We start from the raw sequence: 288,358 nt of genomic DNA, 5'->3' as shown, positions 1-288,358 counted from the left end.
ATAATCCGTCACGTTGATATTTGTCCCACAGTTCAGTAGCAACACGGTGATTTTGAAGGTCACTTAATTTATTTTTCTTTTATAATGCTCTGTGTTAAAACACAGGTATGTTTTACTTTGCAGTTGCTTTAAAACTTCCGTGAAATCATGGATTGGGTTGGTAAAGTTGTTGTTTTAAATGTCGATGAAACGACTCCGCACCATCTGTAGTTCAGATATTATCTGTTGGTATACTGGCCCATACATAAGGGGGATATTTAGCATGTTCACTTACACAGATTTCCGGTACATAGTCCAGAAAAATATTTAACTGATCGTGATTGTCCAAATCAATGCTGAGAACGCATTACGAATGTGCTGGGAGGTAGAAATCTTAAACCAAACGTATATCTAAACTTCTGATTGACCTAAGTGAGAACCGTGGTGTTCAGTGCTAACGCTTGGAAACACGTTCTGTGCCGTCACATGAACTGCAATTTCAAAATCTAAGATCAATGTTTCGGGGTCAAAAATTTTACTGTATCAACTACGAACACCGTTCCATGCGTTCATAAGCCGATACAGTTTTTGCTAACGTTAAACAAAAAGCAACTTCGGCTTAGTCCGAGGTAGTATATGCGTACCTACGGCCTACATCTGATGAAAGTGTTTCTTTTTTTTTTTTTTGCGAAACGTAAAATGTTCCACCCGTTAATAAGGTACGGATCTTATTAAACAGAAATTGCAGATTTTGTTCACAAGGAAAAATACTGTATTATCTTCTAGGTCTACGAATCAGAAGGTCTCGTCTCGATTTGTTAAAACATCCCAAATGTTTACCTTCCCCAGTGCCTCCTTTGCATTAAGAGGATGAAGGGGCATCTGTTTCCTTCGTCTATACGACCATAAATGCACATCAGTTGTCTCGTTTTTCTGTTTTCCATAGCTAGATGATCTGGATAATTCTGCTTGTACTATTTTACTCGTTTGTTAAATTAGTTGTTCACACTCTTTCCTTTTGCAATTATTCCACATAACACGTGACAGAATAGCCATAGCGCTTTTGTTTTCATAATCACAGGTTTCTCTTAAATACACTAACTCACTCATTTCCGCATAAGTCTATAAAGTTGCGACACAATTCTTCTCAGTGCATCTCCAAGAAATGTCGCCTGTCCTCATTTTACTCTGCTTTCTGCTTTCTGTATTGAAAACCGTCCTTAATAATGTGAGGGTTGCCCAGAAAGTACTGCACCGCATTTTTTCCTTCAACAATTCTTTATTGAACATAAGGAGAATTAAACACACGAAAGAATGGTGTTTTACCTACACACCTTCTTTTTCCACGTAACCTCCATCCCGTTCTACGGCCTTCCTTCAGCGTGAAACGAGGGCGTGTATGCCCTGTCGGTACCAATCCTTGTCCTGGTGCTGCTGGTGGAACCAGTGCTTCACTTTGTGAATCACCTCATCGTCCTCAAAATGTCTGCCACGAATGGCATCCCCAATGGCCCAAACAAGTGGAAGTCTGAGGGGGGTAACTGAGGGATGTCAGGTGTGACAGCCGTGGATGGTGTTGTCGACTGACAAGACAGCCAGTCCACAGTGACGGGTAACCGAAAGGCACGCGCTTAAACTCACGCAGGCTGGCGTGAGGTCTTAAACAGGATACGTAATGAATGCTATAAAGAAAAGTACGTAGCTGCTGGAATACTTAACTTTAATCCACAATTGGTGAACATTGGTCTTGTTACTGTACATGCTTCATTAGATACATAGTAAAGGATAAATGGCGCCTTGCTAGGTCGTAGCAATTGACTTAGCTGAAGGCTATGCTAACTATCGTCTCGGCAAATGAGAGCGTAATTCTCAGTGAACCTTTCCTAGCAAAGTCGGCTGTACAACTGGGGCGAGTGCTAGTAAGTCTCTCTAGACTTGCCGTGTGGTGGCGCTCGGTCTGCAATCACTGACAGTGGCGACACGCGGGTCCGACGTATACTAATGGACCGCGGCCGATTTAAAGGCTACCACCTAGCAAGTGTGGTGTCTGGCGGTGACACCACAGATGGCCTCCCCGACCGCTTCAGATCTTGGAGCTCTGCCGAACCGCCTTCTGGTGACCTCACTCTCCGTGCCCTGCGACTAACTCTACTTGTGTCGACACCAGACGCTCCATAGACTTTGCACAACCGTTTGTGAATATTTCTCACAGTCTCTTCCTCTGCCGTGAGAAATTCAATGACGGCATGTTGCTTGTAACATACATCACTTACAGGCGCCATTTTGAAACTGTCCTGCAGCTACAATATCTTCGGAAGTGACGGAAACTTGGCGCGCTCACTCAGGAGACTTCAAGTAATACACACGTAACATTCCGCATTCGTTGCATTGTTTTCGTCTTAGAAAAAAAGAAAAAAAGTGGTGCATTACTTTCAGGGCAGTCCTCGTATAATCCACTCCAAGTTTCGTAATAGTTTTTATGAAGACCATTCTTTAGACCATTAAAGTGAGAAGATAAAGATAATTGCACTTCGATATTAGCGTCGAGACTTCGTTCCCACCATCTACTTAAGGCAGTAATATCTGACAGTGGACATTGAGATACTCAGCACACCAGCAAACAGAACATGCAGCCTTCTAGCCTGCGGCCACTGATTCAACATTCTTCGACCTAGCGCCATCTACACGTGTTAGATAGGACAGAAAAAACGCTGAGTTGAAAAATTTACGTAGTATGTTACGCTGAGTTTAATCTAGCATTACTGAAAACTTATCTTTCGCGGTAGTGGAAAAGTATTTTTACGATATTTTCTGTGGAATTTCTTTTATGCTTTATCGCGTTTGCCACCCAGCCGTTGTCCCGGAGCGCCGGGTCGCCCGACCTCCAGCCGGGACGCCGGGCGGTTTCCACCACTGTGCGCGACGGACGTGGAGACCCTACCAGTTTTGTGCCATCTGCATCTACATAGGAACTAGGCAAGCCACCGTATGGCGCGTGGCGGAGGGTACCCTGTACCACCACAAGTCGTTTCCTATCCTGGTCCACTCGCAAATAGGCCGAGCGAAAAACGACTGTCTGTATGCTTCCGCACGAGCCCTAATTCCTCGTTTATTATCGTCGTGGTCCTTACGCACAGTGTATGTTGGCCACAGTAGAATCGTTCGACAGTCAGCTTGAAATGTCGATTTGGTTCTCTAAACTTTCTCGGTGGTGTTCCTCTAAAAGAACGTCACCTTCCCTCCCGGGATTCCAATTCAGTTCCCGAAGCATCTCCATAACACTTGCGCATTGTTCAGACCTGCCAATAACATATCTAGCACCCGCCTTCGCACTGCTTCTATGTCCTCCTCTAAATCGACCTGGTGCAGATCCCAAACACTCGAGCAATACTCAAGAATAGGTCGCAACAGTGTCCTATATGTGATCTCCTTTACAGGTGAAACTTTCTTTCCTAGCATTCTCCCAATAAACCAAAGCAGAGCATTCACCTTTCCTCCCACAATCCTTTTCATTTTACAACGTTACGCCCTGATACTGTATTTAAATGACATAACTGTGTCGAGCACGACACTATTAATGCTGTATCCGAACATTACAGGTTTGTTTTTCCTACTCATCCGGATTAGCTAACAGTTTCCGAAATTTAGAGCTAGCTGCCATTCATCACACCAATTAGAAAATTTGTCTAAGTCGTTATGTTGTATCCTCCTACAGTCACTCAACATCGACATCTTACCGTACATAACAGCGTCATCAGCAAACAAACGCAGGATGCTGCTCACACTATCCGCCAGATCATTTATGTATGTAGAGAACAGCGGTCCTATCACACATCCCTGAGGCACTTCCGAGGATACCCTTGTCTGTGATGAACACTCGCCGTCGATGACAACGTACTGGGTTCTATTATTTAACAAATCTTCGAGCCACTCGCACATCTGCGAGATTATTCAATATGCTCATACTTTCGTTAATTGCCTGCCATGGAGCACCGTATCAAATGCTTTCCAGACATCTAGAATATGAAATCTGCCTCTTGCCCATCATCCAGTATGTCATATGAGAAAAGGGTAAGCTCAGTTTCGCACTAGCGATGCTTTTTAGCACCATACTGATTCGTGGAAGTAAGCTTTTAGGTCTCAAGAAAATTTGTTATGTTCGGACTGAGAATACGTTCAAGAATTCTGCAGGAAACAGATGTTACGGATTTTGGTCTGTAACGTTGCAGATCCGTTCTTTTACCCTTCTTATATATGAAAAACATCTGCGATTTTTCCGATCCCTTGGTACTTGCGCTGGGCGATAGATTCGCGATAAATGCAAACTCGGTAAGACGCCAATGCCGTACAATACTCTTTGTAAAACATAACTGTGATTCCATATATATATCTGCTGACTTATTCGCTTTCAAATCTTTCAGTTTTTTCCCTATGCCAGGGATGCTTTCTTTTTTTTGTCATCAGTCTTCTGACTCCTTTGTTGCGACCGCCACGAATTTCTTTCCTGTGCCAACCTCTTCATCTCAGAGGAGCACTTGCAACCTATGTCCTCAATTATTTGCTGGATGTATTCCAATCTCTGTCTTCCTCTACAGTTTTTGCCCTCTACAGCTCCCTCTAGTACCATGGAAGTCACTCCCTCATACCTTAACAGATGTCCTATCATCCCGTCCCTTCTCCTTATCAGTGTTTTCCACATATTCGTTTTCTCTCCGATTCTGCGCAGAACCTCCTCATTCCTTACCTTATCAGTCCACCTAACTTCCAACATTCGTCTGTAGCACCACATCTCAAATGCTTCGATTTTCATGTGTTCTGGTTTTTTCACAGTCCATGTTTCACTACCATATAATGCTGTACTACAGACGTACACTCTCAGAAATTTCTTCCTCAAATTAAGGCCGATATTTGACATTAGTAGACTTCTCTTGGCCAGGAATGCCCTTTTTGCCACTGCTGGTCTGCTTTTGATATCCTCTTTGCTCCGTCCGTGATAGGTTATTTTACTGCCTAGGTAGCAGAATTCCTTAACGTCATCTAATTCGTGACCATCAATCCTGATGTTAAGTTTCTCGCTGTGCTCATTTCTACTGCTTCTCATTACCTTCGTATTTCTTCGATTTACTCTCAATCCATATTCTGTACTCAATAGACTGTTCATTCAGTTGAGCATATTCTTCTTGACTTTCACTCAGGATAACAATGTCGTCAGTGAATCGTATCATTGATATCCTTTGACCATGAATTTTAATTCCGCTCCTGAACCTTACTTTTATTTCCATTATTGCTTGCTCGATGTACAGATTGAACAGTAGGGGCGAAAGGCTACATCCTTGTCTTACACCCTTTTCAATACGAGCACTTCGTTCTTGGTCGCCCACTCTTAATTTTTCCCTCTTGGCTGTTATACATATTGTATATGACCCTCTCTCCCCATAGGTTACCCCTACTTTTTTCCGAATTTCGAACATCTTGCAACATTTTACATTGTCGAACACTTTTTCTAGGTCGACAAATCCTATGAACGTGTCTTGATTTTTCTTTAGTCTTGCTTCCATTATTAACCGCAACGTCAGAATTGCGTCTCTTGTGCCTTTATCTTTTCTAAAGCCGAACTGATTCTCATTCAGCGCATCCTCAGTTTTATTTTCCATTCTTCTCTATATTATTCTTGTAACGAATTTCGATGCATGAGCTGTTAAGCTGATTGTGCGATAATTCTCGCACTTGCCAGCTCTTGCTGTCTTCGGAATTGTGTGGATGATATTTTTCCGAAATTCAGATGGTATGTCACCAGACACACCAACGTGAATATTCGTTTTTTTGCCACTTCTCCCAATAATTTTGGAAATTCTGATGGAATGTTATCTATTCCTTTTGTCTGGATAAAACTGTTGAACCACGTGAGACAACACTGATCCCTACGATTTAGGTTATAAGTTAGATTGAAGAGCCGGCCGGGGTGGGCGAGTGGTTCTAGGCGCTACAGTCTGGAACCGCGTGACCACTACGGTCGCAGGTTCGAATCCTGCCTCGGGCATTAATGTGTGTGATGTCCTTAGGTTAGTTAGGTTTAAGTAGTTCTAAGATCTATGGGACTGATGACCTCAGAAGTTAAGTCCCATAGTGCTCAGAGCCATTTGAACCATTTGATTTTAGATTAAAGAAAGGCAAACCTACGTTTACAGCATCTCTAGATTTGGAGGAAACTTTTGCAATGTTGGCTGGAAGACTCTCTTCGAAATTCTGAAGGTATCAGGAGTAAAACACAGGAAGCGTAGAGTTATACAAAACTTGTACGGAAGCAAGTCGAAGGTCATGGAAGGGAAGTAGTGATTCAAAAGCCAAATGATGCAGTCCACACGTCAATCAGACAGTAGAGGAAACAAGAGAAAAATATGGAAAAGGAATTAAAGTTCAAGGAGAAGAAATTAAATCTTTGAGGTTGTTGATGATACTGTAAGTCCATCAGAGACAGCAAATGGCTTAGAAATGCATTTAAACGGAGTGGACAGGGTCTTGAGAGGATATAAGATGGTAATGGAATATGGGTAATGGAATAAGAGTAATGGAATTTAGTCGAATAAAACTCGGCGAGCCGGCCGATATGGCCGAGCGGCTCTAGGCGCTACAGTCTGGAACCGCGCGGTCGCACGTTCGAATCCTGCCTCGAGCATGGATGTGTGTGATGTCCTTAGGTTAGTTAGGTTTAAGTAGGTCTAAGTTCTAGTGGACTGATGACCTCCGCAGTTCAGTCCCATAGTGCTCAGAGCCATTTGAACCATTTGAAACACGGCGACTCATGACGGCCGAAGTAGACAGGATATAAAATGTAGACTGGCAACTGCAAGAATTGAAAGTTATTAACATCGAATATACATTTAAATGTTGGGAAGTCTTTTATGAAAGCATTTGTCTGAAGTACAGCGTTGAACGGATGTGGTATGTGGACGATGACCATTTCAGAGAAGTAGAGAGTAGAAGCTTTCGAAATGTGATGCTACAGAAGAATGCTGAAAAATAGGTCATGTAACTAAAGAGGAGACATTGAATATAATGAGGAAAAACAAATTAGTTACATAAGTTGACAAAAAGAAGGATTAGTGGACAGGACACCTTCAAAGACATCAAGGAATAATCAGTTTAGTATTAGACAGTGAGGAGGGGTTGAAATTGTGGAAGGAGACCAAGAGATGAGCACAGCAATCATGTTCAAATGGATGAGGGTGTCACTGTAGTTATTGGGAGATGAGGAGACTTGCACAGAGTAGAGTAGCGTGCAAAGCTGTAACAAACTTGTCTTCGAACTGAAGGCAACCACAACGGCGACGTTAGTGACACGAGTAACTGGGCAGGCCAGGGAGGAAAGGATGGCCGCACTCTCCTCATGGAGAACCTAAGCGGTCGCTACCACGAGGCTATTCTGGTGGCAAAACGATAACCTTATAACATGCAGGTCGTATCTTCAATCCAAAATTCATTAAAAGTTACTAATTCTTATAGTGGCTACACCTGAGCTGTTCACCTCAGGAACCATTTAAGATATTGTGATTCTATTCTCGCTCAAATGAATTGTTAAAAATTCTTTGCTAAATGGCATTTAGTCTTTCTCATAGTTATATTAATTACAGAAGTAGTGGCACGAAGTTCACTATGTCTAATGGAACTGTACTAACTTCTCCTGAATGAGAGAAATTCAAAGGTTTTTCATTCGCCAGAACCCGACAGGTAGTTACGGAGAAACGACAGTACTTAGAACTTATAATTTATCTATTTCTAACAACAAACCGTCCGGTATGTTCTGCGGAAATTCATGTTGTTACACTGATGGGACCCTGCAGCTAGACGCAGTGAGGAGGATCTACTTAGAGAAGCAGAATAGTGCAGAAAAGTTTAATTCAGAACTGTTACTAATCACACACTTGCCTACATGTGGCTGGGTCGACACGTCGACTGGAAGACAAAGGACGTGAGATCTAACGGCGACACTCACCTGCAGTCGCTGGTAGTAGAACGTTGGGAAAGGCTGGAGAGATCCCTTCGACATCATTTCAGTTGGTACTACAGTGCGATGTTTTTAATCGTCTTGGGCGTCGGAACTTGAGCATGCAGTTCATCTCTGAATTTACACAAGAGAAAAAAAGGCCAGTGGCGCTAAACTTGGCGATCGTGCAGACCACCTGTAACGTCTTCACGTCCTGTCCAGAGATCAGTAGAAAGCTGCGCGAGCGGCGTCCTAGCCGCAAGCGCGCTGTGAGCCTGCCACTCGTCATGCTGGTACGCTGTGTTTCGTATTTCAGTCGCTATTTCCTCTTGCATGGCCGGTAACACTTCTATACGAAATGTGCGTATCTTCTACCAGTCAAAGTTTCTTCAGTCACGCAGACTTCAAGAATTCGCACAAGCTTTCACACAAGACTGCCTTTTACGTTCAAGCAGCCTGGGCTAATGCGGATTCTAAGTGCAGAAATAAAACCAGTTTTTTTTCCCCCTTTAAGCTTTCCATTACTTGTAAAGCCACGAGTGTTTTGCTTGGAGGAATCATTCGAGAAGGACTCTATCGTCCTAATGGCGAATGGGAACCGAGTGGTAATTTTTTTTTTTTTTTGTGTTAAGTCCCTATGGGACCAAACCGCTGAGGCCATTGGTCCCTAGGCTTACACACTACTTAATGTAACTTAAACTAAGTTACGCTAAGAACAACACACACCCATGCCCGATGGAGGACTGGAACCTCCGACGAGGGGAGGGAGGAGGAGCGGAGGGAGCTGCGCGAACCGTGGCAAGCCGCCTAGAACCACGCGGCACGCGGCTATCCCGCGCGGCGAGTGGCAATATTCCATGCGTCTTCTGTAGTCCCCGCCGGCTAATCTGGTGACGAAGTAATCGGTGATACGGATGAAAGCTGTGGGTTTGGAGTGAGTAGCTCTCCCTATTGCCTTTCAGTAGCACTGCTGAGATTGTGATCATAGCTCTGAATTAAATTAAATGAATAAACGTCACATAGTGGCTCCTGCAGTCTTCTCATAACGGAGGAGGGAGCTGACGCGAAATGCGCTTTTATGTAACGAAGCACGGGTAGCAGTTATCGAGGTGTGAGAACTCTCTCAACAACAGACACTGGAATTCTGTCAGTCCTCACGGGTTAAATGGTTGGTTCAAATGGCTCTGAGCACTATGGGACTTAACATCTGTGGTCATCAGTCCCCTAGAACTTAGAACTACTTAAACCTGACTAACCTAAGGACATCACACACATCCATGCCCGAGGCAGGATTCGAACCTGCGACCGTAGCGGTCGCGCGGTTCCGGACTGAAGCGCCTAGAACCGATCTGCCACCAGCGGCCGGCACGGTTTAAGTCAACAGACACTGCGCGATGTGAAAACGGGAGGGTGGTGTGCAATTAGTGCTACATGAGTTACTGGATCGATCATATTCCACCGAAACATAACTTCCGAACCATGTCATGCCAATTTTTTTTCAGAGAACTGAAAACAAATAAAAAGATATATCGTTACTTGTTGCTTGACAGTGCAAGAGCACACTCCAACAACGTATGCATGATGTTACTAACAGATCATTTTTAGTAACAGCAACTATCTATTTTAAAAAAAATGCATTCTATTCACATACTGAACTAAACAAAACTCAGTCCGAACACGTCTCGAATGGCCCCATGGTACCGACTGACCGCTGTGTCATCCTAACCCAATAGGCGTCGCTGTATGTGCGTATGGAGCGGTATGTAGTCAGCACACCACTCTCCCGGCCACTGTCAGTTTCGTAACTTGTCAGTCAAGTAACTTATCATTTGGCCTCACAAGGGATGGGTGCTCCCCTCTTGTCAACAGCGCTCGGCAGACCGACACGCCACCTATCCAAGTAATATCCGACAATCATTAACTTCAGTGATATCATGGGAATTGGTGTTACCACTGCAGCAATTATGGATTGGTGGATGATGATGATGATAATGATGGTGATGATGTCTGGTTTGTGGGGTGCTCAACTGCGCAGTTATCAGCGCCAGTACAAATCCCCAATCTTTACACAGTCCAATCTCGCCACTTTCACGAATGATGACGAAACGATGAGTACAACACAAACCACCAGTCCCCGGGTGGAAAAAATCCCCAACCGAGCCGGGAATCGAACCCAGAACCCCGTGATCCACAGACAGCAACGCTAGCCACTAGACCACGAGCTAGGGACTGGATTGGTGGAAAAAGATATGACAGTTAATTCGTGTTGCACTGATTGCACAACCCACTCTTGTTTCCCCACTATGTCCAGGCTCTTGATGTAGCTGATCAGCATTTTCAAAACTCCGACGCCGATTGTTCTGCGAGTGTCCATACCCCGGGAAATGCAAACATGTCTCATCAGAAAGAAAGAGCAATCTTAAATCGACTATCATCGACTAGGAACTGGATGAACTGGCATCACTCTATAACGTCCCAGAGTGCGTCTGTGCATAGCGCTGTGGGCAGATGATGCAGGCTGAACCAGTCCCAAGAGCCAAATGACGCGATTTCTCGTAACTCATCTCGTTCGGCTAAAACCGATACGACACCTGCCAGAGTGCGAGAATGGGACTCAGCTTATGTGGCGATAGGAGGTTCTGTGCCCGTTACTGGTTACCGCCCAACGCCGCACGCAGCACTTGGTACGGGAAGCAACTTGCCCAGTAGCTAAATGGCCCTCGCGTTCTTAACCGTAGCGTTTAACCGGGTAAACGTTCCGCCCAGTGCACTGCTCTGGCGTCAGAAGGCGGCTGCGACCGCCTGGCATGTATCCCCTGGTTTGTGACGGAGCGGGCGGCAGCTGTGTTTACGCGCGGTGATCCATCAACGTCGGCACGCCGGCCGTTGACGCTATGCGACGGCGCCGGGCGGTCCGCGCGAGACCTGTGAGTGTCACCTCGCTGCTGCACCTATACACTGAAGAGCCAAAGAAAATTGGTACACTTGCCTAATATCGTGTAGCGCCCCCGCGAGCACGCAGAAGTGCCGCAACATGACGTGGCATGGACTGGACTAATGTCTGGAGTAGTGCCAGAGGGAACTGACACCATGAATCCTGCAGGGCTGTTCATAAAACCGTAACATTACGAGGGGATGGAGGTCTCTTATGAACAGCACGTTGCAAGACATCCAAGACATGCTGAATAATGTTCATGTTTGTGTGGTTCGGTGGGCAGCGGAATTGTTTACACTCAGAAGAGTGTTCCTCGAGCCACTCTGCAGCAATTATGGGCGTGTGGGATATCGCATTGTCCTGTTGAAATTGCCCAAGTCCTCCAGAATGCACATTGGACATGAGCAGATGCAGGTGATCAGACAGGATGCTTACGTGTCACCTGTAGGAGTCGTATCTAGACGTATCAGGGGTCCCACATCACTCCAGCTGCTGACGCCCCACACCATTACACAGCCTCCACCAGCTTGATCAGTACCCTGCTGACATGCAAGGCCCATGGATTCACGAGGTTGTCTCCCGCTCGATACTATTTCAAACGAGACCCGTCCGATAACGCAACATGTTTTCAATCATCAACAGTCGAATGTAGGTGCTGGCAGGCCCACGTGAGGCGTAAAGCTTAGAGCAGTGCAGTCGTGAAGGGTACACGAATGGGTCTGTTGATGATGTTTCGTTGGATGGTTCGCACGCTGACACTTGTTGATCTCACAGCTTTAAAATCTGCAGCAATTTTCGGAAGGGTTGCACTTCTGCCACGTTGAACGATTGTCTTCAGTCGTCGTTGTCCTCGTTCTTGCAGGATATTTTTCCGGCCACACCGATGTCGGAGATTTGATGTTTTACCGGATTCCTGATATTCGCGGTACCGGAAAATCCCCACTTCATCGCTACCTCGGTGATGCTGTGTCCCATCGCTCGTGCGCCGACTATAACACGACGTTCAAACTTACTTAAATCTTGATAACCTGCCATTGTAGCAGTACCCGATCTAACAAGTGCGCCAGACACTTGTTGTGTTATGTAGGCTTTGCCGACGCAGCGCCATATTCATTCTGCCTGTTTATATATCTCTGCCGAGCGGTTCTAAGGGCTACAGTCTGGAACCGCGCGACCGCTACGCCTCGGGCATGGATGTGTGTGATGTCCTTAGGTTAGTTAAGTTTAAGTAGTTCTAAATTCTAGGGGACTGATGACCTCAGCAGTTAAGTCCCATAGTATTCAGAGCCATTGGAACGATATATATATCTATATTTGAATATGCATACCTATAACTGAGACGTGGCAGATTTTAGTGTGGATGGGGCCTTACTCAGTTACCGTTGGTTGCTCAGTTTGTTTTCTTAAATCGTGTACACTTTATCTGGAACCAATTGCATATAAGGTTGACAATAAGGGCAATTATCAAACTTGACTGTTAAGGCAACATCTAATTAAAAATTCTTAAGACAAATTGCGTTCACGCCTGAAGACCGTCAGTGAGAGAGCACTTCGATTTCCTGCTGCTAATAAGGCGAGTACACCGTTCGCTTGTTACACATTTTTACGAGCTTCAAACAGGTACAACTTATTTTCAGTTATCTGGGTAGTTACTATTTTATTTTTGTAATTTCTTGCGTGTTTGAGTGCCTACTAGACACAACCTTTTATTTTAATAACAGTGTAGTGTACAGTATCGCCGTTGCTACTGACCCTCGTATCGTACAGGCTTTTGTTTGTTTGGTTAGAACAGCTGAGTGTCGGTTAGACCGTCAGTGAGAGAGCACTTCGATTTCCTGCTGCTAATAAGGCGAGTACACCGTTCGCTTGTTACACATTTTTACGAGCTTCAAACAGGTACAACTTATTTTCAGTTATCTGGGTAGTTACTATTTTATTTTTGTAATTTCTTGCGTGTTTGAGTGCCTACTAGACACAACCTTTTATTTTAATAACAGTGTAGTGTACAGTATCGCCGTTGCTATCGACCCTCGTATCGTACAGGCTTTTGTTTGTTTGGTTAGAACAGCTGAGTGTCGGTTAGACCGTCAGTGAGAGAGCACTTCGATTTCCTGCTGCTAATAAGGCGAGTACACCGTTCGCTTGTTACACATTTTTACGAGCTTCAAACAGGTACAACTTATTTTCAGTTATCTGGGTAGTTACTATTTTATTTTTGTAATTTCTTGCGTGTTTGAGTGCCTACTAGACACAACCTTTTACTTTAATAACAGTGTAGTGTACAGTATCGCCGTTGCTACTGACCCTCGTATCGTACAGGCCTTTGTTTGTTTGGTTAGAACAGCTCAGTGTCGGTTAGACCGTCAGTGAGAGAGCACTTCGATTTCCTGCTGCTAATAAGGCGAGTACACCGTTCGCTTGTTACACATTTTTACGAGCTTCAAACAGGTACAACTTATTTTCAGTTATCTGGGTAGTTACTATTTTATTTTTGTAATTTCTTGCGTGTTTGAGTGCCTACTAGACACAACCTTTTATTTTAATAACAGTGTAGTGTACAGTATCGCCGTTGCTACTGACCCTCGTATCGTACAGGCTTTTGTTTGTTTGGTTAGAACAGCTGAGTGTCGGTTAGACCGTCAGTGAGAGAGCACTTCGATTTCCTGCTGCTAATAAGGCGAGTACACCGTTCGCTTGTTACACATTTTTACGAGCTTCAAACAGGTACAACTTATTTTCAGTTATCTGGGTAGTTACTATTTTATTTTTGTAATTTCTTGCGTGTTTGAGTGCCTACTAGACACAACCTTTTATTTTAATAACAGTGTAGTGTACAGTATCGCCGTTGCTATCGACCCTCGTATCGTACAGGCTTTTGTTTGTTTGGTTAGAACAGCTGAGTGTCGGTTAGACCGTCAGTGAGAGAGCACTTCGATTTCCTGCTGCTAATAAGGCGAGTACACCGTTCGCTTGTTACACATTTTTACGAGCTTCAAACAGGTACAACTTATTTTCAGTTATCTGGGTAGTTACTATTTTATTTTTGTAATTTCTTGCGTGTTTGAGTGCCTACTAGACACAACCTTTTACTTTAATAACAGTGTAGTGTACAGTATCGCCGTTGCTACTGACCCTCGTATCGTACAGGCCTTTGTTTGTTTGGTTAGAACAGCTCAGTGTCGGTTAGACCGTCAGTGAGAGAGCACTTCGATTTCCTGCTGCTAATAAGGCGAGTACACCGTTCGCTTGTTACACATTTTTACGAGCTTCAAACAGGTACAACTTATTTTCAGTTATCTGGGTAGTTACTATTTTATTTTTGTAATTTCTTGCGTGTTTGAGTGCCTACTAGACACAACCTTTTATTTTAATAACAGTGTAGTGTACAGTATCGCCGTTGCTACTGACCCTCGTATCGTACAGGCTTTTGTTTGTTTGGTTAGAACAGCTGAGTGTCGGTTAGACCGTCAGTGAGAGAGCACTTCGATTTCCTGCTGCTAATAAGGCGAGTACACCGTTCGCTTGTTACACATTTTTACGAGCTTCAAACAGGTACAACTTATTTTCAGTTATCTGGGTAGTTACTATTTTATTTTTGTAATTTCTTGCGTGTTTGAGTGCCTACTAGACACAACCTTTTATTTTAATAACAGTGTAGTGTACAGTATCGCCGTTGCTATCGACCCTCGTATCGTACAGGCTTTTGTTTGTTTGGTTAGAACAGCTGAGTGTCGGTTAGACCGTCAGTGAGAGAGCACTTCGATTTCCTGCTGCTAATAAGGCGAGTACACCGTTCGCTTGTTACACATTTTTACGAGCTTCAAACAGGTACAACTTATTTTCAGTTATCTGGGTAGTTACTATTTTATTTTTGTAATTTCTTGCGTGTTTGAGTGCCTACTAGACACAACCTTTTACTTTAATAACAGTGTAGTGTACAGTATCGCCGTTGCTACTGACCCTCGTATCGTACAGGCCTTTGTTTGTTTGGTTAGAACAGCTCAGTGTCGGTTAGACCGTCAGTGAGAGAGCACTTCGATTTCCTGCTGCTAATAAGGCGAGTACACCGTTCGCTTGTTACACATTTTTACGAGCTTCAAACAGGTACAACTTATTTTCAGTTATCTGGGTAGTTACTATTTTATTTTTGTAATTTCTTGCGTGTTTGAGTGCCTACTAGACACAACCTTTTATTTTAATAACAGTGTAGTGTACAGTATCGCCGTTGCTACTGACCCTCGTATCGTACAGGCTTTTGTTTGTTTGGTTAGAACAGCTGAGTGTCGGTTAGACCGTCAGTGAGAGAGCACTTCGATTTCCTGCTGCTAATAAGGCGAGTACACCGTTCGCTTGTTACACATTTTTACGAGCTTCAAACAGGTACAACTTATTTTCAGTTATCTGGGTAGTTACTATTTTATTTTTGTAATTTCTTGCGTGTTTGAGTGCCTACTAGACACAACCTTTTATTTTAATAACAGTGTAGTGTACAGTATCGCCGTTGCTACTGACCCTCGTATCGTACAGGCTTTTGTTTGTTTGGTTAGAACAGCTGAGTGTCGGTTAGACCGTCAGTGAGAGAGCACTTCGATTTCCTGCTGCTAATAAGGCGAGTACACTGTTCGCTTGTTACACGTTTTTACGAGCTTCAAACAGGTACAACTTATTTTCAGTTATCTGGGTAGTTACTATTTTATTTTTGTAATTTCTTGCGTGTTTGAGTGCCTACTAGACACAACCTTTTATTTTAATAACAGTGTAGTGTACAGTATCGCCGTTGCTACTGACCCTCGTATCGTACAGGCTTTTGTTTGTTTGGTTAGAACAGCTGAGTGTCGGTTACACCGTCAGTGAGAGAGCACTTCGATTTCCTGCTGCTAATAAGGCGAGTACACCGTTCGCTTGTAGGGTAAACATAGTCATGTGTAGGGACTGTGGTTGTTGTGAGCGGACGCAAGGAGAATTGGCCACTCTTCGGGGGCAGGTGGAGGCTTTGTCTGTTAGGCTCATCGAGCTCGAGGCGCAGGCGTCGGCTCGTAGTGGCGTTGGGGCAACTGTGGTGAGACCTATGCCTACTTCGGTGGCCTTGGAATCGCATGGAACCCCTGATGTCGCTGCGTCTTCCGGCAGTGAGCATCTTACCGGTCAGCCATCACTCCATGGTGAATGGCGGACAGTGGTGGGCTCGCGCGTGCCTGGCCGAAAGGCGAAGGTGGGATCTGGCCGCGTGGCAGCTGCCTTACCCCTTTCCAACAGGTACGGGGTGCTTCCTAGTGGTGATGACATCGTTTCCGAGCCACCACAGGATGCCTCGCCTGTTGGGCCAGTGCCCGATTCTCCGGCAAGGTCCCGACAGTCACAGAGGGCGGGCCTATTAGTTATAGGGAGCTCCAACGTTAGGCGGGTTATGGAGCCCCTTAGGAAAATAGCGGGTAGGTCGGGGAAGAATGCCAGTGTGCACTCGATGTGCTTGCCGGGGGGTCTCGTCCGTAATGTGGAGGAGGCCCTTCCGGCAGCTATTGAACGCACTGGGTGTGACCGGCTGCAGATAGTAGCACATGTCGGAACGAATGACGCCTGCCGCTTGGGTTCTGAGGCCATCCTTGGTTCCTTCCGGCGGCTGGCTGATTTGGTGAAGACAACCAGCATCGCACGCGGAGTGCAAGCTGAGCTTAATATCTGCAGCATAGTGCCCAGAGTCGATCGCGGTCCTCTGGTTTGGAGCCGTGTGGAGGGTCTAAACCAGAGGCTCAGACGACTCTGCGACTATAATGGTTGCAAATTCATCGACCTCCGTTATTGGGTGGAGAACTGTAGGGCCCCCCTAGACAGGTCAGGCGTGCACTACACACCGGAAGCAGCTACTAGGGTAGCAGAGTACGTGTGGCGTGCACACGGGGGTTTTTTAGGTTAGAGGGACCCCCCCTTGGGCGAAACGATAAAATACCTGACGGCTTACCAGAGAGGGCATTATCATCGTTGATAAAGAACGTCCGTCCTCAGAGACCAAAAACAGGAAAAGTCAACGTAATATTGGTAAACTGCAGGAGTATCCAGGGCAAGGTTCCTGAATTAGTATCTCTTATTGAAGGAAATAGTGCGCATATAGTATTAGGAACGGAAAGTTGGTTAAAACCGGAAGTGAACAGTAACGAAATCCTAGACACAGAATGGAATATATACCGCAAGGATAGGATAAACGCCAATGGTGGAGGAGTATTTATAGCAGTAAAGAATTCAATAATATCCAGTGAAGTTATTAGCGAATGCGAATGTGAAATAATCTGGGTTAAGTTAAGTATCAAAGGTGGGTCACATATGATAGTCGGATGCTTCTATAGACCACCTGCATCAGCAACCGTAGTAGTTGAGCGCCTCAGAGAGAACCTGCAGAACGTCGTGAAGAAGTTTCGTGATCATACTATTGTAATAGGGGGAGACTTCAATCTACCAGGTATAGAATGGGATAGTCACACAATCAGAACTGGAGCCAGGGACAGAGACTCTTGTGACATTATCCTGACTGCCTTGTCCGAGAATTACTTCGAGCAGATAGTTAGAGAACCAACTCGTGAAGCTAACGTTTTAGACCTCATAGCAACAAATAGACCGGAACTTTTCGACTCCGTGAATGTAGAAGAGGGTATCAGTGATCATAAGTCAGTGGTTGCATCAATGACTACAAGTGTAATAAGAAATGCCAAGAAAGGAAGGAAAATATATTTGCTTAACAAGAGTGATAGGGCACAAATCGCAGAATATCTGAGTGACCACCATCAAACGTTCATTTCTGAGGAAGAGGATGTGGAACAAAAATGGAAAAAATTCAGAAACATCGTCCAGTACGCCTTAGATAAGTTCGTACCGACTAAGGTCCAAAGCGAGGGGAAAGATCCACCGTGGTATAACAATCATGTACGAAAGGTACTACGGAAACAAAGAAAGCTTCATCATAGGTTTAAGAGTAGTCGAATCATAGCTGATAAGGAAAAGCTGAACGAAGCGAAAAAGAGCGTAAAGAGAGCAATGAGAGAAGCATTCAACGAATTCGAACATAAAACATTGGCAAACAATCTAAACAAGAACCCTAAAAAGTTTTGGTCATATGTAAAATCGGTAAGCGGATCTAAATCCCCTATTCAGTCACTCGTTGACCACGATGGCACCGAAACAGAGGACGACCGAAGAAAGGCAGAAATACTGAATTCAGTGTTCCGAAACTGTTTCACTGCGGAAAATCGTAACACGGTCCCTGACTTCAGCCGTCGCACGGACGCCAAATTGGAAAATATTGAAATAAACGATATCGGAATTGAAAAACAACTGCTATCACTTAGTAGCGGAAAAGCATCCGGACCAGACGAGATACCCTTAAGATTCTACAGTGATTATGCTAAAGAACTTTCCCCCTTTCTATCAGCAATTTATCGTAGATCGCTGGAAGAACGTAAAGTACCTAGCGACTGGAAGAAAGCGCAGGTCGTTCCCATTTTCAAGAAGGGTCATAAATCAGATGCGAATAATTATAGGCCTATTTCGCTTACGTCAATCTGTTGTAGAATAATGGAACATGTTTTGTGTTCTCGTATTATGACGTTCTTAGATAATACAAATCTCCTTCATCATAACCAACATGGATTCCGCAAACAGAGATCATGTGAAACTCAGCTCGCCCTATTTGCCCAAGAAATTCACAGTGCCGTAGACACTGGCGAGCAGATTGATGCCTTATTCCTGGACTTCAGGAAGGCATTTGATACGGTTCCGCACTTACGTTTAGTGAAAAAAATACGAGCTTACGGAATATCGGACCAGGTTTGTGATTGGATTCAGGATTTCCTAGAAGAAAGAACACAACATGTCATTCTTAACGGTTCAAAATCTGCAGATGTAGAGGTAATTTCGGGAGTACAGCAGGGAAGCGTGATAGGACCTTTATTGTTTACAATATACATAAATGACTTAGTTGACAACATCGGTAGCTCCGTGAGGCTATTTGCAGATGACACGGTTGTCTACAAGAAAGTAGCAACATCAGAAGACTCGTACGTACTCCAGGAGGACCTGCAGAGGATTAATGCATGGTGCGACAGCTGGCAGCTTTCCCTAAACGTAGATAAATGTAATATAATGCGCATACATAGGGGCAGAAATCCATTCCAGTACGATTATGCCATAGGTGGTAAATCATTGGAAGCGGTAACGACCGTAAAATACTTAGGAGTTACTATCCGGAGCGATCTGAAGTGGAATGATCACATAAAACAAATAGTGGGAAAAGCAGGCGCCAGGTTGAGATTCATAGGAAGACTTCTAAGAAAATGTGACTCATCGACGAAAGAAGTAGCTTACAAAACGCTTGTTCGTCCGATTCTTGAGTATTGCTCATCAGTATGGGACCCTTACCAGGTTGGATTAATAGAAGAGATAGACATGATCCAGCGAAAAGCAGCGCGATTCGTCATGGGGACATTTAGTCAGCGCGAGAGCGTTACGGAGATGCTGAACAAGCTCCAGTGGCGGACACTTCAAGAAAGGCGTTACGCAATACGGAGAGGTTTATTATCGAAATTACGAGAGAGCACATTCCGGGAAGAGATGGGCAACATATTACTACCGCCCACATATATCTCGCGTAATGATCACAACGAAAAGATCCGAGAAATTAGAGCAAATACGGAGACTTACAAGCAGTCGTTCTTCCCACGGACAATTCGTGAATGGAACAGGGAAGGGGGGATCAGATAGTGGTACAATAAGTACCCTCCGCCACACACCGTAAGGTGGCTCGCGGAGTATAGATGTAGATGTAGATGTAGAAGGCCTTATTGACCAGAAATTCAAATTATTTGTCCGCTGAAGGCCCCAATAGTAATAACTGCAAATTAATTAAGAAAAAGAACAATCATCACACTCTGATCAAACCAAGAGGGAAATGGGCCTCAGACAGTGCTCCAGGGATTGGCCTGGGAAAGTCGCTCAACTTCGCAACTGATGAGACAGGGAGCCAAGAGCTGTATTCACTTGACCGGATGGAAACTCCAAGTGGTGACAGTTTAAACGCAGACCAACACTTACAAAATCTACCTAACGTGACCGAGCGAGGTGGCGCAGTGGTTAGACACTGGACTCGCATTCGGGAGGACGACGGTTCAATCCCGCGTCCGGCCATCCTGATTTAGGTTTTCCGTGATTTCCCTAAATCACTCTTGGCAAATGCCCGGATGGTTCCTCTGAAAGGGCACGGCCGACTTCCTTCCCCATCCTTCCCTAATCCGATGAGACCGATGACCTCGCTGTCTGGTCTCCTTCCCCAAAAAACAACAAACAACAACAACCTAACGTCTGATAACCAACACAACTATAGAATAACTCAGGCAAGGCGGAACCGGCGGACAGCACTGCGTCTTCAGAATCCGGTGTTTAGAACATCCAGAAGCAGAAGGAACCACTACGACCAAAGCAGTCCAACAGAAACAACATCTACAAACCACAATCAAGGAGGCTGTCTAACTACACGTCTTACCGGACAGCAGCGGCTACGCGAGGAAAGGTACACTGCCGCGAAAATACGCTAATCTCCAGGGCAGGTAACTGGGGCGTTAGCGGCCACTAGGCAGAAAGATACCGCTGGTTGAACTTCACCAATAAACAGGAGGAATTCAATGATTAATAATAAGAATCAGAGGACGGCTAACAAATTACGCCAACTCCAAACACTCCGCTCGTTGCTCCTTGTCTCAGCAACCCTGGCAGCAGAAACGCGCGAAGAAATGGCATGTGGAGGTTTCACCACTGGGTTAATGTTCACTCAACTCAAATGTCGTGGGTCCGGTGGACAACGACGTTGTGGCCCTCGCAACTACAGCCCCTCGATCCGGCAGTGCCTTCGTGCCGCCAGTGGTTCAGGCATGTCCCCCCACTGCCGGTCCTCACTGTTGCTCAGTCCCAACCGAACCTCCTACACAACCGACCCGGAAATCACTTGACGTCCTTCCAAAGATAGTACCACGGTACTAGATATCGATAAACGCTGCTGCTGCAACTCGCGGACAAACAACGCTAGCAATGTAGTGGCGCCAGTAAACACAAGAAGGAAACGAGACGCCACTATCCCTATTACACGATGCCAACCTACCAACGGCACCAACGCGAGCCGCACACTGCTCAATAACAGTTTCTTTGTCGATTCAGTGTACAGGAAATTCGAACAAATGAGCAAGGGCTCGCCTGCGATGACTCACACGTCTCTTTGCCTACCCACTCCTCAACATCGCTGCCATACTGTTCCATTCCGGTGTTTCAGTGAGCCATGAAGAGCGGGAATTTTCCAAAGGGTATCCACAGTAGACCGTAGAACGTGGAGCCCTGAAGTTCGGCACACACAAGCGACTGAGAGCCGTGGGCGCTCGAAGCGAGAACACAGCGCCAGAAATCGTTTCAGTGGCCAGACACACGGCGCCATCGCAGCTTCGAATACGCGGCAGTACTGTACTACAAGGCAGCCAGTCCGGATGTAGGCAGAAAAATGAGGGCAGAATGGCCGCTACACAATAAAAAAGTGATTTACTGGACCGGTTCCAACTACATCATACCAGTCTTACTTTTTTTCTTTCTCTGAAGATCCAGTCGTTAGTGAAATGGAAACCACATTGACAGTCCGCTGAAACTTCGTACAGATGCGTTTCACGTTGTCTCCAGGATACCCGTCGATCGCGTCAGGTCGCACTTTTCAGTTCTAAGCGCACAGTGAGCGCGTAAAGGCGCCTGGGACAACAGCGCCAGGTGTGAAGTGCGTTGTGTCATCCGATTTATTCTCGTTGGCGGGCTTCGCCTGATTTCGTGCGTCGACCTTCATCCCCAGCTTCTTTAAAGTGGTTACCGTTTCCAGAGGCCTATCACCAACATCGTGTTGGATGAGTTATGGCGTTTCCACAGCAAATTGTGCCGAATGCATTTCATTTGTTTACCTTTAGAGTCAACCAGTTCCCCCTACGAAAAAGCATCGATCTGTTATCTGCGTTGCCGTATTTCGCCAGTCGTGTTGCGGAGCAAGTGTCCTGCAGTCGACAGCATCGCCCTTCTTCAGCTTTACGCTTCCCACAGGTCCCCTGCTCCCTTCGTCAGGCACTTTCCTATAGGGCACACCGTGCACATTCTTTTCTATTCTCTTGCCAGATATAGAAGCATGAAGCCGGGATTTGGTTGCAATAATTACACGTCTGTTGTTTGAAACTGATAAACAATGTTTTATTCAAAGTAATCTCCGTTGCTATTTATACAGTTCTCCCACCTGTCCGGGAGCCCATGAAAGCCACGCAAAAAAAAAAAAAAAAAAAAAAAAATCTTTTGAAGCGAACCAGTCAGCGGGCCATTTTCGTACTTTTTCATATGAATTGAAGCGTTGTTCAGTGATAGTGTGTCCCAGTGATGCACACAGATGCTAATCGGAAGGAGACAAGTCTGAAGAATAAGCCGCATGCCATAGTATTTCCCAACTGAACGCCTCGATCGTTTCCCTGACTCGTTTTGTTGTGTGTGACGCGTCGTTATCATGGAGCAATATGACTCTGAGTTTCCTTTTTTCATATTCCTGTAGTTTTTCTCGTAACGCCCGATTTAAATGGATCATTTTCTGTTGGCAGCGATTAGTGTTAACTGTTTCACCAGGCTTTAGCTGCTCATAATAGATGACACCCTTCTGATACCATCAAACACAGAGTATTGTCTCCTTTCCAAAGCGATTTGGTCTTGCAGTGGATGTCGATGGTTTGTCTGGATTTACCCATGATTTACGACGCTTAGGATCCATTTTTCATCACCTGTCATTATTCGATGCAGAAACGACTTTCTTTTGTATTTGGCGAGTAGCATTTCACAAGTGGTCTTTCGAATTGCTCGCTGTCTTTCATTCAGTTCATGCGGAACCCATTTTCCCACATTCTGCACCTCTCCCATAGCTTTAACTGAAGAGAAACGGCTTTCTGAGTCATATTCAATTGTTCCGTGAGTGCCTGTTGAGTTTGAGTATCTTCTTTGGTCAATAAATCCTTCAATTCGTTGTCTTCGAACGTTATCTGTGATTCCCCGCGCTCGTCGTTTCTCACCTCCAAATCACCACTTTTGAATTTTTTTAACCACTCGGAACACTGTGTTTTCCCATGAGCATGTTTGCCGAAAGCTTCGACAAGTATTCTATGCTATTCTGCAGAAGGTTTCTTCAAATGATATCAGAAAACCAATGCTGTCCCCAATTCGTAGTTCGTAGGCACAAACCTCGACATGCTTACAGGTTTGAAACAGATACGTATGGAACTTGGGTTACTGTGTGTTGATATTCGTCGTCTGCCGTTACAGAAATCAGATGGCGCTGCAGCCGCTGTCTCACGGGCCCTACATTGACGGCTAGCACAATCTGTAGGGAAATTCCGGTTTCATACGTCCATACATGGTACACCTGAGCGGGCGATCAGTCATTGTTTTGAACTCTCAAGAACGATTAAAGTACTTACTACTAGCACACTCAGCGGACAGTTCGTACGTACAAATTAGCAACAGCCGTAATCGAGCATCCGCCAGGTCGAACTGACCTAAAGGACGCTCCAGTACTTTTGGCGCGCCGTCTCAGTTCGCAGAGGTGCTCCAGGTCCCTCGTGCTGATTGGTCCTTGCCTAGGATCGCGGTTCCTGCCACGGACGCCACTGCAGGCTATGGATGGGAGCCGGTATCCTCTCCACCCCCACACCCGTTCCCGCAGCCCCTGCCACCCTCCTCCGCACCTATCTGGCAGGAGAACAGCTGAGGCGCAGTTACCGCCCCCGCCCCCTTTTGCCCACCCCACCCCGTCGCTACTGACGCCGCGAGCCGCTGCTTCGATCGCCGGCCGCTCTGGCCCAGCCCTTCTGCCACGCTTCCCGATTCCTCGCACCCTTCAGGTTAAGTCTTCGTGCCGTCGCCGCTGCACTCTGTACACTTCATTCCGGTACTTCCAGTGTCAGCGATCTGTTCCCTTCCAACGTAATGTGACCCAGTTGCAGAGCCACACACACTATCTACTGTACCTGTCAGGTGTGGCTGTCTACCTCTACATCTGTACTCTGCAACTACACGTAAGTGAATGGCCGATGCTACTTCTCAATGAAACATCTATTCTTCTACCATTCATGATGGGACATGCACGGTAAGAGTGATTAAGAGTGCCAACTTAAACACCCCTCTGCAGATTGTGCTTAATCTTCTCTTCACAATTCCGGCAGTAAGTAAGTAATCCCCTCTGTAGACTGATTCACTTCTGCTAGCATATTACCAATAAGCCTATAACATTTAAGTTGTATACACTGAAGATCCAAAGAAACTGGTACACCTGCCTAATATCGTGTAGGGCCGCCGCGAGCACGCAAAAGTGCCGCAACATGACGTGGCATGGCCTCTGAAGTAGTGCTTCCAGGGAACTAACATGAATCCTGCAACAATGTCCATAAATCCATAAGAGTACGACGGGTGGAGACCTCTTCCGAACAGCACGTTGCAAGGCATCCCACATAAGCTCAATAATGTTCATGTATGAAGAGATTGGCAGCCAGCGGAAGCGTTTAAGCTCTGAAGAGTGTTCCTAGAACCATTAGGTAGCAATCATGGACTTGTGGGGTGTCACATTGTCCTGCTGGAATTGGCCAAGTCCATTGCAATACACAATGGACATGAATGGAAGCAGATAATCAGATAGGATGCTTAGGTACGGTACGCGTCGCTTGTCAGAGTCATATCTATACTACTGGCCATTAAAATTGCTACACCGAGAAGAAATGCAGATAGTAAACGGGTATTCATTGGACAAATATATTATACTAGAACTGACATATGATCACATTTTTACGCAATTTCGGTGCATAGATCCTTGAGGCGCCTGGGTATTGAGTGAAACAGAGCTTGGGTGGCGTGTACAGGTACAGCTGCTCATGCAGCTTCAACACGATACCACAGTTCATCAAGAGTAGTGACTGGCGTATTGTGACGAGCCAGTTGCTCGGCCGCCATTGACCAGACTTTTCAATTGGTGAGAGATCTGGAGAATGTGCTGGACAGGGCAGCAATCGAACATTTTCTGTATTCAGAAAGGCCCGTACAGGACCTGCAACATGCAGTCGTGTATTATCCTGCTGAAATGTAGGGTTTCGCAGGGATCGAATGAAGGGTAGAGCCACGGGTTGTAACACATCTGAAATGTAACGTCCACTGTTCAAAGTGCGAAGAAGAGGTGAACGAGACGTGTAACCGATGGTACCTCATACAATCACGCCGGGTGATAAGCCAGTATGGCGATGACAAACACACGCTTCCAGTGTGCGTTCACAGCGATGTCGCCAAACACGGATGCGACCATAATGATGTTGTAAACAGAAGCTGGATTCATCCGAAAAAATGACGTTTTGCAATTCGTGCACGCAGGTTCGTCGTTGAGTACACCATCGCCAGCGTCAAGGGTAACCGCAGCCATGGTCTCCGAGCTGATAGCCCATGCTGCTGCAAACGTCGTCGTTCGTGCAGATGGTTGTTGTCTTGCATACGTCCCGATCTGTTGACTCAGGGATGGAGACGTGGCTGCACGATCCGTTACAGCCATGCGGATAAGATACCTGTCATCTCGACTGCTAGTGATACGAGGCCGTTGGGATCCAGCACGGCGTTCCGTATTACCCTCTTGAACCCATATTCTGCTAACAGTCATTGGATCTCGACCAACGCGAGCAGCAATGTCGCGATACGATAAACCGCAATCACGATAGGCTACAATCCGACCTTTATCAAAGTCGGAAACGTGATGGTACGTATTTCTCCTCCTTACACGAGGCATCACAACAACATTTCACCAGGCAACGCCGGTCAACTGCTGTTTGTGTATCTGAAATCGGATGGAAACTTTCCTCATGTCAGCACGTTGTAGGTGTCGCCATCGGCGCCAACCTTGTGTGAATGCTCTGAAAAGCTAATCATTTGCATGTAACAGCATCTTCTTCCTGTCGGTTAAATTTCGCGTCTGTAACATGTCATCTCCGGGGTGTAGCAATTTTAATGGCCAGTAGTGTAGATGTATGAGGGGTCCCGTATGACTCCAACTGCACACGCCTCTCACTATTAGAGATCCTCCACTAGCTTGAACAGTCCCCTGCTGACATGCAGGGTCCATGGATTCACGAGGTTGTCTCTATACTCGTCGCGTCCATCTGCTCGATATAATTTGAAACGAGACTCGACGGACCAGGGAACATGTTTCCAGTCATCAACAGTCCAATATCGGTGTTGACGGGCCCAGACGAGGCGTAAAGCTTTGTATAGTGCAGTCATCAAGGGTGCAAGAGTGGGCTTTCGGCTCCGAAAGCCCATATCGATCATGTTTCGTTGAATGGTTCGCACATTTACACTTGCTGATGACCCAGCATTGAAATCTGGAACGACTTGGGGAAAGGTTGCACTTCTGTCACGTTATACGATTCTCTTCAGTATTCGTTGGTCCCGTTCTTGCACGATTCTTTCGGTGCCTCGGTGATGTCGGAGATTTGATATTTTACCGGATATTCTCGACACACTCGTAGAATAGTCGTATGGGAAAATCCCCACTTCATCGCTACCTCGGAGATGCTGTGTGCCATCGCTCGTGCGCCAACTATAACACCACGTTCAAACTCACTTAAATCTTGATCACCTGCCATTGTAGCAGCAGTAACCGATCTAATAACTGCGCCAGACACTTGCTGTCTTATATAGGCGTTTCCGATCGCAGCGACGTATTATGCCTCTTTACATATCTCTGTACTTGAATAAGCATGCTTATACTCATACCAGTTTCTTTGGCGCTTCAGTGTAACATGTATCTAAGGCTTTAAAAGACTCTCGAACAGTGCACAGCCTTCTATCTGCATAGAGGAACATATAGTATCGGAATGATGTGAAAGTTGCAGCATACCACCTTGCTGGTCTGGGGTCACTGCGTCAACCACGGCAGAAGCTTTCAATTGGCTGATCAAGCTTCTGCTTTACGTAGTAACAAAAAGTTTCCGTGACTGCGATTGGCTGAAACAGCGACACACAAGCTCCCTTCTGTCGGCACTAACTGATACACACAGATATTTCTTCGAACTGACCTATTCGAATTGCGATTCACTGACATCGTAGTCATACGATACTACCTTCTGTCCTTTTTCGAAATGGAGAGTCGTAAATTTCTAAATATTTACAGAAAGCTACCAATCTTCGCACCACTTTGAAATCTCATCAAGGTCTGTATGTAACTGCACAGCTCTCTTTCAGACTGTACTTTATTATAGATAAGTGCATCATCCGTGAAAACTCTAATGTTACCATTAATAACGCCTACTACGTCATTAATATACAACATGAACAGCAATGTTCCCAGCTTCCCTGGACGCACCTGAGGATACTTTTTCATTTGTCGACCGCTCTCCATCCAACATGGCATGCCATTTCCTCCCCACCGTGACCAGTTACAAATTTCCCTATATACCCCATGCCATCGTACTTTCGCTAGTAGCTCTAGGTGTAGTACTTAGTCAAAATATTTTCGGAAGGTAAGGAATGCCTGTCTAACTGGCTTCTGCTTTCTGGATGTTTTCGGTAGACGTGGTGGTTGTCATGGAGGAGGTCATTATTATGTTTGGAACATAGAACATTTTTTAATAATCTCCAGCAGATAGATATCAAGGATATGGAACTAAATTTTGTGGTTCATTCATGTCACCTTTTCATGTTGATAGGTTTGACCTGTGGTTTCTCCCAACTACAGCACACAGTTTTTTTGTTCAAAGAGTCTACATTGTGCTACGGTTAAGAGAGGGACTAACTCAGCCGCAAATTCTGCACAGAATCTGAAAGGAATTTCGTCAATCCCTGGAGCTTAGTACTTCATTTAGCGACTTCAGTTGTTCTTGAATGCCATTGATACTAACATCACTTTTATCCTTTTTTTTTTTTGTAGTGATGTGGGAACTAAGCTGCACAATACACCCATAGTACGACTCTCATGATGGGTGGACCTTACCATGCTGGGGTAAATTGCGTGCCTCAGTGGTACAAATAGCCGTACTGTAGACCTTCTAAAAGCGCCCAACAGGTCCTTGCTGTACGGGTACTACGAACGACACAAATCAAGTAGGAATTACAGCAATTATTATTCCGAAGTGCAAGCAGTTCTACTGTATGGTTTAATGGCGATGGAGCCCCTTTGAATAAAATGTTCTGGTGGTAAAACAATCCCGCAATAGGATTAGCGGGCGGTGACGGCTAAAGAGGATAATGTCACTAGCAAAAACAAAACCGGTAAATTAGACGTCGCAGAGTGAAATATTAAATTCCTTAATCGAGCAGTAACGTTAAAGAGTTCTACTAAATCAACCTGAAGCTTGTCTCAAGAGAATGGCTATCATGTCGAATATGCGGACGAGTACTCCATCTGGAGCTGCACATGTATCTATACCGAGTACCTGTTGCTCACGCATTAAAACCAGCAGATGCTCTTAAGCGCCTCCAGTTTGCTGAGTGGCTGTTCGCAGAGACGACAATGAATGGATTCGACATGGATCTGTTCTTCATGTCTGATGAAGTCTGGTTTCACTAGAGTAGTTATGGCAACTCACAGAATCACACGTTCTGGGCAGCGGAGAATCCGTGTAACTCCCACGAAACACCACTGCATGGTCAGAAGGCTGTCGTTTGATGTGCAGTGTCTGCACGCCACAATATTGGTCCCATCTTCTTTCATCTGACGCTGACTTTAGCTCATTACATTGCTGACATTTTGAAATCATTTGCGGAAGCATTAGCAGAAGAGGGAAAGATCTACAGATACTTACGACGGGATGGAGCAATTGGCCATGTAACTGGCCGAACCTTGGAGCACTGTTACGCAATATATCTCGCCTTGCAGTGTTGTGAGCAGAGGTCAGTGTGGTCGTGGCACTAGCTGGCCACGCAGGTCACTCAATTTGTCAGTGTGCGATTATTTTGTGTGGGGAGCCCACAAGTCTAAGGTGTATCACAACAACCCTCATAGTCTTCAAGAACTGCAGCAGAGTATTTTGATTGCAGCATTTCCAGTAGTCCGACTTCGATCCGCCTTCAGCGAGTTACTGACCAGGATCCAAGAGTTACAAGAGTTGAGTGATGGTCACTTTCAACGTCTGCTATAGTCAGGTTAGTACGGTATTTCCCCTCCTGCACTGTGTTTCTTTGTACCCTGGACTCTGTTTTCCGCGCTACTTTTATTTGACCCACCCTGTACAAATTCACCGTTACATTTTGGAGCCGTATTGACCATATACAATGTCGTGCACAGCCGTTGTACAAATGGTTCTGAGCACTATGGGACTTAACATCTATGGTCATCAGTCCCCCTAGAACTTAAAACTACTTAAACCTAACTAACCTAAGGACATCACACAACACCCAGTTATCACGAGGGAGAGAAAATCCCTGACCTCGCCGGGAATCGAACCAGGGAACCCGGGTGCGGGAAGCGAGAACGCTACCGCACGACCACGAGCTGCGGACAACAGCCGTTCTGAACTGGTGGTAACAGTGTGAGCAACACCCCACAGACGTGCGGGACGCTGATCGGGAATGCAGGAAGATCTTGCATCGTGCGACGGTTTCCATCTTTTCAGCAAGCTGAAATAACACCTGGGGGGAAAAAGTAATTTTTCAGTGATGTGGACATTACGTTGTGGTTCCCAAGTGGCTCCGTAACACAGGACATTTCTGTCGTCGCGGAACTGAACGAATGGTACAGCGTTCCGACCGCAGTTTACAGAGACTTGGTGACCGTCTTGAAAAATAATTAGCGTAGCTTTGAGGCGTACTGGAGCATTCAATGGTAGTTACTTGCCCTGCCAGGAAAAGGTGTAAATTACTTTTTGAAGTGCCTTCACAAACAGGTAAATATAAAAGATTTCTCTCAAACATTTTTACCAGTTGTGAACTAACAGAAATCAAATATTTTTTTAAATAAGTTTTATTTTTAGGACTGGAGATGATCAAATAATGATCTAAACTAGTCACCATAAAGACAAATGTGAAACTGAGATGGTGAAATAAATAATAAATTTTAAATTTCAGCGAACTGGCGGAATCTCTTGTAATGAATATTTCAGCAATATTGAAACACGAAATCCACGTGGATGCAACAGAATCTAAGAAAAACTGAATTATGACTCCTTGTCAGAAACATTACAGAGCGTAGTAACAAATAGGACTCAGTCAGTGAAACGGATGCTATATGCCGGTCATACATCAAATGAAACTGACTCATTTCAAGGTGTGTCTAATTAAGACACAGCGAAAAACTGAAGTGTGCAGCAACTCACATATCACTACTGTAATGCCTAAAGTCACAAAATGTTCGTTTCCATTTTTTATAATTTACTTTCGGACTGAAGTTACCCAAGAAATATCAGAATTACTTCATCAACTACGTTTTACAGATTCATATTATGCAGATAGTGAGTCATGTTCCTAAGAGTCCTATGATGTATTTAATTTTGCTGAGGAATTTGATATTTATAATTTCGTTACCTAAAAACTTTCGACCATAAGAGAAAATGTTGGTGGAATATCGTTGTGTGCTTCCTCAGTTCTTTAATAGTAAATGAAAAGCTCTAGTTTATTTTTATTTTACGTCACTAATTTAATATCTTAACCATTTTTAATACTATAGAACAAAAGCAAACTACCGCTTTCCAATTTTGCTAATGTTGTTCTAGCAAGAACCGACGAAGAGTCGGGTAACAACTTAATTTTGTATTTTGCCGAGTTATTTTTATTTTGTACGACATGTATAATTTCGTGTGCTGCAAAATTTCGAACCAAATCATACAAAAAATTTGTTCAAATGGTTCTAGGCACTATGGGACTCAACATCGGAGAGCATCAGTCCCCTAGACTTAGAACTACTTAAACCTACGGACATCACAGACATCCATGCGGGAGGCAGGATTCGAACCTGCGGCCGTAGCAGCAGCGCGGTTGCGAGCTGAAGAGCCTAGAACCGCTCGGCCACAGCGGCGGCCCAAATCATACAATTTTGGTGCAATATCATTCTGTACTTTTTCAAGATTATTGGTTTTCATAATATACATATCAAAAAAAGTTTTGCGTCAACAAAGTTCCCTGAACTCCTGAAGATAGACGTTGACTGTGGATACTGTATCACAGACACAGTCCCTCTGACTGTTCAGAGATCTCAGTATACCCGCCCAAAGATGTAAACAACCGTGCATGAGCAGCGCCTATTAGACGGAGGGGGCCCGATAGCCGATCAGTTCCAGTCATTACACCAGAGAGGAGGTACACGGCTCGTGTTATCTGTACTTCAACCACGCCTAGACTGTCAATAACGCGGTTCGATCGCGTCCGCAATCCTACTTTGTGCCAGGAGGGCTCTCAACAAGGGAAGTGTCCAGACGTTTCGGAGTGACCTAAAGCGATGTTGTTCGGACATGGAAGAGATACAGAGACAGGAACTCCAGATGACATGCCTCGCTCAGGCCGCTCAAGGGCTATTACTACAGTGGATGATCTCTACCTATGGATTATGGCTTGGAGGAGCCCTGACAGCAACGCCACCATGTTGAATAATGCTTTTCGTGCTGCCACAGGACGTCGTGTCACGACTCAAACTGTGCACAATAGGCTACATGATGCGCAACTTCAATCGCAACGTCCAAGGCGAGGTCCATCTTTGCAACCACGATACCATGCAGCACGCTACTGATGGGCCCAACAACATGCCGAATGGACTGCTCAGGACTGCCATCACGTTCTCTTCACCGATGAGTGTCGGATATGCCTTCAACCAGACAATCGTCGGAGAACTGTTTGCAGGCAAAACGGTCAGGCTGATCGCCTTAGACACTCTGCTCAGCGAGTGCAGCAAGGTGAGGTTCCCTGCTGTTTTGGGGTGGCATTATGTGGGGCTGACGTACGCCGCTGGTTGTCAAGGAAGGCGCCGCAACGGTGTACGATACGTGAATGCCACCCTCGGACCGACAGTGCAACAATATCGGCAGCATATTGGCGAGGCATTCGTCTTCATGGACGACAATACGCGCCCCCATCGTCACTCATCTTGTGAATGACTTCCTTCTGGATAACGACATCGCTCGACTGCAATAGCCAGCATGTTCTCTAGACATATACCCTATCGAACATGCTTGGAATAGATTGAAAAAGGCTTTTTATGGACGACGCGACCCACCACTATTCTGAGGGATCTACTCCGAATCGCTGTTGAGGACAATCTCGACCAACAGTGCCTTGATGAGTTTGTGGATAGTACACCACGAAGAATGTGGGCATGCATCAATGTAAGAGAACGTGCAAATAAGTATTAGAGGCACCAGTGTGAACAGCAATCTGGACCACCTCATGTGAAGGTCTCACTGTATGTTGGTACAACATGCAATGTGTGGTTTTCATGAGCAATAGAAAGGGTCGAAATGATGTTTATGTTGATCTCTATTCCAATTTTCTGTACAGCTTCCGTAACTCTTGGAACCGAGATTTTTTTATGTTTGTAGTAGAAACGTATTTTATTTCACCTATTACGCAATAATTTGGAACTTATTTTATTTTAAGAAGTTCATTCTTGATATGAAACATAATAATGGATACCACATAATGTACAGTCTAGAAATATAGGAGTTGGTTAATTTATTTCCAAGAAGGTTTAGGAGTTACTGAGATGCACAAGAAAATTTGTGTTAATTACATTATGCTATTAACTAAAATTCCTTTCTCGTAGACTGTATGAAATAAGCCCATAATAAAATATGTCGAGAATGGTGATACACGCTTGAGGGTTAAGGAACTGTTTCTGGAGACAGAGAGTGGTGGTGTCATGCGTGCTGTTGGTAACAGCAGCTCATGCTATAAAGTTGCGCTACAATGCTGTTGCTAATGGCATTTTGGGGGCGATTTATAAGTGGTGCTTGAGGTTTAGAACTGGGTGTAATATATGTCACGCAGTAAACTGTAAGTTGTTTAGGCTTTGTGAAACCCTTTGAGACGTCTCCATCTGGAAATCTGCCTAACAACCAATTGGTAGGAAATTAATATGAAAGTTTGCAGTACGACTGTTGCAGTAGTTGAATGGCTAAAGGAATTAAAGGGATGCGCACAATTGGTAGACTTTTAACAACAAGTCTGGATTTCGATATCTGCCAGTCCAACGATTGTATTTGCCACATATCGCTTCCTTCTTCTCTGCTAATGGGTTGTTGATCTAAACATTTCTAAGCTGCACCACGATTCAGAATCCGTGATACACTGTAGGTCCAGCTACAAGTGGTTAGTTGATTCCGTACAAAAATACGACGGCATACCACCTACAATGAGACGATTCCTAGTGCAGCAATGCGTTGTTCAAAGCACCTTTCAGGTTAGGGAAAGCCTTACATTTCTTTCTACTTGTGATTCTTCCAGGCTTTAGAGAGATAGCCATTTACTTGCTTAACACCGAGCGATTTCCAGTAGCGTGTCATGTTTTTCAACGCTCATTTACGTAACCTACGCCTTGTACTTAAGCCGCAATATTACAACAGGGCTCCACGGCTGACTGAAGAGCCGTGACGTCACACAGAGAGACCAACGGGGCGTGCGGCGGCTTCGCCCTCCCCGCAGCCGCGCCCTTTGCCCTTCGTCGTGCTGCAGTGCTAAACGCGAGCCCTTTGTGGCAGTCAAATGCCACCCGACCGTCCGCGGTATAATGGGACCTCGCCGTTTGCAGCATATTAAGCACATCGAGATACCGCAGCGCTCTGTGAAGAATGCTGTTCCCAACCGGGAATGAAATAGCTCTCTGCGCATTCGTAGCTATCTTTCTGCCACAGTTTTAAGAATTTTCTCTGTAACTCTCTCATGTGTACAAGTGTGAGTGAGAGTTCCGACTTTTTTGAATGCATCACGTCTCCCCAGAAGCTATTTCGAGGAATGTTTTGAAAACATTTGTTACAAGCGGCTATTAACCATGGATTATCGTTTCAGTTATGTGACTGGATGTGTGATTTCCTATGCGAATGGTCACAGAATGTTGTAACCAAATATCATATTAGCTACCAAGTGATTATAATTAAACTGTCGGTGTTTCGAGAGCAGCAATTCGGGCAGTACGTGTTTCAGGACGCTGAAAAATCGTAGGTACGTTTAATAATCGGTGCGCTCACGGAGGATTCTGAAAAAAATAATAGTTCCGCTTGTTGCCACCAGGTGAAAATATGGCGCTGTAAGCAGTCAGGAGCCGGCCGGAGTGGCCTTGCGGTTCTAGGCGCTACAGTCTGGAACCGCGAGACCTATACGGTCGCAAGTTCGAATCCTGCCTCGGGTATGGATGTGTGTGATGTCCTTAGGTTTAAGTAGTTCTAGGTTCTAGTGAACTGATGACCTCAGAAGTTGAGTCCCATAGTGCTCAGAGCCATTTGAACCATTTTTTTAAGCAGTCAGGAGTGATTTGGGTACAGGAAGTAAGTTAGTGAGTTAGTTAGTTACATTTTCCATAGATCATTTGATCGATCGTTTTATCAAAATGATGTAAAAGGAGCCATTGATGCGGAACGAGTCAGGGGAGAAACGTTCAAACACATGATAAGGGTGGTTCAGGTTCGTTTGTTAGAATATGGCCACAATTTGCAAACTGTTCAGTATTGTCTCTCGCTCAGCAACATCCTGCATCCATACCATGGCATTGTTGACAGTTATTCGCAGCATATCCGGTGTACCAAATGCTAATCCTTCACGTGAGGATGAGTGCAGATACATCCGTGGAAGACATCGAAGAAAGCTAGTCCCAAATGTGGAAAAATGTAAGTTAATGCGGATGAGTAGGAAGATCAAAGTTGTAATGTTCAGATATAGTATTACTAGTGCCCTGCTCGACGCAGTCAAGTCGTTTAAATATCAGGGCGTAACGTTGTAACGAGCATATGAGAACAGTGGTAGTGAGGGTTAATGGTCGACTTCGGTTTAGGGAGAATTTTATCACAGAGTAATTCACCAGTAAAAGAAACCGCATATAGGACGCTGGTGCGACCTCTTTTGAGTACTGCTCTAGTTTTTGGGATACATATCACGTCGGATTAAAGGAAGACGTCGAAGCTTTTCAGAGGCGAGCTGCTAGATTTGTTACCGGTAGGTTCGAAGAACACAGAGATGCTTTGGGAACTCAGATGGGAATCCCTGGAAGGAAGACGAAGTTCTTTCCGAGAAACACTATTGAGAACATTTAGAGATCCGGCATTTGAAGCTGATTGCCGAGCTATTCTACTGTCGTCAACATACATCGCGAGTAAGGACCACCAAGATAAGTTGCGAGAAATTAGGGCTCATACGGAGGCGTACAGAGCTTCGTTTTCCCCTCGCTCTATTTGCGGGTGTACGAGGAGGGGAAATGGTAAGTAGTGGTACAGGGTACCCTCCGTCACGCACCGTGCGGTGAGTTGCGGAGTATCTATGTAGATGTAGATGTAGATGATGGACAGATCTTGCAGACATCCCCACAACCTGATGTCACATCGATTTAGGTAAGCGGGTCTGGAAGACCACTCCTGTTCCCCAGACATGATGCGGCCGTTATGAGTGACATATAACATCGCCCCATCTTGCGTGAAAATAACAATGTAGACTCAGTTATGTTCTTCAAAATTTGTAATTACATGTTGCACAAGGAAGTTCTCGGCAATTGCAGGCGTCACTGTACACCTAACAGGCCCGCAATGTGTCATCTCGTCAAAGAAAAACGGACCGAGAACGACGGAGTTTTTGAAACCACACCACACAGTATATGTTACTGCTCAATGCGTGATGGAGTGCAACCCCAGATGCGACAGTTCTGTGCATTCACGGCACAGTGCAGAGAAATATGTCCCCGTCTGTCCCCGACCACATGTTATCCATTTCCATGCGTGCCAAAAAGCGGAGGAGACGGCGTTGTAGCCCGTCTTGGGGCTTCCCTTGTTGTACATTCTGAAACTTATAGGGGCACCATTATAAAATGCGCCGCAAAATCTTTTGAACTGTGGCCAGAAGGGAGAGACGATTCCCGTGACACAGCTCGAGCACTGGCTTCAGAATTTGAGGCACGTACTGCACAGTCGGCCTTAGCTACAGCAGCCTGATCAAAACTTCCCCTGGAAATGGGCCGCCTTTCTCTCCCTGCTGCACCTACTAATCCACCTGTTTCTTCAAATTTCATGATCATTTTCTTTGGCCCGCTTATTGACACGAGGCTTCTTCGCAACTGCTGCCATCCGAGATATTCCCACGACGCAGCGCTGCTATTGCTGCCGTTCTGTTAAAACAACTCGGCTAGCAATGGATGGGCTTTCCTCTCAACAGCCACTGCATTTCGTTCGCAAAACTTTAACTTCCATAACCTGTTACACGAGCAGTCACTTCAAAAATGAAGTCAGCACCCATCGCTAGGCGACAAACAGCATACTGACCTCAAAACAGGAAACATTTCACTTTCTGACTGATTACAGCGCTATATTTTCGCCTGCTGGCGATAAACTTTTTTCGGCATACTACACGAACGTTCCGATTAATGGACATACCTACGGTGTTTCAGCATCCTGCGATGTAAACAGCTCGTAATGCACCACTTGGAACACCGTCGGATGAATTATAGCCACCAGGTAAGCGACGGGATTCCTGATTCCCAGTACGAAGGGTAACAGAATGCAGAAATTGGCGTTCCGCCAGAAAATGTTATGGGCCCTTTCTCACTCTGTTTTATTGGGAGAGCAACAAACCCACTGAAGAAACTGTTTACATTATGCTTTTCATTTCTCCTATTGGGAAGTACAGGATGGTTGCCAGACAGGATTGACGGAAGACCTCGAACGAGCTCAAAGAAGCGTGGCTCGTTGTGTCTTTCCAGGAAGTACAAAAGAGTGTGTCTCGGATATGACAGTCGAGTTGCGACGGCAATAATTAAAACAATAGCTTTTTCGATTGCAACGGAACCATTTTACGGAATTGCAAACAACTGGGCTCATCTTCGAATGCGAAAATGTCTTGTTGCCTCCCATTCACAGAGTCTGCCTCCATGGCTGAGAGTCTGGCGCGTCTGATAGCCACGTGGAGGGCCGGTGTCTGCCGTCTGCACGCGTCAGCGAACGTGTTTTTCCTCCGTGAGATATCTCCCGACACTATAATACACATGTGCTACCTAAAACTTTTGCCAGTTATGTTGTTTGTAATTATGATGTACTTGTTTTATTCCGTAAACCTTTAGATACTATGTGTTAATTAGAAACGTAATATGCACTGTTACTCGAATAAGTTATTCTTAAAAGGGGACCCTCCATAATGTAAATCACGGATTTTGATGCGCTTCAAATATGCTGTAGAAGCACTTACCCTGAGTACGTGGCTATCCGGTTTTTTAGCGACGGGCCTTGGTTTTTGAGAAAATCTATTTTGAAGTTCATTGCGTGCTCTGTATATTTGTAACATTAGTTGTGTTTCTGTTATGTCAGCGTAGCGCAGCGGTGAAGTTCCCCGGTACCGCGCTGTAGGTACCGAGTTCGAATCCTTCTCGTGGAACTTCTATATATTTTTTTTTTTCAAAATCAACCGAATTTTTCAATTTTATTTTAAAAGAGTATCAACATACTGTGAAAGGTGTGCGAGATTATAAAGACGTATTCAGTTATTAATTTTTTTCAAATATTCTTTGCGATTGGATATATTATATTCTTCTTGAAGTCTGAGATTATTTCGGCCGTCTCACACATATTGAGTTTTGTCATGACTGGCTATCCCAAGGCTATCAGTAGTTCTAAAGGATTGTTGTCTATTCCTGGGGCTTTGTTTCGACTTAGGTCTTTCAGTTCTCTGTCAAATTCTTCACGTAGTATCACACCTTTACTCTTAGAAGGAAGATAAACGTAGAGCATAAAATGAGGTGCCACGTATTGCACTGTAAATACTGTTTTATGTGTTTTATGTAACTTATGTATTTTCTCCAGAAAATACACCGATGATCCAAATTTTTACGACCGCTGGCCGCCGCGATCCCATCGACGATGAGAAAACGCGTGGTCTGAGGGGATCCAGGTGGTCCACAATAATGCCCATGTAGTCCGAAACAGTCACGGTGCATTCGATTACTATGGAAGGCCAGATGAATGTCCTCAATACCAGAGTACTGATACCATCTGCCTGCATCCGTGGCGCAGACCTTCTTTCCTGTGGCCATTCGCCTGAATGACTGCGTACTGGGGCACGACCATCGACCTGGTGTAGTCAAAAACGTGTTTCATCCGATCGGCAACTGTAACTTACAGCGTCGTTCGGTCAAGACACCACCACCACCACCACTACCACCATCACCACCAGCACCACCAAGAGAAAGACGAACCGCGCCCGTGTGACGTCACGCAGGGTGGGATGGTTTGGTGAGGTGCTGTCGAGGCGCCCGCCCTCCAGGCTTTCTCAAACGCTTTTGCACAATCTTTTCAGTAAAATAAAATAAAATAAATCTATATTACTTGTAGCTTCACATGTCACTTTCATTTTCATAGTGAAGTGCCCGTTATTTCCTTAGTAGTCATAGTTATTCTGATACTTCATATAAATGACGGAATGCGAAAATGTTGCAATTAAAAATGGTGGTTGCTATGAATTTTGAGTTTCGTACGTATTAGACCATGTATTGCTGTGTACGAAATGTACCTAACATTCTGAGTTTTCCGCTAAACGTGAGACTAGATCAATATCTGACTCCAGCCTCGAGAAAATAGATTTTATGTAGTACATTCACTTCCAATCACACGAGCGAGAGAATGAAATAGTTACATCTCTCATATCTCGTAAACCGTTCGACATACCGAAACGAGAGTCTGGAAAGCAATACCACGCAAAGAGGAGAGTGTTTTGCCATATGTTAACATATATACTTACAGTACGGAGGCAGATAGTATAACACCTTTTTTGTTTTTATTTTCTCTAGCTGTCGATGGCACTTATGAAATTACAGCACTTGTTTGAAATCAATAAATGAATACAGCTTGTGCTGTATCCACTACACACAGCAGGCGGCTACACGGGTAGCAGGGATTGAGTGGCTTGGACTGGGCGGTTTTTTAGGTTAAATAGCCTCGGGCAAGTACAAAAAGGGCAACAGCCTCAAAGGGTGCGGGTCAAAGTCAGGACATGCGGGGACCAAGCAGTAATCGGTATTGTAATTGTAAACTGTCGAAGCTGCGTTGGTAAAGTACCGAAACATCAATCGCTGATAGAAAGCACCGAAGCTGAAATCGTTATAGGTACGGAAAGCTGGCTGAAGCCAGAGATAAATTCTGCCGAAATTTTTACAAAGGCACAGATGGTGTTTAGAAAGGATAGATTGCATGCAACCGGTGGTGGCGTGTTTGTCGCTGTTAGTAGTAGTTTATCCTATAGTGAAGTAGAAGTGGATAGTTCCTGTGAATTATTGTGGGTGAAGGTTACACTCAACAACCGAGCTAGGTTAATAATTAGGTCCTTTTACCGACCTCCCGACTCAGCAGCATTAGTGGCAGAACAACTGAGAGAAAATTTGGAATACATTTCACATAAATTTTCTCAGAATGTTATAGTCTTAGGTGTAAATTTCAATTTATCAGATATAGACTGGGACACTCAGAAGTTTAGGACGGGTGGTAGGGACAGAGCATCGAGTGACATTATACTGAGTGCACTATCCGAAAATTACCTCGAGCAATTAAACAGAGAACCAACTCGTGGAGATAACACCTTGGACCTACTGATAACAAACAGACCCGAACTTTTCGACTCTGTAAGCGCAGAACAGGGAATCAGTGATCATAAGGCCGTTGCAGCATTCCTAAATAAGGAAGTAAATAAGAATATAAAAAAGGGAGGAAGGTTTATCTGTTTAGCAAGAGTAATGGAAGGCAGATTTAAGACTACCTAACGGATCAAAACGAAAATTTCTGTTCCGACACTGACAATGTTGAGTGTTTATGAAAAAAGTTCAAGGCAATTGTAAAATGCGTTTGAGATAGGTACGTGCCGAGTAAAACTGTGAGGGACGGGAAAGAACCACAGTGGTTCAACAACAAAGTTAGGAAACTACTGCGAAAGCAAAGAGAGCTTCACTGCAAGTTTAAACGCAGCCAAAACCTCTCAGTCAAACAGAAGCTAAACGATGTCAAAGTTAGCGTAAGGAGGGCTATGCGTGAAGCGTTCAGTGAATTCGAAAGTACAATTCTATGTACCGACTTGACAGAAAATCCTAGGAAGTTCCGGTCTTACATTAAATCAGTAAGTGGCTCGAAACACCATATCCAGACACTCTGGGATGATGATGGCATTGAAACAGAGGATGACATGCGTAAAGCTGAAATACTAAACACATTTATAAACACCTTTTTCCAAAGCTGTTTCACAGAGGAACACCGCACTGCAGTTCCTTCTCTAAATCCTCGCACAAACGAAAAAATCCCCCCCGCCCCATGAACCATGGACCTTGCCGTTGGTGGAGAGGCTTGCGTGCCTCAGCGATACAGATAGCCGTACCGTAGGTGCAACCACAACGGAGGGGTATCTGTTGAGAGGCCAGACAAACGTGTGGTTCCTGAAGACGGGCAGCAGCCTTTTCAGTAGTTGCAAGGGCAACAGTCTGGATGATTGACTGATGTGGCCTTGTAACAATAACCAAGACGGCCTTGCTGTGCTGGTACTGCGAACGGCTGAAAGCAAGGGGAAACTATAGCCATAATTTTTCCCGAGGGCATGCAGCTTTACTGTATGATTAAATGATGATGGCGTCCTCTTGGGTAAAATATTCCGGAGGTAAAATAGTCCCCCATTCGGATCTCCGGGCGGGGACTACTCAAGAGGATGTCGTTATCAGGAGAAAGAAAACTGGCGTTCTACGGATCGGAGCGTGGAATGTCAGATCCCTTAATCGGGCAGGTAGGTAAGAAAATTTAAAAAGGGAAATGGAATAGGTTGAAGTTAGATATAGTGGGAATTAGTGAAGTTCGGTGGCAGGAGGAACAAGACTTCTGGTCAGGTGACTACAGGGTTATAAACACAAAATCAAATAGGGGTAATGCAGGAGTAGGTTTAATAATGAATAGGAAAATAGGAATGCGGGTAAGCTACTACAAACAGCATAGTGAACGCATTATTGTGGCCAAGATAGATACGAAGCCCACACCTACTACAGTAGTACAAGTTTATATGCCAACTAGCTCTGCAGATGACGAAGAAATTGAAGAAATGTGTGATGAAATAAAAGAAATTATTCAGATTGCGAAGGAGACGAAAATTTAATAGTCATGTGTGACTGTAATTCGAGTGTAGTAAGAGGGAGAGAAGGAAACATAGTAGGTGAATATGAATTGGGGCTAAGAAATGAAAGAGGAAGCCGCTTGGAAGAATTTTGCACAGAGCACAACATAATCATAGCTAACACTTGGTTTAAGAATCATGAAAGAAGGTTGTATACATGGAAGAACCCTGGAGATACTAAAAGGTATCAGATAGATTATATAATGGTAAGACAGAGATTTAGGAACCAGGTTTTAAATTGTAAGACATTTCCAGGGGCAGATGTGAACTCTGACGACAATCTATTGGTTATGACCTGTAGATTAAAACTGAAGAAACTGCAAAAAGGTGGGAATTTAAGGAGATGGGACCTGGATAAACTGAAAGAACCAGAGATTGTACAGAGTTTCAGGGAGAGCATAAGGGAACAATTGACAGGAATGGGGGAAAGAAATACAGTGGAAGAAGAATGGGTACCTTTGAGGGATGAAGTAGCGAAGGCAGCAGAGGATCAAGTAGGTAAAAAGACGAGGGCTAGTAGAAATCCTTGGGTAACAGAAGAAATATTGAATTTAATTGATGAAAGGAGAAAATATAAAAAAGCAGTAAATGAAGCAGGCAAAAAGGAATACAAACGCCTCAAAAATGAGATCGACAGGAAGTGCAAAATGGCTAAGCAGGGATGGATAGAGGACAAATGTAAGGATGTAGAGGCCTATCTCACTAGGGGTAAGATAGATACTGCCTACAGGAAAATTAAAGAGACCTTTGGAGATAAGAGAACGACTTTTATGAATATCAAGAGCTCAGATGGAAACCCAGTTCTAAGCAAAGAAGGGAAAGCAGAAAGGTGGAAGCAGTATATAGAGGATCTATACAAGGGCGATGTACTTGAGGACAATATTATTGAAATGGAAGAGAATGTAGATGAAGATGAAATGGGAGATATGATACTGCGTGAAGAGTTTGACAGTGCACTGAAAGACCTGAGTCGAAACAAGGCCCCCGGAGTAGACAACATTCCATTGGAACTACTGACGGCCGTGGGAGAGCCAGTCCTGACAAAACTGTACCATCTAGTGAGAAAGACGTATGAAACAGGCGAAATACCCTCAGACTTCAAGAAGAATATAATAATTCCAATCCCAAAGAAGGCAGCTGTTGACAGATGTGAAAATTACCGAACTATCAGTTTAATAAGTCACAGCTGCAAAATACTAACACGAATTCTTTACAGACGAATGGAAAAACTAGTAGAAGCCAACCTCGGGGAAGATCAGTTTGGATTCCGTAGAAACACTGGAACACGTGAGGCAATACTGACCTTACGACTTATCTTAGAAGAAAGATTAAGGAAAGGCAAACATACATTTCTAGCATTTGTAGACTTAGAGAAAGCTTTTGACAATGTTGACTGGAATACTCTCTTTCAAATTCTAAAGGTGGCAGGGGTAAAATACAGGAAGCGAAAGGCTATTTACAATTTGTACAGAAACCAGATGGCAGTTATAAGAGGCGAGGGACATGAAAGGGAAGCAGTGGTTGGGAAGGGAGTAAGACAGGGTTGTAGCCTCTCCGCGATGTTGTTCAATCTGTATATTGAGCAAGCAGTAAAGGAAACAAAAGAAAAATTCGGAGTGGGTATTAAAATTCATGGAGAAGATATAAAAACTTTGAGGTTCGCCGATGACATAGTAATTCTGTCAGAGACAGCAAAGGGCTTGGAAGAGCAGTTGAATGGAATGGACAGTGCCTTGAAAGGAGGATATAAGATGAACATCAACAAAAGCAAAACAAGGATAATGGAATGTAGTCTAATTAAGTCGGGTGATGCTGAGGGAATTAGATTAGGAAATGAGACACTTAAAGTATTAAAGGAGTTTTGCTATTTGGGGAGCAAAATAACTGATGACGATCGAAGTAGAGAGGATATAAAATGTAGACTGGCAATGGCAAGGAAAGCGTTTCTGAAGAAGAGAAATTTGTTAACATCGAGTATAGATTTAAGTGTCAGGAAGTCATTTCTGAAAGTATTTGTATGGAGTGTAGCCATGTATGGAAGTGAAACATGGACGATAAATAGTTTGGACAAGAAGAGAATAGAAGCTTTCGAAATGTGGTGCTACAGAAGAATGCTGAAGATTAGATGGGTAGATCACATAACTAATGATGAAGTATTGAATAGGATTGGGGAGAAGAGAAGTTTGTGACGCAACTTGACCAAAAGAAAGGATCGGTTGGTAGGACATGTTCTGAGGCATCGAGGGATCACCAATTTAGTATTGGAGGGCAGCGTGGAGGGTAAAAATCGTAGAGAGAGACCAAGAGATGAATACACTAAGCAGATTCAGAAGGATGTAGGTTGCAGTAGGTACTGGGAGATGAAAAAGCTTGCACAGGATAGAGTAGCATGGAGAGCTGCATCAAACCAGTCTCAGGACTGATGACCACAACAACAACAACAACAACAACAACAACGAAAAAATGGTTGACATCCGAAATAATTATCCAAGGAATAGAAAAGCAACTGAAATCACTCAACAGAGGAAAGTCCACTGGACCTGACGGGATACAAGTTTGATTCTACACAGAGTACGCGAAAGAACTTGCCCGCCTTCTAACAGCCGTGTAGCGCAAGTCTCTAGAGGAACGGAAGGTTCCAAATGATTGGAAAAGAGCACAGGTAGTCCCAGTCTTCAAGAAGGGTCGTCGAGCAGATGCGCAAAACTATACACCTATATCTCTGACGTCGATCTGTTGTAGAATTTTAGAACATGTTTTTTTCTCGCGTATCATGTCATTTCTGGAAACCCAGAATCTACTCTGTAGGAATCAACATGGATTCCGGAAACAGTGATCGTGTGAGACCCGACTCGCTTTATTTGTTCATGAGAACCAGAAAATATTAGATACAGGGTCCCAGGTAGATGCCATTTTCCTTGACTTCCAGAAGGCGTTCGATACAGTTCCGCACTGTCGCCTGATAAACAAAGTAAGAGCCCACGGAATATCAGTCCAGCTATGTGGCTGGATTGAAGAGTTATTAGCAAACAGAACACAGCATGTTGTTCTCAATGGAGAGACATCTACAGACGTTAAAGTAACCTCTGGCGTGCCACAGGGGAGTGTTATGGGACCATTGCTTTTCACAATATATACAAATGACCTAGTAGATAGTGTCGGAAGTTCCATGCGGCTTTTCGCGGATGATGCTGTAGTATACAGAGAAGTTGTAGCATTAGAAAATTGCAGCGAAATGCAGGAAGATCTGCAGTGGATAGGCACTTGGTGCAGGGAGTGGCAACTGACACTTAACATAGACAAATGTAATGTATTGCGAATACATAGAAAGAAGGATCCTTTGTTGTATGATAATATGATAGCGTAACAAACACTGGTAGCAGTTACTTCAGTAAAATATGTGGGAGTATGCGTGCGGAGCGATTTGAAGTGGAATGATCATATAAAATTAATTGTTGGTAAGGCGGGTGAAAGGTTGAGATTCATTGGGAGAGTCCTTAGAAAATGTAGTCCATCAACAAAGGAGGTGGCTTGCAATACACTCGTTCGACCTATACTTGAGTATTGCTCATCAGTGTGGGATCCGTACCAGGTCGGGTTGACAGATGAGATAGAGAAGATCCAAAGAAGAGCGGCGCGTTTCGTCACAGGGTTATTTGGTAAGCGTGATAGCGTTACGGAGATGTTTAGCAAACTCAAGTGGCAGACTCTGCAAGAGAGGCGCTCTGCATCGCGGTGTAGCTTGCTCGCCAGGTTTCGAGAGGGTGCGTTTCTGGATGAGGTATCGAATATATTGCTTCCCCCCTACTTATTCCTCCCGAGGAGATCACGAATGAAAAGAGATTCGAGCGCGCACGGAGGCTTTCCGGCAGTCGTTCTTCCCGCGAACCACACGCGACTGGAACAGGAAAGGGAGGTAATGACAGTGACACGTAAAGTGTCCTCCTCCACACACCGTTGGTTGACTTGCGGAGTATAAATGTAGATGTAGATCGCCTCCGACCTCCAAGTCCTGTACTGAGGCGTGGACATCAGACACATCGTGGCCTACTTGTGGTTTCACGGCAGGTCATCCACATGCGGACTAATTGTCTGCAAGCAGCGGGCACACAAGTTGCACTGTTTGCAAGATGCTTCTTCCCAGACTCTGGGAAGTAACAATATGTCATTTGTCAAAGACGTTTCCAAGTGTTCATTTCTGTATCTGCAGCCCGTGTCATCATTAGAATGTTTCACCATTCGTCTCTTCTGCGCTTACATACTTTTCAGACCTCCTCACATGCCTGCAACGCCACCTCATTTGGCGCCATGGATCATTCTCTTCAGAATGTAAACAATTATGTTAAATTCTAGATAAAACAACCATTTGACTCTATCGAGGTTTCCTATATTATGTGATTAGAATTGGAAGAAATTCTGACTGTGGAGATTGATCAGAAACGCGGGAGGTCAAGTGGGTGGATACTTCACTGTAGGTATTTAGGAAGTGGGTGACTGAAACAAAAAGGACAGAAGACTTCAAAGAAGTGAAACGTCCCCTTAGAAAAATTTTATATGACAGTGCTAGAAAACCTCTACGTTATTTGATTTTCAAACAGCTTAGCAAAACTGAACGTACTCAGACATTTCTCTCTTTACTTATTCTGATCAACAGTAAACTGACACACAATATTTTTTTCTTTTTAGCGCAACGCAATCTGACTTTCAATAATCCCTACAAAAGACTGGCCCTGACTAACAATAACCTATACCTTTCATGCATCACTTACCTCACAAAAATCTTAGTTACTCAAACTACTGCAATACAGCGAGCGCCAATACTACCATATATATAATGACTTTTGAGCACTATTAAGGTAAATACACTGTTTTTTCTCTATCAAAATCTTTCATTTGCTAACTATGCCTTCATGAACTGATATATATATCAGTTCATGACATCCAGTCTTACAAATTTCCTTTTTCTGACGGACACACGTCCAGACCGCCCGCTCTCAAAACTCTGGCATCTCTCTTCCCACATCCACCACTGTTGGCGGCTCACATCCAACTGCCCAACACTACACTACCAAATATTGCAACAATGCAAACCAACCACAGACTGCACACAGCACAGTCAGTGATTTACATACAGAGCGCTACGTGGCGTTACCAACATAAAAACCTAAACAGCCTACTTACAGAAGGAACAGGTAAAAGTCGTAACAGTAGGTAGGTAATGCTTGCAAATAAGTATCTAGGGGTGGGCAGATAAAGTTTACAGACAAGGGTCAATTGTAGGGTGACGGTGAGGCAGAAGATAGCGAGTGAATAATTGAACAGAGCTTCGGAGTTTCTAGAGAAGTTGGAAATGGGAATGTTGACAGAGACGCGTTGCAGAGAGAACTCGAACTCCCGTGAGTTAGCTCCGTCAAAGCGGTACATTAGGTCGTACGGTAGCAGGAGCAGAAGTTGGCAGGAGCTGCGAAAGTGTGTGGCGGTGAGGGGAAGATGGGTAGCGGGAGGGGAAGGCCGAGGAGACGAAGTGGTGGGCTTCCAGGGGGAGGGGAAGGGCGAATTGCGGCGGAAGATGAGATGGGAGACCGAGGGACGCTGAGCCAGAAGCCGAGCCGGCGCCCCCAAGTGTCTGTCTTTGTCGGAGCCTTCCGCAGGGTAAGGTACGGCCGCCCACAACCTCACATCCTGTGGTCGTCCGCTGCAGCCGCCTAACGTGACATTTCCGGCCGTTCTGACCACTCGCGTGACGTCTGTGGTGCAGCAAGTGTTACACATTTCTGGAAGTTTCGAGATGAATAATATCACACTGCTGTTCGTTTCTTTTTTTCGAGGCCAGAATCGGAAGGAAGCTTTGTAGCGAGTCTGCTGAGCCATCCGATTATCTCATTAGAACCATTCTACATGTTCTGCAGAGACATTTGATAAAATACACAAAATGCTAAAATTGAAAGGAAGTCCCGCCCACAGACCCTGCAGACCACGCGGTAGTCAAGCGATAGATCATCGTCCTGAGCCAATCACCACCGGATGAGGGTGGTGTGGAGGGCACGACAGGGACTTCACGCGCCCTGACGCACTCCCAGCCCTCCACTTCTCACTCAGAAAGCTCCCCAGCCGGCGTCATGAAGCTGTGGCCGGGTGCACCACGGTACGGTTCAGTCCTCCAGCTGAAGAAACATCCCTCGCAGTACCGCGAATCCACACAGGGTCCCCCGCATGAGATTCCCTCATGTGGAGCAATCGTCTACGGTGGTGGACGGCTTAGAATGCTAGAGTGTTACATTTATGTAAGTTTTGGCTGTGTTACCGCCGCCTCCCTCAAGACGTACACAAATTTATTTGTGGAGTGTATTGCGTCATTAACAGCAGTGTCGTAGCACGGACGATGTCCAGTTTCTCAGATTTTACTGGCGACTACCAGTACCGGGTCACGCTTCGCTGTGGTTCGAACTGCTTAAATGGAAAAGAAAGAAATGAGAATGCATGCGTTTCTAATATGAAACTTCCTGGCAGATTAAAACTGTGTACCCGACCGAGACTCGAATTCGGGAACTTACCTTTCGCGAGCAAGTGCTCTACCAACTGAGCTACCCAAGCACAGCTTTAATTCCGGCCTGCCTTCCTTTCCTCCATGAGTGCTAGCTCTGCAAGATATGCAGAGGAGCTTCTACGAGGGTTGGAAGATAGAAGACGAGGTACTGGCAGAATTAAAGCTGTGCGGAGGCGTCGTGAGTCGTGCATGGCTAGCTAAGTTGGCAGAGCACTTGCCCGCGAAAACCAAAGATCCCGAGTTCGAGGCTCGATCCGGCACACAATTTTAATCTCCCAGGAAATTTGATATTAGCGGACACTCCGCTGGAGAGTGAAATTTTCATTCTCGTTTCTGTTTGGGGATTGGAGACACGTGCTAATCCCCTTATCTCCCCTGTCTCTGTCCTTCTCCCTCTCTCTACCCACCACCTCCTCCTCTATCCACCTTCACCTCCCCCATCTCTCTCTTCATCTCCTCCTGCCTGCCCCCTCTCCCTGCCTGTCTCCTCCATCCTATTTTGGTTGCCCATTTCATCCGCTCATCTGTCCATCTGCTTCTCCCTCTCTCTGTCCACTTGACCTTGTTCATTGTTGTTGCAAATTCAGATTCTATAGTAGTATTCCAGTCGTAATACAGTAAGCCATGAAAATAATTTTCATCTTTGCTAACAACGCTTCATTATTGTGTATTTTATACACATATATTTACGTATTAAAAAGTACATAATGTGTCTGTTCTAAACGTTTATTACAGTAATGTGCAAAAATATGAAGTATATCAGAAAGGCACATTTTGAAATTTTTGGTAACAACGTTTCCCTTTACATATTAAATATATATTTATTATATGTATTAAAAATATACTTGTATTAAGGAATTACGTACCTAAAAACACGCCCCTGTTAACATTCAACGTTGTGTCAAAATTTCGAATCAATCGGTCAGAAACTTTCGGAGATACACTATTTTGAGTAAAGGAATATTTGCATTTTTATTGATAGGATAGACGAAATAACAGTGGTCGGTGTTAGGAGAGAGGGACGCACACGTCTTACTGACAGTTGGTGGTCCTCTTCGGATCGCCGACAAGCAGTGTGGGGGCCCCGTTTCCCGCTGTTAAGCGGACTTTAACACTCAGTCCTTAAATACGCAAGAAAATTGTGTCAATATATTGCGCGAAAGTGCGAAACCTAGAATGACACAATATTATTGGTCAATATGTATGCTCGAGACGTGTCAGTTAGTACTCTCTCTTTGTAGTCAGCATGTCAGTGCTGGACGACGTGCAAGTCGCATGTGTTCCGTTGAAATTGTTCGCCTTGCAAAACTCAAGAAGAAATTGTACAGAAGACGAAACTGAAAAGCTTTCAATAGACATTTCAATAGAGGAGGGGGCTCGTTCGCTGCAGCACAAATTTTCAAAGCACGACAATAGCCAGTCACAAATTAAACAAAGAAGTTGTTAAATTTATCATATACGTATGTTGCCTCCTATGTGTTCCACTACTGAAACAACTTTTGCAAACGAAATAATTATTTGATGATTACTGATTGGAAGTTTACAGTGTCTTATGTCCGTAATGTGACAACTGTTGTGAGGAAGAAACCAACATATACGCGCACTGATCTTATTTTGCAATTCTAAAACCCGCTACAAGTAAAACGAACTTTTATGGCTACAGTCATTGCGCCATGACCTTCTGTCTCCTGTGCCACTGTGGAAAACGAGTCATATGGCATTTCCTAAACGGTCAAAAACTTAATTTCTCAACGTACTTTAATATGACGTCCAGCACACTCCCGAATCTTTTGCCATTTACTTTGTTTCGTTATTTGTCAAAATTCGTTTGGACTGAACTGAATTCTTCTGCGTCTTGCCAGGAACTGCGTTTATTGTGCAATACGACGGTTACTGGACAAAATATATTGTGAAAGATATTGAGAGAGCGTCTATATTCTTAAATCTCTGCAGCCTCGTTCGACATATTGCGCAAGCCGTCAGCATAGCTCTGAGAAGGTCAATACTACTGTGTAATTATCAGTATTGCGCAATAAATATTGAGTGTGTGTGGGCCCGCTTAGTCGTGGTAAAACGGCGCCGGCTGCACTGCATGCAATAGAAGTTTAGGGAAGTCCATTAATCATATGAGACTTTTTTTTTTCCAAAATAGTTCTCCTCTCCCCTTAGTGAAATGTGGTGAGTAATTGTGGTACCGCATCCCCCTCAAGTGGGTTTGCCCCGCAGTTGTGTAAAAACACGTAAAAATGAATTTTTTAAAATTTGTTTTTAACACCTTAAAAAACGTGGTTTATTTAGAAAGTGTATTTAATAGTGTTTCTAAACCAGACTATAAATACTTTATTTTAAAAATACCACATCTGGGCAGTTTTCAGATGGACAGGCAGACAAAAAGGCGTTACTAAAATAGCATTAATAGTTTTGACCGATGTCTAAAAATTTTATCTTTTATTGATATTTTCTACACGTTAAATGTCACTGAATCTCTACTCACTCAGCAGATGAAAGGTCACATCGAAAATAGCTTCTCAATCTCTTGGTTTAAATGATCACTGAGAGAATTTCCGTCGGTGAACTTCGGCTTAGGTTCCTTCCGCAAACGATTAACATCTTGCTCGCTTAACATACGCTCTGTGATGGTATTTACACAAATGTATGTTCGACTGAATAACATCGGCTTTATGTCGTTGCAGAACATCACGACTGACTCGCCGACTGACGCGCAGTGATTTCCTTTGTCGCGGAGGGGAACTCCCCGAATGAAATCTGACTCACTTGTGGGAAAGCTGTCTCAAATCGGAGAACGCCGGAAGTGCACCCGCGTAAGCCATTCAGTTCCGTTCAGAGTGGCTACAAGGATTCTTCGGCACTGTAATATTGTCTTGGCTCGGGATTAATTTTAGAAAACAAAATGTTATCAGGGTGTGGCACAAAAACCGCCCGGTAAAGCCTACACATCGACATAAAATGAAATGTAATGTATTGAATATGATCACTTACCTCCTCAGAAGGTGATGCAAGTGACCTCCCCCCAGTTCAGCACACACGTGAGTACGCTTGAGGAGATTCATATAGGTATACCCTTGTGAGTTCTTGTGTTGTGATACTGTTGATGATATCATGGATCCTGGTTTTTCAAGAGTGTGTGGATTTGTTTCGTATGCTCTTCCCTTTAACAGTCCCCCACAAGCGGAAGTCACAAGTGGACGTCTGGTGACCGACAAGACCACAAGCCTTTACAGATTGTTCTCTCTGGTGTAAACATCTCACGCACGCGGGACAGTGATGCAGCTGATGTATGGCATGTTGCACAGTCCTCCTCAAAGTAACATAATTGACGCTCGTCTTCTGTCAAGTTTGAATAAAACTCCTCCAGGATTCCCGACTGCACATCACTATTCACTGTTGTCTCAAGGGCTATGGGCCTCATAAAGCGTGTGGCAAAAATGGCCCACCGAACACCAATCTTTTCGCCATGCAAGGATGCCTGGTGGACCGCGCGTGGATTTTCTGTCGCTCAGTAAAGGTTGTTTTGGGAATTTATGTAGCCAGACAGTTGGGACCGCGCCTCGTCATTCGTGAGGAGCCTTAGTGCGTCCAAGACACCACTGTCAAAATTTCTCTACAGCCGTGAACATAAATGTTCTCTCTTCTGCAGGTCAGGCTCCTTCATTTCTTGCGCAACACTCATCCGGCACGGTTTCAACTTCAGTCCCCTTAAAATTCGTCTACACCTCTCTCACACGCACGAACCTGTTGGCTCGGTCTCCCGGTTGACTTACGAGAACATTATCCTGCACCTGCCGATCCTGTATGCCGCCATTCTTCAGTCAGTTCCTGTATGGTGCGTCTTCCTGGCACAGAACGTCCTGAAAATTTCTCCTGAAACAAAGTCCAAAAAGTCACGCACGAACTAATCGTTTCCTCTGATGTACCGACACTGTGCGGAACTTTCCTGTTGTGTAAGATAGCTGCAGCCACAGCCAGTGAAACTTTTCGGAACCAGTTGAGAAAAAGGCCTCACTGTGTGAAGCCGAGTTAGTGTGAGTGTCTAATAATGCCTTATTCTTTACCCGAATGTTTCTCGATTCCCATTATTATTGACGCGATCACTGGTACGTTATCGTTGTCGCACTCTGCATATTATCTGAATTAAATAGTTGACAGTAAGTTTTTCATTCACCAGTCCCCCTTCCCCTTTTTTAAAATGATATTTGGTGAGGTGTTGCCGGACCGGAGGCATGGGCCATGGAGGCGTATGTGAGTAGTATTGGAAGAAAGTCGAGTTCAATAAGAAACGACCAGACACGGGCTGCAATTGGAATCCCCGATCTGGACTGCTGTCATGGGAAATGGATGGCCATGTTATGGGAAAGGAGACGGTAATTTCGATGGTGAGGCGAACTATGAATACGGGCGGTATAATTCACAACCAGTTGCTGTCACTTCATCTGCAATGGACGAATGCCAGCCACTACGAGGAGGCTGCCCAGTGGACTGGTCTGCGAAGCTCCCATTGCAAACCGAACTCCACAGTGGTGGATACAGCCCAGCACTTGCAATGCTGAGGGTGATGCTGAACCATACGCCAAGCTCCCATAGTAAAGACGGGACTGCACAAGGGCTTTGTACAGCTGCAGCAATGTAGAGCGACCAGCACCTCATTTGGTGTGGCTCAGGCATTAAAAATATCAAGATGCCACCAGCACTTGTTCTTAAGTTGAAGGGGAAGCCAAGTTAAGTGGGCATCAAAGACCAGTCCCAAAAAGCGGTAAGTCTCCATACATTAAGCAGTTGGTCATGAAGTTAAAGTTCCGAATGGGGATGGACAGTACAACAATAACAGAAGTGCATGATACAAGTCTCATTGGTTCAAAACTTAAAGTGAGTGAGGGCCCATGACTGCTCTCTTCGTATGGCTCCCTGCAGTAGACGTTCAGTCACACCAATAGAGAAGGAACAGAAGAAAATACAAAAATCGTCAGCATTAGGAGTGGAGGTACTGGAGAACCTACTGCTAGTGTGAGACCATTAACAGCAATTAAAAAGAGTGGGACACTCAGGACAGAGCTATGCAGGACCCCATTCTCCTCGATAAGGGGCAAACTGATTGAAGTACCGACACGAACTCTGAAACTGTGAAGCGGCAAGAAGTTCCGTATCAGAATCAGAAGCGGACCCTAGAGACCCTACTCATGCAGAGTAGCGAGGATGTGGTGTCACCAAGTGGTATCGTAGGCTTTCGTGAGGTCAAAAAAGACGGCAATAAGGTGTCGTCTCCGGGAAAAGGCCGATGGGATGGCAGACTCAAAGTGGACCAAGCTGTCAGTGGTGGAGTGCCCTTGACGAAAATTGCCCTGGGACAGAACCAGAAGACCCCAAGATCCAAGGTGTCAACACAACCACTGGTTACCATAGGTTCGAGCAGCTTTCACAGAATGTTGGTGAGGCTGACAGGACGACAGCTATCCACATCTAGTGGATTCTCACCAGATTTCATTATTAGAATGGTGGTACTTTCTCGCCATTGCGACGGGAATCCGCCATCGCTCCAGATGCGGTTGAAGACAGCGAGGAGGTGGCGTTAGTAATCCACTTCATAATCATTTGGGAATGGATTTGTTCTGGTGCAATGGATTATCAGGGCAATTAGCAAGGGCACTGAGGAATTCCCACTCGCTGAAAGGAGCCTTGTATGACTCAAGGTTGGCATGGAGCAAAAGATAGGTGTTGTCATTCCACTACCTGTTTTAGGAGATGAAAGGCAGGGCGGTAATTCTCAGACACAGAGATGTGAGCATAATTCACGGCAAGATGCTTTAAAATTATGTCTAGATTGGGCAGATACAGCTCCATGTGTGGAAATTCCAGGTGTACCTGCAGGGGTTTGATATCCATAAAGGCGTCTGAGCTTGGTCCAAACACGGGAAGGAGAGGTTCGTGTTCCAATGGTGGAGACATATCGTTCCCAACACTCTTGCTTCAGTCGTTTAATGAGTGGGTGGAGCTGGGCAGGGAGCCATTTGTAGGCAATGAGGTTCTCCTGGGACGGGTGGTGCTTATGACGTTGGAGGGCTCACCTACGGTTTCTAATCACCACAGCTATTTCCTTTGATCACCAAAGCACTGACTTCCGCTGGGGCAACCCAGTTCACCTGCGGCAACAGTGTGTGGTAGTGATGGTCTGGATCACCTCACCGATGTTGCTACGCAACGGAGATTCAATGCTGCTAACAGTGGAAGCAGAGGTGAAATCTTCCCAGCTAGCTTTTATAAGAGCCCTTTTCCAGGTGAGTAAAGCTGGGGTAGGGACAGGAAGAGTGGAAAGTGGTCACTACCACGCAAGTTGTCATGAGTTCTCCAGTGGATAGATAGGAGAAGGCCAGGCTGAAGGCCAGGCCGAGTATGTGCCATGTGCCACACTGAAATATGTGGGGGCACCTGCATTTAGGAAGCAAAGGTCGAGTTGAGTTAGAAGGTCCTCAACATCTTTGCCGTGGACAGTAACCTTGGTTCCACCCCACAAAGGATTATGGACATTAAAATCGCACAGAGGAAGAAAAAGTGGGGGAGTTGCGAAATGAGTGCAGCCAATACATGGGGCGGTGTGTCACCATCAGGAGGGAGGTGGGTATTACAGATGGTACTTTCCTGCATTGGCTTCACCAAGACAGCCACAGCTTCTAGAGGCGTTTGAAGGGGCACAGGTTCGTTACAGGCACAGGTAAGGACAAAGATACAAACTCCACATGACAGTCTGTCACAGACATGACGGTTTTTGTAGCACCCCCAATAGCCAGAAAGGGAGGGGGTCTGCATTGCGGGAAACCAGGTTTCCTGAAGGAAAAAGCAAAAAGCAGGTTTAACGCTTAAAAGTTGACATAACTCGGCCAGGTGGGAGAAAAAACCGCCGCAGTTCCACTGGATAATGACGCTTTCTGTCATCTGGGAAGTTTTATCACCTCCCACCTAACTGTCATAGTACTTCCAGTGGATCCTGATGCTGATTGGAATTCCTGTGTGATAGTCTGTATACATTACGAACCTCATCAACTGTTGGCGGTCTGTCAGTCAACAGGCGAGGTCGGCCTGTGCGCTTTTGTGCTGTGCGTGTCCCTTCATGTTTCCACTTCACCATCACATCGGAAACAGTAGACCTAGAGATGTCTAGTAGTGTGGAAATCTCGCCTACATACGTATGGCACAAGTGACACCAAATCATCTAACCACGTTCGAAGTCCGTGAGTTTCGCGGAGCGCCCGATTCTGCTCTCTCACGATGTCTAATGACTATTGAGGTCGCTGATATGGAATACCTGGCAGTAGGTGGCAGCACGATGCACCTAATATTAAAAGACGAATGTTTTGGGGGGCGGGGGTGTCCGGATACATTTGATCACATAGTGTGTGTATTATTAATGAGCATCAAACAAATCGATTAAAAGAAAGTACTAATTTTTTGGCAGGAGCATATAATATTGGCAGCAGCACTACACAATGAATGTCTGAAGACAAAACCATAATTTACCTCCTTCTGCTATCTGTAGAAAATATAGAAAAAGAAATTGTGTCTTTCATGAGAACATGCCACTGAAATATTTTTCAAGGGCTGTCTGCAGCATTCTGGCTGCAGGTGTGATACACATGATCTTCGGGACTCCTTTGATCTATGCTGGGTGATAAACGACTGATGGCGATATATATATATATATATATATATATATATATATATATGATCATACAGTATAAAGTTGTGGGTCTTTGTACTTTTTTCTTTTTCTTCTTATTCTGCTTTAATCCACTTGAAGATTACCTCTGATGCAGTAAACTAGTTTTAATGATTATTATAATTTAATAATCATGATATTTCAATAAACAGAGAGTACCGACACTAATCTGCTTGACAACACTGTCTGTCGCACTGCTGTGGTTTTTACTCGAGAGCCACGTTTTACCCTTCACAGGGCTTCCGGTAGGAAATGTCTAAGAACAAAACCTTTCTATCCGCTACTAACAAACGTACTGGGATCTCAACCGTGGCCCACAGAAGGCTCTACTGCGGAGCTGTTATTCCCTGTGTAGATATGTTCTACGAGTGATACAACGCAGCAAATCTCTGTTTAGAAATGAGCTCACTTCTTCATGTTAATTGTCTCCTGAGGAAAGGCTGCCGTTTATCGGTCAAATTACTCCGCACAAAAAAATTTTCAAATGTGTGTGGAATCTTATGGGACTTAACTGCTAAGGTCATCAGTCCCTAAGCTTACACTCTACTTAACCTAAATTATCCTAAGGACTAACACACACACCCATGACCGAAGGAGGACTCGAACCTCCCCCGGGACCAGCCGCACAGTCCATGCCTGCAGCGCCTTAGACCGTTCGCCTAATCCCGCGTGGCATACTCCGCACAATTAAAATGATTTAGGAATGTCTGTGGCACAGCGAATGAGACTTGTGAGTGCTCAATCAGTCACTCAGAACGCCCCAGTCGTTACCCCCGACAAAGCGAGGTGGAGGAGTGGTTAGCACACTGGACTCGCATTCGGGAAGACGACGGTTCAAACCCGCGTCCGTCCATAGTGATTTAGGTTTCCCGTGGTTTCCCTAAATCGCTTCAGCTAAATGCCGGGATGGTTCCTGTGAAAGGGCACCGATGACTTCCTCCCCTGTCCTTCCCTAATCCGATGGGACCGACGGCTTCTCTGTCTAGTCCCCGCCCCCAAATCAAGCAACCAACCAACCATTACGACCGGAGTGAACCCTCCGGCAGGCCATTGTGTGGCCGAGCGGTTCTAGGCGCTTCAGTCTGGAACCGCGCGACCGCTACGGTCGCAGGTTCGAATCCTGCCTCGTGCATGGATGTGTGTGATGTCCTTAGGTTAATTAGGTTTAAGTAGTTCTCAGTTCTAGGAGACTGATAACCTCAGATGTTAAGTCCCATAGTGCTCGGAGCTATTCGAACCATTTTTTGAACCCTCCGCCGCCTGTGCTTCCTCCGCTGTGTCCAGCCGCGTCCTGAAAGCGCCGGTCTGCGTGCCTGCAGGGGAGCCGCCATGCGCGCCCGCAGCACCGGCTGCCGCGCCGCCTGAGCGCAGACATGGCGAGCGCCGTCGACGTCTGCGCCGTCTCCGCCGGCCTGCTGGTGGCGGGGCGCGTGCTCGGCGCCGCGGCCGTGGCGACCGCCGCCGCCGCTGCCAACGTCAGCACCTCCAGTTCCAGCCCTGGAAATGGTTCCAGCACGGAGCCGCGAGCCGCCAACTCGTCCGCCGCCTTCGCCAACATCGACGACGGCGGCGGCATCGACCCCAGGGACTTTGCGCAGGGTAAGTGCCACAGAAACTGGGGTCCGGACAAAAAAGTGCAAACACCGTGGTAAATGCGTGCTCGAACGTAATGGAAAAACTTTCCGAGCCTGCAGGTGGGGTTTTTGTATTTGATCAGCGTCCTCTGTACAGTACGACTGTCAGTCGTGATCAGAAAAGCGGTAAATTGTCTCTCTTTTTCTGTGTTTTCCCCGTAGTATATTTACTAAATTTCTGTCTGTTTTTGCGTTTATGAGGTTCAATCTAGCGTTTTTGTAAGGATGAATTCATTCAGTCTGTAGCGCTATAGTTACTCACTGAACAGCCAGCTCATTAAAGCATCAGCGCCCATTGGCGACGTATCAGGAGGGTAGCAAGTTGCATATGTAGGATTCTGTCTGCTTTTTTAGTATACCTCTTCTATTAGTCTTGCTACGATGATTAGGATGTGTGCATACTGTGCAGATATAGGAGGAGCTGGCTGTAGGTCGCGAACTGCTGAATGCGCTTTTGGATACAATCAGTCAACTTCAGGCTGCTGCCTCGGGTTGTAGCGTTGGCGATGGATCCACCTTCACAGAAGGGGGAGTGGTAATGCGTTCATGTCGCTCTAGGCTGAAGGCCATAGTGAAGACTGGCTGTCTGGTCAAGCCCATTCACTCTGTCAGAGGACAGGTGGCCCCTCCTTCAGCAGGATCTGAGCTGGCATATAGAGGGAGGGTTATCTGGAGCTCCAACATAAGGCGCGTTATGGGGCCCCTTACGCAGGCAGTGTTCAGGGCTGGAAATAAAGCCAATGTGCGTTCGGTATGTCTGACAGAGGGCCTCATCCAAGATGTGTTGACGGTCTCGCTTGTGGCTAATGAGCGTGCAGGGTGCAGTCATCCGCAAGTTGTGGCTCATGTCGGCACCAACGACGCCTGTCGCATGGGTTCTAAGCGACATCCTCAGTTCATAAAGGCGGCTGTCGGAGGTGGTGCAGACTGTTGTCCTCACTTGTGGGTTTCATGCTGAGCTCCCAATTTGCAGCATTGTTCAGAGTTGATCGAGGTCCATCAGTTTGAAGCCGAGTGGAGCGTCTCAACCAAAGGCTCTGACGACTCTGTGACGGTCCTGGCTGGACACTTCTGGACCTCTGCTATCGTGTGGGGATTTGTAGGACTCCTCTTGATACGTAACGGGTGCACTACACAAAGCAGAGTACTTGTGGAGCACACATGATTTTTTTTTTTAGGCTACACGGTAGTTTGAGATGCTCTGATGATCGCTCGATACTTCTAATGCCAAAATTTTGTCAGTAACAATCGAAGTATTTGTAATTACTGTCTTCCAGGAAAGTTCATGTGCTCAAATTTAAAATTAATTAAGACCGAGAGCTGGCGCAAATCCAAAGCGGAAAGCTCTGAGTATTTAACGAATCGTAGAATGTTTATCGGAAAGGCAGATTAGAAGTCATAAGAAACGGAGTGTTCATTGCAGTTGACAAACATATTGTCTCTATTGAGGTCGGAGTGTGACAGTGAAGTTATCTGGTCGTGTGTAGCAGGTTTAGGTGACACAAGTTATTTGTTGGATGTTTTTACCGGCCACCCGATTCCGCTGTGACAGTTCTAGAGTCATTCAAAGAATGTCTACAGTCAGTATCGCAGAAGTACCCAGATCATTCAGTACCAGTTGGAGGTGACTTTGGTCTACCGAGTGTAGATTGCGATGCCTATGGATTCATTACAGGGTGTACTGACAGACAGTCATCCGAAATACTTTTGAACAGGTTTCCTGAAAACTGTCTTGAGCTGCTAGCTCGGCAGCCCACACGCAATGGAAATATCGTAGACCTCGTAGCTACAAATAGACCGGACCTTATTCACAATGTCAGTATAGAAACGAATATTAGCAGTTAAGATGTCATGATAGCAACTAGGTTACGAAAGATAATAAATAAGACCCGTCCCGATACAAGAGGGCATGGAATTACCACGACGTGCTTGGAAATCTATGAACAGGCATCTGTGCTGCAAGCCTCCACCGTTTGGGAATGGCTACATCTTCTCAGTGTGGCTGTGGCAATGAGCAATCAAATACACTTTAACAAGATGTAGCAGACGAGCTTACCCCGTAAATCTAGAAAATTTATTTGAAGTGGCGGAGGTAGCCTTGGATGGGTTGAAAATTTAGATATTAATTTGTTGATTTAGTTCTTTAATTCTATTTATTTTGTAAAATTACGCAATTCATGAATGTTTGTTGCTGTTCAGTTTGAATTGCCATACCCTAAGTAAAACAATAAAATACCGCATACAGGGAAAGTGGAAAAACATCATCCGCTAAGCCACAACGCGGAAGAAAGTGTGAGTTCAATGATCGGGACGCAGAGTCATTGAAGAGGATCGTGACGAATGATAAGAGGACAGCAGCTGCAATAGGCACAGCGGAAGTGAACGTCGCCTAGCGAACCCCGTCAGCACCAAAACAAAACGAGGGGAAGTCCACAAGTAGACGAACTACAGGGCGAGGTGCAATACCAAAACCACTCATCAGCCATGCGAATGCCCGTAACAAGCAAGCTCGGTGCCGAGGCTATAAGAGCTGGCCTGTGCACCGAAGAATGCCATCTGGTCGGATGAGTCCTTTTGCACAGTGTTTAAAGCTTCTGGCCTAGTTTACGTCCCAATGGTGAAACGTGGTCGGAATTCGGTGATGATTTGGGTACCTATATCGTGGTATTCGATGAATCTCATGGGTACTCTGCAAGGTCATATTTCTGCCTACGAACTGTGACCATTTTTTCTGATCTGTTCCATACCACTGTACAACGTTTGTTCCTTAATGGTGAAGCTGATTTCAAAGATGGCGTGGCCCCAGTTCCCACACCTCACATCGTCCAGAACTGGTTTCGTAAAGGTGACGATGAATTGTCGCATGGCCCCTGGCTGTCACAGTCGCCACAACTCAGAGGCAGTGAGCCTTTGTGGTTTACACTGGAAAGAAGGGAGCGTGATCACTATCCACCACCATTACCGTTACCTGCACTTACGACTACTCTGCAGGAAACGTTCTCTTGAAAACCGTACAGGACCTGTATTTATCCATTCCGAGACGACTGCAAGCTGTTTTGAATGCCAATGGTTTTCCTACGACGTATTAGGCGCGGTAATGTCTTGTGTTTCTATATTTCTGTCCAGCCCCTGTATTTGTGTGCGCGCGCGAGTGTGTGTGTGTGTGTGTGTGTGTGTGTGTGTGTGTGTGTGTGTGTGTGTGTGTGTTTTATACTCTGCCAGCTGGAGTGACCGAGCGGTTCTAGGCGCTTCAGTCTGGAACCGCGCGACGGCTACGGTCGCAGGTTCGAATCCTGCCTCGGGCATGGATGTGTGTGGTGCCCTTAGGTTAGTTAGGTGTAAGTAGGTCTAAGTTCTAGGGGACTGATGACCTCAGCAGTTAAGTCCCATAGTGCTCAGAGCCATTTCAACCATTTGTTTTATACTCTAGTTAGTAAAACGATTACCCTCCAAGCTAGAAAGCTTTTTTTCTCTTTTTGTGTGTGGCTATCGATAGCTGAACGGATCTGCTTCTCGATGAGTAGTCCCTTTAATCCAAAAACACACATAAAAAAGTTTTGCGTCACGTCGGTTCCGAGAGTTCCGGAACCTGTACAGAAAACTGGAATAGAGATCAACATGAATAAAGATCAACATGAACATCATTTCCACTCCTTTTATTGCTCATGAAAACCACACATTGGATGTTGTACCACCATACAGCGAGACCTTCACAGGTGGTGGTCCAGATTGCTGTACACAGCGGTACCTCTAATACCCAGTAGCACGTCCTCCTGCATTGATGCGTACCTGTATTCGTCGTGGCATACTGTCCACGAGTTCATCAAGGCACTGTTGGTCCATGTTGTTCCACTCCACAACGGCGATTCGTCGTAGATACCTCAGAGTGGTTGGTGGGTCACGTCGTCCATGAACAGTCCTTTTCAATCTATCCCAGGCATATTCGATGAGGTTCATGTCTCGAGAACATACTGGCAACTCTAGTCGAGCGATGCCATTACCATGAAGGAAGTTTTGCACGATGGGGGCCCGAATTGTAGTCCATGAAGACGAATGCCTCGCCAGTATACTGCCGATATGGTTGCACTATCGATTGGAGGATGGCATTCACGTATCGTACAGCCATTATGGTGCCTTCCATGACCACCAGCGGCGTACGTTGGTCCCACATAATGCCACCGCTAAACAGCAGCGAACCTCCAGTGTGTCTAAGGCGTTCAGCCTGATCGGGGTATCTCCAAACACGTCTCCGACGATTTTCTGGTTGAAGGCATATGCGACACTCATCGGTGAAGAGAACATGATGCCAATCCTGAGCGGTCCATTCGGCATGTTGTTGGGTCCATCTGTACCGCGCTGCAAGGTGTCGTAGTTGCATACATGGACCTCGCCATGGACGTCGGGAGTGAAGTCGCGCATCATGCAGCCTACTGCGGACAGTTTGAGTCCTAACCCGATGTCCTGTGGCTTCACGAAAAGCATTATTCAACACGATGGCGGTGCTGTCTAAGTTCCTCCGAGCCTTACTCCGTAGGTAGCGGACATCCACTGCAGTAGAAGCCCTTGAGAGGCCTGAGCGATGTGTGTCATCTGGAGTTCCTGTCTCTCTATATCTCCTCCATGTCCGAACAACATCGCTTTTGGTTGACTGGAGGCTTCCCTTGTTGAGAGCCCTTCCTGGCACAAAGTAACAATGCGGATGCGATCGAACAGCTGCACTGACCGTCTAGGCATGGTTGAACTACAGACAACACGAGCCGTGTACCTCCTTCCTGGTGGAATGACTGGAACTGATCGCCTGTCCGACCCCCTCCGTCAAATAGGCGCTGCTCATACATGGTTGTTCACATCTTTGGGCGTGTTTAGTGACGTCTCTGAACAATCAAAGGGACTGTGTCTGTGATACAATATCCACAGTCAACGTCTATCTTCAAGAGTTCTGGCAACCGGGGTGATGCAAAACTTTTTTGATGTGTGTATTTGCATCACTCGATTATGTTACTCTACTTTACTGAACATTTAGTACTTTATGTTGCTCCCTTTATTTTTCAGTATGGCTGGAGAAGAGATAAAGACTTTGAGGTTTTCCGATGTCATTGTAATTCTGTCAGAGACAGCAAAGGACCTGGAAGAGCAGTTGAAAGCAATGGACAGTGTCTTGAAAGGAGGATATAATGTGAACAACAACGAAACCAAAACTACGATAATGGAATGTAGTCGAATTAAAACAGGCGATGCTCAGGGAATTAAATTAGTAGATGAGTTTTGTTATTTGGGGAGCAAAATAGCTGATGATGGTCGAAGTAGAGAGGATATATAATGTAGACTGACTATGGTGAGGAAAGCGTTTTTGAAGAAGAGAAATTTGTTAACATCGAGCATGGATTTAAGTGTCAGGAAGTCTTTTTTGAAAGTATTTGTGTGGAGTGTAGCCATGTATGGAAGTGAAGCATGGACCATAAATAGTTTAGACAAGAGGAGAATAGAATCTTTTGAAATGTGGTGCTACAGAAGAACGCAGAAGATTAGATGGGTAGATCACGTAACTAATGAGAAGGTGCTGATAGAATTGGGGGGAAGAGGAATTTGTGGCACAACTTGACTAAAAGAGGGGATCCGTTGGTAGGTCACGTAGTAATAGACAGAAAATCATCGAGTAAAACAGATGTAATATCCGGCGTTCCCCAAGGAAGTGTTATAGGCCCTCTATTGTTCCTGCATGCAGCTTTACTGTATGGTTAGTGATGATGGCGTCCTCTTGGGTAAAATATTCCGGAGGTAAAATACTCTCCCATTCGGATCTCCGGGCGGGGACTACTCAGGAGGACTTTGTTATCAGGAGAAAGAAAACTGACGTTCTACGGATCGGAGCTTGGAATATCAGATCCCTAATCGGACAGCTAGGTTAAAAAATTTAAAAAGGAAATGGATAGGTTAAAGTTAGATATAGTGGGAATTAGTGAAGTTCGGTGGCAGGAGGAACAAGACTTCTGGTCAGGTGAATAAAGTATTATAGATACAAAATCAAATAGGGGTAATGCAGGAGTAAGTTTAATAATAAATAAAAAAAAATAGGAGTGCGGGTAAGCTACTACAAACAGGTTAGTGAACGCATTATTGTGGCCAAGATAACCCCGAAGCCCACACCTACTACAGTATTACATGTTTGTATGCCAACTAGCTCTGCAGATGATGAAGAAATTGATGAAATGTATGATGAGATAAAAGAAATTATTCAGGTAGTGAAGGGAGACGAAAATTTAATAGTCATGGGTGACTGGAATTCGAGAGTAGGAAAAGGGAGAGAAGGAAACATAGTAGGTGAATATGTACTGGGTGTAAGAAATGAAAGAGGAAGCCGTCTGGCAGAATTATGCACGGAGCATAACTTAATTATAGCTAACACTTGGTTCAAGAATCATAAAAGAAGGTTGTACACACGGAAGAATCCTGGAAGTACTAGAAGGTATCAGATAGACTATATAATGGTAAGACACAGATTTAGGAACCAGGATTTAAATTTTAAGACGTTTCCAGGGGCAGATGTGGACTCTAACCACAATCTATTGATGATGAACTGTAGATTAAAACTGACGAAACTGCAAAAAGGTGAGAATTTAAAGGGATGGTACCTGGCTAAACTGAAAGAACCAGAGATTGTCCAGAGTTTCAGGGAGTGCATAAGGGAACAATTGATAGGAATGGGGGAAAGAAGTACAGTAGAAGAAGAATGGGTAGCTCTGAGGGATGAAGTAATGAAGGCAGCAGAGGATCAAGTAGGTAAAAAGACGAGGGCTAGTAGAAATCCTTGGGTAACAGAAGATATATTGAATTTAATTGATGAAAGGAGAAAATATAAAAATGCAGTAAATGAAGCAGGTAAAAAGGAATACAAACTTCTCAAAAATGAGATCGACAGGAAGTGCATAATGGCTAAGCAGGGATGGCTAGCGGACAAATGTAAGGATGTAGAGGCTTATCGCACTAGGGGTAAGATAGATACTGCCTACAGGAAAATGAAAGAGACCTTTGGAGATAAGAGAACGACTTGTATGAATATCAAGAGCTCAGATGGAAACCCAGTTCTAAGCAAAGAAGGGAAAGCAGAAAGGTGGAAGGGGTATATAGAGGGTCTATCAAGGGCGATGTACTTGAGGACAATATTATGGAAATGGAAGAGGATGTAGATGAAGATGAAATGGGAGATACGATACTGTGTGAAGAGTTTGACAGAGCACTGAAAGACCTGAGTCGCCACAAGGCCCTGGGAGTAGACAACATTCCATTAGAACTACTAACAGCGTTGGGAGAGCCAGTCCTGACAAAACTGTACCACCTTGTGAGCAAGATGTATGAGACAGGCGAAATACCCTCAGACTTCAAGAAGAATATAATAATTCCAATCCCAAAGAAAGCAGGTGTTGATAGATGTGAAAATTACCGAACCATCAGTTTAATAAGTTAAAGCTGCAAAGTACTAACACGAATACTTTACAGACGAATGGAAAAATTATTAGGAGCCGACCTCGGGGAAGATCAGTTTGGATTCCGTAGAAATATTGGAACACGTGAGGCAATGCTGATCTTACGACTTATCATAGAAGAAAGATTTAGGAGAGGCAAACCTACGTTTCTAACATTTGTAGACTTAGTGAAAGCTTTTGACAGTGGCATACTCTCTTTCAAGTTCTGAAGGAGGCAGGGGTAAAACACAGAAAGCGAAAGGCTATTTACAATTTGTACAGAAACCAGATGGCAGTTATAAGAGTCGAGGGGCATGAAAGGGAAGCAGTGGTTTGGAAGGGAGTGAGACAGTGTTGTAGCCTCTCCCCGATGTTATTCAATCTGTATATTGAGCAAGCAGTAAAGGAAATGAAAGAAAAATTCGGAGTAGGTATTAAAATCCATGGAGAAGAAATAAAAACTTTGAGGTTCGCTGATGATACTGTAATTCTGTCAGACAGCAAACGACTTGGAAGAGCAGTTGAACGGAATGGACAGTGTCTTAAAAGAAGGATATAAGACGAACATTAACAAAAGCAAAACGAGGATAATGGAATGTAGTCGAATTAAGTCGGGTGATGCTGATGGACTTAGATTAGGAAATGAGACACTTAAAGGAGTAAAGGAGTTTTGCTATTTGGGGAGCAAACTAACTGATGATGGTCGAAGTAGAGAAGATATAAAATCTAGACTGGCAATGACAAGGAAAGCGTTTCTGAAGAAGAGAAATTTGTTAACATCGAGTATAGATTTAAGTGTCAGGAAGTCGTTTCTGAAAGTATTTGTATGGTGTGTAGCCGTGCATGGAAGTGAAACACGGACGATAAATAGTTCGGACAAGAAGAGAATTGAAGCTTTCGAAATGTGGTGCTACAGAAGAATGCTGAAGATTAGATGGGTACATCTCATATCTGATGTGGAGGTATTGAATAGAATTGGGGAGGAGTTTGTGGCACAACTTGACAAGAAGAAGGGATCGGTTGGTGGACATGTTCTGAGGCATCAAGGGATCACAAATTTAGCATTGGAGGGCAGCGTGGAGGGTACAAATCGTGGAGAGAGACCAAGAGATGAATACACTAAGCAGATTCAGAAGGATGTAGGTTGCGGTAAGTACTGGGAGATGTGGAGGCTTGCGCAGGATAGAGTAGCTGCATCAAACCGGTCTCAGGACGAAGACCACAACAACAGCAACATTGTTCCTGGTCTATATTAACGACATTGGAGACAATCTGAGTAGCCGTCTTAGATTGTTTGCAGATGATGCTGTCATTTACCGTCTTGTAAAATCATCAGATGATAAAAACGACTTGCAAAATGATTTAGATAAGATATCTGTATGCTGCGAAAAGTGGCAATTGACCCTGAATGAAGAAAAGTGTGAAGTTATTCACATGAGTACTAAAAGAAATCTGGAGGCTGTAAATTCAATAAATACGTAGGGATTACAGTTACAAATAACCTAAATCGGAACGATCACACAGACAATATTGTGGGCAGAGCAAACCAAAGACTGCGATTCATTGGCAGAACACTTAGAAGCTGCAACAGGTCTACTAGAGAGACTGCTTACACCTCACTTGTCTGCCTTATTCTGGATTATTTCTGTGCGGTGTGGGATCCGCATCAGGTGGGACTGATGGATGACATCGAAAAAGTACAAAGAATGGCAGCTCGTTTTGTATTATTGCGAAATAGGGGAGATAGTGTCACAGATATGATACGTGAATTGCAGTGGCAATCATTAAAAGTAAAGGCGTTTCTCGTTGCGACTGGATCTTCTCATGAAATTTGAATCACCAGTATTCTCCTCCGATTGCGAAAACATTCTGTTGACACCCACCCACATAGGAAGAAATGATCATCACGATAAAAGAAGAGAAATCAGGCTCGCGCAGAATAATTTAAGCGCTCGTTTTTCCCGTGTGCCGTTCGAGAGTGGAACGGTAGACAGACAGCTTGAAGGTGGTTCATTGAACCCTCTGCCATGCACTTTATTGTGAATAGCACAGTAAACACGCAGATGTAGATGTATAAAACATCAATTTAGCATTGGAGGGCAGCGTTGGCTGTTGGTTGCAGTAGTTACTCGGAGATGAAGAGGCTTGCACAGGATAGAGTAGCACGGAGAGCTGCATCAAACCAGTCTCTGGACTGAGGACCACATCATCAGCAACCAGGAATAAGGGGTTTGTTGCATCTGGTAAGACTGTCAACGGGCTGTTTTACTGCGAGGTTTTGAGGCAACTGAAGGGAAATTTTCGGTGAAAACGGCCGGAATTGTGAAAAAAGAAATAATGGTTAGTGCACCGTGACAACACACTGGCGCACATCTCGCTAATCGTGAAAGAATTGCTGGCAAAAAACACCATGGGAACAATACCTCATCCTTTACACCGGCCAGTCTTAGCCCCGTGCGACTCCTGCCTGTTCCCAAAGATGATAACCGTGTCGGAAGGGCGATGTTTCGACTCCTAACGGGTGCCGATCACCCTTCACCCTAAAGACTTCCGGGAGTGCTTCCAAAATTGTGAACAACGCTGGGATCGTTCCACACATGCAAGAGGTGACTACGTTGATGGGGACGGTGTACTTTACGACGTAAGTGTAGTTCTCCAACTTTCATAATGAAATTCTGGGATATTTTGGGTAGCAGCTCGTAGTAAGTTGTGTGCTATTGACAAGGGATTTCAAATCGATTCCGTATTTCTTGATTTCCGGAACGCTTTTGACACTGTACCACACAAGCGGCTTGTAGTGAAATTGCGTGCTTATGGAGTAGCGTATCATTTATGTGATTGGGTTCGTGATTTCCTGTCAGAGAGATCAGAGTTCGTAGCAATCGATGGAAAATCCTCGAGTAAAACAAGAGTGATTTCTGGCGTTCCCCAAGATAGTGTTATAGGCCCTTTGCTATTGCTTATCTATATAAACGTTTTGGGACACAATCTGAGTAGCCGTCTTAGGTTGTTTACAGATGACACTCCGGTTTATCGACTATTAAAGTCATCAGAAGATAAAACAAATTGCAAAACGATTTAGAAAACATATCTGTATGGTGCGTAAATTAGCAGTTGACCCTAAATAACGAAAAGTGTCAGAACAGCCACATGAGTGCTAAAAGAAATCCGTTAAACTTCGGTTACACGATAAATCAGTCAAATATAAAGGCTGTAAATTAATCTATATAATTAGGAATTACAGTTACGAACAACTTGAATTGGAAGGAACAGATATAAAATGTTGTGGGGAAGGCTAACCAAAGACTGTGTTTTATTCGCAGGACAGTTGGGGAATGTAACAGATCTACTAAGGAGACCCTGCCAACACTACGCTTGTCAGTCCTGTTTCAAATTACTGATGCGAGGTGTGGGATCATTACCTGATAGGATTGACGGAGTACATCGGGAAAGTTCGTAGAAGGGCAGCACTTCGCGAAATAGGGGAGAGAGTGTCACTAAAATGATACAAGATTTGGAGTGGACATCATTACAACAAAGGCGTTTTTCATTACGGCCGAATCTTCTCACGAAATTTCAATTATCAACTTTCTCCAACGAAGCGAAAAAATTTTGCTGACGCCGACCTGCATAGGGAGAAACGATCACCACAATAAAATAATGGAAATCAGAGCTCGCACGGAAAGATATAGGTGTTAGTTTTTTTCATGCTCTGTACATGATTGGAATAATAGAGAATTGTGTAAGTGGCTCAACGAACCCTCTGCTAGGTACTTACATGTGATTTGCAGAGTATGCATGTGGTTGTAGACGTAAATGTAAGCGCGAGAGGGTCATGGTGAAACTGCAGCGACAGGTGCTACGAGAGGAGCGTTGTGCACCACGGAGAGGTCGACTGAGGGTGCTGTTTGGTTTGTGGGGCGCTCAACTGCGCAGTCACCAGTGCCCGTACAAAGTCCCAATCTTTACACAGTGCAGTTTTTTACACAGTCCAATCTAGCCACTGTTACGAATGACGACGACGACGATGATGATGATGATGATGAAATGATGAGGACAACACGAACACCCAGTCCTCGGGCAGAGAAAATCCCCAACCCGGCTGGGAATCGAATCTGGGACCCAATGATCCAAAGGCAGCAACGGTAGCGCCATTAGATCACGAGCTCCAGACGGATAGGTCTACTGACCAAACTGAGAGCGTACGCTCCAGAAATAGTGAGTCAGCACATCAGTTCCTCCCACATGTGTCGCGAAATGATGACGATTGTAAAAACAGAGTAAGTTGATCTCATAAGGAGGTTAATCTACAGTTGCTCTTGCCAGACACTATTGTGAATGAACAGAGCGGGGTGGGGGTGGGCAGGAGAGGGGGGAGGGGGACTGGGGAGATGGCAGTGGTGCCAGATTCACCCTCCGGCACGCGTCGTGAATTGGGGCAGGCAGGTGGCAGACTGGCAGGCGCTGGTGCTGACTGCAGGTGTGTGTGTTTGTGGTGTTGCAGGCTACACGGACGTGCAGACGCTGATGCTGGCCGGCGTGTGCACGCTCATCGTGCTGGTGTTCGCGCTGGGCGCCGGATTCGCCGTCAGGTGAGTCCCCGCGCCGCCTCGCAGTGACCCTGCCTGTCTGTGTGTCTGTGGGTCTCCCTTCTGAGAGGACAGCTGCAGCCCGACTCTCGGGTAGAGCCGGAGGGAATGCAGGAGCTCACACGGCATGCTGTGCTCCTCCTCACCGCATGCCGAGGTGGCTGCATGCAGGAATCTCAAGCAGGCTTTTATTTACACTCATTGTGTTTTATGAATAGTCGCTGTATCTCGAAAGGCTGCCACTGCAGCTTCTTTCAGATCTACATTCCATCGCAGTGGACCATATAAAATTAATCGTCGGTAAAGCAGATGCCAGACTGAGATTCATTGGAAGAATCCTAAGGAAATGCAGTCCAAAAACAAAGGAAGTAGGTTACAGTACACTTGCTCGCCCACTGCTTGAATACTGCTCACCAGGGTGGGATCTGTACCAGATAGGGTTGATAGAAGAGATAGAGAAGATCCAACGGAGAGCAGCGCGCTTCGTTAAAAGATCATTTAGTAATCGCGAAAGCGTAACAGAGATGATAGATAAACTCCAGTGGAAGACTCTGCAAGAGAGATGCTCCGTACGGGCTTTTGTTGAAGTTTCGAGAACATACCTTCACCGAGGAGTCAAGCAGTATATTGCTCCCTCCTACGTATATCACGCGAAGGATAAGGATAAAATCAGAGATATTAGAGCCCACACAGAGGCATACCGACAATCTTTCTTTCCACGAACAATACGAGACTGGAATAGAAGGGAGAACCGATAGAGGTACTCACCGTCAGGTGGCTTGTGGAGTATGGATGCAGATTTAGAACAGCTACAGGCAAACACCTCGATGATGGCGCCGCTGTAGATTCTGCAGAGCGGATAAATCGAAAATGATGCAGTTCGTCCACGTGTCGCCGTTGTACACTCCACTTAGTGTTTCATTGCAGTGCATTTCATTCACTTTACTACAAAACATGCCGTGTGACTAGGGCATCCCGTCGGGCAAACCGTTCGCCGGCTGCAAGTCTTTCGATTTGACTCCACTTCGGCGACTTGCGCGTCGATGAGGATGAAATGATGACGATTAGGGCAACACAACACCCAGTCCCTGAGCGGAGAAAATCTCCGACCCAGCGGGGAATCGAAATCGGGCTCTTTGGATTGACATTCTGTCGCGCTGGCCACTCAGCTACCGCGGGCGGACAGTCACTTTAACTCCACAGTTGTACTTAGACGACGAACTAAGGAAAAACATGCAACGAACCATTTTCTGTTTTGTCAAATATTTCTCAGCAGAAACTTCGAGTGTTAAAATATTTTATTGTTTCAAATAAATAACTAGGTTTTTGCGAAACAATACTTCATTTACGACTCCTGTGAGTCTGTGCCTCTTAATTGTCTGTTAGACGCAATTGTTCCTTTGGGGACTCGTCCTTCTGCAGTTTTCTTCCGTATTCCTTAAGATTCAAATATCGATTCTGAACATATGTGCAGTTTTACAGATAAATCACCTTGATGGTTGATGAAACAAACGCATCCTCGTATTTCAATACGGTTTTAAGTGGGCTACTTCCCTGGCCAGTGTAGTATCTCGGCACACTTAAAAAACTGTATTTATGTTATATTATACAGGGTGGTCCATTGATCGTGACCGGGCCAAATATCTCACGAAGTAAGCATCAAACGAAAAAACTACAAAGAACGAAACTTCTCTAGCTTGAAGGGTGAAACCAGATGGCGCTATGGTTGGCCCGTTAGATGGCGCTGCCTTGGGTCAAACGGAAATCAACTGCGTTTTTTAAAAAAAATAGGATCCCCATTTTTATTATATGCTAGTGTAGTACGTAAAGACATATGAATGTTCTAGTTGGACAGCTTTTTTCGCTTTGTGAGAGATGGCGCTGTAATAGTCACAAACATAATGCTCACAATTTTAGAGGAACAGTTGGTAACAGATAGGTTTTTTAAATTAAAATACTGAACGTAGGTACGTTTGAATGTTTATTTCGGTTATTCCAATGCGACACATGTACCTTTGTGAACTTATCATTTCTGAGAACGCATACTGTTACAGCGTGATTACCTGTAAATACCACAGTAATACAAATAATGCTCAAAATGATGTCCGTCAACCTCAATGCATTTGGCAGTACGTGTAACGACATTCCTCTCAACAGCGAGTAGTTCGCCTTCCATAATGTTCGCACATGCATTGACAATACGCTGACGCATGTTGTCAGGCGTTGTCAGTGGATCACGATAGCAAATATCCTTCAACTTTCCCCACCGAAAGAAATCCGGGGACGTCAGATCCGGTGAACGTGCGGGCCATGATATGGTGCGTCGACGGCCAATCCACCTGTCACGAAATTGCTATTCAATACCGCTTCAACCGCACGCGAGCTATGTGCCGGACATCCATCATGTTGGAAGTACATCGCCATTCTGTCATGCAGTGGAACATCTTGTAGTAACATCGGTAGAACATTACGTAGGAAATCAGCATACATTGGACCATTTAGATTGCCATCGATAAAATGGGGGCCAATTATCCTTCCTCCGATAATTCCACACCATACATTAACCCGCAAGGTCTCTGATGTTCTACTTGTCGCAGCCATCGTGGATTTTCCGTTGCCCAATGGTGCATATTATGCCGGTTTACGTTACCACTGTTGGTGAATGATGCTTCGTCGCTAAATAGAACGCGTGCAAAAAATCTGTGATCTTCCTGTAATTTCTCTTGTGCCCAGTGGCAGAACTGTACACGACGTTCACAGACGTCGCCATGCAATTCCTGGTGCATAGAAATATGGTACGGGTGCAATTGATGTTGATGTAACATTCTCAACACCGACGTTTTTGAGATTGCCGATTCTCGCGCAATTTGTCTGCTACTGATGTGCGGATTTGCCGTGACAGCAGCTAAAACACCTGCTTGGGCATGATCATTTTTGCAGTTCGTGGTTGACGTTTCACGTGTGGCTGAACACTTCCTGTTTCCTTAAATAACGTAATTATCTGGCGAACGGTCCGGACACTTGGACGATGTCGTCCAGGACACATGATGACGGGAACATGAGCCACGCACGGCTCAATTACATTACGTACTTCTGCAGACTTACCACGAGTAATTTATCATATCACTGTACAGGGCCAGGGAATGGGGAAGGAGGTTGTTACACACGGCTCACTACGACAGTGTACAGGAGGTCGAACGCTCAAGACTTTTAAGTGGGCATCCAGGACTGCCGTTAAGTGACAAAGCAGGGAATTAGGTAAAATAAAGAGAATTTATTTCAGTGTACGGCATACAAGGGGCGCGCCTAGGGTCAGAAGACATTAGGTTTAGGACAGTCTAGGAGGTCGAACAACTAATGGAAGTGGGCAACGGAAGGGGTCGCGTAGTCACAGCGGACATTGCTCTAGGAGAAAACCTGCAAAGATTTCACTGGGTCTTCGAAATAAATATTTTAAACCAATTCACCAAAATGTTGCTTGACTGGCTGCCACCCTGTACACCATGTCTCACTATGGACACACATCGTTTACAATATAAACCGGATGAAAGCATACCACCTGACAAACACGCTGCATCGGGCTTTACAGTATCAGCGAAAGTAAACTTACAGAAATTATTTACAAATTGTCTTGTTACTGTTATTATCCACAAAGCTTAGCGAATAACAGTACCACGTTGTATGGACGCTTCACAAGGAATGCGAGTATCTCCTAGACAGCTCGTTACGCTGTCGTAGAGGCGCCACTTGCCGCCCCTGCAGGGTAGGCCGCCTTCTAAGCCAGTGCGCTGGTCTCACCTATTGTTGCTCGCGCGAGGAGAGCGGGAAGCAGCAGCAGCAGGGGCGGACGGAGCTCCATACACTTACCGTCAACTGGTCTGCGTGCCGCATCTTCTGCAAGTTCCTGTTTCTGTCTTAACTTCCTCGTGGCATCACAACAAAAAAAAAAGGTAGGGAAATGAGACCTATAACTGCGGAAGCAGAACGCATCGACTCCACTTACGCAGCAGTCCAACGGATTATGATCGATCTGACGCGGATCGCCGCAGCTTCCTGTCTTGAGCCGACCACTTCATGTCAGAGGATGTACTGAAACATGTCTCTTCTCTTACGGCTCCCTCTAGTATTTCTCCACTTTCTTTTCGGCGTCTGACAGTACAGCCTCCCCGCGTGCTTCACGTTGACTTCCTTGCTTTTAATTTCATCTAAAGTTGCCGCTTCGATGTCTTCCCTTTTTTCCAGAAGCCACATCGCTTTAGCTCCAATACCGAGTGATTTCAGTTGAATTATTTATTCTGTTATCACAGTTCCTCCGCAGTTCCCTGCGTTGTACCTACATTTATATGTACAGCTTTTGTGAGTGCCTTTTTTGTAATGTACCCTCTTTCCTCCATTACGGATAATTATTTTAAATTTACTAAAGTTAAAATATTCTGGGCTGTTATGCCGCGTCATACTTCCTTCTAAATTAATCGACGTTCCAACCCCTCTGCTGGAATCTTCTTCAGGATGCTTCGGTGTCCACTGTTGCTAGAACACCGAAACATGCTGAAGAAGATCCCAGCAAAGGGGTCGAAACGTCGATTGTTTTAGAAGGAAATGTGATATGGTCTAACAACCCAGAAGAGTTTAACTTTGGTGAGAACGGCCACCAAAGCCTGCAGGCATACATATTTTAAATTTCTTCGTGACAGTAAACTGTTATCGTGAGAAAGGATGCATCACACTGCCAAGAAAAGGAATCATGGCGTTGTAAGACTATCAAGAAGGTGTAAGTATTTTGAGTCTTTTCTTGTGCCATGAAATGATTTTAGCCCCAGGCCAGTCGTCGTCGGAAAGCATAGAACTTGGCTACACAAAACTGTATTATTCTTAATTATTAAGGCAAAAATTTAGTTTTTCATAGTAAAAAATTATAACAATCAGATTTCGTTATTAACATTGACTGCTGGTCCGACAAATATTGAAATGGGAATACGATAAGCCGCTTATGACGCACGGCCATTGCGTTCATCAAACTGCCTACTTCCAGCTAATTTCCCGGCCAAAAATTAAACAAAGTAAACTCCAGTACTACAGGAACGCTGCATTTCGTACTTTACTATCGAAGTAAGCAGGGTATGATTTAAATGTCATTATAATTTAACACGAACTACAAGTTACAGCAATGATACAACCGTCTAGTTAACGATCCTCGAAGAAGAAGAAAAAAGGATATCAGTTCCATTGCTTTAACAAAAAAAGACAGAAAATGTCTTTCACAGATATTAAATATACAAAACTGAAATGATTTTGAGAGACTTAATCTTATTGTAATTCTGTCAGAGACAGCAAAGGACTTGGAAGAGGAGTTGAACGGAATGGACAGTGTCTTGAAAGGAGGATTTAAGATGAACATCAACAAAAGCAAAACGAGGATAATGGAATGTAGTCGAAATAAGTCGGGTGATGCTGAGGGAATTAGATTAGGAAATGAGACACTTAAAGTAGTAAACGAGTTTTGCTATTTGGGGAGCAAAATAACTGATGATGGTCGAAGTAGAGAGGATATAAAATGTAGACTGGCAATGGCAAGGAAAGCATTTCTGAAGAAGAGAAATTTGTTAACATCGAGTATAGATTTAAGTGTCAGGAAATCGTTTTTGAAAGTATTTGTGTGGAGTGTAGCCATGTATGGAAGTGAAACATGGACAATAAATAGTTTAGACAAGAAGAGAATAGAAGCTTTCGAAATGTAGTGCTACAGAAGAATGTTGAAGATTAGGTGGTTAGATCACGTAACTAATGAGGAGGTACTGAATAGGATTGGGGAGAAGAGAAGTTTGTGGCACAACTAGACTAGAAGAAGGGATCGGTTGGTAGGACATTCCCTGAGGCATCAAGGGATCACCAATTTAGTATTGGAGGGCACCGTGGAGGGTAAAAATTGTAGAGGGAGACCAAGAGATGAATACACTAAGCAGATTCAGAAGGATGTAGGTTGCAGTAGGTACTGGGAGATGAAGAAACTTGCACAGGATAGGGTAGCATGGAGAGCTGCATCAAACCAGTCTCAGGACTGAAGACCACAACAACAACAACAACAATCTTATTGTTCCATCTTGCTTGTTGTACATATTTCATATCACCCATTTTTTCCTATAGCTTACTCTTATTTTTCTCGTAATTTTCAACACTTTGCGCCCTTTTAAATCGCCGAACGCATTTTCCAGGCCAACAAATTCTACGATCGGCTTGCTTTTTCTTCTTTCTTGCTTCCGCCTCTCTGCTGCCTTTATCTTTCCTAAAACCAAACTGATCGTTATCTAACAGATTCCCAGTTATCTTTTCCCGTATATTATTCTTGTCAGCAACTCGGATGCGAGGGCTGTTAAGCTGATATTGTGATAGTTCTCGCTCTTACCTGACCTTGCAATCTTCGGAACTGCGTGAATGATATTTTTCCGAAAGTCTGATGCAATATCATCAGTCCCGTTGTTTCTACACACCGAATTGGACAGTCGTTTCGTTGCCACTTCCCCCATTAATTCTACAAAATCCAATGAAATGTAAGCTATGTCTTTATCCTAATTTGATCTCAAGCCGCTCTAAGCTCTTTTAAATTCTGCCTCTAATACTGGGTCCCCTATGTCTTCCTTATGGACAACGTCTTTTTCTTCTTTTAAGTCGCCATGAGACAATTCCTTTCTCTCACATAAGGCTTGAGTGTACTCGTAGCACCTACCCATTCTCACCTCTGCGTTCAGTAGTGGACTTCCCATTGTACGCCTAATGTTACCATCCCTGCTTTTAATTTTACAGAAGGTTCTTTTGATTTTTCTATATACTGCGACAGTCCTTCCGACGACCGTTTCTTTTCAATTTCTTCACATTTTTCCTGCAGCTATCTCGTCTTGGCTTTCCTGCTCTTTCTTATTTTCTTCCTGTGTGCTTTATATTGATGTATTCGTGTCTTTCCCTGGACTTTTTGTACTTCTATCGTCGACCAGTTGAAGCATTTCTTCTGTTACCCACGGTCTCTTCGCAGGTACCTTCCTCGTAATTATGTTTGGCAGTCCAACGTCTGTGGCTGCACTTTTTAGAGATTTCCACTCTACATCAACTGAACTGCCAATCACAGTACCCATATCTACGGCAACCTCCAATGCGTCGTATCACTCGTATGTACTTCAGTACTCCTTTTCCTTCCACATCGATTCTTCCTGACGATTCTCTCAAACTTCAGAGCGACCAGAATCTGTTTCACCTCCTGGATACGCCTCACAAACCAATATTTGATTTCGGGATTGTCTGTCTTACCATATGGGGCTTATGAGCAGCCGCTCGACCATGAAATCCAAGTTTCCTCACTTCCCGCCTAACTTTCATAGTACCTGCAGTGGATCCTGATGCAGTTCAGAATTCCTGTGTGATGGCCTGGATAGATGTCTGCCTATTACACATTAAGACCATCTGCAACTGTCGGCGGTTTCTGTCAGTCATCAGACGAGGTCGGCCTGTTCGTTTTTCTGCTGTACGTGTCGCTTCAAGTTTCCACATCACTATCACATCGGATACAGTGGACATAGGGATCTTTAAGAGTGTGGAAATCTCGCGTACAGACGTATGACACGAGTGACACCCAATCACTTCACCACGTTCGAGGTCCTTGAGATCCGTGGAGCTACCCATTCTGCTCTCTTACGATGTCTAATGACTACTGAGGTCGCTGATATGGACTACCTGGCAGTAGGTGGCAGCACAATGCTCCTAGCATGAAAAACGTATGTTTTTGTGGGTGTCTGGATACTTTTGATCACATAGTGTCTAAATAAAGAAAAATCTAGTTATTACCCCGTCTTATTTCACATACAGACATATGTTGTGCAGTGGAACTTCAAGTATTCAAATTAAGCTTGGAAAATGAGTAGAGAGTGACTTTTATTATAACATTCATGTTACATTTTTGAAATACGTTACCAAAATCCTCATAACAAAACCTATCTAGCAAAGATAATACGAATAGAGGTACACGGGATCTGTTCTTTCGGACATGTCCAAAAGAACAGACACCATAGACCATGTAATTATGGCGATCATAAGCCAAGGATCATATCTGTGTGGATGCACACACACACTTGAACTCATGTGGGAATAGGATTTGCCACGAGCATTGAATTTAATGGGCAGGAAGAACTACTTTTGTAGTGTGTGGAATTCGTTGAGAATGTGAGTCTGCTGGGGTGGGGGGTGGGGGGGGGGCTACTTTGGATAAGTCTATGCAGCCACGCTGATTCCTGTGTGCTCGGTGGCTTAGGGGTTTGTAAGCAGGAGATTCCCGGTTCGAATCCCGGTTGGGTACACATTTTCAACTCTCCCATTGATTCTATCAACGTCCCGCACACAGCTGATGTTTGTAATTCACTGAAACTGAATGATTAGATTTCAGAGCAGGAACAGTTTATTATCAGTAATCCGTTATAGAAAGACATTAAACTTCACAATGCTTCACCTCCACTTCAATTCTAAATCAACATGAGATGACCTCGGCCTCGGTGGCTTAGGGGTTAGTAAACAGGAGATTCCCGGTTCGAATCCCGGTTGGGTACACATTTTCAACTCTCCCGTTGATTCTATCAACGTCCCGCACACAGCTGATGTTTGTAATTCACTGAAATTAAATGATTAGATTTCAGAGCAGGAACAGTTTACGATCAGTAATCCGTTACAGAAAGACATTAAACTTCATAATGCTTCAGCTCCGCTTAAATTCTAAATCAACATGAGATGACCGAGCGAAGAGGTGCAGTGAATAGCAAACTGGACTCGCATTCAGGAGGACAGCGGTTCCAGTCCGCGTCCGGTCATCCTGAATTAGGTTTTCCGTGATTTCACTGAATCTCTTTAGACAAATGTCAAAATGTGCACTGCCGACTTCCTTCCCCATCCTCCCCTAGTCCGATGGGACCCCTGACCTCGCTGTTTGGTCCCAGCCTCCAAATCAACCAATCAACATATCATGGGTTCTCTAACACCTACTTCCTAACATTTAAGTTATCCCATGTGTCACAACGATAAAAACATCCCCATACTACTGACAGGACATACAAGTCTCCAGAACGAGTGCAGCTCAGAATTATACAATCATAGATTTTAGTGTGAACTTTTCATGTATCCCCAGTCCTTTGGTATCGACACATCTCTAAATTACGGTTTTCTACAAAGGGCCCGCTGCACTCTTAAAATTTTCCCTTAATACCAGTCGTAGCTTTACTAAAATCTTTAACCAACAACAGCGTTACTAAAATGCAATTTAAAAGCACCTTATGTAGGACATTAGGATGATCAAGATACAAAACAAACATTTACGTAACTTGCGAACATAGGTGAAGCGGCTCATGCAGTTAGCTGCATCTCCTGTCACCAACTTAGTACATTTCCACCCACAGCTCTCTGGGCCTTTCTGTTTACTGTACACACAGATAACTTGTAGTTACCATAGCTAAAATTAATCGAAAGAGAGATACTATATCATGCGCCTCCTGCAGCCGAGCAAGATACGTGACGTCCGATGATACAGATAACGCTCCATAGTTATGTGAAAATGATTTGATACCAAAAATGTACTGCAGTCCAGTCCCAACGCCACCGTACTGTGGACTTTATTTCCGCACAATGGCGTACGTCCTATACCGACAGGCGAAGAACCACCAATAACATCAGTTCTGTTACGTAAGTTCCATAATGGTTAGGAAGCCACAAAGCAAAGGCCAACTGTACATCCCGTGAGTTTCCGATGAAACACAGTGACAACAAGCAATGAATAATGTCAGTTCAGAGCAGCAAATTCCCTCCAGTACGGAATTAGTCAGAAGGCCTTCCACATAACAGCCCCTTGATTCGGCCGATCCGTACTATAGAACAGGAGGCTGCTCCCACCCACCATGTCGCATCAAAAGCTACGCACCATAGTGTCCGGGCTCTACGGACCTCGTTCCACTCTGAAGACAGAGACTCAATATCACCACAGACGTAATCGCAGTAATAGCTGCAGGCCTCCTCGTCGGTGACAGAACAGCATCCGCCGTAGCTCCAATTGTTGCTCGCACGTTCCCCATACACGGCCCGCACCTGCTTGCTGTTGGTCCTGTAATGTATATACAGGGTGTTTCAAAAATGACCGGTATATTTGAAACGGCAATAAAAACTAAACGAGCAGCGATAGAAATACACCGTTTGTTGCAATATGCTTGGGACAACAGTACATTTTCAGGCGGACAAACTTTCGAAATTACAGTAGTTACAATTTTCAACAACAGATGGCGCTGCAAGTGATGTGAAAGATATAGAAGACAACGCAGTGTGTGGGTGCGCCATTCTGTACGTCGTCTTTCTGCTGTAAGCGTGTGCTGTTCACAACGTGCAAGTGTGCTGTAGACAACATGGTTTATTCCTTAGAACAGAGGATTTTTCTGGTGTTGGAATTCCACCGCCTAGAACACAGCGTTGTTGCAACAAGACGAAGTTTTCAACGGGGGTTTAATGTAACCAAAGGACCGAAAAGCGATACAATAAAGGATCTGTTTGAAAAATTTCAACGGACTGGGAACGTGACGGATGAACGTGCTGGAAAGGTAGGGCGACCGCGTACGGCAACCACAGAGGGCAACGCGCAGCTAGTGCAGCAGGTGATCCAACAGCGGCCTCGGGTTTCCGTTCGCCGTGTTGCAGCTGCGGTCCAAATGACACCAACGTCCACGTATCGTCTCATGCGCCGGAGTTTACACCTCTATCCATACAAAATTCAAACGCGGCAACCCCTCAGCGCCGCTACCATTGCTGCACGAGAGACATTCGCTAACGATATAGTGCACAGGATTGATGACGGCGATATGCATGTGGGCAGCATTTGGTTTACTGACGATGCTTATTTTTACCTGGACGGCTTCGTCAATAAACAGAACTGGCGCATATGGGGAACCGAAAAGCCCCATGTTGCAATCCCATCGTCCCTGCATCCTCAAAATGTACTGGTCTGGGCCGCCATTTCTTCCAAAGGAATCATTGGCCCATTTTTCGGATCCGAAACGATTACTGCATCACGCTATCTGGACATTCTTCGTGAATTTGTGGCGGTACAAACTGCCTTAGACGACACTGCGAACACCTCGTGGTTTATGCAAGATGGTGCCCGGCCACATCGCACGGCCGACGTCTTTAATGTCCTGAATGAATATTTCGATGATCGTGTGATTGCTTTGGGCTATCCGAAACATACAGGAGGCGGCGTGGATTGGCCTCCCTATTCGCCAGACATGAACCCCTGTGACTACTTTCTGTGGGAACACTTGAAAGACCAGGTGTACCGCCAGAATCCAGAAACAATTGAACAGCTGAAGCAGAACATCTCATCTGCATGTGAAGCCATTCCGTCAGACACGTTGTCAAAGGTTTCAGGCAATTTCATTCAGAGACTACGCCATATTATTGCTACGCATGGTGGATATGTGGAAAATATCGTACTATAGAGTTTCACAGACCGCAGCGCCATCTGTTGTTGAAAATTGTAACTACTGTAATTTCGAAAGTTTGTCTGCCTGAAAATGTACTGTTGTCCCAAGCATATTGCAACAAACGGTGTATTTCTATCGCTGCTCGTTTAGTTTTTATTGCCGTTTCAAATATACCGGTCATTTTTGAAACACCCTGTTATCTGTAAGCTATTAATGCGTGTGTTCTATTATTTTATTTTATTTAATCTATATTTTATTTTTATTTTTAATTTGATTTTGGTTCCATTGCAAAGATATGCAAGGAACGGATCGTTCTTAGATTTTACTTACACAAAAATGTTGCGTGGGATCCTGTATAATTGTTGAAATTACTTAGACGAATCCATGCTCAAAAACAGCTAATCATTATAAGCAATATACACATACGGAAAAGTATTTCACCATTTTCAATACGTAAGGACCTACGTGTGGTTTAATTACGCCTTAGAGCATGCCAAGTCTGTGTCCTACAGAACGTAACATAAATCTTCAGACTAAACAATTAAGTACTTTGAAAATGTCAATTTCCTACAGATCATGGATGAAATAAATAACATCACCGATCTCCAGCGTCGCCTGTGGAAAGAACGGAATAATACTTACGATAATTTGAAATTGCCACTTAATGGCGGCTAATTGTGGCCGTCCAGCTATGTTCACCTTGCTGCAGGCGCGTTGTCTGGAATTCTTTTAAAAATGATGGAACAAGCAAACGGGATATGTGGTGCAGGTTACAGTAAAAATTAACAACAGCAATACCGTAGACATATATTAGAGCTCACTGCTCAAATAACAAAACATATACACACCTTATTATATAGATGGCGCACAATGGCGTCCCATCCGAACAAGAACCAGCAATAGAGTGTCAGTCTGGCGCTTTTCGTCTCACGCTGATACTAAAAAGAACAAAGATAATAATAATACCTATACTACAGATAATAGCTTTTCCTTGTAATCGCATTATTCCTTGACTTTCAGTAGAATTTCTTCTACATACGACAAATATAATTGCACAATATCATGGAAAAATAATTAAAAATTTATGGTTCGCCTAATCTGGGCCATGGGACGTCGTAGTCCCCCATTCCATTCCATCCCATGTAGCAACCGTCCCCGCTGTCGGCTGTCGTCCGCCCAGCGACACCCAATACGCTGCCTATCGACCGCCACAAACTTATCGATACGCAAAGACTTGCCAACAGGCACACAGCGTACGGGAAATCCCTCAATACTGCCCACGCATTATTACGTACGTTACACGATTCACACCATCAGGCACAAGACTGTCAAACATAAAGCGCCCTCCGAAATGCACATCACGGGGTAACGTTTCGTAGTAATTAAGTTTCTACGTTTCTAGTTTGTAACATATAATATGTGTGAAGAACATATTCTGGAGCGTGGGTCAAGTGTTGGTAACTACGACTCGATTCGTTGCGAATGGTCTACCTGTGTGATATATCAGTGTATATTCAGTCAAATCTCAGTAGATGCAAACATTGTAACAAAGATTGTTTTCATATTTTTCTGTAGCACCCATACAGACGTCCATACGTCTTTGATTCGACGTCTTTCAGCGTACGTACTTCGCTGTAGTTTAGTACAAATGTGTCCTCTTCCAGTTTCCTTTCCTTCTTTCAGAAATACACTTAATAATTTAGATTCAACTAAATCGTTCTTAATAATAATAACACTAAAGTCTACACCTAAATCAAATGCGAAAGAATCACGTAACCGATAAGGCGGTGTGATGTAATTATTTATTTGCACACATAATTGTATGTTGAATTTCACAATGCCTAATGGTAAAGAGCGAAATAACTGCCGTGATGCAACTGTATGCGATACGTTACATAGAGAATGCGGTGGGTCGCTATGGGGTGGGGAGGCTATTCCTAACACATGTGGCCAGATATGCTTAGAGTAACTTGTGCGTGAGGAAACAGCTTCTTTTTCGAATTTTCTGAAAGATTCTTGGCGCACGTAGACCCTCCGTAGCGTGAGAGACACTTGGAACGACGCCTTCGTAGGGGAATACCCGGAACACGTGTACTGACCAACACATTCGAGTACAGCCGATGTCATGAAGTAGTTATACAACTAAGTCATAAATATTCAGAGGGGTGCTAATTAAGTAAATTCCACTTTAAGGGCAAACATGAATTCATTCGTTTGGCATCGGTGATTTACCTCGAGGAAGCACACGTAGAGTGGAAAGGGGCGACTAATGACGCCCTAGCGCCCCTTCACCGAAACTCGGCAGCCGACTACCGCAGCACACGGTTGCGTCCATTAAGGCTCCGAAAGTGAGTAAGGCTAAGCGTTTAGAAACAGTATCTGAGTAGTGAAATGTCTTAGTTTCGTGCAGATACATCTAAGTTACGCGTCGACTAGGCCGTGACTTTTGTCAAGTCAGGAAGCTTAATTTGTGCTCGGGAAACTGTTTGGAACAGGAATAGTACCACGTTCTCTGAACATGAACCTGCTGCGTCCAAGATGAGTGAGTGCGTCTGGCACCCGGGTTCGCGTTCGATGTTTGCTCAGTTTCTCTCAAGCAGATGGCCTATTGGTCGCGCACTCCACTCTCAAGTTTATACGAGGGTTGCCCAGAAAGTAAGTTCCGATCGGTCGCGAAATGGAAACCACAGTGTAAAACAGAGACGTTTTATTTGCAACAGTTAGGTACACCTTCGACCTACTTCTCCACATAGTCGCCGCTCCAGTTTCGACTGCTGTCATAGTGTTGTATCAATTTTCCAATATCCTCGTCATAGAAAGCAGCCGCCTGTGCTTTCGGCCAGTTATCTGCACTGGTCTGCAGCTTCTTGCCTGTGGAAAAATTTTGTCTTCATAGCCAGCGGTTCTTGTGAGCAGAGATGAGACTCACGAGGAGCCAATTATGGAATGTATTGTGGGTGACCAAACACTTCTCATCGGCAACGCTGCAGGAGCGTCTTCATTGCCCCTGCAGTGTGCGACCGAGATTTGGAAAGAAGAAGGAACTGCTCGACAGTTGTGTTATGTGGGCTGTATGACACAGGCGAAATCTCTAACCAGGCCCTCATAATTGGTGGGAGACGCTATTCTCTACGCATCTTTACGTGCTCACTGTTCACTCAAAACTGAAAAGAGCGACGCGACACGATCGAGGGGCATACAAGAGGCACTGCCCAACACAACTGTGCAAAGCTTTACCAGATTTTCCCAGTGGTTTCCATTTCGCGGCCGATCGGAACTTAATTTCTGGACAGACCTCGTATTAAGGCAGGTGACCATGTCGTTCATTTCGAAGCTTCCGTTCGCGTTCTATTTTGAAATGACGTCGAGAGACAAGCATGGCAATGCGTTTTCAATTTCTACTGTTTGTCAATTTCATGGTCCCAGGTATCTTATTAATTCATAATTCCGTTGAAGTTTGCTGTTGGCCACTTTGCGGCTAACGCGTTGATTTTTATTACGCGGTCGGTACTTTGCTCATGATCTTTCAGACGGACATCTCGTAAAGGTGCACTTGGAAAGGCAGAAGCCACAACTCAGTGTGTTTTGTATGGTCCTACAAAATTTCGAGGCGCCAAGCTTCATAGTAGTCGCCTAACTCTTGCGTACCGGTATTGCCAATGAGGACAGAGCAGCGCGCCTCGACAGTAAAATCCACGTTCACTGTAGTGCGCATTACATTATTTTAGTGGCTCGCCGCCCACTTTGCTGGCCGCCCCTTTATTAAAACCCCAGTCTGGGTAATTGCAGCGTGCAATGGCTGGAGCGCACCAGCGGGACCGGCCTCGAGTGCAGAGACAACCCTGAGTGAGGGCCGCATTGTCGTCAGCGCTTAAGGGGCGCAGTACCTCTGCAGCCTACTCCGCCAAGTGGCTAACACTCGCGTTTCTGTCTACTGACACCGAGCAGACATTAAGTCCACTTCCTTCCCGGTTTAGTCTACTGTACGGCGTGCGTTTTACCAACGTTTAGAAAACCCCTAAGCGACGTAAATGAAGCGGAGACGAGTAATTTAATATAAGACACACGGGGCCGCAACTACTGGGAAGTATTGACAAAAGCGGTTGACAACTGTCGAACACTTGACGCAACCAGCCGTGACGTACGTCGACCTACTCATGACGGCAGGGGAAAGGCAGTGCTGCTGCACATCGCTCCGCTGGGCTACTCTTTTTTTCGAACACCTTTTGTAAATGAGATCCGTTGTAAACGTCGAAGTTATAACGTTATTGTCCTCATTGGAAATGAGCGTTTTCCGTCATTGGCCAGGAGGCCCCTTGCAGGGTAGGTCCGGCCGCCTTGGTGCAGGTCTTATTACATTCGACGCCACATTGGGCGACCTGCGCACCCGGATGGGGATGAAATGATGATGAAGACAGCACAACACCCAGTCCCTGAGCGGAGAACATCCCCGACCCAGCCGGGAATCGAAGCCGGGCCCGTAGGATGGCAATCCGTCACGCTGACCACTCAGCTATCGGGGCGGATTGACTTCTTTGTATGTAAGCAAAAGCTGCTCTTATTTTGCGGTTTCTTACTTAAGTCCCTTCTTTTTTGTTTCAGGGCTTATAGTGCGTTTAAAATTAGTTGCGACTTTTGACAGTTGAGTCTGGAACGACTGGAGGGAAGCGTAGTTGCCGGCGTGAGCTGGGCGCGTCATCAGGTGACTGCGTAAACAGCGAGCCGCGGAAGCTGACCGATCTCCAGTCTTTCTCAAACAATTTTAAAGAAACTATCAGCAAAAAACATCTGATTCTTGCATAAAGACAGCAGAGTTTACAAATATTCCTCTCTGTAACACTGTAATGCAGTTGAAATTGCGACGGAATCCTAAAATAGTGTGCTTTTAAGCTAGTGACTAATGGCAAGTCAGGTCAATAGTAACATATGTTTTTGAGTGGAGTCTGCCTTTAGCAAAGCACAATTTTTTTTTCCCTCCCAGACATGTTTCACTGCAGTTGCAGCATCATCAATAGGTTTTTTTTACTACTATGGCAGTTAAACATAATGAATGATCTTTAATGTTTAAATACATACAAATATTAGATTCTAAATCGTAATTACACGTTTCTGAGGAGCACATAAAATTGTGTATTCATTCCTTCTTACCACATCGTGTGGTTTTCCTGTTGTATTGCGTTTTTTTAGTGTCTGTTTTTCTTTACAGTTTGTCACCTGCAACCATATACAACTTAATACAGGCAAAACATTTACGCAAAAATTACGATTTCTAAACTGTTGTGGCTATGCCTGAGATTAATAATGTATGTGAAAGATTGTGTGTGTGTGTGTGTTTATCTATTTAGACTATATTTCACTTACGGTTTATTTTTTCGTCATCTTCTTCATTGTCATGCTCAATATTTTGAGTTGTCACTGTCACTGTCACTGTCTGTCAGCTGTGATAACAAGATGGCGGACAGTGGAACAGTACAAGTTGTGAAAACAAATGGCTCTGAGCACAATGGGACTTAACATGTGAGAACATCAGTCCCCTAGACTTAGAACTACTTAAATCTTACTAACCTTCAGATATAGTTTCTTTGTATTGTTCAAATATTGTTATTTACGTATGTAATCACAATATTAGAAACTGAATAATGTTATTAACGGTCTTGGCAGGAGCAGTAGTACCAGCAACAATTTTATTCATCCCCAGACAACTTCCGCGAGGTTACTGGACATTTAACGATATTGCAGATTAAGAACAGGGTGTTTCAAAGCCTTAACAACCAACTTCTGAAGGTGAAATATCAGGTAATAGCTTTGGTCACAGACAAAGTGTTCCCGAACCCTTTCTGGCGACACCAGACGTCCTTTATTATTCGCCGACCCTGAGACGACGAAATTCCACCAAACTAGCGGGGTCTACTAACCACGTATGCTGCATAATCCCTACCCCAGTAAATTTACAGCTCGTTCTTCAACTACAAAACCATAAGAATGAGTGTCTCAAAGAGGAGAAAGATGTTTTAGAAGGGAATCAGTACCTTGAGTTTTGCTCTGGCCTACCGCTTTTCACCCAGAGCAGGTGACTTGATAAATGCAACAAACACTGCTTAAGCACGACGTAGAGTGCCTACGCCTTACCGCCTCTAACCAGTCCTCAGTGGTTCATAGTGTCGCTGGAAAGCGTCAACGAACATTTTGTCTCTAAAAAGAAGTTGTTCACATTACTTGGTCTATTATCCCTAGACGTTTGTTGCAAAGACTTTGACAGACAGTGTATATAGGTGTTTATGTACTTACTGGTCTCTTTTTCCGATAAGGGGACAGCTAGTTGCCCATGGATCAGATGTAGGAAACATTTGTGCACTTACCTGATGTACACTGTGTGATCAAAAGTATCCGGACACCTGGCTGAAAATGACTTAAAAGTGCGTGGCGCCCTCCATTGGTAATGCTGGAATTCAATATACTGTTGGCCCACCCTTAGCCATGATGACAGCTTCCGTTCAATCAGATGCTGGAAGATTTCTTGGAGAATGGCAGCCAATTCTTCACGGAGTGCTCCCCTGAGGAGAGGTATCGATGTCGGTTTATGAGGCCTCGCACGAAGTCGGCGTTCCAAAACATCCCAAAGGTATTCTGTAGGATTCAGGTCAGGACTCCGTGCAGCCCAGTCTATTACAGGGATGTTATTGTCGTGTAACCACTCCGCCACAGACCATGCATTATGAACAGGTGCTCGATCATGTTGAAAGATGCAATCGCCATCCCCGAATTGCTCTTCAACAGTGGGAAGCAAGAAGGTGCTTAAAACATAAATATAGGCCTGTGCTGTGGTAGTGCCTCTCAAAAACAACAAGCGGTGCAAGCCCCCTCCACGAAAAACAGGATCACACCATAACACCATCGCCTCCGAATTTTACTGTTGACACTACACACGCTGGCAGATGACGTTCATCGGGCATTCACCATACCCACACCCTGCCATCGGATCGCCACATTGTGTACCGTGAGTCGTCACTCCACACAATGTTTTTCCACCGTCCCATCGTCCAATGTTGACGCTCCTTACACCAAGCGAAGCGTCGTTTGGCATTTACTGGCGTGATATGTGGCTTATGAGCAGCTGCCCGAACATGAAATCCAAGTTTTCTCACCTCTCGCCTAACTGTCATAGTACTTGCAGTGGATCCTGATGCAGTTTGGAATTCCTGTGTGATGGTCTGGATAGATGTCGGCCTCTTACACACTATTACCCTCTTTAACTGTCGGATGTCTCTGTCAGTCAATAGACTAGGTCGTCCTGAACACTTTAGTGCTGTGCGTATCCCTTCACGTTTCCACTTCACTATCACATCGGAAACAGTGGATCTAGAGATGTTTAGGAGTGTGGAAATCCTGCGTACAGACGTATGACACAAGTGACACCCAATCACCTGACCACGTTCGAAGTCCGTGACTTCGGGGATTGCCCGATTCTGCTCTCTCACGATGTCTAATGACTACTGAGGTCGCTGATATGGAGTACCCGGCAGTAGGTGGCACTACTATGCACCTAATATGAAAAACGTATGTTTTTGGGTGTGTCCGGATACTTTTGATCACACAGTGTAGTTTAGGGGAAGCTGTGGAAAAGCTAGATCAAGATGAACGGTAGGGAACTAGAGCCTACATCCTCCAGAGTACAAGGTCGTTCTATTATAACAGTGCCACGTCATTTCGGTTATCCCTAGGGTACTACACTGTTTCCAGAATAAATTTTCACCCCGCAGCGGTGTTTGAACTCGTTTGGCTTCCCGGCAGATTAAAAACGAGTGCCGAAATAGAATTCCGATGTGAGACTCAGGGACGGGTCTAAGTTCGGCACTTGTTTTGAATCTGACAGGAAGCTACAGTACAATTTATTTGTACATTGTTCCGAAGACATTATTTCATAGTGTACGAAGAAGAAAAGAAGGTTAGCGTTTGATGTGCTGACGACGATGGGCCGATGAGATACAGAATGCTTTGCGGGCTCAGATTGGGGAGGATGGCGAAGGGAGTTAGCCGTGCCCTTTAAAAGGAGCCATCCTGGCATTCACCAGTGGTGATACACTGTGGGTACACCATACGAAACTTGAACGTGGATTCCCGAATGGCAACCTCAACCACTGTGTCCCCATCACAAGTTGATGCGGTGTCTCGACTGTCGCCTTAGCTACATCAGTCAGTCATAAGACGCTTGTCTAGTGTTTCACTGTTCAGTCGTTTCCCCATACTGTGCTGTCTGGACTATGCTGGATGCGTCCGGTTTCCTTTCTACATGTCGCACATATCAATTTGCTTGTCTGAAAGATCGAGTTAGCATAACTCTATAATGAGCGAAATTTTTAGCTCAGAAAGAGGATAAGGTGATAGCATTATGCTTCGTTTTTAGTCTTTACAGAAAGAACATTGTAATGCGGAAGCGTGTTGTGAAATGACAGGAAGGTTTTATTGTAAATTGTCTTACGCTTTTTACCAAACCTCTACATTATGTTATACAAGTAACCCTTCACTGCCCTGAATGCATTGGTCAACAGGTACTTCTTGACTGCTTCGTTGAGTCCGTTTTTTCACTAATCTCTTCCGTTTTCTTCGGTAATATATTGTACATTTTCACTCCCAAGTATAAAATGTAGTTTTTGGTCATCGTTTATTCTCTCTCTGCATATGTTAGTTCGACGTAGATCTTGATGTGTGGTCGTGGATAGAGCTGCCTATACAGTAACTATCGAGAAATTTTTTAATGTACGTAAGTGATTAGTCATTGAGCTCCGGAGTACAGTTACAATCCCCTAAGTTTCGAACAAACCGCAACTGAACGACGTAGCAAGGCGTGTTGCAACAATTGAATCGACCGATCACGTGCGGGAAAGTAAAACGTTCAACAATGCCATGGAATACGGAGGCTGAGAGGAGAGGAGAAAGTAAAGTAAGCTACTACCGCTGTGTTCCGACCTCATGCAGAATTTTTTCCTTCCTAGGATACTTCTGCAGGCAGTCTCTTACTGAATACAGCTAACAGTGAAAGTGTTCTGTATCCAGCACGCAAAAAGTGAGAAAAGTACTAGCTACATGTACCATAAACGATTTTTTTCCCAATTGTGCCGCACAAAATAAAAATCATAGGTTATACCGAACTTCTGTAATTTGCAGACTTAAGGAAATTTCACAAAATTCAGCATTTCTTTCTTGTGAGACGGCATAGTTTTTTGCCTTGCGTTCGAGTTTGCGGAGTCATTAAGCGATTGCTAGGTAAGCAAGACAGAATACATCCGCTCCATGAACTGAGTTAGTTTCTCAAGTAACGTAATCGAGGTGCAAAATTCATTGTGTAACACGTGCTATGTTCCGAGATTTACAATTTCAAATTATGGTGAAAGCAGTATTGTAAATCAGTATTGTTCGTAAAAACTCAATATAAGCCACGAAATGAACGTGCCTATTTCTTCGTTGTATATTGTGTTGTTTAGATTTTAAAATTTGAAGTGGAAGAGTACATCACAGGATGCGAAACTATTACTGGACTCATTCTGAATGTGTTCCAAATGGCACAGAGCTCACGCCATGCTGCAGACTTACGAGAAACCGTGTCTACTGGATCAAGCATTATGATGGATATCAATACGCTTGTAGTATAGGAATATATTCAGAGGAGAGGACTAAATTTTACGAATAGATTCAGAAGTTTCCAGTGGCAAAAAGAGACACTGTAAAGCATTAACAGTGGTATCTGTTTTCTTGCGTCATCACATCTTTTATGACGTACTTAATTTTCTACTACTGACCAGATACCTCGTTATCTTTTAGAGGATTAAGTAAATCATTAAATTGTTTGTACTCAATACAGTATTTCACTCATGTTTCGTGCTGAATGCGCAACATCTGGGAAAATCAAAAATAGCGTATAATATAGTCTAATATAGAAGGATTTAGCACTTCGTTAACCCGCCGTTCATTAATACAGGTCTTCGTTTCATCCGCATCTGTTTTTTGTATCTTTTACTTTCGTCCTTTTAGTTCGGTAACTGTACAGTATTCGATACTCTGGAAGTAATAGCGATAACATTCCACGACAAGAAGCATTAAATTTAAAAATCAACATTGTAGAGCATCGATAAGTCACATACAACTTTTCCTTCACTCTTACATGTGTCACTAGACCAACGCTAGCTTCTACAGATATTAAGTAGGCGAGGACCGCACGTTACAAATATGGTGCTGTGTATGTGGCGCCACCGTCACACATTTTTGTTTCATGTGTGACGGCGGCGCTGGTCGAGTGACATATATAAGGCTGAGGGAGAAGTTAAATGCGAGTCGTGGTTGCCATATAATTTCAATTTGTAATGGTCGCTGTTCCCTGCAGGAACATGCCTGCGCTCGCATTAAAGTTGAATTCAACCAACCAGTAAAAACAGATCCTGGCAACATTGTAGTCTGGAACCTGACAGCTAGCAATGCAGTGGAGTATTTCCCGCGTTATTTGCGTCTATAAAATGACATCGAAAAGAAAGGAGGGTCTCTTAACCTACAAAAAATTAGTCGCGCTGCACGGTATGTATGTAGGAGAATTGCTGAAAAAGAAACATTGTTGGTGTTTGGTGTCGAAGATTTTGCAAAGATTCCACGATACTAAGACATAGGTGTTCTAAATTCCTGGTGTAACTTAAGGAAGTCGGGATTAGCATGGAAGGTCAAGGCCCCTATAATGTCACTCCTTAAACACAAAAACTAGTAGATCAACAATTTATTCAAGACCACATTTATAAAAACAGCTAACATATAACCAACATGTGGTCATCATTAAGACAATATCGAAAAATAACAGCTTCCTTCTTAAGCAAGCAGGAAATTACAATTACTTAACGAACAGTAAATTACATGAGAAGTGATTCAAAGAAATGTGGAATGTGGCACCAAAAATATATATATATATATATATATATATATATGTGTGTGTGTGAGGGAGAATGTAAAAAGTTTTTAAAAATTCGATTTTCCAAACATACGCCTATTTTGTAGCGCACATCTTCCTGAATAGTTTGATGTACAATAAAAAATATATATATATATATATATATATATATATATATATATATATATATATATATATATATATATATATATATAAGTATAAAAAATATGCTCGATATGGAGCTGAGACTGTTGTGCAAAAGTTAAAATGGCTCTGGACACTATGGGACTTAACATCTGAAGTCATCAGTCCCCTAGAACTTAGAACTACTTAAACCTAACTAACCTAAGGACATCACATACATCCATGCCCGAGGCAGGATTCGAACCTGGGACCGTAGCAGTCGCGCGGTCCCGGACTGAAGCGCCTAGAACCGCTCGGCTACCGCGGCCGGCATTTGTCAGGAAGAAAGTTATCTGATGGAAAGAGAATTAAAGGGACAGGGCGACTGACGGATGCAGAAATTGACAAGCTACAGCCATATTAGCTCTTGGCAATAAGAAGGAACACAGGCTACTTGAAAAATATGAGGCAAGCAGTTTGTGCCTTAGACTTCCACAAAATGTCCACAGATAATAGACCTCTCCACAATTTGTGCCCAAAAGGAAGTGAATCTTGCTGTGGCTACCATAGGTCAATTTCTGGTGGCGAAGAATATCATCACAGGAATTTTCTACCAACTGCTGTAATGCAAGCCATCAAACCTCTATTCAGGGACCTTGCAAATGAAAACTTATTGAATAAATGTCTTCATGGCGATACCCAAAATTCAAATGAAAGTTTTAATCAATGTGTATGGGAAAGATTGCCAGAAATCATTTTTGTGCGAAGAAATACACTTGCTGTTAGTGTTTATGATGCAGTTCCATGTTTTAATTGTCGTGTGCAAAGCAGGAAATATGTTTTAGAGAAAATGGGAATTAAGCCTGGAGTGAGCTGCATCAAAACTTTGTATGCGATATACAGAGAGCGTGTAGTGAAAGCTTTTTGGAACTCATAAAATCAAAACGAGTGCATCATAGAGATGTGAAAAGGAAGAAAACTGATTCATAAAATGAAGAAAAAGTGCTTATGATGCTGGATAGTTCTAATAGAATGCCAAATACAAGCAGAATCGTAACGGCCACTTTCCGCAAAGCTCATATTTCTGTACTTAGGTACATGCAACATCCAAAATAAATATCCTCTTACTTTCAAACTCGGTATGCTTATTAAAGACAAACACCTTAGCACAAAACTCTAGAATTTTTCAAATCTATTTGAAACTGGGGTAAAAATTGAGATAATTAAAATTTGAGGTTTTCTAAGTTTGAAGTTTAAAATGTAACAGCTCGTTTACTTTCTCATAAATTAAATAAATTCCAGAGTTTCGTACACCTGTAAGTGTGGTTTGTATGCAGTGCAAAATTCGTCAAAGACTCTCTCTTACTTATGACGAAAAGTATACCTATAACAACAAATGCAGCCAATAGTGAGTGAAAAAAATGATGAAATTTCACATGTAAAAAAAATTATTTTGTTATGCTTGTGAAGATTAGATGGGTAGATCACTTAACTAATGAGGAGGTATTGAATAAAATTGGGAAGAAGAGAAATTTGTGGCACGACTTGACTAGAAGAAGGGATCGGTTGGTAGGACATATTCTGAGGTATCAAGGGATCACCAATTTAGTATTGGAGGGCAGCGTGGAGGGTAAAAATGGTAGAGGAATACCAAGAGATGAATACACTAAACAGATTCAGAAGGATGAAGGTTGCAGTAGGTACTGGGAGATGAAGAAGCTTGCTCAGGATACAGTAGCATGAAGAGATGCTTCAAACCAGTCTCTGGACTGAAGTACACAACAACACTCTACAACATATTTGTGAACTTCCACTGCTATGAGTGTGAATCCTGAATATTTCCTGGTCATGCTGACAAAGTTTTATGAATTTATGTGTAAAAGTCTAGACAGTGGAAATTAAAATGTCCTCTGGTGCCTCTCGTGCTCCAGGTCAGCCCATTTGACGTCCTACCCCCTTAAAAGGAAATTACTGTTTCAGTGCTCATGGTGTTTTTATCACTATCTGGTATATACCTGTGTGAAATTAATGTATAATTTATCTTTATGTGAAAATAAATCTAAAGTGTGTATACATGGTGTTTAATCGCGATCATTTTATTTTATCTGACTTTCCTGATTACCCGGATTTTCGATTGTGTGGATGGCCTATAGTCTCACCTATTCATCATAGCCGAGATTCCATTGCTACTTGCCCTTTACGCTTAAGAAAATAATCGTGTGAAGGAAAGAGATTCCATGATGAACGATGAAGGACGGACAATTCTTCATCGTCTAACTGACTGACTTCTGTTTGACTGGGGCCCGTTTACAATATGTTGGTCAGTTAGTGAGTGGTTTTTGCTTGTTGTTATTGCTATAGCCATTTCCTGTAGTACAGAAACCGTGTTAGCCTACTACTGAGCATCGTGTGCCGGCAGGATCGCGTGGCGGAAGCTGCGGGAGCGCGCCGCCGACGGCTACACGGGGGTGGTACATCGCGACGACAGCAGCGACCCCCTGCAGGGGGGCCCGGGGGGCTGCCGCGGCGCCGCCGCCTCCACACACTCCAGCGGCAACCTGCTCGCCGACGAGGTCAGTGCCCCAGTGCGGCGCGCGTCACCGCCTAGCGGCCTGTCAGGGCGACGTCTGCGACTCTATTAAACAATAGCTCTCTTGCGCTACAGTGTCTCGCAAAGAAGGCTCCCCGTTTCGGACGATTCAGCGTCCATCTTCAGGCATTACACAACTCTCACAACATTCAAGGAACTCTCACGACAGCCATTACTTTCTTTCTTCTTTCGCTTACGCCATAGTCCCGCAGCGATCGCAGGGTCGGCAAGGTTAGTTTTAGGGGTGGCCGGATGCTTTTCCTTCCGCCACCCTGTGCCCCCCAGGGATGGAATCAGTGTACCCCAGCTGTCTGCATCTAGTGTAAATCGTGAAATAGTGCGAACGTGTTTTAAATATCTGCGACGTGTGTAACCGAGGCGGAACGTGGGGACCAGCCCAGTGTTCACCTAGCAGGATGTGGAAAACCACCTAAAAACCACGTCCAGGGTGGCCCGCACACGCCGGCCCTCGTCGTTAATCCGCCGGGCGGATTCGATCCGGGGCCGGCGCGCCTACCCGAGTCCAGGAAGCAGCGCGTTAGCGCTCTCCGCTACACTGGCAGGTTCACAACAGCCATTACTACCCGCCAGTTATCTGCCCTGTGCCACCAGCACGAGTGATATGAGAACGTGCACGACCTTCCATAACACTGTAGTTATGGGATACTTGGCACATTCAGTATCTAAACGCTCTTCCTGGTGCCACAGTGAGCATGAGTGCAGCCTGCTAAGCCAACCTATAACAAATGACATAATGGCGTATAACCATCATCTCTTGTTAACTTAAGAAAATGCGTGTGTGAATTGCTAAAACAACGATAGGAAACGAAATGATTCTACTAAGATCTCTAAAACAATAGTTAGCAAGAGTACAGGCTTCAAAAAGCATGAAATTCTGTAGAAAGTATGGTAGGTATAAAACTATAATAGTGAACAAAACACACTGAAGGCAGCACAGAAACTGCTAAGCATCTTCTCGAATAAAACAAAAATAAACAAATGGTGCCATGCATAAAGTGCAACTTCCACTAAAATTTTCTTTGCAAACATCGGAAGTAAGACGACCTGCAACATTTAAAAGACGATTACAACCAATAACATGTGACTCTACTTGCGCCTGCAGAAATGCCTGAAGATAGGGGAGCAACGTATTGGAAGCGGCAGCCTTTGATAAAAGATTTACTGGCAGATGCGAATTTACTTTGCTATAGTTCCCAACTGTCAACAATGGATCACAAGCTGACAACTTTATGTCTGATTTCAATACGTTCAACATATCTTAAAAGAAACTAATGCACCATGAAAGATTATTTTCAAGGGAACAAGAAAATTAAAAGATATCGCAGTAGACCCAAGTGCGCTCTTCCTAGGTGAAAAGGCAATTGAAGAGTAATTGTTACGTGTCGGTCGCTCAATCCGGATGTACTACACTTGATAAAATATGTTTGTGGTGTAGCTGACAGGCGAGTTAACTTACTTGCTCATACAACAGAGGCCAAGTGCTGTGCTTTTTACGGAAGTAAACAACATGCGGCGGCCTGTACTTTAGCTTCCCTGACGTTGCTACGCTTTTATTACGAGCCTCCTGTCCTGTCGGGTGTATTTAGGGATCGCCGGACATCACACCACTTGGGTGAGTGGACATTGATGAAATTTGTGCCTGCCGAAGTGGCCATCCGGTTCTAGGCGCTGCAGTCTGGAACCGCGAGACCGCTACGGTCGCTGGTTCGAATCCTGCCTCGGGCATGGATGTGTGTGATGTCCTTAGGTTAGTTAGGTTTAACTAGTTCTGAGTTCTAGGGGACTAATGACCTCAGAAGTTGAGTCCCATAGTGCTCAGAGCCATGTGAACCATTTTGATGAAATTTGTAGGGAGGAAATCCGATTACGTTAAGTTCAAATGTTCAAATGTGTGTGAATTTCTAAGGGACCAAACTACTGAGGTAATTGGTCCCTAGACTGACACACTACTTAAACTAACCTATGCTAAGAACAACACACACCCATGCCGGAGGGAGTACTCGAACCTCCGGCGGGACGGGCCACGCAATCCGTGGCAGGGCACCTCAAACCGCGCGGCCACTCCGCTCGTCATTTCGTTAAGTAAGAGTCACTAATGCGCTTCAACATCCATCATTAAAAAGTACTTTCAGCGGAACACGGAAATCCAATATGTTTCCGGTAAATCTCTAACAGGAATGAATTCACTCCCTGAAGTGACGTGTGTGCTGACCTCAAACTTCTTGGCAAATTAAAACGGTGTGCCAGCCCGGGACTTGAGACTGGTACCTTTTCCTGCACTACCAAAGGCAGAAGTCTTGAGTTCGAGCCCCAGTCTGGCATACAGTTTTGACCCGCCAAGAAATCTGAAATTAGCGCACACCCCATTGCAGAGTGAAAAGCTCATGGCGTAAACAGTCCCCCAGACAGTGGCTAAGACATGTCTCCGCAACTTTCTTTGCTATAGGAGTGCTAGTCTCTCAAGGTATGCAAGATAAATGCGCAGTTTGGAAGCAGGAGACGAGGTACTGACGGTTGTAAGGGGTCGGGATTTTGGATACCTTACATGTCGGGTGCCTCAGTTTTATGTGCCGTTATAGTGTCCCAATGAGCTGGTTTTGCAATATCAGACGGGTTTTTGTTTGTATATTTCATTTGTTTGAGATTTAATACACTTGTCATCGAGAATGACGAGAACAACTCACTTACGTAAATTTGCATGTTTGAGTTAGGTAGAAACAGGGTGCAAGCATCACTGGAGAGGAGTTAGTTTTAGTTAGCGACGGTGTGACACAATGGCCTGCAGAGCCACAGCCTACTCAAGGTCAAGCGCAGGTGAGTGGCACGGCAGAAAACTGAGGGTAGAACAGTATATCATGTGAGCGGCGCGCGAGGACGTAACTTAGCACTCTTGTGGATGATGGAGTGTTATTAAGGAGGGTAACAGACTTGGCTGCTCACTTGAAAGCCAGCCTATTATACGACACTGTACTTATTAAGCCATTTGCTGATTGGACAGCCATGGCTACTAGAAATGAAAGAGTGACTGCCATTGGCTGTTCCATCCAGTGTCCAACCACACTATAGAGGGAAGGGAAGCTAGGGTGAGGAGACTCACACCTGCCCAGGGTGGCAGGCGCTTTCCCTTGAGACGTCGTCGAGTGTGGTCGGAGGGGATCCCTCCCTGACATGATGACAGGGAAAGCAGATACAGTATATTGCTGTGAACATTTTGTTCACCAGGCCCCAAAATTCAATCAAGAGACGGCTGAATTCTTTTAGTAAATCTGCTGAGCGGAGAATGAAAATAGCCAATATAATTAAATTCTTGCGAGGACAGCGAGGGGAGGGTAACACTCGGCGCGCTAGCCTTGTGCGTGTGCTTAGCTATTAAAAGCAGACTAGGGTGAAGTTAATGTTTTCCGCTTCACGAAAACGTAGAACAAGTTTGCTGATAGAGAATCAGCCACGCTCTGTATAGGATTTTGCTGTGAGGGTTGTTCGGGAAGTAAGGAACGATCGGTCGCGAATCGGCACTTTGACGGGCCCTGTAACACGGACTGTTCAGTAACGAACAAAAATATGTGAATGTACCATTACTTCCTGAGTCTTGTGACGTTGTGAAATTGTCATTTCAAATATTGGTCCGCAGCTCGTCGTCTCGCGGTAGCGTTCTCGCTTTGCGAGCACGGGGTCCCGGATACGATTCCCGGCGGGGTCTGGGATTTCCACCTGCCTCGAGGTGACAGGGTGTTGTTGTGTCGTTTTCATCATCTTCATTCATCCCCATTACGGTCGGAGGAAGGCAATGGCAAACCACCTCCAATAGGACCTTGCCTAGTGCGGGACTCCCGAATCGTTTCCCTACGCTCTGTCAAGGAGTATGGGACTTTATCATCATAATCAAATAATGTAAAATGAACGTGGTCCTAATTTCCTTCAATGATGCCAATTATAACTGCAAATCTCATATTCGCAATTTTTCGACTTTGGTGAGGAGCAGCTTTGTAATTTTAACATAGACTCATAGAATGACAATACATAAATAGTAATTTGAGCCTTTTTATAATACAATTAGCGATCCACATCTGTGTGGGTATATATATGATCAAAATAAAACATTAAAGCCTTTTAATGTAAAACAAGTTCAGATGTAAATAACTAATTGTAAAATGTAGCAAGCGCATACCATGTTCATTTTCTGTTACTGGAAAATTACCGAATTAGCTGAAACCTGGCCACCAAAATTTGGTTTTGTACTAATACACATTTAAAGAAGCAGCACACAAATTAATACAAATACTAATGACTATACTGCTTCATGTAACCTCATCAATGAGTAAGAAAACTCACAATTATGACTCTAAATAATTGAGAAATTCTGTTACATGTAATTTTCATAGACGCACAAACACAGAAAGACAGACAGAAAAAAAACACGTATACACACAGAAAGTGACAGGGTGGAAAGAAATGTAATGTAATAAAAATATTGCAGTGACTTTTATTTCATCTCATAATATGATTTCCAAAACACTGTTCTACATGTCCATAAAAGAATTAAATTACAGTTTAGTTGCATTTTTCATTCTTTTGAAAACATTTATATTTTTCTTCATAGTTGCGTCATTTCTTCTCTCTGTATAATTATTTAATATGATATTCACACAACAGAGCAGTATGGAACACCTGATAGAGTCAAGGTTATGTCTGCCTTTACATTGAAATCCACTAAACAAATCACTGGGAATATTACAGGACGCTACCTTCAAAATAACACATCTTTGATTTGCCTGTTGCAGAAACAAAATTTCACGTTATCTTATAATTTTTTGAAAGGTTACACAAACATAAGTTACACATGCCACTACATCATCTTTGGAATATGCCAAGCCTCCTCGATCCTTTGCCATTATCAAATGATCATCCTGCTTTACATCATCTGAAATAATTTGGAATGCTCACAGTGGGTTTTTTTCATCACTTGGTGTGAGCAATACTCTGACACGTAGTGCAATAATGGCCAGGTGTCTGCCACTATCCCTTCAAAACCATTCTCATCTACTATCACATTTAATCAATGTGTTACTGGGGTATCTTTTAGCTCCTGGGTATCAAAAGTTATTTCAAAAATATCTGACACCTTCATAACCACATCTTCAAATACTTTAGACTGTAGTACAAGGGAAACATCCTCTGAGCCCCAAGTTTTTACTCAGTTTTAAAAACATTGTTGTTGCTGTGGCGGTCTTCAGTCCTGAGACTGGCTTGATGCAGCTCTTCATGCTACCCTATCCTGTGCAAGCTTCTTCATCTCCCAGTACTTACTGCAACCTACATCCTTCTGAATCTTCTTGGTGTATTCATCTCCTGGTCTCCCTCTACGAATTTTACCCTCCACGCTGCCCTCCAATGCTAAATTTGTGATCCATTGATGCCTCAGAACATGTCCTACCAACCGGTCCCTTCTTCTTGTCAAGTTGTGCAATAAACTCCTCTTCTCCCCAATTCTATTCAGTTTCTCCTCATTAGTTATGTGATCTACCCATCTAATATTCAGCATTCTTCTGTAGCACCACATTTCGAAAGCTTCTATTCTCTTCTTGTCCAAACTATTTATCGTCCGCGTTTCACTTCCATACATGGCTACACTCCACACAAATACTTTCAGAAACGACTTCCTGACACTTAAATCTATACTCGATGTTAACAAATTTCTCTTCTTCAGAAACGCTTTCCTTGCCATTGCCAGTCTACATTTTATATCCTCTCTACATCAGTTATTTTGCTGCCCAAATAGCAAAACTCCTTTACTACTTTAAGTGTCTCATCTCCAAATCTAATTCCCTCAGCATCACCCGACTTAATTCGACTACATTCCATTATCCTCGTTTTGCTTTTGTTGAGTTCATCTTATATCCTCCTTTCAAGACACTGTCCATTCCGTTCAACTGCTCTTCCAAGTCCTTTGCTGTCTCTGACAGAATTACAATGTCATCGGCGAACCTCAAAGTTTTTATTTCTTCTCCATGAATTTTAATACCTACTCCAAATTTTTCTTTTGTTTCCTTTACTGCTTGCTCAATATACAGATACATCGGGGAGAGGCTACAACACTGTCTCTCTCCCTTCCCAACCACTGCTTCCCTTTCATGTCCCTCGACTCTTTTAACTGCCATCTGGTTTCTGTACAAATTGTAAATAGCCTTTCGCTCCCTTTATTTTACCCTTGCCACCTTTAGAATTTGAAAGAGAGTATTCCAGTCAACATTTTCTAAAGCTTTCTCTAAGTCTACAAATGCTAGAAACGTAGGTTTGCCTTTCCTTAATCTTTCTTCTAAGATAAGTCGTAAGGTCAGTATTGCCTCACGTGTTCCAATATTTCTACGGAATCCAAACTGATCTTCCCCGAGGTCGGCTTCTAATAGTTTTTCCATTCGTCTGTAAAGAATTCGCGTTAGTATTTTGCAGCTGTGACTTATTAATCTGATTGTTAGGTAATTTTCACATCTGTCAACGCCTGCTTTCTTTGGGATTGGAATTATTATATTCTTCTTGAAGTCTGAGGGTATTTCGCCTGTCTCATACATCTTGCTCACCAGCTGGTAGAATTTTGTCAGGACTGGCTCTCCCAAGGCCGTCAGTAGTTCTAATGGAATGTTGTCTACTCCCGGGGCCTTGTTTCGACTCAGGTCTTTCAGTGCTCTTTAATTTTCCTGTAGGCAGTATCTATCTTACCCCTAGTGAGATAAGCCTCTACATCCTTACATTTGTCCTCCAGCCATCCCTGCTTAGCCATTTTGCACTTCCTGTCGATCTCATTTTTCAGACGTTTGTAATCCTTTTTGCCTGCTTCATTTTCTGCATTTTTATATTTTCTCCTTTCATCAATTAAATTCAATATTTCTTCTGTTACCCAAGGATTTTTACTAGCCCTCGTCTTTTTACCTACTTGATCCTCTGCTGCCTTCACTACTTCATCCCTCAGAGCTACCCATTCTTCTTCTATTGTATTTCTTTCCCCAATTTGTAACAATTGTTCCCTTATGCTCTCCCTGAAACTCTATACAACCTCTGGTTTAATCAGTTTGTCCAGGTCCCATCTCCTTAAATTCCCACCTTTTTGCGGTTTCTTCAGTTTTAATCTACAGTTCATAACGAATAGATTGTGATCAGAGTCCACATCTGCCCCTGGAAATGTCTTACAATTTAAAACCTGGTTCCTAAATCTCTGTCTTACCATTATATAATCTATCTGATACCTTCTAGTATTTCCACGATTCTTCCATGTGTACAACCTTCTCTTATGATTCTTGAAGCAAGTGTTAGCTATGATTAAGTTATGCTCTGTGTAAAATTCTACCAGATGGGTTCCTCTTTCATTTCTTACCCCCAATCCATATTCACCTACTATGTTTCCTTCTCTCCCTTTTCCTACTCTCGAATTCCAGTCACCCATGACTATTAAATTTTCGTCTCCCATCACTACCTGAATAATTTCTTTTATCTCATCATAAGTTTCATCAATTTCTTCATCATCTGCAGAGCTAGTTGGCATATAAACTTGTACTACTGTAGTAGGTGTGGGCTTCGTGTCTATCTTGGCCATAATAATGCGTTCACTATGCTTTTTGTAGTAGCTTACCTGCACTCCTATTTTTTTATTCATTATTAAACCTACTCCTGCACTACCCCTATTTGATTTTGTATTTATAACCCTGTATTCACCTGACCAAAAGACTTGTTCCTCCTGCCACCGAACTTCACTAATTCCCACTATATCTAACTTTAACCTATCCATTTCCCGTTTTAAGTGTTCTAACCTACCTGCCCGATTAAGGGATCTGACATTCCACGCTCCCATCCGCAGAACGCCAGTTTTATTTCTCCTGATAACGACGTCCTCCTGAGTAGTCCCCGCCCGGAGATCCGAATGGGGGACTATTTTACCTCCGGAATATTTTACCCAAGACGACGCCATCATCATTTAACCATACAGTAAACCTGAATGCCCTCAGGAAAAATTACGGCTGTCGTTTCCCCTTGCTTTCAGCCGTTCGCAGTACCAGCACAGCAAGGCCGTTTTGGTTAGTGTTACAAGGCCAGATCAGTCAATCATCCAGACTGTAGCCCCTGCAACTACTGAAAAGGCTGCTGGCCCTCTTCAGGAACCACACGTTTGTCTGGCCTCTCAACAGATACCCCGCCGTTGTGGTACGGCCATCTGTATCGCTGAGGCACGCAAGCCTCCCCACCAACGGCAAGGTCCATGGTTCATGGGGGGGGGGGGGGGGGTAGAGGGGGGGGGGTTGTTGGAGGGGGGGCGTTCAAAAACATGCCTAAGAGAAATGTGGTAATTTCCCCCAATTAGTTGGCAGTATTCCAAACTGTCAGTCTGTACTTTTCTAAGAAGCAAATAGAACCTGTTTTTATCAGACAGCCAATAGTTATTGAAATCAGTCAAAGTAGCTGCCGTATGCTTTAGAGGAAAACGTGTCTCTTTAGAAAGTTCCCTTTCATCATTCAACCCCTGCCATAAATCTAACCAAGACACAAATCCCCTTAAAAAATCAAATATGTGATAGGAATTAGTAGTTAGAGGCTCCTGGAAAATATTTCTTAGTCCCTGAACCTTAAGTAACGTTTTCACATTCACAATACACCACCGAAGATTTATTATTTTTATAAATGTTACAGTGCTTTCCCAACTATGGATTCCTAGTTTTTGCAAAGCAACAACTGTCATATCATTAAAGTTACAAAGCATCAGTTCAACATTCTGCGTTTTAATTGAATTTAGGAACAAAGCTTTAAAAATTAGAGAATTTCCATATCGTTATAAATCATCTTTTTCAATCATGTGTAGCTCTTTTAGTGCTTTGACTGATGCAGAAACCTCCCTCCCGTTATAAATCATCTTTTTCAATCATGTGTAGCTCTTTTAGTGCTTTGCCTGATGCAGAAACCTCCCTCCATGCTCTCACTGGAATCAGGAAACACAGATTCTGCTCCTTTTCATTGAATCAGTTATTACGGATATACTTTAAAATATGAACCGTATCTACATAATAGTACAACGGGCGATCTAAAGAAGTTTGTGCAGGGTGACAATACTTTATTTGTGGCATAGTACTAAAGTTAGATATTGCTTTTCTGTTAATTCAATTATTGTCTGACTCTAACCCAATCACCTCAAATCCAGCTGCTTTTTAATTTAAGAATTACTTTTTTATGTATGAGAAAAGTACGTCAGCCTGAACTGTTTTAACTGGGAGAACGTATACCATATCCTTTTTAGGGTAATCTGAACTTTGTTTCATAAAAACATAAGCACAGGTTGCACACAAAAAATTGTCGCTGTTGAAGGCACCACGTAAAATATACCCACCTTTGTAATCAAGCTGGGATTTCAAACGCATTTCATCAATTAACAGAGGCTAATGTTCCAGCTTTCTGTGTGATATAACTCATAAACTGATGACTTTGTTGTTCAATGACTGGACTATTTAAAAGCTTACTACAAAGCCTGGACAGTGTATTTGGATTTGGCATAGACAAAATGCCAGTGCTTCTCAGAAACTTATATCCACCTGGGCTGATAGCATTTACTGATGCCCACATAATCAGAAAGTTAGCGTAATATCCAAACTGAGATGAACTTTTAGATTTCAGGAATGAAACCCGTTCGTTTAAAAACTGTATTTCAGTTTCCCTTTCTGACAACTTCTCTACTAAATTCTGCAAATTATATTCAATGAACGACAGATCATTATCATCAGGAACTTCATCTTTATTATACACAAAATAAATTTCGTTAAGAGCATCACTCACCTCTTGTGTGTTGCAGCTTTTTTTGGGAAATTTCATCTTTCCAACACATTTCAATTCCACGTTATTAATAAAAAAGCTGCGAAATAAATCATTGTTTATAACAGAGTAGCAAACAATTCTTGGATAAGGATTGTGGTTAATTAACAATAAGCATACATTTTCTATTTGTTAACTACGATCTAGTTGCTATGCTTATCACAGTCGCTAATTTTACTTTTTTAGTTGCTCTAAATTACGGAAAGAAATTGCTTATATGAACTTCTCCCACGTTTCTACACTTTCTCGAATGTCAATGTGAAGGTCACTGTTTTTTCGTCGCTAACTGTGAATTTCAGGGTTCTGATGTTGGCATATTGGTCAGTTATGATGGGCATCCTGGTAACTTTGAAAGCATACCGTCTGAAAAAGAAAAGCTTAACATCAGATGACCTGCAACTATACAACCAGCTATCTCCTTATGATATAATTTCCAAATGTAGGCTTCTGCCTAGCATTTGGTTCTTTAACCTACCTCCTCTCAAGCGTCGACGATCCAATGGTGCTGCTAACTGTTTGCCAGTTCTTGAGTCGTACATACTTGTACTGCTTAATATATCTTCTTTGTTGAATTGCAGCTCACAAACCTTAAAAGAAGCATGCAGCTGATTGTTAATGATGTTATGAAAACTACCGTTAAGATGGGAGAGAATGTGTTTTGCTTCCATTCGTAATACGTTTCGGAATAAAAGCTATTATGCGTTACGATTTATGTATTAGTATTGTAGTAGCCAACAAACACAACAATACTTACAACTAAATACTTATTGGACACCCAATCTTATCTGTGAGCAGCCGAGGTCCATTTGCGTCTTAGAGATTCATCAGACAGAAAATAAAATACACAAACTTTACTCCCATTGCCGTAACGGTCTCTGCAATTTGGAATAGAACACCTCCGTGGCGTTCCGATCAGCGTTTTGACACAATCAAAAACGTAAATGTTCACTCGATCCGAAGCACCACACACCATGTGGTACTTGTGAAAGACTTGGTTTGTTATGACCCCTGCGCGTGACGTCACAGCCTCCTGAGACGTGCGCTGTTGAGGCTTGTTTCTAGAAGGCGTGGCTGTAGTTGTCGATCCACGTGCAGTTCGGGCGTAGGGCGGAAAACAAACGACCGCGCAACTGAAGCTGTGCTGCAGGTGCCCCCCCCCCTTCCTCCCCCCCCCCCCTTCCGGCCATTTCTTGGCTGTGGACGAGGCGAGGCGTTGTGCAGGCACTGTCTGCGTCACCAGAGACCCCATTCTGCGAAATTCATCATTCAGCAAACATGGAAACAACGCGCCCTAGCACCCATACGCACGAAAACAAAATCAAAATAAGCATAGCGCGTAACGCTCCTACTCCTCTAAATGTGTATTTGTAAGTCTTGCACTTACAAAATGACAAAGAGAAAGATAATTCCACTGTTCATTATTGAACACTTCACATTGCTGTTAGCATAGCTTATATACAGTACATTAATATGAAGAGTACTAAATGCTAAATAAATCACCCTTCGTAAACATTCTCAGTTCTGTTATGTGTGAGTGGCACTCACGACTTTATACGGCAATACAACACACACAAACACAGTAGTGTTGATCTCCTCCCTGTATAATGTTTACGCCCTTCTCAGGATTCAACGATTATACGTACTTCACCTCTGAATACTCCGCTTCATGTTTCTTCGTGCACATATAGCTCACTTTGGCCAAAGGCTCTTCCGTTATTCCACATGTTTCTATGTTTCTGTGTAATAGTTGACCAGCTGCAATTATCTCGTGTGGATTCGCGCCTGTAATGGCATCTTCTCTTGTTCATTTCACTTGTGTTTACTCTTGTCCCCCGTTGCTTCTTTTCTATTCTGTTTTGTACGTGCTCTACAGTTATAATTATTGCTCCAGTTAGACAACCACAAATTTCACATGGTCAGTGTTGTGTCATCCAATAGTCAACATGACTTCCTTCATACACTGAACTTGAAAATATTGATTTGTTCCTAACTACTGAGTACCTTTCCTCTTATCTCTGTTTGTATAGCTCGTTACAAATAAAATTTAAACTTTCGTCTTGTGGAGCAGCAGGTAAATAATCCAAATTGTCATTACTTTGTTACGTCGTTATGGAAAGACACTTAAATTGTCTGTGCATGCTTTACACCTATCTTCACCATTTACAAGAGCCTGAGAACTATTTTTGGGCTTAGCCAGAAAACGATGGAGAACAGACTGACCATAGTTTCCGTTCTGCAAGTCCACATTATTCTTTGAACTCACTGAAAGAAAATGTTCCTACTAGCTATTTCCTCAGTGGGATCAGGAACTATGACTGTAAATAAAAGTTTGGTGTTTTAACTGATTTACACATTCAGTAAAAGTTCACAAACGCAATGTATAATAATATCCGTAATGATAATAATAATACCCTGTTCCTGATTTACATAAATGATCTAGGAGATAATCTGAGCAGCCACCTTAGATTGTCTGCATATGATGCTGTAATTTACCGTCTATTAAAATCATCAGACGATCAATTCCAATTGAAAAATGATCTAGAGAGAATTTCTGTATGGTGCGAAAAGTGGCAATTGGCACTAAACAAGGAAAAGTGCGAAGTCATCCACATGGGTAATAAAAGAAATCCTATAAATTTTGGGTATACGACAAATCGCACAACTCTAAGGGCTGTCAATTCGACTAAATACCTAGAAATTACAATTACGAGCAACTTAAATTGGAAAGACCACATAGATAATATTGTGGGGAAGGCGAAACAAAATCTGCGCTTTGTTGGTAGAACACTTAGAAGATGAGACAAACCCACTAAAGAGACAGCCTACATGACACTTGTCCGTCCTCTGCTGGAATATTGCTGCGCAGTGTGGAATCCTTACCAAGTAGGATTGACGGAGGACATCGAAAAAGTGAAAAGAAGGGCAGCTAGTTTCGTGTTATCGCGCAATAGGGGTGAGAGTGTCACTGATATGATACGCGAATTGGGGTAGCAGTCACTGAAACAAAGGCGGTTTTCTTTGCTGCGAGATCTATTTACGAAATTTCAATCACCAACTTTCTCTTCCGGCGTCGTCCGAGGCGCAGTGCATGCAAACATTTAACTGGCGCGGACAGATTGACATCTCGGTGCGAAGTGTCTCTTCCAAATGCCTCTCTGGCCGCGTTTTTTATAGGGGCGCAGCGGATCGCAACGTGGAACGTCTGCTATCAACTGCCATAGACACAGGTAACGGCATCCAAATGGCGTGTTTCTCAGACACATATTAATTAATATCTCTATCGTTCAACAACTTACAATCTTCTTTATTTTTATACACAGTGAGTCACGAAGATATGCAAATATTTTAATATGTTATTCTACAAGTAAAACTAAAGAAAAAAGTTCAGATAAACGTATGTTCGCAGATGTTTAGTTACGGAGTTACGGCTGATTAAAGGTTTAGCCTGAAATTTAGGAACTTCGCTAGTACGAAGCCACTGAAAAATTATACGAGGTTATACCAAAGCGCGATTTCCGTTTATTTTGTTGTTATTGATCTGGTGAATGTAATAAAACATGTCCCAGTCGTGTAACTGCAGTAGTTTTCCAGAACATCCAGAGAAGAAAAGTTTATTATACAAGTAAATTTGTTTACTTTCCATTAAGAACGTAGAAACATTTATGTCATTGTTGGCAACCGTTTGTGACTTGTTTCAATCGTTTCCTAACCTTGAAACGAGATAGTTTTCTGTATTGTCCAGTGAAAGAACATAACAACAACAGTGTATTTAAATGAAGCCACATAGTAACTATTGAAGTACCTGGTAATAGTAAAAGCAGAGTACCTGGCCCACTCATATGGGTTCAGTTAACGTTACTACCATCATTTTTTCCAAAATCAAATTCTCTACAACTTCTGTTGAAAACTTTGTGCAATTGTCTGGAATTTAAAAAACAAATTGGGCCAAGTAGTTAATAAATTAAAAATTTTACAAAATTACATCTTTGCTTCTCTGGATGTTCTGAAAACTACTGCAGATACACGTCTCGGGCATGTTTTATTACAGTCATCAGATCAGTAACAACAAAATGAATGGAAAGCATGCTTTACTTTAACCTTGTACAGTTTTTCAGTGGCTTCATATTAGTGAAGTTGCTAAATTTCAGGCAAAATACACTCCTGGAAATGGAAAAAAGAACACATTGACACCGGTGTGTCAGACCCACCATACTTGCTCCGGACACTGCGAGAGGGCTGTACAAGCAATGATCACACGCACGGCACAGCGGACACACCAGGAACCGCGGTGTTGGCCGTCGAATGGCGCTAGCTGCGCAGCATTTGTGCACCGCCGCCGTCAGTATCAGCCAGTTTGCCGTGGCATACGGAGCTCCATCGCAGTCTTTAACACTGGTAGCATGCCGCGACAGCGTGGACGTGAACCGTATGTGCAGTTGACGGACTTTGAGCGAGGGCGTATAGTGGGCATGCGGGAGGCCGGGTGGACGTACCGCCGAATTGCTCAACACGTGGGGCGTGAGGTCTCCACAGTACATCGATGTTGTCGCCAGTGGTCGGCGGAAGGTGCACGTGCCCGTCGACCTGGGACCGGACCGCAGCGACGCACGGATGCACGCCAAGACCGTAGGATCCTACGCAGTGCCGTAGGGGACCGCACCGCCACTTCCCAGCAAATTAGGGACACTGTTGCTCCTGGGGTATCGGCGAGGACCATTCGCAACCGTCTCCATGAAGCTGGGCTACGGTCCCGCACACCGTTAGGCCGTCTTCCGCTCACGCCCCAACATCGTGCAGCCCGCCTCCAGTGGTGTCGCGACAGGCGTGACTGGAGGGACGAATGGAGACGTGTCGTCTTCAGCGATGAGAGTCGCTTCTGCCTTGGTGCCAATGATGGTCGTATGCGTGTTTGGCGCCGTGCAGGTGAGCGCCACAATCAGGACTGCATACGACCGAGGCACACAGGGCCAACACCCGGCATCATGGTGTGGGGAGCGATCTCCTACACTGGCCGTACACCACTGGTGATCGTCGAGGGGACACTGAATAGTGCACGGTACATCCAAACCGTCATCGAACCCATCGTTCTACCATTCCTAGACCGGCAAGGGAACTTGCTGTTCCAACAGGACAATGCACGTCCGCATGTATCCCGTGCCACCCAACGTGCTCTAGAAGGTGTAAGTCAACTACCCTGGCCAGCAAGATCTCCGGATCTGTCCCCCATTGAGCATGTTTGGGACTGGATGAAGCGTCGTCTCACGCGGTCTGCATGTCCAGCACGAACGCTGGTCCAACTGAGGCGCCAGGTGGAAATGGCGTGGCAAGCCGTTCCACAGGACTACATCCAGCATCTCTACGGTCGTCTCCATGGGAGAATAGCAGCCTGCATTGCTGCGAAAGGTGGATATACACTGTACTAGTGGCGACGTTGTGCATGCTCTGTTGCCTGTGTCTATGTGCCTGTGGTTCTGTCAGTGTGATCATGTGATGTATCTGACCCCAGGAATGTGTCAATAAAGTTTCCCCTTCCTGGGACAATGAATTCACGGTGTTCTTATTTCAATTTCCAGGAGTGTATTTTATTAGCCATAACTCCGTAACTAAACATTTGTGGATCTATGTTTATATGAACTTTTTTCTTTAGTTTTACTTGGAGAATAAAATATTAAAATATTTGCATATATTCGTGATCACCCTGTATAAATATAGTTATGTTTGCTTTAGTTACTGAAAAAGTTTTAGGTATACTGTATTTTAGCGGCACCATCGTTTAGGATAGGGAAAGTTAGTTTTCTGCGATATTCGGAGCACGTGTTACAGCTAAGTGTGGGCCAGATTGCAAATAAGTTACGCTTACCAGCAGTTGCGAAGGCAAATAGAGGCCACGGGGGCATAGAACTGCTGGAGAGGGCGCACACAGCAGTTTCCATGGCGCAAGTCACAGGCAGAAGAGGGCGTATTATGCGTACATGACGCGAAGTGGTGCGTTAGCGAAACAGAGGCGCACAGCCAAATATAAATAGGTGTTTTTTCTAACGAGATTGATTCAAGAGTGGCAGCTCTCCTGGACGGCGAGGCGTGTCGCACAGCCGTGCTACACATAGCAACAGATGGAGCGCCAGTGTCCCAGTCCACAGCGGATCCTTAGTTCGACCCTCTGAGGCTGATGCAGGGTCTGCAGCCAGCCAGCGGCGGGTCACTCTTCAGCTCGCTGCCATGGGCAGTCGTCTTGGCTCCTGACACGCTCCGGAGACTTCCGAGGCGAAGGCCCCAGATTCGGACGCCGGATAGCGGGCGCTTGTGTGGCGCCACTACTCAGGCCATGCTGGCAAGGACGCGTGCGAGCATCGTGCAGTTGTCAGTTGGCCATGCTACGGCTTCCGGCAGAGCAGTGCGGAGACATCGAGGACAGTGGCTGACGAGTCGGTTGCTGATGCAGCCATCCTGACATAATCGGAATTCTGCAGCTGGCCGGCCAAGGCTGTCACGACACAGCATTGCAATGGAGAGGCTGCTGGGGTGCTTCCTCAGCATTGCAGGGTCTTGTGATGCAGACCGAGGTGAATGGGGCACTGTAGTGGAAGCAAATACATCATTTGGAAAGTTCTCGCCGAGTTTTAATGCAGCACCTCCTGGCACCCATCCACTACATTTGGTGTCTTCATGCCACATTTGGCGTCCGATACCACAACGTTTGGTGTCAGAATGGCGGACGTCATCTGTCCAGTACGACGTTCGAGCCCACTGCCTGCAGTACAGTCACAAGATGTGGTGAGTGCTGACAAAATTATTCTTTTTGGGTGTTGGACGTTTTCTTTCTTTTTTGTTTTTTCCCGTATGGCTCCTGACAAGCCACATTATAGATGTTTGGCATATGCATATTATTTATTTTGTCAGAATAAGTGTTAGTGTGTTTGGGGCAGTAAGATGTTGTTTTTCGTGGCATTTAATTACTATTGTACTGGTTTATGATGATACTGAGTATGATCAGTCATTGTTACCTAGGGTGCAGGAGACTAAGCCAGTTGCCGTAAGTTTGATTATTCCGTTTTGTGGCAAGGCATCTGAGGATGTGCGTTCGTTTGTGGAGGACGTGGAGACTTCAGCGGTGATGAATGGTTGGTCTGATGAGCAGTTGCTACATATAGCTAAGATTAGGTTAACGAGTGAAGTGAAAAAATATGTTAGGTGTTATGAGGCCTTAAGGAAGGCAGGACAGTTGAAGCAGTTAAAGGAAGTGCTTTTACAAAGGTACAAGAAACAGAATAACGCTCGGTACTTTAGGGAGAGGTTAAGTACAGTGACAAAGAGACAGGAGGTGACGGTGGAGAAATTTGCGCACAGGATAAGGGAAATTAATGAGTATACTTACGAGTTGGGTCAGAGCGATGAAGCGAATAGTGTTCTGTTGCAGGAGGCCGAGCGAAGGGCACTTGATGTGATACGTATGCAGAGGTGAAATGTTCACTGATAGGATCCTTAGGAACTAAAAGTTAAAGATTTTGTTGGACACAGAGGCGCAAGTGTCAGTGACTACTAAGAATACAGTGGGACGAAGGAAGTTAGATCCATCACGTTATAGGTTGCGTGGAGTGGGGGATAAGGTGGTCACGCCTTTGGGGACGGTGGCAGTTGACTTTCGCATAGGGAAAGTCCGATTTAATACATCCATGGAGGTAGTACCATGGGTGAGCGAGGGCCATGACATGAGCCTAGGAGTACATTTCTTGCATCAACATCATCCCAAAATTGACCTTGGACAACGAACTGTGGAACTTGGTGAAATGTTATTTCCGCTAGGGTAAACTGTTGTCAATGCAGAGCTGTCGCGAGGGGTGTTCAACGTAATGAACAAACCAATTTAACCGCGTAATTACCTTCAAGGCTTAGCTCGCATGAGTGTGTGTCTAGTGGCACCGGGAAGTCGCTTTGGGTAAGTGTGGAGTCAAATCTACCTATGGGCACGGCATATGCTACTGAACCATTGGAGGATAATGATGTTTTGGGTTCTTTGGGTTGTTTTGGGAAACGTAGTTCCCGTGAACGTGGATAATTTTAGCACTGTAGCCGCGAACGTGAAGAAAGAAGTTTTAGTAGCAAATTTGGATGTGCCAGATGACAAAGACTGGTGTTCGAGAGGTAGGCAAAGCGATCAATCACTAACTGCCGATAGAACTGCTTTGCGTGACAAAATTAAGCATCTGAAAGGAGGAGAAAGAGGGCATATGGAAGAATTATTGTGGGAATTTAAGGATTTGCTTTTTCTACAAGGGCCGTTGCCAGCAACTCCATTAGTTCAACATAGGATACCAACAGGGAATGAAGCACCTGTTTACCGTAAACCATACAGAATACCGAGGTATTTGCAGCCGTTTGTGGAGGATTTCAGTGATCAGCAGCTTGCAGACGGTATTATAGAGCATAGTAATAGTTGCTGGGGACCGGGCATTGTCGTTGTGCCTAAAAAATCTGCGGATGGAACTAAGAAATACAGGTTCTGTTGTGACTGCCGAAACCTCAACAATAAGACAGTAACGGACATATACCCCATTCCAAACATATCGAAGACTTTGGATCACTTAGAACAGTGCCAGTACTTTTCTACGATGGATGTGACAAGTGATTATCATCAGTTAAGAGGTGACTCCAGAGAATCGTCCAATGCTTTCTCTACACCTGGAGGCCATTACCAGTACATTAGAATGCCATTTGGTTTGAAAAACGCTCCGGCAACGTTTCAGAGGTTGCTAGACAGTGTCTTGAGGGGTTTGAAACCACGGTAGTGTCTGGTCTATTTGGATAACATTATAGTGTTTTCAAGTAATATGGAGCAACATAGACAGCGGTTAAGGGAAGTCTTTATGAGGTTAAGTACAGCTCGTTTGACGTTGAGCCTGGAGAAGTGTCATTTCACATTAGAAGAAGTAAAACACTTGGGTCATATTGTCAGTAAGGACGGAGTGATAACAGATCCGAGGTTGGTACAGGCAGTAACAGATTTTTGAAACCGAAAACAGATAAGGAAGTGCAGTCATTCATCGGAATTTGCAATTTATATCGAAAGTTCGTGAAGGGTTTTGCAGATTTAGCACAACCGTTGACACGATTTAGTGTTTCCAGATTTTGAAAAGGAGTTTATACTAGCATGCGATGCATCGAATCAAGCATTAGGGTGTATTTTTAGTCAGGAAATTGATGGGAAAGAACATCCTGTAGCCTATGCGTCTAGGCAGTTGAATGCATCAGAGAAGAATTACTCAACAGAGAGGGAGATGCTTAGCGTAATCTATAGAACCACATATTTTAAATGTTACTTATAAGGGAGAAGGTTTCGGGTAGTGACAGATCATGCTGCGTTGAAGTGGTTGTTGGGGTTGAAGGATCCGTCCACTAGACTAGCTAGATGGGCTGTGAGGCTTAGTGATAACTGGATTTTGAAGTTTGGTGTACCAGAGACAATAATTCCTGACCAAGGGACCAACTTCATGTCGGATTTAATGAAGGAGCTGTGTAAATTGTTGAACGTAAAGAAGTTGAGGACGACTGCGTTGCATCCACCAGCGAACAAAAGGACCGAACGGGTACACAGAACAATCGGGAAGATGCTGAGTTTTATGTGGATTCTCATCACCATCAGTGGGAAAAGTGTTTGAAGCATACTGTACGCACATACAATGCAAAAGTCCATACAAATACCGGTTTGTCTCCATATGAGGTAGTGTACGGGCGAAAAATTCCGTCACCGTTTGATTTAGTGAAGCTACAGAAAGAAAGGACCGGTGAATCTGTACGTCAATTCGCAAGGACAGTTCGGGATGTTTGGAAACGGGTACAAAAGGCGAATACAAAGGTTTTGGAAAGGCAGGAAGACGCAGTAAAGCGGAAAGGAAGTTTACCGCAGTATAAAGTGGGGCAATGGGTAATGCTGTCCAGCCCCTATATGCAAAAAGGGTATCACGGGCCATACCAAGTTGTTGAAACCATATCTCCCCTTAATGTTAAGCTTCAGCTGACAACTAAAACAACAATACTACACATTAGGCGGTTACGGCCATTTAAGAGTTGCCCGGATGTGATTCCAGGCGTCTCACAGGACGGAAAGAGGAAGAAAGAGAGATTGAAGAGAGGGGCTAAGCGCAGAGAAAACCAGGAAGATAGAGTACAGCATGAAGTACCGTATGCTCTGCGATCTAGAAAGTAGTAGAGTATTTGTAGTTTATTTTTTGTTTACGTGTCATGTATCAGTGGCTTTGCGTATAGTAATTAGACATTGTATTTTATATGTGTTTTCGAGTGTTGTAAGCCTGCTAGGGGCAGCAGTCTTTTTGAAGAGGGAGAAAGGCTGATGGTGATCCCTGTCCTAAGGTCACTGAAAAGGGAAGCGTAGCGACTGATGTATGTGGAGTATTATTGGAGGAGAAATCAAATGCAGTTCTGAAGAAATAAATGCGTCGGAGTAAATTTTGCGGCAAAGCCGTAGTAAATATGTGTTGAACGATGTCAGAGTCGTACGATTTCCTCTTTAAAGTTTTTGTTATTGACAGTGCTGGGTCAGGAAAGTCGTGTTTACTGCATCAGTTCATATAATGTAAATTTAACGATGAAAGTAGTCATACAATCGGTGTTGAGTCTGCATCAAATATAGTGAACGTTGGAGGAAAATCTGTAAAGGTACAAATATGGGACATGTGCATGGTGCAATTATTTTTAGCTAGGGGAAAAGGAATAGATTGTCCAAGGGACATTGTGGAGCCAAAGTTGAGCTTGCAATGGGTCAGGATGCATTGGAACTTCTCCACCTACGAGAATTTGATAGTAGTAGCAAGTTGTTTTGAACAGGGAGAATTGGCAGAAGCGAAACGTATAGAGCTCGAGGGGAGCAGAATTTTAATCAATGGAACTAAGTGTAACATAATAGGACACCTTCCACCTGCCAGTGTCAGTTTGAGGAGTCATCAACTGAATGTTGCGCAGCCACAGCTGTACTGGCCAGAAGCCACTTTAGAGTTTTCGTCAACGCACAATCTGACCTTGTGATATCAAACTCTGGAGCCAAGTATGTTTAGATCAGTAAACCAGTTCATTTTAGAGCAAGAGGGGCGCATATGAGCCGAACAGCTTGTTCAACATGTTGCTCAATATAAGGAAAGGCAACGGCAAATAACGATTATTTAGAGCACCTCTGTGTCAAGTGTCATCGCAGCCTTAACTTTGTTATGTGTTGTTTTCTTTCTGATCAGGTGGAGAGCTAATTCGAAGAGGGAACCAAGGGAAGTCCAAATCCCAGTGGATTTGATACCGAGGGCGTGAGACAAGTAGGTAAGGGGTTCATCGAGCAGTGGTCGCCCAATAAGGAATTTTTAAGTCTTGTTTTGATATCATGGTTTTAGGAGGGCACTAGACCACATTTTTCTAGTAGTAAGAAAATATGCATAGGTGCCGACCCAAACAAGTTTAGAGCTAGTTAAGGGTCGACCCAGGGACGGGGTCTTTCTTAACAGGGGAATAATATAGCGGCAGCACTGTTTAGGATAGGATAAGGAAGTTAGTTTTGTGCGATATTCGGAGCACGAGTTAGAGCCAGATTGCGGTAAGTTATGCATACCAGCAGTTGCGAAGCAAATAGAAGCCACAGGGGCGTAGAACTGCTGGAGAGGGCGCACACAGCAGTTTTCACGGCGCAAGTCACAGGCAGAAGAGAGCCACTGGCAAACCTGTTATGCATATGTGACGTGAAGCAGTGCGTTTGTGAAACAGAGACGTGCAGCCGAGTATAAATAGGCGTTGTTTTCTAACGAGATGGATTCAAGTGTGGCAGCTCTCCTGGACGGCGAGGTGTGTCACACCGCCAGGCTACACGTAGCAACAGATGGGGCGCCAGCGTCCCAGTCGACGGCGGGTCGTTGGTCCGACCCTCTGAGGCCGACGCGGGGTCCACAGCCAGCCAGCGGTGGGCCACTCTTCGGCTCGCTACTGTGGGCAGTCGTCTCAGCTCCCAACACACGCTGAGGACTTCCGAGGCGAGGGCTGCAGATTCGAATGCCAGATACTGAGCGCTTGTGTGGCGCCGCAACTCAGGCCATGCCTGCGAGGACACGCGGCGTGGGCATCCTACGGTTGTCAGCTGGCCGCGCTACGGCTCCTGGCAGAGCAGCGCGGAGACATCGAGTACAGTGGCCGCAGAGTCAGCTGCTGGCGCAGCCATCCTGACATAATCGGAACTCTGCAGCTGGCCGGCCAAGGCCAACATGACACAGCGTTGCATTGCACAGGTTGCTGGGGTGCTTCCTCAATATTGCGGGGCATTGTGATGCAGACCGAGGTGAAAGGAGCACTGTAGTGGAAGCAAATAAATCATTTGGAAAGTTCTCGCCGAGTTTTAATACGGCACCTCCTGGCACCCATCCACTACATTTGGTGTCTTCACGCCACATTTGGCATCTGATACCACTACAGTATTTAAACTTTGCCGGCTAGAACTTTTAGGATCGAACCAATAGTAGAACATGACCTCAGAGCTGCGTCTTAAAGGTTATTTCTAATTGTTATTACTTACAACACAGTCTTGAAACTTGGTACAGCTGTATTAAATCAATCAGTGTAATCGAGCGCTGCAGTTAGAACTTTCTATTGCAAATACAAGTGATACTCGATCTATTATGAATAATGACGTTTTTGTTCCAAATTTGGATCAAGAGTAAATAACTTCGAAACTATTACGGTTAGCTTATTGGTGACACAGATATAAGGTTCCTACATGTAACTGAGGTTAAATACGAATTATCATATTTCTAACATTTAGTGCCTTCAGTTTTTTGTAAAAACGCTGATTTTGACAAAAGTATTGCTCTGATCAAGCTGAAACTTGTAATTTTTAATTGTGACATACATTTGCATGTTCCGACCAGTTCTTATCTTTGTAGTCTTATTAAATATGCAACTTATTTTGTCTTAAAATTGAATATTTCTCCTTTACATGTCCATTTGATCATTCTGAGACCTTACAATGTAAACATTAATATATTGAAGCAGACACTGACGATGTTTGGGAAAGTTATATTAATTTTTAATTTCACTTTTACATTACCGTGCACTCCTTTGTATGTGAGGCACGCGTGCGTTACGATGACATGGCGCTGGCAGTAGCGAACTGGGGTGAACCCTGGCACTCTGTATTTCTGTACAACGATGCAGCGCTTGTTTGTCCTCAATCTCTCTTACTTTTAGACTGGTATTTTCCAGGAACATCTTCTCAGCCTCTTTGTACAACAAGTTTTGTTCGTTTTCCTTCAAAGCCAACACATCGCTACATTTCTTGTCACGATCTAATGAACTCGGATATCTTTCTTCTAAATATTTTTTACATTTTGTACCCGTCTGCTACAGCTTCTCTGTAACAATAAGCTACACGTCCTCTGCCTGAATATTCTATTTCAGAACACGTTTTTCATCCCATGACTATACATCTGAATCCATATCAAGGATGTGTGCAACTGATAAGTTGCTATCACTGTTTCACTATCTGATATTGCTTGACAGGTTAAGTTCAGAACTAGGTATTTCAATTAACAAGTCTGTGTCCAAAGTTGTTTGTAATTGTGTCTCCATAGATAATGTACATTCTGTGTGAATAGTACATGCATCTAGTATTTCACTACGTACATCTGTTTGTTCCTCTTCTTGTCTCACTTCAAATATTTTTCCAGGTTTTTTCCAACTCGCCTTAAATGTTAATTTAATTTCGTTTGCAAATTTCTCTTTATTCTCATTCAGTACCTTCACAAATTTCTTCTGATCTTCTTTTGTTTCTTTTAAGTTCTCTCTGATTTCCCTCGCGAGTTTCTCTTGACTGTTCCTAAATTCTTTTGCGGTTTTCTTCAGATTCTCCAATTATTTTTTTGCAATTTTCTTCTTATTTACTATTAATTTTTTTCAGTCCTTGTGGCTTTCTTTGACATCCCTTTATCACCTTCATTACTGCAGTTATATCAAGCTGACTGAAACCAGCGGTCAACTGATGTTCGGTTTTACCACTAAGTGGGGTCCCCTCTATTTTTTCCTCTTTTTGTATCTGAGGCGTAAAAGTTTTGTTAATGCTTAGTTCCACGTTCACTGATTCTCTCTTAGTCATCTCATCAAACCAATGATCTTTTGACCTACGCTCTATTCCTCTACCTTTTTATCGGGCCGAGCTCCCATAATACTACTAGCTTGTGTGTGTCGCTTTTTGACTACATTTTTACACTTGGAAGCCAAAAATGCAAAATACTTCCTCTACATAAAATTCGTCACACGGCACATGAGTCGAAAGTTTCGCCTACAGCAGCAGTTTCAAACTACATGCAGTTGGCATTAATGCAACATTTATGTATATTACTGCGATTGTTGGTTGGAATGCCATAGTTTGATGCTTCAGACTGTGGTCTTTGTGTCGTTGGGATGATCAACTCAGACCAGTGCAATCCAAGATGCTGTAGAATCTCTCTTCTCTTCTCAAACCACTGCCATTCAAGTTTTCCGTTTCAGAAATGATCCTGGCGATGACGCTCCATTATTATTCTCTACACACACTGATTCATGACTCTCTTGTTCAGTACTTATTATCGCATGCCATCTCTCCATTCTTTACTGAGAAGACAGTCGTCTGCTTCTGGTAAGCCAAGTGAAATATGTCTGTGTACTGAATTACTACTCTTCACCGAAGAGCAGTTGTCCTGTCATGGTCGCCGATGTAAAGCTCCTCCTGTCGGTTATTTTCGTTAATTTTGTGGTCACCACACGGGAGAAAGAGAGCTTCACATAGAGAACACGCTTTGTTACGAAATAAACATGACCGGGTACCTAATACGAACACTTGTGTGTTATGCTTTTCAAATAATGAAGTTGTCCACTTGAATAACGTTGCAAAATATCATCTTGGAATAATAACAGTACACGTCAAACTGCGCAATTTTATTGTCCCTTTGGCATGTAACACACCTCCTTAACAGTACCTCAACTCGTTCAGTCTTCTGTTCGCAGTTTAGATCGTACCACACTAATACTAAAATAACCATTCCTGTATTGCGTTTCCACATTAACCAAACAAGTAATCACTGATCACTGAAGCATTTTCATGTACATTCTACTAACAATACGTTCCTCCCTGGACGTTACTGATTAACAAACATGACTCTACTGCAGCCATTAATTTCAAAACTATTACGGCGCGCCTTTCCGCTAAATTACTGAACTACTCAAACATTATTCTCCTACGAATCGACGTAACGCTTTCAAATCCTAATTGTACTTTTTAGCAAATTCTTCATTCTATTTATCCGCGTGTGGGTGCATGCTCTGTGCTGAAGCCCAATAAAGACTCTTTGCACGCACTAACCCGGCGCGTGACCAGTAGCGCAAGGGCATTGTTGACTTCAAGCAGCAAGACAATGGTCCCTCCAGAGGAAAGGGGCGCACATCTCCGAAGCGTCCAGACGGCGATGAATAAGAAGTACAATGTCGCTACGTCATAACGTCAGAGATAGCAGCACTCCTTACAAACGTTAGTTCGCCGATACTAGTCGCTAGTTCTTTTCGTTGTTTGTTTAGCGCGCCCTCGAGGAGAACACTTTCCTCTCCACGAGACTGATCTTCGTTTGAGTCTTTTCGACCCCTGCGGTAAATTTTTCTTGCCCTTCTTTATATATGGTGATTTCCGATTCGATTTTCAGAATTTTTAGGAAATGTTCGATAATGTTGGAGCTGTTAGTGGCTCCTCTTGTTTGACGAGCTTTCGGTTCACCATGTCTTCCAGCTCTTGTTGCTCCCTATCTTGTTGTTCCATTACATATTGGATCGCCTCTTACTGTCTCCTCAAAATCTCCTTCTGGCTGTGTTTTACTTTCCGGATGCTTTATTCCTGATTTTCCTTTATCTTTCTACTGTTTTCTTCTTGACGTTACTTTACACTTCACTACTGTCTTCTCGTCTTCGTTTTAGCTCGGCAACATTTTAGTCCTGAAATTTTAGCAGTAATGCCTCATTAAACTTAAGTATTACTAGCACTGTTATTTAACTGTACAAGGTATAGAAACATCCCATTTCAAAATTCTGCAACTGTGAAATTTTACTTCCAGTTCATAGCGCTTCAGCAGTGTAGGAAATGACTGGACTTTCAAAGTATGAAACACAGTTGGCGGACCGACAAAGAACCTTCGAAAATAAATCAGGTGGCGCTGTGGCAAGTATTCTACGAGCTCTGAGCTTAGCCTGTTCTGCCCGCCGATGTGACCGCCACCTCCGCGAAACCGTCGCCCCCGCCGCCTCCGACGCCCCCGCCGCTCCCGAAGACCCGCCGCCCCCACCGCCAGCACCACTGGAGATGAGCTGAGCCGACCAAGCTGCTAGCGCTCTCATTTCGTAAATGAGTTCCGCGGATCTCATCTCGTGGAAACACCGACGCTGACCGGAGATTCCGCAGGTGTCGCCCAGACGAACAGGATTACTGCGCTGAGCCACCACCTGCGGAGTGTCACACGTATAAGGTGCCCTCAACTAGCTCTGGCATCTTTCAGAACTGTGACGACGTTGATGTGAGGAGAAAGCGTTCCAGACATAAGCTGTTGGGTACCGAAACCTTTGTCTCCTTCAGGCAAGGCTCGGTGTAGTTCTGCTCTGGCGATGAGAGGATCACAGCTTGTACTTGCAGTTTAACTGTTTCCCACTCCCACGTTTAACACGCCACGTACGACTATAATTTTAATATGACTATAATTTTAATAAGAGTCATAAAATGATAATACATCAAATATTTTTCGTTCTTCTTTTCGTGTTGTCCATCTCCGGACATCGCCATTTTAACTACACTTCCCTATGTATGGGCCTTAACTGTAGGGCAGTATTCGTATATTCCCGCATTTAGTATTCCTCGCAGCAGCCAACGTTTTGCTAGTTTTTATTTTTGCTTTTCTTGGGCGCCAAGGTGTTTTTGGAGGTTCTCCTTGACCAGAATATATTTTTGGATGTCCTCCAGCGTTGTCTTCACTTCTTGAGAGAGTTTCTCGACACCGCTTAACCACGCCTGGTTGCTTTCCTGGTTGATAAACTAATTGAAAATCTGTTTGTTCAACCTTGTAGGTGTGATACGGTCATTGTGAACCTAGAAAACTGTCCAACTAATGGGAAATATCATAGTTTCTATACGTGTATACAGTTCATGGTTCTTTCGCTATAATAATAATCATTCGTTGGAAATCAATTACTTTGCCTGTTGACTGTTTCAATATAAATTTAGGGAATACACTGAAGTCCAAGTCTCCTATAAGCAGTAGGGGAAAAGCCGCGCGGGATTAGGCGAGCGGTCTGAGGCGCTGCAGTCATGAACTGTGCGGCTGGTCCCGGCGGAGGTTCGAGTCCTCCCTCGGGCATGGGTGTGTGTGTTTGTCCTTAGGACAGTTTAGGTTATGTAGTGTGTAAGCTTAGGGACTGATGACCTTAGCAATTAAGTCCCATAAGATTTCACACAGTAGGGGAAAACGTTATCGTGAACTTTAATGCGTATGTGTCTTCTAGTAACGTTCATTTTTTGGTAAAAAGTTTCTTTTTCTGAGCTCAGTGCGAAATTTATGCCATAAATATTAACCAATATGAGTGGAATTTTTGCAGGAAGTAATCTCGATGTTTTTGCATGCTTATATGCATTAATATTCTCGAAACTGCAATTTTGTTATTTTACCATCACATTTATGTACCGGCAATTAAAAAAAATTAAGTCCGAAATTTGAAATAAACACTGAAAACAAATTATTAATATTTCTCATAGAAAGAATGCGCAGAACAGCTGAACTATGTCTTGTTGAAGTACCTACAAAATGTGGCACGTGAACATTTTGGTGTGTGTACCAAAAGTTGATTTTAAGGTTAGTATAAAAATCATTTTAAAATTCAAAACTCGAAAACCCGTGAAGTTATGGATTTCAAAACCTGCGTGTTGCTACATCTTTACATAATAGACACGATTTTAATATTCGATTGCTATCGGCAAAGTAGAAGTAAAGCTGAATTTTTGGATGAGAGATGCAGGATTCCATCCAGGCTTGAGATATGCAGGATCCCAACAAGGCTCGTTAGTTTTAATAGCGTTTAAAAATCGTTCACATGTTTCTCGCTTTTTATTTGGCAGCAAAGCGTGAGCAACTGGACTGGTGCTCGTTTCCTCCCAAGAACTATTAAGGTCGGCGTAGGGTATAAACAACTGTTCAAAGTGCTTGCTCGAACTCTTGAACGTTCCATCCACAAAGAATGATTCGCAGTTTGACAAACAGGCTTTTTAGTTTTCGCTGCCAAACACCAGAATTCTGTCATTCGGTCTACTGTTATCACCTGCAAGTAAAAAGTTGCTGCCATTATTCGTCACTAAATTATTTGCTGGGGAGAATATTCCTTCGGAATCGGTGGGATCTTATGCAGAGCCCATATATTTACGCCTAATTCGATATAAGAATTGTTTTGCACTTCCGTGTGATGACAACAATGTTACTAAGTCGTAGCCTCGATTGAAAAGCTGTCCCACGTCTTCAATGTAAGAAGATGGAACTGAAGCGTCTGTTTTGCCCGCTTCTTTGCGCTGACAAAATGTTTTCGCACTTCATTTGCTTCTTCATCTGGAATACTGTGTTTATTTTTTGCGACTGGTCTTCCTTTGAATTTCTTTTCTTTTTAAAGTTTACGCAACGCCAGTAAGTCACTTTTTGACTGTTTTTGTAGTCTTTATAGTCTCGGTGCACTCCATTATCTGAGCACTAAAAAACGGAGCACTATTTGCCAGTCAGAAGTCAACTTCAGTACTGAACTCCGGGAGAAAGCCACGCACACGAACTGGTGCGGGAATAAAAATGGTTCAAATGGCTCTTACCACTATGGGACTTAACATCGGACATCATCAGTCCCCTAGACATATAACAACGTAAACCTAACTAACCTAAGGACATCACACACATCCATGCCCGAGGCAGGATTCGAACCCGCGACCGTAGCAGCAGCATCGTTCCGGATTGAGGTGCCTAGAACCGCTCGTCCACAGCGGCCGGCTGGTTCGGGAGCAGGTAACCGTGTGTAGGAAATGAACTTTGGCCATCTGCAGAATACGTCGCAGGTATTGGCGGACACGCCGGTTTACACTTTCCTTGGAACACCCCATCCACTGCAGTGTCCTGGGCTCCGTACAAATGTGAACACATACGCTCTGCGTACAAGTGTCGCGCCGTGCAGGTGTCACAAGCCCGCCGCCTCTGGCTGCCTGCGTGCAGTGCTCTCTGTAGTTGGTATGATCGCGATCCCGTCCCCGTGGGCCAGCGCTCAGGCAAGCAACTAAAACGTATCCTGTGTCAGACGTAGCCTGTAGTTTTCCAGAATCCCTCGACAATTTACAGACTCATAGTTTTCAAATTTCTGTATTCTCTGAAAATTAAATGAGAAATTTGGGAATTGTTATATGTGAAAATTTATTCGTTTTCCATAAAATATTTTTGGTGGGGTTACACTGCCCTACGTCTTGCATCCTCGTCTGGTCTTCTTGTACCATTCTTCGCGGAAACCAGCCACGCCGAGGCAAGAGGTTTCTGATGCCTTGCACTCCCTTTACGCACAGTGGAGGCTGGAGGAAACTTTGGGGCGGAGCGTCATTCGACAAGAAAATACAACAGCGCAAAAATTCCTCTCAGCACCACAAAAGAAGGCACTGAATTTGTCCCATCTGCTATTGTGGCGTAAAATATTACGACAGTACCACTGAAAATGCTGCTGACTATTGGATATTTTAGAATAGTTCATGGAAGTAAATTTCAGTATTTGTCGGCTGATTTTCGCAGTGCTAACAAGTAAACGGAAAGGCCAGTACGCTGACCAACGCTGCGAGGAAAGCGCCCCTATACCAGCGTCGCACTGAACCGCCCCCCCCCCCCCCCCATTTCTTTGCCGTTCTGTTCCTGTCGTTATTGACTCTTCCATAGCGAAACGTAGCAGCTCCTGCTAAAGTCGAAGTTATCCCTGCGCATATTCGTGAGTGTCTTTGCATGGCAAACAAAACAAATGTCTGAGTCAGGTTGCCCTCCATGGGGTGGGTGCACGCAACGACTGTGGTTATGTTGGGTTAGATAGAGCAGCAATCAGTCGTAGAATTAAGTTGCTTTAATATGACATTTATAGTCACAACGCAGATCAGATTTCGACCTGTGTCAGGTCATTATCAATGCAGTGCTGAATTGTAGCAGTGAATGCTTACACAGTTCAACTGTGTTGAACTGTGTAAGCATTCACTTGAGCACGAACAACTGCTACAATTCCGCACTGCATTGATAATGACCTGACACAGGTCGAAATCTGATCTGCGTTGTGACTATAAATGTCATATTAAAGCAACTTAATTCTACGACTGATTGCTGCTCTATCTAACCCAAATGTCTGAGTATCTCAGTATTGAGCATAAGAGTATTTTCTGTAAGTTAATGGAAGAGTCACAAATACAAGTGCGCTCTACCAAACCTACTATTCGGTCGTTATGATACAATTCATAAATTACGTACTAAGTGGTAAAATTACCGATGGATCTTGTAGCACTGGTGGGGAAAGAAGCATTAATGAGCGTGTGGGAAAGAAACAGGGAGCCGACGACCTCTCTTTGCTTTTTGTTTCTGTTGCACGTAATTAGAACCGCACATCGTTCACTATTAGTTCACTGTGTATTCCATATCATCCTTGTTGTTGTGGTCTTCAGTCCTGAGACTGGTTTGATGCAGCTCTCCATGCTACTCTATCCTGTGCAAGCTTCTTCATCTCCCAGTACCTACTGCAACCTACATCCTTCTGAATCTGCTTGGTGTATTCATCTCTTGGTCTCCCTCTACGATTTTTACCCTCCACGCTGCCCTCCAATGCTAAATTTGTGATCCCTTGATGCCTCAAAACATGTCCTACCAACCGATCCCTTCTTCTAGTCTAGTTGTGCCACAAACTTCTCTTCTCCCCAATCCTATTCAATACCTCCTCATTAGTTACGCGATCTACCCACCTTATCTTCAGCATTCTTCTGCAGCACCACATTTCGAAAGCTTCTATTCTCTTCTTGTCCAAACTGGTTATCGTCCATGTTTCACTTCCATACATGGCTGCACTCCATACAAATACTTTCAGAAACGACTTCCTGACACTTAAATCTATACTCGATGTTAACAAATTTCTCTTCTTCAGAAACGATTTCCTTGCCATTTTATATCCTCTCTACTTCGACCATCATCAGTTATTTTACTCCCCAAATAGCAAAACTCCTTTACTACTTTAAGTGTCTCATTTCCTAATCTAATCCCCTCAGCATCATCCGATTTAATTTGACTACATTCCATTATCCTCGTTTTGCTTTTGTTGATGTTCATCTTATATCTTCCCTTCAAGACACTGTCCATTCCGTTCAACTGCTCTTCCAAGTCCCTCGCCGTCTCTGACAGAATTACAATGTCATCGGCGAACCTCAAAGTTTTTACTTCTTCTCCATGAATTTTAATACCTACTCCGAATTTTTCTTTTGTTTCCTTTACTGCTTGCTCAATATACAGATTGAATAACATCGGGGAGAGGCTACAACCCTGTCTCACTCCCTTCCCAACCGCTGCTTCCCTTTCATGCCCCTCGACTCCTATAACTGCCATCTGGTTTCTGTACAAATTGTAAATAGCCTTTCGCTCCCTGTATTTTACCCCTGGGACCTTCAGAATTTGAAATAGAGTATTCCAGTTAACGTTGTCAAAAGCTTTCTCTAAGTCTACAAATGCTAGAAACGTAGGTTTGCCTTTTCTTAATCTTTCTTCTAAGATAAGTCGTAAGGTTAGTATTGCCTCATGTGTTCCAACATTTCTGCGGAATACAAACTGATCTTCCCCGAGGTCCGCTTCTACCAGTTTTTCCATTTGTCTGTAAAGAATTCGCGTTAGTATTTTGCAGCTGTGACTTATTAAACTGATAGTTCGGTAATTTTCACATCTGTCATCCTTAGAAAACATAAATTGCATTTTATAAGTAATAAAAATTAGTTTATCGTGTAATTTCTGATACAAATACGGTTTACATGCACAAACGTAAAAAAAAATCTATTACTGTTACTGTTGTTGTTTTTTGTACTCTGTAGAACGTTCTTCATCCCGATCACAGGCAAGAGTTTCCTGCTGTTATCGATAAGTGCGAAAGTTCTTCATGAATAACATAAACAGGTTCTGCATAAGCCCAACGAATTAGTAAAATAATTTTTGATACGTTTTTATTTTTGTGTTTGTTCTTTTTTTAAAAAACTCACCCTTTTTCTAGCGCTGTATTATAAATCTGCATAAGTCTTTTATCTTTACTTTTATTGTAACATCCCTATCTTTCACGTTACAAATCAACACTTATCACATAAAAACTGAACGAAATATTGTCAATTGCTATAAATACTGTTTATTTTTAAGTAACAGACAGGAGCATAATTGTGTAGAACAAAAATGTTGTCCAGGTAACGTGGCCCATTATGCGCTGAAGAGCCAAAGAAACCGGTACATCTGGCTAACGTCGTGTAGGGCCCCCGTGAGCTCGCATAAGTGCCGCAACACGACGTGGCATCGACTCGACTGATGTCTGAAGTAGTGCTGAATGGAACTGACACCATGAATCCTGCAGGGCTGTCCATAAATCCGTAAGACTACGAGGGGATGGAGATGTCTTCTGAACAGCACGTTGCAAGGTATCCCCGATATACTCAATAATGTTGATGTCTAGGGAGTTTGGTGGACAGCGGAAGTGTTTAAGCCCAGAAGAGCGTTCCTGAAGCCACTCTGTAGCAATTATGGACGTGTAGGGTGTCGCATTTTTCATGTTAGAGTCGCTCAAGTCCGCCGGAATGCACGATGGACATGAATGGATGCAGGTGATCAGGCAGGATGCTTGCGTATGTGTCACCTGTCCGAGTCATATCTAGACGTATCATTCCAACTACACAAATCCCACTCCATCGCAGGGCCTCCACCATCTTGAACAGTGCCCCGTTGACACACAGGGTTCATAGATTACTGAGGTTGTCTACCCGTACACGTCCATCCACTCGATACGATTTGAAACGAGACTCGTCCGAACAGGCAACATGTTGCCAGGCATCAGTAGTCAAATGTCGGTGTTAACGGGCCCAGGCGAGGCGTAAGGCTTTGTGTCGTGCAGTCATCAAGGGTGCACGAGTGGGCCTTCGGCTCCGAAAACCCACATCGATGATGTTTCGTTGAATGCCTCGAACGCTGACATGGACCAGCACTCAAATCTGCGCCGATTTGCGGAAAGGTTACACTTTTGTCACGTTCGACGATTGTCTTCAGTCGTAGTTGGTCCCGTTCTTGCAGCATCTTTTTTCGGCCGCAGCGATGTCGTAGATTTGACGTTTTACCGGATTTTACGGTACACTCGTGAAATGATATTACGCGAAAATACCCACTTCATCGCTACCTTGGAGATACTGTGTCCCTTCGCTCGTGCGCCTATTACAGCTCGACGTTCAAACTCACTTAAATCTTGATAACCTGCCATTGCAGCGGCAGTAACAGATCTAATAAGTGCGCCAGACACTTGTTGTATAACCGTTGCCGTCGCATCGCCGTATTCAGCCTGTTTACATATCTCTGTATAAGAAGAGGCATGCTTATACCAGTAACTTTGATGCTTTAGGATACATGCTCAGTTTCTATATGGCTCGCCGCTTCCGGTTTGTAGGGGAATCTAGTAGGACACTGATCGCATACACAAACACAGCGATTAAAAATGGTTCAAATGGCTCTGAGCACTATGCGACTTAACTTCTGAGGTCATCAGTCACCTAGAACTTAGAACTAATTAAACCTAACTAACCTAAGGACATCACACACATTCATGCCCGAGGCAGGATTCAAACCTGCGACCGTAACGGTCTCTCGGTTCCAGACTGTAGAAACACAGCGATCGAAATGAGGTAACGTCCGGTAGGCAGGCATTACACCTAGCATACGACAACAGGCAATGCGGTTACGATCTTAGCTGACCAAAGCTGCTACGGACACTATCGTATTTTACGCCTACTTGTGACAATCTACGGTAGCTTACAGTAGCCTTTTACCGAGCGAGGTGGCGCAGTGGTTAGCACACTGGACTCGCATTCGGGAGGACGACGGTTCAATCCCGTCTCCGGCCATCCTGATTTAGGTTTTCCGTGATTTCCCTAAATCGTTTCAGGCAAATGCCGGGATGGTTCCTTTGAAAGGGCACGGCCGATTTCCTTCCCAATCCTTCCCTAACCCGAGCTTGCGCTCCGTCTCTAATGACCTCTTTGTCGACGGGACGTTAAACACTACCTACCACCACCACAGTAGCCTTTCAAGTCTAGTTATTCACATATAAACTTTCCCACGAGGTATTCCTGCCTGTCGTAAGAGGCGACTAAAAGCAGTCTCACACTTTTCGGCCGTGTACGTTCAGGTCTCATTTTATGGTTTGATCTGACACTTTCCAAATTCTACAGAAGTGTGACCCATTTGGGGAAGCAAGCCTTACGTGGCGCAACAGTTATCCATAGTGCCATTAGATTCGATCTCCTGAAGCTCTTCCTGTCGTGGCATTGCATATCCACCTACATTTCAATTATTTGAGTGAGGACACTTTCCGGGGTACGACACCTTCTGCCATTGTCTCCTAACGTCTTTCGCCCCCATGACAATATTAGATTTCTCTGCATCCAATATCCAGCACGGTAGACATTCTGTTGTGGTGGGGACGTCATGTACCCATTTGGTGGTAGCCCCCTGACAACAAATTGATCGCACTACTGATGCCCGACTCCCCACAAATGCCAAGGAGTTGATGCCCGTCTTCTTAGGGCACCAGGACTCCTGGCACCGGCCATCATGCCAGGTGACCTTTGCTGTGGCTGGGTGACGCCCGTGGGGAGACCCCCTGATTGGAGTGGGTGGTATCAGGGCGGATGGCCCACAATGAAGCGAACTAAGTCATCTCTTGCTGGTGACTGAACGGTGTCAGCAGTCTCTAAGAAGGGAGAGATCGAATACAATGCTGACAGGTATGACCCTAAATCCTTTCCTTCCCTCGCTACACCACAGAAGGCTGTAGCGGTGCATCGAAAGCTAAGTACTAATTAATTGTTTGTGTATAGTGGTTTATTTAGGAACTTTAGTAGTCTTCAACCGGTGTTTTTTGTGTTTTCTGGTGAAATACTTTCAGAAGAACCTTTTGGGAACTGTTTTAAGCTTCGTTACTGTGTCATTAGACGTTTGATTCTCTTTCTGTATTAGTCTTTTGTTATATTCACATTTGTTGTTTATTAATACTGTTAATAATAGTAGTTACTTCCCTTACAGAGTAAATTTGTGATTATTGTAGTCAGATTTTTAACATCTTCTTATTGTAGTAGCGGAAATTTTACCATGAGTGAGAAGTGTGGGCTTTGCCGTAGGTTCGTGGGTAGTGGATTGCGGTGTGAGACTTGTTCGAAGTATTTTCACTGGGAGGAATCCAGTGGGGAAGTCAGTGGGCATTCTGGTGAGATCCTGTCCTGTAACTGCAGGTTATGTAGCAAGAGTAAGTTGATAGAGGAGCAGGAGCGTAAGATCTGTGCCCTTCAGCTGCAGTTGAAAGACGCACAGGAGGAGCTAGATAGGATGAGGAGGGAGAAGGGGGTTGGGGAATGGGAGCTGGCTGTTGGCAAGAGATCTGCTAGGAGAAGAAGATTTTCAGATAGTTTTACTATTGGTGTTTACAGTAGATATGACCAACTGTCAGAGTCTAGTGGAGAGGAATCTCTAGTAGCTGTAGATGTAGGAAGTATGCAGCAGACCTCAGTAGTTACGGTGGCTAGAACAGTTGCAAAGTCGAAGAGGAAGAAGAAGGTTCTGCTGTTAGGTAGTTCTCATGGCAGAGGTGTAGGCCAGCAGTTGCAGGAAGTGCTGGGGAGTGAGTACCAGGTCACCAGCATTGTGAAGCCTAATGCAGGATTGGCTCAAGTGACTGTTAACATAGGGGGGGTTATGTAGGATTTTACTAATGAGGATCAGGTAGTGATTGTGGGTGGGGCTAGTAATAGTATTGATAGGGATTGGGAGTATGACATAGATGGTGACCTGGAAAAGATACCCACTCAGACTGGCAACACGAATGTCCATTTCGTGGAACTGTTTCGCGTCACGATCGGCCTAATCTTAATACAGCCGTGAGGCGTAATAACATGAGACTTGGGGGTGCGCTGATGACAGAAAGCATGGGTCACATTTCAGTGGTGTCGGTGGAGTCTATCAGCAGGACGGGTTTCACTAGACATGGCCTGCACCTCAACAGGTATGGGAAGTGGAGGTTGGCAAAGCTTATAGTTGACAGCATAGGTGGGGTTGGTAGGATCACTCATGGGAAAATTCCTGCAGTAGTGGGTGTCAGAGCTGCACCTTTTTTAGACTGAAGTCAGCTGATAGGTATTCCTGCTTAAGGGAAGTCTCTCTAACAAAGGAACCACTTTTGACAAAGCTTAGGTATCCGAGTAATGAGCGAATTAATATATTTCATCAAAATATACAAGGTATTAGAGGTAAAGTTAGTGAACTACTTACAGATGTTGACTCTGAAATTATTGGTATATTGAACACTTCTTAAATAAGGAGATAATTCAGAGGCTTCCTTTACCACGATACAGGTTGGCTGGCAGCTTTTCGAGGAGCTCTTTGCGGTGTGGGGGAGTAGCCATGTATGTGAAAAACGGCATCCCATTTGAGTCAATTGATGTTTCAAAGTACTGCACTGAAAACGTGTTTGAATGTTGTGCAGGTGTGGTTAAATTTAATGGAGCTAAACTTCTAACTGTTGTTATTTATAGATCCCCAGACTCCGATTTCACAACATTTTTGCTAAAACTAGAGGAGGTTCTTAGTTCACTTTATAGGAAATACAAAAAGTTAGTTATATGTGGTGACTTCAATATTAATTGTATAAGTGGTTGTGCAAGGAAGAGGATGCTGGTAGACCTCCTTAATTCATATAATCTTATGCAAACCGTATTCTTTCCAACGAGAGTGCAAGGGAACAGTAGAACAACCATAGACAACATTTTTGTTCATTCCTCATTACTAGAAGGGCATTCTGTTAGCAAAAAGGTGAATGGCCTTTCAGATCATGATGCACAAATATTAACTCTAAAAGATTTTTGTGCTGCAACACGTGTTAAATATAGTCATCGGCTGTTTAGGAAAGCTGATCCAGTCGCTGTAGAGACCTTTGTAAACCTTATCAAGCAACAAGAGTGGCAAGATATTTATAGCGCTGATACAGTAGACGATAAATATAATGCTTTTCTCAAGACTTTTCTCGTGCTCTTTGAAAGTTGCTTTCCGTTAGAACGTTCAAAACAGAATACAAGAATATCTTGTAGAACAAAGTGGCAATTATATCAAAACGTTAGAAACAGTCAAAATCTAAATGCAGCAGCCCATTACAAATAGTATTGTGCTTAAAAATGTTATTAGGAAGGCAAAAAGTATGTGGTATGCAGATAGAATAGCTAAGTCTCAGGATAAAATTAGAACCATATGGTCAGTCGTAAAGGAAGTGGCTGGTCTGCAGGGACAGGTTGAGGATATAGAATCAATGTGTAGTGGGAATGTCTGTGTTACTGATAAGTCGCATATATGTACCGTATTTAATAATCACTTTCTGAATATAGCAGGTGAACTAAATAGAAACCTAGTCCCAACAGGGAATCCTATAGCGCTCTTAGAAAAAAGTGTTCTGAGACTGTTACCTGGAATGCTCCTCCATTATACTGACAAGAGGGAGATTGATTTAATAATTAAATCACTAATGACCAAGAACTCTCATGGATATGACGGGGTATCTAGCAGAATACTGAAGTATTGTTCTATGTATGTTAGCCCAGTGCTTAGCCATATCTGTAACTCTGTAACTTTTCCTTTAGGAGTGGTCGGTTTCCTGACCGATTAAAGTACCCAGTAGTGAAGCCACTTTATAAAAAGGGAGACATTGATAATGTTGACAATTTTAGACCTATTTCTATGCCATCGGTGTTTGCTAAAGTTATCGAGAAGGTTGTATATACAAGGTTATTGGAGCATTTAAATTCACATAATTTGCTGTCAAATGTTCAGTTTGCTTTTAGAAATGGTTTAACAACTGAAAATGCTATATTCTCTTTTCTCTGTGAGGTTTTGGACGGATCAAATAAAAGGTTGCGAACGCTAGGTGTTTTCTTTGATTTAACGAAGGCTTTTGACTGTGTTGACCACAAAATATTACTGCAGAAGTTGGACCATTATGGAGTAAGGGGAGTAGCTTACAATTGGTTCGCCTCTTACTTTAAGAACAGAAAGCAGAAGGTAATTCTCCGCAATATTGAGAGTGGTAGTGATGTTCAGTCCTAATAGGGCACTGTTAAGTGGGGTGTTCCCCTAGGGTCGGTGCTGGGGCCACTGCTGTTTCTTATTTATATAAATGATATGCCTTCTTGTATTACAGGTGATTCAAAAATATTTCTGACACCAGCTTGGTAGTGAAGGATCTTGTGTGTAATATTGAAACAGTATCAAATAATGTAATTCATGAAATAAGTACGTGGCTTGTGGAAAATAATTTGATGCTAAATCACAGTAAGACTCAGTTTTTACAGTTTCTAACTCACAGTTCAACAAGAACCGATATTTTGATCAGACAGAATGGGCATATTATAAGCGAGACGGAACAGTTCAAGTTCCTAGGCGTTCGGATAGATAGTAAGCTGTTGTGGAAAGCCCATGTCCAGGATCTTGTTCAGAAACTAAATGCTGCTTTATTTACCATTAGAACAGTATCTGAAATAAGTGACACTTCAACACGAAAAGTAGTCTACTTCGCATATTTTCATACGCTAATGCCATATGGTATTATTTTTTGGGGTAATTCTTCTGATTCAAAAAGGGTATTTTTGGCTCAAAAATGGGCTGTTCGAGCTATATGTGGTGTAAGTTCGAGAACCTTTTGTCGACCCCTATTCAATAGTCTGGGAATTCTGACATTGCCCTCACAGTATATATTTTCTTTAATGTCGTTTGTTGTTAGCAATATTAGCCTATTCCCAAGAGTTAGCAGCTTTCACTCAGTTAATACTAGGCAGAAATCAAATCTGCATGTGGAATGCGCTTCCTTGACTCTTCTGCAGAAAGGAGTGCAGTATTCTGCTGCATCCATTTTCAATAAGCTACCACAAGAACTCAAAAATCTTAGCAGTAGCCCAAACTCTTTTAAGTCTAAACTGAAGAGTTTCCTCATGGGTCACTCCTTTTATTCTGTCGAGGAGCTACTGGAAGAGCTAAAAAATTAAGCAAATTCCAGTGTTACATTGTTGATTTTCTTTACTTAAACTTACGACTTGTCACCCGAATATGTTTTTTTTTTTATATTTCATTTTTTCTGTTTATAATATCGTGTTATAATTTCATTTATTGACTCGTTCCATGACCATGGAGACTTCTCCTTAATTTGGTCCCACGGAACAATAAATAAATAAACAAACAAACAAACGTAGGGCTACAGAAAGAAGAGAGCCATATTCACCTCAATATTTAGTCTGGAGCAGAATGGATGGGGACTCTTTTTTACCTTCGAAGTTTGAGTTTTTTGTTGAACATTTCGAGGATAAGTTTGGGGAAGTGACAGCGCTGTCAAAGATGAGAAACGGTTCAGCCTTTATTCAGACAGCATCCCCAGCCCAGACTGGGCCTTACTCCCCATAAAAGCCTGACCATGGTCCAGGGGATTATTTTCCACCACGAGCTCCTCTTGTACTCTGATGAAGAGCTCCGGGCCAGTTTAGAATGGTGGTGTGTTCACTTCATCCAGCGCTTTTACAGACGACCCAAAGACAATAGGATTGCTACCGGTGCCTTCTTCTTGGCCCTTGAGAGTGATTCATTGCCTGAAAAGCTCAAGGTGATGGTTTACCACTGTGACGTTAAATAATATGCCTCGCCCCCTATGCAGTCCACAGCTGAAGGTCTAGTGGCCAGCGTTGCTACCTCTGAGTCTCGCGGTACCGTGTTTGATTCTTGGCTGGTTTGGGGATTTTCTCTGCTCTGCCTGGGGATTGGGTGTTTGTGTTGTCCTCATCATTCCATCATCATTCATGAAAGTGGCTAGATTGAACTGTGTACAGTTTGGGAATGTGTGCGGGTGCTGATGAACGTGCTGTGCTGTTGAACACCCCATAAACCAAACATCATCAAGAACCTCCCTTTAGGTGCTGGTAATTTGGGCACATGTCCTCCCACTGCAATTCCAGCGCCACATGTCAAGACTTTGGATGTCCACTGCATCCAAATACTGCATGTGCACCCGTTCCCACTTGTATCAACTGTGGAGTGCACCACTTCCTCTGCTCACCAGACTGCACAGTACTCCAAAAGGAGTGGAAACTCATGGAGTACAAGGCCCTGGACCAGCTGACTTACCAAGAGGCTACACGTAAATTTTAAAGATTATACCGCATTTGGTTGACATCCACATATGCTACAGCTACTTCAACATTGCCAACACAAGTGACGGTAGTTCCACTCCCTGTGCCGCTATGAGCGGGCCCTCTGGGCCACCAGAGTACATCTGCCCCCCTGGTGATAGGGGGCACATCTTTTTACGTTGCTCCCAAAGCACCTACCTGGGGAGTAATACCCCCGAAATGCAGAGGACATTGGTCCCTTCTCCCCACCTGTAGAAACAATAACCTCCTTTGGCTCCTCTCATGCAGAAGGGGTCCCTTGGGACTCTCTCTTCCAAGGTCTCCACTAATGCCATAGTGGACCCTCGCCAGTGGCTAAATGATCCAAAATCTGCGGGTTGAAGAGCTTCACAGTCTTCCTCCATGCCAGAAGCTACTTTGGAGAAGTCCTCCCACAAATTCCCTAAAGAGAAGCAACAGGGCAAGCAAACCAAGAAGAAGACTGCTATGAAACATGACCCTCCAGTGGCCCCAGCACCACCACTCCCTACCGGTTCTGCATCTGAGAATGAGCTGGAGATCTTAGTGTCCCCTGAGGACCTGGATCTCACTGATGTCTCATCTGCAATGGCAATGGATACAGATACTCAACTGGTGGCAGCAGCTGATGCAGAGACATAACCTGCCCTCCCCAATTTCAGAAAGTGTCTTCATCCCATGGAACTGCAGCAGTTTCTTCTCCCACCGGGCTGTGTCACATCAATTTTTGAGCATCACACCGGCTTTTTACATTGTGCTTCAGGAAACCTGGCTTCCTGCATTGTGGATCCCTGTCCTTTGTGGCTGTTGGGGGTACTACAAAAAACGTCCTACCAGTGACAGATCATCAGATGCAGTTTGCATCATCGTACTTACCTATGTCTGTAGTGAATCTGTGTCCCTTCTGACACCTTTAAAATCTGTGTCTGTCAGGCTGAGAACAACACAGGAACATAACGTTTGTAACATCTACCTCCCTCCAGATGGTGATGCACCATCCCATGTATTGGTTGCACTCATTTCTCAGCTCCCCCCCCCTCTCCCCCACACACTTTTTTTTCCTCCCTTTGTGCGGTGGGACCAAGTTTACAGGCCATGCAAAGATGTTGAGGACCTACTAACTCAACTTGACCTTTGGCTCCTAAATATAGGTGCCCCCATGCATTTCAGTCTAGCACATGACACCTGTTTGTCCATTGATCTAGCGGTTTGCAGTTTTGGCCTTCTCCCAAATATCCACTGGAGAGCACATAACGACTTGTGTGGAGTGACCATTTTCCACTCTTTCTCTCCCTAACCCAGCATCCCTCATCTCGATGCTTGCCCAGGTAGGCTGTTCCCAAAGTTGACTGGGACACTTTCACATCCACTACCAACGTTGAGTATCCATTGGATGCGACCATCGATGAAGTGATCCATGCTGTCACTAATTTCATTGTTGCCACATCTGAATCGGCAATCCCTTGTACCTGCGGTTGTCTCTGGCAGAAGTCAGTGCCTTGGTGGTCGCTGGAAGTCGCAGCGGCCATTAGAGACCATAGGGGGGGGGGGGGCACTCCAATGTCAGAAGCGCCACCCCTCCCTGGAGAACCTTATTGCCATCAAATTGCTCAGTACCCAGGTTCGCCTCCTCATCAAACGAGGGAAGCAGGAGTGTTGGGAATGCTATGTCTCCACCATTGGAACACAAACCTCCCCTCCTAGGTTTGGTCCAAGCTCCGCCGACTTTAAAACTATCAGAACCCTGCAGGTGTACCTCGAATTATCGCAAATGGAACTTTATCTGACGATACAGACGTAATTGCAGAGTGTCTTGTTGAGCATTATGCTCGCATCTCTGCATCTGAGTATTACCACTCCACCTTTCGTCTCCTCATACAGAGGGTGGAACGACAACACCCATCTTTTGCTCCATGCCACCCTGAGTCTTATAATGTTCCCTTCAGTGAGTGGGAATTTCTCTGTGCCCTTGTCGACTGTCCTGACCGCATCCATTCGCAAATGCTGAAACACCTGTCAGCGGATTCCCAACGTAGCCTCCTTGCTGTCTTCAACTGCATCTGGAACGATAGCGAATTCCCGTCGCAGTGGCGGTAAAGTATCATCGTTCCAGTGCTAAAATCTGGGAAGAACCCCCTATCATCCTATCAGCGTCACCAACTTTTAGTGCAAGCTGCTCGAACATATGGTGAGCCAATGGTTGTGTTGGCTCCTTGAGTCTCGGGGCCTTCTGGCTCTGTCCTAGGGCGGCTTTCGCCAAGGACGCTCTCGCATCGACAACTTGGTGCACCTGGAGTCTGCCATTCGATTGGCCTATTGCCATCTTTTTCGACCTGACGAAGGTGTATGACACCACTTGGCGACACCACATCCTCGCTAATCTGCGTGAGTGGGGTCTCCAGGGTCCACTCCCGATTTTTGTACGGAACTTTTTATCACTCCACACTTTCAGAGTTCGTGCTGGTGCTTCCCACAGTTCATCCCATATACAAGAGACTGGGGCCCCACAGGGCTCTGTCCTGACTATCTCACTCTTTTTAGTTGCCGTCGGTGGTCTCGCATTAGAAATAGGATCGTCGGTATCTCCGCTCCTATATACTGATGATTTTTGTATTTCTTTCTGCTCCTTCTCTATTGCTGCGGCTGAATGCCAGCTGCAGGGAACTATATGGAAGGCGCAATCTTGGGCCCTCATTCACAGATTTCAGTTTTCAGCTGTCAAAACGTGTTTTATACACATCTGTCTTCGTCGTACCGTCCATCCCCATCCAGAACTTTACCTCAATGACCAACTACTAGCTATATTGGAGACTTACCGATATTTGGGACTGGTCTTCGACACCTGCTTAACTTGGCTTCCTCATCTTCGTCAGCTTAGGGACAAATTCTGCTGCACCTTAATATTATTCGATGCCTGAGCCACACCAACTGGGGTGCCACTCGTCGTACACTGCTGCAGCTGGACAAAGCCCTTGTACAGTCCTGTATCGATTGTGAGGGCGTCGTGTGTGGTTCTGCATCGCCCTCTGCACTGTGTCTGCTGGATCCTATCCACCAGTCTGGAGTTTGCCTCACGTCGCGTGCCTTCCAAAAGATCCCCACGAACAGCCTCCTTGTGGAAGCTGGCGTTCCACCATTCTGGCTCCAGTGGCAACTATTGTTTGCAAATTATACCGCCCACATTCGTAGTTCACCTCGCCATCCAAATTACCTTTTCCCTAACACGGTGATCCTCTCCCGCAATGGCGGCCCCTTCACTGTCCATGTCCAGTCGCTTCTTACTGAACTCGACACTTTCCCTTTACCGCCTTTCCTGCAGGTCCACTTCCGTGCACCTCCATGATCCATACCTTGGCCATGACTCAGTTCTTCCTTAGGCCCTCCTCCGCCTTCTCTCTGTTGTCAGTGTGTTTGGAGGCTCAGAAATAATCGACACAGATGACTCAATGGTCGACAGTCTTCGCTTATGCTCATGTTGGCCATACTGAACAGTGCTCCTTGCCGGATGGCTGCAGCGTTTTCACTGCAGAGTTGGTTGACATTTATGTGGCTCTTGAGCATATCTGCTACTGCTCCAGTGAGTCCTTTGTTATCTGTAGTGACTCCCTAAGCAGCCTACAAGTTCTCGACTAGTGCTTCCTTAGACATCCTTTGGTAATGACTGTCCAGGAGTCTCTTTATGCCCTCTGCAACAGTGTACATTCCGTGACCTTCATTTGGACCCCAGGACATGTCGGGGTACCGGGCAGTGAACTTGCTGACCACATGGCAAAACAGGCTACCAGTAAACCAATCCTGGAGATTGGCCTGCCAGAGACCGATTTGCGATTCGTCCTCCGCCGCAAAGTTTTTGCGATCTGGGATACTGAATGGCGCACCCTGAGTACACCAAATAAACTCTGTGTTATCAAGGAGACAACATACGTGTGGCAGTCATCCATGCGAGCCACTCACAGAGAATCTACATCTACATCTACATCTACATCCATACTCCGCAAGCCACCTGACGGTGTGTGGCGGAGGGTACCTTGAGTACATCCATCGGTTCTCCCTTCTATTCCAGTCTCGTATTGTTCGTGGAAAGAAGGATTGTCGGTATACTTCTGTGTGGGCTCTAATCTCTCTGATTTTATCCTCATGGCCTCTTCGCGAGATATACGTAGGAGGGAGAAATACACTGCTTGACTCTTCGGTGAAGGTATGTTCTCGAAACTTTAACAGAAGCCCGTACCGAGCTACTGAGCGTCTCACCTGCAGAGTCTTCCACTGGAGTTTAGCTATCATCTCCGTAACGCTTTCGCGATTACTAAATGATCCTGTAACGAAGCGCGCTGCTCTCCGTTGGATCTTCTCTATCTCTTCTATCAACCCTATCTTGTACGGATCTCACACTGCTGAGCAGTATTCAAGCAGTGGGAGAACAAGCGTACTGTAACCTACTTCCTTTGTTTTTGGATTGCATTTCCTTAGGATTCTTCCAATGAATCTCAGTCTGTCATCCGCTTTACCGACGATCAATTTTATATGATCATCCCATTTTAAATCACTCCTAATGCGTACTCCCAGATAATTTATGGAATTAACTGCTTCCAGTTGCTGACCTGCTATTTTGTAGCTAAATGATAAGGGATCTATCTTTCTCTGTATTCGCAGCACATTACACTTGTCTACATTGAGATTCAATTGCCATTCCCAGCACCATGCGTCAATTCGCTGCAGATCCTCCTGCATCTGAGTACAATTTTCCATTGTTACAACCTCTCAATACACCATGGAATCATCTGCAAAAATCCTCAGTGAGCTTCCGATGTCATCCACAAGGTCATTTATGTATATTGTGAATAGCAACGGTCCTATGACACTCCCCTGCAACACACTTGAAATCACTCCTACTTCGGAAGACTTCTCTCCATTGAGAATGACATGCTGCGTTCTGTTATCTAAGAACTCTTCAATCCAATCACACAACTGGTCTGATAGTCCATATGCTCTTACTTTGTTCATTAAACGACTGTGGGGAACCGTATCGAACGCCTTGCGGAAGTCAAGAAACACGGCTTCTACCTGTGAACCCGTGTCTATGGCCCTCTGAGTCTCGTGGACCAATAGCGCGAGCTGGGTTTCACACGACCGTCTTTTTCTAAACCCAAGCTGATTCCAACAGAGTAGATTTCTAGTCTCCAGAAAAGTCATTAAACTCGAACATAATACGTGTTCCAAAATTCTACAACTAATCGACGTTAGAGATATAGGTAAAATCGAACTGGTATCCCATCAGGTCCAGCGGCCTTTCCTCTTTTGAGCGATTTTAATTGTTTCTCTATCCCTCTGTCGTCTATTTCGATATCTACCATTTTGTCATCTGTGCGACAATCTACAGAAGGAACTACAGTGCAGCCTTCCTCTGTGAAACAGCTTTGGGAAAAGACATTTAGTATTTCGGCTATTAGTCTGTCATCCTCTGTTTCAGTACCATTTTGGTCACAGAGTGAATGGACATTTTGTTTTGATCCACCTACCGCTTTGACATAAGACCAAAATTTCTTAGGACTTTCTTCCAAGTCAGTACATAGAACTTTACTTTCGAATTCATTGAACGCCTCTCGCATAGCCCTCCACACACTACATTTCGCTTCGCGTAATTTTTGTTTGTCTGCAAGGCTTTGGACCCACCTCAGTGTCGCTGTGGCTCCCCTATGAGTGTAAATAATTGGAAACCAATGCTGTACAATCGCAAGAAACTCATGAGATGTTCAGTTGACTTTTATTAGAACATGTTACGTGTTTCGGGATTACACCCATCTTCAGACATCTGTTACAAAAAAGTACAAAACATAAGTGAATAGAACACTCAACACGTCTCAACGTTACAGAAAATGAGATCGGGTCATATGAGTTACATACCACAAATTTCAATTGCTTCCTAACCAACCAGGCGTACAGCCTTGACAACTCGAAGAAAGTGTCCAATAGCATAGGACTATAGTTGCGACACAAGCAGTCTTGAACCAGACCGTATACTGACGCTAAACACAACTGTCGACCACATTTTGTTGAACTGCCCACTTTTAGCCTTCCCAGCACCCTACCTACGGGGTTTGGTGACAATGCCTCAATAGCAGGTTTAGATTTACGTTTTATTCGTGACGGGGTTTTTTATCATACCATCTAAGGGTGAGCTTTGGCCTTCTTTGCGAGGCCTCCACCCTCCCTCCATTCTCTCTGTCACCCTTTCTTTGCATTGTTTGGCTTGGTGTTCGACTTTTCCCTATGTGTGTTCAACTCGCCTTGTCTTTTTGGGCTGGACATTTTCGTGTGTTGCAGAGTGGCTGGCTCATACTCTTTTATTCTTGCAATCAGCCAGCCCGGACCATCTGCTCACTGGTTTTAATACCTTCCTCCACTTTTCCTTGTGGTGTACGTTTTCCCCTTTTCTTGTTCGTTTCTTTTGTTTTCTCTTTCGGTGTGGTTCCCCATTCCTTTTAACCCCTTTTATTTTCTCAAACGAAATTTGGGTGTTGCCTTACCTTGCGTCTTGTTTGCGTCAGGAAAAAGGGACTCATGACCCCGTAGCTTGGTCCCTTCATACCCCAAACCAACTAACCAACCTACTAGCAGTTAATGATGACAGTCAGAATAGCGGAAACACTGAATATTCGACCCACTGAAGTTTGTTGTGTTGCTGCGATTCTTATTGTAATGGTAACATGTATTTGTAACTAGCTTAAGAGGACGATTTTAGACTCACGTGCGAATTTGTAACAGGTTTATCAGTGTTTATGGAGGGAACTCCTGCCGTGTGAAGATTTCTCGCCGTACACAGTCCTGTCATGACTCGCGTGTCTATGCTCTCTTAGTCGATTCTTAAATTGTCACTATCGCTAACATTTTAAAAGTTCTCAGATTAAGAAGGCTGTAATACAGACACCCAGTTTCTCGCCTCCACTGTTCGATCTACGCATCGAAGAAGTAATGAAGAAAATAAAAGTGAGGTTCAAGTGTCTTATCAAAATACAGGGTAAAATGATACCAATGCAAACAAGATTCGCTGATGAAGTTTCTACTCTCAGTGAAGGTAAAGAAGAATTACGGGATCTGTTGAGTACAGAATATGAACTGAGCATAAACCGAAGAAAGACGAACGTAATGAGAAGTAGCAGGAATGAGATAAGCAAGAAGCTAAATATCAAAATTGTTGATCGCGAAGTAGATGAAGTTGAGCAGTTCTGCTACGTTGGAAGCAAAATAAAGCCTGATGTACAAAGCAAGTGTGGCGTAAAAAGCAGACTAGCAAAAACAAAAAGTGTATTTACGGCCAAAAAAGTCTGCTAATATTAAACATTGACCTTAATTTGAGAAAGAAATCCTGAGAATATGCTTTTGGTGCACAACATTGTATAGCAGTGGATCACGGACAGTGCGAGAACCGGGAGAGAAGGTCATTGAGACAAGGCGCTGTAGAAGGAAATGAGGTTTGACTTATAAGGAAGGAGGAGCTTATGGGCCCTCAACGCTTGTGTTGTCAGCGTATAAGGTATAATATGAGAAGATCTTCCCCAGAATCAGCGAGGGGAAGAACCTGTGGACAACATGGAGACGATGACAGTAAGTGTGTTATATATCAATAAATAACTTTCATGGCACTTGAGGGAGCCGTAGAGGCTGAAAACTGAAAGGGAACACTGAGCTGGAATACATCAGACAAATAACTGAGCAAGTTCCTGAAAGTGGCACATGCTTCAGTATTTTACGGGATTATTTTGTCGGATATTTGAAGTACATTAACTGCTTCAACGAATAAATTATGTATATTATTAGGTTAGAAAGATCACAGAACTGCTTCTGAGTCCCAATTATAATTCCAACACTCAAGAACATCTATTTAAAGCTGAACTGTGATTTCACATGCTAGATTCACACTAACAAGGAACAGTTACATCTGACTCGCGGCATTCTTTTATTACATTGCAGTATAGTCAGCTGATAGTCCACATTTCATTCAGTGTTCACTAGGCTGTTAAGCTTGTCTCAAGTAACACACAATCTGTTACTCAGTTTCTAAGCAACTTCTGCGTAACATACCTCGCAGGGTTTCTACATGTAACAAGAAAGGCCTGTTTCACTTCATCTAAACAATATGACAAAAGTTCCGCTACAGTAGCATACCACAAACAGGTCCATATTTATAATTGCGTAGGCTTCCGCGGCCAGAGTCAGTCGACATAAAAGTTTTCTGGGTATGGTACCGCGTCCTAACGAAAAAAAAGGAAGAAAAACTGCTGCTGCTGGAGAAAAGCCAACGTTTCGGCCACGGTTGCCGGCCCATTAGACCCAGAAGAAGACCGCTGCAACCGTGGCCGAAACGTTGGTTTTTCTCCAGCAGCAGCAGTTTTTCTTTTACATTGTGACGCGGTACCATACCCAGAAAACTTTTATGTCGATGTCCATATTTGACTATCCATATTGGAAGAGTGGAAGAGCAGTTGAAAGGAATGGACAGTGTCTCGAAAGGAGGGTATATAGCAAAACGTGGATAATGGAATATTGTCGAATTAAATCAGGTGATGCTGAGGGAATTAGATTAGGAAATGAGACACGTAAAGTAGTAAATGAGTTCTGCTAATAAATTATGGTAGTCGAAGTAGGGAGGAAATAAAATGTAAATTGGCAATGCCAAGAAAAGCGTTTCTGAAAAAGAGAAATTTGTTAACACCGAGTACAGATTTGAAAGTCAGAAAGTCTTTTCTGAAAGTATTTGTATGGAGTGGAGCCATGTATGAAAGTGAAGCATGGACAGTAAATAGTTTAGACAAGAAGAGAAGAGAAGACTTTGAAATGTGGTGCTGCAGAGGAATGCTGAAGATTAGATGGGTAGATCACATAACTAATGAGGACGTATTGAATAGAACTGAGGAGACGAAAAATTTGTCATACAACCTGAGCAAAAGAAGGGATCGGTTGGTAGGACACATTCTGAGGCATCAAGGGATCAACAGTTTAGCACTGGAGGGAGGCGTGGGGGGGGGGGGGGGGGTCGTAGAGGGAGACCAGGGGATGAACACAGTAAGCAGATTCAGGGGGATGTAGGATGCAGTAGGTTGGGAGTGAAGAGGGTTGCACAGGATATAGTAGCATGGAGAGCTGCGTCAAACCAGTCTCTAGCCTGAAGACCACAAAAACTAGAACAATCTATTTTTCTCATCCAAATACACTTTCGCAAATAAAAATCATTGCATAAACAGCCTTATGTGCTGGTGGCGATACAGTTGGCTCTCTAATGCAGTACATCTCTCAGATCCAAAACACGTGAACGCGCTTCTCTGGTTGTCAACTAAGATTCTTTTATTGTTATCAAAAAACTATGAGAGTTTCCTATCTGACCAACGTAAAACCTAAACGGAATTTACGTTACTTCCCAAATTATGAGTTCCCAAATGTGAAGTCATTTTAAAATTCCGTAGCTGTCATTACAGACCGACATAAAGATATAGTTTTTTCGACATAAATACCAGCTATTGTCATATTTTCCCTGTGGCTCACTCCACAATTACGCAACTTTATTTCACACGCTCCGACAGTTTTAATTGCTCGTTATTTCACGATTTGTTCTCCCTGTGAGCTTCCCAGTCACTTCTCACAGATTCCTGTAGGACATAATATATAGGCTGTTATTTATTTAACTACCGAAAATTTTGTGTTTTAAGGAACTCTCTGTATCTCTTCGTGTCAGAAATACCAAACGATACAGGTTCTGTGTGTGAAGAATATGAAACATGCATGGACACATTAATTAACTGAGAATTCATAGCATGATTATAGCACCACACAAGACATAAATGGACGTAAATAATTACACTGTATACAGTATTTACAAAGTTTGAACCTGTATTGGGCTACGTTAATGATACTGATTTTATCCTGTGTCAGTTCCAACCCAGCGCACGAATCCGGACAAAGGCGGTACTTAAGAGTTGACCACAAGTTTTTCTCTTCACAGTAGTCTCCGTCTTCGCGATGTCCTGTTTCGTAATGTTTGTCGTCGACCTTATACCGCCTGTACCTACTCTGTGTAGTTACTTCCACGTGCGCCGTCCCTCGTCATGGATGGTGGCAGTTCTTCTTTAATTCCTGTAAGAAGCTGATGGTCAGGTATTTCTGTTTCCATAGTTCGTGGCTTTTCTTGGATGTGACTGAAGTGGAACAAGATGCTACAAAAAACTTTCCCTGAACTTCACACGAGCAGATAGCCGCTGCTGCTGCAGCAGAAGGGTGTGGGCCGAGGGGCTACACATCTTTCGCCCCTGTGCCTGCAGGTGAATACAATGTCTTTGTAGTTGTTGGTGTTAAACAGCCTGTGACTGCCCTGCACGTTTGATTCAGGCTCTGCGTAGTGTCGACACCAACTACCAGAAACCTGGGTCGCTGTCCGTACAGCATCTGCAGAGGCGCAAAGCTGACACCCAAGACTGAATCACATACTGCTACGCCACAAACTTGTGGATAACCATACTTAGAATGTCTTGATTTTGTAGTTTCGCATTTCGTTTATTCGTTTACTCTCTCTGAACCCAGTTTTCCCAGCCGTAATGATGCTGTAATTCTCAGAGATTGTGATTGTAGTTTGACTAAGTGCTCCAGTGCTTTGTACGCACATGACAGAAGTGTGATAAATAGGTCTGTACGCCTCGTGATGACTGGGTGTTGTGTGATGTACTTAGGTTAGTTAGGTTTAAGTAGTTCTAAGTTCTAGGGGACTGATGACCATAGATGTTAAGTCCCATAGTGCTCAGAGCCAGCCAAATAGGTCTGTACGATAGAGCGCAATGTCCCAGTTTTCCAGGTTTCTGTTTAGGCGCAACACAAGCTGTCTGTAACTGTGGGATGTAAGGTTGATTAGACCAAAATTTATTTCGGATGTTCAAAAAATTGATTCTTTGTTTCCCCCTCATTTGTTGTGGAACTACTTACTGGATGTGCTTCACGCCGGGAGCCATGGATTTGCTGTGGACTGTCTTTCTGTTCATTACCGACAGGGAGACGTTTCTATTTAAAACATGGTGTGGCTCTCTATCTTTTGGGACTGAGTGAGACCTCATCCACTGTGTGTAGGGTGAGAATGCTTGTTTTTGGTGACTGTGCGTTTATGGATTCCGTATTAACCCATGTCACTTTTTAACGTTTTTCAAAGGTGATTACTGTACTAAGGACGCCTCCGAAAAGTTCTTACAAAGATTTCACCACACCTCCTTCTCTTTGTCTCTTTCTCTCTCTCTCCTTCAGCGCTCGCGTGTGTGTGAGTGTGTGTGTGTGTGTGTGTGTGTGTGTGTGTGTGTGTGTATGTGTCCTATCCCTCTCTCTCTCTCTCTCTCTCTTTCTGTCTCTCTCTATTTCTGCCACTCTCTATCAGTGTTCTTTTTCTAGGCAATAATTCGCTTAGAATCTATTCTGTTTAGAGTCAAGAAATTTGCTTCTGTCGTTTAGCTCGTAGCTTATAGTTCTTTCTGTCTCCTCTTGTATTAGAGTTACTGTCCGTCCCACGAGAATGGGTGTCGTCTGTCAGAACGGCAGAATGGTGTGTTTCTTGGAACAGAACCTCCTTCCGCCCTCTTCCAGCGGCGTATACGAAGTTCATATAAATCACTCGGCCATATCAAGTTTCACTTAAGACTATCGATATGTTTGTTACGATTTCGTCATAATCAGTCCATTTTCCTCGCCAGGTGTTCCATTTGTAATACGAGAAAAATTTTCTCATACATCCCGAGGAAGCCGTTGTAATATCGCCCACGTTCGCCATTAACCTTGAAATTTGGTGCAGTCTCGTTCTTCCTCTTTGTTATAGGCACCGATTTGGATTTGTCGACGCTCAAGTACAACTGCCATTCGTGAATGAAATGAAAATATTGTCCAAGTTTTTCTGGATTTCCATACGACTGTCCGGGAACACTGCCGCTATGTAGACAACAGTACCGTCAGCGAACACTTTGATGTTGCTGCTGATTCTTTCTAAATGGCTCTGAGCACTATGGGACTTAACTTCTGAGGTCATCAGTCCCCTAGAACTTAGAACTACTTAAACCTAACTAACCTAATGACATCACACACATCCATGCCCGAGGCAGGATTCAAACCTGCGACCGTAGCGGTCGCTCGGCTCCAGACTGTAGCGCCTAGAACCGTACGGCCACTACGGCCGGCGCTGATTCTTTCTGACTGTTTATGCATATTGAAAACATTGCGTTTCCTTGGGGCACACCGGGTGTTGCTTTCGTTTTTGTGGCACATTCACAGTATATTATAAAGTAGTGAGTTCTCTTAGTAAAATATTCATTCAACCACTATTAAACATGTGGCGAAACTTCACACGATTGTGTGTTGTATTTGGTTCAGCGTGTAACAGTTTCCAGGTATCTAATGCGACAGAACGTTTGCAACATTTCCTGTACGACTAGAACGAGATCTGCTGAATCTGTGAGTGGAACTCGCGACCCTCCCTGGACGCCCCATTGTTGGTGACAATTCTACGCGCTACGTCAGAGAGCCATTTGTTGCTACTGTCACAGAGTGCACGTTCTCCTGCCCCGCGCTGTCACAGTGTTTTGTTGTCCTTGTTTCAGAACGAGGTAGACCTCCTCTCGGCGCACAGTGCTTCCGAAACCTCCTTCTAACTCTTCCGCCGGTTTCCTCCGAGGTCAGTGGCAACTCTGAGCACCGCCTACCGCAGCTTCATCGGGAGCTTCCCTCTCCTCACCTCTCCTATCTCCCCCTCTCCTGCCCCTCCGCCCGCAAGAGCAGGTCGAATCGTAACTGTTGTTTGCGCACCGCCTCGCTTGCCGCAGACGTATCTTGACAGAACACCCCACCACCACCACCACCCCACGCTGCGCTTCATCTGCTCTCACGCGCTGCCCGTACGCTTCTAGAGAGTTGACTTACACGAGTAACTATTTGCTGAGTGCGATTTCATTCATGGAACTAAGTTCCTCCTTGGTAGAATGGCTCGGCACGTAAGTAAATTAAAGTTGTCGTCAACCGCAGAGCTTTTCTAGGCACGGTTTACCTCTGCTTATTGACATTTGAGCCGGCTTACGGAACCTGTTACCCCGGAGCGCTACGAATACAGTGTATTCAGTCACAATGCCAGAAATCAAAGAAGCTACTGACTGAAGAAAAGAAAACCTAGGATTGAACCTACCCAACAACTTGGCCACGGAGGGACAGTAAACTGAACCTGTCGAGGTGTAATTTTCACTGGGTGTGAGAATTTGACGTGGGGCACTTTGTTTGAACTTTGAGGTAGAAAAAAAGAAAATTTGGAAATTTGTGGTAAGTTCCTACGGGACAAAACTGCTGAGGCCATAGGTCCTTAGGCTTACACACTACTTAATCTAGCTTAAGCTATCTTATGCTAAGGAGGAGCCGCGCGAGCCGTGGCAAGGCGCCTAAGACCTCGCGGCTAGAAAGAAAAAAAGATTGAACAGTGAACTGATAGCGCAGGAGTTAAAGGTTGCACATGAAAGAGAGGAAGTGAAACTACGTTTCGATGAGTATGCAAATCCACACATTGGTATCCTGACACTTATCCACAGTGTTTTTTTAATGCAAATCCACACATTGGTATCCTGACACTTATCCACAGTGTTTTTTTTATTTATTTTTATTTTTTTTTATTTTTAATGGATGGTTATACGAAGGCTATTGAAAAGAGTAAGGTTCGAACGGTCGCGAAATGGAGACCACTGCGAAATTAAAAGCGTTTATTTGCAACAGTTACCTACACCTGGCAGCTACTTCTCGACAACGTCGCCGCTCTCATTTAGACATACGTCGTAGCGTTGCACCAACTTTCCAATACCCTCGTCATATAAGGCAGTCATCTGTGTTTCCGCCACTTTTCTACTCTGGTCTGCAGCTAGATGTCTATGCCAGAATGTTGTCTTCATAGCCAGCGTTTCATATGAGCAGAGATGAAGCTCAGGGGGAGCCAAGTTCAGGCTGTCCGGAGGTTATCATACACTGCCCATTGAAAACGCTCCAGGAGCGTCTCCGTTGCCAATGCAGTGTGCTGCCGAGAACCGTCACGAAGAAGGAACTGCATGACAGGTAAGTTATGAGGGGCTTGCATGAAATCGGGCAAAAATCTCATTGCAGGCACCCATTGCAGGTGCGCTCAGAACTGAGAAGAGTGACGCGACGCATTTATTTATTTATTTATTTAGCTTATGGCATATAACACACCATACAGAAAAGACATAAAAAATCACAAGACACAGAAATAAAGAGTAGTCACAGTGTGTAACATATAGTTGTAGATATAAAAGTGTTTAAAAATAGTGTATATAACAAACAAAAGTTCACAAACAAACATCCAGATTTGTGACATAGTCTATTGCACTTTCAGTCATAGTCAGAAACTCATTGGGGTCTCCTGCAAAACGTCTCAGAGGGCAATCTTCCACGATGTGACGAATCGTCTGCCGGTCCGCACCGCAGTCACATCTCGGGGTGGTGATTTTACCCCACCTGTGGAGGCTGTCTGCACATCTGCCGTTGTTTGTCCGAATTCGATTCAGGGTCGTCCAAGTTTTCCTTGGCAAATTGAATCCTGGTGGTTGGACATTGATGCATGGCATATTCTGCAGGTTTTGGGGCACAGATTCTCTCCACCGCATTTTCCAGAGGTTGCCATAATCCGGGTTGAGAGGATGCGTATTTTTTGCCTTTTTTAAAGAGGGGTGTCTTGAGCGTAATCTGTTCATCTCCAGGGCAGGAACATCCTTATGGATTGGCAGTTTCTCGTTGTTCAGCACTTTCCGATACTCGCGTAAGAGAGCGTTCTCTCTGCGCAGGTCCGGTGGGGGAATGTTGCTCAGTATAGGTAGCCAGTGTAAAGGCGTTGGCTTTATTGTTCCTGATATCATCCTCATTGTGTAGTTTAGTTGAGCATCGATCAAGCCTGTGTGTTTACTGTTTAGCCATACCGGTGCGGCATATTCTGCTGTTGTGTAGACAAGTCCCAGAGCCGAAGATCTCAGTACAGCCGCGGAAGAGCCCCACGTGGTCCCACATAGCTTCTGTATGATATTATTTCGAGTTTTAAGTTTTGCGGCTGTATTACGTAGGTGTTCCTTGAATGTTAGGGTTCTGTCAAAGGTGACGCCTAGATATCTGGGGTAATTATTATGGTTTAGCTGTCTGTTTTCGAAATGAACGTTGAGCTTTCTTTTTGCTTGGGCATTGTCGAGGTGAAAGCATGTCACCTCCGTTTTTGTCGCGTTTGGCCGTAATCTCCACCTTCAGAAGTAATCTCCCAGCTTTGTTAGATCCGCAGTTAATGTGTTTTCCGTTGCCTCCATTGATCTGCCTCTTGCAGCTATTGCCCAGTCGTCGGCATATCCGAATTTTTGAGAAGTGGTTTCAGGTAAGTCAGATATGTAGAGGTTAAACATCAATGGCGCCAGAACGGAGCCTTGTGGTAAACCATTGTTGAGCTTCATTTGGTCACTTTTTAAGTTGCCCATTATGACTCTGAAACTTCTATCTGTGAGCATGTTATCAATGAGGTTGGCCAGCTTATTACATGGTATGACCCGCAGCAACTTAAATATCAGGACTTGTCGCCAAACGGTATCATAAGCGGCTGATAGGTCAATAAAGGCTACTGATGTTTGGAGTTTTTTCTGAAAGCTCGCCTCTATATGAGTTGCTAGGGAGAGGATCTGGTCGGTGCAACTGCGGTTGGGTCGAAAACCTGCCTGTTCAATCGGTACCACGACGCGACGCAATCAACGGGCATACTGGAAGCACTGCTCAACAACTGAGCAAAGCTTCGTCGAATTTTCACTGTTGTTACCAAATCACGCCCAGTCGGACCTTACTTTCCGAATACCCTCGTATAACTGAAACCAGCCGCCAAGTAGTGCGTTGGCGTGTTAGGTGCAGTACTTTATTAACGCAAGACGCTGCCGTTACTCGCATGCTATGTCTAAAATCATTGGTCCGCATAAACATCTGCTGATACTTATAAGTGGGCCAGTGGCGATCAAAATATCTCATCAACAGTCACAGTGAGTAACTTGCAATGTCACCTACCACAGTTTCGAGCAATCGTAGGCAGCCTTTTGGGGAATGTCAGACATAGTCCGCTTACTTATCACAGAAGCAAACGTAGTGCAGCACAAATAACTCAAATAGAGACGAAATATAATCTTCGTGAAACTTAGACAACTGCAGACCAGGGCTTGGCCAATTCGAGTACAGCGATGGAAGTTTTTGCAGAGTCCTCCATGGTGGGCATAGCTGACACTGCAATAAGTCATCAGAGGTCAGCCCAGCTGCACAGTCACGAAACAGCGACTCCTACACTGGTTCTCAATGTCTACGTATTATACACTCACTGAGTGGCTTCCAAGTACTCCATTACAATGAATGACTCCTGTCATCCACATTTTAAAACACTAGGTTGAAAAACATAGACTTGTAGTCTCGTTTACAATGGACCTTCTGTAAGTGCCTCACTTGTCTTCAAGAAACTTTGTCTTGACATCAGTCATGAACGAGTTTTCTGTAAACTAATCAAAGAATTAGCTTGAGCTATCTGTTGTTTCAACTACTGTTTGTCAAATATCAGGCTTGTCAAGTAGTTAGAGAGTCCAGCGTCTGCTACAGGCAGCCTGCGATGATGCAGTACGTCTCACTGTTAGACCCATCAGCTGCTCTCGTACGGAGCAATCTCCAGTACGCGGGGCTCCTGCACTCAGCTATGGAGTGACACAAAGCGTGTGCACAAGTTCTCACAGTTTCTGGTTATTCTCATCTATTTCCGTTCAACACCATTTCTGGACGTCACTTCTGAATTGATGTTCATACTATATTGGTTAGAATAGGAAATATAACCAAAGTAGCTCGTAGGCTCTTTGTTCATTGTTCCAGTATTTCTCTTTTGGAAAAAGGGTTTAGATCTCTTGCTGTCTCCATATCACTTAGAGGGAAAACATACGTTTGTGTGAAACCTCCTGTGTGCCAGACCGAGACCCGAACTCCGGACCTCTGCCTTTCGTGAGCAAGTGCTCTACCGACTGAGCTACCCTCGCACGACTCGCGACCTCTCCTGAAACCTTCAGTTCTGCCAGTACCTCGTCTCCTACCTTCCAAACTCCACAGAAGCTCTTCTGTGAACCTTGCAGAAGTAGCACTCCTGGAACAAATGAGGTGGCCAGTCGTGCTTGGGCAACTCAGTCGGTAGAGCACTTGCTCGCGAAAGGCAAATGTCCTGATTTCGAGTCTCGGTGTGGCACACAGTTTTAATCTGCCAGGAAGATTCATACCAGCGCACATTCCGCTGCAGAGTGAAAATCTCATTTTGGATATGTTTGTGTGTTGAGTGGAGGCGGTACAAGTTGATTGCTTATATAGCAAATGCAGTGGGACAACAGCTTTTGCTTAACTGCCGAAAATTTCTTGCCCTGTGATAGCACAGTCCTCAGCGTAGATGGAACTGCGTCCCTGTTCAGCAGATTTAGACAGCAGTAGCTCCCTCGCCGTACGAGTACTGTGCGCACGCCGCCACCTGCTTGCCCCCCGTCGCAGAGAGAGACGGGAGCGCAGAGAGGCGAGTTCCAGTGAGGTGAGGGCGGAGCCCCGGTGTGCTGTGTGTGTCCGCAGCTGAAGGCGGCCGCCGCCCACTGCTCCGCCCACAACGTCGCGGACTGCGCCGCCATCGATGACGTCAGCTCGCAGTCGCCGCTGCTCGCCGGCAGCGCCTCTGCCGGCAGCGTGCGCAGCCACGCCAACGGTAGCGTTATCACCATGACTCTGAAAAACAATCACCTCATTGTCGAGACGCAGGACCGAGCGGTGGGTACCAGCTACCCTCTGGGAGGGCAGACTTCCTTGATCTATGTGTGTTTCTATATGTGTCGCTAACTCTTTGCTAATTTTTGCACCTTCCATCCTTACTCATTTCTGTCATTTTCTTTTGTTGTTTTTGGCATCCTTTCGTTGTCGCCTGCTGCTACAATCACCATATCGATTTTCTACATTGTAGGACAGGCGATTGATAAGTCACTGACTGTAGCATGATACTGCATGTTTCATTTCTAGCCACAACGTCAGACACTGTTTTAACTGGCTCTCACAACTCGATGAAGTTCCTTCATTACAGCAGGCAGTCATTTATTTCAACTGGGCACCTGCCAGTCAATTCCACGTGGCTGGGCAAACGAAATGTTATGCCCAGTACTGAGTGACAACCAGCTGAAATCCGATACTAATCGAATGCTAAGAGTGTCAGATTCAAGATTTACATATTGTCGCATTGCATGAAATCAGGTAGACCTAAGTGTAAGATCAGGAAGAACAGTCACTATTGGCAGGTGTGATTATATACTGACGGAAAAAATTCGCAACATTAAAAAATACACTACTGGCCATTAAAATTGCTACACCATGAAAATGACATGCTACAGACGTGAAATTTAACCGACAGGAAGAAGATGCTGTGATATGCAAATGATTAGCTTTTCAGAGCATTCACACAAGGTCGACGCCGGTGGCGACACCTACAAGGTGTTGACATGAGGAAAGTTTCCAACCGACTTCTCATACACAAACAGCAGTTGACCCGCGTTGCCTGGTAAAACGTTGTTGTGATGCCTCGTGTAAGGAGGAGAAATGCGTACCATCACGTTTACGACTTTGATAAAGGTCGGATTGTAGCCAATCGCGATTGCGGTTTATCGTATCGCGACAATGCTGCTCGCGTAGGCCGAGATCCAATGAATGTTAGCAGAATATGGAGTCGGTGGGTTCAGGAGGGTAATACGGAACGCCGTGCTGGATACCAACGGGCTCGTATCACTAGCAGTCGAGATGACAGGCATCTTATCCGCATAGGTGTAACGAATCGTGCAGCCACGTCTCGATCGCTGAGTCAACAGATGGGGACGTTTGCAAGACAACAACCATCTACACGGACAGTTCGACGACGTTTGCAGCAGCATGGACTATCAGCTCGGAGACAATGGCTGCGTTTACCCTTGACGCAGCGTCACAGACAGGAGCGCCTGCGATGGTGTACTCAACGACGAACCTGGGTGCACGAATGGCAAAACATCATTTTTTCGGATGAATCCAGGTTCTGTTTACAGCATCATGATGGTCGCATCCGTGTTTGGCGACATCGCGGTGAACGCACATTGGAAGCGTGTATTCGTCATCGCCATACTGGTGTATCACCCAGCGTGATGGTATGGGGTGCCATTGGTTACACGTCTCGGTCACTTCTTGTTCACATTGACGGCACTTTGAACAGTGGACGTTACATTTCAGATGTGTTACTACCCGTGGCTCTACCCTTCATTCGATTCCTGCGAAACCCTACATTTTAGCAGGATAATGTACGACCGCATGTTGCAGGTCCTGTAGGGCCTTTCTGGATGCAGAAAATGTTCGACTGGTGCCCTGGCCAGCACATTCTCCAGATCTCTCACCAATTGAAAACGTCTGGTCAATGGTGGCCGAGCAACTGGCTCGTCACAATACGCCAGTCAGTACTCTTGATGAACTGTGGTATCGTGTTGAAGCTGCATGGGCAGCTGCACCTGTACACGCCATCCAAGCTCTGTTTGACTCAATGGCCAGGCGTATCAAGGCCGTTAGTACGGCCAGAGGTGGTTGTTCTGGGTACTGATTTCTCAGGATCTATGCACCCAAACTGCGTGAAAATGTAATCACATGTCAGTTCTAGCATAATATATTTGTCCAATAAATACCCGTTTATCATCTGCATTTATTCTTGGTGTAGCAATTTTAATGACCAGTAGTGTAATTGATGTAGAGCAATGAATTTCGGTATCACATTTGCCTAGATAATATAGTTAGTGATTAACACTGTAAGATCGCAGGTTAATGTAAGCGAAAGATCATCCACCGCAAATGTGAAATGCTGGCACATGAACAACCAGTGTAACCACCAGAATGTTGTAAGAAAGCATCAAATTTGTACGCATTGTGGTTGTACAGGTGCTGGATGTCAGTTTCTGGAACTGCATTCCATGCCTGCGGCGTTTGGACGGTGAACACAGCAACGGTTAATGCTGTTTGTGGACGACACTGGAGTTATTGTCCGATGATGTGCCATACGTGCTCAATGGGAAACGGATCTTGTGATCGAGCAGGCCAACGCAGCATGTCGATACTCTGTAAAGCATGTTGGGTTACAACAGCAGTATGTGGACGAGCGTTATCCTGTTGGGAAACATACCCCGAATCACCTGACTGACTTACAAATTTGCAGTCAGAGTGCTTGGGATAACCACGAGAGTTCTCGTATAGTCATTCGAAATCGCACCCCATACTGTAACTCCAGGCATAAGTCCAGTGTGCCTAGCACACAGGCAGGTTGGTTGCAGGCCCTCTTCTAACCAACACACGGCCATCAATACCACCAAGATGGAAAACATAGCAGATCTCCACCCTGCCCTCCAATGAGCTCTCGCTTGACAGAACTGAAGTCGCAACTGGCGTTGGTCTGGGGTCTGTGGAATGCACGCTACAGGGCATCTGTCTCAGATCTCTCTTTCAAGTAACCGCTTATTAACAGTTCGTATTAACAGTGGTGCCAACTACTGGTCATATTGTTACTGCAGATGCGGTAAAATGCGACAGAGCCATAGGCCGAACACGATGGTCTTACCTCTCAGCAGCGTCACGTGGCCGCCTGGAGCCCAGTCTTCTTGCGACTGTACTCCCTCGTGACCACAGTTGGCAGGACTCGTGTACAGTGGCTATACTCCCGTTATGTCTTCCAGCAGTACCACGGAAGGAACGCCCAGCTTCTCGGTGCCCTAATACACGACGTCGTTCAAACTCAGTGAGGTGTTGAAAATGGCGTCTTTGACGCTTTAAAGACATTCTTGACTAACATCGACTCACAATGTCTAATTTCAAAGCAAATAATGCTCACGACCGTTGCAGCGTGTAATGAAAGCAAACCTGTTTTGCATTCTTATAGTGGCGCTCCTGGAGTTACTCTTATGCGACTGGCGCGAAATCTGAATAGACATCATCTTTCATAGACAGAAACACGCCTATCATATTTTATTATGTCGCAAAGCTCCTTCTTGGTGTTGCTATTTCCATTTCCGTAAATGTAGAACCAGCTTCACTGAAGGTTTAAAATGGACATAAAATGCGATTGCCAGACATCAGAAATTGTCAATACAAGTTTAGGAGTAGTTGAAGGAGAAACGAGTTTTATGTAAGTTGTGTTAAGATTGAGACTTTCGACTTTGTGACATATAGCCTTGAGCGTCTCTTTCGGAGTCTTAAGCTGTCAACAGTTCCACGTACAATCAGACTTTTTGTCAGTGTATGTGGTTGGTATCAGAATTCTCAGCCCTACTTTATGAGGGCTGGGAATACTGCATAAAGACTATGGTGTGACAATTATAAAGTCCTTATGAAGGAGGCAAGACAACAGACAAAAAAGGAATTTGCATGTGCTCCTGTGACCGTAACAGGTCGGTACAGCCCACTAAAAAGGTGACAGAGATGTTCAAAGAAGATAATGGGGGTCTTTGAAAGGAAGTGGTAACTTTTCCTGCAAAAAACTGTTGGGTAAGTTTGTTAGTATGGTCACTATACGCAGCAAGAAGGCGAATATTCTTTTCATAAACTGAAACGCCATTTTTTAATGCAATCTGTACAGATGTACGTTCCAGGTGCTTTTCGCGTTTTACATTAATGGACCTTCATTGGAGTTACTTTGGGATAATACTGTTTTTTAAATATATGATACTAATATATTACGAACAGTTCACGTCATAAGTCTTACATTAATAAATCCCTGCTCACAGTTATTCGTTATTCGCATTCGACATTCACATTAACGGATAAAATATTGGATTACCACCCCAACAGGAGATAACCAGGATAGCGACTCACTGCTTTCGGCTCACTCTTGAGTGAATCCACACGAATAAACTCTAAATGAAAAATCTAACCATCGTAACATCTAGAGGTCTCTGTCCACTCCGAGACAGCTATTAGATCCACATTCAAATTTCTGATTTCCTCCCCGACTAGCCACAATCCCACTCCCCAAAATATCTTAACAAAATGACAACATCTCTGATGTAAGACAAAAAACACACAAACACACACACGCACACACACACACGCACACACACACACACACACACACACACACACACACACATGTACAGATAGAGAGAGAGAGAGAGAGAGAGAACAGAAATGAACCGTCGTTATATTTGGACCATATACTTCCTTACGTTGGCAACCCTTAACATAAACAAATAAGAAAATTTGGAAATTTGTGGTAAGTTCCTATGGGATCAAACTGCTAAGCTCATCGGTCCCTAGGCTTACACACTACTTAATCTTACTTAAACTAACTTACGCTATGGACAACACGCACACCCGTGCTCGAGGGAGGACTCGAACCTCCGACGGGGATAGACGCGCGAATCGTAGCAAGGCGCCTTTGACCACACGGCTACCCCGCGCGAAAAAAAACAACAAATAAGAAAGGAGACGCCAAGTGAATACTCACTGACGGCAGATATTACGCAGATTTGTAGCAAAATAAAAAAAAGTGCTATTAGTGCCAGACCAGCCGTGTTATTCCACAGCAGTTAGATGACAAAATATGAAAAGTAAAAAACAAAAAAATCGTGAAGTGGAAAGTTCTTCATTTTTCGCAAATGAGTTGACAGTGCGCCCTCTAACCTATTACCTGACGAGAGAAAATACAGATTTCGGCAGGAAAATTAATTACTGTAAAAATTAAGACGTGTATTGTTTTCTAATCTGTAAGTATCGTATACAAAACAGGAAACGGTATTACTCCAGCCTAAAACAGCTGAATATACCTTATTGAAAAACGCGAAATAGGACTAAAATAGAGACTGCAGCACGGTAAAGGCGTTTAAATTTATAAAACAGTTTGGAGAAATGTGGGACATTTCTACTACCACCACTGTATGCGTAGACACCACGTGAGTACAGAAGCATACAGACAGTCATCTTTCCCTCGCTCACTATCGCAATTAGAATAGTACAGAAAGACATGGGCGATCATTTCACTAGCGGGATTGTTTTTTGGTCAACCACAGAACAAATGAGTTCTGAGGCACAACCAATACTGGAGCTCTTTCCTTCCATCCTGGGACCAAGACACTTTACAGACGCATTCCAGAGATTGTTAAAGCCGTTACGTCAACTTCGAATGTCATTTTCACACAGCCTGCATCGATCACATAACCGTTTTCGGTTTATGTGTTGTGTAAAATTAATTTCACAGGGTACTGATGAACGAGTCATCCAATTTCACATGGGAAACAATTCTCTTCCTCTAGATTCTCACAACCCATTTGTACAATCTAAGCAGTCAGACTGTGTTTAGGAATGCTTCTGAAACCATGATATCGTCGGGCTTTTAACACTTGTGACTACATTTTCTTTACAAATTAAGGAAATGTGTCCCTGCAAGAAAATTTACATTGATAGGCGTAAGTCCTGGAAAATATGTGCCTGAAAGTCTTAAATAAGACAGGAAGATAATTTGAGGTAAACAGAAATTCGAGGCAGAACTACTTGTTAGGTTAGGTAAGTGTTGTTTAACGTCCCGTCGACAACGAGGTCATTAGAGACGGAGCGCTAGCTCGGGTTAGGGAAGGATGGGGAAGGAAATCGGCTGTGAACTTTGAAAGGAACCATCCCAGCATTTGCCTGAAACGATTTCGGGAAATCACGGAAAACCTAAATCAGGATGGCTGGAGACGGGATTGAACCGTCGTCCTCCCGAATGCGAGTCCAGTGTGCTAACCACTGCGCCACCTCGCTCGGTCAGAACTACTTGTACTTTGCCATTTAATGAGGAAAATCTGTAAACTTGAAAAGAAGAGAACATAAGCGTTTAATACGTGCCAATATGTGAGTTTATATAAAAATGCTACAAATAGCGTTGGAGAACTGAAGGAAGTTTAATGTTTACGTGCTGCTAAACGTCAAGGACATTGGAAATTGATTAAAAACTAGAATGGAAAAAGGAAGAAGGTCAGCCATGCCACTTCAGAGCGGGCGTACTGGCATTCACCTCAAGCGATTGAAGGTAAACAAAGGACACCTAAATCTGGAAGGGGGTCGGGAATTATAACTGTCGTCCTTCAAAATGCAAGGCCCCCGAGTCATTACAGCGCCACTTTACCGGTAAATTAATTAAACTGGTGATATAATAAAGGTCCGCAGCTCGTGGTCGTGCGGTAGCGTTCTCGCTTCCCACGCCCGGGTTCCCGGGTTCGATTCCCGGCGGGGTCAGGGATTTTCTCTGCCTCGTGATGACTGGGTGTTGCGTGATGTCCTTAGGTTAGTTAGGCATAAGTAGTTCTAAGTTCTACGGGACTGATGACCATAGCTGGTAAGTCCCATAGTGCTCAGAGCCACTTGAACCATTTTTTTGAAGATAATAAAGTTGTTTCTCTGCAAGCTGGTGACTGGTTACCCTGCGCAACACAATTAAACCCGCAAATTATTTCCCATGTCAACGCAGACGTTTGAAATTTGGCTCAGAGGTGGCTCAACCGTTCCTCTGTAATTACGCAAAAGCTTGGCACCCTGCGATGTTACTCTCGGGCTCGCTGACGTTTCAAACAGAAGGGTATCGACACATGCACGATAAAGGTCAGAGCTCAGAAGTTCATGTGGAGTGTAGAGCGGTTTAATGAGGTCGCATTGGTACTAGATTTCACCAAAATTCTGCCCAACGCCACCGCGGACGTGTCACACGATGAGTAGGTTGTCACACCCCTCTTACCAACATTTCACTGTTTCGGCAGACACCTTTGCGCCCAGCGTTGATTTCAAGTGGGTTTTTTTGTGGACGTCCGAGGAAAACATTTCGAACACGCCGACGATCAAAATCGTGGCAAGGTGGTGAAAAGCGCGTTCACGAAACCAGCTCTTCCATAGAGGCGTTCATTTTCACACATTTCTGTGTACAGAGACATCCATGTGTTGACCTCTGTCCAGAGGCCAGATGGACTACCCTTTCGACACCCCTCTGATTTCGTACGCGACCAGCAGGCGCTACCATGGAGCGAGCTGCTTGTCCCGCGTGCGAGTAATGACCGCTGAATGAATACCTCTATACAGGGACATCTCTAAAGTGCACAGCAAAGATGCTCGAGTTGCAACAAGGGTATTGCCACACAAAAGGGATCCTTTGCCGTCTCATTCGTGTGTCTGTGAATTTCGCAACCCCGTGTGCTCATGTCTCACGACGGCGATAAGAAAAAAAAAGAGAGATGCTTCGGACGATGTTAGAATTTCGTCGAATGGGTTTGGACGCCCCCTAGTGCTTCTGCACTGTACAGAAAAGCAAAACTGCTGCCACGCTACACCCCACAAGGGTGAGATCAAGTTCAGTGGAGCTACAGCCCCGCAGTGTCCTTACACAAGGGTTGAATCGTCTGAAAAGAGGCGGCGGTGGCAAAATTTTGGGGAAATTTCTTGCCAGTGTAACATTATTAACCCGCCTTACAGCGCACATGAAGTTCTGAGCTCTGGCCTTTTATTTACTTGCGTCGACACGCTGCTGTTTCAAGCGTCGATGGGGCCCAGGGTTATGTAGTAGGGTGCTACGCTTCTGCACCATTACACAGCAATGTTGTAGACATCTTTCAGGCAAATTTCAAATTCCTGCGTCGCAGTGGCAGACAGTTACGAGTCTTCAAAAAAGTGAGTCTTTAGTTGTATAGCACAGTGTACCCCAAGCGGCACGAGAGTACGAATATCCGAGGAATAGTTGTCATGACACCCGACGTCTGATGATTCAAAGTAGCGACTGACTTATCAATCGTCCACCTACTTGTTTTTCTGTGTGACTGTGCATTAGTGTTGCATGACCCACATAGAATATTCCCTAGAGATCTTCCTCCTCGAATCTCTCTTTCATTACGTAACGTCATTCAGTTTCTGTTTCTTTCAGCCTTCTGTATGTAGTTTACGTATCTGGATGTTACTTTATGGGTGCATGTTGTTTTGTTCTTCGCTGCTTTGTTTTTCTGTTCCACCAGAATACACATATAGCAACACACATTGACAAAATCGTGGCCCGTGGTGACACCACTCAAGGCTTTGGTGTTAAAACATAATGGCTCCAACTCGATAGCAGCCAAAATACTAGCGTATTGGCTTTCAGCAGAAACACGACGCCTCCACGACCAACATACATCTGTAACGTCCTGTGTACAACATGGGGCTGGTACCAAAAGATGGCGTGCTGCGGCGCAGTATCAGATCTTTACCGGATAATAGCGACAGAGGACATCGAAAACATTCAAAGAATGGTAACTCTTCCGGTATTATTGCAAAACAGGGGAGCGCGTGTGACAGACATGATAAGCGAGCTCGATTGGCAGTCATTAAAACAACGACATTTTTCGTGGCGTCTAGATGTTTTCGCGAAGTATCTCTGAATCCACAATATTTTGTAGAATCCCACCTGCGCATTATTGCGGAATGGCTATCTTGACAAAATAAGAAATTTCGAAGTTCGCTTGGCAAGATTTAGGTGTTAATATTTTCCGTGGGGTATTCAAGAGATGAACGGTAGAGTAACAGTTTGCGAATGGTTGTTCACCCTCTGCCAAAGTCTTAAGTCTGAATTGCAGAGTAACGATATAGGCACGTAGTACTCTAGCCTAACAATACATATACTGTGCTTAAATATAAGGATGTCTTAAAATACACTCTTCCTAAGTAAATCTAAATGGCCATCTTTTATTGCACAATATAGTATTGAGAGGTCTACACTGACATACATACGAAAGTAACTGTTTCTTTAGAACATCATTAACAGTAAAACAAAGTGGAATGCAGTCGAATTCAATCAGGTTGTTCTAGAGGAATTGTGTTAGGAAATGAGAGGCTTAAATCGAGTTGACGTGTATCGCTATTTGGACGGAAAAATAACTGATGACGGCAGATGTAAACTGCCAATAGCAAGAAATGCCTTTTCGAAGAGAAGACATATTTTAACATGAAATATCAGATTAAGTGTTAGGAAATCTTTTCCGAAGGTTTATTAAAATTCTTATGGATGTTGTACCGTGTTTATATCTTAACGTATTTTGTAGAATGACCCAGTACAACACCCGGATGAATTCGAATCATCTTGACGCCGATGGTGGAAGCCTACGTAGTTTTCTGAAATTATTTCTCTAAAGCATAAAAAAGTGAAATGTGTATGACAGGCAAGTACGGAGTGGAGAAAAGAAGCCCATAAATGTGGTGTCCGAGAAGAATGGTTTGGATTAGATGGTCAGATGACCACTGAATATGTACTTATGGAGTAGAAAGCCTTACGTGCATCTTGAGTAGAAGAAAAGTTAAGTTCATGAGACGCATTCTAAGACACAATGAATAGTTAATTTGGTAACGGAGGGAAGTGTGGGACAAAAGGTGTAGAGGCAGACAAAGATTTATGAGTAATAAGGAGGATAAAACTAATAGAGGCTGGAATAGACGAGCAAGTGTTCTCAGGAAAACAGTAAAAGGCGTTATAGGTATGAAGAAGTTAAAACAAAATAACTTGGAATGGGGCAGCCTCTACAAGGGATGGGAGAGTTTCGACAACAGGGACACAATACTACCTGTTGAATAAAAGAAAATATACAATTTCTTCAAGATGATGTGTAATGAAAGAATGAAATTTTGGTAAAAGAAGTAATGAAAATAATAAGAGTATGAAGTAAACATAAAAGGAAAGTACGATGGGTACAGTTCACATTTAATCAGTTAAGATGGCACAGCATCTAACAACAAACATGAACATATGCAAAAATTCGTTAATAGGTTCATTGTATATTACAGAACATGAATAAGAAAGACAGGTAGATAGTAATGAAAACATTTCTATAGCAATGTCATACAAGATTTGTAAAGGCACTGGAGATATTAAGAAGGAGTAGATGTCGGGAGAGGATGGCGTTTCAACAGAAATGATTAAAACTGGAGGAAAAGTTAACAAAAGCCAAGTGGAAGATGTTTACAGAATGCCTGCAGTTCCTAAATGGGACTAATGCTGCATTTATTTCCTACACTATAAATGAGACAGACAGCAGACATGAAGTTATTGACCTTTCAGTCTACACCCCATAGTGTGAAAGAAAGTCAGCAAATTCATTGAAAATCATCTGGAAACGATCTGATTTTAATCGAGGACAGGTACAAGTTGGCTGTAGAATTGTTTATAGGAAAATGGTATATTTGCAAGTCATGAAATACTAGCATTACTACAGAACGGAGCAATCTGTATGAATGAGCACTCTGGCTGCGGTTACGAGGATTCTGGTAGTGGTAGCAACTCTGTGACAGTGAAGACTATGAAGTAGCAGCACATTTCCCAAATTTGTTAGGCGACGCCCAGAACTTATGTCGTCAGTTTTAGCAGCAGGTTGCTAGACAAAGCCAAAGAGTCGAAGTTCGTTACCGCCAATGATATGAAGTGCTTTGTTTGCAAAAAACAAAAGAACAGTCTGGTGCAAGTAAATGACCTCTTTCAAAATACTGTACAGTGTAGTAGGAAATAGATAAATGCTAAGCGTACCCCGTTTGGGTAAAGCGCTGTCCGTAAGTGAGGATGTTTTACTTATACGTCACTGACGTCACTTACCTCCGCTGGACAGGCCACAGTACTGACAGCGGTCATGACTCCAGCTTGCCACTCACTGGCAACATATCTTTACCTAGTAACACTAAGATTCATTCATTGCAATTCGAGAGCGCTCAAATAAAGATAAAATCATTTTAGCCGTGCAACGGGAAGAGAGGCTACCAACAACGCGAAAGAAATGTTGCTGCTTTCCCATTTTCAAAGTGAATCTTTTATTACTTAGTGGGGTGCACCCTGTGAAGACTCCTAATCCTATGAAGACTCCAGCTGCGTGTCGAAGTTATGTTAGAAGCTCTCAGTCGTGGCGTGAAAGACATAAGATAACGCATCAGGATAAAGCATTACCCGCGACAGCAAAGCTTTGCCTTCGAGTCCCGAGTCTCACAGTCGTAGTCTGTCATTACCTTCCACTTTGCAGCAAGCCTGAGGAAACAACCCACAGCATGTGTGTGAGCCACGAGCCACTGTATCCGTCCTCTCGGGGGTGACAGTCAAGTGAGCGTTTGGAAGTAAAGGAGAGAACTAAGTACGAATTTTGAATCAAAATTCGAACTTTCAGAGCCTTCCACCATCTTCATTCTGAGGCACTCACTGGCGTCTCGTACTGCTGTGGCCTAGTTATGAATTACAGAGTGACGTCACCTGGGTTGCGATATATTTGCTGCGTGAATGTGGTAAATGAAAGTGAGGATATTGAAGACCCTTGCCCCCTCCCAATCACGGTCCCCTTGGCTGGAATCACGCGGTGATCGGAATGTGGTCCCAGGCTCCGCTAAGAGTGTAGCCAATGTCTTTGTTGAATTTTGCTGCTAACCATTGAAATTTGTACGAGAGTAATCCCAAAAGTAAGGTCTCCTATTTTTTTATAAGTACATAGACCTCTTTATTTCTACAATGGTATACGTCAGTTTACAGCTTGAACATTTAGTTATTTTTCGACATAATCACCATTTCTGTGGATGCATTTCTTGTAGACGCTGTGACAGTTTTTGTGTTCCCATGTCATACCAGCTCGCTGCCGTGCTGTTCAGAAAGTTATGAACCTCTTCTTTCACCTCGTCGTCGGAGCTGAAACACTGGGACCACAATTAACGCTGTCAGGTACTGTGAGACTCCGAAAAAACTCAAATGGGCAATTCAGAACCGGAGAAGCGGAATGTTGAGCAAGGGCGTACACCTTATCCATGACAACGCTCGCCCTCACATCGCTCGGCAAACCGCTGCTCTCCCGCAACAGATTCAGTGGAACGCAATCACCCACCCACTCTATAGTCCTGACTTGGCGCCCAATGACTATCACCTGTTCCCTAGGTTAATCGAACATTTGGCCTGAAAGCGATTCAGATGCGACGACGAGGTGAGAGAAGAGGTTCATAACTTTCTGAACAGCATGGCGGCGAGCTGGTATGGCATGGGCATACAAAACTGCCACATCATATACAAAAATGCATCGACAGAAATGGTGATTATGTCGAAAAATAACTAAATGTTCAAGCTGAAAACTGATGCAATCCTTTGTAGAAATAAACAGGTCTATGTAATTATAAAAAAATAGGAGACCTTACTTTTGGGATTACTCTCGTACAACTTCTTCTACCACAGACATCCAGCAATATGAAACTAGAACCTAACAGCGTATATGGCTAGCATGCATCCCATTTTGTTCGACCGGGGACATGGGAGTGAATTGGGATTGTGGTTGTTCACTAATTTTTGTGACAATTTCCCGCATTTACGCACCCTAACTGCGTCCCAGGTGCCGTCGTTCTTCCAATGGTAAACCAGAACAGTATTGTGTAAAAGACACCCGTCGATAGCGGCAGTTAGTAACCTTCTGATGATGAAGAGGGTGAGAGCACCTTCAGAAGGTAGAGTTTAAAGCATGAACACCGAAAATAGTGTACGCTCGAATGCCACAGCGGAAAACACCGAGGCCAGGAGCGACGAAGCTACTGGAAGAGGCCAGGGGAGGATGTCACGGTTCAACTCAGTTGACAGGAGCTCGACCCGCTGAAGTCGCTTGTCTGGAACCGAGCCGTGTTCTGGCATAATCACCGAGAGAACGTCACGATCACTACTCTATTTGATATTCGTATCAGCAAACTTCCGTGAGTGATACACTTGTGGAAAACTGGATAGAAAAACAGACCGATGCTTTACATAACACACATTTTAACGAGTTGAGTTGGCATGCCAACTGCAAAGAGCAGAGATACGTAGTCTGGGCAAGTCAACAGAGCAGACGGTACAACTTATCGGACCGGAGACGGGAAGCAAACTGCTTTTGGGCTGTGGCTGTGCTTGCGTGTCTGCAACTGGCCTTGTTCTGTCTGAGAATGTTTGCTGTTGTGGATGTTTTCGATACCGCTTGTTTTGTTTTTGGCAGTGCGTGGTGCATGCTTACGGGCAGCGGAAGGACTTCCAGAACTCTGCGCAGATGTCTTCCACTTTCCTTTCTCTGTGTCCACAGGACCTCTCCTAAGGAGTGTGCACTTTGTCGTACGGACGACAATACTATACTCCTTAGTGCCTTGAATTTCTCATAAGCTATTGTTGTTGTTAATGTGTTGTTATAACATTTATTATTGGTTTCCTTCTTTCTATGTCTGTCATCTAAATATTTTTCAAGTGTGTATGCATGTTATTCGTATTCTAATAACTGTTTATTGGAAATATATTTTACTCAGCTACGGACGTTTCTCGAATTTTTTTGTTCAGGAGTAAAGAATAATGTTTTGAAAAATGGTTTTGATCATTTCAATGGCAGTGAATTTTAATGTTCCTAACAGTTACTGCATTAGTTGTGCTTTTACCCTTTCAACAGGACTCTAATTAATAGCAGGAGGAGACCCAGCTTGTAATAAGCGTGAGATATCTTACCCATGTAGGACATTCATTTTCATGTGGTAATTCTTTTTGAGAAGGGTGTTGCCCAAGCACGTAGCGAAAGGGGAGGTCCGGTGAGTCGTCACCCTCCCCTCCCACCCCCTCCCCAAAAAAAGACCTAAATGAAGGTTCCTCACGATTTAGTTGCCGTGTAGTGTAATTCTAAGATATTTCAAGTCATAGCACGAAAAAGGGACACGCACTACCGATAGTTAACAAGGTTTAAATTTTACATATAAATTCAGCGCTGTCGATTATCGGCCATCCCTGCTTTAGCGAAGACCAACTACTGCACACTGCTGTTCGTAGATGAGCTCACTTGTTGTTTTGTTAGTCAGTTCAGTTCTTATCTGCAGCTGAATTTAATGTAAGTGCTGCAGTTTATTGTTTTTGTACTGTGTTCTGTTCTGATAGTTTCTAATATTGGGTAGGTTTGTAACAAGAAAGAAGAAGAAAACCGATTTTTTTATCGTCCACGAGCTTTATGATAAGTTAAAAACATGTACGCACAACTATAACAACCTAATTACCTACCTGCAGACGTTTAATATCAACACTGAAGTCGTTATTTGGAGACTGGTAGAAATTTGGTGTTGGAATATTTCAGTATTTTGCACGGCAGCGGTAAGGTGAATATCATTTCAAATAACATTATAATAAAATCAGTGTATAAAAATAAACGTGGATTTGCCTCAGTCGTCCAAATATCGCGTTAATCAACAAAGATATGGACCGAACGCCGATGGTTGCACTTCATTAAAAAAATTTACTCACAATTCTATCATTAGTAGCCCAAATGGCAAAATTCGGCTATTCTGTTCCAACTAGTTCCGATACGGAACTATATGGAGGCGTCTGTGGAGCGGAACGAGTATATGATGATACCGCGTTCTCCAGTTCGTTTGTTTCCAAAACATTTTTTCAGCGGACTGCTTGGATTCGTCCGAGCCGACTGCGCACTGCATCTTCCCTCACCTCTTCCGTTCAAAATATATTTAAGCTCTTGTAATGCTATGATAATTGAAGCTAGGAATTCCATTATAATAAATCTTAAAATATACTTGCATTCATGCCAAATGCCTAAACATGCACAGCTAAAGGAAACATCTCTTGTGGCGATGCATTTTTTTATTTGAAAACAATATATAACAACTAGTTTTTCCAAATTCTCCACCGACTGGGGTACCTCTGCACCTTGAGGCACTGAGCTAGCAATCCCTGGATTCGGGAGGCTGGGTGATTCGAATCCATCCGCTGGCAATCTTGAAAATCGGTTTCTGCGGTTTCCCGTTTTCAATTTAGGCGAATGCCGGTGTTGGTCCCTTACTGTACGCCGCAGCTAATACCTTATGAATTCCATTCTTTCCTGACAGATTCAAATACTCTTATAGATATAACCTCCCTGCTTAAATGAAAAGAGGTGCATCAAAGGCGAACAGAATATACCTTCGGAGATTCACAGCACTAAAATCTACACTATAAATCGGTACGCATACAACAGCACGCCCTACCTAATATGTTCCAGAACTCTCCGCAAAAAAAAAAAAATTCGATTCTTCAGTGGCTCATACCAGAGTTCTGTTGGTGATAGAATGTTAGGGTCAACTGTCCTGGATAGCCCTTGATCTAGGAAACATGTGTCTACCCTTTTTTTCGTACCAAAACCGAGATGCGGATTGGAAGATGGCTGTACACGGCAATTGACTGAAATTTTTGCGGTATATTCCTCAGATTCCGATCACAAACAACCTACAAAATTTTGTTGATATCTTTATACGCTTCCGAAGTACAGAGTTCAAAATTACCTTACTCGTACACGTAAAATCCGGTGTGGCAAAATTTAAATAATAAATAACTACTGCGAATTGCTTAAATTTTAACTCCATATTCCGTAGGAATTTATCTAGAAGTTTGATCTTCAGTTTTCAAAAATCTTTATCCGTTATAGAAAAACAACGCAAAAACACGTTTTTCGGTACCAAAACAGAGCCGCAGAGTCCAAGACGGCTATCCAAAGAAAGTGGGTATAATTTTGACTATGTATTTCTAAGGTTCCGATCTCAAACAACCTTCCAAATTTTGTTGATATCTTTATCCGTTTTCGAGATACAGAGTTTCAGAGTTGTTGTACTTGTAAACGTAAAACGCATATGTAAAATCCGTTGTGAGGCGAAAATGTAGTTTATAAAGGGAAGTATCATGGAGAAATAATCTGTAATGTGTCTTTATTATCATCAGAATGGTTCTGAAAATCCTATTTTGTAGTACTTAAGCACAATAAATTATGCGTTATTTCAATTACGTATAAGTAATTTTACTTACCCATATGGTTATTTCCATATGAGTGACATGCCCTCCTGTAGCAGAGTAAAAAAGGAAACCAGTGGAAAAAATGCGCGTATAAGAGGAAATTCTGCAAAATGTTAGGTTGAATAATTCCAGATACTTTCCATTTTTGCCATCAGAAATTGTTCTAGCTTCTCTGTCTAACACAACAATACTCGGTAATAATCCCGGAGTCGGAAAAAAATTCACATTCATTGATTCCTGAATACTTTCACAAAATCCTGGCACTGTCCTTGTGTCACCTTTTCGGTGAATCTGAGTACAGTATAGCACACTTTGTCTAAAACTAAATCCCAGTGATTATTCTAAGGTCCTATAAATATGGATTGAACTATGAGAAAGGCAAGAAAATGCCATAGTATGGGGCCTAAGCATGTGATGTAAGGATAGGCAGCCTACACTACATTATTTATGACAACCTGTCGAAGCTAATACATTAACGTCGACTTATGAACCCCCTCCCTCTAGATTTATGACTGCCTCCCCCCTCTCCCTCCCACATCTCTCTAAGCTAATTGACTTACATATAAATGGTGGACTGTTATCCTGTTCGTTCAGCAACCTGCATGGAGGGGGTTTATTTATGAATATTATCTTCATCCCTAAAATTAATTTCTCATTTAGGTCACACTTTTCCTTGTTGCTGCAGTTTATTACCCTTGCATCATAACCCTTTTCTTATTGCTATAATTCATTACCCAATTTATTTTCCTTATTACCACTATTTATTTACGAATTATAGTGGGTTGTTATCCTATTGGTTGGGAACGATCTTTCTGTAGGATCCTATTAGTTACACAATAATGTAATTTATTAACCGAAAAGGTGTTCTTAATGCCGGCCACTCAAAAGATTGCGCAACTATGATATCGCAATAAAACGTGACCAGCCTACTTCACAGTTCTAGAAGATTTCCTGCCCAAGGCCAAGGTTAAGGGGCTACAGGTCCTCACGCACACTTAACTTGACTCTGTGATTTATAAGTATTACATGATACAGTAGGGGGAATCAATGACGATTTATTTGAACAAGGATTATGAATATGATACATCAAGTCCACTCGAAAGTGTGAGAGACTTTTTCAAGCAAAGTGCACTCTTCCATGGAAGTGATACACTGTGGAGATGCAAAACAAATTACACTTACGCGGCTTGGTCCGTGTTTCACAATTATGAAAGGAATTTCTCTTTGCAGTTACACTGTACCACCCAGTGCAACAGGGAGCAACAGAATAGTTACGTCTCTGTTATAAACGCTCGCAGTGACCAGCGAGTCCAAAAGCCGGCTGCGCCATCCTCCTCCGCGGTGTGGACGCTACGAGTTTCCATACAATTCTGCGGTACGGGCATGTCTCAGCTCCCACCACATCACCTTGCCATCAGCCCCCGACCCCATCTCATCACACCCCCATACCAGGGCAGCGTCTTTTGCTTCTAAATGTGAAGAAAAGTTTCTAAAATTTTAATATTCCGATTCGTCATTAAAGCTGGGAGCGATCTAATTACTCATTTGATGCGTTTTTTTCTCATACAATGGTCCATCTGTAATGTGGCAAACACGCAGAATCAAAATGGTTCAAATGGCTGTAAGCTCTATGGGACTTAACATCTGAGGTCATCAGTCCCCTAGACTTAGAACTACTTAAAGCTAACTATCCTATGGACATCACACACATCCATGCCCGAGGCAGGATTCGAACCTGCGACCATAAAAGCAGCGCGGTTCCGGAATGACACGCAGGATCAGATAGTGATTGCGAGTCATTGCACTATCAGTCTGAAAGTGGACTGACCACCCAGAATCTTGAACTGTACTGTTCTGCTTGCTGTGTTGCCTTGTTATAGTTCATACGGGCTTAAAGAGGATGGTGTTATGTTTACACTTTATTTAAACACTGAACGATCTATAGCAGTCGCCACACAAGCTTATGTATTAAAACTACTGGACGTATGGTATTTATCTCGCCTCATTTTTCATGCACAGATGCAGCAGGTCTTTCAGCTATAGAAATATTATAATTTTTATTGTTTTTACTGACCATCTCAAGCGGCAAGATAGCAAATGTGATCGGATATGTAACACATATTTCTTCCACTTCCCCTAGTTTAAGATAGTAGACTAATAATTGTGCATTGCTTTATGTCTTTCATGTTTTGAATAACATCCCTACTTACACAGAAATGAAGCGAAATAATGTGATTAGGTCCTACCGAGGGGTGAGCCAGAGATCGTGTATTATAGAAAGAGCACTTAGAAGATTAGGCAAATCTACTAAAGAGACTGCCACACTATGCTTGTCAGTCCTCTTCTGTAGCACTGCAGCATGGCATTGAATCCTTACCAGATAGGCTTGAAGGTTCCTTAGAGAAGAGGACACGGCTGATCCTTCTACTGTTTACGATAGACAATAGTGGGAGATCTGTATACATTACGATTGCAATAATATCTATCCCACATATTTAGCGGCACAACAAGTTTTCAATAATGGATTGTACACAGACATACCACATGGTCCTCAAAAGTAAATAATTATATTATACAATCTCTCTCCATATATGATCGCAAGTGAATATTTTTTAAATAGCTACGACAAACAGATAGGATGTATGCCACTCAGTTCCTATCACGATGCAACAATACCATGCAGTTAGATAGAAAGGTGTCTCCGCGTATGTAGGTCACTATGAAGCTACTATCACTGTGTAAAAAAAGTCGCTACCACACGAGGTTTCCTATCACAATGCACATGCACAAGTCAACAGGGAACCGATAAACAAAGGAGGAAATGCTACCAGAAAACAAATATCAATGCTTCGAGAACGAAGGACAAGGCTTAACAAAAGCAAAGTCTAATTACAGTGGCTTACAAGGTGTGTCACTCCTATACAGGAACCGTTGTCTGAGTGGCACATCGATGGTCTCATTACAAAATGAATGGAGTGTGGATTTCTGGATCAAAGATTTGTGTTCTGGACAATGTAGTGCATTTAAAATGTCTACTGTAGAATGTTTGTTCCGTAGTAATTACAAGGATCGAAGTAAAGCATAACCACTTTATTACTTAAAAAGCATAGAGCACTGTCACTCTGCCTTTTATTGCTTTGCTTATTAAACAAGTAGTGACTCCATTTTTGAAGAAAGAGTGGAACACTGACTTATTTTATAAAATCATGGTTTTACTACTGTCATGTAGTTTCTGTGCAACGATGCATTTGTAATTTTCAAAGATTTCAGTAGTCTATTACAAAACCCTAATGTGTGTGAACAAAAGTTTTTGCGTTGAGCCCGGAGTGGCCGTGCGGTTCTGGGCGCTACAGTCTGGAACCGAGCGACCGCTACAGTCGCAGGTTCGAATCCTGCCTCGGGCATGGATGTGTGTGATGTCCTTAGGTTAGTTAGGTTTAATTAGTTCTAAGTTCTAGGCGACTGATGACCTCAGAAGTTAAGTCGCATAGTGCTCAGAGCCATTTTTGCGTTGATCTATGAGAAATGTAATTGTCAGATAGATTGAAAAATTGGTTCTTTTTCTTAAGACCTGCAAAATAACAACGTTTGTGGGGACGATAAAAGTTTACAATATTTTTTCTTGAGAACTGTAGAATAACAAGATGCGCAATGTCCAGTACACCACATGCTGATAGATCGTAACCATCCATCTTTTAAGTATATCCAAACGGGACTGAAGGTTTGTAAGCAGATCTTTCATATACCCCCTAACATAGTGGACATCCTCAAATGCACCATTTGCTGCAAGTACACCAATACGTAGTCACTTTTGATCACTATTTGTACTAATAACAGATATCAGGTGTCTCCTATTCATAACTGAATATTTTCTGTACTTTGTGTGTAAATATAAATGCAGTAATTCGTGAAGTGTTTGAACAACAATTTTTTTCGTATTCGCTACCCTACCAGGTATGGCTTGGTTTCTTTAATATACAAGAGTGATTTCAATTCCCCCAACTATCCAAAGTATCTGGAAAGTATCTGCAAGAAAACTTCTACTTCTTCTAATTGTCTATGCAGAAAAACTTGCTTCAGCACAATGCCAGGTGTCAAAGTAATTTCTTTAATAGGGGCTGATTTAAGTTTATGTGATACATTGGTTCTTCTTATTAAGACCAGGGCAATATTATTGTTTATCTTACAAATTACGTTAAACACAGTATATGGGGAAAATGTTGATGCAAACGGGAGTACAAGCTATTTGGAATATACTGTAAAAATGCTAAAACACACAGGTTTTGGTGGAGGTAGAGTGTGCTCCATAGGTGAATCTGTTGACTTAACTAACTTAGTAGGGTCCAGTGATGGACACTCTGTCTCAAGTCTAGGGTGGGGTCTAAGGATGCATCCACATTCATTACTTCTGCCGTAGGTTTCAGAGATGTATCCATCTGTATGTTTGAGATTTGAGACAGGATTCTGGGGTGTCCATGATACACACATACACACACACACACACACACGCGCGCGCGCGCGAGAGAGAGAGAGCGCGCGTTCGCGCGCGCGCGGGAACATGCACACATGTGTGCACAAACACAAACATAGGCCCAAAAAATAGTGGTGAAATTGGGAAGACAGTATCTATATTATTTTTCTATCTGATAAATACATCTTGGATCCCTACAGAATATAAGAAGGATTGATAATGGCTCTGAGCACTATAGGACTTAACATCTGTGGTCATCAGTCACCTAGAACTTAGAACTACTTAAACCTAACTAACCTAAGGACATCACACACATCCATGACCGAGGCAGGATTAGAACCTGCGACCGTAGCGGTCGCGCGGTTCCAGAAAATAAATATTATACTACAAACTCTTTATTAATTATTGCATATACATTTACATAAAGAATATGGAAAAAATCAGTGTATGAATGGGGGTGGCTGTAAACACTAGTGGGAAGTTGGCACACATTGGCTCCCTTACAGAAAATGACGGATTCAAGGGTCTTTACTAGGTTGGGAGTGACAGGAAAGATATTTTTATAAACATCCATTCCCATTTGAATCTGCTTAAAAAAGGGTGATTTTATTGTATCAGCATGTGGTGCACTGGATATTGTGTATCTTGTTACTCCACAGGTATTAAGAAGAAACTATCATAAACTGTTACCATTCCTATAAACAATACTGCTGCACTGGTCTTAATAAGAAGAACCAATGTATCGCATAAACTTAAATCAGCCCCTATTAAAGAAATTACTGCTTTAAGTGTAATTAATGTTGAACACTGGAAATAGAATAGATTAAGTCAAAAAAATGAAAACTGGTGTGTTTGGTGAAAACAATTGCCATGAAGGGAAACTAGTAACTACTACTCGGTAAATAACAGCAAGTATGTACAAGCAAATCTTACAAATTACGTTAAACACAGTATATGGGAAAAATGTAGATGCAAATGGGAATACAAGCTATCTGCATTTATTGTAACTACTAATGGTCAGTGATCATATGCTTGCCGAAAATTATGGATCCAATGGCGTTTACTACTAGAGAGGATATGCAAAAAAATCTGTGTAAAATCCTCCATTCTCATTTAAATTTGGTTGAAAAATTCAGGAAGTAAAAGGTCATATTAAAATCCTCAAATGTTCCCAGTTACTGACATCTGTAGTGTATGTATACTCGTTGGTTTATTTGCTACTCATCTAAATGTTCTGGTAAAAAAAATGTTGTGCTACTGTGACACATAGAAATACACATTAGCTTACGTGATACTTCAGACAAGAGAGACACTGAAGATGGATAGATGCTCTGAATATTCTGCATAATTTACATTACAGTAGAGCTACACAAGCATAATCCTACCGTTTAACTAACAACATGCTGTACAATCACGTATGTCCAAAGGATGTAGTTGTTTCCTTAAAGCGAGACAACACACATTAACATTTCATATTGAGGCAGATAATTCGTAGATAGGTCTGCTCTTAACATGATACTGTGATTACATTGAGATCTTAACACTTTCTTCAAAAAAACTGACCAACGTTAAGCTACGACGATTTTAGTGCCAAAGTGTAGTATTGTTAAACAAACGTTTGCACAGTAACTTTGTTTATTGATGTAGACAGTCTTTAGATACAACTCAAGGCATCAGCAGGATGTATACCACAGAAAATATTCGATGCCGTTACCACACAAATTCTCTGTAACGTAACAAATATAATTCGTTGCTTACGCCCATATGTCACAATTCTTTATGATCCCTACTCTAGTAAAACCTCTATGATTTACAGATACACTTAGAAAAAGGAGTTCAGAGAAAGTGATCTGAAATTGCAACAGATACTATAGAACTTTAATGTAAACACTAGATATAAGGTGGAAACGACATCATATATGTATACTTCAATAGAGGAAAGGCAAAGCATTCGGAGTAGTACATCTAATTACATAATTTTTGGGTTGAAGGAAGATATAAGCATTAACTGTCAGATAAGACAATGCTACGATGTAAGAGGGATATAACACAACATAACTATACTTTAATAGTGGAATGACCAAACAATAAGTTAGAATCAAGTTACAGACTGCATTCACTGGATATATAATGTGAACACCAGCTACCAAACACCATTTTGCTACAACACATCAAGGTATGACACCACATATGTCTACTTGAACTCCTTCTCCAGCGGAAAAAAGAACACCTAACTCTCTCCATGTGTGCTTTGATTTATCTTATCCTATTACGTTGATCATTTTTCCCTATCTAAGAAAGGGTCACCAAATTATTTCTGCGTTCTTTTAGCAAATGTAATTCTGTGATACCCTCACTTCTCCCCCCCCCCCCCCCTCCCCCCACAGTTTTGATTTATACAGGAGCATTTTGCTTGACGTAATACACAAGTATGATTTCAGATGTCTGATCGTAATGGAAAATTCATTTTATATTTGTACCAAAGTAAACAACGCTACTTCCACAACTAAAGATTTTGTCAAAATCGCTTTAAATCTGTTAAAACTGATATCAAAGGTGCCCAAATAGTACAGTGATCACCCATGCCAGGGCAACTTCTGAAGCTAACAATAAGTTGGCCCTACCTTCTTTTTACTCCTGTTTTTCCATAGAGTTGCCTGGGTGGGACATAATGTTCACTTGGGCGTGATATCTCACATAAAAAAGGACACTGAGTCTCACACAGCTAAATTTCTTCTCTAGGTGTGAAGGGTAACATTGGTATAAAAGGAACATACGCACGTTGCCTGTCCTACTTATCTTATAAAATGCCCTGACATACATCTTCCTGATTAAATAATGGTACCAAGATGCTTTTTATACCTCTGTGGTGGCGCTAGGCATTTTTCACACTAAAAAACGGCATTCTGACGCTGTACACCGTACCAGTGCCTCTGTTGCGGTGCAAACTGCTGAACAGTTTTCTTCAGTGTAGTACATATAACAACTACTCGTTTGCTACAGTGGTAGAGGCTTTAGTTGTGTACTCAAGAATATGATGGGGAGGAGTTGTTAACATGACCCCAATAAATGTGTGTTCTCTTTGCCTATAGCTTTATTTATTTTCATGTAACCTATTTGGAAACTCTAACACTTACTACGATTCAACAACCACAATGACAGTTGCCACTACCTGTCCGACAATTCTGTAAATCTCATAGATTTTGACAGTAAAATCTTGGTTCCAAAACTTTAGGGTTTTTTAATAGGCGATTAAAATCTTTGAATATTACAAATGCATTTCTGTATCTTGCACAGAAATTACATAGAAATGTAAGGCCATGATTTTTTGAAATAAATCAGTGTCACCCTGTTTCTTTAAAAATGGAGTCGTTACTAGTTTAACAAGAAATTCAATCAAAGGTAAGTGGGTTAGTTCGACCTCTTGGGTCCCCATGTTTGACTGTGATGTTAGAGGTTGACCATCTTTTGATTAACCGCCACCTTGGACACCATATTGAGCCATATGACATTCTAATTGGGTAACAAACCATAGACAAACACCCTTCCTAACCAATTAGATAATAGCACATCATTTGTATGTAAAGCAGCTGCTCTAGAGGAGTGTCGGAGGGGAAGAAGAGAGAGGGGTCATAAATCAAGAGAGACGGAGGGGGATCAAAAATCAACTTACCACTGTTGAAAGGGGGCGAAATTTTAAAAAAGTCACTGTTTGCAGCTTTCTGTGTTTATATAAATTCCCGATTCGTCTGTAAACCGCTCGTATGTACACTTTCCTTATGACGTCACATGCCCACAGTTCTAGGTGGCGGCGTTCGCTCGAGGGATGGACAACGTTCTGGCTCACCTGTGTCCGGACCGAGCAGAAGAATTCGTGATGGGACAGAACTTCGATGGTGCACAGCCTCTGTCTTACATTTATTCTGCAGTAGTCGCTATTTCTTTAGGAGTTTATTTACAAATGATACAACTATCGGTATAACGATGCTGAATGAGACGTGTTTGCATGTCAAAAGGACTTTGCGAAAAACCTTCAAAATCTAGGCTACCGTACCAGAATCTTATCTGATAACTTTTTTAAATACCAATAGAAATTATAGTCGTATGCAAATGGTATTAGTGGCACCAACGTCAGTATACGGACAGTTTTTAATGACAAAGGAACTGAAACTGCCGATATCAAAGCAGAAATAATTATGATGAGCTCCTGTTTGAAAAGTTTCTTTACAGTAGAAGATACAAAGGTACCGCACCGACTAAGCTACCGCACCAATGGGGAACCAGAAACTGAACCTAGTGGCAGGAAGAAAGGGCAGGTCACACTCGTTTACCAGCAGAGTAGCACAAGTCAACAACAGAACCATCACATCATTACCACACATCTGTTGCGTTGTAGAATCTAATAACGTATTCCGCACTCGAATCTAATTAGCTATATCTGACAGTATGAGACAATACATGTCATACAGAATGGATTCCGAAAGCACGAGTCTTGTGATACCAGACTACCTAATTTCCCTTATTACATCGTAATGCAATTAGGTGGACGCAGTATTTCTGTATTTTCAGAAAAATTTCTCACTCACTACCAAGTCAACACTTATTAACCAAATTTGGCCATTTCAGCTATCAAACGAATTTTGGTCCGACGCTCGTGGTCTCGCGGTAGCGTTCTTGCTTCCCGAGCACGGAGCCTCGGGTTAGATTCCTGGCGTGGTCAGGGATTTTCACCTGCCCCGAGATGACTGGATGTTGTTGTGTCGTCTTCATCATCATCATCATTCATCACCATTATGGTAGGACGAAGGCAACGGCAAACCACCACTATTAGTAACTTGCCTAATACGGCGGTGCGGGTCTCCCGCACGGTTCTCCTACGCTCTGTCAAGAAGCATGGGACTTCATTTCCAAACAATTTTTGCAAATAGACGGAGGATCTGTTGGTAGGGTGGGCGCGTCACGTTATCTTGGATGGAGAATGACTGACAGAGGTACAAGTAACCTCATGCGTGCTCCAGAGAATTGTGTTGGAACCATTTCCGTTCATGTATGTTGTATGTTAATGACATGGCAGACAGTATTAATAGGAACCTCAGCCTTTATGCCGATAAAGCTGTTATATATAATGAAGTACTAGTAGTGTCTGAAAAAGAAGCACAAAGTTCCACTAAGATACTGATTAGATTTCAACGTTGTGCAATGATTTAACAGTTGATTTCACGGATAAGAAATGTAAAACTGTGTACTTCAGAAAACGCCAACACGAAATGTCTTAACACTACAATGTTACATTTGGAGTTAGGCAACTCACACAAACACAAAGTTGTAAGTTCAAATGGTTGAAATGGCTCTAAGCACTATGGGACTTAACACCTGAGGTCATCAGTCCCCTAGACTTAGAACTACTTAAACCTAACTAACGTAAGGACATCACACACATCCATGCCCGAGGCAGGATTCGAACCTGCGACCGTAGCAGCAGTGCAGTTCCGGACTGAAGCGCCTAGAACCGCTCGGCCACATCGGCTGGCAAAGTTGTAAGAATTTATGGAGACATGAGATGTAATTTCGTAAGGGCTCATTAGTCGATAACGCAAGTGACAGACTTGTCCATCTACATCCACATGTCTTCTCTGCAGTTCACACTTAAGTGCCTGGCAGAGGGTTCATGGAACCAGTTCAGACTATTTCACTACCGTTCCAACCCGAATAACGCGAGAAGAAAACGAACACTTAATTTTTTTCATGCGAGATCTAATTTCTCTGTCTTTGCGATGATCATCTCTCCCTATAGTAGCCTGACGCCCACGAAGTATTTTCGTGTTGTGGAGAGGAAGTTGATAACGGAAATTTCGTGAAAAAAAAGAGGTCTCGCCGCAAAGTAATATGCCTTTGTTTTAATGACCGCCTCTCCAACTCACGAATCACATCTGTGATACTCCCTCATTTGTTTCCCGGTAACAGAAAACGAGCACATCTTCTTGAATGTTGTCGACGTCCTCCGTCAACCTATTTCGTAAGGATCCCATTCTGCACTGCAGTACTGCAGAAGAAGATGGACGAGCCTAGTGTAGGCAGTCTCATCTGCGTATTTGTTCCATCTCCTAAATATTGCGCAATAATACACAAACTTTGGTTTGCTTTCCAAACAACGTTTTCTTTGTGATCACTGCGATTTATGTTGTTCGTAATTGTAACCACTAGATATTTATTTGAACTGATAGCCTTTAGATTTATGTGATCTGTTGTGTAACCGAAGTTTAGCGAATTCATTTTAGTTCTCATATCGATAACTTCACGTTTTTCATGGTTTATGTCAATTATCATTTTACGCGCCATACGGATATCTTACCCAAATCATTTTGAAATTGGTTCTGATCATCTGATGACTATAATAAATGATAAATGTCAGCATCATCTCCAAATAGTGTACGAGGGCTGCTCAGACTGTCTTCATAATTGTTTAACTATGACGGTAACAGGGCCTAAACACTTCCATGGGGAATGTTAAATATCAGTTTTGTTTTACTCGATGACTTTCCGCTGGTTACTACGATCTGTGACGTTTCTCACATGAAATCCTGAATCCAGTCGCACAACTGAGAGGAAACATCATATGCACCCAATTTGATTGGAAGTCGTTTGTGAAGCACCTTGTTAAAAGTCATCTGCAAGTCTAGAAATACGGGGTTAGTTTGAGATCCCCTGCCCATGGCATTCATTACTTCGTGTAAATAAAGAGTTAGTTGTGTTTCACAAGAATAATATTTTTGAGTCTGTGCTATTTGTAGACAGACGGTTTTCTTCTAAATAATTCTTTAAGTTCGGCCACAGTATATTCTTCAAAATCCTGTAAGAAATCGACGCCATTGACATGGGTTGTAATTCGCGATGTTGGTGTTGTTGTGGTCTTCAGTCCAGAGATTGGTTTGATGTAGCTCTCCATGCTACTCTATCCTGTGCAAGCTTCTTCATCTCCAAGTACCTACTGCAACCTACATCCTTCTGAACCTGCTTAGTGTATTCATCTCTTGGTCTCCCTCTATGATTTTTACACTCCACGCTTCCCTCTAGCACTAACTTGGTGGTCCCTTGATGCCTCAGGACCTGTCCTACCAACCGATCACTTTTTCTAGTCAAGTTTTGCCACAAATTACTCTTCTCCCCAGTGCTATTCAGTACCTCCTCATTACTTACGTCATCTTCCCATCTAATCCACAGCATTCTTCTGTAGCACCACATTTTGAAAGCTTCTATTGTCTTCTTGACCAAACTATTTATCGTTCATGTTTCACTTTCATACATGGCTAGACTCCATACAAATACTTTAAGAAAAGAGTTCCTGACACTTAAATATATACTCGATGCTAACAAACTTCTCTTCTTCAGAAACGCTTTTCTTGCCATAGCCGGTCTACGTTTTATATCCTCTCTACTTCGACCATCATCAGTTATTTTGCTCCCCAAACAGCAAAACCCATCTACTACTTTAAGTGTCTCATTCCCTAACCTAATTCCCTCAGCATCATCTTATTTAATTCGACTACATTCCGTCGTCCTAGTTTTGCTTTTGTTGATGTTCATCTTATATCCTCCTTTCAAGACACTGCCCATTCCGTTCAACTGCCCTTCCACGTCCTTTGCTGTCTCTGACAGAATCACAATGTCATCGGCAAACCTTTAAGTTTTTATTTCTTCTCCATGGATTTCAATTCCCACTCAAAATTTTTCTTCTGTTTCCTTTACTACTTGCTCAATATATAGATTGAATAACATCGGGGAGAGGCTACAACCCTGTCTCACTCACTTCGCAACCACTACTTCCCTTTCATGCCCCTAGACTCTTATAACTGCCATCTGGTTTCTGTACGAATTGTAAATAGCCTTTCGCTCCCTGTATTTTACCCCTGTCACTTTCAGAATTTGAAAGAGTGTATTCCAGGCAACATTGTCAAAAGCTTTCTCTAAGTCTACAAATGCTAGAAACGTAGGTTTGCCTTTCCTTAATCTATCTTCTAAGGTAAGTAGTATGGTCAGTATTGCCTCACGTGTTCCAACATTTCTACGGAACCCACACTGATCTTCCCCGAGGTCGGCTTCAACCAGTTTTTTCATTCATCTGGAAAGAATTAGTTTTAGTATTTTGCAGCGGTGACTTATTGAAGTGATAGTTCTGTAATTTTCAAACCTGTTAGCACCTGCTTTCTTTGGGATTGGAATTATTATATTCTTCTTGAAGTCTGAGGGTATTTCGCCTGTCTCATACATTTTGCTCACCTAATGGTGTAGTTTTGTCAGGGCTGTCTCTCCCAAGGCTACCAGTAGTTCTGGTGATATGTTGTCCACTCCCGGGGCCTTGTTTCGACTTAGGTCTTTCTGTTCTGTGTCAGACTCTTCACGCAATATCGTGTCTCCCATTTCAACTTCATCTACGCCCTCTTTCATCTCCATAATATTGTCCTCAAGTACTTCGCCCTTATATAGACCCTCTACATACTCCTTCCACCTTTCTGTTTTCTCTTCTTTGCTTAGAACTGATTTTCCATTTGAGTTCTTGATAGTCATACAAGCAGTTGTCTTTTCTCCAACGAGCTCTTTAATTTTCCAGTAGGCAGTATCTCTCTTACCCCTGGTGATATATGCCTCTACATCCTTACATTTGTCCTCTAGTCATCCCTGCTTAGCCATTTTGCACTTCCTGTCGATCTCATTTTTGAGACGCTTGTATTCCTTTTTGAGTGCTTCACTTACTGTATTTTTATATTTTCTCCTTTCATCAATTAAATTCAACACTTCTTCTGTTACCCAAGGATTTCTACTAGCCCTCGTCTTCTTACCTACTTGATCCTCTGCTGCCTTCACTATTTCATCTCTCAAAGCTACCTTCTTCTACAGTATTTCTTTCCCCCTTTCTTGTCAATCGTTCCCAAATGCTCTCTCTGAAACTCTCTACAACCTCTGGTTCTTTCAGTTTATCCTGGTCCCATCTCCTTAAATTCCTGCATTTTTACAAATTCTTCAGTTTTAATCTACAGTTCCTAACCAATAGATTGTGGTCAGAGTCCACATCTGCCCCTGGAAATGTCCTACAATTTAAAACCTTATTCCTGAATCTCTGTCTTACCATTATATAATCTATCTGAAACCTAGTGTCTCCAGGCCTCTTCGACGTATACAACCTTCTTTCATGATTCTTACACCAAGAGTTACCTATGATTAAATTATGCTCTGTGCAAAATTCTACCAGGCGGCTTCCTCTTTCATTCCTCACCCCCATTCCATATTCACCTACTACTTTTCCTTGTCTTTCTTTTCCAACTATAGAATTCCAGTCCTCCATGACTATTAAATTCCCGTCTCCATTCACTATCTGAAAAATTTCTTTTATCTCGTCATACATTTGTTCAATCTCTTCGTCATCTGCGGAGCGAGTTGGCATACCTACTTATACTACTGTGGTAGTCGTGGGTTTCGAGTCTATCCTGGCTACAATAATGCGTTCACTATGTTGTACGTATTAGCTTACCCATGCGCCTATCTTTTTATTCATTATTAAACTTTCTTCTACATTACCTCTATTTGATTTTGTATCTATAATTCTATATTCACCTGACCAGAAGCCTTGTTCCTCCTACCACCGATATTCATTAATTCCCACTAAATCTAACTTTAATCTATCCATTTTCCTTTTTAAATTTTCTGACCTACCGGTTGATTAAGGGATCTGACATTCCATGCTCCAAACCCGCAGAATTCCAGTTTTGTTTCTCCTGGTAACGACGTCCTCCTGGGTAGTCCCCGCCCGGAGATCCGAATGGGGGACTGTTTTGCCTCCGTAATACGTTAGACAAGAGGACGCCATCGTCATTTAACCATACAGCAAAGCTGCACGCCCTCGGGATAAATTATGGCTGTAATTTCCCCTTGCTTTCAACAGTTCGCAGTACCAGCACAGCAAGGTCGTTTTGGTTAGTGTTACAAAGCCAGATCAGTCAATCATCCAGACTGTTGCCCCTGCAACTTCTGAAAAGGCCGCTGCCCCTCTTCAACAACCACACGTTTGTCTGGCCTCTCAACAGACACCCCTCCGTTGTGGTTGCAACTACGGTACGGCTATCTGTATCGCTGAGGCACGCAAGTCTCCCCACCAAAGGCAAGGTCCATGGTTCATGGGGGGGGGGGGGGGGGGGGGGTATTACTATTATTTCTTCAGTACTGCTGTGATCTGTGGAACTGTTCGGTTACTAGGTGCGGCTCTTTTGTCGAGCGGGCTGTTCTGTTTGACTGCTAAGTATGTTGCAGATATAGCAGCATACTCTGAAAGAAACCTAATTAGTATACAACCTGGATCAGCAGACTTGCCTGTATTAAGTGAATTAACCTGATTCGCTCCACCGAGCGCGTCTATTGTTATATTCGTAATGTTTTCTGCAATTCTTAATTCGATTTCGGGAAGATTTACTTTGTCATATTTGGTGAAGGAATTTCGGAAACCATAGTAACTCCACTTTGTTGGTACTGTCATCAGGAACATTACCATCGCTGTCGGGCAGTGAAGGTATTGATTGTGTCTTTCCACTTGTGTACTTTACATAAGACTGGCTTTGGTAGCATTTCGGGAAATGACCCTTTGAGTATAAGTTTTTTCTGCCTGAAACTACCATTCTATTAATTTACCTTAAGTACCAGCGTCTTTAACATGAAACCACCGATGCTGTTGCAATACAGAGACATCTAGATGTATACTGTAGTACTTCTACGAATGTAGTGCATTGTAACAGTCAGTTATAGCGCTGAAGGCAACAGTCAGAGCAGAAACTGTGCTACGTGATTGTAGGAGATTTACTGCGGCCATACTGAGATCATTGATACTTAATGTAAGTATATCTGAAGTCATAACGTAAAGTTGAGTTTGTAATACTGTGTTTATTAGTTGTTTCCAAATGAAAACACTGTGGAAGTATGTAGTTACGATACAAAAATTATTAAATTTTAGATTTTAGCTTCTTACTTAAGATTATAATTTGTTTTAGACAGACGAGTCCATTGACGTTTCGAGATATGGAATTTTGTCTACAAACAATGCGAATTTGCCCTCGAATATATCGCGTGATCTGAAGGGTGGAAGAAAACTGTGTACTGTAGTGGTTCCAAAGTGAAATCACTACCTCAGAACAATTGATGGTTTATTGTTTGCCGATTTCTTCTTGTATTCGTTGCCTACTGTTATAAAGGTTAATTTCGTAAAGAAATTTAAAATTATATTCCAAAGTGAAAGCTCATCCTTGAAACAATTTAGGGTTTACTTTTTGCCAGTGTCTTCTTGTATTCGTTTCTTGCTATGATAATGAAGTTTACTTTTGTGAAAAATTTCAAAATCATATGCGCTTTCGTATTGTTGGGACTCAAAGTCCTAAAACGATGTTGTTTGTTTTTTGTACCAACGCATTTTCGATAACGTGTACTGTCAGGGAGGGGGGGGGGGGTGGGAGGGGGCGGGTACTTTATGACCACCATAAAAAAAATTGAAAATATAAATTGCGTTTACTGCCGTTAACTTTCATTCACAACCTACTTGTTAGAGATATATTAACATGTAAGAAGAGTTCTGGACCTGAAAATAAGTATATAACATTTCTTGTGAAAAGTGACATCAAGTAATGAGACTTAGATTGTTGGGTTACGTTTTACTGAAAAATTTAAAGCAGTTACATAACACTGTGGAAGAGACCATAAAAACAATTTTCTTTTTTCAAAATTTTAAAGTGAAAGATGCATGGCTAGATGACAGTATTTTGAAAAGATGGGCATGACGTCTCCCTCCACCACTTTTGGTATTGCTAGGGTTAATTGTTCTGAGGTAGTGATTTCACTTTGGAACCACTACAGTACACAATTTTCTTCCACCCTTCAGATCATGCGATATATTCGATGGCAATAAGCGACCTGTTCAGTGGCGGAGAACTGATTGCAGTCGAGGGAAATAGCGGACCAAGAACAGAGCCCTGCGGTATCTTCCACCTGCCGTCGGCTATGTGGTCCAGCTGTTTACGCTGCAAGGCAAATAAACCTGAACAGCTGGACGGGGTAGAGTAAGCCAACTCTTAAATCCTGCATCGAGCTGAGTACTGACGTTCGCCTGTGAGAGAGCCGGCGACGGCTGACCGCGGCCCGCAGCCAACTGGTGTCGCGTAGCGGGCGCCTGAATTATGCGCGCGACACGCGTCGCCGTCTGGCCGCCTGCATTATGCAGCGCGCGCCGCGCCGCCTAACCAGCCAATGAGCGCCGTAATTAAGTGGCTGTGAATAAGTCAGGCCGTCCGCCCGCCGCCTCTGCGCTCTCAGAGCGCCCGGCCCGCGCAGCAGCAGCGCACTGCCAGCCCCCCGGAGCTGCGTCCAGCGCCCACCCCGACCTGCCGTGTAAACAGCGGCACGGTCTGTGGGCGCCGGTCCCACTCTGCACTCCGCAGGCACTGTGTCGTGTCCTAACACGGGATAAAGGCGACACAGGGGGCTGCAGGTCAGTCAGTAATTTCCGAGCAAACGCAGCAGACCAACTTCCCAGTGAAGCCAGATCGGCAGTAGCGCCCAGCACTGTCGCAGGGCACCTACGAAAGGCGTGGAATTAAGACCCGATAGGAGTCCAACTGGCTACTACACACCGAAGGCTAATCCCAAACATCACAAAAAGCAAAGGGTGCAATAGTTCGCGCACAAAAAGTCAGTATCTACGTCAGTGGACTGACCATCGACAGAAGCAGCGAACACCTCCAGCATTATAAGTACAACCTTTTAGAGCATTACTCTAAGCGGGAAAAACAGACGTGTCGGAACTTCCTGGCAGATTAAGGCTGTATGCCGGACCGAGACTCGAACTCGGAACCTTTGCCTTTCACGGTCAAGTGCTCCACCGTCTGAGCTACCCAAGCACGAACCACGCTTCCTCCTCACCGCTTTACTTCTACCAATACCTCGTCACCTACCTTCCAAGCTTCACAGAAGCTCTCCTGCGAACCTTGCAGAACTACACTACTGGCCATTAAAATTGCTACACCACGGAGATGACGTGCTACAGATGCGAAATTTAACCGACAGGAAGAGGACGCTGTGATATGCAAATGATTATCTTTCAGAGCATTCACACAAGGTTGGCGCCGGTGGCGACACCTACAACGTACTGACATGAGGAAAGTTTCCAACCGATTTCTCATACACAAACTTCAGTTGACCAGCGTTGCCTGGTGAAACGTTGTTGTGATGCCTCGTGTAAGGAGGAGAAATGCGTACCATCACGTTTACGACTTTGATAAAGGTCGGATTGTAGCCTATCGCGATTGCGGTTTATCGTATCGCGACATTGCTGCTCGCGTTGGTCGAGATCCAGTTACTGTTAGCAGAATATGGAATCGGTGGGTTCAGCAGGGTAATACGGAACGCCGTGCTGAATCCCAACGGCCTCGTATCACTAGCAGTCGAGATGATAGGCATCTTATCCGGATGGCTGTAACCGATCGTGCAACCACGTCTCGATCTCTAAGTCAACAGATAGAGATGTTTGCAAGACAACAACGATCTGCAAGAACAGTTCGACGACGTTTGCAGCAGCATGGACTATCAGCTCCGAGAGCATGGCTGCGGTTACCCTTGACGCTGCATCACAGACAGGAGCGCCTGCAATGGTGTACTCAACGACGAACCTGGGTGCACGAATGGCAAAACGTCATTTTTTCGGATGCATCCAGCTTCTGTTTACAGCATCGTGATGGTCGCATCCGTGTTTGGCGACATCGCAGTGAACGCACATTGGAAGCGTGTATTCGTCATCGCCATACTGGCGTATCACCCGGAGTGATGGTATGGGGTGCCTTTTGTTACACGTCTCGGTCACCTCTTGTTCGCATTGATGGCACTTTGAACAGTGGGCGTTACATTTCAGACGTGTTACGACCCGTGGCTCTCCGCTTCATTCGATCCCTGCGAAACCCTACATTTCAGCAGGATAATGTACGACCGTATGTTGCAGGTCCTGTATGGTCCTTCCTCGATACAGAAAATGTTCGACTGCTGCCCTGGTCAGCACGTTCTCCAGATCTCTCACCAATTGAAAACGTCTGGTCAATGGTGGCCGAGCAACTGGCTCGTCACAATACGCCAGTCACTACTCTTTAACAACTGTGGTATCGTGTTGAAGCAGCATGGGCAGCTGTACGTGTACACGCCATCCAAGCTCTGTTTTACTCAATGCCCAGGCGTATCAAGGCCGTTATTACAGCCAGAGGTGGTTGTTCTGGGTACTGATTTCTCAGGATCTATGCACCCAAATTGCGTGAAAATGTGATCACATGTCCAAAGAATAACCGTTTATCATCTGCATTTCTTCTTAGTGTAGCAGTTTTAATGGCCATCAGTGTAGCACTTCTGGAAGAAAGGATATCGGGGAGATATGGCTTAACTACAGCCTGGGGGATGCATCCAGAATGAGATTTTCATTCTGCAGCGGAGTGTGCGCTGATATGAAACTACCTGGCAGATTAAAAGTGTGTACCGGACCGAGATCCGAACTCGGCACCTGTGCCTTTCGCGGGTAAGTTTCATATCAGCGCGCACTCCCCTGCAGAGTGGAAATCTCATTCTGGAAATATCCCCCAGGCTGTGGCGAAGCCATCTCTCTGCAGTATTCTTTCTTTCAGAAATGCTAGTTCTGCAAGGTTCGCAGGAGACCTTCTGCGAAGTTTGGAAGGTAGGAGACGAGGTACTGGTGTAAGTAAAGCTGTGAGGACGGGAAGTGAGTCGTGCTTGTGTAGCTCAGTTGGTAGATCACTCGCCCGTGAAAGGCAAAGGTCCTGAGTTCGAGTCTCGGTCGGGCACAAAGTTTTAATCTGACAGAAAGTTTAATACCAGCGCACACTCCGCTGCAGGGTGAAAATCTCATTCTGGAGACATGTCACAGCTTGCTAAGGCATGAGAAACACGCTGTTGCTGTTCCAGTGATCTGACTGACATCACCGTCTGAGTACTAAATACTGGGTTTGTAAAGGACTGTGGCGGCTCAGTATTTCTCCCTTCCTACAGTCGGCCCACCAATCCACTGGTACTTTATACCTTCAGCCCATCTGACGAGTCGCTCTGCACCTCCAGCACGCCTCTGGGATACCACATTCAGATTCCAGCAATTCTCCTACTTAGTATGTAGGGATCTATCTGCACTTTACATCAACAGACTCCTAGCAAGGGCGTTCAGCTGAACGCACTCTCCTTCCTCTTAGGGCCAGAAACGATAGTGTTTTACGTCTTGAACCCGCCCAGAGGTCTTTCGTGAGGGAGTATCACTATTTTAGCACTCTAACCAGCCTAAACCCACTGACATTGCAGTTCTTAGGGTCAAGTACTGAGCTTGCTGTGTCCGATAAGAAGTGCTGTTTTGTAACCATCTTCTGCTGTGACGCCTTAGAACACAACTAGACGGTGGAAGGAGTTACCAGTTAATTCCCTGAAGTGGAACTTCTCCTCTGGGACAGCTGCCCAGAGCGTCTGCAATTCACAGGGCTCTAGCGTTACTGTCGACATCCAGCAACCTAAACGAAACCACTTTTGGCAGCTCATTGAATTGTGTCTCTGATTTCCTACCTTGCAGCGCCCTTGCTGGCTTCCGACAGCCTTAAGCTTAACGACGTACAAGTCATTACATCGTTAATATATGACAACGGTACACAGACTTGTCAACAACTGGATCAGGTGTGGCACCAACAGATATCTTCTGCGCTCCTGTATCCTACATCTACACCTATATTTTGCTACAGCAAAACAATACCCACAGACGTCTAGGGGCTGTAAAGAGTGTCTGGATCAACGAATTAAAGGGACGCGTCAATACCTAGAAATGAGAGCCAATGCTGACACAAATTTCGAAGTTGTAGATTGCAACGCCTGTTGCTGAGCATTGCTTCAGGTAGCAGTTGTGACTTTGAATACTAAAGGAGTATATGCTTCTGTCCAAATCCTTGCCAGGAAAACAGATGTTAACAACGGCTGGGAGATCTGGAAAACGTGTTGCTCAGGTCCCCATATCGTGGTAGGCCAGAACGGTATGGGCAATGTAAGGTCTTATGTTATCGTGTTGAAAGCTGAGCTCTGATCTTGGGTAGAGTCAGTATAGCCCTCCTTCCAACGAAGTTCATACTCCTCCGCAACTAGTGGCGCACAGCCTGGGAGGTCTTCAGTTTTCTCACCATCATAGCAAGTACTGTACTGCGGCCGACATGTGTGCTCTCTCAGCTGCTTTCTTTTCGGCCCCCCCACCCCTCCATCTCTCTCTCTCTCTCTCCCCCCGTCTCTTCCTCCCACCTCTCCCTCTCCCTCCCTCCCTTCATTCCTCCCTACCTCCCTTCCTCCCTCTCTCTCTCTCTCTCTGTGTGTGTGTGTGTGTGTCTCTCTCTCATACACATACACATGCCCACAAACACACACACACACACACACACACACACACACACACACACACACACACACATGACACCAATCCTTCTGTTACTGGGCACTGTTTCTTGATCAAGAAGTTAGTCAACTGTAGATTCTTTATAGAATCTGACTGGGACCTCAACTCGCCCTGAAACTTTTCTGTACTCCAGCCCTTGTCAGTAAATAACAAAATTTGTCTACTTCTTGTAGTGCCTCGTTTCGTAATATAATTCGCTCAGCATTTGTAGTAATAGCCCTGCCGTTCGCCAGGATTCGCCCGTGTGTGTGTGTGTGTGTGTGTGTGTGTGTGTGTGTGTGTGGTTGTTAGAATGACTCTACTTATATTCCCACCATCCACTCATGTGATGCGACTTGATGTGATGTGGCGTGATGTCGCACAAGCAGATCATCACAGTCCGTCAGCGGTACAGCTATGTTCTTTCTGAGTCCAGACTCCACTCTCGTGGCCAGAATGACACGGAGACGGTATCCACCGCAGGTCTGAGCGCTGGAGGCCGGTCTCGGCAGAACGCAGCCACGCCTCGCACGCCTCTGTCGCGCTCCGCTAGTCCTTGGGGCTGCATCTGCCCACGTGATGAATCGTGGGGACGGAGTCTCTCACAACCGTGTTCTTCTTCAAAACACTCTCGGATTTCCACAGAGTCAAATTAGGATAAACGTCATGCTACTGATTATAGCTTTAATCATCTACAGTAACAGCAGACACTCATCATGTTAGGAGAGGTCATGTCGAGGTCTGCGGCGGTAGTGATGCCCAATGAAGCGTAAATAGCTCGGTGTCCAAAGCAAGTCCCCATTCTCCGCTGAGAATGTAGTCGCAGTCAGGGTTAAAGCTGTCGACTCACTGTGTCCTTTCTACGGCCTGTTTGATGAACGATCTCCAATTTCCGCCTGAAAAACTACAATACAGTATTCCAAGAGTTAAAATTCGGTCACATTCAGAACTAGATTCACACAGTTCAAAGACAAGGGGCGCACGACTGCGACGACAGGAAAGGCATCTGGTAGCAAAATTAGTTGTTCTTTTTTTTTTCTCAATACCAATTGTCTGAGCACAGCGAAGCCTCTGCTAGACGATATTAACGCTAACGCAGAGAAGAAATAATATGATTTCTTAATGCTCCCTGGTGTTGTGCCCAACGTTGCGAAACTGAACCAGTAGAGACAGAGATGTAGTTGGTTCCGCACTGACAAAGGACGCAGCAAATTCCAGGTCCCTCGGGTCCAACATACTCCTTACCAGCTGCATATCGCCTCCGTCCTCCTGAGCATACGGTAGCTTTTAAGCTTTGCCTGTCCACGTCCCTTCCTGTCCTGTGAGGCGTCCAGAGCGGCAGCGGAGAATCAGAAACCGCGGTTCAGATAGACACAGTCTCAGGCAGCGACACGACCTTTGCCACCGTAAGTACCGTCACTTGTAGGTGCTACGGTAGCAGGTTCGAATGCTGCCTTCTGGCATGGAAGTGTGTGATGTCCTTAGGTTTAAGTAGTTCTAAGTTCTAGGGGACTGATGACCTCAGATGTTGTCCCATAGTGATCAGAGACATTTGAACAAACCTGCCCGATGTACCGCATGCCGCACGCAGCTGTGACTCCTGCGGACACTCTTTCGAGGTGATCGTAGGATTACAATTAAATATCTCGCTCCACTGGCCTCAAAAAAGAGGAGCTCACAAAACTTCATTGGCCTGTTCTTCCTCATCCACCCTGCAGCCCGGATCTCACACCTTCCATCTGTTTGGCCCAGTGAAGGATGCACACCGTATGAAGCAGTTCGTGAATGATGGGGAGGTTATTCTGCAGTAAGACGTAGACTTCGGCGTCGACCAGTAGAGTGGTACCATGCGGCCATACAGGACCGTCCGGCAAGGTGGCAAAGGGCATCGCAATTAACGCAAATAATGTTGAAAAATAGGGCTATGCTGTTCATTTTTGGAACACAGCCTACGATCAGTGATGACACTTCCTGCAGGACCTGACCATCATTTTTCAGGACAATTCTCAAGCACGTACAGTGCAAGCTGTTAATGATTTGTTTGACTGATGGGGTTTCTAAGTGCTATACCACCTACTGCACTCCCCTGACTTAAGCCCTCGTGAGTTTAACTCGATTTACAAACTGAAGGAAACACCTCACGGCATTCGCTTCGGAACTGCTACAAATTCGTCGGGCAATAGACCGAACCGCTCGAACTGTCAATACAACTGGCACTGCTAGGAGTATTCTACGACTTCCACATCACTGGCAACAGGTTATACATAATGCTGGTGAGTACATAGTAGAAGGTCAGTAAATATTTGAAAGGCGTATCTATTTTGTACGAGTCGTAAATAAATAGTTGCCACTATTAAAGTTCCAACCCTCGTAATTTGCTTATAGCGTCACACGCCCGAAACACCACCAGTTCACATGTTTCGGTTCTTCAATGTAAAACATACACAGTTATAGTATGGTGAGTAGTGAGCTGTAGGTCCTAGGCATCACTGGTGGCGTTCGCTACCCCTATGTTTCCCGGACAGGCCTCCAAGGGACGCGCTAACTGAACAAGCGAGGTCGTGCACCAACAAAGGGCGACTTCTGTTATAGTCGAAAAGGTGCTGAGAAAAACAAATAACTTGATATTTATGCAGGCATTAAAGAACCGTGGCCTCTAAGTTAAGTGTCAATCGATACAGAGCTGCATAATTAAGAAATGAAACAAAAAAGATCGCGCCAAAGCTTCCACTTTGCGCTCAAGGCGGCTAACTCGAGAGAATGTGAGGGACACAGAGAGCTAAAGCGGGACAGGGAAAGAGCCTGCAGCGAGTAGTGACAGCCGCCACTGTGCGTGCTGCATAGCGACTTTTGTAGTGGCAGGAGGCGTGTCATACGTCGTTATTACGAGTGACTGACGTTATTCGAGCATAGGTAAACACTTACGCTGTTGCTATGTTGTGATCTATACAAAATATTCAGACAATGTGAGATTTCACTTTGTCTCAAATATCGTAATGCATCCAGAATGTACCGCAGCCTAAATTTTCTTAAAATGAAACGCTCCAGTTGCCAATTATGCTGTTATTTTGAACTCACGCAGGACGGCACGTTCTGTGGAACCCTGCCGAGCTGCGTGTGAGTATGTGATATGTGTTAAGGTTGTCTCCTGATTCTCTCTGGAAATTTCTTCATGTCTTGTTAAAGATCAGAACACGTAATTTTGATTCCCACTGACGCTCTAAACTGGTCCATAATCAAATCCAAAGTCATTCAGTAAGTGAAAATGTTCAAATGTGTGTGAAATCTTATGGGACTTAACTGCTAAGGTCATCCGTCCCTAAGCTTACACACTACTTAACCTAAATTATCCTAAGGACAAACACACATGCCCATGCCCGAGGGAGGACTCGAACCTCCGCCGGGACCGCAAGTGAAATAACAACATATTTACTCAATGGGGCATTTAATCGGTATGAATGCGACAGCATGGGTTTTCGTTCCTCGGGTTCTTTTGGCGTTAAAAACGTAGGGTCAAGGGTTTTGGTTATCCCGCTCAGACAAATGCAGCAGATCGCTTCGTTCTTTCTGCATTTGATGTGGTCTACGGTGGGTCTGATGGAGCTTACAGTAGCGCCATTACTTCGTGGGCGGTTCCTCGGGAAACCCCACAAGAAGGGTGCCTCACTACATTTTCGTTGTCACCAGTATATCAAAACCCAGCCATGGATTTCAAAATGGATATGCAAAGCAAATGGCTCAAATTTTTAACATATATTCCTAAGATCCTCATCTGGAAAAACATTGAAAAGTTTCTTTATATCTTCATCCGTTTCTAAGTTACGGAGGTTCCACGTCACCCTACTTCTGGAAGTAAAATCCGGTACGAGGCGAAATGTAATAAATAACCGCCGTAAATATCTCAAATTTTAGCAGTACGCTGTATAGGAATTTATGTATAAGAGCCATTTCCCCGTTCTCAATGTGTTTATCCGTCGTCGAGAAACACCCCAAAAAGTTGTTTTTTGGGCACCAAATCGCAGCCACGGATTCCGAAACGGTTTTCCACAACAGATGGCTGTAACTTTTACCATGTATTTCTAAGATCGCGATCTCGGAGAGCCCTGAAAATTTTCTTCATGTCTTTATCCTGAGATACAGAGGTTCAAAGTTAAACGTAAAATACGCACATTGATTGCGGTGTGAGACGAAAACGTAGTTTATAAAGCGACGTATCACGGATAAACACGCTGTAAAGTATCTCCTTTATCATTTGGCAACGCCATGCTGAAGTACAGAAGCACATGTGAAATTTTTTGGGCGTAAAATCGCCTCTGGGGTATAATATTAGATTTGCGTCGTTTCAATTTCTCATAAATAATCTATCTAAATTTTGCTGAACCATAAAGCGCATTTCATATGAGTGACTGCTGCAACAGGGAAAAGGAGGGAGCCATAGCAAATATGATCGTATCGGTGCCCAAAGACTCGAAGATGCTTCCGTTTTTTTAGAAGACTCTTGACAGAAAATCGGGATACCAGCTGCCTCTCCTTGGAATCTTTAAAAGGGTTTCCAAATATTTTGACATGCGAAGATATTCGCATTTTTTATGGTGAGAGAGAAGAAGACAACGGCAGTGGCGAAGAGATGGACAAGGAATAAATACTGGAAGTGGTTGTTTTACAGAATACCAGGCAGTGGTTACTTTATAGAAAGGTCGAAGGAGACGGTGGCGGTGTGAGAGGAAGAGAGGGACGTGGTGACAGTCGAACAGCTGTAGTAAACAAGTGAAGGAGACAGTGTCAGGAGGGGTGGAGGGAGGAATAAACAGAAGGAGAAAGTGGAAGTAGATGAGAGCCATTGATTATGTGAGACACTGTATGTGATAATGAGAAAGAGGAAGAGAGAAAAAGTGACAGCGAGAAGAGACAACAGCAGTGGGATGGAATGAATGAGGCAGCAGCAGTAAGGGAGAGCAAGAAGGAGACGGCGACAGTGAGAGGAGGCAGTTGTAGAAGGCAGAAGGAAGCGGACTGTGGCTGTGACACTGAAGACAATAACAGAGAGACACAAAGAAATAATGACAATGAGTTGGGCTGAATGAGTGAGTGAAAACGGGCAAGTGGGGGTGGATACACTGTAGGGAAGCAACCTACTCACGCCATATAAAATTCATATGCTTTCCATTGCGTGCCAGCCCAGTCCGCTGTAACTAGCTAGACATCATGAATGTTGTGCAATACCTTAAAAAATAAAGTAAATAATCTGAAAAGTTGATGTCAGGAATGATATTAAAATGATAATGTGTTAAGTTTCAGTTTAGTAACTTCAACAGCTTTCGAAATTTGGACGTTTTACGTAAAAATCATCAGCGCTCCAGGAAGGAGCTAGAAACTTCAAAATTTGTATTCAGATTCCTTTTTCATTTTAATTTAATGGAAACAGCATGCTGGATCTCACAAAGTAATATTTTGGTTGAAATTCAGATTTTCTGTTTTTGTGTCCTAAAAGTTCGGAAGCAAGATCGGTTAAGTAAGAGATTAAATAAAGCTAGGATGTTAAGATTTAGGTAGAATGGAGATACGCTATAATAACAAGATATGAGAAGTCTCAAAAAGGTAGCTATAAAACTATAGCTGTGGCGTCTCTCCAAAGGGCAAGTTCAGAGCTCATCTATTGCATGCAGTACCACTAAGCCGGCCGAAGTGGCCACGCGGTTCTGGCGCTGCAGTCTGGAACAGCGAGACCGCTACGGTCGCAGGTTCGAATCCTGCCTCGGGCATGGATGTGTGTGATGTCCTTAGGTTAGTTAGGTGTAACTAGTTCTAAGTTCTAGGGGACTAATGACCTCAGCAGTTGAGTCCCATAGTGCTCAGAACCATTTTTGAGTACCACTAAAATAATTCTCTCGCCAAATGTGTTTAACATAGCCGCATTCGAATTTTATTACAGATACTTACCTGTATGCTGATTGCACAGTTAAATCATGAGCTTCATTGGCCTTCAGCGAATGAAGCAATTAATTACTTAGTAACTTGAAGTGATGTTTTACTAGACCGAGCGGTTGGTCATTAGTGCAAATGTTGTCGGCTGCTCCTTCAGCAGTCCGCACCGCGGCTATATAAATAAGAGCGTGCGAGCTAAAGTTAAGTTCCAGTTCTCTTCTAGATTGCCGGCCAGTGTGTCCGAGCGGTTCTAGGCGCTTCAGTCTGGAACCGCGAGACCGCTACGGTCGCAGGTTCGAATCCTGCCTCGGGCATGGATGTGTGTGATGTCCTTAGGTTAGTTAGGTTTAAGTAGTTCGAAGTTCTAGGGGACTGATGACCTCAGAAGTTAAGTCCCATAGTGCTCAGAGCCATTTGAACCATTCTTCTAGATTCGTATCGACACACACTCCGTGTCGGAAACCGCGTCGCATTTGGGCAGTTGCAAGGAAATGCCTTGCATGCCGTATTATGGAACTCGATATGCACTTGACAATGAGTTCGCATTGGGGTAAAGTATTCATTATGGAACGACTCCAGTAATTTAGTCTCAGTTTGTGTATGTGGTATTTTCACGTGTCGCCGCAGGACGGACTTTCTATCATTACTAGTGTGGCGTTTGATGAGTACTAATATCAAATTTTGGCGAGCATTCACTTTGAACATTTACATCGATAACGATTATTGAACAGTTTCGTTATATAGGGACAATAGGATCTGCGCAATACACTCTGAACAGCCCTGATAGTACAATAGCTTATATGGGTAATCATTTGTCAGGAATTTTGCACTTCATCGTTTTCAGAATATAGTGAAAATTGTTGTAGTAAAATGCATTTTCTACGAATCTCGGACATCATCCTAAATCCTCAGATTACTGAACTTCAGTAATCAATAATTTACGCTCCTGGAAATTGAAATAAGAACACCGTGAATTCATTGTCCCAGGAAGGGGAAACTTTATTGACACATTCCTGGGGTCATATACATCACATGATCACACTGACAGAACCACAGGCACATAGACACAGGCAGCAGAGCATGCACAATGTCGGCACTAGTACAGCGTATATCCACCTTTCGCAGCAATGCAGGCTGCTATTCTCCCATGGAGACGATCGTAGAGATGCTGGATGTAGTCCTGTGGAACGGCTTGCATGCCATCTCCACCTGGCGCCTCAGCTGGACCAGCGTTCGTGCTGGACGTGCAGACCGCGTGAGACGACGCTTCATCCAGTCCCAAACATGCTCAATGGGGGACAGATCCGGAGATCTTACTGGCCAGGGTAGTTGACTTACACCTTCTAGAGCACGTTCGGTGGCACGGGATACATGCGGACGTGCATTGTCCTGTTGGAACAGCAAGTTCCCTTGCCGGTCTGGGAATGGTAGAACGATGGGTTCGATGACGGTTTGGATGTACCGTGCGCTATTCAGTGTCCCCTCGACGATCACCAGTGGCGTACGGCCAGTGTAGGAGATCGCTCCCCACACCATGATGCCGGGTGTTGGCCCTGTGTGCCTCGGTCGTATGCAGTCCTGATTGTGGCGCTCACCTGCACGGCGCCAAACACGCATACGACCATCATTGGCACCAAGGCAGAAGCGACTCTCATCGCTGAAGACGACACGTCTCCATTCATTCCTCCATTCACGCCTGTCGCGACACCACTGGAGGCGGGCTGCACGATGTTGGGGCGTGAGCGGAAGACGGCCTAACGGTGTGCGGGACCGTAGCCCAGCTTCATGGAGACGGTTGCGAATGGTCCTCGCCGATACCCCAGGAGCAACAGTGTCCCTAATTTGTTGGGAAGTGGCGGTGCGGTCCCCTACGGCACTGTGTAGGATCCTACGGTCTTGGCGTGCATCCGTGCGTCGCTGCGGTCCGGTCCCAGGTCGACGGGCACGTGCACCTTCCGCCGACCACTGGCGACAACATCGATGTACTGTGGAGACCTCACGCCCCACGTGTTGAGCAATTCGGCGGTACGTCCACCCGGCCTCCCGCATGCCCACTATACGCCCTCGCTCAAAGTCCGTCAACTGCACGTACGGTTCACGTCCACGCTGTCGCGGCATGCTACCAGTGTTAAAGACTGCGATGGAGCTCCGTATGCCACGGCAAACTGGCTGACACTGACGGCGGCGGTGCACAAATGCTGCGCAGCTAGCGCCATTCGACGGCCAACACCGCGGTTCCTGGTGTGTCCGTTGTGCCGTGCGTGTGATCATTGCTTGTACAGCCCTCTCGCAGTGTCCGGAGCAAGTATGGTGGGTCTGACACACCGGTGTCAATGTGTTCTTTTTTCCATTTCCAGGAGTGTATTTCTCCATCAGAGTGGGCACAGTGAACTCTGATTACAGGCATCACGTTTTTACTAATCACTTTCTGGTTGCCAACTTTGTAGTTAGAGAGCCTGTGTTGAGAACGGCAATAAATAATAGAAATAATTCTTTATTTTCCACCGGCCGCCCCACAACATATGAGCGACTTACAGTGATGGACTGGTGATTGTGAGCAGGATACACTTAAGGGAGCTTGCGGAAGTGACAGGTTAGTTGCAAGTCAAGAAACGCGGAAATATGTTCGCAAGAGAACATTTTTAAAGGTGCTCGGGACAGTAGAAAACGGCAGCTAGTACCCCACTTTTCAGTCAGAGTCATAAATGAAAAGGGACATATTCGTATTTTTCCCCTGCTTTGAATATGTTTGTAATCGACAGTTGAGAAAAACCTCCCGCATTGGAGAAGCTTCAGCAAGACCGGCAGGTAAATGAGCTGAACTGTGGCGGGTGCAGGTGCGGCTGCAGGACGGCGCCACCAAGACGACGACGACCACGTTCACGACCTCGGCGTCGCCCGAGCACGAGCCGGTGTTCGTGGTGGAGGTGACGCAGCCGCGCGGCTACTCGGCGCTGCCCGCCTGCGGCGACGCCGACGCCGGCGCCGACGCGGGCAACCCCGGCGCCTGCAGGCAGGCCGCCCCCGCCGCCAGTCAGCGCGCGCAGGTGGGCGTGGAGGCGTCTTCGTCTGGGCCTCTGGCGTAATTTGTAACGCGCGTAATATTTACTTCGTAATGTTGTGCACGTTTGCATGTTACGGTCGCACAATATATAGGGTGGTCCATTGACAGTGACCGCGCCAAATATCTCTCGAAATAAGCATCAAACGAAAAAACTACAAACAACGAAACTCGTCTAGCTTGAAGGGGGAAACCAGATGGAGCTGTGGTTGGCCCGCTACATGGCGCTGCTATAGGTCAAACGGATATCAACTGCGTTTTTTAAAAATAGGAACCCCCATTTTTTATTACACGTTCGTGTAGTACGTAAAGAAATAAGAAAGTTTTAGTTGGACCACTTTTTTCGCTTTGTGATAGATGGCGCTGTAATAGTCCCAAACGTATAAGTACGTGGTATCACGTAACATTCCGCCGGTGCGGACGGTATTTGCTTCGTCATACATTACCCGTGTTAAAATGGACCGTTTACCAATTGCGGAAAAGGTCGATATCGTGTTGATGTATGGCTATTGTGATCAAAATGCCCAACGGGCGTGTCCTACGTAGAGCCGCTCGGTATCTGGACGACATCAGACAAATTGCGCGAGAATCGGGAATCTCAAAAACGTCGGTGTTGAGAATGCTACATCAACATCGATTGCACCCGTACCATATTTCTATGCACCAGGAATTGCATGGCGACGACTTTGAACGTCGTGTACAGTTCTGCCACTGGGCCCAAGAGAAATTACGGGACGATGACAGATTTTTGCACGCGTTCTATTTAGCGACGAAGCGACATTCACCAACAGCGGTAACGTAAACCGACATAATATACACTACTGGGCAACGGAAAATCCACGATGAATGCTACGAGTGGAACATCAGCGACCTTGGCGGGTTAATGTATGGTGCGGTATTATGGGAGGAAGGATAATTGGCCCCCATTTTATCGACGGCAGTCTAAATGGTGCAATGTATGCTGATTTCCTACGTAATCTTCTACCGATGTTAGGCCTACTACAAGATGTTTCACTGCAGGACAGAATGGCGATGTACTTCCAACATGATGGATGTCCGGCACGTAGCTCGCGTGCGGTTGAAGCCGTATTGATTAGCATATTTCATGACATGTGGATTGGTCGTCGAACGTTCACCGGATCTGACGTCCCCGAATTTCTTTCTGCGGGGAAAGTTGAAGGATATTTGCTATCGTGATCCACCGACAACGCCTGACAACATGCGTCAGCGCATTGTCAATGCATGTGCGAACATTACGGGAGGCTAACTACTCGCTGTCGAGAGGAATGTCGTTACACGTATTGCCAAATGCACTGAGGTTGACGGACATCATTTTGAGCATTTATTGCACTAATGTGGTATTTACAGGTAATCACGCTGTAACAGCATGCGTTCTCAGAAATTATAAGTTCACAAAGGTATATGTATCACATTGGAACAACCGAAATAAAATGTTCAAACGTACCTACGTTCTGTATTTTATTTTAAAAAAACTGACCTGTTACCAACTCTCCGTCTAAAATTTTGAGCCATATGTTTGTGACTATTACAGCGCGATGTGTCGCAAAGCGAAAAAAGTGATCCAACTAAAACATTCATATTTCTTTACGTACCACAAGAGCGTGTAATAACAAAGGGGGGTTCCTACTCAGAAAAACGCTTTTGATATCCGTTTAACCTGTGGCAGCGAAATCTAGCGGGCCAACCATAGCGCCATCTGGTTTCCCGCTTCAAGCTAGACAAGTTTCGTGCTTTGTAGTTTCTTCATTTGACGCTTATTTCGTGAGATATTTGGCCTGGTCACGATCAATGTACCGCCCTGTATTTAAAATTTATCACGGAAAAAGTATTCTTTAATTTTATCCATTCTTGTCAGTATTTCTCCAGTAGCTATCTTACTTTCGTAAAATGAAGAACAACCGCCTTCAGTTACAATCGTGATTTTACTTCAATGCACGAATCATTTCGAGCCCTGGGCGCTCATCTTTGGGCACTTTTTTCAGATTTAAGTTAATGCTGATCTCTTTTCAGCAGTGGATATATGGAAAGACGGGGCAATGATACTTAGCTGACAGTGACATTACAGTGCTAGAAAACGAGTGAAGGAGACAGTGTAGGTGGTGGGGTGGGGGGTGGATGTGGGGGGGGGGGGGGGGCAGGGGGGGTAAGTAGTAACGAAAAGAAGAAAGTGGAAATATGTGAGAGATTTTTTCTCTTTTAGCTTAATTGCGGTCTCTTTACAGAAGTGGATGCGTCGAAACAGACCAGAATTAACCTAAATCAGAAAAAATTGATTTAAACTGTCAAAGTGCCTGAAGATGAGTCCCCAGGGCTCGAAATGCGTCGTCCATTTAAATAAGATCACGATTGTGACTGACGGTGGTCGTTCTTTATTGTACGAAAAAGTATTAATTTCATAGAGCCTCTGTGTCCTGCCCACTAGTCTCTTATAGAGTGCCTAAAGGATGCTGCTTTCTCGGATAGCTGTAATACAATTCAAGCAAATCACATTAATAGTTTTATTAAAACAAAGAAGATCTACAATATCTAACTTGGGATTTACAAGAACGTGTCGCAAGCGATGGGCGGCATGCAGATAGTGTCTTTCTCTATATACTATGTCAATACAAGCAATGGATATGGATCACTATCAACGGCTATCGCCGTGCTCTCTCCTGAGGGGTGGTTTCTACTGGTGTCGGTCTAGTGCTTTGCGGCCGGGCCTGCCAGGAGCAGCGCTTATATTCCTGTCTTGTAGAGGCTGCTCCTGTCGAGGTGCCGTCATAGTCGGTGGGCTATTTGGTTGATGTCGTCTCACAGCCTTCTCTGCTCCTGCGTTCTTCGCCTTCGTGCCGGCGCTTTGTGGTTACGGCGGAACACCCTACACTTTTGGACTTTGAAAAATAATTGGGAAGACAGGACGCCTTGTAAAATTATCTAAATAACACTAAAAAATAACAAAAAGCTGGTAAATCACAGAAAACATAATCTAGTTTCAAAGCAGTATAATATAACATCTTCCAGAACGTTGTAGTATTCCTGTGTGCTTTCTTTTCTTAAAGTAATAGCCTTGCTATCTGATGCTCATGTAGGTTTTAGTTGTATTAGTCTGCTTTTATAGCGTTCAAGACAGAGGTTAAGGTATTTTTCCTAGCAATTTCATCTTTTAAAGGGTGTTCAATGCTATTTCTCTTTGTGCAATGGGCGGCAGTTTTTCCTAAACCATTACCAGTAACTCCAATGAAATAAGCCTGCATAGCAATGCAGCACTAAATCAGCTCTTCTGCTGCTTCTTTATCAGAAATTGTACATCTTCCTGTCATTGGTTTTTGCTGATTCTGTTGATGTAACGTACTTCATGATACACAAATTCGTGTTGTTTTGGAATATTAAACTATTTCATGTCATCTTCCGACCAGTCATCTATTTCCGAGCAGCAACAACACTTTTCACCATTTTACTCCTAGTCCTAGATGAACTATTTCTTTCGTCAAACTCCCCATGTGTGCTTGTGTGTGTGTGTGTGTGTGTGTGTGTGTGTGTGTGTGTGTGTGTGTGTGTGTTCGGAGCTTACGGACGCTCAACGCTGAGGTTATCAGCGTCGTTACACATGTTAAAAGAAAGCAATGCGGATAAAATGACTAAAATTGTTGACACACGGTGAAGAGGAAACCTATAATATAACACTCATGCACTCACTCCCACCTCACTCGCTTTGATCCACACAACCACTCTATCACACACGCCTTAATACAATGGAGAAGGGTGATCGGTGCTACACATGGGATTAAAACAGAAGTGAAAGCAGAGAATAGCCAACAGAAAGGCGTAGGAAAATGTGTCTGGCTGACCACTAACAAAAATCGTGGTCGACATAGTCACGCTGGTAACACATCAAGAACATCTCCCTACAATTTTTGGAAATAAGTTGGGCAGATGACAAATCCTTAGAGCTCTAACCGCATTCGTTTCAGTGTCAGTTAAAATAGAAGACACATCTGTCAGCAAGTCTGCGACTACCCCCTGGTCCGAAAATAAAATGCAGTCGAGAAAAGTGTGGCGCAGACTGATCTGCACACCACAAGCACCACACATTGGAGGATCCTCTTACCAAAGCAACAAATCATGTATCACAGGGCTGTGGCTTAGGTGAACACGAGTAAGGAGAAAACTCGTCCCGTCTTCGTGGCTGGTATGAGGCACGCCACTGGACGAGAAGCAGCTTATTGTCTTCTTCCCATCGACGCCTGACTCTGTACCTCAGCAGCGAGATAGTAGCACACAGGGGGACAGCGCACTGAAGTAATTCAGCATCTTTCTGTTGTCTAGCAGGGCACACGGGTATTGAGGGAAACGAAAGGGCGCATCTAGCAGCCTAGGGCTGCTAGATGCGCCCTTTCGTTTCCCTCAATACCCGTGTGCCCTGCTAGACAACAGAAAGACAACTCCCGTCCCAGCCGTTGTAGTTCGAGGTCGGTGTTCTGGATGTTTTGGATTACTTTATCTGCTGCGCACATGCTCAGCCTCGCCATTCTACATCTACATCTACATACATACTCCGCAATCCACCATACGGTGCGTGGCGGAGGGTACCTCGTACCATAACTAGCATCTTCTCTCCATGTTCCACTCCCAAACAGAACGAGGGAAAAATGACTGTCTATATGCCTCTGTACGAGCCCTAATCTCTCTCTTATCTTATCTTTGTGGTCTTTCCGCGACATGTAAGTTGGCAGCAGTAAAACTGTACTGCAGTCAGCCTCAAACGCTGGTTCTCTAAATTTCCTCAGTAGCGATTCACGAAAAGAACGCCTCCTTTCCTCCAGAGACTCCCACCCGTGGTCCTGAAGCATTTCCGTAAGACTCGCGTGATGGTCAAACCTCCCAGTAACAAATCTAGCAGCCCGCCTCTGAATTGCTTCTACATCCTCTCTCAATGTGACCTGATAGGGATCCCAAACACTCAAGCAGTACTCAAGAATAGGTCGTATTAGTGTTTTATAAGCGGTCTCCTTTACAGATGCACCACATCTTCCCAAAATTCTACTAATGAACCGAAGACGACTATCCGCCTTCCCCACAACTGTCATTACATGCTTTTCCCACTTCATATCGCTCTGCAATGTTATGCCCAAATATTTAATGGACGTGACTGTGTTAGGCGCTACGCTACTAATGGAGTATTCAAATGTTACAGGATTCTTTTTCCTATTCATCTGCATTAATTTACATTTATATATATTTAGAGTTAGCTGCCATTCTTTACACCAATCACAAATCCTGTCCAAGTCATCTTGTATCCTCCTACAGTCACTCAACGACACCTTCCCGTACACCACAGCATCATCAGCAAACAGCTTCACATTGCTATCCACCCTATCCAAAAGACCATTTATGTAGATAGAAAACAACAGCGGACCTACCACACTTCCCTGGGGCACTCCAGACGATACCCTCACCTCCGATGAACACTCACCATCGAGGACAAAGCGATCTCCAACTAAATATCTTTTTTTCCCAAGCATTTTCAGTGATGCGCCAGGTAGATGCTTTGAAACCATTTGAACATACCAGTGCTTTGTCCTGTGTACGTAGAAGCTCTCACGAAAGCTTTGTGGAGCAATACTTTCCGCTCCCTTTCCATTTTGCAAAGTTCAGTCGTACGCAATATAATTTTGCTACGTAGCATTAGTTTTTTATTCTAAAGTACGCCTACCGGTAGGCGTTGTAGGCAACTCACGAGACGGCTCAGGAACTGCATCATCACTCCTTTTGATAACGTACTGAACAATAAAAGACACTCGGAGCACTGAAGTGTAAAACAATATCAAAGTAGACGACAATGGATACCTCACACAATACAGACAACTATCTAATGTTGGCAGCAGCCAAAATAATAATAATAATAATAATAATAATAATTGAGAGTTGCCATACCGCTCTGTTCCCTTCAGCGCCAGTTCAGGCACAGCCAATGTAAAGTTTTGAATGGTTTTCGTTGTTTTTTTTTGTTTTTTTTGTTTTTTTTGTTTCTTTGTGCGGCGAGTTTCTTTAAAACAGCAAAATGTCTGATGCGGGCAATCAAAACCGCTTTTTAGCTGTGTCACTGTACTCCATTCTTCTCGCTAAGAAACTAACGTGGGGTAGGTTTGGATTACACGTCCTGCCGATGATGCAGTCATTAAAAATGGAGTATAAACTAGAATAGGTGAATGATGAATAACGAAATAAGCCGCGTCCCATTTAAAGATATCATGCTAGTTCTCGCGAGTTGCTCGTACAATTTTGAACCTCGATTTCCTGAAAATGACTGAGATGCGATGCCAATAAAAGTGATCATGGACGGATAGTTTCAGTGTTATGACAGCTGTTTAATACGTGCGACAGATAATGGTTCATATATCAAAGTTCATGCTACTATGTGTGCTTAAATCAGCGAAATCTATTTTATTTGACACTGTCTTCGCATATTATATGAAAGTAAAAGCCAGTCGCGGTGGCCGAGCGGTTCCAGGCGCCTCAGTCCGGAACCGCGCGACCGCCACGGACGCAGGTCCGAACCCCGCCTCGGGCATGGATGCGCGTGATGTCCCTAGCCTAGTCAGATCCAAGAAGTTCCCAGTTCTAGGGACCGACGACCTCATATGTCAAGTCCCACAGTGCTCAGAGCCATTTGAACCATTTTTGAAAGTAAAACAACACTTTTAAAAATATGAGTACACGTTTCAGCAAAAGATCTCGAGATACAGTGTGTCCCAGGAGGATTTGATAATATTCAGGGTTATGTCGCGGACGATCATTTGAAGCACAACAGTCTTAAACGTAGATTCTAAAATGCTATGAGCACTTGTTTAGTAAAAGCGTGTGTCACTGTAGCGAAGATGAACAAGTGCTCATAGATCTTGAGATACGCATTTTAGAGCCCATGTTTACTAGACTTTTTTTCTTTTTTGTACATAGTGCCTCCTCCCAAAATATGGAAAGCGAAGAGCTTCCTTTACAAGATATTTGTTTCACAGTATCGAAGATGAAGAACTGCCCATAGATCGTAAGGTGTACACATTTTAGAGCCCATATTTACTCGACCTTTTGGCTTCGAAGGACCGTTTCTGTCATACTCCTCAATATTAAACCCTTTCTCTTGAGACACCCCCTCCTAAGAGTCGCCAGTTAAATATTCTCTGCTGTTTCGGCAGATACACGCAACTTCTCCTCTTGGAATTTAAGAGAATTTCAAGAAAATAGAGAGTGTGTACTAATACAGGCAGACTTTGAACATGAAAAGGTAAGGGGTGACGGTTAAAGCAAGTGAAGGGGCTCCAGTTAATGTGACCATCGTCTACGTTTTGTTAACACAGTACACGTTTAACAAAACATGTAAACCAAACTATGATAATCATTAATCGTAACCATTACTTTACGAAAACACGTATCGATTGAAAGGCTTGTCTGCCAAAATGTAGGGGAAATAATGAAGACTGTGCGCGATGTAAAACCTTTTTCTCTTGTCAAAATACGTAACGTATAATCGATAAGTAAGAAGTCGAGCATGAACTCCCATTAACGGCAGGATGTAGTGCCAAGAGATGGGCAGTCCTGTTTAGAGGGGAGCCCAGCTGAGGGCGCGGTTTGCCAGAGAGCCTCGTCAGCAGCCGCTTTCCCTCCCGTTCCAGGTTCACCGCGCAGACGCCGACGACGACGACGAGGACGCGGGCGGCGGCGCGTCGGTCGAGGAGGCGTCCTCGGGGGCGGCGCCGGCGTCGGGGCCTACGGGGGCGGCGCCGCCCCGCAGCAACACGGGCCTGTCGCAATCCGACCTGAGCGTGTCATCGGCGGGCTCGGCCAACCCGAGCTACCGCTACGGCAACCAGACGGGCTACGACGGTGGACCGTTCGGCTACCCGCAGTACGCCGGATACTGCGTCGAGGCGGCCGCCCCCGGCGCTGGCGCCGGCGCTGCGGGGGCGGTGGACGCGGCGGCCACTGAAGCGCCCTCCGCCTCCGCCTCGGCCACCGTCACGCCGGGCTCGGCGCGCAGGCCCGTCTTCTGGGGCGGCCAGGACTCGATGCTGAACAGCGACCAGCAGTCGGAGCAGCTGCTGTCCGACATCTTGCAGGTGGGCACGGCTGTCGGTCGGCTCCAAACTCTGCGCGAATCCACCTGCCAGCCTGTGCCGCATCGCGCTACTCGCCGCCACAGTTCTCCGTATACAGTATAACCTACAGTGTCAATTATCGATACGCTCACACGGGCATCTTTGTGAAATGTACAGTTTTAGATTGACTTCTTGTTGTTTTCTCCAGTCCAGAGACTGGTTTGATGCAGCTGTACATGCTACTCTATCTTGTGCAAACTTCTTAATCTCTGAATAGCTACTGCAGCCTACATCCTTTTGAATTGTTGTTCTTGTTGTGGTCTTCAGTCCTGAGACTGGTTTGATGCAGTTCTCCATGCTACTCTATCCTGTGCAAGGTGCTTCATCTTCCAGTACGTACTGCAGCCTACATCCTTCTGAATCTGATCCTTTTGAATATGCTTAGTGTATTCATCTCTTGGTCTCCCTCTACGCTGTTTACAAATTTCGCTTCTTCAGAAACGCATTCCTTGCCATCGCCTCTACATTTTATAAGCTACATGCTTCGACAGTCATTAGTTATTTTGCTTCCCAAATAGCAAAACTCATTTACTACTTTAACTGTCTCATTTCCTAATCTAATTCCCTCACCATCACCGACTACATGCCATTATCCTCGGTTTTGATGATGTGCATCTTATGTTCTTCTTTCAAGACGCTGTCCATTCCGTTCAGCTGCTTTTCCAGGTCCTTTGCTACCTCTGAAAGAGTTACAATGTCGTCCGCAAACCTCCAAGTTTTTTTTCTGCTCCCTGGACTCTAATTACCACTCCAATTTTTTTCTTTTGTTTCCTTTACTGCTTCTTCAATATACGGACGGAATAACATCGGGGATAGGCTACAACCATGCCTGACTCCATTCTCAACCACTGCTTCTCTTTCGTGCCCCTCGACTCTTATACCTACAATCTAGTTTTTACCGCCGGCTGGAATGGCGTAGAGGTTCCCATCGCTTCAGTCTGGAACCGCGTGACTGATACGGTCGCAGGTTCTAATCCTGCCTCGGGCATGGATGTGTGTGATGTCCTTAGGTTAGTTAGGTTTAAGTAGTTCTAAGTTCTAGGGGACTGATGATCTCAGATGTTAAGTCTCATAGTGTTCATAGCCATTTGAACCTATATTTTACCCCTGTCACCTTCAGAATTTGAAAGAGAGTATTCCAGTCAACATTATAGAAAGCTTTATCTAAGCCTGAAAATGCTAGAATCGTAGGTCTGCCTTCCCTTAATTTCCTAAGACAAGTCGTAGGGTCAGTATTGCCTCGCATGTTCCAACATTTCTACGGAAACCAAACTGATCTTCTTGAGGTCGGCTTCTACCAGTTTTTCCATTCGTCTGTAAAGAACTGACTTAGAGAAATGAATTTACTTTTGTGCACATTTACCGACTATAAAGTTTTGAGTTGAGACCGTAATTTGCACATGAATCTCTGTACACAGAGTGAACCAGAACTCCATCGTACTATGGAACAAAATAAGAAAAAAGTCTAGAAAAAAAGGGCGCTAAGGTGCATCCCTCAAGAGCTACGAACACTTGTTAATCTTCACTACTACGAAACACAACTCCTCCACTGAACAAGTGCTCATAGTGCAATCTGGTGGAAATGTTTACTGGATACCTTCTTCTTGTTTTGTCCCATTCTACCACCTCTCAAAATATGGAAAGCAAGGAGGATGCAGTGGAAGGGATTTTGATTCACAGCATCGAAATTGAACAAATCCTCGAAGCTCTTAAGGTATGCATTTCAGAGCTCACGTTTAAAAGACATTTTTTAAACTAAACAAACACTGTTTCTTGCCTTGTTTTACAAATTCTGTTATTAATGCTACTGCACAACCTAGGTTTCGGGCTATAAACCCATTTTAATACATTACTGATCCCAAAGACGATAAAGCACAGATAAACATGATGACAGAGCAAATATAATCATCTCATTTTCTTAAGGTATCGATCCATAGCTTAATGTAAAATAACGTCAATGATCATTTTTAACAAATTACATATATGTTTCGTAGTAGTGAAGGTCAACAAGTGTTCGTAGCTCTTGAGGGATGCACCTTAGCGCCCTTGTTTTCCAGACTTTTTTCTTATTTTGTTCCATAGTACGGTGGAGTTCCGGTTCACTCTGTGTACAGAGATTCATGTGCAAATTACGGTCTCAACTCAATTCAGGAATTACACTAACATGACTGGAATGAAATTATGCATCAACCAAGAACTTTTTACCTACTTATGGACTGTGGCCCAAAGTCTTGCTTCCATCCTGGGGTTGTGGTCTCATTTAAAGGAGGTGAATAACTGAATTGGGTCTACTCGTTTAATAATAGGGTTGTAAATGTACAAATTTGTATTTTAATTTCTAAAATTTCTAATTGGTTGAGTTTAGCCCCCCTCTTTTGCCAGCCGCGGTGGCCGAGCGGTTCTAGGCGCTTCAGTCGCAGGTTCGAATCCTGCCTGTGTGTGATGTCCTTAGGTTAGTTACATTTAAGTAGTTCTAATTCTAGGGGACTGATGACCTCAGATGTTAAGTCCCATAGTGCTCAGAGCCATTTGAACCATTTTTTAGCCCCCTTTTCCTCTGTGTATAAGAGTTGTACATGTATTATGTATTTGTGGTTGTTGTTCAGGAAATGTTCCGCAAAGGCTGAATCCGGCATCTTCAATTTCCAACTAAACTCAATCAATTAGAAATTTTAGAAATTAAAAGACAGATGTGTACAACCCACATCTATTACTAAACGAGCAAAACCCAATTCAGTTATTCACCTCTTTTAGACGAGAACACAACCCCAGGATAGAAGCAAAACTTTGGGCCTCACTCCGTCAGTAGCTAAAAAGTTCCTGGCTGATCCATAACTTCACTCCTGTCATGTTAGTCCGATTCCTGAACTGTGTAATTACATATATAATTTGTTAAAAAATGGTCATTGACGTAATTTTACATTAAGCTGTGAATCGATGCCTTAAGAAACTGAGATGATTTTCTTTGCCTGTGCATTATCATCTTTGGGGTTCAGTAATGTACTTGAAAATGGGCTTATAGCCCGAAACCTAGATTGTGCAGTAACATTAATGATAAAATTTGTGAAACAAGGCAAAAAACAGTGTTTGTTTAGTTACTTTGCAATGTTTCACCAAGAACCCACAGTTAATTCAATTGAAATATTCTTTTTCTATTTTCGATCTGTTCTGCCACCTCTGAAAGTTTGTTGGTGGAGCTATAGTTCACCCATGGACGTACATGCGGACATACATATGTATTTAGATATGTACTTACATATGCTCCACATCTCTTCCTGCACCACTCGGTCCATTTCAGCTAAACTTGTAGACATATAACTTGCTGTCTGGAAGGAAGGACTGTGGATGTAAGAACCACCTGCCTCTCAAAGGGGTCCGGGTGGTGGTGAAATAGAAGCATAACTGAACTGCGCGCAAATACCCAGAGTATGTGCCTCCAGAATTTTAAAATCAGACCGCTTAATGACGTACAACCGACTTCACACATAACTTTACACCTTACGAAATTTTTTCTCTCTGACGACCACCACAAAACGATGAAAGGAAAAACGTTTACGACTTACTAACCTAAATTTTTGCTGTTCATGCAGTCAAACCTCAGCATCAGACAAGACTTAATTATTTACATCTTTACTACTAACTGTATCGCAATACATTTCGCAGTCGGCATCCGCATCTATCACTGAATATACCTACAAAATTATATCACTGTACGACACTTAGTATGATAAAACTAGAGAAACTACGAGTAGTTCATGTCAGAACGGAACACAAATCGCCAACACCATTATTTTATAATGAGAGTTCCATTGTTTACCAGATGACTTCTTTCTTAAAGTAATCACAAGTTCGAAGCAGTTTTATACAGTTGAGTTCGATTCTTCAAAGAATCGGAGATTTACTGGTTACTTATTATCTTTGTAGCAGGAAAGATTGTGGGGTTAGGAACCATCTACATGCCTTACAGATGCGAATGATTCAGGGACACCTGGAGCAATTTCAGCTAAATTTGTTCTCTACATGACTTATCATTTGTATAAAAATACCGTAGGTGTAAATTCCCTCTTCCGCACCCTCATGCTGCTAGGGTCGGTGGTGTGGATGAGTCTATTTATTTTCTCTATTTCGTTCACTTGGAATTATTTTAAAGTTTGAAGTGCAATTTGTCTGTTATTTGCGCTGTTCAGTGTGTCAACCAGGTCATGACAAGGAGCCTTGCAGCGAGCCAGTAACTTTGTCAACGAGTTTCGGCACCTAAGCCACACGGCCGAATTCTGCAGATAAACTTAACGTTCTGAATAAGTTCTGAAATAAAATACTGAACTAGATATGTTGATGATGTAGTGTGCTTGTGGACAGATACCACCAGACAATTAAATATTTTTTTCAACATTTGAATTCACACCACAGTGAAATTAAAGTTACAAAGGAGTTGGGAGGAGACTCTTTCAACTTTTTAGAGGTCACTATCGGCATTAGTAAACAACAGATTTCATTTAAGATACACAGAAAAGGTAATTCAACAGACACAGTAATATTGGCCATTTTCCAGCGTGCCATAACACACAAACATGCATCGATCGTTGAATACTTATATTCATTGTAATTATATGAGGAAGAATGGTTACAAATCGAGCAATCATATTTAGAGATAATCTAAACAGATCAACCGAATGTCTACAAAATAACCCTCCCGCAGAATACAGTTACCCAGAACTACCACTAACTTTTAGATTCTAATATGTTCCACTACGTAGTGCACTACCTACTATCTGTACCACGAACAAAAGCAGGTTTTAAAAATGAGTTGGAAATATTTAAAGAAATATCATACAGTAATTGTTAGAGTCCTACTCTAACTGACAACATACTCGGCAAGCTTTTATCCTCCTTAGACAGCACAAAGCCACACTGGCAACAAATGGGTCTCCGTGCTATATGAAGGTAGGGTTCACAGGTACTTGCTAGGAAACTGAAATCCAAGAACTATGGTCCAGCTTCTATATGGAGCTATGGATATGGAGGTCACTGAGGCAGTGATATATCTACCAGACTAAGCATAAAAGGTGTTGAAGAGTAAAAAAAAAAACAGAGATTCCTCGTTTGAATAAATGCAGAGAACTATCTTTACTTGAAATTCTGACCCAATCCTTAATGAGCAAAAAATTCCATTACTTGCCCTTACAAATGTAGCAGTAGCCAGTTAAAAATACTTCTCTCACCATTCGATGATGTTCTTGTTATAACTATTCTGCACCCACATTCCATGTATTCCTTTCTACACTTCCCCCCCACTCCCCCTTCCCATCTATTTTTGGCCTGGTCATCACATTCACCAATTTGCCCATATAACTTAGCAGTATGAGCCATCACTCATTTGTGACTTTATTTGACTTACACGTCCAGTTAGTTTTAATATTTAGATATAGTCTAATATAAGATTCATTTGTTCAGAGTCTCTTTCGTTATTACATTATGCTTGTCTTTTGTATGGATACAGTGGTAAAATGCCTCTTTTTTTTGTGCAACAATCTTTGTACAGCTATGAACCCTCGCTGAAGTTGTGTGGGTTCAGTTGTCTGTGCATTTAGCTATCTTACGATGGCCTAGGAACCTGAAAGCCAGTTCATAACTTTCATTCACCTTGTATGAATTTTATGACAGTTAATGCAGAAGATCTTTTCAACAGGATTTTCAAATATGATTTTAAGAACATTTACTTCTAACTAAACCCAAAATCATGTTGCCTATTTGCCATCAGCACTGATATTATTATTTTCAGATAGAATTAAACCAGTTAATTCTTATAACACTGACACTTTGAACTAAAGGAATTCAATTACCGGGGAGGCTTTCATAAAAGCAACATTTATTTCCTCCCTCACTTCCAATAAAATCCTCAGCAATTTTATGCAAATTTTTAGCACTCAGGTTTAAGCAAAAGTAATTAAATAATTGGTTTTTCACCAGTTCTCATAATCAGGGTACTCGGAAATCGCTGTTTAAGAGGAGTGGATCCTAAGAGGTATCAAGATAGGAAACTAATCACGGTTGATACACAAATTTAAATGAGTTACATAGATTTCATATACTTGAGTAAATGTGCTGATCCATACACTTTACAAAGATCTGACTTCTCCTCTCTGCTGAAGTGATTACGCAATGTTGGTGACGAATACATAACACAAGGTGGACTTTCCGTTGTAAGTACTTTGCTCTGTTATTATCTTCTTGGCGATGATCATCAACTTCTATGGTATTTTCCAGAAACAGAGCAATATTTTAGAGCCATTTATCCACTCGAGGCTTTTCCACATTAACTCCAAATACTGAAAGCTTCAGTCGGCACCTGCGCTGTCCACTTTCCAGTTACTGGTTGTCGACTGTACGTTTGCTAATCTTCGACTGACTATTGTTTCACCTTTTCCCTTGTACCAACCACATTTTGCGCGCGCTAATTCACTTTCGTTTCAGAGGGAAGCACATCAAGTTTTCATTTACACAATTCAAAAGCCCTAAGCGTTAATCAGCATATACATAGTTGTATATTCATACCTTTTACAAAATCCCTTCACTTACACATATTAGTAAATCAATAAAAATACGTATAATTAAAGTCGTCCTCCTCCAAACGACGGTATTCCAACGGTGAAGAGAAAACACAATGCATATCTTTCTACATATTTACAGCATATCAAAGAATACCTACCGAAGAAAACATACTGTACATAAAGCATAATTAATCAAAAAGTAATGTTTAAGATCATAACTATGGTGTTACAAAATGACCTTAAGAAAATCATTCTGACTGCTTAAACTGAATGGGTGATTCAGCTCACAAGACTGGTACATGAGGTATGAGGGAGACTTCTTGAGTTGTTGAATCTGTGAGTGTAGTAGCCTCAATGATATTATTTAGTATGGTTTCAGTCTGCGAACAGTTAGCACTACCAACTCTCAGATTAATCAGAATGCACAGTAGTATTTTAATCATAGCACGATAAGCGAAAAATACACCTTTCCTCGTAGGGAGGTATTCTGTTAACACCGACTAAGTGGAAGAAAACAAAGCAACACATTGTTGTGTATACAATTTTTATTTAAATTTATATACCGGGGGATCAGAAACGGTCTGAAATCTTGTAAGGTCGTTTCAGGGTAGGTTGTGCCGGACAAACAATATATAGGGTGAACAGGGAGGAAAGGGACATGTGTATTGTGGTGATAACATTGGTGATTCTGGACAAAAAAAATTGAAATGAACATAATGTACTCTTAACCGTTTCCTACAAACAATTGTTTGAAAATCACGGCCGCCAATCGTACGTCCTTCTTTACCAGTATTCATATCCGAACATATTCAAAGCGCATTTCCCACGGCATGTGGTCGGGTGAAGAAACCTGAAAGTTTACTCTCAAGTATAAGACTGTACGAATGAGCTCAGATTCGGAGCACAGCAGCTGTCTACAGGAGCTGCAGATGGACTGCAGTTAACAGTGAACTTTTTGGGCATTTTTGTGAGAAAATGTATACAACGAAACAAAACATTAAATCACAATACTTCATATATCATCACCTGCATTTGTCCTGCTCCCCACTGCTTTCATCAGTTTTCTCGGAAACCATTAAGAATCAGACACAAGTACATGCGGCGTTTATAGTTCAGAATCACTAATACTGTCGCCCTTCAAAACATTCATCTTTCGTCCTAACCCACGGATGTGAAAAACGATTCGTTTGATGATTTAAATGACCTGCTGTCACCAACTGCGAGAAAGAAAAGGAAGTCACACATTTTCACAGCGCAGCATATTCTATATCGCTGTCAGTTTTGACAGAAAACCTGAACACCTCCGTCCAAAGTTATTACAAGAGTATCGTGTAAAAATCGAAATAAATAGGTGTAAAATATTTAGAGATCTTTTCAAACTATCTAAGGCAAAAAATGACGCATCATGAGCGAATTGTCCGAATGGTAAAGACAAACAGATGATTACAATATCAGAAAAATGATTTATTGAACAAAAAGAGATCCACACACTACTCTGGTCCACCTCTGGCCCCTATGCAAGCCATATAATCCGCCAGACGTTCTTCATTGAGGAGACCTCCGGCGACCTTGCTGGCAAAGGCAGTTTAAATTTTGTGTCGAATTGTTTGTGCTCTCTGTAGAGTAGTTCAGACGTTCTTTGCACAACAGTTTTTAGCATGGATAGGGACTGCAACTGCTGTGTTCAGATGCAGGCTGAGTTGGCATCCCTTCGCGCCCAGCTTCAGGCGGTGTTGGCTTCGGTCACACAGCTTGAGGCTGTTGCCAATGGGCATCACTGTGGGGGTCCGGATGGGGGTTTGTCGGGGACGGCCAGCTCGTCCCACGCATCCCCCGATCGGACTACGACTGTGGCTGTCCGGGATACTGCCCACATTGACGTTGATCCCTCACCTGTGATAGAGTGGGAGGTCGTCTCGAGATGTGGCAGGGGGTGAAAGACATTCTGGAGGGCTGAACGAAAGGCCTCTCCAGTTTGTCTGACGAACCGGTTTCAGGCTCTGTCTCAGGCTGATACTGATCTTCGACCGGACATGGCTGCTTGTCCTGTTCCAGAGGTTGCCCCTCAGTCTGCAAGATCCGGGCGGTTGCAGAGGGTGGGCTTACTGGTAGTTGGGAGCTCCAACGTCAGGCGCATGATGGGGCCCCTTAGGGATATGGCAGCAAGAGAGGGGTTAGAAAACCAATGTGCACTCCGTGTGCATACCGGGGGGAGTCATTCCAGATGTGGAAAGGGTCCTTCCGGATGCCATGAAGGGTAGAGGGTGCACCCATCTGCAGGTGGTTGCTCATGTCGGCACCAATGATGTGTGTCGCTATGGATTGGAGGAAATCCTCTCTGGCTTCCGGCGGCTATCTGATTTGGTGGAGACTGTCAGTCTCGCTATCGGGATGAAAACAGAGCTCACCATCTGCAGCATCGTCGACAGGACTGACTGCGGACCTTTGGTACAGAGCCGAGTGGAGGGTCTGAATCAGAGGCTGAGACGGTTCTGCGACCGTGTGGGCTGCAGATTCCTCGACTTGCGCCATAGGGTGGTGGGGTATCGGGTTCCGTTGGATAGGTCAGGAGTCCACTACACGCAGCAAGCGGCTACACGGGTAGCAGGGGTTGTGTGGCGTGGACTGGGCGGATTTTTAGGTTAGATGGCCTCGGGTAAGTACAGAAAGGGCAGCAGCCTCAAAGGGTGCGGGACAAAGTGAGGACATGCGGGAGCCAAACAGCAATCGGTACTGTAATTGTAAACTGTCGAAGCTGCATTGGTAAAGTAGCGGAACTTCAAGCGCTGATAGAAAGCACCGAAGCTGAAATCGTTATAGGTACAGAAAGCTGGCTGAAGCCAGAGATAAATTCTGCCGAAATTTTTACAAAGGCACAGACGGTGTTTAGAAAGGATAGATTGCATACAACCGGTGGTGGCGTGTTTGTCGCTGTTAGTAGTAGTTTATCCTGTAGTGAATTAGAAGTGGATAGTTCCTGTGAATTATTATGGGTGGAGGTTACACTCAACAACCGAGCTAGGTTAATAGTTGGCTCATTTTACCAACCTCCCGACTCAGCAGCATTAGTGGAAGAACAACTGAGAGAAAATTTGGAATACATATCACATAAATTTTCTCAGCATGTTATAGTCTTAGGTGGAGATTTCAATTTACCAGATATAGACTGGGACACTCAGATGTTTAGGATGGGTGGTAGGGACAGAGCATCGAGTGACATTATACTGAGCGCACTATGCAAAAATTACCTCGAGCAATTAAACAGAGAACCGACTCGTGGAGATAACATCTTGGTCCTACTGATAACAAACAGACCTGAACTTTTCGACTCTGAAATTGCAGAACATGGAATAAGTGATCATAAGGCCGTTGCAGCATCCCTGAATATGGAAGTTAATAGGAATATAAAAGAAGGGATGTAGGTTTATTTATTTAGCAAGAGTAATAGAAGGCAGATTTCATACTACCTAACAGATCAAAACTAAAATTCCTGTTCCGACACTGGCAGTGTTGAGTGTTTACGGAAAAAGTTCAAGGCAACCGTAAAATGGGTTTTAGACAGGTACGTGCCGAGTAAAACTGTGAGGGACGGGAAAAACCCACCGTGGTTCATCAACAAAGTTAGGAAACTACTGCGAAAGCAAAGAGAGCTTCACTCGAAGTGTAAACGCAGCCAAAACCTCTCAGAGAAACAGAAGCTAAACGATCTCAAAGTTAGCGTAAGGAGGGCTATGCGTGAAGCGTTCAGTGAATTCGAAAGTAAAATTCTATGTACCGACTTGACAGAAAATCCCAGGAAGTTCTGGTCTTACATTAAATCCGTAAATGGCTCGAAACAGCATGTCCAGACACTCCGGGAAGATGATGGCATTGAAACAGGGGATGACACGCGTAAAGCTGAAATACCAAACACCTTTTTCCAAAGCTGTTTCACAGAGGAAGACCACACTGCAGTTCCTTCTCTAAATCCTCGCACAAACGAAAAAATGGCTGACATCGAAAAAAGTGTCCAAGGGATAGAAAAGCAACTGCTATCACTCAACAGAGGAAAGTCCGCTGGACCTGACGGGATACCAATTCGATTCTACACAGAGTACGCGAAAGAACTTGCCCCCCTTCTAACAGCCGTGTACCGCAAGTCTCTAGACGAACGGAAGGTTTCAAATGATTGGAAAAGAGCACAGGTAGTCCCAGTCTTCAATAATTGTCGTCGAGCAGATGCGCAGAAACTATAGACCTATATCTCTGACGTCGATCTGTTGTAGAATTTTAGAACATGATTTTTGCTCGCGTATCATGTAGTTTTTGGAAACCTAGAATCTACTTTGTAGGAATCAACATGGATTCCGGAAACAGCGATCGTGTGAGACCCGACTCGCTTTATTTGTTCATGAGAACCAGAAAATATTAGATACAGGTTCCCAGGTAGATGCTATTTTCCTTGACTTCCGGAAGGCGTTCGATACAGTTCCGCACTGTCGCCTGATAAAGAAAAATAAGAGCCTACGGAATATCAGACCAGCTGTGTGGCTAGGTTGAAGAGTTTTTAGCAAACATAACACAGCATGTTGTTATCAATGGAGAAACGTCTGCAGACGTTAAAGTAACCTCTGGCGTGCCACAGGGGAGTGTTATGGGACCATTGCTTTTCACAATATATATAAATGACCTAGTAGATAGTGTGGGAAGTTCCATGCGGCTTTTCGCGGATGATGCTGTAGTATACAGAGAAGTTGCAGCATTAGAAAATTATAGCGAAATGCAGGAAGATCTGCAGCGGGTAGGCACTTGGTGCAACGAGTGGCAACTGACCCTTAACATACACAAATGTAATGTATTGCGAATACATAGAAAGAAGGATCCTTTATTGTATGATTATATGACAGCGGACCAAACACTGGTAGCAGTTACTTCTGTAAAATATCTGGGAGTATGCGTGCGGAACGATTTGGAGTGGAATGATCACATAAAATTAATTGTTGGTAAGGCGGGTACCAGGTTGAGATTCATTGGGAGAGTCCTTAGAAAATGTAGTCCATCAACAAAGGAGGTGGCTTACAAACCACCCGTTCGACCTATACTTGAGTATTGCTCATTAGTGTGGGATCCGTACCAGATCGGGTTGACGGAGGAGATAGAGAATATCCAAAGAAGAGCGGCGCGTTTCGTGACGGCGTTATTTGGTAACCGTGATAGCGTTACGGAGATGTTTAGCAAACTCAAGTGGCAGACTCTGCAAGAGAGGCGCTCTGCATCGCGGTGTAGCTTGCTCGCCAGGTTTCGAGAGGGTGCGTTTCTGGATGAGGTATCGAATATATTGCTTCCCCCTACTTATACCTCCCAAGGAGATCACGAATGAAAATTAGAGAGATTCGAGCGCGCACGGAGGCTTTCAGATAGTCGTTCTTCTCGCGAACCATACGTGACTGGAACAGAAAAGGGAGGTAATGACAGCGGCACGTTAAGTGCCCTCCGCCACACACCGTTGAGTGGCTTGCGGAGTATAAATGTAGATGTGGATGCAGAAATATCTTGTTTTCGGAAAAGGAGGTGAACTTCATGGTCGTCACCGTCTATCAATCGACAGAATTGTAAGTGTACAAATTTCACTAAAATACAGGAAAAGAATAAGTAACAACCTCTAATAATTTATTAATTATAGCAATTGGATTATGTTCTTGTACAATAGTATGGTGCTGAATTCCACTGACCAATTTTGATGTAGCAGGACGTGTAGTTTGAAGGAAGTTAGTGTACCAAGCAATCTCCTTTTCTCACGCAAAGCAGATTGCTGTTTGATCTTATTTACTTACTTCAATGGTCCATTAGGTACGATAAGCTACAAAAACCTGGGGTCAAAGCTATCCGTAATACGGGCAAGTAACCATCAGAGTCGTACTTTAAATCTTAAAGAACAATAACTTCCTCCAAATTATAATACATCGGCAGAAGCTGCTCATTTTAGGAGGCAGCAACCAAAATTCAGGTACCAGTTACGATTAAAGTAAAATCTCATTCAAAATCAATCTCTTTCTCTCTCCAAACACATATCTAAATATTCATATTATTAAGATAAAAGTCATTTTATATCCTGTAGGAACGCTGTGCATGACAATCGGATGTGAACAGAAATGGCACCCCAGTTCGCTAGTCCTTGTTGTCGGGCCGTATGGCGCGCAACAGTCAGCTTGTTATCCGCACTGTGTGGGGTATCTCCAGATATGTCTTCATTGGTCATCGGGGCTCTGTTAGAAGCGGTACTCATCACCGAAGACAATTCTACACCTGTCAATGCAATTCCAAACTGTAGACGTGTCTGGACAAGCCCCAGACATTGGTGGGATACCAATCTCACTGTAGCACGTCATACGGCTACACAAGAACGAGTGATGGTCTCGGGTTCCAATTCTTCTCATAACAGGACAGCTTTGGTTCCCTTTCGCGACACCCTTATGATACAGTGGTACATCGGCGGTATTGTACGCCCCGTATTGATGTCCACCTGCACACGGCGGAACTTTCCACTGCTGGTCTTCACGCTTGCCAAACCCTACCTTGACACCGGCCGGGGTGGCCGAGCGGTTCTAGGCGCTACGATCTGGAACCGTGCGACCGCTACGGTCGCAGGTTCTAATCCTGCCTCGGTCATGTTTGTGATGTCCTTAGGTTAGTTAGGTTTAAGTAGTTCTACGTTCTAGGGGACTGATGACCTCAGAAGTTAAGTCCCATAGTGCTGAGAGCCATTTGAACCATTTGAACCCTACCTTGGCAAGCAAGGTCGCCGGATCCCTAGTCAATTGAGAACGTCCGGAGGATTACAGGCTGATCTCTCCTACCATCTCGAGTTTTTGACAATCTGATGCCAACATTGGTCAGGATTTGGCATGATATCCCTCAGGAAGACATCCAACATCTTTGCCAACAAGTGCCAGTGCCATAATTGCTTGCATAAGGGCCAGAGGCCGACTAACACATTAGTGACTTGCTCAACTTGCGAAGCTTTTTCTCTTCAATAAATCATGCAATTTTTCTGGAGCTATAATCATTTAGAATCTCTGCGGTTCAGATAATTTCTTTGTGGTGTGTCATTTCTTTTTTCTTGTATAGTTTACAAAAACTTGATAATGTTCTACATAGATTTACTTCAAACTTTTACACAATACTCTGAAATTATAATTATTTTTTCTGTACATGTAAAGTGTAGTTACCGATTTTTGTTCCATTCCAATAACTCCTTGGTGGGGCGCCGTCATTATCATCACAGAGTGTTTCTCAGTCAGAATTACGGGTCACATTCTGTGTGGAGAATCTAAAAAATAAGCTACTGCTGTTGAAGCGCCTTGCCAAAGTAAACAATGCTAATGAAATTAAGGATCTCGAAAAAACCACTAAGAAACTGTAAAAGAAAGTGTTGCAATTGGCGAAACAAAGATACATCACAAATCTCATAAAAAATAGTAAAAACCAATGCAAAGCAGCCTGGTCAGTAATTAGTACTGTTAAAGGTGAAGTCAGAAACTTTGACAAGACAGTCCCAATACCAGCAGATACATTCACTAAATATTTTGTAAGCTGGGCTGATGATATCAAAAAGTTGATCAGTAGACCCAATGTAACATGTATAGATTATCTTAAGAGTGGAAACCTAAATCATAATAGGGCCAGATCATCACTGTAACACTTTAAAGAGGTACGCAAAACATGAAGTTCTTAAAATAGTCAAAGAAATGAAAAATTCATACAGTACAGATATGTTTAATATGTGAAACAATCTATTGAAAGAAATAATACATTACATTGCAGCACCATTAACATATTCTATAAACCGGTGTCTCAAAGAAGGGGTTTTTCCTGATCCTCTCAAACTACCCAAGGTAAGTCCAGTCTTTAAGAAGGTTATCAAATCAGATCCTGCAAACTACAGACCAATTTCACTAATTCCAGTACTAGGAAACATCTATGAAGGCATAATACATCAGAAGATGTATGAGTACCTAAAACTAAATGGTATGTTAAGTGCATCACAGTTTGGTTACAGAAAATAAAGGTCAACTATACATGCCATAGAGCTGTTAGTCAAGACATTTTAGCAGCATTCGAGGACCATGCTCACACAAGTAATCTTACGTGATCTGAGCAAAGCTTTTGGATGTGTTGACCACTTACTTTTGCTCTCTAAACTTGAGTACTATGGAATATGTGATAAAAGTTTAAAACTCATCAAATCATATCTCAATAAAAGGAAACAGGTGGTGAGTTCAGGAAGTCATCTGTCAAACACACTCGAGTTTCAACATGGATTGCCACAGGGATCTAAATTGGGATCACTTCTTTTCCTTGTACACATAAATGACTTACCAGGAAATATAGATGAAAGACATATATATATATATATATATATATATATATATATATATATATATATATATGCAGATGATACAACTTTTCTATCTGTAAACCATGTACTTGATAACCTTGTAAGTGATATGAAATTGGCAAAAGAAAATGCAACATCATGGTTTAATGCAAATGGTCTACTATTAAACGAGGAAAAGACCCAAAATATGTGGTTCAGTCTAACAAAGAATACAAAAATAGAAAAACAAAAGGCAAAGTATTTAGGTATCATACTTGATAACAGTCTAACATGGAACTCTTATGTTGATCACATAGTGGTTAGATTATCAAGAGTTATATATTTGTTGAAGAGGCTGATGTAATATGTGACATTTGAGTATGTAAGGACAGCGTACTTTGCCTTTTCTCAACTTGTTTTAAGGTATGGGTTAATACTCTGGGGAAACAGCAGAAAAATAAATGAAATTATGGCGATCCAGAAGAAAGCAATCAGAGTAATTGCTAAGGTAGATAATAGAACATATTGTAAACTGTTGTTCTTTGAATATACAATTTTAACAGTTATTAATTTACATATTCTTGACAGTGTTAATCACATACTTGCTGAACTACCCAATTTAAGTGTAACAAATCAAAGGCATGACTACTATACAAGAACCTGTACTTCTCTGCTGTTGCCACAAAATAGATTAGTTAAAACTAACAGTAGTCATAAGTATATGGCAATTAAAATATATAACAAAGTGTCTAAAAATCCGTCAATAAAGCCTGACAAATTATTTAAAGAAAATGTACATAACTTCTTGTTAATTAATCCATTCTATTCATTGCAAGAATTTTTAGAAATGCCCAATATCAACTTAAATATGCAAAAATGTATTTTGTAAAATTAATAGGTTAAGTGAACTGACGAAGTCCATTGCATGTATTAATACTGAATGACCAATAAAGAATCTGAATCTGAATCCCGTGTTTGTGACGTACTCGTTCACTCCGGTGCAGGAGGAGCTCCTGCAGGAGGAGCAGCGGCAGCTGGGCAACGGCAGCGACTCGGCGGGTCCGGGCCTCCACCGCAGCGGCAGCCTGCCGCCCCGAGTGCGGGCCGAGCCCGCCCAGGAGGAGAGTGGGGCGCAGCAGCCAGGCAACAGGCTGGAGCCCGTGGTGGAGGCCGCCGCCCCCCGGGCCGCCTACAGCCCCCGGAAGCGCGCGTCGCTGCCCGCCATCTCGGCCGGCCTCTGCAGGCCGTCCCCGCGTCTCGAGGGCTTCAGGAACGACATCTCGCCGCTGCGGGAGGTGGCCGACCAGAGTCCCGAGGCTGAACGGTGCACCAGCAGCAGGACTTTGCAAGGTGGCGTCAGTGAAAAGCCTTTCGAGAACAAGTCTTTCGTGTCAACAAATCAAATGGCGAGCTAACTTTGTAGCTCAGACACTGTACTATGGCCACTAGAGACACGAGCAATGGACTCTGAAAATGGTGAACTAGGTTTCCCTCAATACTGATGGGAAACGAAACCGATAATTAATGTGTTGTACAAGTATTGAACCTCATTATATCCCATGAAAACGTGACATGTAACCAAGCAACTGATTGTATCAGTTACTTCTTTCAGAAAAAGTAACCGAATCAACGTATATATAATTCTGTGACAAACAATAAAAAAAATCTGTGCTTCATCTGAGCTAAACAGTGCTACTTTTGTAACTACATTTCTTACTTAAAATTACAGGGAGACAGAATGGATGGACTGTATTTATTTTAATGAGGCTAAATTCTATTATCCATTACTAGAGTTTCATTATTTAATTCACTGTTTACTATAGTGCATTTTACCACGATTTATTCATCTCCTCCCCCTCTCTGCTTTTTTTTTTTTGTTTTTTCCCATCTCATTTTGCACTTTCCTCCTAGTTATTAATTGTACAATTCATTTAACTTCATTTTTCACTTCCACTTACTCTTTACTAACCTCTCACTCTACCTTTCCTTCGTCTCTGTACTGAAGCTAGCACAGTGGTTATCAATGTTCGGTCTTTCACCTCCTTTATCAGACATCTATACTCGTTACAGCTTCCAAACTTAGTGACCTGAACATCATTTGCAACAGTCTCCACTACATCACCCTTTCTTTCCTGAAGAAGCAACTAACAATTCCGAAAGCTGGGATCGATTTTCCTATTTTGGCATGTGCCTGTCAGTACTTGAGTACCACCTACTGTCCAGCCATTGTCTCCTTTTAATTTTGTAGTATTATAGTGAATTTCCGTTATGACACGATTATTTTTGTAAGCTTTTTTATTTATATTTGTTGCACAGTTTAAATCAATTTATTGTAGAATAAAAATAGAATTTAATCACGATTTCATATTGCGCAAAAGCGTGGAGTACACATCAGGTATTTTACCTTGTAATTTTTCGAATGAGCCCATAATTTAATTGTTTGAGAGAATTGATTTCAATGCATTACTCCCAAAGAGAATTTTATTTCTAAATGCATCCATTCTAATTTTACTTTTATATATGGCAGAATCATAACCTAGCTGAGATAATAATAACAGATTGTTCCCTTACGATTAGATTGACAATTTACTTAGCTACTTGTGACAAGTTCTTGTCTAAAATGTTGGTCATTATCATTCTTCTCTACACATTAATAAATGTTACATGGAAACAGTAATTGTAGGGTTGGTTGATGCTTCCACTTCACAATATTCTGCATGTAAAATTATCCCTCATGAATAATGAGAGCGTTATTATGGACACTTAGCTCTTTAATATCAATGTTTACTAATCATTAATTGTTAAATGTTGGTGAAGTTTTGGATATGCTTTCTAGACCGTCAGATGTTGCTATGTTAAAGTTAGGCAGACTCAGGGACAGATGATAGATGTATGTAAACAATTGGAAATGTTTAGACCTCATATACCATGCATCTCTTAACCTAAAAAACAAATTACTATAAAAATTCAAATGACTAACATCTAGAGTGATTCAGAGTGCCTTTTGCTTGTTTTGTTTTAAGAGCATCTTGACTGTTATTTGCAAAGTTCATATTCTTTAATTGATAAAATTTTACGTTTTCCACCCCAGAGATCGGAAAGTGACAGCAACAGTAATAATAACATTCTCGTATACCAACAGGGTACCATACTAGGTATGACACTGTGTCATTATACCAAGGATCATCCTGCCAGTAATTAAATTATACTTTTTAAATATATAAAACCAGCTTTACTAGAGCAGACTGACAACATAAGTGCATTACAAAATCCTTTTTTTAGAAGGACATTATATACAATCCTATGACAGAAAGATGTTCATAGTATAATATATAACACCCTTATATTGCAAGGTGATATAGTGGGCCCAGATAAATACGAAACCCTTTTTCTGAGTTCGAATGATAACACCATTTCTTAAGTATATGGGCATCTCATCTACTATGCACCACCTCGAAACATAAGTAATTGCCATTTGTACCATGTATGGGCTATTTAACATAAAATATGTAAACTTTTCAATCATTTTAGGAATTTGTGAGATATGACAGTAAAATATAATACATATTCAGAAAAAGGAAGGTGCCTTCATTTGTTTTAAAATAAGCAGTTGACATGATTAAATATCCCCTTTCTTTGTCTTCAATCAAAAATCTTTATTTTAGGGAACATTTAGAAATGCAAAAAGATGAAGCACACTATACAGTAAAACATTAAGGAGTATAATAGAACAACATTATGCTGTATTCATTCCCATCAAAAGTAAGGAAATCCGAATTGTCTTTCAAATTATTACAGTGTTGTTACTACATTCTTTACACTGTTGGGTTCTCAAGAATTTAATAATAAATTACTAATTAATGAGTGGTTTGACATTTTATTCTTTTTCGTTTTATTATTTGCTATTTACTTACATACCCAAATGTTGGATTATAGAAAAAATAGTAATATAATTTTCACTTGCTATATGAATTCATTTCCTTCTTCTTTTCTTTTACATATAGTTAACCAATATGCAGATGATATCACTATTGGGGTATCTTTGTAAGCTATTCTGATAACTTATGCATAAAATGCTAGTTTTTGTATCTGTTACTGCTCATATTCAGTCTGGAGCACAGTAGTTATGTATTTACAAGTACAGTAGCACATTTTACGCTATGATACTCCTTGCTTTCAAGTACAGCTGCAGAGTATTTTTGACAGAAATTCAGCTTAATGTTTTGTAGGAGGCATGCGGGAGAAGTACTGTCTATTCAAAATCTTTCAATTTTTACTTAGTAAAACTTTCACTTCAATTTTTCGTATAAGGACCAGATTTATTTTCTTTTACTACATACTCTGCTATAAACCTCAAGTCAGTTAGCGAGGAACGGTTGCTCAAATGATTTTAAGAGCCTCACATTTTTCTTTACATCAGCATACATAATATGCTAACATAAGTACCATGGTTTTGCTGCTTTCATTACTAGAATGCATCAGAAATTTTCTCTGTGATAGGCACAGTGAAACATCCTAATTCTGTGACACATTAAAATCATTGGTTGGATGCTGGAAACAGTGACTTCTATAACTCTATGTGTATCAGACTGCTATTACTTTTGCAGTGCTTTCATACAATTTATATCTTAATTACGTTTTTTAATTTAACAATTAGCAAAGAAAGTCTTATACAGTATAGTATGTTTGAAAATCATATAAAACTTGTGTTGAAATAACATGCATATCTCAAATCAAGTGTTAACCACATCGTTGACTTCATTTATCTGACAAGTAAGAACTATATTCCTGACAGAAGAGTTCACCTGTAGGAGACTGAGAACTGGCAGTGCACTTCTGAAGTGTTCTGCCAACAAATACACTGCGAAAAACATAATACTCGCACAATCTGTCTGAATTATCAAGTCAATTCTTATTATAAAATTCATATATTTGTGGTAAGGGAAAATATGTATTACAGGTAAAAAAAATAATGAGCCGAGCAACCCCGCCATTATCTTTCTGTTGGAAAAATTTATAGCAAGTTACCCATTTTTCAGAAATTCCTAGCGCTACTGAACTGTTACGCCACCCCTTTTTGAGTGATTTTGCATCAAGTAACTTTAAGTGATACCGGTACATCAAAAATGGTAGCTTGTCATAATCCAGCCCAACAACTCTCTTACCAATTACATGATATTTATTTACATTAGTTTAATTCCTTGGCTTCCTGTAACTAATTTCTTTTGACAGCTTATTTGTAAATACGCATGGCATTGGTTCTCTCTTTTCTTTTTTTTATACTCTCTACCACACTTTTGTAATCGTTCCTCTAATATTGTATATCATTCAATTCTGTCTCCACACTATGAGTTCTTTCTGTCAAGCCTTTTATTTAACTTACCAGTGCTCTTCATATCACGATTAATACCCTGGATTATATCTTTATAGCCTGTAGTCCCACATCACCTACACTCCTATCATGCATCTGCAGTTTCCCCAAATGTTGTATTCTAAGCACTTTATCTTCACTTGGCGTTTGCATAAGTTTGCTTTAATATTTATGCTTCTTATATTACTGTTTCATCAATTTTGTTTTCTAAGGGTTTAGATAAACTGGAAGTTTATTTTTATACTCTAGCTGTATTGTTAATGTTTCCACTCTGTATGTGAATACACATCATAATCCCCCTGAAATACTTGTCTCTGAACTTCGTTTTCCACTTTCACATATAGTTACATCATTATTAGCACTACTATAGAGAAATCATTTTACACTTTATAGCTATTTCTGCACTAAGTATGGTTTCTTCTGAAATTTCTTTTGTGGCACTGATTAAATGTTTCGGACAGAAAGCAAAGGCCTTGAGTGCAATACTAAGACTATACTTTACCCCTTTAAACTGTTATGAAATAATAATTCGCTTATATATATATATATATATATATATATATATATATATATATATATATATATATATATATATATATATTGAAGTACTCCAAAACGTAATTATCATCTTTCATCTTTCACAACTATGTCTGTCATGTCACGCAGTGCTGACACCAACTGCTTTTCATCTTCTGCTCCCTCAGACTAGTGGGTCCTTACCTTTGGCCCTTTGTCACCACTGGATGTTGCCTCCTGCTTGGTCATGATGCAGGCATTCTATTTTGATGTCTGTATATAGGTCACGTAGCCAGTCCATACAGGTCATTTACCATCGAATTTCAATGACAATTCGTATATTGCTTGTGTGTCCCAGTCTGCTTGAACTGCGTGTCTGCTGAAACATAGACAGCTTCACCTCATCTTCCGAACTATACATGCCACTCTGTACCACCTGCGAATTTTGCTATGATCATGAAGTGTCAAACCGAAAGTTTATGAAAACATTTTGGATTCTGCTGCAGAAAGTCTTTGGTTGGATTCTTTTATTGTGCACCAATATTCTACCCTGTACAACACAACTAGGTTATTACAGTGCAGTATATTTTCGACTATTGTACATAATTCCCTAAAAATGGTTTTTGGCTTATACAGCTTGGATATACCTAATTAGTTCTTAGCTATGGTCCATAATTTTCATGAAACAGTAGATAAATACTACAGCATAATTTGATGACAGCGTTTGTACCAGTATCAGGTACCGGAATTTACATCCTGTCTACTGTAACACACATTTTATAGCATGTAACGTACACAGAAAACAAAAGCATCATATTTACGAAAATAAAGTAGCAGTGTGCTTAAAGTGACTTTGACTTAGCGACTATAATGGTTTCAAGTAAAACAGTTACAATTTTCAATAGTCAAAAAGATTTATTTGAAGCCCAAGGGATAAAGATTAGAAAGTAGGAATGAATAGCATAGATCAGACTGAACAAACGATTCTGGAAGAGCAACAGTGACAGCCAAAAAGGGGTATGCAAACAATTAACTATTTGTTAAGTACGTACATATAAGGAAGAGGATGGCAGGATGAAGTTGTAATAAAAAAATTCATAAATAGGGTATAAATGGAAATATATCATGATTTAAGCAGTAAGTAAGAAACACGTCAAGTATGATAAAACAATAAGAACAAGGAATGTTGTAGATTTTAAAAAATATGCATATTTGGAAACAGAAACAAATAAGGCCAGATAAAAAAGTGAAGGAGGTGGCCAGAATAGCAAACAGGTGGTCGAAATTCCATCTGCGTCTTTCTTTGCTTATTCAGCTACATAATGTCAGCCACATAAGTTCTTACTCATTGATGTGACATATTGTGGCATCTGATATCCCTAAATCAAAGGATGAAATAGTGAGAGAAATGAAGAGAAATGTGTGAAAGGAATGTTTCCTGGCACAATGCTACAGTGAAATTTATAGCTGATTCTTCATAATATCTGTCCCACAAATTAAGCAGAAATTGACATTAAAAGAGAAATAAATATTAATTCTCTTCATTGAACAATGCAGAGATACTAATTCATAATAGCTCCCTCATTTTATATGCTTTTTTAAAATTTTTATTTCCAAGCAAATAGCAGACAAATGCTACCCAACAGCAGTTTGTTCCCCACAAAGTGACAAAGACACCTACACTGCAGCAGATGTAAATCTATTCCACATATTTGTGTTCATCCTCAGAGTTTTCAGAACGCATTGTTGGTGCTAATAAACATGATGACTTTCTGTATATATGTGATTACTATTATATTCATAACACATTCATGGAATAAAATTGCTAATGTTGTTAGCCCCTGAAAACACGACCATGTTATAAGATTTTTGGGACCTATTGTTGAATACCATGTCTACAGAGAATGAAAATGAAACTGATGTTCTTGTTAACTAATTATAGATCTGTTACCAGATGTTTACCTTGTAGATATGTTCTTTTGTTGGAAAAGAGAAAGATAGTTTTCATTTGCTTATAATATGTTTAACAACTCAGCAATTCGAGATTTGTCAAGTGTATTGCATATATGAGTAAACAATGAACAAAATAGAATAATTTCAAATAAAATTTCAATTTTGTGAATACTCTTCAGAAACCCACTTATCTACTTTGTTGTTATCTTTAATACAGGCATGTGAACTAAACTCTAAGCCTTGCCAAAAACAGTGTTATTTTTCATAACATAATATTATTTCTTGATTAAAAAATCTATATTTTATTTTATCCACGTCAGCGTTATACTAGCGTCCAGTATTAAGTCCAACAATTCAATATGAAAGTGTCTTGTGGAGGGCTATTTCAACAGCATTATAAAATTTTAACTATAATTCATTGATTGAAATTTTTACAAAGACCCGTTTCTATTTTCTTATACAAGCAAATGAAACTGAACAGGAAATAAAATGTATGTATACTTGCAGACATAGACATGTTCACAGTGGCTTATCAGTAAAACGCTATTTTAAATATACCTTGATATAATTCATACATTCAGTACATATATATATATATATATATATATATATATATATATATATATATATATATATATATATAAACTCTGTTTATGTCATCTTCACTACATATGTGTTAAAAGATTCTTGTAAGAATTTCACATAACAAAATACAATGTAGCCTGGAAACAGTATTTGACCATTTTTGATTTAGACAGAAAGTACTTTCTGAAGCAGAACATGAAGTAAGAGATATACTCAGTAGAAAAAGCTGTATTTAAATAATATTATTCAATATCTCAACAAATAAATAGGCAAATGTCACATAAATAAGAAATATAGGACAAAATTGTGAAAACACAGTGCAGGTAACTTTATTCCTTTTATCATACGGGTGCCAAAATTTAAAATAAAGTTTATAAAATAAATTCCTAAATGTTTGGATACATTTCATTTTGTAATTAAACAAAGATTGTGCTCTCAACTTTGATTCCTGTTTTAATTTTTGTCTAATGATGAAATCTGTTTTATTGTGGATAAATTAATAACAAGTGACTTGAAAATCTAGTAAAATCCTAATTGCTAGATCAATATCATGAAAGCTGTTATGAACAAAATTAACTTATGGCAGTTCACACATCGTTAGCAAATCTTCTAAGGCATATTGTTTTTTAATTCATATATTTGTGAAGTTACTAATACATTTGGTATATGTCAAACAGGCTAAGTTTCATTTTCATATTCAACATAATGTGCAGATCCATACGTGGATCAGTGTGATTTGTTATTCGCTTTCACCTTTTATGCATTTTGAGATAGTCTAAACACAATGTTCTAAAAATTTAACATTTGATGCATAGGTGAAGTATCTTAAGCATCACTGTACATTGATGCCCAGCGTTTTATTCATAACCACAACAAAACTAGTTGTTAATGGACTTGCATTGTGTATTTATCCTATTCATTCATGCAATCGAAAACAAAAATGTAATATACAGAATGTGCTGTTTTGAAAAGCAGCACATATCAAACATAGGAAAACAGTTCCAAAACAGACAAAGTGACGATAAGTATGCATGTAGTACATCATGTTTTGAAAGAGAAATACAGTTCAATTGCCTTAAATGAAATTACCTGAAATGTATGCAGATGTTGTTTGTTTGGGAATCTCAGGAATGTTTCTGCTGGATGCATTTTGAACAGACCAACTGTCAAAGTTTGACAAGTTTCAAGTTGACGTACATCTCATCACAGTCACTAGATTTTTAGAAACAGTCATAAAGTGTATTTTAGCTATTTGTACTATGGCCTATATGACAAGTGGTACTGCAGTTAATTTGTGATCCAACTATGGCGACTATTGCCACACATTGCTTGAAAAACTGCAATCAATCTTGAAGTCATGACCTTATTTATCGGTTGCACTGTATTTTCAAGCTCTGTTGTGAACATTATTTGCATAGGTGATGTTGCACAGGTTTACAAGATCTAATGAACTGAATTTAGGAAGTAAGACTATTTTTGGGAGTTATTTACAGAATACATATTTTACAATCAACTGTTTTGTAACTGTATGTATCCAAATTTTGCATTTATTTATGAGTTACTGTTGATAGTTGTCAAGTTAAAGTAATGGTGCTTACCATATTGTTCTTGTGCTATTGAGCTTGATGCAAAGATAATGAAAAAAGAACCTAACATGATACAGTTCTGAAACACATCTGTCTAAACAGTGAGCCTTGTCAATCATTCCAAGTATCAATAATTTAAGAATGACATAAAAGGGTTAGACTGGGATGAAATATAAGCAAAGAGGTACCAATACGTAATTCAATACATTTTATAGTAAATTTATGGCAATATTTATACACAGGATTCTTGAAAACAGGATCACAAATTCTATTAAGACACACAAACAATTAAACAATGCAGATTAAGAATTTACATAATTTCTAGGACAAGTAGTGATACTCCATTAATTACCTCCTACTAAAAGTACATGTTCTGTCAAAGTAATAATGGTGCCAGCAGCATTTAAGCAACAGGGAACATTGTAGAATAGGAGGTGGGATAGACAGTGCAGAAAAGAGCATTACAATTGAAAACAATGAATATTTCATGACTGATAGTTCACAATCGTTAAATATTTTTAATTGTCACTTTTAAAATTTACCAGCAGAAGTAGAAGCAGAGTTGACCTGAAGAAAAGGAAATATAAAAAAGTCATTTCTTAGAATTTGAAACAATTAATATAAGACCAAATTAAAAGATTTTTAAAAGTTCATAAAAAAACGAATTCTCATTTTGTTGATGGACATTACAAGAGAATTATGAAGAATTGTCCGTCATCAACAAATAATACCCTCAACAGAGCATGTCTAGTGCAAGGAATATTTCCAGGCAATGAAATTAGACGTCAATCATTAACATTTTCCATCACATCTCTTATATGTAATATCAGTAATCTTCCATATAAGAGATGTGATGGAAAATGTTTGTGATTGACATCTAATTTCTTTATCCACAACCCTTTCTAAAAAAAATTTAGAAACTAATACAGTCAAGAGAAATATTACATCCAAGTAAAAAAGCTACTTAGTGTGTCTTGGTTCATGTTTGAGAAGGGATGCTAATTGAGAAGGTCATTTATACATTTACCCAGCAAATGCTTGAAGCTTGATAAATTTTTATCAACAACTGATATTTTTCAAAATCAGCCAAAGCAATTTTTTATGTAGATGATAGAAATCTTTCATACAAGCTTATATGTTGAGGAATTAATGGTGTCACAAACATGTCAGTGGATATTATTTAAGTGAATACCAAATGTTGTGTAAAATAATTTTAGAGTGGGAGGAAACTGTAGTGATTGGTGAGGAATGAACAACAGAACAGTCATGAAAGGAAATTAATCTGGCATGAAGGATGGTAACAAAACTGATTTTCAGTAATTTTTGTCATAAATTACTAAAATGATTGTAGCAAATGTACTCTCCATTAATTCTGAAAATGTATAATACATTCAGTTTAGCAAAATCAACGGAAAGCACTAATAACTAAGTATCACATTAAAATCACTCAGCGAATAGGACAGAATAATCCAAAGTTCTGGGTGTACATTTTGATGCATTCATTATTTTCACATTATGTTCCATAAAACCCATCATGAAGTCAGCAAACATTGAGGAAATGGCAACATGTATTCTTAAGGAAAGCGCACGAAATTTTTCAGTCTCCCTTAATTCACCATTTAAAAGAGTCTTTCAGATCAGATAACTTACTAGAGTATCTGAAAGAGGCAGGAATGAGTCTCTGCCAAAGGAAAGTTGATTCGTAAGGTCTGAAAGCCACAGTCAAGTTCCTCTGATGCCAATGCTCTCATAAATAATAGAATCCATTAAGAATTACTTGACTAAATCTACAGTTTGGTTCCCAGAATAGTGAAAGTTCAGAGTCAGCTACAATGGAGTTTACAAAATTGGTACTTTGTGCTCTAGACAAAAATGAATTTGTCATAAGCATATTTTTGGATCTATAAAAGACCTAAAGTACTGTTGATCATAAAATTCCACTAGAAACAGTGGAATGGATACACAAATACACTAACAAAGAAAAAGACATCAGGATAAATGTTCTTAGAGTCCCATCACCAACATGTAAGACAATGCGCGCAACTTCATGCTATCCCATTATGCATTCCATCATTAGCCAGGAATCTTTTCTGTAAGTCCCAGACACAAACCGTTGGTACAGTAAAGGGCCATTAGAATGACAAAAAAATAGTAAGCGAGTTACATGTAAAGATTTGTTCAAGTAGCTGGGGATCCTAGTGCATCATGTGAGAACATTTGCCAGTGTTTTATACATATCAAGAAAAAGATAAACAATTATGTCACAAAAAGCAGCATTCATGATCATGAATCAAGCGACAGACTAAACTTACGTTTACCAAACATAAAGAAACAAGAAACAGAACAGTATTTCCTACAAGGAATAAATTTGTACAGTACCCTGCCCATGAAAATTAAAGAGACAGATGACGCCCAAATATTTAAATTGTCAGTTTCGGCACAGCTTTTAACACAAAGTCAATGATTACTTAGATAATAACGAATCAGACTGGTAAAAAATAACCAATAACTTTCATTCTACAGTAAATTGCCGTGGTTTATTGATTTTTACTGTAGAATCTTATGCCCAAAATATGTGATGGATAATTCCAACATTTTTTCTTGTTCATAATCTCAGCATGCCATGCATTCTGGTAACGTGCACTCAGCTTTTTCAGATGGATTAAGGGAATAACACAACCAGAATGTCAGTCGAATCATCAATGTCTTGTGTGTGTGTGTGTGTGTGTGTGTGTGTGTGTGTGTGTGTGTGTGTCTGTGTGTGTGTGTGTGTGTGTGTGTGTGTGTATATATACGTGTGTGCAGTGTTGAAATATTTTTTGATAAAATGAGGTTCCTGTGTGCTCAAAATAGTTAATTTTTTTAGTGTATCTTTTTTCAGTTAAAATGGCATGTCCAGTGTTATTCTGCAAATCATCTATGAGTGGATGAGCCACTAATTACAAAAGTAGAGCATTCTGGGATAATTTCTGTAAAGAATTATAGGTAGCTGGTACCCAGTAGAATCATGCCCGCTTCCCCACCCACTGCTGAAGCAAGTACGGACGTTCATGAGCTGGATCGTTTTCTCTTCTGTGTTTGTGGATTGCAACAATTGGATAGCGCTAAATGATTCTGAAGAGATGGGAAACGTTTTAACCTGAAGGCACAGCTTTATATATATATATATATATATATATATATATATATATATATATATATATATTTTCTCTTTTCTGGGTGCTCCCGGAAAAGAGGAGGAAACAAAATTCAACTTCATGGACTAAAGAAGCATGTGAAATTATTTCAGAGAATACAGCATTAATTTACAAATAACTCAGCAGTGTGAGCCCGCTTACCTGTATGACATTGCGCACTTTCTGGCCTGTATAACGCACTTATTCGGTTCGGAGTGGTGACATAATGCCGTTTTACCCTTCCCTGAGACAGTCAGGCCCATTACCGCTGTACATCGTCCTTTATATTGTTCTAGAAGGGACACCAAGTTGGATAGAAGACACGCGACCATTAAGTAACCATAAATCGTTATCCATTGCTGAATAGCTCGGTAAAATAATTATTCACTTTAATATTCAGAAGTGATTTCTAAATCTACATCTATGAGTAGTCTGAAATTCACAATTAAGTGTCTGGCAGAGGGTTAATCGAACCACCTTCCAGCTATTTCCTTACAGTCCACTCTCGAACAGCGTGAGGGAAAATCGATCTTTTATATCTTTCCGTGTGAGCTCTGGTTTCTGTTATTTTATTATGATGATCATTATTCCCTATGCAGGAGGGCGCCAACAAAATATTTTCACACTTCAAGGATAAAGTACATGACTGAAGTTTCATAGGGAGATTGCGCCACAGAGAAAAACGCCTTTGCTTTAATGACTGCAACCCAGTGCACGTATCATATCCGTGGCACCCTCTCCCCTATTTCGCTATAATACAAAATTACAAAACGAGCTGCCCTTCTTTGAACTTTTTCATGTCCTCCATAAATCCCATCTGACGTGGGTGTCACAACACATAGCACTACACCAGAAGGGGGCGGACAAGCGTAGTGTAAGTAGTTTCTTTAGTAACCATGTTGCACTGTCTAAGTGTTCCTCCAATGAATTTCAGTCCTTGGTTTGCTTTCCCCACAACATTATCTACGTGATCGTTCCAAACTAAGATATTCGTAACGATCATTCCGAAATATTTAGCTGAATTTACAACCTTTTGACTTCTGTGATTTATCGTGTAAACGAAATTTTTCGGATTCCTTTTAGGATTCAAGTGAATGGCTTCACCCTTTTCATTGTTTAGTGTCAACCGCCACTTTTCGCAACATATATATATATATATATATATATATATATATATATATATATATATATTGTCTAAATAATTTTGCAATTGATTTTGATGATTTGTTGACTACACAATGCAGTAAATGGCAGCATCCTCTAGAAACAATCTAGGAGTGCAGCTCAGACTGTCTCCTAAATAGTTCACATAGATCAGGAAAAGGAGAGGCCCTGCAACACTTCCTTGGAGAGCGCGGGGTATCACTTACGTTTTAGTCGATGACTTTCCGTCAGTCACTACGAACTGTGACCTTTCTGACAGGAAATCACGAATCCAGTCTCGCAACTCAGATAATACTCCATGGGCATAAAGTTTCATTATAAGTCACTTGTGAGGAACGGTGTCAAAACCCTTCTGGTCATTTGAAAATAAGATTTGGCATCCTCTATCGATAGCACCCATTTATTCGTCAGAATAGAGAGCTTTTTGTGTTTCACAAGAAGGTTTTGGCTGTTTGTCAATAAATCGTTTCTTGTCGCTTTTCAGGCTCTGCCTATCGTCAGAAATATCTGTCAAGGATGAATGTAAAGCCATAGCCACAAATGTAACAAACAACACAAAAGTTAGAATAAATTTTACAAGACGTGATACATAAAGTACAGCAGTAGGCATACTGAAATAAGAGCAAAGTCCTCATACAGAATATTGAGTCATGTGCAACACCCATTGGTACCAGAACTTATTTGATAGCAGGACCGCGTTACAAAGCTGAACAAAATATTTTTATTGTTTATATTTTTAATATAAGGTTGTTCAACTATATCTAAGTGTAAAGATAAAATATGATAAGACAACAATTTGCACAACATTATGTACAGTACACAGTATACAATAAAATGCTTTAAAATAGTAGATGGCAGGATACGGCACCAGGTGGCAACACTGAGTTGAAGAATGACGTAATCTGCCCAACTGTTAATCTGAGTGACAAAACAGAACCGCAAAGCATGGTGTTGAACAGAACCTTTTAGGACGAGGAGAGGTGTCTTTATTGCGTGGGAGGTGCTAAAGTGATTAAATATTAAGTTTAAATTTATAATAATCATTGGTTCAGAAGTCAGTGTTTGCGCTTATAATTATTTTAGTCTATCATCACAATAACAATGTACAAAAGTAGTATGTACAAATCAATCAGAAAGGTTGATGAAGAGCTAGTAGCATCAAAACATTATTGTAAACCTAGTACCAGAAGCTAATGGCACATAAGTGTATAGTTATAGCTAGCATTTATGATAAAAAAGCTTACTAAGCGAACAGGGCAGAGTACAAAAAAAATAGGGTTTCGTCTCATGGGGTATTACGACCTGCAGGCACAGTTGAGATGTGTGATAACAAAGTAACAGCATAGTGACACTAGTAAGGCCACCATGGCTCAACAACGAGGGAAGTATTTTTTCGAAGATAACTTCCTTCTTTACACTCTTTATAAATAAACACCTCGTATCTGCAGCTAATGTTCTGCAAATTATGTCTTTTCTCAACTCACTCTTGCAACCTGGCGGCCGCTCCACTCACCGCTTCTTGAAAAGCAGTTTATTGTGTCCCACATACTACACACACTGTTGTACATATTCTTGTCTTATCGTATTTATAGCTCTACACTTGTATTTTTCATTGTATTTTTAATTTAATGTCATTCGACTATTTCTACGGGTATAATACAGCGCAACAGTCCCATACACCTGGCGGCAAATGTTGGCAGTTGAGCTTAGTAATGCAGTCCTGCTGTCAGTTAACAACACTGATACTGAGGGATGATGCCGATGTCTCCATACTCTGTATGAAGACTGTGTTCTTATTTTGGTGTGTCTGCTCCAGTACTTCATGTAATATCTTTTGTAAAATGTATTCTAAGAGATGTGTTGCTAGTTCGATTTGTCGTTATGACTTTGCATTGCTCCTTGACATTTATTACCGATGATGGGTGGAGCCCAAAACGTCTCAATAAATCATTTCTGGAGAGCAAAGTGAATAATTATTTTAGCGACCTATTCGGTTATGGATAAATATTCTTGGTCTCCGATATCCCGGATACTGTCACTTGAACAGATTTGGCGTGTGAGCTATGCTCACACATGCTTAGTTGGGGACTGCTGCGGAGTTCTTGCTGGTCAAAGGAGAATCTTAACTTCACGCAGGTAGTTCATAGAGACATGTGCCATGTGTGGACGAGCATTGTCGTCCTGAAAATTGTCACAACGATACTGCCGTATGAGAGGTAACAAATGAGGACGCGGGATGTCCGTGACGTATCGTTATGCTGTCAGAGTTGTCTCAGTCACTATCATCAGTGGTCTCAAGTCACAGCCGATGGCTCCACGCACTGTGACAAACAGTGCAAGAATGAGACCTCTCTCCAGGTCGATAATATGGTCTTTAGTACCCATAGGAAAAGGGTACGAGACAGGCATCGATAAAATACAATTCTCAAAACATAAAACTTCAGTTACATCAGTTACAATTTAAACAAATAAATCGCTGTTTAACATGTGTACAAACACACACACACACACACACCACACACACACACACACACACACACATGGAGAGAGAGAAAGAGAGAGAGAGAGAAATGCAAATATGACATATTATGTCAGGTCTAAAACTTGGACCAGACAAGGGAAAAGCAGTGTAAAGACTTAAAACAACATAGCAGATAGCTGTGGCTGACTGCTATCCGAAATAAAATGGTGCCAGCTACTCCACGACACAGTAAAATGTTCAGCCTAAAGGCTTCACAAAACCGTAAGACGTTGCGAGATACTGGGGTAGAGAAGAGTTTGTACCTCTTTAATTCTGATGAATTTTGCATGCGAACGAGACATGCACTCGATCCTCGCCTTACCTACCACCTAATTAATTATGTGTTCAACGGCAACGAGAGGAAATAACTGTGGACGCTGCTAGTTGGTAAAATAAGAAGTGCACACTCACAATGAGTAAATAAAAATTGTAATCTACTCAGAGAAAAGAAAGAGAACCTTATCATAATAAACATCAGGAAATGGGATTCTGCATGTATCTACGAAATTATATGCGGATTAAATATTATAATCAGATTTATTATACATAAGACCATAAAGGCACATGATTATCGACACAAACAGCAGTTTAAAGGATAGGTTATACTGAACTACGATGAGAATAAGAGTTGGCTCGAGAACAAGGGGCTCCTACTCTCTGAGATGCAATAGATTGACGATAATGACTGGAGGTCCTAATGAGTAAAAAATTACTCTCCTGACTATATTGCAGTATCGAGAATAGTAGTGAGAGCTCAAATGGGATCACATGGAGAAACAGGCAAAGTGGAGTTGTAGCAAAGCAAGCGCACATGCTGTTGAGGACTTCAGTATAAAATTGATAGGTCGTACAATGCCGGAGTCGCAAAATACTTCACCAATCCTGAAATCTGTAGCAGGTCGTCGGTAGGCAGCGTTCTGATGATGTAGCCGTCGACGTCTGCTGTGCAACAACTCTGTTTCAACCCCTGGCCTCGAAGGCTGTCCGAGAATACAAAGTTCTGCCGAAAAAGTGTGACTAAGTAGCAAGACCATCCGACTCCGACGAAGATCAGAACCCGAATGCCTTGCGCCAGCGCAACGCAAGAGCGAAGCCAACATTGCTCAACTCCTTCCTATCCTCGAAAACAGTGATTCAGCATTCAGTGCTGATTGCAAAATTCCCCCACACTGTCTCAGAACATCATTCGCGCCAATAGCAACCATTCCCTCCAATTTCGACCAGGGCTTTATGACGTCAACTAGCCTCAGTTTAAGTTGACCAATCATGCCCCTGCTATTCAGCTGAGGGCACTGAACCTGCCGTTTGACCGGTTATGAAAACAACATGCCTAGCCCACCTGCCATCCAGTGCCAGACAGTCGAACCCAGCAGGGCACAGTCCACAAGTATTCTCAGAATCATGAGGATAATGCAGTCAGTCGGTGCTAGCAGTCTTTGTTTGGGACGTGCCAGAATGGTAAACACACAAACTGCAGCGACACTCAGGCGTGTCGCAGGTTGTTTTACCCTGCATAAAACAGGCGAAACTCGACTGACATCAGTCGTTCCGACAGGCACTTAAGCCTATTGATGTACGAAACCTCTCAGTATTCGCAGAAGTGCAGTCCCCAACTGGAAACGCAGTGTGCCATGTCCTCCGATGCTCGCCTTGCACGGGCCACCCAGGGAAGTAACACAGCATGCACAGGAATCAAGTGAAAAGTATTTTGAGCTCTCATTACAAATACTCTAATTACAATAACCGTATTCAGCCTGTTACCACCTGGCAATGACATAAAACATTAATAAAATTGTTGAAAATGGGAAGCGACATGCAAAAGAGGGCATGGAACCTCTCATCGTCTCATCATCAGATGCACACATTACTTCTGCTCGTTTTTCTCAGTATAAAAGGCAGCCAACTAAAATGTGGAGTACAGAGATTTTCACGTCACAGGCATCACAGACAGAAGGGTCTTCTCGCTACAGTAGGAAATCATGTGTGACAGGGCAGTACCCAGTTCAGTGGCCGACCGGGATCATTTCATCCAGCTGGAATGACTGGCAGGTCGCTTGCTGATGCCTGCAGGCCTCCTTGCCAGCTTGTCCACTGTCCTCAATTGCCACACGCACAGCAGAATGGCACCTGATGCCCCCTTGTTGTAGCAAGCACAGGCGTTCATGTTTGAGCCGGGTCATTTTCTCTGCTGTGTTCGTGTACTGCAATGGTTGTAGGGCACTAAATGGACCGGAACAGATGACAAGTGTTTTGCCCAGAACGCGCCTCATCTGCTCCAGTACCTTCAGGATCGCTTGGAGCTCTCCAGATAATATAGGTCAAATCCTGAAAACATGGTCAGGGAATACTAATCAACAGCCGAGGGATTTCCCTTGTTTGGAGCCATCAGTATTACACCTCTGTAAAACCGTGAGGTCCATCTGAATTGTTAAATTGCAGTGAGCGGATCATAAACTGTGGTGTGTAATGTTTTTGAAAATTTATCAAGTCTATAATTACATCGTGCTACTGTAGGAAACAAGATAGGGACTTAATCCAACCCTGTAGTAAAACGTTAAAACGCACCACACGTACGGCTAAAAGGCAGCCCTTCCCCCGAAGCCCAAATCCTCAAAAACCTGTATTTAAAATATCTGTCTGAAAGAAAAGACCTCATGAAGGTCGGTAGACGTCCACGGAATCCCCACTGATGGAGTTCCGACAAAATATTATGCTGCCAGGTAGTACTGTAGGCCTTTTTCAAATGGTTCAAATGGCTCTAAGCACTATGGGACTTAACATCTGAGGTCATCAGTCCCTGGACCTAGAACTAATTATACATAACTAACCAAAGGACATCACACACATCCATGTCCGAGGCAGGATTCGAACCTGCGACCGTAGCAGCCGCGTGGTTCCAGACTGAAGAGCCTAGAACCGCTCGACCACAGCGGCCGGCCCCAAATCCTCGTTGCTCAGTGTCGAGTATGAAAGATCCTTTCCACTGATGAGCATCTGAGGAAATGTAGACCCGTTATTCGTGGCTGAAAACGATGCGACACAGTTCTCTGCAGTTCATACTTCCCAGTCACGTCATCACTCCAAAAGAAGCCATTTGTGTTGTGGTATTGACAGCAGCCTACATATGGGTCTCTAACCCTTTAGTCGAGCTCCTGCTATTCTCTGACCATTGGTGTGGATTGACGCTGGATGTTGCAGGGAGGCAGCTAATCGTCAGATATTATGTATAAATTTGAAGGGCTTGTGATGTGCTTTCTGCTTTGTGGACAATGAGGCGCTGCCCCTTTGACGTGGCCAGACGAGGTCGACTAGAGCATGTGAGCATATTTGTGTGTGTGGGTGTGTGTGTGTGTGTGTGTGTGTGTGTGTGTGTGTGTGTATTTCAACTAGTTTATGGATGCACAACGGCGAGGTCATGAGTGGCCTTATTCGTAGTAAAAGAAACTAATGTTGAGAAAATGGCTAAAATTGTTGTACACAGTGAGGATGAAACCTACAAAACGACACTCATGCCACCTAACTCGTGTTGACTCCTACAATCAGTCAATCACACAAACATTAAGACGATGGAGAATCGGTGAATGGTGCTGTACCTGGAATTAAGTCACAAGTAAACCGACAGAGGAGCTAAAACAACGGCACAGAGAAATGTGACTGGCTGACCACTCATGAAAAACATGGGTGAGCCAGTCATCCTATCAACACATGAGATCATCTCCGTAAAATCTTACAAAATATATCGGACAATTCATAAAAGTTTAAAAGTCTCGTCACATTCGTTTGAAAGTAACTTAAAATAGAGGGCAGGTCTGTCGGCTGTTGCAGCCCTCTGATTTGAAAATAAAACACAGCCTAATTGAATGTGGCGCATAGTGATCTGTACGCGATAGCACCACACACTGGAGGGTTCTTTCGCCAGACCAAGAAGTCATGTGTCATGGGGGTACGGCCTTTGCGAAGACGTGTAAGGAGGACTTCGTCCCGCCTGTGTGGCTGGAAGAAGGTGCGCCGCAGCCGTGCTGTGGACTTTACTGGACGTAGCTTATCGTCTGTCACTTCCAACCACACATTCTCCCATGGACACATGTCCCTGTACCTCAACAGCGAGGTGACAGCACACGGGGGGATGGTACCCAGAACTAACTGAGGACAGCGACACACCTCCTTGGCTGCTGGGTTTGTGCTTCATTCCCCACAATACCTATGCGCCCTAGTACCCAGCTGAAAATCTCCTTTCCCAGCCGCTGCTGTTGGAGGAGGGTGTCCTGGATATTCTGGACTACTTTATATGTCGGGTACAAGCGCTGTAGAGAGCGAAGAGCACTCGGAGAATCGGGACACGCAAGGAATTTAGCACTCGAAGCACGTCTCATGTGCTCTACTACCCGCAAGACCGCATGTAAATCTACGTTGAAGACAGTAAAGTCTGGAGGCAGTCGAACCTTGAGTACGTGATCCCCTGATCGTGTACTCAACAGACAACTGTAGAGTTGTGGTGCTCAGTTAAAATGCCATTAAGTAACGTGTTAAAAATATTTGCATGGGTGCGATCTCTCATGTACTGGACCAAATCTAAAATTACTCAGAGACTCTGCAGTAACCATGGTGGTGGGCAGTTAAAACACTGGATTTGAGTTTGTAATTGCATCACAGCTAGTGACTCCAGCACACGTGGACCCCAAACAGGCTTGTTGCTTGTGGACGGTTAGAATAAATGGGTTCCAGAGGCAGACAAGCAACAGTATGATACTCAGGTGTATATAGAACTGTGAGGAACTCACATTCCTGGCGCACCATGATGTGCAGCAGCCAGAGGAAGAGTAGCGGTTCTCCAGCCTCAGTGGAGAGGCTGGATAAGCACATGTGGCTAGCCTAATCCTCTCGTGATGGATAGCTTTAATGAACTTCAGATAATAAGGTCTCGCTGATCCACTTTGCACCCATAGCCTAGCCGTGAACGCACGAAGGCGCTGCAAAACTGGTGCAGATGCTCCCTGTCCACTTCCTAAGACATGTGACTAAGGCACTTTATGATGTTCAGTGCCTTGTGGGTTCTGGCTTCAGGCCTCTCAGATGTGGCAAGCACAAGAATTTGGAGTCAAAAATGAGGGCCAGAAACCTCACCGAGTCTTTAAAATGTAGAACATTGTCCCTCATGTAAAAATCAGGTAAATTAAAAATATGACGACAATGATTAAAATGAACACAAACACACTGATCTGGAGAAAACTGAAAACCGTATTGGCAACCAACTCTTCCAACCTCTCCACTGTAAGATGCAACTGGCGCGTTGCCGTTGCAACACTGGAGGAGGAACAGAAAACTGCATAATCGCCTACAAACGAAGTGCATTGTGCAGCACTCCTTACCGTAAACATAATACTGTTTATGGCTTTGGTAAACGGGATAACACTGCCCTGAGACACACCATTCTCCTCCTCAAAGTGATTCAACAGCGTGTCAGCGATGGGGACCAAAAAACCGCTGAAATAGGAAAGACCATATGAAGATGGGAAGTTGACCACGAAAGCCTCACCGATGAAGTTATTCTAGAATATTGTGTCTCCAAGTAATGTCGTACTCCTTCCTGATGCCAAAGAATATAGCGAGACAGTGATGTTTACCTTGGAAAGCCTGCTGAACAACCACCTCTAGTAGGTTAAGGTTGTTGACAACGGATCGAAATATCTGTAATCCACACTGACACCAGGTGCAACGCCGGAAATGCATATCCTCCTATTTCCATCTATTGTACTATTATTTTTTTTCCTTGTTTTGTTACCTCAAGATATGACATTTCTGTCTCTTTATATATTGTAATTGTTTTACTGTTTGTATATATATATTTATGCACTTATGTCGATGTATAATTGGTTTGTTTCGTAAATATTATTTGTAATTTTACGCTGGGTCTTGCCTAGGGAAAACTGCTATCGAACGATTACATCGATGGGTCGTGTGAAGAATCAAAGTGTGTAGGATCTTTGGTAGTGTTAACTCTGTCGCGTGGAGCGCGGGCAGAGAAGGAGTCTGGCTGGAGTAGCGAGTGGAGCAGGTGTGTTGTGGGTAGCTCCCGCGAGTTGCCGCGCTTTCGGGGTTTGGCTGCATGTAATTGCGCTCGACTTGCGATGATAGTTTCTGACATGGTGTCGCGGACGGGAAGCATTAGCTCGCGCACATCAAGAGCCCGTTTCGTCTGGTGATCGTGTTGAGAAGAAGGCGCGCCAACATCCAGCTTCTGCAACAGCGACGGCCGACAATGAGTGACTGTCGCCACCTCCTCGATCGACGGCTTCAAACCTTCAATCAACCAACAAGGAAGACTAAAAACACGTAAAGTTTCAGAACTGTATGGCAGACCTTAGCTTTTCAAATTGTTCCATTTGCCTCGCAAAATTGCAGCAATTTATAATGCACCTTTGTTGCTCATTGTCCCAATTGCATTGCCAAGCATGGTCCCTTCCTTTTCCGAAATGAACCCGAGTGTCGTTGAAATTCAAACGCCAGCATTAAAATAATATAATTAGATTTCACTGCTTTAATTTCAAAGCTCAGTTAAAGTATTCATAGCTGACTACAATATTTAGATTACACGAGCACAAATTAAGAGTGCGAGTTTTGTTAGCACATTTTAGCTTACCTGTGACTGCAGCTCAGCTTGGTACGTACTAAATTTTACTATTGTTAATTGTTCAGAATCATTTAATTCAAGCTCAAAGTTAAATCTCTTGTTTCTAAATTGCGTAGAGTCAAGTTGCTTTTGAAATGATTGTTGAGGTAGTCCAAGACTAACCGTATTTTACTGAATTTCGATGTGCTTAAGAAAGAAAGCTTCTTATTAATTTCAGTCACTAAATTAACTTTCAGTTTTCTGGTTTCATTAATTCTTTTGCTAAATTAAGTCAGAGTGCAGCGAAAGTTATTACTTCTGACAAACTTTCAGTTTTCACACTACACGTGTCAACCATCAGTTGCCACGCTTCTAGTGCTAATTATATGTGTAATTACCTTTCTTTTTCAGTTACTATAGTAATTGTCCTTAGGACTGGCGACCGTGATTTCCCCCAAATCTCAAATATCTAATTACCGCTAGTTAATTGTTAACGTAACGGCCGCACATTTACTTTCTTCTTTAACTTTACCCCTTTCCAAAATTAATTTCCACCAGTTTCATTTGCATTTTTTTCTTTCATTTAGATGTAACGCTTTCCTCCCTCTTTACCGACAGATTAACTTCGGTGACGATTGCTTTTCCCAAATTTCCATTAGGTACACGCGGTATAATTTTTCACTGTCATTAAGGTCGATAAGTGAGGGGGGGAGGTTACACGTGGCGACCTGGTGACAGGACAATCTTCAGATTTGAGGTTGTTCTCGACACGAATTTTGCATTGTGCAAATCTCGTAACAAAGTACTGGTTACGAAATGGTCGATGCGTCGGCGAGAATATTAGTGTGAGGAATCCTAATTAGATTTGAGAATTGTGCATTTATATTGAAAAATATTAAAATGAGTGAAGGCAACAATTGCCAAAATTTGGTAGACTTGGATACGGAACAATCGGTCGAACAGTGGGAAACGCGCACCACGGTACCCATTGTTCAGGGGCAGGCGGCTAGCATGAAAGACGCGACCGCCGAAACGTAACAAAGAGCAGAAATGGAATTCCAAACTTTAGAAATTGTTTCGGAATCGGAAGTGAAAATCAAATCTGAATCCCTTGATGACGAATACGGGGGGACAATTAAAGAGGAAGCCGCTGCGGAAGTAAAACCGGTAGTTTCCGGGAATTTAACTGATTAATTGAATGTTTTGATTAACGAAATCAAGAGTCAATCGGCAGAAATTAAAGCTCTGTCTGCCAAGCAAGACGATCAGGCTGCCAAGCAAGAAGCTCAGGCTGCCAAGCAAGAAGCTCAGGCGGCCAAGCAAGAAGCTCAGGCTGCCAAGCAAGAAGCTCAGGCTGCCAAGCAAGTAGCTCAGTCTGAGAAAATTGAACGAATGCTAGACAATCAGAACAAAGCTATTAATGTTGTTAACAACAATGTTGAAGTTGTTAACGCAAAAGTTGATAAAATCAAAGACGATATTGTCGTGATTAATACCGAAATCGGTAATCTTAAACAGGAAATGATAGGCGTTCAGGCGGAAATTGCGAGCATAAATACTCGTTTTGATTCCGAAATTAGCAGAATCGAGAAAAGTGTAGGAGACGCAGTTGCTCCGATCATCGAGAATAAGGTGACGGAACAAATTCAATTAGTGAGAAAAGAGGATCAACAGAAGGTGGAAACTTTAAAGGCTTTAGTATCCGAAGTAGATACCAAAGTGACGAAGCAGGCTAATACCTGCGAAGAGAAAAAGAGGGAAGTGGAAACGCTTGCGACAACCACTTGCCAAGTGATTACGAGGGTGTCTGAATTAGAAAGGAAACTTGACGAAAAACAGAGCTATGTGCCAATCTGTGCACATAGTTCGGAGTTGTTGACGAAAGAGGAGCGGTTCGACTCCTTGAAAAAAGGCGGTATACACCCGACGGATTTCATTAAAAATTGTGAAAGAGTTTTACCCAGATCATGGACTAATGAGAGAAAAATTAATGCGGTTATTGATGTGTTGGCTGGTGATGCCAAGCGTTGGGGCTTAAACCTCAACATTACGAACCTGACTTTTGACGAGTTTAAAAATTTGTTTCTGGCTGAATACTGGTCAGAGCAGAAACAGCAAGGTGTCTGGCGCGAATTTGTCGTATCGAGGCCTTTCGATGCGAATTCGCGCGTTTCGATGAAGGAGTTTTGTGAGGGCTGGATCCGCAAGTTGGAATATTTGCGTGATCGCCGCACGGAATCCGAAATAGTCTGGGAACTCTACAAGAAGCTTCCAGATGATACAAAACGCTACATAGGAAGCAGTTACAAGACAATCAATGATTTCCTGGAAAGAGTTGAGGACGAGGACAATTGGCGCAATAATCACGACAGTGGTAGAGGCCGTGGTAACAACAACGGGTACCACAGCAACCACAACAACGACAACTATGGGAATAATGCATACCGCAATCTTGGCAGCAATAACAATAGTGGTTCGGGCCGTAATGACAATCGATACAGTGCAAATAATAACCGGAATGACGGAAACCAGTATCATACTAGCGTGATACGGGCTGCGCAGAATGGTAATAACGCCAGAGGGTGTGATCAGCCGCCTCAGCAGTATCCGGGGGCGTATCTGCTGGGACGAGACAGGGAAACCATTAGTCGCGCCGGTGAGGGGCCGACCGGGCGTGGAGAAATTTTGGTGGCCCAATAACAGGAGAAAACCCAGGTGTCGTCGTTATGAAAATTCCGTATGGAATAATCAACGGCGGGAGAGTGTGCCAGTGTTAGGAGAAAGGAGTGCGCCCACAAGTAGTAGATCAGCTGTAGACACGGCAGTAGAAAATACATTCACTGTCAGTGAGAACAATTTAAGTAGTGTTCCGGAAATCGATTATAAAGTGGCAGCTGTAATACCCACAGCGGAACTGGAGATTGAGTTTAAGAATGATTCGCAAGTGTTGAAAGAGGATCAGATGTCGGATAAAACGTCCGTCATCGAGCGAGGGGATGCAGAGAGGGATGAGGTCTGGTTAAGGCAGTTCGGTCGCTTATACGACAAACTAAGAGATTATAGGGGCCTGTACGGGAGAAGTGTTTATGGGGAGCGCGGGCAGGATTTGCCGCGTCTCGTCCCGCAGGAAGATAGTGATTGTGAAGTGATAGAAAGTTCTGGCCCTAACCGGCAGACTTTACCGAAAGTTGTAGTGGTAGAAGTAGCCGACCCATCCGACGCGAACATCCAGTATAAACATTGCGAGAGTATTAAGGAGAAAGATTACGAAAATTTTAGTGATAGCCGGAAACGATTGGTAGAAAAGCACGTAGATTACAGCGTGTATGAGGTTAGAGCTGACGTTATACGGTCAGACGGTAGCAGTGTGGGTTGCGCAGATCCAGAGGAAGTAATTTCAGATGCTAATGGGCACATTCTTCCAGGCAGATTGGCAGATGAGATCAATCTGACCAAAGTGGAATCAACGAAGGTGACAATTAGTGAATTGATAGCAAAGCAACACTCACTAGTTGACGAGTTACAGGAAAAGGTTTCGGTATTGGAGGCGAAGCTACAGACTAAGCCTCAGGACAAACGTGTTGAAATTAAAACTGTATGTGAACAGAGGCTGAAAAAGCCGCCAGATAAGCCGAATTTAGGATCAAAGCCGGATGGTTGTTTCTGGAATGACCTGGATATAGACGAGGATTTATTATGGGAAAATAAAGAAACAGTCGAGGACAAGTGTAGACAGATAGTAGTGTCTGTTAATATGCACGAACTACAAGTAAACGTGTTGATTGACACCGGTGCAGAATTGAGTGCTGTATCTGGGAAAATATTTGAGTTACTGAAAGACAGACCTGGCATCGTAGTTATGCCAGTAACAGGAGTGAAAATTATCGGTGCTACTGGGAAGGCCAGTAAACCGGTCACAAAACAGATTTTTGTCAACTTCGAGATATGTGGGGCACGATTTGAGCAAGAGTTTGTCGTCGTGCCAGACTTAACTACGGAAGTAATTATCGGGTTAGATTGGCTATTAAAGTACCGTGCAGTGATTAACTGCGAAAGCAAAACTTTGACATGTACGTCCCAAGATAAAACAATAGTAGTTAGTTTTGACGAGGCAGGAGACGGTGTGCATAGGCAATACCAGCCTATACACATTGTTAACTGGCCGGATGACATTGACGTAGGAATGAGTTTGAACTGCCGTAACATGAGGAATTTCGGCATTGGAAAAAGTGTAGAAAGTGAATTGGAAGAGATAATCAAATTCCCTCCACGGATTGACATTAGTATTGGTGTGAAAAAGGATCGTTTGCCAGAAGTAATGAAGCTAAAAGCCGATGCTCGCAAACGTCGTCATGACGCTAAAGCGCGTTTTGATAAGTTTGTAATCGGAGACTTAGTACTTGTAAAAGCTCATGAGAAATCGAGCGAGATAGACAATGAAATCTCTAAATTTAAGTTTGTTTGTAATGGACCATATAAAGTCATTGGTATACCTCACACAAATGCTTATTGCTTAGAGTATCCAAGCTCTGGAAAACGATTAGGTATGCGGAATATTGTAGACTTGAAATTGTACCAACTTAGGATCGATCAATACCACACAATGGGTAATTTCTACAGTATGTAAATATAGATGTAAGATTTAAGGTTTGCTAGATTGCCATGCTTTTGCCTGACCATGAGGACATTAAAGAAGTTGTAATTAATAAGTAATTAATTTTGACTAAATGATTTAAGAGAGAGTGATTATTTATCAATTGAAAAATCCAAGCTGCTAGTTTAAGTTTTCAGCTGAGTCACAGTAGATTAAGGAATGTAAATATGATTTTGTAACTTGCTGTAAGATTTAATGAATGTGTGTTTTATTAGTCACTGCCGATGTACTTAGACGCTGTTTTAAGTTTCAGGCTAGTACATGCATGTGATGATGGACAGTGTTGAGTTATTCACTGTGATAGTATTAAGGGACTCCTTGAGATTACTCAGGAGTGAGTTTTTCCTAAAGAATTCAGTGAAATGGACGTTCTGGAAATGCCGTTACACAGGCGAGTGAGATCAAGCGTGCCGCACAGGCGGGCGCAACAATCTTGCGAGGCGAAGCCGCTGTCGGCTCTTGAGCCGCTGTCGGCATTCTTTGTACTTGCGGGTACGGAAGGCGGAATTGTTTCTCTTCCTGGACAGCTGAAAGAATTCTGCTGTTAATATTTATGTTTTTGTCGATCTGCTGTACATTATTTTCTTGTTTAGCGTTAAAAAGATTCTCGTGACGAGAATATTAATTATGAAAAGGTTATATAAAATGTGTAGTCTATTTAATTATTTATTTTCGTATTTTGATCTACCTGTTTTTATGACCATGCACTCTAATTAATTTTGCAAATAGTATTCCATTTCTCATAGTGTTACGAATTTTAATGATTTTGGAATAGCTAAACCATTTTCTACATTTTCTATGAATTTTAATATGTTGTCAAGCTGTTTTATTATGTGCAAGATGACAGAGTGGAATAAGATTAGGAGTGTCTCCACTCAATTATTATGGTCTAAAAATTGATTTATGGTTAATTAGACAAATGCTAAATTTTGTTGATGTTTTGAGCATATGCATTTCCGCTGTTTCTTTTTTGGGACATTTTCTGAGTCTGTTTACGTTACACGAACATCCTCAGACAATGTGGGGCACGTGTAACGCCGGAAATGCATATCCTCCTATTTCCATCTATTGTACTATTATTTTTTTTCCTTGTTTTGTTACCTCAAGATATGACATTTCTGTCTCCTTATATATTGTAATTGTGTTACTGTTTGTATATATATATATATATATATATATATATTTATGCACTTATGTCGATGTATAATTGGTTTGTTTCCTTAATATTATTTGTAATTTTACTCTGGCTCTTGCCTAGGGAAAACTGCTATCGAACGATTACATCGATGGGTCGTGTGAAGAATCAAAGTGTGTAGGATCTTTGGTAGTGTTAACTCTGTCGCGTGGAGCGCGGGCAGAGAGGGAGTCTGGCTGGAGTAGCGAGTGGAGCAGGTGTGTTGTGGGTAGCTCCCGCGAGTTGCCGCGCTTTCGGGGTTTGGCTGCATGTAATTGCGCTCGACTTGCGATGATAGTTTCTGACATGGTGTCGCGGACGGGAAGCATTAGCTCGCGCACATCAAGAGCCCGTTTCGTCTGGTGATCGTGTTGAGAAGAAGGCGCGCCAACATCCAGCTTCTGCAACAGCGACGGCCGACAATGAGTGACTGTCGCCACCTCCTCGATCGACGGCTTCAAACCTTCAATCAACCAACAAGGAAGACTAAAAGCACGTAAAGTTTCAGAACTGTATGGCAGACCTCAGCTTTTCAAATTGTTCCATTTGCCTCGCAAAATTACAGCAATTTAGAATGAACCTTTGTTGCTCATTGTCCCAATTGCATTGCCAAGCAGGGTCCCTTCCTTTTCCGAAATGAACCCGAGTGTCGTTGAAATTCAAACGCCAGCATTAAAATAATATAATTAGATTTCACTGCTTTAATTTCAAAGCTCAGTTAAAGTATTCATAGCTGACTACAATATTTAGATTACACGAGCACAAATTAAGAGTGCGAGTTTTGTTAGCATATTTTAGCTTACCTGTGACTGCAGCTCAGCTTGGTACGTACTAAATTTTACTATTGTTAATTGTTTAGAATCATTTAATTCAAGTTCAAAGTTAAATCTCTTGTTTCTAAATTGCGTAGAGTCAAGTTGCTTTTGAAATGATTGTTGAGGTAGTCCAAGACTAACCGTATTTTACTGAATTTCGATGTGCTTAAGAAAGAAAGCTTCTTATTAATTTCAGTCACTAAATTAACTTTCAGTTTTCTGGTTTTATTAATTCTTTTGCTAAATTAAGTCAGAGTGCAGCGAAAGTTATTACTTCTGACAAACTTTCAGTTTTCACACTACACGTGTCAACCTTCAGTTGCCACGCTTCTAGTGCTAATTATATGTGTAATTACCTTTCTTTTTCAGTTACTATAGTAATTGTCCTTAGGACTGGCGACCGTGATTTCCCCCAAATCTCAAATATCTAATTACCGCTAGTTAATTGTTAACGTAACGGCCGCACATTTACTTTCTTCTTTAACTTTACCCCTTTCCAAAATTAATTTCCACCAGTTTCATTTGCATTTTTTCCTTCATTTAGATGTAACGCTTTCCTCCCTCTTTACCGACAGATTAACTTCGGTGACGATTGCTTTTCCCAAATTTCCATTAGGTACACGCGGTTTAATTTTTCACTGTCATTAAGGCCGATAAGTGAGGGGGAGGTTACACAGGTACGGATTTGCCTGGTCTCTAGCAACCAGACCAGAAGGCAGTTACCCGTCCTGTCGACGGCCTATCCTACACAGCTCGTTAAGGTGATCTCCAGTAACTTCTGGGACATGTGCTGTCCTTTACTGCTTTGAGGAGAGCCACGTGTTGGTAAAGTGACCTGTCTACCACATCAAATCAAAAAATTCAAGGAGGATTTTCTTTGTTCGTGCAGGCAAAAGTCAAAGCATGCAGTACCGGATTTGTTCATGACCAGGTGCAGTATCAGCTCAGAATTTTTAGATCAGAAGTCCAACATGCCGCTCTCTACAGTCGCACTGAAGTGACGAAACACCAGAACCTGGCTGGTATTGGCGGAAGTCTTTGCCAAATGCTCTCCTATCATCTGAAAGAAGTCTCCAGACATTGTATGAAGACAACTTAGTTTCAGCACTGCTACTATTAGTAAATGACTGTATTTACCGCAGATCTCCCTGAAGGCTTCCCACGCTTTTTTACAACAAATGGAATGGTTGATGGTGTCCAGAAACGTTTGCCATGGCCTCTTATAGCTCTCTTTACTTGTATATAAAGCTTGGCTCTTACGATCCGAAGGGCTGTAAGGTTCCAGAATGAAATTTTCACTCTGCATCGGAGTGTTCACTGATATGAAACTTCCTGGAAGATTAAAACTGTGTGCCGGACCGAGACTCGAAATCGGGAACTTTGCCTTTCGCGGTCAAGTGCTGTAAGGTTGTCTGATGACGGGTAGTGCTTAAACCATCGAAAAGCCACATGCCTATCTTGGATTCCTAAACGCCACTCATCGGTCCACAAATGTTCAGGTTGGCTCCGAAGACGACGTGAGACCTTTTGGATGCATAAGTCAGTGGCATGATGGATCACTTATACAATGTGGTCCAGTTATTCTTGGAAACTGTCGCACTGTTCAAACGCAACCAGGTGGCTGAATAGCCTCCAGTCAGCCCTACTGACCATCCATTTCGGTGGCTTTCATTCAGGTAATGCTCCATCCAGCAGGTGATTCCACAGTTGGAAGTAAACACTCGAATGAAGGTCATCAGTTGTTTCCTGCTGAGCTGAGTCTTCAAGGGCGGGAGAGCAGAAAGAGAGGTCGATGGCTGAGGACGATCCAGTAGCAGTTGCGAAATGAGTGGGACTGCCCATGTTGAGTATACACAGCTTCTGAGACATCGTGAGTTTCTCCAAAATTCGACCACTGCACAAGAAATACATTATGGGCATTGAAATCACCCAGTTGGAGAAATGAGAGGGGGAGATACTTAATAAGCCCTATAAGAGCCTCAGAATCTGTTGTGCCCTGCGGAGGTGCCTACAGTGAGCAGATCGTGACCTTCTGACCCACATGAACTGCAATGGCTACTTCTTGTAGGTCTATAACGAAAGAGAGACCAGAGAAGTGGTGTGTGTTTTTGACAAATGCAGCGACCCCTCCTTTGGCTCTGTTCCCAATCAGGCCTTCCTTTTGTTGAAGGGTGTAGTCATGTAGCACAAGGGTTTCATTGGGTTTAAAAAGTGTTGTCTTGGGGCGAGATGAGTGCCCTAGGCCAACACCAAGCCCCATCGGCACGAAAGACGGATCATGAGAAATGTCAGAGTGATATCGGAAAAGTCAGACTGCTTACTTCCGGACTGCATCAACAGTTGGTTCTCTGCCTTTGTATTTGATTTTTTTCTTCTTTTCTGGGTAGGCTTCGGAGCCATAGCTGCGACATTGGTAGTGGCAGCGCTGGACGGTAGACCAGAACTCTATCGTTGGATGGGCAGGGAGCTCCGCAGGGGCGACAGTCAGTGCCTTTTCTGATGCTCTGACGCCAAGTATGAGCGCTGAGTAAATGCAGCTGCACGAGTGCATTGACAAACGCAGGTACTAGCGCTGACTCTAGCAAACCTCCGTTTGTGTAGCAGCATCAGTTTTCTGGACTGGTTGTCAGAACAGAAGCAAAGGAGGCAGTGAATGTGAGGGCCTGCATGTCCTTACATTTCTTTCTCGCTTCACTGTATGGGATGTGCTATGTCGTTTTGATCTCCTGGATCTTCCGTTCTTCAAGGAAGATACTGCAGTCCCTACTCCAGACAGGGTGAGAACAGAGCAACTGACACACTTTGGTGGCGGTGAACAACCAATTCCTTTGTAAATGGCCTTACTGCATTTACCACCAGTCGCTTCTCCCTTAGAACCTTCCCCCGTCGGAGGTTCGAGTCCTCCCTTGGGTATGGATGTGTATGTTTTCCTTAGCGTAAGTTAGTTTAAGTTAGGTTAAGTAGTGTGTAAGCCTAGGAACCAATGAGCTCAGCAGTTTGGTCCCATAGAACTTACCACAAATTTCCAATTTCCTTACAACCAAGATTAGTATGCCCAAAGTGCTGACATTTAAAATAGAGCATTGTGGTCGAGAAATACAGCCACACGTTAAGGCAAAGGAAACCTGCCTCGAAATTCTTTGAAAGTTTTGGATTGATGAAAGTCAGTATACACGAGCCTGATTTTACTAGATCGCAATCCACCATTTTTATTAGGTTTTATAGATCAACAATCCTTTCCCCATTCCAGTCAATTTTCAGTTCTTGTCTGGGAATGTCCACCTGATTCCAGCAGGTCACAACATCTTTGCTGTACTTCAATGTGCTGCACAGTCTGTAATCAACCCCTTGCTCCTTTGTTGTCGCAACTGTCTTTATAGTTGTCTTTTCATAAGATCGAGAGGTGTAAGATTTACAATACTCTTTTTACTTATCTTCTCACGAGGTTGGCTCGAGTTCTTCATGTCTAGGGGTCTGATTCTTGAAGCTGAAGTTTCCACATTTTAGGTTCTCATGGTCCAATAGATCTAAATAAATTTGAAGAACGGCTGTACAGAATTTTTGTTTGTTCGATGTTTATTTGCGTCTTACTTTACTGTATCACACTATCTTTTGAATTTTTACAATAACAAGGTTGAAATTATATTGTTCGTCCAAAATACAAAAACACGTCCGATCACTTGAGAGACATGCCCACTTCAACTTCACTCTGGGATGATAACAATATTCCGAAGGATTTACAATCATTCTTGGCAAATCAATTTGTATTTGTTTATTATTATTATTTTATAAATGAATCCAGAAATAAACATAAAAACAGCACCATATTGCTTAATTAATAGTAGAACTTCAAATGTGCCACATATTTCTTAATGTATAAAATTATATGAAACTTTTCAGAAAAATAGCTGAGGTAATATTGACCTGTTCAAAATTCGACAATATATTTATGGTATCGACTACTTCTGTTGAGGAAAAGTAATGCCAGAGGAGGATATCCCTTCACAAGTTTAGGTTCTATTGCATACTCCCAAAGGCATCTAGCTTTTTGCAAGTTATTTGCTAGCTGGGAGTTAGAATTTACCATTAACAGTGTCCCACAGCACACGCACTTGATTGATTTTAAAGAGCCGCAGATCCCATCTAAACCATTCAGAATATAGAAGGGTGGAACATTTTCAAAACTATCCTGTTTCCGTTTGACAATTAAAAACACATTCTGGCTAGCAGCACTCTGAATAGTTTCTGAATCTGGAGGACCAGCTAAACGAGTCCTCTTGTTTGACTGGGTATTGCTACCTACCAGCGGCCCACCCTTTTCACAGGGAGGAAGAAGAGAAAATTTCGAAGTTCCGTTCTCGGTCCCCTGAGCAGCTAGGGAAATAAAAGTCCACCCAGACAGAGTTCCTCGTGCCTAGGTAAGCCTTATACAACTGAAATGCGGCAGGTTCCCCAAAAGTTGCACGCTATCTGCTGTTCCACCTCAACAGTCATCTATCTCATCAGCGCACAGCACATCGTGAGATTGAGGGACTTTTTCTATATACGTTTCTACCATCCTCGCGATCTGGGCGGTCAAGCCAAGGTCCCTGTTCCCTGTGTCGCAAAACGTCGTACACGTCGCCACACGCCACACGGTGGTCGCTGAAGCAAGTGTAACTTTACTGTTTTTGAAATGATAATTAAATACACACCCTAGCTGCAAGCAGGCGTTGATACTCTTCATTGAGGACACGTTGAAAATGTGTGCCCCGGCCGGGACTCGAACCCGGGATCTCCCGCTTACATGGCAGACGCTCTATTCATCTGAGCCACCGCGGGCACAGAGGATAGTGCGTCTGCAGGGACTTATCCCTTGCACGCTCCCCGTGAGATCCACATTCCCAACATGTCCACACCACTACATTCGTAGTGCGCCTAATAGATGTTTGCCCATCATACTCATTACTCGTGGCAGATTAATCTACCAAGTCCCGTACGAGTTCGGGCAAAGCGTGTGCGTTCGCACAAGAAGGTCAAAGGCCGGGAACCCATATTTTTAACTATATATGACGGTAGTATCTGTTCCCGAAAGAACAGTTACCGTGGATGACCATGCAGCTTTGCTAGAAATGAAATGATAATTAAATAGACACCCTAGCTGCAAGCAGGCGTTGATACACTTCGTTGGGGACATGTTGAATATGTGTGCCCCGACCGGGACTCGAACCCGGAATCTCCTGCTTACATGGCAGACGCTCTATCCATCTTTTTTTTTTCTTTTTTTTTTTTTCTCCCGACCGAGACTCGAACTCGGGACCTCTGCCTTTCGCGGGCAAGCGCTCTACCAACTTTTTTTTTTTTTTATGTCGTGTATTTTGATAGTGGCGGATTCGCACATCAAAATCAATAGGGGTCCTCCCATTGACTTTAATCATGAAATTTGGCGATAAGCAAGGTTTCACAGTAAAACTAAAGGAAAAGAAATTAGAGTATTGTTAATCTATAATTACAACACACAAAAATATTTCTTTTGTCACTTATTATCCGACTTAAAATTAAAATCTGATAGAATTAAATTTTCCTCGAGGCATTTTAGTCTCAGCTTTGTCTATGATAATGATGGAAGGTCAAGAAATGAATTAAAATTTTTGCTGTTACTGGGACTTGAACCCAGCTGTCCATACTTTGCTAGGTAGGTGCGCTAGTCCGCAGAGCGCCACAACACTTTTTTTTTTTTTTTTTTTATATCCAATGTCAGGCTTACCACCTTTGCTGACATACATGTTGCTGTACTATCGCATAAATAGTGTCTACAAAGTCCATATGTTGACAAATAGTGGCTAATTAGAAACTTAATTAATTAAGGAAATGAATAAAACTAAAAATGCTCAAGTGAAAGACATGAAGACAATTGCGGATAGTACGAATACAAAAGAAACATGCTTCTGTAGCAATGAAATGAAATTCGTGTCAGGGGGCGACACCTGCTCACGACCCGACGTTCGATAGAGCAAGAGAGCCATCTATCGACTCGTTCTCCAGACGTTGGTGTAAGACTGGGTCGTCTTCTCGAAATTAACTATAGGTCCGTAAGTGTGATCGATGTCTATCTCGGCTTCTTCGTCTATCTCATCTCTCACCCGTCACACCCCATCTGGCCGGCGGCTCGGTAAATGTAAGTCGCAAGTAATTAGCGAAGTCTTGCCTATATTTCTTATGCTGTTGCAGCTTCGTGTGTCCATCCAGGAGAAAATGCCAAAAATCAATTTTGTCCTTTTCCGATTCGTTATACACGTAGCCCACCACCATTCCCCGCACCCATGTCACTGCATTGGTTTTTTGGACCGGGAAATAAGATTCTTGGGGGAAATAAAGTGTGTCTGATGAAATTGTGTGAGGGGCGGAGCGTAACAGGAACGCCAATATCTGTTGTGCCAAGTGCCACACTGGAGCCGTCCCACTACATGCTAAACGATGTTCATCAGTGTCCACTGTTGCGCAGCCTAAACATAGTGGAGTGTCTGCCAAATGAATCGCGTGCCGCCGTTGATTCGCTGCGAACTTCCTATTTATCACCACATACCATGTTGAGCGTACCGACGTTGGGAGGTAAACGTTCCGTATAACGCGCCATATCTGTCGCCAGTTCTTGTCGGGGTACTTCTTTTCCAGGGTATACCTGGGGCACCGGCGCAGTAAGAGTTGGTATACGTCTCGCGTCGTCGGTAGTCGTGTTGTTGGGAAGGAATCTCTGACATAGCTAAGCTCCAAAAAAAAAAAAAAGACTTGAAATGTGACAGCTTCGATGAAATATGGCCTACATCGACTGGGGGCAGCATTGAAGTGGGCGCTAGCACATCGGCCAACGCACCCGAGATATTGCGAAATTGACCGCGCCATTGTCGGAAAATCGTACTGACGAATAACGCCCGTGCCTTTTCATATACGTTCACTAGACCAAGTCCACCCTCTCCAGGTGGTAGCGTAAGCGTTGTGTATGGGATCTTAAACAGGTGTCCCACACTCACGTAGGTTCCGAAAGTTGCTTGTATCCGTGATGCCATTGTGCGCGTTAAAGGCAGGACATGCGCTACGTGAGTGAGTCTCGGTGCTAGGTATACGTTAACATAGGTCACCCTCTGAATCATATCCAACGCTCTTAATTTCTGTAACAGCACCATTGTCCGCATCAGCTTCAATATGCGTCGGTAGTTATCCGCTGCTGTCCGCTGCACATCCGTGTGGAACGTAATACCTAGGCATTTTATGGTCTTAACTAAGATGAGCGGGCCTTTCTCCCCCGGTTGTAATCCTCGACCGACATTCATGCAGCGTGATTTTTGTAGATTAAGCACGCTTCCTGCCGCCATCCCGTATCGCTGTATACATGCCAACGCCGTACGTACTTCTTCGCCTGTCCGTGCCACCAGCATCACATCGTCAGCATAAGCGCGGCAATGAAAGGTCAGTTGTGGCAACGGCACGCCCTCCAACCGTCTTCGGAGATCATGTAGACAGGGTTCCAAAGCCATTGCATACAAAAATATCGAAAGGGGGCAACCTTGACGAACTGACCTTGAAATAACAATGTAGTCAGTGCCCCGCCCATTCACCGAGACCTTTGATCGTACGCGGTGTAACAGTCGCATGATCACTAGGATAAAGGCCTGTGGGATTCCCAATCTGCCCATCACCGCATGCAAAAAGGTATGATCCACTCTGTCGAATGCATGATCGAAGTCAATAGCGACGAGTGCCCCACGCACTCGGCATGCCGCTGCTAATGCGATGATATCTCGGTAGTCACTGAGCGCCGTATGTACGTTGCTCTTACCGCCGAGGCAAGTTTGATCTATGAGGAGTGTATCAGAAAGTGAAGACCGCAGGCGAGCCCCAAGGATGCGCGCGAAAATCTTATAGTCGCAGTTCAAGAGAGTGAGTGGTCTATAATCTCCTGGATTTCTGCCACCGCGTGGTTTGGGTATTGGGATGATGATACCCTCCGTGAATTCGGCAGGAATCTCAGTCTGCGGTAACAGGAGTTCGTTGTACATCTGAATCCAGGTCCGTCCCATGAGGTATGCAAAGGCGCGGTAAAATTCAATTGGGAAGCCGTCCTGTCCTGGGGACTTGTTCGGAGCCCCCCTGGCAATTGCGTCTGTCAGCTCGTCCTCTGTTGTCGCTGTGATGAAAGTCTCTGCATCCAGTGGTGGTCCTCTATCTGGCATTTCCGAGATGACATCATGTAGTGTCTCGTAGATGACATCATGTAGTGTCTCGTGGTTCACATGTACAGGTCCATATAACTGGCGGAAATAGTCGGTAAACACATGCGCAATATCACGCTGGTGGACAACTTGCTGGCCAGTTTCAGAGATTAGTTCCCTGATCAATGTCCTGCGTCGTCGTTGGCGTTCACGTACCACGTGGTGCATGGAGGGGGTTTCGGCAGCAACTGTGTCCGCCAATCTCGCCCGGACCATTATACCTTCCATTCTTAGTCTCGTCAGCTGTAATAATTTGGCTTTTATCCTGCCCATGGCCGTGTGCCTTTCCGGCGATGGTTGTTGGGTCATCAGCTCCCTCAGGGCTGTAAAATAAAAATCAGCCGTTGTGCGGTTCCACTGCGATTTGTCCTGCCCGTATCGTATCAACGTTCTCCGTAACGTTGGTTTTGCGCATTTAATCCACCACTGGAGAACCGAGGTGTATGCTCGTTGGCGGCGAACGCAGGTCTCCCAGACCGCCTCTATCGACCAGTGACATTCAGTGTCACGTAAAAGTGCACAATTCATTTTCCAGTGACCTTTACTCCGCCATATCTTCTGACGCGTTAGTGACATCGTACAGACGTACGCCATATGATCCGTAAAAGCCGCTGGCCAGATTTCGGCATCCAGTATCGTCGTCCGTAGAGCTCGTGTCACGTACACTCTATCAAGTCTACTCTCCGAGTGTCCCGTGACAAACGTATAACCCGGTCTGTCACCATGCTGCAGTTCCCAGGTATCCAGAAGCGCCATTTCGGTAATCAACGCACTCAGTTCCATGCATGGCACATAATGAAGTACTTGGTCCTTTTTGTCGACGACACAATTAAAGTCGCCGCCCACTATATAGTTATCAAAGCGTCCAGCGAACAACGGTGCTATCTCTTCGGTACAAAAAGTCGCCCTTTCTCTTCGTTTTGTGGAGCCAGATGGTGCGTATAAATTGATGAAACGAACGCCGTCGACAGTGATCGCTATGCCGCGTGCCGAAGGGAGAGACCTGACGTCCTCCACTTCTATTCCTTCCCTGGTGAGAATCGCCACACCGCATCCACTTTCATCGTGCACTGAATAATGTGCCTCGTAACCGTAGAACTCCGGCGGCGATGTGAAACGCACTTCTTGTAGGAGTACAATATCCACGTCCGCAGCGCGTAACATATCTTTCAGCATTTGAATTTTAAGCGGCGTCCGTATGCCATTAATGTTTATCGTGGCAATGCGGTACGCCTGGCTTGTGTTCATCAGTTGTAGGGCGGTGTCATTAAGCGTCCATCTGCACCCCCGGCGCTCCTCAACACACCTAAGTTGGTCAACATTTCCCGACCCCTCCCGGCCTCTGGCCAGGACTGTCCTCAATCGTCGCGTTCGTATTTTCATCCTGTTCCTGTTGGTCCATTTCTTGCGCCCAGACCCCCAGCATATTTCCGGAACTGGTCGAAGGATGGGAGGTAACGGTGTCATCGCTCTGATGTTGGACAGTTTTCATCTCCACTTCCGCCTTCCGGTCACCAGAAGGAGAGTTGAAGTTATCGTCGCTGTGTAGTTCCTGCATCGTCATCTCGGTATCTGTTGAATCCACTGGTCTCAGGTCGATACTGTCGTTGTCGTCCACTGTCCCCTCGGGACTATGGCTATCGTCAGCAGAAGTCAGTCGACGCTTCTTTCTTCTCTTCGGCGAACGCTGTTTCCGTTGCCTTGCTTCCGCATCGGCTGTTGGGGTTGCGTATCCTCCGTCTTGGGCCTGGCCTATCACGCTCTCGGTGGAAGCACTGGCAGCCACCACGGATGAGCCTGGAGCGGCCGTCAGCTGCATCTCTTCTGTGATGTCATGTGTCTGCTGTGGTGGAACCGGTGGTCGAAGTTCCAGTCCGTTGGTGTCCATGTTCTCTATAGGGGGCAGCTGCTGGTGCCCATCGGAAGTCTCCCTCACGTCGCCTCTCAGGGCTTCCACAAAGGTCAACGATAAGACAGTCGTTGGTTGTGGTGACTGAACGTCATCCCGTGGAGTTTGCACTAAACGTCGCTGGAGGCATTCCGAGCGGACGTGACCTTCTTTCCCGCACCCCGAGCAAGTGCGAGGTTGCCCATAATAGATTATAATCGCTCGACAACCTCCTATGTACAAATAAGAGGGGACGTGCTTGCGCAGTTCTATCCGTATTTGTCTCACCCCATTTAAAACGGGGTACGTGGTAAAACTCGTCCATTTTCCGGCCACATGGGATAGAACTGTACTGTATGGTCGAAAGGCGTCGGTAACAAGTTCAGACGGGACCTCAAACGGAAGTTCGAAGACTCGTATAGTGCGGATCCCCATTCCCGCGTGATCGACTGTAACCGCACCAACATTCCCGTCGGCATGACAGAAACGATACCCGTTCGGTGATCGTTGTAGAAGTCTTTCGCAAGCAGCCTCGTCAACAAGCTTGACATAGACGACGCTTGAAACGAGCGATAAATTGATTCCCAGGATTTCCTGTGAATCGATTTTTACCTCTTCTCTGAAGAAACGTTCAATTTCGTGTGCCTTTGGTCGTGCATAGTCGTTCGCAAAACTGAACTTCAAAGTCGTTTTTCTGTACGAGTGTGCCATCTCGTTCTAGACTCACAACACCGCACGCGCGAAGCTGCTCCGGCGTAAACAAACAGGCGCGCGCACCACAGCGCGGCCGGCAGGCAACACGGTCCGCACTGTGTCACTGCCGAAGGCAGACTGCCAACTGGTCCATCTGAGCCACCGCGGGCACAGAGGATAGTGCGTCTGCAGGGACTTATCCCTTGCACGCTCCCCATGAGATCCACATTCCCAACATGTCCACAACACTACATTCGTAGTGCGCCTAATAGATGTTAGCCCATCATACTCATATATAGTTAAAAGTATGGGTTCCCGGCCTTTGACCTTCTTGTGCGAACGCACACGCTATGCCCGAACTCGTACAGGACTTGGTAGATTTATCTGCCACGAGTAATGAGTATGATGGGCAAACATCTATTAGGCGCACTACGAATGCAGTGTTGTGGACATGTTGGGAATGTGGATCTCACGGGGAGCGTGCAAGGGATAAGTCCCTGCAGACGCACTATCCTCTGTGCCCGCGGTGGCTCAGATGGATAGAGCGTCTGCCATGTAAGCAGGAGATGCCGGGTTCGAGTCGAGGTCGGGGCACACATTTTCAACATGTCCCCAATGAAGTGTATCAACGCCTGCTTGCAGCTAGGGTGTCTATTTAATTATCATTTCATTTCTAGCAAAGCTGCATGGTCATCCACGGTAACTGTTCTTTCGGGAACAGATACTACCGTCATATATAGTTAAAAATATGGGTTCCCGGCCTTTGACCTTCTTGTGCGAACGCACACGCTATGCCCGAACTCGTACGGGACTTGGTAGATTAATCTGCCACGAGTAATGAGTATGATGGGCAAACATCTATTAGGCGCACTACGAATGTAGTGGTGTGGACATGTTGGGAATGTGGATCTCACGGGGAGCGTGCAAGGGATAAGTCCCTGCAGACGCACTATCCTCAGTGCCCGCGGTGGCTCAGATGGATAGAGTGTCTGCCATGTGAGCAGGAAATCCTGGGTTCGAGTCCCGGTCGGGGCACACATTTTCAACATGTCACCAATGAAGTGTATCAACGCCTGCTTGCAGCTAGGGTGTCTATTTAATTATCATTTCATTTCTAGCAAAGCTGCATGGTCATCCGCGGTAACTGTTCTTTCGGGAACAGATACTACCGTCATATATAGTTTACTGTTTTTGTTAGGCGGTATACGTTAGAATCAAGACAGTTACTTAAAAAAAAAGGTCATAGCTCCTTCTTGTGTAGCTCAGCTGATGTTTTCAATTATTAGTTCTTATTTAGTATTTAAGAAACATTACTGATTTTAGGGAAGAGTCACGCATCTATACACTGGAACAAATAACATATGTTCAATGCGAAAGTTAGTGTTCATGGAAATTAATGTTGCTAAATCCAAACAATGTTATATATTTAGAAGGAATAGCTCGTAAGGTAATACTTGTTTTATTTTGAAACAAATTAGGATTTCCGTAATGTTACCTTTTTTCTACTGACAACCTGTTAGTGTCTTTTGTACCAGCATATAAAACTTCCTTATGGAACGTAGTCAGGGACGCGAAGTGCACATGGAAATTGTGTTGTTGCTGTGAATACAACACTATGTCGCAAATTAACTCTTACATTTTTAACCACAAATACCATTACACAGTAAATAAGTAAATCTATAGGTGATTGAGTTTTGAAACCTTATGGACCTGTGGATGATATTGCAATACATGCTGTTATTAACTTCACTCATTGTTATTTTGGACTTTCAATCCCCGCTAAGCAAGTATCTTTGTACCTTAACTACATTTTCACAGAAGGCTATTGTATGTTACAGTACTCAGCGAGCACATGCAAAGCATATTTCAGTCTATTATGCAGGTAAACGCAGTTAGAGACATTACTTTTTCGAAAAAAAGCAGTATAGCGGTTTGGGTTAAATTCTCCTCATTGACCTCAGTTTATTATTCATCTGGTAGCGTAGCAACTTCACACATGGAGCCCCAACCACTGTACGCCCATTGAGTTCTAACGCTGGTATGAGTAAGTCATGTTGATGTTATTGGACTTGCATAATATTAGTTTTTGCAAGAGTAATGCTTAAACTGTAGGCTGTGAACCGATTTTACATTGTCCAGGAGTTGAACACGATTTTCCTCTGCTATTCTATTCGTTTTATGCCTAATGACGCTCCAAATTAGTTTTCATTGGTTGTCAGGCTTTTGGGACTTATGTGAACAGGGCTTTTTCTGTAAACGTTGAATAACTTTCAGTGTGAGCCTTTAGATCTTATACAGAGCTAGCCTGTGCCTTAAATAAAGCGATAACTTCCCGGCACGAGATAGTTTGATCTCAGATGTTAGTCACCCTTTCTGTAGGCTTCAATGTAATTATCCTTCATCTATTTAAACTAAAGCTGAAACCAATGAGTTGTAAAAAATGTTTGGAAAATAATTAAATTTTGCAATTTTTGTATGCCCTTCCTAAGCTTCTTCCCATTATTCACTCAGTAAATGCTTTCTACAAATTGTGACGAAGTCAACATTTATAATTCTGTGATACTATAGCTTTACCTTATCAGCTAAATCTGACACAACAATGTGGCTTACATGTATTTCATAAGGTATAGTTGCCTCAAAAATAAACTGACAATCGCTGTCGCAGTATACTCAGCTATTTGAACTGGGAATGTTTCTGTGGGAAACAAATAAAAGCTGGAAGTTAGTAGCTCTTTAGAGTTATCTGCCACTACTATCTGAGAGAAAATCGTTATTGAAATCTCCACATACCATGACGTTCCAGTTAAATCCTCATAGGTACTCTCTCTGAAACCATCTAATTAAGTGAAGTATGCCTACTGTTGGGAGTCTGTGCACTACAGAGCACCAAAACTTTTGCATAACTACTGCCCTAAAAGAAGTGTTCATTGTAATTTTCGTTTACGTCTCTAGCCTGGGACTCTATTCTGCATTTCGTACATCCCCATTTTTTCACTTGTTGTTGTGGCCTTCAGTCGTAAGACTGGTCTGATGCAGCTCCCCGGGTGCTACTCCCATCATCTCCAAATAACTGCTGCAACCTACATCCTTCAGAATCTGCCTATTGTATTCGTCCTTTGGTCTCCCTCTACGATTTTTAACCCCCACACTTCCCTCCAGTGCTCAACTGAAGTCTCAAATGTGTCTTATCAACGAACCCTTCTTCTGGTCAAGTCTTCCCACAAATTTCTTTTCTCCCCAATTCCACTCAGTACATCATGTTAGTTACGTGATCCATCCATCTAATCTTCAACATCCTTCTGCAGCACCACACTTTTCTCCAATGCTCAACTGATGTCTCAAATATGTCCTATCAACGATCCTTTCTTTTGCTCAAGTTTTCCCACAAATTTCTTGTCTCCCCAGTTTCACTCAGTACTTCGTGTTAGTTACGTGATCTACCCATCTAATCTTCAACATTCTTCTGCAGCACCGCATTTCTAAAGCTTCCATTCTCTTTTTGTCTAAACTGTTTATCGTTTTAATATCCCACATAAAGAAGTTAGCCAATATAGTGACTAACGTCTTTATGGAGGATTTTGAGGAAAGAGCGCTTGAATCAGCGGTTTCTAAATCAACTGTTTCTTAGAGGTACACGAATGATACTTCCATATTGTGGCCCCATGGAGACGATAAGTTACTGGAGTTTTTACATCATCTTAACGCCTTTCATGAGAACATTCGATTTTCTATCTAATTAGAGAGAAATAGTTGTCTCCCATTCCTGGCTGTTTAGGCCACAAGACAGAAGACTGACGGCTCTGTCGGACATTCTGTTTACCGCAAGCCCACTCACACTGATTTCTAGTTGCACTCCTCAAGTTGCTGTCACCAATCCCCAACCCTGAGCGTGCTCAATACCCTTGTACACAAGGCCCATACAGAGCCGGATGCAGATAATTTACCTAAAGAGCTCGGACGTTTAATGACAGTGTCCAGAAACAATGGGTACTCGACCCGGAAAATTAACAGGGCATTCTCAGCTAAAACCAAGAACCGGGAAGTGGCTTAAGAGGGGAACGCGCCAGAAAAATCCTTAGCTTTGCTTCCCTTTGTTGGAAATATTTCCTTCAAAATAGCAAGAATCCTTAACAATTTTCAGGTGAAAGTGATTTCGCGGGAATTTACAAAATATCTTGACAGTGTGGTATGGCCTTTATAGGACAAACAACACGCGCAGTGGAAGAACGTTGCACAGAACATAAACGTTGCACTCGTCTTCTGCAACGCAGAAAGTCGGCAGTTTCGGAACATGTATCAGCAACGGACATTCAATGGAGTATGAAAAAACATTAATTTTGGCCACAGCAACATCTTTTTGGGACTCCATTGTATAAGGATCCGTTGAAATACGTATCGCGGAAAATCTAATGAACCGTGACAGCGGCTACCAGCTGGACAATGCGTGGAATCCCGTCATCTCCGAGAGATTTGCTCCACACCAAGACGCCAGAATACTCTGATAACTGCGGCGAGCGGCAACGCCGAAGACAGCTGATTCTCGCAGTTCCACCAGCGAGGGCGGTGCGATCCTTCTATCACCGTGGCTCCGACGCATGCGCGGCAACACTATCACCGCGCTATGCATGCGGAGCGGAGAACGTCGTCGTCAGTCTTTGATGGCTCACCTGAAGATGACTGACAGGCGTCCAGTTGGAATATCGTGGAATGAAGTTTAAGACGACTAGCTGCAATCCCGAAATCTCTTCGAAAATTTATCCTCTTCAGAAATGCTTTTCTTGCCATTCCAGTCCACGTTTGGTACCATCTCTACTTCGGCCGTCATCAGTTATTTTGATACCCAAATATCAAAACTTATCTGCTCCTTTAAACGTCTCATTTCCTGATCTAATTCCCTCAGCATCTCTTTATTTCATTCGACTACACTACAGTATCCTTGTCTTGCTTTTGTTGATGTTAATCCTATACACTCCTTTCAAGACACTGTCCATTCCGTTCAGCTGCTCTTCCACTTCCTTTGCCGTCTTTACCGCATCTTCAGTGTACACATTGAATAACATCGGGGATAGACTACAGCCCTGTCTCACTCCCTTCTCGCTGCTTCCCTTTTATGTCCCTCGACTCATAACTGCCGTCTGGTTTCTGTACAATTTGTAAACAGCGTTTCGCTCCCTGCTACCACCAGAATTTCAAACAGAGTATTTCAGCCACATTCTTAAAAGCTTTCTCTAAGTCCACAACTGCCATAAACGTAGGTTTGCCTTTCCTTAACCTATCCTCTAAGTTAAGTCGTTGGGTCAGTATTGCGTCGCGTGTTCCTACATTTGCTTGGAATCCGTACTGATCTTCTCCGAGGCCAGTTTCTACCGTTTTTTCCATTCTTCCGTAAAGAATTCGTGTTACTATTTTGTAACACTACAGTATCCTTGTCTTGCTTTTGTTGATGTTCGTCCTATGTAGTCCTTAAACTCATAGCTCGATAATTTTCACACTTGTCAGCAACCGCTTTCTTTAGAAATGGAATTATTACATTCTTCTTAAAATCTGAGGATATTTCGCCTGTCCCACACATCTTGCACAACAGATGGAAGAGTTTGGTCTTGGATGGCTCTCCCAAGGCTATTAGCAGTTCTGATGGAATATCGTCTACTTGTCGGACCTTGTTTTGAATTAGATCTATCAGAGCCCCGTCAAATTCTTGTCCCATTATCATATCTCCCATCTCATCTTCATCTACGTCCACTTCGCTTTCTATAATCTTGCCATCTAATTTATCTCTCTTGTACAGACCGTCTATATACTCCTTCCACCCTCAGCTTTCCCTTCTTTTGTCAGTACTGGTTTCCCTCCTGAGCTGTTGACATTCATACAGCTGCTTCTCTCTTCCCCAAAGGTCTCTTTAAGTTTCCTGTAGACCGTAGCTACCTTTCCCCTGGTGAAATATGCTTCTAGATCCTCCCATTTGTCCTCTACCCATTCCTACATAGCCATTTTGCACTTCCTGTCAGTCTCATTTTTTAAACTTTTGTATTCCCTTTCGCCCGCCTCATTTGCTGCACTTTTATATTTTCTCCTTATATCAATAAAACTCAATATCTCTCGTGTTAGCCAACGATTTCCACCAAGCCTTGTCTTTTTTCCTATTTCGTCCTCTGCTGCCTTCACTACTTCATCTCCTAAAACTACCCATTTTTCTTCTACTGTATTCCTCTACCCTGATATACTTAACAGTTGTCTAATGTGTCCTCTGAAACTCTCAAAACCTCTGGTTCTTTCAATTTTTCCAGGTCAGTCTTCTTAATTTCCTACCTTTTACCAATGTCTTAGATTTTCTACAAATCATAACCAATAAATTGTGACCAGGGTCCACACCTGCTCCTGTAAATGTCTTGCAATTTAAAATCTGGTCTGTAAATCTCTGTCTTAGAATTATATATTCGATCTCAAACCTTCCGGTGTCTCCAGGCCTCTTCCACGTATACAACCTTATTTCATGATTCTTAAACCAAGTGGTAGCAACGATTAAATTATTCTCTGTGCAAAGTTCTACCAGGCGGCTCCCTCTGTCATCCCTTTCCACCAGTCCATTTTCAATTGCCATTTTTATTTCTCTTTCATTTAATACCATCGAACTGCAGTCCCCCATCACAAACAAATTTTCGTTCTCCTTTAAATATCTGAATAATTTCTTTAATTTCATCAAACATTTCTTCAATCCTCATTTCCCGGGAAAGTCTTCCAATTTAAAATATGGTCCCTAAATCTCCGTCTTAGCATTTTATAATTAATCTGAAACCTTCTGGTGTCTCCAGGTCACTTCCACGTATACAGTCATATTTTATGATTCTTCAATCAAGTGATAGTGATGGTTAAATTATGCTCTATGCAAAACTCTACCAAGCGGGTTCCTCTTTCATCCTTTCCCCCAGTCCATATACAGCTGCTACTTTTCTTTATCTTCCTTTTCTAACTATCCAGTTCCAGTACCCCATCACAATTAAATTTTGGTCTCCTTTAACTATCTGAATAATTTATTTTATCTCATCAAATATATCTTCAATCGCTTCATCATCTGCGGAGCTAGTTGACATGTAAACTTGTACTACTGTGGTGGGTGTAGGCTTCGTATGTATCTTGGCTACGATAAAGTGTTCACCGTCTACATCAGTACTCCGTAATCCACCATACGCTACGTGGCGGAGGGTATCTTCTACCACTACTAATCATTTCCTTTCCTGCTCCCCTCGCAAACAAAGCTAGGGAAAAACGATTGTCTGTATGCCTCCGTATGAGCCCTAATTTCTCGTATCTTATCTTCGTGGTCCTTAGTCGTAGTGTATGTTGACGGCAGTAGAATCGTTCGGCGTTCAGTTTCAAATTCCAGTTCTCTAAATTTTTCTTAATAGCGTTGCTCGAAAAGAACGTCGCCTTCCCTCTAGGGATTCCCATTTGAGTTCCCGAAGCATCTCTGTAACACTTATGTGTTGTTCGAACCTGACGGTAACAAATCTAGCAGTCCGCCTCCAAATCGCTACGATGTCTTCTTACAGTCCGATCTGGTACGGATCCCAAACATTCGAGCAGCACTCAAGAATAGGTCGCACCAACGACCTATATGCGGTATGCTTTATAGGTGAACCACTCTTTCCTAACATTCACCCATTAAAGTAAAGTCGACTATTCCCCTTTGATACCGTAGTTCTCATATGCTCGTTCCATCTCATACAACTTTGCAGCGCTACACCCAGATATTTGAGCAATTTGACTGTGTCAAGTAGGGCACTCGCAATACTGTATCCGAACATTACAGGTTTGATTTTCTTACTCATTCGCATTAACTTACATTTTTCCACTGTCATTCATCACAGCAACTGGAATTTCGTTTAAGTCGTCTTGTATCTTCCTACAGTCACTCAGTTTCGACACCTTACCTACACCACGGCATTGTCAGCAAACAACCGCAGAGAGCTGCCCACCCTGTCCGCCAAACCATTTACGTATATAGAGAACAACAGCGGTCCTATCACACTATCCTGGGGCACTGCTGACGATGCCCTTGTCTGTGATGAGTAATCGCCGTCGAGGATAATATACTGGGTTCTATTATTTAAGAAGTCTTCGAGTCACTCACACATCTGTGAACGTATTCCATATGCTCGTACCTTCGTTAACAGCCTGCAATGGGACACCGTCTCAAATGCTTTCTGGAAATCTAGAAATACGCAATCTGCTTGTTGCCCTTCATCCATAGTTCTCAGTTGATCGTGTAAGAAAATGGCAAGTTGAGTTTCCCATGAGCGATGCTTCCTAAAACCATGCTGATTCGTGAACATAAGCTTCTCAGTCTCAGGAAATGATTATGCAGCGTATCGAAGTTAGGGATATTCGTCTGTAATTTTGCCGGTCCATTCTTTTACCGTTCTTACATACTCGAGTCACGTGCGTCGCTTGGGACTTAGTGCTGGGCGAGAGATTCAGGATAAATGCAAGCTAGTTAAGGAGCCAGTGTCGTAGAGTACTGTTTGTAAACTCGAACTGGAATTCCATTCGAAACTGGAGCCTTATTTATTTTCAAATCTTTCAGTTGTTTCTCTAATTTTGTATTATTCTACAGTGTGAACGATTTCTGGAACGAGAAAATTAAAATTTCGACTTGAGTTATGCTATCTTCAACTGACACACCGCAGTGGTCAACAAGAGACTGAATGAAAGCATTAGACCCACTTAGCGATTTTACGTAAGGCCAGAATTTCTTCGGGTTGACCCTCCAGGATAGCCGAAAGCGCTAACGCGCTGCTTCCTGGACTCGGGTAGGCTCGCCAGCCTCGGATCGAATCCGCCTGGCGGATTAATGATGTGGTTTTTAGGCGGTTTTCCACATCCTACTAGGTGAATACCAGGCTGGTCCCCAAGTCCCGCCTCAGTTACACGACTTGCAGACATTTGACACACATTCACACAAATTCACGATTTACACTGGATGCAGACAGCTGGGGTACACTAATTCCGTCCTGAGGGGTTGGGGCGAGGGGGGGGGGGCGGCATGAAGGGCATCTGGCCACCCCTTACATTAACCATGCCAAATCTGTACTTAACCCTGCCGACCCTGCGAACGATGCGGGATGAAGGCAGTAGCGAAAGAAAGAAAAGAATTTCGTCGGGTTCTCTACCAGGTCTTTTGCTAGGGTGTGACGGTAGTAGTTGTTTTATGCTTCACTCATAGGTCTTTTCACTGACGCACGAATGTCTTCCAAGCTTCGTTTTTCGTCGTTTGTGCGTTCCCTTTTGAACCGAGAGCGCAACAGCCTCTGCTTCCTCAGTATCCTCCGAATTTCGTTTTTAAACCATGGTAGATCTTTTCTAACATTTATCCACTTACTAGGCACATAACTCTCCAAACCATGATTTACAATCTGTTTAAACTTTGCCCATAATTCCTTTACATTCATCTCACTGGAACAATGTATCCCAATTCACTAAATGAGAGGCTAGTGACCGCTTATCTGATCTATGTAGCAGAAACACACTCCTAGTCTTCTTGACTGATTTATTAAATTTTGTAGTCATTGTTCTATAATGAAATCATGATCGCTAAATCCCGTTTCTACACTGACATTGTCAATAAGCTCCGACCTATTTGTAGCTACAAAATGTAAGATATTTCCATTGCGTATATGCTGCCGAGCTAGCCAGTCAAGACAGTTTTCGGTAAACGTATTCAAGAGTATTTCGCATGACTGTCTGTATCCCCTCCACAATGAATCCATAGACGTCCCAGTCTATACTCGATAGGTTAAAGTCGCCTCCAACTATTACTGCATGATCCGGGTATTTGCGCGCTATTGACCATAGACTTTCTTTGAACTGTCACTTTCTAGAACTGTCGCAGCAAAATCGGGTGGTCGGTAAAAACATCCAACAATTAACATGGTTTCTGTTACACATGTTACACGCGACCATGCTTGTCCTGCTGCCGTTGGATAAGCAGCTGCAGCAGCAAGTCGTACACTCTTAGCTCACTTATTTGTTACATAGTTTAATTCTTAATTTCTTTGCGTATTTTTGATACTTGCATTGTTTAATTCATAAATTTCTGGCGTATTATAGTATTTGAGAGAGTAGCATCGCGTTTTAGTACCTGAATAGTGTAAAATCGCGTAGTAGTCTGTCTTCTGTTTTTGTTTTGAACGGCCAGTGTCGGTTGGTCACAGCCAGTGTGCTCGCTGCCGCCGTTGGATAAGCAGCTGCAGCAGCAAGTCGTATACTCTTAGCTCACTTATTTGTTACATAGTTTAATTCTTAATTTCTTTGCGTGTTTTTGGTACTTGCATTGTTTAATTCATAAATTTCGGGCGTATTCTAGTATTTGAGAGTGTAGCATCGAGTTTTAGTACCTGAATAGTGTAAAATCGCGTAGTCTCCTTCCGCCGCCGAGCAGTGTGTCAGCAGCGCGCAAGTAGCAGCATTACTGCATCTATTAGGCAATCTTGTATTTTGATAATCGTTTAAATATTGTGTCAAATTGTTTGTGCTCTCTGTAGATTAGTTCAGACGTTCTTTGCACAACAGTTTTTAGCATGGATAGGGACTGCAACTGCTGTGTTCGGATGCAGTCTGAGTTGGCATCCCTTCGCTCCCAGCTTCAGGCAGTGTTGGCTTCGGTCGCACAGCTTGAGGCTGTTGCCAATGGGCATCACTGTGGGGGTCCGGATGGGGGTTTGTCGGGGACGGCCAGCTCGTCCCACGCATCCCCCGATCGGACTACGACTGTGGTTGCCCGGGATACTGCCCACATTGACGTTGATCCCTCACCTGTGGTAGAGTGGGAGGTCGTCTCAAGGTGTGGCAGGGGGCGAAAGACATTCTGGAGGGCTGAACAGAAGGCCTCTCCAGTTAGTCTGACGAACCAGTTTCAAGCTCTGTCTCAGGCTGATACTGATCTTCGGCTGGACAAGGCTGCTTGTCCTGTCCAGAGGTTGCCCCTCAGTCTGCAAGATCCGGGCGGTCGCAGAGGGTGGGCTTACTGGTAGTTGGGAGCTTCAACGTCAGGCGCGTAATGGGGCCCCTTAGGGATATGGCAGCAACAGAGGGGAAGAAAACCAATGTGCACTCCGTGTGGTACTGGGGGGAGTTATTCCAGATGTGGAAAGGGTCCTTCCGGATGCAATGAAGGGTACAGGGTGCACCCATCTGCAGGTGGTCGCTCATGTCGGCACCAATGATGTGTGTCGCTAAGGATCGGAGGAAATCCTCTCTGGCTTCCGGTGGCTATCTGATTTGGTGAATGCCAGTCTCGCTATTGGGATGAAAGCAGAGCTCACCATCTGCAGCATCGTCGACAGGACTGACTGCGGACCTTTGGTACAGAGCCGAGTGGAGGGTCTGAATCAGAGGCTGAGCCGGTTCTGCGACCGTGTGGGCTGCAGATTCCTCGACTTGCGTCATAGGGTGGTGGGGTTTCGGGTTCCGCTGGATACGTCAGGAGTCCACTACACGCAGCAAGCGGCTACACGGGTAGCAGGGGTTGTGTGGCGTGGACTGGGCGGTTTTTTAGGTCAGATGGCCTCGGGCAAGTACAGAAAGGGCAGCAGCCTCAAAGGGTGCGGGGCAAAGTGAGGACATGCGGGGACCAAGCAGCAATCGGTATTGTAATTGTAAACTGTCAAAGCTGCATTGGTAAAGTACCGGAACTTCAAGCGCTGATAGAAAGCACCGAAGCTGAAATCGTTATAGGTACAGAAAGCTGGCTGAAGCCAGAGATAAATTCTGCCGAAATTTTTACCAAGGCACAGACGGTGTTTGGAAAGGACAGATTGCATGCAACCGGTGGTGGCGTGTTTGTCGCTGTTAGTAGTAGTTTATCCTGTAGTGAAGTAGAAGTGGATAGTTCCTGTGAATTATTATGGGTGGAGGTTACACTCAACAACCGAGCTAGGTTAGTAGTTGGCTCCTTTTACCGACTCAGCAGCATTACGCGACTCAGAAGCATTAGTGGGAGAACAACAGAGAGAAAATTTGGAATACATATCACATAAATTTTCTCAGCATGTTATAGTCTTAGGCGGAGATTTCAATTTACCAGATATAGACTGGGACACTCAGATGTTTAGGACGGGTGGTAGGGACAGAGCATCGAGTGACATTAAACTGAGTGCACTATGCGAAAATTACCTCGAGCAATTAAACAGAGAACCGACTCGTGGAGATAACATCTTGGACCGACTGATAACAAACAGACCCGAACTTTTCGACTCTGTAAGTGCAGAACAGGGAATCTGTGATCATAAGGCCGTTGCAGCATCCCTGAATATGGAAGTTAATAGGAATATAAAAAAAGGAGGAAAGATTATCTGTTTAGCAAGAGTAATAGAAGGCAATCGTAAAATGCGTTTTAGACAGGTACGTGCCGAGTAAAACTGTGAGGGACGGGAAAAACCCACCGTGGTTCAACAACAAAGTTAGGAAACTACTGCGAAAGCAAAGAGAGCTTCACTCCAAGTTTAAACGCAGCCAAAACCTCTCAGACAAACAGAAGCTAAACGATGTCAAAGTTAGCGTAAGGAGGGCTATGCGTGAAGCGTTCAGTGAATTCGAAAGTAAAATTCAATGTACCGACTTGACAAAAAATCCTAGGAAGTTCTGGTCTTACGTTAAATCAGTAAGTGGCTCGAAACAGCATATCCAGACACTCCGGGATGTTGATGGCATTGGAACAGAGGATGACACACGTAAAGCTGGAATACTAAACACCTTTTTCCAAAGCTGTTTCACAGAGGAAGACCGCACTGCAGTTCCTTCTCTAAATCCTCGCACAAACGAAAAAATGTCTGACATCGAAAAAAGTGTCCAAGGAATAGAAAAACAACTGCTATCACTCAACAGGGGAAAGTCCACTGGACCTGACGGGATACCAATTCGATTCTACACAGAGTACGCGAAAGAACTTGCCCCCCTTCTAACAGCCGTGTACCGCAAGTCTCTAGAGGAACGGAAGGTTCCAATTGATTGGAAAAGAGCAGGTAGTCCCAGTCTTCAAGAAGGGTCGTCGAGCAGATGCGCAAAACTATACACCTATATCTCTGACGTCGATCTGTTGTAGAATTTTAGAACATGTTTTTTGCTCGCGTATCATGTCGTTTTTGGAAACCCATAATCTACTCTGTAGGAATCAACATGGATTCCGGAAACAGCGAATGTGTGAGACCCAACTCGCTTTATTTGTTCATGAGACCCAGAAAATATTAGATACAGGCTCCCAGGTAGATGCTATTTTTCTTGACTTCCGGAAGGCGTTCGATACAGTTCCGCACTGTCGCCTGATAAACAAAGTAAGAGCCTACGGAATATTAGACCAGCTGTGTGGCTGGATTGAAGAGTTTTTAGCAAACAGAACACAGCATGTTGTTATCAATGGAGAGACGTCTACAGACGTTAAGGTAACCTCTGGCGTGCCAGAGAGGAGTGTTATGGGACCATTGCTTTTCACAATATATACAAATGACCTAGTAGATAGTGTCGGAAGTTCCATGCGGCTTTTCGTGGATGATGCTGTAGTATACAGAGAAGTTGCAGCATTAGAAAATTGTCGCGAAATGCAGGAAGATCTGCAGCGGATAGGCACTTGGTGCAGGGAGTGGCAACTGACCCTTAACATAGATAAATGTAATGTATTGCGAATACATAGAAAGAAGGATCCTTTATTGTATGATTATATGATAGCGGAACAAACACTGGTAGCAGCTACTTCTGTAAAATATCTGGGAGTATGTGTGCAGAACGATTTGAAGTGGAATGATCACATAAAATTAATTGTTGGTAAGGCGGGTACCAGGTTGAGATTCATTGGGAGAGTCCTTACAAAATGTAGTCCGTCAACAAAGGGGGTGGCTTACAAATGGTTCAAAATGGATCTGAGCGCTATGGGACTTAACATCTAGGGTATCAGTCCCCTAGAACTTAGAACTACTTAAACCTAACTAACCTAAGGACAGCACACAATACCCAGTCATCACGAGGCAGAGAAAATCCCTGACCCCGCCGGGAATCGAACCTGGGAACCCGGGCGTGGGAAGCGAGAACGCTACCGCACGGTGGCTTACAAAACACTTGTTCGACCTATACTTGAGTATTGCTCATCAGTGTGGGATCCGTACCAGATCGGGTTCACAAGGTTGTTTGGTGACCGTGATAGCGTTACGGAGATGTTTAGCAAATTCAAGTGGCAGACTCTGCAAGACAAGCGCTCTGCATCGCGGTGTAGCTTGCTCTCCAGGTTTCGAGAGGGTGCGTTTCTGGATGAGGTATCGAATGTATTGCTTCCCCCTACTTATACCTCCCGAGAAGATCACGAATGTAAAATTAGAGAGATTCGAGCGCGCACGGAGGCTTTCAGACAGTTGTTCTTCCCGCGAACCATACGCGACTGGAACAGAAAAGGGAGGTAATGACAGTGGCACGTAAAGTGCCCTCCGCCACACACCGTTGGGTGGCTTGCGGAGTACAAATGTAGATGTAGATGTAGAACTTCATTGCCACACTCAACCTCCACCTCACTAGAGACAATATCTTTGTCAATTGCAATGAACACTGCCCCTCCTATGGCCTGTAATTTGTCTCTCCGATAAACTTTTCAGAACCCGCTAAATATCTGAGATTTCCACCTCGGGTTTCAGCCAAATCTCGTTCCCAAGAATAATCTGAGCATGAGAACTTCACTGGAGGGCAGTAAGTTCGGGAACTTTGCTACGAATACTTCGACAGTTTTCTGATAAAGTTCTAACAGTCAATGTGCTTTTATTTTGAATGCCGATTGACTTCCCTTGCTGCAAATCGACTGGTGAGCGTTCATCAGAGCCCCTCAAACTACTGTCTACCCTGAAAAACCGCCATGTGCACTTCACAAGTACTCTGCTACCCGAGAATCTGGTTCCTCATCAAGGAGAGTCCAACAAATTCCCAGCACAATAAAGCATGTCTAGAAATTTGCAGCCATGGCCGTCACAGAGTCGACGGAACCTTTGGTTGCTGTTGATAGTAGGTTATCCACGTACCTAGTTTCTTATTCATTATTAAACCCACCCCTACATGATCCCTATTTGGTTTTGTATTTATGATTCTGTATTCACATGACCAGAAGTCCTGTCCCGTCCAAAATTTCGTAGTCGTCATTCTGGAAATGCCTGCCACGCAATTTCTTCGTCATCTGGAGAAAGAGAGAGACGTTACTGGATTCTGTGTCAGGAGAAGACCATGGGCGAGACAAAGTTAGACAACCTACAGAAGTTGCGCGTGTTCTGTGCAGAACAGGCTGTGACGTGTTCGTGGAACTGAAACAGCCTCTTGGACGGTTCCCATGACAATTCACTTCGACCGCCTGCTGTAACCTTGTCAAGAGATTCGGGTAGAATACTCCCGTGATAGTTTGCCCTTTACGAGAATAATGTATTATCACCATACATTAGCAGTCGCTAAACTGCACACAGCATCATCTTGCCCAAACACAGTTACGTCTTGGACGTTTTCAGCATTGGTGATTTCGCGTACTTCGAATGCTTGACTTGCTGCCATTCTAGGGGTCTCAGTGACGTATCCAGGCACTCGCACATGGTCAGCAGGTGGCCAAGCTCGACTGGCCTGACGCAGCTACGTCATTTCCGCTGAGGTCTTTATTGGGTGGGCTTTTTGAATGTGTTTCTGCAGTCGCGAACCCAACTTGTGGCGCATTTTGTCGCGTTCAAAAACATGTGCAAAATATTGAACTATTGAAATCGGATACACGACTGATTTTTTTTATTATTTTTGCAATACCGCCTTGCCAGTGGTATGCCGGTCTTCGTGATTCCCACTTTTTCACAGAGAGACGGACTGCCGCATAGTTGTTCGTCATTTGAATTGGTTTGACTACACTGGAAGCGCATTCAGAATGGTCTGACTAAACTGGAAGCGTCAGCACCAGCTAACCATTGTACCAAATTATGCTGCACTGTTTGCATACACTTGAGAGTGTAGCTATCTACTATCAAAAAACCAAGATAAAGGAACTAGCCCAGGAGTTTCATGTTGAAAAATGGCAGAAAATTAAAAAATTGCAGGATGGTGAAAATACATTAGTTGTAGTAAAATAAAAGTGGAGGGAAATAAAAGAACTAGTGTAAGATGGCAGAACTAGCCCAGTTCCATAACCACTCTGACCTTACATTCCACATGCTATGTCGAATAGTATCTGAACGACGTGACCTATTCATCAACAATACGTAAAAATATTGGCAATATTAATGTAACGTACAGCACTTTTACGTCTAAAATGATTATATTATTTATCACAAATAGGTAAGTACAGAAATTGGTTACGTCAAGTATAACACGCTATTTCCACATCTAAAGTGTATGTCAAATATACGTAAAGGATGTGGCTTCCTCATCAAACACATCTGTCAAAAATATGTCACCAGAACACACAGTGTTTATTTGAATATTACCTCCACGACTAAAACATCTGTGAAAAATTATGGAAAGATATGGACGATACCAGTGTAACTTACAGTATTTCAGCATTTAGAATGCCTGTCAAAATACACATGACATTACTGATTTAATTTAGAGGTTAAGCTGCACTGGACAACCAGCAAACTTTTCACCACACTTGGAGCAAAGTAAATTGGAGTCGCAAATTAAATATTTTCACATCCAAGCTGTTTGTATTACTTTTCTACAAAATACACGTTAGGGAAAATAATGTGCTAAGTACTGGGGGAGTGCAATTATTGTGTAACTTGCAGGTTAACATAGATTTGACTCTTGAAACGTAGCTGTGAACTTTCACATTAAGTTCGAGTAATTGTATGTCCACGCCTAAATTCTTCTATAACAGTAAAAACACATATCGCTAAAACAACATGCTAAGCAGACGCTTCCTCTCAGGCGTATGTGATAGATATGTCACCGCTAGTACAAAAGCAAACCTTACCAAGCACCAGTTTAAGAGGAGAGACTATAATGTGCCAAAACATTTAATTGACGCCACCGACTGGCGAATACAACTTTGTTTATTGCGTTTGATCTTCGGACATACTTGTGATTGCGTTCCACTATAATGTTTACCCATCTGTGTCACATTTTAAAATAATTAAGCACAATAAACCAAAACCAAAAAAGCGCTTTTTGACGAGATCTTTAATGCGCTGTATAACGTCCACTACATATTTTTGTAATACAGAACTTTAGCTTCTAAATGTGCCAAGTACGGTAAGTAAACGCAATGTGTTTTGCTTGTGCCAGAAAGAATGATCGACACAGTTACACAGAGAGGAAGGTTAGATACCCGGAAAATTCAGTCTATGCACTAAAATAAAATGTCGTCCATTATTTATCAAACTACGTAAAGATTTCTTCCATAACAGTACAAAACACTCAAGGGGTCACTTGTTGTAATATAAAAGTATAACTCTGAAAATCACCAAATGCATGCTCAGTAGAGGCAGCGGTGGACGAGGTTCCACACACATCTCGGATCACAAACGAACAGTCGATCTTTGTACCAAAATAAATTTTTCTGTGTTATTTACCAAAATATGCAAATACTTCTTCTATAACAGTACAAAACACAAGTGGCACTACTTTTATAACTTAATTGTTCCATAACAGTAAAAAAATACAGATCGCCCACACATTGGCTCTACTGATCGAATTTACAAGTTAAGCTGCACTTAGCAACGAGCGGAGTTCGATATTGGTACCACACATGCTGCAGGGCATTATTAAATATTTTCACATTCAAACTGTCTACGTTATCTATCAAAATAAGTAACAGTGGCGCTAGTGATTTAACTTAGAGGTTAAAGGGCACTAGTAAACAACAATAGGTCGATCTTTGTACTACACATTAAATAAACCGAGGCAGTTATTTAACTAATACTACTTTTTCCTTTTATTGTATTGGTGATTAGTTTGAGGGTTGCCCTGTTTTCTTCAAATGCTGGTGGCCGGCCACCTTTTCTTAACAACAGTGTTGTTAATTTAAGCTCAGTCTTTTAGTATTTTTTAAACAATTTTGTTGTGTAACAGGGTCTGAATTTTCTTATGGATGGCTATGTGAAATTCTGATGGAATTGAAGTGTTTGATTAGCCATATGAACACCTGCGTCTAAAGTCAATTAAATTCACTAGTTGTGCTTTCTGCTGCTGGTTATCGTAGCAGTTGCCTTTTTATTTATTTATGTATTTATTTTTACTTGTGTAGGATTGGATTTTAGCCTTGTATGTTTGGTACATACGTAAATTTTGTTATAGATTTCTTTACTTAAAGTGTTTCGTAAGCAGCTAATGGGCGTGAGAATCTGTTAGGTTACAGTTCTGTAGAGGTAATCTCCTTCCTTCTTGCCTTATTGTAATACGTGCCAACAAACACCTTGGTTGCCTGACAACTATCGGCTGTATTTGTCGCTGAGCATCTGATTATAATTGTGACTAGCCAGCTGATTAAAGCTTGACGCTGCCTTTAATTCTTGTGTTCCCTTCTCTTGAATAGAGAGGCACTGAAAAGCACAAGTATATAGGTAATAAAAGACACCAATAACTAAAATGGAGGGGCTCAACCAGTAATCACATTAAATTCAACCCTTCAGTAAGGCACCAAGACCAGGTAAAGCCAGAACCTCTCCTAATACGACCACTGTACATGAAAAGTGAAAAGGCGAAGGCAAGTTGAATATCATCAGAACATCATTATATATCCAGTCGCATACAGCAGTGAATCTTCTCAATCAAAAAGTAACGGACGTCGAGACCAACCGGACGCTTTCTTCCCAATAATTGTAGCAGGCGAGAAACTCAGGCCGTGACCAAAACAGGTACCCGAGAATGACAGCTGCCGCCGGTACTCCGGGCTGCTGGTCGTCCTGGGCCGCCGTAAACAGCTGTTGGCTTGCCCTCGTAGTACCGGCTCCCTCCGCCTTTCGCCGCCTCCTCAAAGCACCGCCAGAGGTGTTGGTGCCGAAAAAGAACCGAGACACAGAGGGCAATATGGCGCCATTGACACATACGACTACGGAAGGGGCCGGCCGGTGTGGCCTTGCGGTTCTAGGCGCTTCAGTCTGGAACCGCGTGTCCGCTACGGTCGCAGGTTCGAATCCTGCCTCGGTCATGGATGTGTGTGATGTCCTTAGGTTTAAGTAGTTCTAAGTTCTAGGGGACTGATGACCACAGATGTTAAGTCCCATAGTGCTCAGAGCCATTTGAACCATTTTGAACTACGGAAGGCGGGGAAGAAACGATAAGGAGCCTCGCCACGGCTCAGTAGCATTTATTTTTATACTGTCGCAGATTTTCTGTGGTTTCACAGCAACAAAGTTAAGAAAAATACGTTTCAATAGACAAAAAAAAAAGATCTGAATATAAAATAGCGATGCATGGAACTATTTGTTACAATTTCTTTTTATGGTAAACAGGCGATATATGGGGCAGTTTGTTACAGTTTTATACGAGCTACTTGTTACATATAGTGTGGTACAGAAACGAAGTAGGTTCGCCAACACATGCACTTTAACCTGCAAGTTATATCAGTATTATCAATAAGTGTCCTACGTGTGCTTTGATAAATAATACAAACAGTTATTGAGTTCTTTGATGTGTTATACAAAATCGAATTATTCGTGTCATCAAGTGTTCTTTAAGCTGTGAGTTAGATCACTACCGCCGATTAACAAGATGTGTGTGTTTTGTATTATTATACAAGAAATCGTTAAATATTCTGATAAGTAATAGAGAGAATTTATTTTAGCTCTAAAGCTTGCACAGATCAGCCTTTTGTCTTTGGAAACCTTGTCTATCAGTTCTTTGACGTGAGCAAAGCATGTAGTATTTAATACCATATTTGGTGCATTTTAAAATAATCATCATCAACATCATTTTCCTTTAAAGGATTAGACTGTTGCGTGTTCCGGATTCACAAACTAACTCATTCCCATCTTTTTCGAGATCTGCCAGTATTTATTTTCCCACTCGGCTTGTAGTTCAGGATCTTCTGGGGAATTCTGTGAGCTGGCATTCTCATGAGGTGGTGTCTACAGTCTCCATGATGTTTTTGAATTTCTTCACAATGTTGAAATGGTTTAATTCTGTTCTAATATCTTCGTGTCTAATCACTTCTTTTCAAGTGCAGCCCATCGTGTTTGTTAGGAAACTCATCTCCACTGACTGAATCTTTTTATTTATTTATTTTTTGTAACCCAGATTTCACCTCCATAGGATAACACAGGAACAACCATTACTTTATAAAATTTCATTATGGTCTCTTTTTGCACTTTATGGCCCAATGTTCTGCTAATGGTGGCACAGACAGCTCAGAACGTGTGTATTTTGGTTTCCGTATCAGAGTCAAAATCAAAACTTACAGCACAACCTAAATAAGAGATCTGAGACACTACTTCTAAAACTGAACTATCCAAAACAATGTTTGATCTGAGTGGACATTATTTTTGTTTTATTTCTAGAAAACTCGTACTTCTTGCAAATTTCTTTCAGCCGGTATACTGATCTTTGGAGGTTAAAAATGGTTCAAATGGCTCTGAGCACTATGAGACTGAGGTCATCAGTCCCCTAGAACTCAGAACTATTTAAACCTAACTAACCTAAGGACATCACACACATCCATGCCTGTGGCAGGATTCGAACCTGTGACCGTAGCGGTCGCGCGGTTCCAGACTGTAGCGCCTAGAACCGCTCGGCCACCCCGGCCGGCCTTTGGAGGTTACCTTCATTCTTTCCAATAATAGCTATGTTAATAACTATGTCATAAACAAACATAAGTACTTTCAGGTATTCCTCATTACATTTCCATTTGCGTAGAATGAAGTCAATGTAAATATTCAGAAGGGTAGGTGATTGTCCATACCCCTGTCTCTAACACCTTGGTTAGTAATTATGCCTTCTAATCTATTCCTACCTCTGTTTATTACAATGCGTGTAGTTTTGTAAAGACTTTTTAGTACCTCTCGTAGTCATAATGATATCCAAAATCAGACACGATATTCCGTAGTTTGTCACCGCTCACACGGTCAGAAGCCTTCTGTAGATCGATAAGGGCTATACGGGTTTCTGTATTAAATTCTCTGTGTTTTTCTGTAACGCTTTTGATTACAGACACATTGTCTGTGCATGAAAGACCCTATCTAGACCGATTTTGTTCTTGAGAATTAATAGCTTTTGTGATATTCTTCATGTGGTCATCGATTATCTTGAGTACATTTTGAAGTAAGTGTTTAGAAGACTGATGCCATGATAGTTTTTACAGTCACTGCGTTTCGCTATTTTGAAAGGAATGTTACTTCTGCTGTATACCATAGATCTGGGATCTCGAAGTTGCTCCAACATTCATTTATTAATTGTAAAAGTATTTTATTTAGTAGTAATCCCCCATACTTAATTAGATCTGCATTTATTCCATCTATTCCACTAGCTTCTCCGTTCTTCATGCCTTTCAAAGCCTCTTGCAGTTGCCCCATAGTAATTATATCTATTGTTTCATTGAACACACTTTCTCTTGTGTCATCTTCGGCCTCCTTTGTACACCACAAGTCTATATAATGTTTCACACATTACTCATTGGGTATAATGCTCACTGAGGCAGTATCTTGTTCTTCCTTGTTCAGAGGTTTCATGACTGTCTACCGCCTGCGTAGTGTAATAAGACTCTTATGAATGAGTGCCACGACTCTTGGTGTGCTTTGCGCACTATTCGTTACGCAATATTCCTTTTTATTACGTGTATTTCCCAGGTCTCTGATTTTTTAAGTCTGTAGGAACTTCAAGTGAGCTACTTTTTTCCATTAATGGCTCTTTTAATTTCTGTCTTCGTAATGTTGAGTCATTTTTTCCCATCTGTTTTCTTCCTTTTACCAAGTGCTTATGATGCTGTCTCAATGATATTATTTTGATATTATTCCATCCTATATCGATATCTTTATTGGGTGGCAGTGACGAAAGATTTTCTTGGTGTCTGTACTGATAAAGTTTCCTGATACTGTATTCCGACAGGAGGTGTACTTTGACCAACTCATGTTTTGGCGCCATTTGGAGTTTCTTTGTTTTCTTCATTTTGTTGATAGCCTTATCTTACTGGATAAAAAGGAAGTGGTCACTATACATGTCGCTTCCTCTATAAACACGTATACCTTGCGTAAGTTTCTTCATTTTTTCACTAATCAGTATATAATCAATCAGAGACCTTAATCCTCGTTCACTCCGTGTAAACTTGCGATTGTCTTTCTTTCTGTAAAATTAGTTAGCAATTTTAAAATTATTGAAGGAGGCAAATTGGAATAGTGCCTGTCCATTATTCGAGGAAGAGGTACAAATATGGAATAGAGACACTAATATGGATATTATGGTTTCTCGCCTTGTAAGTGCTGTACTTCGGTGAGCTGCTTGAAAACTATGTTCAACAGTTGTAGACTGCTTTGGGATGCATTCATATTACAGTTGTCAGTTATCGCGAGTGAGTGAATCTCCTTTTGAAGAAAAAATTCACTAAGCTGAATAATTGTTGCAATTTGGCGGTTTACAGTTCCGTTCTCGTCACAACACGTAAATTATTAACATATTTTGTAAACAGACGTTTAGCTAATACATTAAGCCGTAAAACGGCGTGTTTGTTGCCTACGTAAATCTGATTTTCAAGTATACTCGTGTTTCTGAATTTCAAGATGGCTGTGTCACTAATATGGTATACTAGTATTCCATATTTGTACCCTAGTATTAATTGTTCCTACCGTACTTTCACAACCTGTTTTACTTATAGGAACTGCATCACAAATGGCTTCAAGAGCTCAAAAACATTGCGATGAGTCTGCAATGCAAATAGCAATTAAAAAGTTGGAGAAAAGAAAAAGAGCCATTCTAGAAATGCGGATGTTATAAATCTTGTGTCTGCCTCCTCATGCCTCCCACGAGATGTAACCGCTCGATAGAACTTTCATGTATCCTTTGAAAGCCTATTAATCTGAGCTGGTACGCGCATGGATGAGGGGAAATTCACACCCAGTAACCAACAAGGACGTCGCCGAACTGAATGGGAAGGCCTCCCTCAAATGCCAGACAGGAGACATACCAGTCAATTAGCTTTGGATGGCAGGAATATATCCGTTAAACCCTCATATTTTCATGGATGCATATTTCATTCCCAGCAATGAAGGAATAGTTCTTGAAGTATCGATGATAGCAACAAATAAACCGGAGAGGAAGGAACAGAGATCACCAAAGCCCAGGAACCAAGAGTTATCTGATTCTGAGGATGATGTTTTTAGTGTGGGAGATGATACACCCAGCCTCAGTAGCGTTCCGGGTGACAGTGTACCCACTAATGAAGATGGCAGTTGTCTCTTTCGCTCAGGTAAATTTTTGCAGGGTGAGGCAGGGGAAGAAAGGGTAATATGTATAATGTGTGAAATGTGGGGGAACACTGAATATGTAGGTTACGGTAAATGACGCGAAGTGTGTAACCTCTGCAAGTGAAATTACTTAGAGTAAGGAATTAGGTAACAGAAAATGGTATATTTCTTGCGTTTTTTATTGTGTTATTATGTTTTACGGTGTTTTTTGTTTGACAATGAACTTTTTTTATATTTCCATTATTTGTTTTAAGTTTAACAAACTTGAAGCGAATGGACTATTCCATATTTGTACCCCATAATCTAAAGCTCCAAAAATGTCAAACTTTGGGTTAAGCCTAATTTAGAAATGTTCCTAACGTAGTATATCTTCGAACATATGGGAAGCATTAAAATATATCCCAAAGTATGTAGTACAGATATCTTTTTTGTTTAATGTGAAAAACTGAGAAACTTATGAACGAAAAACATAATGGTATTCCACATTTGTACCACTTCCTCTATTAAGAGTCTTTACAGCAAATAGTCCTACTACTCTTGGTGTAGGTAGATTTACAACTCTTGCGTTGACTTCTTCCTGAAGATCTTCATCCAGAAGATCATCAGAAATAAAAGAAATACCGGTATCATTCTTCCTCCTCTCCTCTGGACCGTAAACAGCTATAACTCTTAGATGACCTCTTGGAATTTGAAATCTGACTCTCATTATTCTTTCTATTATGAACCTGTATTCACAAATCTTTCCTCTCCATTTATCATTGACTAAAATTGCTACTCGAGCACTAGCGCATTTTCTGTGCAGGGCGTCCTTGTAAGCCATCCAGTAGTCTGCCAAATGTTTTGTTTCTTTTAGTTTTTTCTTAGTTTCTGTTATTATTCCAATGTCTACTTTCCTATCTTTGATTACTTGACTTCAGTCGCTTTCTTTCTGATCAACCCTCGAACATTCCACGTTAGCAAAGACATATGATCCGTAGTGTCAAATCGTTTGTCCTTGTAAGTTTTTCTGGTGATCCCCAGTTGATCCAGTCTTGTATCCGAGACTGGTTGCCGTGCTAGCGCTGCGCAGCTTAAAGTGCAGGTGATGGGGCCTGCAGCGCATCTCCTAGGTACCGCGAACAACCTAGTTCCCTGTCGGCGTTGTCTGGATCCAGCGCGCCTCTACAGCCCTCCCTGCCCTGTGTTGTGGGACACACTTCGCCTGGCTCCTCAGTCGAGAGCCTCCGCCTTGGGTGACTGCCGCTTCCTCGACGCACGCAAGCCCTGCCGCCCGGCACTGAAGGTGGCTTTGATACGACGGCGGCGTCCCCTGGGAGAGGACATACTACGAAATTCCATATTACGAAAATATTCAATTTATTGATGGTGTACATTAAATATCTCATCAAAATGGACCGATTTTAGTGCAGTTTGTTGCTCTAAACTCTCGGAAAATGTTAATTCGGTGTATAAATATGACAGTGGAACCTAACTACATGCACGTCCAGAATTACAGGTAATAGAAAAACGTAGCGCCAATTATAGTTTTCTTCATGCATTATCTTCACCCCCTTGTCTAGCCTAATGCATGGTCAGGCTATTATTTGCACTACCAGTAAAATAGCTGTAATGTAGACCCAAGAGGAAGTGTTTGCTTAGTATGTTGTTTTAATCATATGTGTTCTGTACCGTTGTAGACAATTTAGTCGTGGAAATACCATTTTTGGAACTTAAGTTCACACTCTTATTTTAGGCATCAAGTATATCTTAACCTGTAAGTTATACAATTGTTGCATTTTTCCAGTAACTGACACTTTATTTTTCGTAACATGTGTTTTGTAGAAAGATAATATAAACAGCTTAGATGTGGATATATTTAATTTGTGGTTCCATTGTGCCTTGCACCTAGCGTGGTAGAATGACTAAAATTTTATAGTTTTCTTTTGCTAAACTGTAAGTTAGTTCAGTGGTGTCACGTGCATTTTAAGAGACGTTTTACATGTGAAAATATTCTAAGTTACACCAGTGTTGTCCTTATCTTTATATATTTCATAGATATTTTAGACGTGGAAATAGCATTTAAATCAGTGCCATGTGTGCTGCTGATATATATTTGACAGACATTTTTTATGTGGAAATGCTGTAAGTTACAGTCTTTACGTATTTTTAACAGACATTTAATGTGTGGAAATAACATTGTGACACTTGAAATATACACTGCTTTTGCTGTTAACCTTTATGTATATTTGACGCATGATACAGACGTTTCAAAAGTTGAAATACTGTATGGTACACCACTTACTATTTTGCCACACGTTTCAGACATGGTAATAACGCTGAAATACGGCTCTCTTGGGCTTCCAAGTGCGTTAAGTTAAAAGTACTTGT

At 43.2% G+C, this 288,358-nt stretch overlaps 1 protein-coding gene across 1 annotated transcript; it reads left to right on the top strand.

Moving 5' to 3' along the window:
* Positions 1 to 46,841: 46,841 nt before the first annotated feature.
* LOC126474289 (uncharacterized) lies at positions 46,842 to 223,398 on the top strand. The gene is made up of 7 exons (XM_050101753.1): positions 46,842 to 46,924; positions 57,054 to 57,139; positions 69,142 to 69,229; positions 94,188 to 94,341; positions 198,366 to 198,610; positions 206,382 to 206,706; positions 222,657 to 223,398. Exons 1-7 carry the CDS (start codon positions 46,842 to 46,844, stop codon positions 223,065 to 223,067), a joined length of 1,392 nt encoding a protein of 463 aa, XP_049957710.1. The 3' UTR covers positions 223,068 to 223,398.
* The last annotated feature ends 64,960 nt before the right edge of the window (positions 223,399 to 288,358 follow it).

Source organism: Schistocerca serialis, chromosome 4, assembly GCF_023864345.2.
Source record: "Schistocerca serialis cubense isolate TAMUIC-IGC-003099 chromosome 4, iqSchSeri2.2, whole genome shotgun sequence".
In the NCBI taxonomy this organism is placed as follows: Eukaryota; Metazoa; Arthropoda; class Insecta; order Orthoptera; family Acrididae; genus Schistocerca; species Schistocerca serialis.
The sequence above is the reverse complement of the archived record's forward strand: the minus strand, read 5'-3'. Positions and strand labels throughout refer to the sequence as shown.

What these genes read in the sequence shown, in the direction of transcription:
- LOC126474289 (XM_050101753.1), top strand. Translation starts at nt 46,842, where the DNA reads ATGGGAGACCGAGGGACGCTGAGCCAGAAGCCGAGCCGGCGCCCCCAA. An exon ending in GGCGCCGGATTCGCCGTCAG is followed by an intron (nt 69,230 to 94,187) that starts GTGAGTCCCCGC and finishes GTGTGCCGGCAG; the next exon opens with GATCGCGTGGCGGAAGCTGC. An exon ending in TGCTGTCCGACATCTTGCAG is followed by an intron (nt 206,707 to 222,656) that starts GTGGGCACGGCT and finishes ACTCCGGTGCAG; the next exon opens with GAGGAGCTCCTGCAGGAGGA.